The sequence below is a fragment of the Nyctereutes procyonoides genome, unplaced genomic scaffold, assembly GCF_905146905.1.
Source record: "Nyctereutes procyonoides isolate TBG_1078 unplaced genomic scaffold, NYPRO_anot_genome, whole genome shotgun sequence".
Classification (NCBI taxonomy): Eukaryota; Metazoa; Chordata; class Mammalia; order Carnivora; family Canidae; genus Nyctereutes; species Nyctereutes procyonoides.
This window is the reverse complement of record NW_026575037.1, coordinates 6699707-6988064: the sequence shown is the minus strand read 5'-3', so window position 1 is coordinate 6988064 and position 288358 is coordinate 6699707. Positions and strand designations below refer to the sequence as shown.

At 40.4% G+C, this 288358-nt stretch overlaps 4 protein-coding genes and 2 pseudogenes across 11 annotated transcripts; 3 read left to right on the top strand and 3 right to left on the bottom strand.

Annotated features, from left to right (window-relative positions):
* Nucleotides 1–75439: 75439 nt before the first annotated feature.
* Nucleotides 75440–158935, bottom strand: TDRD5 (tudor domain containing 5). 5 transcript variants are annotated; one of them, XM_055319491.1, is made up of 19 exons: nt 158849–158935; nt 158091–158328; nt 156952–157359; nt 154228–154424; nt 135041–135124; nt 132350–132406; nt 122586–122739; nt 122447–122498; nt 116241–116370; nt 114527–114747; nt 110218–110430; nt 109408–109474; nt 105126–105326; nt 104191–104349; nt 102185–102346; nt 91962–92144; nt 91107–91250; nt 84331–84541; nt 75440–80154 (listed from the first exon to the last, which is right to left on the bottom strand). In XM_055319491.1, the coding sequence occupies exons 2-19, from the start codon at nt 158320–158322 to the stop codon at nt 79910–79912; spliced, it is 3120 nt and encodes a 1039-aa protein (XP_055175466.1). In that variant the 5' UTR covers nt 158323–158328; nt 158849–158935; the 3' UTR covers nt 75440–79909. The 5 variants fall into 5 exon arrangements, with proteins under 5 accessions (XP_055175466.1, XP_055175464.1, XP_055175467.1 ...); XM_055319489.1 differs by lacking the exon at nt 122447–122498 and having other exon boundaries at nt 116241–116449; XM_055319492.1 differs by lacking the exon at nt 122447–122498 and having other exon boundaries at nt 116241–116449; nt 154228–154367.
* A 12445-nt stretch (nt 158936–171380) lies between these two features.
* Nucleotides 171381–194742, top strand: NPHS2 (NPHS2 stomatin family member, podocin). Of its 4 annotated transcripts, XM_055319565.1 has the most exons (9): nt 171381–171653; nt 175123–175226; nt 178775–178847; nt 180443–180525; nt 183866–184069; nt 186340–186395; nt 188062–188140; nt 189230–189520; nt 194606–194742. In XM_055319565.1, exons 1-8 carry the CDS (start codon nt 171395–171397, stop codon nt 189506–189508), a joined length of 1137 nt encoding a protein of 378 aa, XP_055175540.1. In that variant the 5' UTR covers nt 171381–171394; the 3' UTR covers nt 189509–189520; nt 194606–194742. The 4 variants fall into 4 exon arrangements, with proteins under 4 accessions (XP_055175540.1, XP_055175542.1, XP_055175539.1 ...); XM_055319567.1 differs by lacking the exon at nt 194606–194742 and having other exon boundaries at nt 178775–178841; nt 189230–192709; XM_055319564.1 differs by lacking the exon at nt 194606–194742 and having other exon boundaries at nt 189230–192708.
* Nucleotides 194743–195497: 755 nt separating this feature from the next.
* LOC129506092 (40S ribosomal protein S6-like) lies at nt 195498–196719 on the top strand (annotated as a pseudogene).
* An 854-nt stretch (nt 196720–197573) lies between these two features.
* On the bottom strand, nt 197574–284647 carry AXDND1 (axonemal dynein light chain domain containing 1). Its single transcript, XM_055319548.1, has 25 exons — nt 284329–284647; nt 280866–281038; nt 280023–280126; nt 271934–272054; nt 271071–271156; nt 269722–269778; nt 268483–268585; nt 266790–266911; nt 249475–249615; nt 248494–248598; nt 243325–243445; nt 241319–241420; nt 240068–240231; nt 238541–238616; nt 236282–236516; nt 231667–231868; nt 230749–230842; nt 226278–226477; nt 225120–225216; nt 217274–217384; nt 209875–209976; nt 207522–207626; nt 202278–202360; nt 201108–201358; nt 197574–197779 (listed from the first exon to the last, which is right to left on the bottom strand). Exons 1-25 carry the CDS (start codon nt 284426–284428, stop codon nt 197700–197702), a joined length of 3135 nt encoding a protein of 1044 aa, XP_055175523.1. The 5' UTR covers nt 284429–284647; the 3' UTR covers nt 197574–197699.
* LOC129505767 (inosine triphosphate pyrophosphatase-like) lies at nt 261335–261895 on the top strand (annotated as a pseudogene).
* Nucleotides 276924–277512, bottom strand: LOC129506080 (40S ribosomal protein S11). The gene has a single exon (XM_055319549.1). The coding sequence runs from the start codon at nt 277474–277476 to the stop codon at nt 277000–277002; it is 477 nt and encodes a 158-aa protein (XP_055175524.1). The 5' UTR covers nt 277477–277512; the 3' UTR covers nt 276924–276999.
* Nucleotides 284648–288358: the final 3711 nt, after the last annotated feature.

The following is a 288358-nucleotide window of genomic DNA, read 5'->3' as shown; positions in this document are numbered from 1 at the left end:
CTTTGGCATATCCAAGAAGGCAGTAGGGTCAGTGGAAGAGTGGGCCTGGGCAAGAATAGGCTTTCTTCATGAGCCTCGTATCAAAGAAGCCCCCCCCCAGAGAAGGCAAATGGGCTCTGAATGATTAATAAGTGCAATAACCGTCTTATTGAAAACCAGAGGAATATTATTTGCATTTACCAAGTACAGAAACAGGTGAGTGGGAAAGGAGGAGGATTATTCACTTTCAAAATGATTTCTTTTTTGTTTCTCTTGACTGGAGAAGAATCCTTTTTTGCCTTGACTTGTTGGCTGCTGGAGGACCAAGGAAACAGACACAGAAGTGTCAGAGCCTGAAGGTCAAAGCTGCTGCTGATTACACGCTGAGAGAAGTAGTCAGGTGGTGTTTGGCAAAATTACCTTTGCAGAGAAAATCCTGAGGAACAGATCACTCATATTTGTGTAGGGTCTTACAGCTTACAAAGCCTACGTATTAACTCACTGTCTCCCAGACTCTCTGGAGGACACACCAACGGCAGTTCCCAAGCTGGCAGCAGCCCCTCTGGAGAGTTTCGGGGAGTTTCGCTACCATTCAGGGGCCCCAGATTCCACCCAGACCTTCAAATCAGAATCCCTGCAGGTGGGAAGCTGTCTGCTTAGATGCCCCCATGGGGCTTCCCATGGGGAGCTGGATTTGGGGACCACTGCTCTCAGCCTGGCCACCTGCCACTGTCCCCCATGGCCTGTCAACTCGGCCCTGTCATGGCCTTGTTGGGTCCCTTCCCTCTCAGTCCCTTCTCCACTCTGCCACCAGACTGAGTTCCCTGAAACACACCTGATCAGGTCGCTCCCTAACTCCCTCGGGCTGCCGCCTAGCACTTTGGGGCTGTTGAGTGGCATGTCTAGGCCTTGCCCTCATCCCCCACCCAACTCCTCATGCAAAACTCCTGTGTGTGGGGATCCCTGGGTGGCTCTGCGGTTTGGCACCTGCTTTGGCCCAGGATGCGATCCTGGAGTCCCGGGATCGAGGCCTGCGTCGGGCTCCCCGCATGGAGCCTGCTTCTCCCTCCTCCTGTGTCTCTGCCTCTCTCTCTCTCTATGTCTATCATAAATGAATGAATGAATGAATGAATGAATCTTAAAAAAAAAAAAAAAACCTCCTCTGTGGAGGAGCCTTTCCTGATTTCGCTCCAGGCCTGTGGCAGGTGCCAAGTATCTTCTATTAGCACCACTCCCAGTGTTATGTGGTTTTTGGTTACAGACCCATTTAACCACACAAGAATGTGAGGGAGGGAACTTTGGGGCAGGGTCTGTGGTCAGGGACCAGCACAAGGTACGGGCTATACACACAGCAACTGAACGAATGAGTGAGTGAATGCACACACACAAGGCAGGTACCTCGGGCTGTCCATTGTTCACTTTACATCAAGCAAGTTTCAAGAATAGATGTGTTTAGGGTGAGCTCTCCTTGCTCAAAGGGCTAATAGCGCAGCCAAATAGCTGACTGTATTTACTATAAATGAAGAGGAGCCTTGGCCTAAAGAGATTGTTTAGGAACTGGAAGGCAGCTTTGGGCTTGACATCACTTGCTCCATGACCACTTAATGTTTTTTAAATAATCTCATTTCAAACATTATTAATAATACTGCTTTGTAAGTCAAAGGATGTCACGGTTCGCCTAATGGACTTTATCTAATTCGTGCTCCTGCATCCCCAAGGGTTGGGGAGGTCTTGCCCCCTTTGCCTGGCAGCATGCCTGGCATGGCCAGGATGCGGGCAGAGCTGGCGGCCAGGCTGGCGTAGAGCCCAGGCGCCCTGTGGCCCCAGCCAGCCAGCCCATTCCACCCCGGGACCCTTGAGAAAGCACCCTGAACCTGAGTCCTGAAACTCACACAGATGCATAAGGACACGAACAAGGACAGAGATGCCGGGCTCAGAAATGCCAGGGGCCAGATAGGTCATAGGTCACTCTTGGAAATGCTCAGTATTTGGGGTCTGAAGTCTGAACGTAAATCCTGGTTCTCCTTGTGGCTTTGAGAAAGCTGCTCAGTCTCTGAACCTGGATATTTTCCTTTGTAAATAGGGGTAATACTTGTATCTCTCTTACTGGATTGTCTTGAGGATTAAGTGACCCAATTATGTCAAAGGGCTTAATCAGCAGTGAGGTGCTACATGCATGTGGCTGGTGAGATTGGGCTCCCTCATTCAGCCAAAGGCTTCGGTGGGGAGCACAAGAACCCAGCCCTGCACCCGAGCCCACATTCTAGCTCAGGCTCCTGTTCAGATGTGCACTGCCCTCTGCCCATGACTTCTCGGGCCTGTGGCTGAGCATAGTGGTGAGCCCTGGAGGCTCCCTCCTCTTTCAGGCTAATCAGGAAAGGGACCCTTCAACCACCTTGTGCCTGGCTCTGGACCCCCCCCAAGGGAAACTGGGACCCCAGTGCTGTCACTGCCACCCTCCTGAGGGTAAGGAGATCAGAGGGGCCTATCCAAAGTGGGGGCAGGGGTGAGCCTACTTCAGGGTAAGCTCCTGGTGGTTCTGGGAGCCTTCTGTGACACAGGAGGTGGCATGAAGTGGCCGTGTACACTAAAACAACACATCTTTTTTTTTTTTTTAATCCAACAAACCAGTCAATATTGAAACACATGTATTGATGAGTCCATTTCTGCCAAGTGTGTAGGGGAATGTCCACAAGTACATACTAGGGATGTGTAAGTAGGTTTTAACCTTTTCAGAAGACAATTTGGCAACACGTACCACTCTTAAAAATCAAAAGTCCAGCGATTCCACTTCACATATTTACCCCAAAGAAGTGGCTACGGCTATATGGAAACTTCAAGTCAATAATGTTCACCACAGCATCCTATAGGAGTCTAGAAGTCTCCTAGACGATGTGGAAACAACCGAAACGCTCAACAGCAGGGGAAGTTACACACATCATGGTACATACAGAATACCATAAAAAAAAAATTACATAAATACTGCTGAGCTAGCAGGCTACACACCAGGATTGCTGAAGGACACCTCTTAAATATGTTTTTGTAAAGACATATCCATACAGCCTGGGTGGGAAACGCCTGAAAATATCTATACGAAAATCATAGATTTTTTTTTTTTTTAAAGAATGGGATTTGAGGTTATTATTTCCCCCATGTGCTTTTCAGTGTCTTCCAAGGTTTTTACCCTGAACTCATACACCTTTTAGACATCCGGAAGAAATCATTGTCATGAGGAAAACCAAACCTGGAGTCTGCCTTGGGGGCCGTAAGGCATACAGTCCCACCCAAAGCTTAGAATTCCCTAGTACATTCCATATGGCAGGCTGCAGGATGAAAACCCAGGGAATGCCTTTTCGAGCCCTGGCTGGATGTCCCCTCTTTTTCTCACAGGAAAACCTCTGCTGGAAGACGTGGGTGTGGCGGAGAGAATGTGCCTCAGACTTCCACTCACAGTTTAGAAACGCCTGTATTTATAGCCTGTGCAGTGACCTTTCTAGCCGACCACAATTTATGGTTCCTTAATTGGTTTTCTTGAAACAAGCAGCAGTAAGTTATATCCCTGGCAAGGGAGGAACAAATCCCATCAGAGGCCAGGGTGAGGGGAGCGTGTGGAGGGGGGTGGGGGGATGGGGAAGATGGGGGGATGGGTGGGGAGAGGAGGAGGAGGAGGAGGAGGGGATGTGGATGAGGGGCAGTGGGAGAGGCTGGACCTGTTGTTTTCCACAGCCTGCCTGACACACTGAATTATGGTGCCTTTAATTGATCTGGTGCATCACAGCGAGGAGAAGATGTTGGAGAAGCTGGACTCTAAGTGAATAATCTCTTGATGTTCTATATTTATTTGTCCTCCCGCAGTGACGTCTGTGGCCAATTTCTAAGGATGGGCAGCTTTTTTTTTTTTTTCCACATTTGGGACCACCTGCCTGGTAGCCAGGCAACAGAAGAGTCCAGCTTACCTCACAGAACTGAAGGGATAGGAATGGGGAGGATTCAAATCACTCGTCAAGTCAGTAAATGAAATAATCACAAGGAAGGGCCTGGAAGGAAGGCCCTGAAGCCCCAGCATCTAGCTTGTATGCACTGCGATGGGTCTCAATTCTGGGCTATCCTGCAAGAAATGAGATGCAGGATCTTTTTTCTTTCTCTGGCACAGAACAGGAATTCAGCAGATGTTAGTCTATTTTTTTCTAATTTTGTGTTTTTTTGCCTTTACAAGATGATAAGCCTCTCAAAGGATGACCCCAGGTCATGTTTTCTTTGGATCTGAGGATACAGGGATTTCAGGCAATGCCAGACACAGAGCAGGAAGGGAACTGCCAATGGTTACACCAGAGGGACATCTTCGATGTGTCAGACACTGGGTGAACTGCAAGTTTATCTCATCCTCACAACAAATTCTATAATGTAGAATTGTCTTTATTCTCAGAGGAGACAAGAGTTTCTGAGAGATTACAGTTAAGTCACCCCACTAGGAAGCAACAGACAGCTGAGACATGAGTAAGGAGGATGGCTTTCCTGGCCCAAGGCGAGGACAGGGACAAGTGTAGCTATGTGTGGCCAGGACATTCTTGGAGAACACCGGAGGCTCTAGAAGGCCTGGGGTTCTGGTGGGTATAGGACAGGCTTGTCTGCAAACAGCACCAACACTGAACTGACCTTCCAGCAACCCTCCAGCCAGGTCAGTGCAGAGCAGAGCCAGCCTCTAGCTCCTACGCAGACGGGCCAGAGGAGGCAGGAAGCTCACTTGCACATTTATCCTTAGGGACTTCTATTCCAACCAAATACGTCTCCAAGAGTGAAGACAGCCAGTGTTTGAGCAAACTCCAGAGCCAGGAGGTATAATCAGGAAAACGTTCCTTACAGCCACCCAGACTTGCCCATCAGAAAGTACAATTAGGTTTATGCTGTGCTAACTGTAGGGAAAAAAATAAATGTAAAGTACAAAAACTGCAAAGCACGCGACCATCCCACATACTGGTTGAGACTGAGGATCAGATTCTAGATTTGCTACTTAATATCTACGGGACCTTCCGCAAATTTTGAAACCTTTCCATGCCCTGCTTTCCTCATATATAAAATTGGATTATCTTTTCCTACATCTTCTATTATTTCAGTGGAATGTTTGGGGATGGGAAAGATAGAAGGAGGCGTGGATCACAACCCTGTCACGGCCACTAAACAGCCTGGTGGTTTCAAACAAGTTTCTCAACTCCTCTAGAGAACAGTTTGCTCCTCTGCAAAAGGAAGGTGTGGGTTCGGGACCCTTCAGGATGGTTCCGTGAGAGTGTTCTTCACTCCCCAACCAGGGGCTGCCTCACGGGCTAGGCCTAGAACTGCCAGTTCTAGAAAGGGGAGAAGACAGGTCTCCCTGTGTCCCTGCTGACCCAGGACACCGCCTCCTGGACCCCTTTGCCCCCTTCTCGTCTCTGTCCCCCCAGCCCCCGCGAGAGGGCCCTCCTTCTCCCCTGCATGGTTGCTAATTCAATGAGTCCGGGTCTGTCGAATTAAGCCCACTGCTGCCCTTGCCAGATCTTCTAACAACCCTAATTGGAAAAACAGCCCCGGCCTCTGCGCATCAAAGCTGATTACATCTGGGAGCAGAGGGGCCTGGTCGCTGTCCGGGCTGCGCGCCCCACCCAGGCCCGTGAGCTCATCCCGCGGGTCCCTGGGGCTGTCTGGCAGGAGTCAGCCCGGGAGAGGCGCCTCCTCCACTGCCAGGAGCGCAGCTGGCCTCCCCGGCTCTGCTCTGCCGGCATAAACAAATGTGTGTCATCACAGAGAACTGGAAACGACTCGCTCTCCAAGCAAAAAGTCATTTTTCTCTACCCTGCATTGACTTCTCCCCTCCCCCATCCCAGAGGAGCCTCGGGATCAGATGGGAGGTGAGGATTTCCTCCAGGGAAAGGGTACACTTGCCTCAGGGAGCCATCCCGAGGGCCCACAGCCCAGCCTCCTGGATCCCCAGGGGCCCTGCTCCAGGGAACCCCCTCCTCAGGGGTCAGAACTGAGAGCATTTGGAGCATCTGTTAGGTGCCCATGCTGTGCTGCAGCTCCACGTGGGAGGAGGGAAAATGAAGAGAGGTGTAATTGCGTCTCCCCATTAAATCACCGGCCTTGAAAAATGTTTTTTGACATTTTTCACATCACGTAAGATTCAAATTTTAACCATTTTCAAGTGCGCGGTTCGTCGGTGTTTTAGAATACCCACGGTGTTGTGCAACCATCACTACTGACTCCAGAACACTTTCATCATCCCCAAAAGAAACCCTATACCCATCAGGCAGTCACTGCCCACCCTCCTTCTCCCCAAGGCCCTGGACAACCACTAATCTACTTTCTATCCCAATTAACTCACTGGGTCTAAGACTCATCATGCATACCTGCTTTCCCCGCTTCCCATCTCTGCATTTTGTCATGGCTAGGTACCAAGGGGCCTTGGCATGGAGCACACAGGGGGCTTTTACTTCTGAGATCTCACACGACTTAAATGCTACAGGTTCCTGGGTTCTTGCCATGTGCTGTGACTGTCGAGTGTCCTCTGTCCCTGTACCATCCAGATGCTGAGAACACTCCTGGTTCTTTGGGTTAAGTCTGAAATACAGCTTTGGTTTAACCTATATAATCAGGTAGTGTTAAACATTGAACTAGTGTTGATGTTGATAGCTTACATTGGCATGAAGAATAAAGCATTTTAAGCAAACACCAGAAACCAAACAAAGCCAGTTAATGCCAGCCGTGTGGGGCACAGGTGCCTCTGTAGGAGTCACACAACCTTTAGCGTGCATCAGAATCCCATGGAGGGCTTGTTAAAATGTATTGCTGGCCCCTGCCCCAGAGTTTCTGATTTAGCAGGTCTGGGTGGGAATTGAGAATGTGCATTTCTAACAAGTTCCCAGGTGATGCTGAAGCTGCTGGTCCAAGACCACACCTGAAGAACCACTGACAGAGTACATGCGTGGTTACCACCCCAGTGTTGACTAATGGCCACAGCAAGGAAGACTGATCACCAATCCCACACATTCGGCTTTGTTTATACATCACTTCTTCAAGCTGATTAAATTGAAGTCTTGTCTTGATCACAGTCATTGGTAAATAACACTGCTTGTACTTTCTTAAGTATGTTTTATGTTCACAATTTTCCATTTCACACTAGGGAGCCCAGATCAGAAGTCCTTAACGTGCTTGCAAAGGGCATCATCAAATAGTAAATAATTTACCCATAGCATCAACACATATTCACATAGTCCTGGGCCTTTTAGGTTTATCATCTCTAGGGTTCTCCTTTGAACATGTGTGTCATGGCCTGTATCAAAATATTCACACAAACCTGCTTGGCGCTAGCTCACCATGTGCTTTGCTCCAGGCATGGGGCCTAGACCAGACTTTGAGTTATGCCCAGGCATCCTTCAGGGCATGTAGTCTTTGCAAAAACAACCATACCTCTTCCATAATAGTAATGCTCATCAGAATAAACACACACACACACACACACACACACACACACGGTTCTATACAGTTTATATAGCATTTTTACATCACCTAATATAAAGCTCAAAGAGATCCTATGACATAAGATGGGATGGCATTATTATTCTTTTTAACCCATAAATAAACTGAGACTCAGTCTACTGAGGTGATTTTCTCAAGATCCCCCAGCCACTGGTAAAGCCAGGCCTCTAACCAAGGCCATGGCCACATATCTCTGGATTCCCAGAGTTAAAACCCCATCTGTCAATATGGAGGTCTTAGGACCTCCACTCAAAAACAACATAAATCTATTTATAATAGAATAGTAAAAACTAATGGGTGCAAATAAGTAGAAAATGTGAATGAATATTAGTATTCAGTTTTTAGTCTCAAATGCAACGAATGCAAGGCCGTGTTCCCTGGAACATCTCAGTCTATTCATTTAGCTGAAATATCATCTCGTCACCGCCTGGGTTCCGTCTCTGAGACCCACTAACCAAGTCCCATTGGGGCTTTTAAGGCCTTTGGGAGGAAGCAACCTCTGTCTTAGCTAAGAGCCACTTACAGTCCCCAATCTCATTAGTTCTCATTAAAGTACCAGAGGCTCAGGAACACTGATGGACCAGAGAGGCACTTGGGCTCTTCAGGGGCTGCTTTGCTACAAAGTAAAGGTGTGACCCTGACCCTGACCACTCAAGCCCATCCATCCATCCACCCACCTACTCACTCAGCCAGTCAGCCAGCCATCCAGCCTATCCATCCATCCACCCATCCATCTATCCATCCATCCTCTCTCTCTCTCTCCCTTCCTCATTCCCTCTTGCTCTCTCTCTTTCTCTCTCTCTCTGCCCCTAGGCCAACTCTCTCTTCAAAATGTCCAAATCCAAGCCCTTCTTTCTATTCCTGCTACCAATACCCTGGTTCAGAACTCTTGTAGCCCCTTAAAGACTACTGCCAGTGTAAAATATTTTAAATGCCGGGCAGCCCGGGTAGCTCAGCAGTTTAGCACCACCTTCAGCCCAGGGTGTGATCCTGGAGACCCGGGATCGAGTCCCATGTCAGGCTCCCTGCATGGAGCCTGCTTCTCCCTCTGCCTGTGTCTCTGCCTCCCTCCCTCCCTCTCTCTCTCTCTCTCTCTCTCGTGAATAAATAAATAAAATCTTTAAAAAATATTTTTAATTGCTTATTTGGATATAACCTTTATTGACTCCTTTCCTTTTTTTTTATAATAACCTTTATGGTTTTTAAAAAATATTTTATTTATTTATTCACGAGAGACAGCAGGAGAGAGGCAGAGACACAGGCAGAGGGAGAAGCAGGCTCCATGCAGAGAGCCTGATGTGGGACTCGATCCCAGGTCTCCAGGATCAGGCCCTGGGCCAAAGGCAGCACTAAACTGCTGAGCCACCAGGGCTGCCCCTATTGACTCCTTTCCTAATATAAACATTAGTAAAGATTAAAAAGTACAAGGAAAATAAAAATCACCTGGATTCCTAATACCTAGGATAATCACTGTTAATTTTTTATATCATTTTTCAATATGTGAGTGTATATTGACAGCATTCAGTTTTGAAAGCTACTTTTTAAAATATGACTATGTTGCTCTTCTGCCTAAACCTTGTAAAGGCTCTTTCTACCTCTGGTAAACATTTGCTGCTCTCCTGGGTCAGGCTTATATCTCCTTTTGAGCCTCTTTCCCAAGCCCTGGGACTCTAGCTCTGAGCCTGAGACGCACAACCATCAAGCATGTGCGTGGCTGGCTGGTCTGTTATGCCTCACAGCATTTGAAAGGACGGTGTTTCTAGGTAGGGCTGGTGGTACCTGGCCCCACCACAAACTGCTTGACACCGAGAACCTAACACATACACATACACATGTATACAGCCTTATATACATATGTTAACTGCATACGCCTGCAAACCTTTGAGTTTACAGCTTGTGGGTACACTGATCTATGTACCTTCCCCTACATTGGCCTATAAACCTTTGCCCAAGAGGTTTCCTATGCCTGGAATGGTATTATCCTTCCTACCACCTTGTCTGAAAACCCAGATCATATCTTCATTTTTTTCAGATCCCATGGTCAGAAAAATCTCTTCCTCCCATTTGCTCCTAAGGCATGTGATATTCCACTCCACTTATAGTCCCAACCACCATTTTTTATGTGCATGCTGTCTTCCTCACCCTCTGGAATTCCAAGTGGCCTAAGATCTTCCTTAGGTTGTCTTTTATTCTGAAAATGCTGTTCACAGTAGGTGTGGAGGGTGGGTTGAACCAAAACTGAAAATGAATGTATAAGGCCTTGGGACCACTCACCTTCACCTGATCTGTCCTGGGCAGTGTCTCCTTTCTGAAACCAGGGCCATCAGTGTGTGAGGAGGCTGCTCTGGCCAACTTGTGGTCTTATGTGGACCAATTGGGATTCTGTACTCAAAGTTAACGGTGGGAGGGCATGTATATTCAAGACTGCCAAGATGAGAAAATGATTGTTTATATTTTACCTCCACCCAAAGAGAGTTTTAGGTGCTTCAGAAATACGTATCATTCAGTAGAATAAAAATTAAGTAGAGAAAGACAGCAAGCGGGATCACATAGCAACATGTGGCCAGCCATAGGTGGTATTCAGAATTGCTGGATGTGGGCTGCAACTTTAACTCTGAGCTTCTTAGCAACCAAAGCAAAAAGGGAAATAGGATCAGTTAAAATGAATCCCAGTGTAAGAGGAGCTCAGTTTTTTGCTCCATTAAGTCTTGAGAGGAATATCCTTAAAGGGGGAGGCCAAGATCTACAGGAGAAAGTTGTCACTACACCATCACATATATTTTAAAAAACAGCTTCTCATTGATCTCCCGGGGCCGTCTGAGGACCTAAGACCCAAGAAAAATCTCTGAAAGAAAGTATACCCAAAAGTGGCAGCATTCAAATCTTCAGCCTGCCAGGTGAGCCTGGCCTGGAGCTTAGGGCATGTGGAGCAGGGGTTCTGATGGCTGCTGCTCCAAGCCCGGGGCATCTGGGGAGCCACCTCAGATCTTTGGGGTGGGGGGCACGGGTGGGGTGGGGGTGGAGGCTGATCTCATGGCATTTCTGGCCTCCTCATCTGCCTCACCCAGAGCACTTCTGCTTCTCTGTGTTCTATCTTAGAGTTTGGGGTCAGCTGTTTGACAAAATGGCTTTGCATCAAAAAACTGACATTTAAAAACCTGTCATGAGTAATATTTCTCCTCACTGAGCTTCTGATGAGCATTTGCCAGCAGAATCTAAATTCACGGTTAAATTTTGGGGCAAAAGTTAAAAGGGTTTCCGTTACTAGGTATACACTCAGCAGAATGAAAAGTAGGTACACAAATACATGTGCACGCATGTCCTCAGAATCACTGTTCACAGTAGCCAAAAGGTGAAGGCAGCCCAAATGTTCATCAGTGGATGAACGGATAAAAAAAATTATGGTGCGTATAAGTGTAGTGGAATACCATTCTGCCATAAAAAGGAATTACACACATGCTACAACATGGATAAACCTCAAAAACATTATGACAAGTGAAAAATAGCCAGACACAAAAGTTCACAAACCGCATGATTCCACCTATCTGAAATTTCCAGAACAGGCAAATCCAGAGATACAGGACGCCGACTGGGGGACAACCTGCATAACGGGTATAGAGTTATGAAAACTAAACAGGAGTGATGGCACAGCACTGTAAATTTACAAAATCCCATTGAATCTCACACTTCAAAGTGGTTATTTTATGTTATGTGAATTTCATTTCAATAAATAAAACAGAAACCTTTGGAGAAGTGAGCTCACCAATGTTGTCCATGAAGGGTCATCTTGCCATCCGGCAGTGGAGGGAGCAGAGGGTGGAGCTGACATTCTCATGGCAGTAGAAGAGCTTCGTGGGGGCCACACACATATACTCCCTCCCAGAGCAGAGCTGAGGGGCCCAGGGCCATAAGCGAATGATGGGGTCATTACAGGTCGTTTCTTTTCCCCGTGATTCCTGCCTCAGGTTTATACTGCCTTGATCTCTTCAGCCCACAGTGAGTGTTTCTAAAATGTGGACTGGTTGACTAGACCACAAGTAAGTGTCGGCCTCTGGACTTTGAATCCATGACTCACATAACCTCATACGTGACTATTTCCCTAATGTCCCTGACCCCCAACCCCATCAAGTCATTCAGCCTCATCCACTTCTGAATTCATAACAAAGAATTATAAGAATAAATCTTTCCTCTCCAGGACCCCATGGGGTGTATATATATATACTGGTAGAATTAGGATTAACCTCCAGAGGGTTACTTCACAAAGTCAGGCTATTCTTTCCCGCTGGATTTATAGGTCAGCTTCAGCTATTTTTCTCGGGCCCTCAAACTATTCCCTGGGTGTCATGTCCTCACCCAGAAGACAACACATTCTTTTATATTTTTATCCATCCATCCACTGAAATAGTATTGATTGAATAGTGAGTGTCTGTCACATGCCCAGCACTCGGCCAGGGAAGCAGTGGGGCCACAGTGAGGACGGACAGGCAGGGCTCCGCTGACAGGGAACTACAGACACCAGCCACAATTACAGGGTGCTGGGGCTCTGACGGGGAAATGCAGGATGTTACAGGAACAGACAGGTCTAGGGGTTCAGGGAGGGTATCCCCAAACTTGAGGGTAGGAGTCAGTGAGCAGAAGGGCTCCTCCAGGACCTGGGAGTGGAAACAGGCTGCCCTAACCACCCTGACCATGACTTCGGCCCAGACTGAGCACAGGTCAGGCCATCTAACCCCACAGAGTTCCTGAGGGGGCGGGAAATCAGTGATGCCTCTACGGGCTCAGCCTACAAGTCACAGCTAAGTGCTTTCTCACAGGCTTTTCCACTCTGGCAACTTCTCTGCTCCACCTGGTCCTTGCCTACACCTCCCTATCACTCCTCCAAACCTCCCTTTCTTTATGTCATCGGGTACCATTCTCAGCTTTTAGGGGTTTATGGATCCCTTTGAGACTCTGACGTAAGCCATGGACACTCTTCCTGAAGAGAAAAGCACATACAGAATCATACCTATAAGTTCAGAGAACTCATGGAGCCACCAAGGCCACAGCTGAACCCCTCTGTGAGTTCACGGGTTCGACAGGCCCAGAGGGCCCGGCAGCCCCGGGCCCCACAACGTGCTTATCCCTGGGGCTGACCGCTGTGCCAGGGGGCCAGGCGGGCTTCCCTGCCCTCTTTCCATGCTGGCTCTGTGAGGCTGCCCCTACCTGACTCTCCGCCCGGCCCTCCAGGTCTGTGCGTACATCTTTCTGCCACTAAGCAGAAAGTGGCAGGGGGGTGGCCCTTGGAGCCCCAGGGCCTCCTTCACCCGCCCCCTCAGTGCCTCCCTGAGCCCCTGGTAGGACAGCTCAGAAAGCTGCTAGGAGACGCCTCTGGGCAGGATTCTGGTTGAGCAGAAGCTCTTGACAGGCAGCTGAATTCCTTCCCATGGGGCCACGGTCAAGTTCAGCAGAGCTGCCCGAGGTGAGGAAGCAGCTGGTGCTGGGCGATGCCTTAAGGAAGGAGCACTGGAACACGGAGGAAGATGACAGGACAAAAATCTTTACAGTTATTTTAAAATGTGCTTCAGTGCATCTTCCCCTCACCACAGTCACTACAGCAACATATGGACAGAAACAGCCCCTGTCTGCTCAAGGTGCCTTTCCTTTGAGAAAGGGCCATTCTCATTCTCTTCTATCACACTCATTGCATTTTCATGGGGCGCCACACCCAGGAATCTTGGTGCTTTCTCAGCATGGAAACTTCTGGAGGGTAGAAAAATCTGTTTCATTGGCTCTATTCAGGACCCTATAGGTGAAGAGGTAAATGCTCCATAAACACTGTTTACACCTTCGGGGCCTGCCCTCTGGAGGCTACTGTTTTAATAACAAACACTGACCTGCTGAAGGCGTCCAGGGTAAGCCAGCCCAAAATAGGCCACTCTGGTATATTGATTATTTTGAGCAAAAGGCACTTGGAAATCAGCAAGTGCATGGAGGGGCTTTCTCTGAACTCCTCTTAACTGCCTCAAGATAGATCATTCCACAGGACCTCAACGATCTAAATCCTCTTCCAGAGAGTTTCCTCAACCAGAAAGGATGGACTTATCACAGGAGAGGAAGTTAGAAGTCCATGCCACATGCAGATGAACTCTGTCACAAACTCTCATATCTTCCATCTATTCTTCTAAGGGTCCATTCATCTTTCCTAAAAATCATTTCCTCTCCCTTAGGTTCCCCATTCTCCTTCTGCTTCACTATTAAGACCGTATAATCTCACTGCCTTCTGGGGTATTCACCTTTTCCCTTTGTGATGCTCCCATACACAGAATATTAAAAATTAATAAATTTGTATGACTTTTCTCTTATAATTCTGCCCCTTGTCAATTTATTTCATAAACCCAGTTATTGAACCAAGGACTACAGAAGGAGAGTCTTTCCAATGCTCAAAATCACTCACCATCAGGGAAACACAAATCAAAACCACGATGAGATACCACCTGTCAGAATTGCTAAAATTAACAAGTCAGGAAACAACAGATGTTGGCAAGGATGCGGAGAAAGGGGAACCCTCTTACACTACTGGTGAGAATGCAAACTCGTGCAGCCACTCTGGAAAACAGTATGGAGGTTTGGAGGTTCCTCAAAAAGTTAAAAACAGAGCTACCCTATGACCCAGCAATTGCACTACTAGGTATTTATCCAAAGGATACAAAAATACTGATTGGAAGGAGTATATGCACCCTGATGTTTATAGCAGCATGATCAACAATAGCCAAGCTACGGAAACAGCCTGAGTGTCCATTGACTGATGAATGGATGAAGAAGATGTGGTATATATACAATGGAATATTACTCAGCCACCAAAAAGAATGAAAATCTTGCCATTTGCAATGACATGGATGGAGCTAGACTGTATTATGCTAAATGAAACAAATCAGAGAAAGACAAATACCTTATGATTTCACTCATGTGGAATTTAGGAAACAAGACAGAGGAGCATATGAGGGGAAAAAAGAAAAGAAAGAAAGAGGGAAGCAAACCACAAGAGACTCTAATGATACAGAACAAACTGAGGGTTGATGAAGGGAGGTGGGTGGGGAATGGGCTAAACAGATGGGTATTAAGGAGGGTACTTGTTGGGGCACCTGGGTGGCTCAGTCCAGTTAAAAGTCTGCCTTTGGCTCAGATCATGATCCCAGGGTCCTGGGATTGAATCTCGCATCAGGCTCCCTGCTCAGCAGGGAGTCTGCTTCTCTCTGTGTCCCCTCACCCCCATCACACTCGTGCTTTCTTTCTCTCAAATAACTAAATAAAATCTTTTAAAAAAAAAGTAGGACACTTGTTATGATGACCTCTGGGTATTGTATATAAGTGATGAATCACTAAATTCTACTCCTGAAACCAGTATTACACTATATGTCAACTAACTAGAATTTAAATAAGCACTTGGAGAGGGACGCCTGAGTGGCTCAGTGGTTGAACATCTGCCTTTGGCTGAGGACAGGATGCCAGGGTCCTGGGATCAAGTCCCGCATCAGGCTCCCCGCAGGGAGCCTGCTTCTCCCTCTGCCTGTGTCTCTGCCTCTCTCTGTGTCTCTCATGAATAAATAAATAAAATTAAAGGAAAAAAAAACTTGGAGAAATAAATAAAAGACCTAACAAAAAAATGAACAACAACAACAAAAAGACTGGGGAAAAAAAAAGTCTTTCCTCCCCTTCACTGGCAAGGTGTGGGCTGCTCAGGAGGTACCTTAACTACAGGATCTTAAAGTCTTAATTTTGCTAATAAACTGATACTGTTTACAGTAGGACACTGTATTAGGTTTATGGTGGAGACCACTAGCTGTTTATAACATCCCCCCTTCCTTATTAGTAGCAGAACCTCAATTTTGTCTTTGCTCCAACTTTTTTTTTTTTAATGTAGATTTTCATGCAGTTAGTTTGCAAGGAAATAATAGAGATCACATATACGCTTTACCCAGTTCTCCCTAATAGTAACATCTGGCAAAACTACAGCACACCATCACACCAGGAAACCGACATTGACACAATCTGGTGACATGCAGAGCTCACCAGTTTTATCTGAATACATGTGTGTTTGCCTCCGTGTGGTTAGTTCTCTGCAACGTTAGCACATGCACAGATACGCGTGACCACCACCACAGTCAGGATACAGAACAGTTCCATGACCAGCGTCCCTGGAGCTACCCTTTGGGGTTTTTTGTTGTTATTGTTTTTAAGATTTTATTTATTTATTCATGAGAGACAGAGAGAGAGAGAGAGAGAGAGAGAGAGAGAGAGAGGCACAGACACAGGCAGAGGGAGAAGCAGGCTCCATGCAGGGAGCCCGACTTGGGACTCGATCCCAGGTCTCCAGGATCAGGCCCTGGGCGGAAGATCCTAGGCGCTAAACCACTGAGCCACCAGGGATCCCCTGGAGCTACCCTTTGGCACTCTCATCACCTCCCGGTCTCCGCATGCTCCAACTCCTGGTGACTGTGCATCTGTTACTCATTTCTGCAAGCCTGCACCTCGAGGATGTCATAGAAACGGAGTCATACGGGATATAACCTTTTGAGGGACCTCAATGTGCAGCTGGGCATTCTGGCACCCAGAACCAAACCTGCACTTCCCAGCTTCCCTCCAGTCTCCTGTGGCTCTGTGACCACAGTCTGACCAGCCAGACTTCAGTGCAAGTGTTACTTGGGTCTCGGGAAGGTTGCCTTAAAGCTTGGAAGCCACCTGACTGGAAGAGTCCTCCTTTCCGGCTCCTCTGCTGTTCCTCCTGGTCTGTGTTAGGATGTGTGATATTGTGATTTATGACAAGAAATGTAAATTTGGTCTTCATCCAGTTCCTGGCACTGAGCTCCTAAACCTTTAGGATTTCCTAATTCCTGAAAGCAGTAAAGGTGACTTTTGTTATGTTAATAGGGCAACTTCTGGAAAGCCTCTAAGTAGCCAAAGGATGGAGGCTGACTGCCAGGAGAACTAACCCTGGGATTAGAGGACTTGAACTTTCTGTCCAACTTCCTGGGAGAGGGGTTCCAGACTGACAAACATGTGGGGGTTGGGGAGAGTGGTGGCTTCAGAGGAGCCTGTGGGGGTTGGGGAGAGGGATGGGTTCAGAGGAGCCCTGGAAGCTCTGTGCCCTTCCCCCCACACCTTGCCCTATATATTTCTTCATCTTGCTGGCGATTCATATCCTTTAATATCCTTTGTAATAAATCAGTAGGCTGGTGAGTAAAACATTTTTCTGAATTCTGTGAGCTGCTCTAAAAAATTGGTTGAACCCAAGGAGGGGGTTGACACAACCTCCAATCTACAAAAGCACAGGTGATAACGTGGACTTGCAACTGGCATCTGAAGTTGCAGGGAAGACAGTCTTGTAGCATTAAGCCCTTAACCTGCAGGATCTGATACTATCTGCAGGAAGATGTGATAGCTGGAGCACTAGCAACCATCCTGATTCATGAGGAAACCTGATGATGAGAGGGTCATGTTAGGGGAGCTGAAACAGACAGCGAGGACCCTAGGTGCCTGAGGACACCACGGAGCTGCTACAGCAGCCCTGCACTGCCCATGGACAAACTTCTTTTAGGTGAGAAATAGATTTCTATCTTGTTAAGCCACTTTCTCAGTTGTTACACCCAGCCAAAACCAATCCCAAGTAAACTAAGTGTTTTAGGCTTTTAAGCAGAGGAGAAACTTGTTAAGTGGTGTGTTTTAGGGCAGCAGTCTTCCAGTTTTAGTATACAACAGAATCTCCCCACACAGATCTACCCAGCACGTCTGGAATGAGGCCCAAGAGCACATTCCCAGGTGATGCTGAAGCTGCTGGTCTGGGGACCACACCGTGAGAACCTCGAGGGTGAACAGTGGGTGGAAGCATAAAGACTGGAAATAGGATCAAGGGCAGGAGAGAGGGGAACAAATGGCTTCTCCTAAGCCAAGGATGGAGAAGAGGAGCCCAGAGGAAAGGGATGGGGAAACCTCAGGGACAGCGGAAGTGACGGGAGGGACAGGCTGACAGCTGTGAGCCAAGGAAGGTGCCACCGGTGGGAGGGACCGGAGAACGGCGGTATTGCTATCAGAAAGAGAAGCTCTGGAGGGTCGCCATCCAGAGGGGAGAGGTGGGGTTCGGCCTTATTTGGCAGAGCTGAAATACTGCATAAGAGTAGGAGAGGGGTTGGCCTGGAGACCGTGACCCAGGAGCCAAGAGGGGTCTTCTGGAGCAGCTGCAGAGACGGTGGAGAACAGAGTCTCAGCACAACTTACTTTCCAAGGCTGGGGAGACGGGGACGTGCCAGGACATGAGTCAGAAAGTCCTGTGGACCAGGACGGAAGGCAGGCTGACGCGGAGCCAGGGAGCCTGAAGAGAGCATCCAGGAGAGAGGATGTGATCGGCATCCAGGTGGCACGGAGGCCAAGGACACTCCCGAGGATCTAGGACTCAGTGGCATGCACGGGGGCGGGGGGGGGGGGAGACAGTGGGAGACTGTGGGGGGGGTGGATGGAGAGCTGATGATACGGGCAAGGAAAGGCAGGGAGAGCCAGGATGTGAGCTGAGAGGGTCACAGGGCCGGGCGGCTTTACAAGACGCGACATCCAAGCACTGGAGGGAAGAGGGGGCTGAGCAAAGATCCTAGAACGATGGGGGCAGTGACGGCACAGGGTCCCCAGGGAGGTAGGAGAGGATGAGGTGGCCTCACTGGCCAGAGGGATGCTTCAGAGACGAGACAAGAGAATGAGGGAAGACAGGAGGCTCTGATGACAGGGACAGCGCCCTCGCAGAGGCTCTGATGACAGGGACAGCGCCCTCGCAGAAGTACCACCGCCAGGCCCAGACAGCAGGAATGAAGGCCGCTGGATTTTGAGCAGCTTAAGGGGCAGGCGGGGACCCCGGTGTCGGGCGAGGCTGGGGGGGGGTGGACAGAGGTGACAGGGCTGCAATCAGGGGATGCACCCCTGGGCAGGAACCTCTACCGGGACTGGAGCCCCCGCAGGGCGGGGGGAGGTGGGTGACCAGCCCCCTGGAAGGGCAGGGCGGGCCGAGGGGATGCCGCGTGAGTGCAGAGGGGGCTGAGATCACACGGAGAGCCAGCAGCCCCGGAATCGGCGGCTGGTAATCAGCCCGGGGTGTTGGTGGGATGCCCGCCAGAGCACCCGGGGGCCCGGCCTGCTTGGTGCAGGCTACACTGCTTTGTTTCTCCTAGTTTTCAAATCAAATGTATTCTGTAAATTCAAAAAAAAATATTTGCAGAGCAGCTATGGTCTGTGGGGGTAAGTGCATGGAGAGGGGGGGAGTTAGGGGATGAGCTGAGACGTGCCCTCGGTGAATTCCCCGGAGGAGGCTGCAGGCAGGAGGGAGAGCACCGGGGCATCCGGAACAGCATGTGCAAAGGCCTGGAGACAGCGTGGTGTCGTAAGGAACTGAAAGAACTGCAGGGTGGCGGGGCACCGAGAGACAGGGCTGCGGGGGGACAGGCCGGAAGGGCAGCTAGAGTCAGGTCCCCAATGTCTCAGGGAGGCACCACTGATGTTAGGACTACCTCTGAGCCCAGAGGGAAGGCTTTTGGGTTTTTCTGGAGCAGGGCTCAGTGATACCATCTAGGCGAAGCAATTGGGGATGGGCAAATGGGCATAAATGAATGGACATTTGACTTCCCACTGTGGCCAAACATATGCAACTTATGATGCTGGGGACTGGGAACAGGACGGGCTGATGGAGAAGCTCCCTAGGTCCAAGCAGGAAGGCCCCACAGCCTTACCAGAGGGCTGCACACGGATGCCACCCCCACAGCCTGCAGGGCTTTTTGTGTGCTCATTTTTACGTTGCCCAGTGGTGGTGGGATTTTATTCTCTATAACATACAATTTGATCATGGCCCAAACTGTGCCTATTTCAGCAATAATCTGCTAAGTTCCTGGGAAGTGGACAAGTGTGGTCCTCTCCACATGTAAGATTTTCTTTTAATGTTTATGATTAAAGACTTTTTATTGTAGAAAACTGAAAACAGGGGATCCCTGGGTGGCTCAGCAGTTTAGCGCCTGCCTTTGGCCCAGGACGTCATCCTGGAGATCGAGTCCCACATCGGGCTCCCTACATGGAGCCTGCTTCTCCCTCTGTGTCTTTGCCTCTCTCTCTCTCTCTCTCTCTCTCTCTCTCTCTCTCTCTCTCTCTCTCTCTCCCTCTCTGTGTGTGTCTCTCATGAATAAATAAATAAAATCTTTAAAAAAAAAAGAAAGAAAACTGAAAACATACAAAAGTAGAGAGAATGGGGGATCGCTGGGTGGCGCAGCGGTTTAGCGCCTGCCTTTGGCCCAGGGCGCGATCCTGGAGACCCGGAATCGAATCCCACGTCGGGCACCCGGTGCATGGAGCCTGCTCCCTCTGCCTGTGTCTCTGCCTCTCTCTCTCTCTCTCTCTCTCTCATTCTATGTGACTATCATAAATAAATAAAAATTAAAAAAAAAAAAGTAGAGAGAATGGTATAATGAGCCCCAGGCTTGTTTCACCCAAACCTTCTACTGGTTATTTTGAAGTATATCCTAGATACCATACGTTTAATTTCATAAACACTGTGGTACACATTTTTAAAAGTAGTTCTTTTTAAAACAATATCATTAGCATACCTAGACAAATTAATAGTCATGTAATTTGATTTCTAAAAAATCCAGTGTCCATACACATAGAGCATTTGACCACACCAAAGCCAATACTGGATGTTCTCCTAGGCACGCAGGCACGAGGACCTGGATGGATGTCATCGTGTGCCTCTGCAGCCAGTAGAACTCGGGGAGGGCCTTCCCTGGTACATGCAGGTTGGAACAGAGCCCCCCACATGCTGATGCCAGAATCCAGAAGACAACATAAAATCCTGAGCAAACACCCATCTGATTGGCTGTGTGGTCTTGGGCAAGTCACTTTCTGTGAGTGACTAGCTGCAAAGAAAGGGATTTAAAAACTGAGGAAGCAGCCGAAATGTCCATGGACAGATGAGTGAATAAAGAAAATGTACACACACACTGGAATCTCATGCAGCCTTATGAAGGGAAATCCTTCACCTGCCACAACGTGGATGAACCTCAGGGGCATGATGCAAAGCAAAATCAGCCAGCTGCAAAAGGGTGGATGCTGCATGACTCATTCACGTGAAGTATCTAAAGAAGTCCAAAATCACAGAAAGTAGAAAGGTGGTTGCCAAGGGCTGGGGGAAGGGAGGAGGTGAATTAGTGTTTGGTGGGTATAGAATTCAAGTGCTGCTGGGTGAGAAAGGTCTAGAGGTGTGTTGCACACTGGTGTAAAGATATTGAACCCCACTGAACTGTTACATGCAACAATGGTTAGGAGAATAAAGTTCACCTTATGCTTTTCACCACAATAAAAAAAAACACAAAAAAAATCTGTGGGAATTGGGGGGACATCATAAATTATGAGACCCCACTCTGATCTGTGTTGGAGGTGCCTCAGAACACCTTTACGCTTCCTCAGAGAGGGGGGTGGGAGAGAAGCCGAGTCTGGAACCTCCTCTACTTTTGCCTAATCCCCTCCCCCCCAAACAGAAGGCTGCTCCCCAGCAGCTGCAGGGAGGGGCACGGGGGGGGGGGCTTGGCAGGCTCTGTAAGGCACCTGTTGGGGGACAAGGGGTGGGGTTTCTCCAAGTTGGAGAAACAAAGGAAAAGGGAAGCCTTTACCCAGGGCTGGGCCGTCCCCGGGGAACATTCTGGGAAGAAAGGAGAAAGCCCAGTTGGCCGGGAGCAGCCATGCGGGGGGACCCGAAGTGACAGGTACAAATGTGTAGTACACTGGGCAGACATGGGGGAGATTAAAAGTGCGTGGAGGCTGACAGCAGGCGTCGGGGGGGGGGGGGCAGGGAGCTGGCACTACTGAGTCCCGACTCTTCCCAGGGCACCGGGGTCTGCAGAGTGCTTTTAGTGCACATTATCATAAAGCTATTTTTCAGATTAGCACAAGCCGGGCCTAAGGGAATCCATGCAGCAGGCAGCAGGCTGAACTGGCGTCCAGCTCCGTCTCTCCTCCCTCGCCGGAAAGGCTCCTCTGGACCAGGCCAGAGAGCAGAGGACAGATACACCCCACCGGATGCTAATACCATCTTGGTGCCTGACATGGTGTCTGCAGCAAGAGAGCTGGGAGAGAGAGGGCTGGCAGCAAGGGCTGCCATGCAAGGCCTTGAAAAAAGAATAAAGGGGGATCGCTGGGTGGCGCAGCGGTTTGGCGCCTGCCTTTGGCCCGGGGCGCGATCCTGGAGACCCGGGATCGAATCCCACGTCGGGCTTCCGGTGCATGGAGCCTGCTTCTCCCTCTGCCTATGTCTCTGCATCTCTCTCTCTCTCTCTCTCTCTCTCTCTCTGTAACTATCATAAATAAATAAAAACACCTATAAAAAAAAAAGAATAAAGGTGTCTCAAATGTGAAGGGTCGCTGGTTATGCTCACTGGGGTCCTCAGATTATTTGGGAGAGTTGGGTCCCTCCATCACAACTGGAGGTGTAAGTGCCAGGTGGCTCGTAGAGGTCAGGCTCTGGGTGGCTGAGGAAGTACTGGATCCCTCCCTCTCAGGCATTGTCACTCTGGGGTAGTGTTGGTGGGGGCTGGAGGCCCAGCCTCCCTGGGCAGGTGCGGGGGGCTTGGGTCTCTTCAGGCAGCTGTTCTGAACCATTCTACAGTCACACTCAGGGCCCGTCACCCTCTCCACGTGTGACTGGGCACTGGTAGGGCATTACACCCCTTCGTCTACCAGTCAAGAGAGCAGATCCGTGGACACAAGTGAGAAAGATAACGATTGAAGCTGGAAATCTTGAAGCAGCTCTGATATTTAAAATAAGCAAAAAAAGATTCTCAATGCTCATTTCCTTAATCATTGTTATTAACAACCTGCAACCATTGCTCACTACAGCTATCCACACCCGCTTAGGGTTTTGATGCCCTGTTGGCTTCCCCACTCACTGAGCTGCTCTCCTCAAACGCTTTGAGCATATCTAGGCAACCATCTCTCCCTACACCCACCCCGGACTAATGCTCCCATCTTAGGAACTTCACATGGCCATGAACTTCACAGGCTTTTGCTCACACTCACACAGGCTGACACACAGTGTGACCATGCTCTCCCAGCGTGGTCCCCGGAGCCAACAGCTTCACCGGGGAGCTTATAAAGTTGTAAATGCAGGATCTTGGGCCTGATGAATCAGAATCCACCCTGAAGGAGACTAAACAAGATCCCCAGGTGATTCGCGTGCATGTTCAACTCTGAGAGATACTGCACTTAGATATCACAACCCATACCCCCTGGCAGCAGGTAGAGAAGCTGGAGTAGCCGATCAAAACAACCTCCACCAGCTGCACCCATCCTCGTTGTGGAGATGGGGATGAGGGGAGAGGGGAAGTGGAGTGAGGAGGAGTTGCTACATTTAAATTGGGGACACTGAGATGAACTCTAACAAGGCACCCCATCAATTCTGAGGTCCTGTGATCTCTGGTTTGTTAACAGGCAGACCCTGACACAGCGATGACAACAGCTAACATTTACTGAGCCCTTATTAGGAGACAGGCGCTGCTTTAAAAATCAAGGCGTTCTACATGTGCTGATTTCTATAATTTCACACAGCAACCTCTTGAGGCATACACTATGATTACGCCCATTTCCCAGGTAAGGCCACTGAGGCAACGACTGATTTGCTTCACACCTGGAATAGACACGGACCATTGCCATGTGAGACCACCTCCAGAATGGAGCTTGGGGAAACACTCTCCCTAGCCCTAGGAGCTTCCTTTGATGCAGTGACATGCTTTCAGGGTAATTCCCTGTCTTGGTTCACCCAGGACTGAGAGGGTTTCTTGGACATGAGACCTTCAGCACTAAAGCTAGGACAGTCTTGGGTGAGTTGGTTATCTTCAAGTCCCCAAGGCCAATACCTCACCTCCCGGAGAGGAACGATAGAAGGGAGAGAAAAGGAAAGGAAAGGAAATGTAATAGGAAATCCTCGAGATTGGAGAATTCAAGCGCTGGAGCTGTGAATCCAAGTCTGGGCAGGCTGTTTCTATGTGGGGAACCCCACAGCCTGTCCACAGGACTCTAAACAAGGCACGATCTGCATCTATGGCTTGGTCTCCCTACTCCTCCAGTGGGTATACTCCTATCTGCCTTGCTCACTCCCCCATCCCTGCGGCCCAGGTGCCAGGAGATGAAACAGCAGCCTGTTGCGGGTGCGTGGGACAGCATCAATGTCCTGGGAAAAGAAAGGCAGATAAAAATACTGCCTTGTGTTTCCCTTGTCAAGGTCACCCCACACCCGCATGGGTGTCTCTCCATCAGCTCTATTTTCTGCAGTACTGCCAGCCAGTTCTGTGAATCTTGTTTCTTTTGAGCCCCTGGGAAAGTTGTTTGATTGGTTCAGGTTTCATTTAGCCTGAGAACCATTTATGATTTCCATTATAGAATACAAAGAGCTTGCTCAGTATGTGTGGGTGTGTGTGTGTGTGAGAGAGAGAGAGAGAGATCTTTTAGAAATAATTTTTCAAAGTGGTTCCCCAATCCAAACTGGATGGGGCTGGTGAGGAAGCACCAGGGGCAAAGTCTGAGGGAGGCTCGAGAGAGGAAGGCGGACTCCTCCGCACACCTGCCTGAGGCCTCTGGGAAAGCATCTCTTCTCAGATAAGGACGGCAGCTGTCTCGAGGCCTTTGCAGGAGTCCACACACTGGGATTTCCCTGCCTTTTGGGGAGGGGGTGGTGGGGAGGGATTGGTCTGGCTCTCAGTTTCCACATCTGTAAAATGGGACCGGCCACAGCCTCCCACCAGAGATCACGAGCCTCCTCTGGGGCTGAGATGCAGGTCTCCCAAGTGCTCTGCCCTTTCTAAGACGTCTTCTCCTACAGATCTTTGCTGATTAACCTTGTTAGTCTTGGACTGGAGAATCACATGTTCATAGAGCAGGAGGAGGAGAGAAAAAAGCAGAATCCATCCCAATTGCCTCATTTCTCAGAAGAAGAAACTAGCCAGTCCTGTGTTCTGGAGCCCCTTGGCTCCCAGGGCTTTCCTAACTCAGTGGCATTGCTCTGTAATCCCATAGGCGCTGTGCATTCTCTTTCCAAGGAAACTCCTGGAAGCCCAGGAGCCCAACATATTGCCCGAAGAATTTCTCTTCTCGGCCTGCATTCTCTTTCCAAGGAACTCCTGGAAGCCCAGGAGCCCAACATATTGCCCAAAGAATTTCTCTTCTCGGCCCCCACAATAGCCTGGACACAGTGGCCTTCATTCCCACTGCCAGATGCCTAATGCAGAGATGGAGCGAGGAATCTGTGAGGTTTTTCTCTGCACAGCAAGGAAGATGAATAAGGAGATAAGAGAGGTGACCCAAAGCTTTCCTCCTCAGTCTCTACTTGCTGAGCCAATAACCAATCCCTGAGCAGCACACGTGGAGGAAAACAGCTCTTCATTTGACCACCTTGAAAAAATAAATAAATAAAGCACCTCTCTCACAAGTGGCCCGGGAAGGCTCGCTGTCTGGCCTCCTTGCTCCTCTGTCCACGAGAATAGAGCAAGTGCAGGCAAACCACTAGGACACAGTAGGGCCTTGGTAACCAATGCGCAAATGAGCAGGGCAGACATCTGGTTCTGTGCATGGAACTCCACCAGGCTAGCACCTCTCCTCCCCTGTGACAGCCCTGCCTGACCCACATACCCAGCATGATCCCAGTTCTCTCCAGCACTCCAAAAATGACTCTCCTGAGGTTTACTCCCATTACAGCCATTGCTCATAACTCTTGGGTAAGCAACAGAAAGTACTAGTAAATACTGGCCACATTCATTTGTAGCAACTGTCTATGCGATGGGCTTCTAATGTGATTATCTCTCTTTGCTTGTATGTGATTATATGGCCTTTCACAAATCATTCTCTCTCTTGTTCATCCATCCATCCATCCATCCATCCATCCCAAGAGCCTTTGGCATCTACTCCATGCTGAGGAACTTCTAAGCCAAAACCAATGGGACATTTTCAGAGCTTTAAAATTCCCTGCCTTTAAGCAGTATCTGTCAAGCAGGGAGGTGCAGGCAGGGGTGGTATTCAGTGAAAAAACAGCTATGTTAACACCTAAGCTGTTGTTAACTAGTGATTTATCCCCTCTGGGCCTGTTTCGACAGTTCCAAACAGGGGACTGTTGGAAGAACTGTCCTGAAGTTTAAAGGGGAGAAGCATATACAGTAACAGACTCCATGCTTGGCATGGAAAAAGTATTTGACAATCGCTAGGTTAAAGAAAGTGACCCAAGACCCGAGCGTGCTCCTCCACACTCTATTCTCTGAACACCTCACCGACCCCAGTCAATATTCTTTCATGTTTATTTTGCTTCCTGGGACAGTGTGGTTTGGGCTTTAATCCTCCGGTGAGCCAGCCCTGTCTTTATTCTGACGGACGGGCCGCACCACTTTGAGAACATGATCTGTATCACAGTCAGCTGGGAAGCTCCTGGAGCCCGCTGAGGACGGATACAGAAAGTCCTGTTAATAAATAAACACACAGACATCAAGGCTGTCGGCTGGCTGTCGTAGTAACAAGACTTTATGCCTTCCTGGCTCCTGTCATCTTCGGAACTGAACGCACTTAATGAATTTGTCCTGCTTGCAGTCCTCCTGGGGAAAGATCCTGCTGCATCTACGAAGAGCAGTCAGGGGAAGCAGCCAGAGGTCGGTGACTCTTGGGAACACGGCCGACCAGACCTTGGGAGCAGCTTTGTACACAGTTTGCTTCTTATCTTAAAAGTCATGATTGCGTATTAGGAAATTTTAAGAATAGGTACGTCAAACACTAGCGATTAAAATCCCCTGTGACTCTGCCTACCTGGAGGTAAGTGTGCTAACACTCCGTCGTCCTCCCCGACGCACGGCCGCACCCGCCTGTGCTCCCTGGATCTCGTGCGCATGCCGTTGTATAATTTAAAAACAGATGATGAATATTTTCTCATGTACAATGTGTCTCCATCGTTTGATGCGGCTGCTGGTTTGGAGAAATTCCTTCTTCTTTTATACGGTTCGGTTGATATTCATTACTTTAACTGTTTCCTCTCTTTCGGATTTTCTTTCAGGACTTAGGGAGCAGCGTGAGCAAGGCAGGTAGAGCGTGGCCGTCTGTAAAAGTACCCGCCGCTTGGTGCGCCAGAGGTGGAGTGGGAGGAGAACACCTGGGAGCTGCTGTGGGAAACTGGGGGCGGGGGGTGGGGGGGTGACACGAGACAAAGGGAACACGCAGAGGCCTTCAGTGCTTCTCGACTTTGCAAGGACCCTCTGGTAGCCCGTGGAGTGGGGGCTGCCCTGCAGGAGAGGAGACCAGAGAGCCCCCACCTCCATTCACTCCTGTGGTCACCATATGGTCAGTTGCCCCCGGAGACCCAAAGGTTGCTCTTGCTGTCACCGTCTGGCCCCTGCGAGCCCCTCCAGCCTCTTCTCCTACCTGTCTCTGCCCTGGGTCTTCTGCTTCCACCCTGTCGTGCTGTTCGCACTCTTCGGGCCTCTGCTGGGTGGTGGTAGGCCTGGCATGATCCTTCTCCTCCACTTCACTTGATTACTTGATTTTTTTTTTTTTGTTTAAAGATTTTCATTTATTTATTTATTCGTGAGAGACAGAGACAGAGAGAGAGAGAGGCAGAGACACAGGCAGAGGGAGAAGCAGGCTCCACGCACCGGGAGCCCGATATGGGATTCGATCCCGGGTCTCCAGGATCGCGCCCCGGGCCAAAGGCAGGCGCCAAACCGCTGCGCCACCCAGGGATCCCGATTACTTGATTTTTTTTCAATCAGTTTAGGGTGCCTGGGTGGCACAGTGATTGAGCATCTGCCTTTGGCTCAGGTCCATGATCCTGGGATCAAGTCCCACATCAGGCTCCCTCCAGGGAGCCTGCTTCTACCTCTACCTATGTCTCTGCCTCTACCTCTGTGTCTCTCATGAATAAATAAAGAAAATCTTTTTTTTTTAATTGCTTTAGGTGTCACCTCGTCCAGGTCTCCCTGCCCTTCGCCCTCTCCCAGGCCGGATTAGCTCCCCCTCCACAGCTGCCACAGCTCCTCAGGCCTAGAGGGTCATGCACCTCTGCACTCTGATTGCACTGTGTCTGCTGTCCCTACTTGACTTGGAGCTGCCCAGGTCAGTGTCTTACATGGTGGGCGGGAGGCAGGCAATCAATAAATGCTACCGAAGAAAGTCAAGGTGGTCCGGGTACTAGTACTGCCAACCTGTGGATATGACCAAAATCTGTGAGACATCTCGAGCCGGGGCGGGGGCGGGGGGCAAATCTCGAATTGATCTAGGCCCTCTGTCCCCACTGCTGAGCTCCAGGCTACCCTCCATCTCCTGCGTGGCTGCCACTCAGCAGATGAGTGATCTGCTTCAAACATCAATCTGTGCCTATCTCTTTCCTACTTACAACACGGCACAGATATCTGGATACTCTGAAACCAGCACTGTTGACGAGGCCCTACATCACCTAGCCCCTCCCTACCTGTCCAGGTTCCCCTTGCACCGCTCTTCCCTTTGATCTGTAGGCCTCGGCCAACGAGCCTTCCTTCTGTTCTTCAAATGGCCAAAGCCCTTCCTGGTTTTGGGATCTTCTCTTGTCAGGCCTGTTCAGTCTGTCACACCTCACATGACAGGCTCCTCTTTATCCCAAAGGCTTCGGCTTCAGGCCTACTTCACTCAGGAGGCCTGGCTTCATAAATGAACCTAAAATAAGTCTCCTTTCATTCTCTATGATGGTACTTGCTCATTTTTTTTTTCCAGAGCATCTTTATACTTAGTGATCCATTGTTTGAGAATACTTTTCATCCTCTCAGTGGGGGAGGGGGCATTTTGTCCCCCAAAGGGACATTCAGCAATGTCTAGATATATTTTTCCTGTGGTCGCAACAGGGGAGGGTGCTGCTGGCATCCAGTGTGTAGAAGCCAGGGATGCTTCTCAGGGCCCGACAACACACAGGACAGCCCCCCACAGCAAAGAACTGTCGACAGTGATTGGACTGGGAAATACTGCTCAAGACTGTGGGTCCCACAAAGCCAGGTACCTCACCTGCTTTGTTTACCATTTAACCTCCAGCACCCAGCTCAGTGTCTGACACACAGTGAGCCTCCAGATAGAGCTGGGTGGAAAAAAACAGAGGTGATGAGGAGTGTCATGAAAACTGTTTAACAAGCAGTGGAGCACATTGCGACCAATCAGAACTGATGCCCACCCTAGCAGTGGAGCTGGCAGGAAGGGGTCCCTGCTGTGCCAGGCATCCTCCCCTTTAGTTGTTAGACTGTGGGGGGAGTCTGGATGTCTTAAGGGAGGGGCTGGAGCAGCCCCAGAGGTGGGGAACTCAAGGAACTCCAACAAGTGGCCATTCGCCATCTGAGAAGAAAGCACATAACTGAGGCCACCTCCATGGCCCTACCAACTCATACCTCTTTAAAATTGGCCCCAAACAGATGGATGGATGTACATAAGGCCAGAAACTCCGATGAGGTGGCGAATGAGGTGAGGAGAGGAAAGGGAGAAGGAAATATTTCTGGTGTCTCTGGAGACAGAGAATCTCTGTGCCCCTCACATGTGCTCAAACTTGCTGAGTAAGGCGAGGTGAGAGGTAGGGTGGAAGCCTGAGCACACACGCAGACGGCGTGGAGGGAAAGGCTGATGGGGTGGGAGTGGAGCGTTAGCTTGCTTCTTCCTTCCGTTGGTCTTCTCCTAACCCACTAAAAGCCTGTTTCCAAGAAACTGCAGCTTGTTCTCCCCAAACATTGTAGTAAAATACCTTCATCTAGATTCTAAAGGATCCAGAAGATGGAGTTAGCATGTGCCTGCCAGTAGGGAAACATTGGGAGAGACAATCTGATTGAGGAAAGCTCTGAAATCCAAATAAGAATTCTGCCAGGAGCAGATCAGCATGTTCTCTGAGCACTGCTTTGTTAATAGAGACGTGGGGGGCGGGGGGCCGGGGGGAGCTACAAGAAGAGTCCTCACCCGGCCTACCTTTCCCCATGCCCTTCCAGTTACCAAGGTATCAAGAACCCAGTAACAGTAGCAACACCTAGGAGCCCATATCGGCCGGGGTTCAGAGATGCCTACAACATGTTCCAGCACTTCTCGTTGGTTCTACCACTCGGTCTGAGGAGAGATGCTGCCCAGCAGCTGGGTGAAACAGCTCTGTTCGCAGAGTCTGGAGGCTCGAGAGGACGCTGGCTTTAGCACCCACATACCCCTGAGATACTCTCATCACCAGTAGGACTTGGTATGGATTTCATGCCACTGTCTCAAATTTAACATGCTCAGAAACACCCTGAGGGTGCTCCTCCAAATTCTCCCCCAAACCACTGCCCAGGCAATCACCACTGTTCAGTTGTCTTGGCTCAAAAACATTAAGCCTTTAATATACAGCATTTCCAGTCCCCTTAGAGACTGTTCCATACCTTTGCCCTTCTTCTCATGCTCCCCATCGGACCCCCATCCTCTTCATACAACCTTGTCGACATGATGGAGGGTACTGACACCCACCAAGGGTGAACCCTGGTCTTCTTGGCCCCATCCCTAGCCCAACCCAAAGTCTTATCCAGGATTACACCAATGCTCATCCTCTTTCCACTGTATCTAAATGCTGAAAACTTCTTCCCTCCTGGTCAGTCCATCCTCCTACCTGTGGTCCATATCCTACCTCCTCCCTCTCTTTCCAGTCTAGGCTCCATTGAATATTCTCCCTGAGTGTACTTTCCCCACTTCGCCTTTTGGCTCTATCCCCTCAGCCCATGAACATGGTCGAGTTTCTTCCACTCCAAAAAACAACCCATTGCTTCTCCTCACATCCCCCTCCACCTGCTGTCCCAACTGTCTCTTTTCTCTTTCCCAACAAAGCTAGGAATATAAATCTACACTTGATGTCTCCACATCCTCACAATAATCACCCAGATATTGCTGCATTTCTCTGCCCTTCACAGCAAAACTCCCCAAATGTCTGTGTATACTTGCGTCTCTATTTTCTCATAACTCATTCATTGTGAATTGACTGAAACTCCCACCCACTACTCTGAAATCACTTCTGACAAAGGTCTTCAATGACCTCCGTGTTGCCCCTCCCGAAGAATCTACCAAGGGCTACCGACACCTACTTGAAACTCTTTATCCCTTAACTTTTCATCTTAACCACTTGTAATAGTACCTCATCTGGTTCAACTCACCCAGACTATTCCCTCAGAGACTGTCCCCTCCAGACCACTCCCCTCATAAACATGAGCCTTTGCCGAGATTCCATCGTTGTCTCCCCACCCCATGCCTGCCTTAGGCCCTCACCTGTCCGTGGACGATGCCCACAGCTATGTCACTAGACTGAAATCTAGGTTTCAGACTTGTATCACTAAGTGGCTCCTAGACATTGTATACTTGGCTATCCCACAGGAATCCTTAATTTGAATGGTCTCAAACAGACTTCATCATTTTACTTGCTCTTTCCCCAGCACTGTGGTGGGGAAAAGTGCTTTTCCTCCTCCTAATCAGTGGTACCATCATCCACCCAGTCCCTAAGCCCAGCAACTTGTGAGTCATTCCAGTCTCCTCCCTCCATCTCTCCCCTCAAATCCATTCAACCACCAAATCTTATCCACCTCATCCCTTAAATGTTTCTAGGGTATATCCCTTCTCCATCTTTCTATTACCAATGACTTCATTTGCCTCATCAACTGTTTGTTAAACATTGACACTTTGTACACTCAAATCAACAAAGGCAACTGAGTTCCACATCTGCCTCCACCTAAATAAGCCTGCAAACTCTCCATTTTCAAGTCAGAGCTCTTTACTGCCCCTCTGAGCCTCTCCTTCATTGTACTTCTTGTCTCTCAGAATGGCGCCACCACTCCCCAGGTCTAACCCCTGCCTTCCAAACTCTGCAGGTCATTTTAGATTCCTTACTCTCTCTCCCATCCCTCCCAACTCTTTTTTTTTTTTTTTTTAATTTATGAGAGAGAGAGAGAGGCAGAGACACAGGCAGAGGGAGAAGCAGGCTCCCCTCAGGGAGCCTGACGCGGGACTCGATCCCAGGTCTTCAGGATCAGGCCCTGGGCCAAAGGCAGGCGCTGAACCGCTGAGCCACCCAGGGATCCCCCCTCCCAACTCTTGACTAGACAGTTGCATTCCCCCGTGTGTGCCCAACCACCTACCCCTTGAGCCAGACATAGTATTTATTGCCTCTTACTGTTCCCAGTGTATCAGTCTGGCGTTTCTATTTAGACTATGAGATCTTTGAAGGCATGAACCATGTGTGGTATATTTCTGATTCCTCCAATGTGCCCAGCACAGCACTGGATAGAGTATGGCCAGCAGAGAAAAGTCAAAAATGAAACCCACCTCCCAAGAGAAGCCTGGTGCTAAACCGTCAGCCCCCTGAGGTGAATGGTGTTATGCGTGTCTAACTCCTTTGCCACACAGTGAAAGGCATTCTTGGTATCAGCAAGACCTCAGGAAAGAGGTTGGAAATGATTCTCTGGGAGGCCTGGGAAAGAGATTCCACCAAAGACACCACCACCATGGATTGCGGAGTCATCATGAGGACTCAGCCAATTTCTGAGGTCTTAAACCTGTGGGCACCCATCTGTAATGTTGTATGGTGTCCTCAAGTGGTACTCAGTGGCCCAACAGCTTGGAAATACATTCCACCTGTTTTGTGGTGGCCTCTCACCTTGGAAATAAGCAACAGTTCAATCTTTTCATGAGTTTATTCCATCTTCCAGAATTAGAGTCTAGAGTGTTTCATTTCTGTTATTTTTCAAGAATCCTTATTCCTTTGAGGTCCATGATATTTGATTATTCTTCTGGTCTATCCTTAACCCCATCACTGTCTCTCCTTCACTCACTGAGGACTTTAGGAACTGTCTCCCTTTCTTCTATCATCCTAAAAGTCTCCATATGCAAAAGGATGGCCTCGCTAACACCCTTGCCTCTTATTTCCATGACTTCCATAATGTCAGCAGCTTTTAGTTTCATTTCACTCACCCATTAGCATGACCCTACCTTGGACTCATATCACTGATATTGTCCTCAGGTCAATTTCATCTAGACCATCACCACTGTCTCCTGACCAATCCCTCTGCCACTGTCCAAAAATCTACAGTGGCTCTATGTCTCCTATAGGTTCAAGTCCAGATCCCACAGCCAGCCTGCTGCCCAGTGTCTCACCTTGTCACCATCACCTGGCATTTTCTGTTCTGACATTACTGGGACCAAATGCAGTTTCCATTCGACTACCCAGCCCCTGCCTGCCCCAAACCACTTCCTGAGCTTCTTGGGCCTAACTGTGCCTTGAAGGCCCAGAAGATTTCCCTTCTTGTCTGCAAAGATGTTCCTTATCTATATCCATTCTGGTCTACAAAGATGTTAATCTTGACATTCCAGCTCAAACACTACCTCACCAGGAAGCCTTCCCTGCCTAGTCTGGGCACTGCTAGGGGCTCTTTCTCCTGTGCTCCCCAGCACGTGATATAATCATTACATTTATCTGATCAAATTAGTATCACAAGGACAGGAACGATTCTTATTCATCTCTGTATCTCAGCCCCAGATGCAGGTCTGGCTCAAAGTTGGCTTTACTGGATGTTATAAAAGAAATGAAAGAGTGAGGTTCACAGAAGTCCTGTCCTCTGTATATCAATGAGGTCAGAGGAGACTGGGTTCCTGAATTAATTGAACCTCTTCTCTTTTCACCCTGGCCCAGTGCCCTGTCCATATGCTTAACTCCCCTAATAGAATCTGCTCTGGCTCAGCACCACATAGAAATAAATCCCTCAGCATTAAGAAGCAAAAGAGCTTCCAACTGCCTAGAGACTAAAGAAACTGGTGCTTCACAGATGGGAAGAGAGACAAGTGGTATATAGAGAGAGGTCCACCTAATTTTTATGTACCAAATACCTGGGAACATTGATGACTATTCCATACCAAAACCAGTTATGTGTTCAGCACTGTGCTAGCCACTGATGGTGAGAATAAAAGTTAAAAACAGCAGCATACATTTGTTGACGACTTTCTATGTGCCAGGCACAACTCCATGGAGTCAGCATCATGGTGATTATTTCCATTTTACAGATAAGAAAATGAGTTCAATGTCCTACAGCTAATAAATGCTCCAATAGTATCATCTCTCACTAGTTTCTTCACCCTATCTCTTCACTGTCCTCAGTACCCCCATTCTGAAATAAACTTCTTCCTCCACCCTGCCTCTCCTCTAGCTGCCCTTCTTTCTCTCCATCAGACAGCAACATCCTCATCTTCCACCACCTACCCTCATCCTACCCTCATCTGCCCTCATCCTACCCTTCTTCTGTCTAGTTATCCCAAAGAATGGCCCCTCTCCTTCCCTCCTCACCTGCATGTTTGAGGCTGCCCACCCATTCTCCTAGGAACTTCCCATTATGAATTACCCTTCCTTGAACTTATTACTTCTCCATTCAAATGGAACCTTCCCATTGATGTTTAAAGGTGCTCAACCATCTCCCATTAAAACAGAACGAAATCACCCCATTTCTCCCACTATCACAGCTAAACCTCCGGAAAGACTTACTTATACATTCAGTGTCCACTTCCTCCTCCACCAACTAGTCTGACTCTTACCCATCACATCCCCGAAGCTCTTGTTTAAATCACCCGTGATCTCTATGTTTCTGAAGCCAATGGACTTTTACTGGTCCTCACTGTAATGGACTTCTCAGCAGCCCCTATGCTTCCTCTTCTCTTATGCAGGAAACACTCTGCCCTCGGGTTTCATGACATTTCGCCCTCCTGGCTCTTCTCCTGTCTCTCTAGATCACCTTCTCTGCTTACTTTCTAGGCTCATCCTAACTCAAAACTATCCCCAGGCCTTTCTCTTCCATGCCTATCCTTCCTCCCTAGGCAGCCCCATCTACACCATGGTTTCATTTACCCCTGGAAGTTGATAACTTATGAAGGTACATCTCCTGCCCAGACTTCTCCTCCAAACTCCTGCCTATATTTCCCCCTGGCTTCTTGACCTCTCCACTTAGATGGTTCAAAGGCTCCTCAAGTACAACGTGCTGAGATTGAACTCATGTTTCCTGTCTCAGGGAATGGTGCCTCCATCCACTCTGACAAAGCTGGCAGCCTAGGGCTCATCCCCAATATTTCCCTCTTACCTCTCACATCCAAACCATCACTTCCTGTCCATTCTACCTTCTAAAGTTCTCAAACCTATCTACTTCTATCTATCGCCACAACAAATGTCCCAGTACAAACAAATGTCTCCTGATTGGTCTCCCTAGATCTTCCCTTGGCCGCCTCAAATATACCGTCCATACTCTACAGTCATGGTGATCCTTCTGAAATGGGAAATCTGCTGTGTCACTATCCTGCTTAAGGACTTCAGTGATTACCTGTTGCTTTAGAATCAACACCAGAGTCCCTACTGTGGCTGATAAGACTCCCTCTTGCCTCTCTCTCTCTCTCTCTCTTTTTTTTTTTTTTTTTTGCTACCTCCTGCCTCTCTTGCTCGCCTCATATATTTCTCCCTCTCTTTCTCTGCATCCCAGTCCACTGGCCTTGGACACCTCAAAATGCCATGCCTGCTGTAGCCATGCCACTCCCCCATTCCTGGAATACCCTTTCTCAGCTCCCAAACTCCCCTCACCTCCTGTGCTCCTACTCATTCTTCAGGTTCCAGCTGAACCATCGTTTTCCCCCAGGATGACTTCCCAGGTCCTTCCAGAGCAGCCCGGACCTCCTACTAAGCACATTTATTATGCCATGGACCTCTACTTTATTGCTTTTATAAGTGTCACTTTACATTTACTTTGTGACAGATTTGTTTCCCCAAATGACTTCAAGCTCCATGAGCTGGGGCTTTGACTGTTCTGGGTTTTTCCCCCTCCACACTGTATCCCCTGTGATATTCAGTAAATACTCGGCTGACATCATGAAAATGCAACCTAATCCTATCTAGCTCCTGCCCTCATTACTCTTCTGAAATTGCCCTTGCTAGAGTCATCAACAACCTTCACACTGCCAAAACCGTGTGCCCGTGGATCCCTGGTGTCTACCAGCTGGACTGAGGGGTTCCTGGACCAGGAGAATCTTGGCAGTCGTTCCTTGATTCATAGAGAAAAAAAGTTCACTGACAGGATATCCTCAATTTAAAGCTTGTCTTTTGTAAAGTTTTCTTTCTCAAAACTTGGTGTCTGCTACTCTATGCCTGTGGTAGATTCTAGCAGAAGAAGCTCTCTGACTTAGTTCAAAACTACGTATGCAGCCATTTTAAAATTGTGTGGTATTCTCCAGAAAGCACCGTGGTTGCCATGGGCTTCACAACATGAACAAGCGTTTGAGACCCACTGGCCAAAGCCAAAGAAATATTTTTAGCCGTCTAATTTGTTCTCTTGGTGGTATCTGGTAGTGGTTATCAAGTTGTTTATTCGTTTTGGCAACCAGCATTTATTGAGCACATATTATGTCTTCCCACAGCCCTTCATTGCTATTTTTACGATGGCATTTGTCACCTTCTCCTGTGATCTCTCCCACGTACTGCAAGCTCCTAGGGACTACAGGGACCATGGCTTTCTCTTTTTTCTCTCTCTCTCCCTCTCTCTCCCTACCCAGCCCAGCACTTGGCCCAGGCATGTGGATCATCTTTGTTGCATGTAGGAATAAATGAATGAGTGAATACATGAGTGGATAAACAAAAGAACAAAATGCTGGGGCACAACTTGAATCCCCTTCCTAGTGCTCTGCTGCCTCTCCGCTGGGAAGCTCATGGTCCCGCGGTGCTTTGATGCAACAGAAATGTCAACTGCATATACGGAAGCTACCATCCATTATTATTTTAGCAAGTGAAATGAACCTGATATAAACACAATATAGCTTTATATTCTTGCACTTGTGGGAATCACTTCTAATATCTATCCATCATCAGGCCCTGTTGATTTTACCACCAAAAAAAAAAAAAAACAAACCATAGTGATTGCCTGTTTTATGGGGATATAAACAGTTCTACTCTGTAAGCACCTGAAAATGCCATGTATTGTGTCTGCGGCAGACCCTGAGTAAATAATATGATATTAATGTATCTTTAAACAGCCCATATCCTACCAAAACCCATTCTCTGGGCCTCTTCTGCCCTTTCTCCGGAGCTTGTCCACCAAAATTGTACTTAACCTTCAAAGCCCAGCTCAAAACTCACTTCCCCCTCAAAAGTCCTTAACAGTCTCCTGGAATTACAGGGGCCAGCCCGGGGTTCACTTTAGCACCCGTGCACGTGACCGCATGTCATCTGTAGCTCTACTTAGCACTTACTTCTTTGGCCTGCAGGGTCCTGCTGCTGAAGTGAGTGGTCCTCTCCCACACTGCCTTGTGCACAACTCAAGGCCGATGACCATGCCTTGCTCATCTTCCTGTCTTCCCAGGACCTTCAACAATACTCACTTCCACTAATATTTTGCTATGCTACGTAAACACCACATTTTTGTGTCATAAGGTGACTTTTTTTTTTTTTAATAGTTGGGGAGGGCACCTGGCTTTCCCCCTCATGGCTAGGTTCTAGCAGCCTTAGCAGAAAGCCCAGTCCAGCTTCTTGCTCTCACCCCCGTGGGCAAGAGCTGAACAGAGAAGCAGCAGCTGCCCTTGCTCGAGAATTCATTTGGGGAAAAATTCAAGCTGTTACTTTTTGAAGTGGAATGGGAGTCAGAGGTGAGCCCTAGCCAGTGAGCTGTGTGGGAGGAGAAAAATTTACAGTGAGCCAGGCCCTTGGCTCTCAGACTGTTTTTTGCCAAACAGGAGAGAGACTCCCTGCACAGACCTGGGGCCTGGGGAGCCACCCTGCCCACCTTCTTCCCTGGGTACAGACACAGCGCCTCCCAAGCGTCTCCTTGCCACTAGTATCTGGGCCAAAGCAGAGACAACCCCTCCCTTCCCCCCCCCCCCCGCTCTGTCCCCGTGGAAGATCACACTCACAGTCCACGGAGCCCAGCCCTAACGTGCATGCAGAGACAGAAGCAGGAAAGATGGAAATCAAACAAAGAATGCTGACTGCTTTGTCCCTGAACTGTGCCTTGTACAAACCCATCCAGACTGCAAATATTCCAGCTCATCCATCAAAGTGTGTAACCCTCAGCCACATGCTGTTATAACCCAAACTGAGTCTCTGAGCACCTGGGATGCTCCTGTGCCCCCGCTGCAGGGCCGCTATGCCCAGAAGGAGAATCACTGGAGGACGAGCAGAAAGGTGCTGCTTGATGGCAAAGAGCCTGGGCTCTCACACATACCTGATCAGGAGATTAAGTGAGATGATGTAGGCAGAGTGCTTAGCAGGGTACCTCGTGCTCCTGTGAAGGCTTCCCACCTAACAGTGCTGGGAGACCCCTTGCCATGGGGCTGGCACGAAGTCTTTCTTCTCCTGCTTCTGCCATTCAACAGCCTGTCTTACCTGGAGGAGGGAAGGTAGGACCTGACACTTGCCCCCATGCCCTTCATGCACCTGGCAGCTTCCAGGGTGGGTGATCATCTGATCACAGGCAGAAGGGATTTCTGGTGAGGCTGGGGGGGGGGGGGGTGCTGAGCCAGGCCATCTGAGCTGACGGGAGGCACCTAAAGGGACATTCTGGGACACGTTGATTGATGCCACCACAGCCGCATCAATAACCTTCCTTCCAACTCTGGGACAATACAGCCCTAGACCCCAGCACAATTTTCAAAACTTTTCTTTCAAGTGTTATCTCTCTTCCTCTCCTTTCTGAAGTCCAAATGTAACACCAGAAATAGACCTACTGCCCTCACTGATGTGCAGCCACACCTCTCCTCCCGCTCCCTTTCTTAAGGCTGTCCAGGCACTGACAGTGTCTCCTCTGTAGGGGAATATCAGGGCAATAAAAAGGATACTTTCTATTTCTTCATATTGTTTTCAAGCCTCAAGGGTCATATCTTGCCTTCCCAGCTGTCTAAAGGCACCTCTCCCTCCAGCTTTCCAAGCACGATCTGGGTAAGGAATTGTGGATGGCCCAGAGCCTATGGGCCCTGTGTGTTCTCAGGGCCCTTTGGCTTTTACACCCCCTAATGGAACCTCTCAAGCAACCTGAGGGTGGGGGCGTCACCCCACACTGTTCAGCTGGAGAAGAGTTTGAGGGAACCTATCAGGCACAGGGCAAGAAAAAAGGATTTTTTTTAAAATAGTTAATGTTTTCACACATTTCAAAACCAAAAGGGTACAGAAGGGTTTATAGGTCTACTCTCTCTGAAGGCAACAGATCTCACTAGATTTTTTTGTATCTAGTTATGTACATAGGAGCCAATATCTTGGAATTCTCTGCCTCCTCCTTCATAACATAAACAGTAGTATAATATAAACCCTCTGTGAACATTTTCCACTTAGCCATGTATCTTAGAAACCATTCCCTATTAGTTATAGAAAAATTTCCTAAGTCTTTTTTTTTTCTTTTAAATGAATGAATAGGACAGTATTCAACAACCTGGAGGTACCACAAGATATTTAAGTCCCTCTTGGATGAGCACACAAACTGTTCTTTCGTAGCTCAAATGATGCTATACTGTACATCTGCCTCTGTGCCCATGGGTGAGTATAAGGGCAAGCTCAATTCCTAAAGATGGAACCACTGGGCCGGATGCTATGGGCACTTCTAATTGGGGTAGATGTTTCTAAAACACCCTGCAAAGAAGTTGTACCCTTTTACTCTTCCAACAGCAACATGTGAAAGGGACTGTTTCTCCAGGACTTCATCAGCAGTTTACCAATTTTTTTGATGTTTGCTAACTGAAAGGTAAATAAGAATGCCATTGCAGTTTGCACTTTACATATTAAAGAATCAATCCTTTGTGATTAAACCCGAATCCTCAAGGGAACAGGAATGGAGCGCATGCAGTTTTACCAGGCCAGCACTTTCCCTAAGGCCTAACAGGGCCACATCATCTCTTGGACCTACAAATAACATGTTTATTCACAATGGCTCTGGATTTTCAGCCACCACATGTGTGTCTGTTCTTAACAGGAGGAGAGTGGCACTGTGGAAGGAGCAGGGACTTTGGAACTGGGCGTCCTGGCTTCACAGAACAGCTCTGTCACTCACTAGCTTTACGCTCTTAGCAAATTATTTAGCCTCTCCCAAACTCAAGTCTCCTCACATGAAATATGGGGATAATAATATTGATTTTGCAAGGCCTTGTGTCTGGCACAGAGAAGGGACTTAATAAGTGGTAGCAGTTTTCATTAGTGTTAATGATCATCAGGTCAGATTCTAAACCTCAGGGCACTTTTCACAATTGACGAGACCTGGAATGGCCCAGCCAGGGCCAGTCTGTTAAGAGGCCAGCTAGGTGATTCCCAGGTTCTGCTCTGATCCACCCCAGCCTCCTTCCAAAGTTATCAGGAGACATCACTAAAATCCCAGCCTGGGCCTCTGGGTGAGGGTGGGCTCCTCTGTTGCCAGATGATGTTTGCACTCAGCCCGAAGCCTCTCTGGACTAACTAGAGCTCATTTCCAATTACAGATGGGCCCACTGGAGACAAAACAGAGATCCTCAAGCAAAGTATGAGAGACTTGCTCTCACCAGTACTGGAGCCCATTCTGCTTTTCCAGAGCAATTTTCGATAAGGTCAGTCAATGCAAATTTCAAGTTCTGGCAAGAATGCCCATGATGCCCACAACTACAGATGCACACATCTATGCATGTGACACAGACGCCCTGCCCCCACCCCCAAAGGATTTCAGATGCTTTTCTCATTCACACATGGTCCTCTCTCATTTCATCCCCCAGGTGGCAAAAATTATGGCCATGCTCCTCTGTAGGGGGTGGGCGGGGGGGGGGTGTTACTCTGAGGAGGGTGCAGCTGATTTGCCCAGCATCACACCTGATCCACCCTGGATGCCAACACGCCCCCCCCTCCCCGATCTATATGCTGGTCTAGATCCTCGCAGGCACTGGAGCTGGGACCTCTGGAGAGAGGTCTGAGAACTTATCACTGCTCTCAGAGAATGCACCTTTGCTCTTTCTTCCCCTTGATCCACCTCTGTCAGCTTAACGGAAAGGGGCAGGAGCTGAATGTAATTCCAAGTACTTCGTTAGAACCGAAAGGAAGCTGCTGCCCCCCCGCCCCCCCCGCCCCCCCCAAGACTCCAAATCCCAGCGAATCTCAGGCAGAGTGCACTTGTGAGACCTGAAGCCCCCCGCCCCCATCATGACTTGTCCCTCACACTGTATAAAACGTGGGCCTGGCTCGGCCACTGGAGGACAGGACAGGGCACAGATGCGACTGCGTAGACGCCAACTCCTGCCAGTGGACACTGGGCCGCCCCCCCCCCCCCCAGCCCTGCGGGTGAGAATCCCCAGCTCCAACCCGGGACCAGGCAGGCGGCCGGGCTGGGGGAGGGTCCGGGGCTCGGCGGACTGGGAAGGACGCGAGGGCGGGGCGGGGGCCGCCGGCGGTTGGATGCCTGCCCCCGCCCCCTCCCGCCGGGCCCAACTTGCTAGAAAGAGCAAACTTCCAGGGCCCCACAATTCACCCGGAGAAAAGGAATGCCCAGGTGTGATGGAAACGCGCGCGGGGGGGGGGGGGCTGGAGCCCAAGGGCACCGGCGGAGAAGCCAGATCTGCACCCCCGCCCGGCTCGCCGCCCCCCGAGGCCGCGCTCTCCCCTCCTCCGGCCGCCGAGCGGAGCTTCCGCGTGTCGGGCGCCCCCGGCCGAGCCCCCGGCCGAGCCCACGGCGCCCCCCCGGCTGCCGGGGACCCGGACGCCCCGGCGGGGACGGCGACCCCGCGCCGCGAGCGCACCTCGCCCCCCTCCCGCGGTCAAACTTCAGCCCAACCGCGGCACACCGCGCCCAGGCTGCACGGCAGGCGCAGGGGCGCCGGCGCTCGGGGGAACCCGGACGCACCCACCGACCGACGGCGCCCCCGCCCCCGCCCCCCGGGCCCCCGGGCCCCCGCGCCCCCGCGCCCCCGCCGCGGAGCTCAGCCCGGCCCCGCTCACTCACGCGCGCCGGGCGGTCCCGCCGAGGGGGCAGCGTCGCGGGCTCGGGCCGCCTCATGCTCCGGGCGGTCGCGGGCGCCGAGGCGCAGCAGCCGTGTGCGCACCGGCCGGGGGAAGGCGCTCGCCCGGCAGCCGCGGGCGGAGACAGGGACCCGGCAAGTCCGGCCCCGAGGCGGGGACAGCGCGCCCCGCGGCCTGGCCACGCGGCCGGGGACGCCCCCCCACCCCCCTCGGGGCGCGCGGCTCCCGGCGCGGAGCGGGAGGCCGAGCGCCGACCCACAGCAGCCCGGCACGGCCGCGGGCGAGACGGTGGCGCGCGGCCCCCGGGCTAGGGCGCCCTCGGAAGTGCGCCCCGGGCCGGCCCTCGCCCGCGCGGAGCCGGCGCTCCGGGGCCTCGGCCCCCCCCCCTCGTGTCTTCCCTCCCGGAACCGGGGCTCGGGGAGCGCCCTGACCCGTTACCGCGGCCGAGCAGCTCCGCGCCGCCGGCTACTCCCGCGTCCTTCCGAGCGCCCCGGCCCGGGGCTGCCCGCGCGAGGCTCCTCGGCGTCCCCCGGCGCTCCGAGCACTGGCCCTGCACCGAGCGGAGAGCCTCATCGCCCCGCCAGGTGGCCCGGGCGGGGGGCAGGTACCGAGCCACCTGATTGGCGCTGCCCCAGTCCGGGAGAATCCCCGCCAGACAGGCTGCTCCTCCACGAGGGCGAAGCCACGGGACACAGCGCGCGCCGGTGCCTGGCGCAGACCTCGGCTCCACTGCCTTTTCGCCTTAGAAGTGTAAGCTCAGGGCAGCCCGGGTGGCGCAGCGGTTTAGCGCCGCCTGCAGCCCAGGGCGTGATCCTGGGGACTCGGGATCGAGTCCCACGTCGGGCTCCCTGCATGGAGCCTGCTTCTCCCTCTGCCTGTGTCTCTGCCTCTCTCTGTGTTCTCATGAATACATAAATAAAATCTAAAAAGAAATGTAAGCCCAGGAGTCGACGTCCTAGGAATGCCTCACACAGGGAACTTCGAGAGCCACAAGGCCAGCACGGAAAACCCTGCGAGAATGATAGTTTGAAGGACCAGGGTGTGTCGCTGCCCCCTGACTTGGCCTGGAGAGCCTCCTGCAAGGCCCAGCGGGCTCCGTTTCCGGCCAGTCCCGGTCCCTGGCAGTCCAGGCACACCTGGATGGCCCCGCCGTCGAGGGCTACCGTCCCTGCAGCGGCGCAGGGAGGGAGTAAATGGGTAATTAGAATTGTGGCGGCGAGATCTAGCAGGAAAGGAGACGCAATGTCTCCTCCCTCCCCCAACGCGAGGAGAGCACGTTAACCGTTAACCGTGCTAGTTCTTCTCTGAAACGACCGCCCTTTAATGTTTTCAAACGACAAGTTGCTTCTGTGCTGTACTCCCAGACGCTGAGAAGTCCTGGCATGAATCTGCTTGGAGAACAAGGTAGGGCGAGATGGAAGGAAACTCACTTTTTGGCATCTCCAAAGCATCTCTGTATGGAACTTTTGCCTGTTCCAGGTCTGTTCATTTTTTTCCCCCCGACCCTGCCCTCCAGGCTTGGGCTGAAGACAGGGGACGTGGGGTGGGGGTGGGGATAATAGGGTCACCCAAATGAATGCTCACGGGGAGGTGGGGAGGTTGTTCTCCACATCAGATATGTTTTCCTCCTCATACTCTGGACAGTCTGGAGGACTCAAAGCAAATGTGAACTCTGTATCAGTGTTTCAAGATGAGAGAAAGCAAAAACATTGGTCCCTCAGCCCAGGTCCCACTTGTAAAGGAGAGGAGTAAGAGACCTAGCACCTGGATGGAGCGACCTTTATTAATCCTAAAGCACTATTTAAAAAATAGGAATGTATCCAAAGGCAAGCTACCCACCTGATCCGTCCAGCAGGTTTACTGTTGCTTCCCATACTTCACGTTTTCCCTCTGTGGATTTTAAATTTTGACCTCAGATCTTCCATGTGCTGCCTTTTCTCACACAAACCTCACACCTACATTCCTTCCTCCTCTCACTTCTTCTCAAAGGCAAAACTGAAATAGGGAGAGATGTGTTATTTTGTTATACACAATTACACAGAGAAGTAAGTGAAGGCAGGTACAGCCTGACCGATCATCATAAACCAAACCCGTGTACTCAGCCAGGTCATTGACATCACCCCATAACTTGCCCCCATTCCTTTTCCTGGGCCCTTCCCTTCTGCCCTAAAGCAACAGCCATCCTGGCTTCACAGTAATCGCTTCCTTATGTATGCATGCCTAAACACTGTTGTTTAGTTTGCTTGTTATGTACTTTCTCTAAATGGCATGGATTTTTTTTGTTTTTGCATGTATCTGGCCTCTTTCACTTGGTCATGTTTGTGAGGTCATCTGTTTTTGTTGCATATAGTTGTAGTTGGGGCTATTACAAATCATACTCTAACCACATTCTTGTATATATCTCCCAGTGTCCAAATGAAATTCTTTAGAGTATGTACCTTGCAGGAGAATTGCTGGGCCATAGGGCATGCCTATATTTTTTATTAGATAATACCAAGTTGTTTACCAAAGTGATCATAAAATTTACACTCCTCCCAGTTGCTGCACATCCTTGCCAAGGCATAGTATTGTTAGACTTTTTTTTTTTTTGAAGATTTTATTTATCCATGAGAGACACAGAGAGGCAGAAACCTAGGCAGAGGGAGAAGCAGGCTCCTTGTGGGGACCCCCATGTGGGACTTGATCCCAGGACCCCGGGATCACACCCTGAACCAAAGGCAGACAATCACAGAGCCATTCAGGCATCCCATATTGTTAGACTTATTAATTCTTCTCAATCTGGTGGATGCATAATGATATCAAAATTGTGATCTTCATTCCATATCCCCAATTAGCAATAAGATGGTGCACCTTACATGTGTTTAGAGCCTATTTGAATTTTCTATTTTGTGAAGTGCCTATGCAAATCTTTACCCATTTTTCTACAGAGTTATCAGGGTTTTTTTCTTGTTGATCCATAAAGGTTCTTTGTATATTTTAGCTGTCTGCCTTTGTCAATTATATACTGCAGGTATCTTCTCCTCCTCACTAATCTTCATCTTTTGATCAGAAATTATTTTTTAAAACAAAATTTTCATTTTGAGATAATTGTAGATTCAAATGCAATTTTAAGACATAATGCAGGGACCCCAGGGACCCTTCACCCAGGTCTCCCCATTGCAAAACTGTATCACAACCAGAAGATTGACATTGCCACAGTCAAAATACAGAACATTTCTATTAGCACAAGAATCCCTTAGATTTCCTTTTAATAGCTACATCTACTTTCCTCCCGATCCCTAAACACTAGAAACCACTTGTCTGTCATTTCTAAAACTGTGTGATTTCAAGATTATTATATAAATGAAATAATACAGTATGTAATCTTTTGGATTTTTTTCCCCACTCAGTGTAATTTGGGTGGGGGATTTATCCAGGTTTATTCATTGGATGGTATGGATGTACCATGACTTGTTTAACCATTCATTCACTCACTGAAAGACATCTGGGTTTTTTTTTTCCAGTTTTGAGCTATTATGAATAAAGCTGCTATAAACGTTCGTGTGTGGGTTTTTATGTGAACGTAAGTTTTCATATATCTCTGGGATAAATGCTCAGAAGTACAATTGTTGGTTGTGCGATAGTCGCACACTTCATTTTTAAAAGAGATTGACAAACTGTTTTCCAGAGTTGCTGTGCCTTTTTGCATTCATACCTGCAGTGTATGAGTTATCCAGTTTCTCTACATCCTTCCAAAGGCGGGAGTTTAGGCAATTGATTTGAGACCCTGTTTGCTTTTTCATATAGATGTTTCCAGGTATCAATTTCTCCCTAAACACTGCTTTCACTGCATTCCATGAATTTAGGTGCTTTCTGTTCTCATTTTCATCCATCTCACATTTTCTAATTTTCCATGTGATTTCTTCCTGGAACCAGTGGTTATGTGGGAGTGGCTCTGCTGTCTAATTTCTTCATATTTGTGAATAAATTTCTCAAATGTCTTTCTTTTATTATCTAATTTTATTCCATTCTGATAAGAGAACATGTTCTCTATGATATCAAACCTTTATATTTTTTGAGGCTTATTTTATGGCCTAACATACAGTCTATCCTAGAGAATGTTGCATATGCACTAGAGAAAAGGGCTGTTGGTGGTGGAGTCTCTATAGATGTGTTTTTTATCTACTTGCTTTATAGTGCTATTCAAGTCTGCTATATCCTTGGAGATCTTCCATCTAGTAGTCCTATTCATTATCAAAAGTAGGATATTAAAGTTTCCAACTTTTGGGGTGCCTGGCTGGCTTAATCAGTAAAGCATGTGACTCTTGATCTCAGGTCCTGAGTTCAAGCCCCATGTTGAGTGTAGAGCTTACTTAAAAGCAATTTAAAAAGAAATTAGGGCAGCCCGGGTGGCTCAGCAGTTTAGCGCTGCCTTCAGCCCAGGGCTGAAGACCCTGGATTGAGTCCCATTTCGGGCTCCCTGAATGGAGCCTGCTTCTCCTTCTGCCTGTGTCTCTGTGTCTCTCATGAATAAATAAATAAAATATTTAAAAAAAATAAAAAGAAATTAAAGTCTCCAACTTTTGTTGTAGACTATTTTTTCCTTTGATTCTATCACTTTTTGCTTCACGTATATTTGAGCTATGACATTTTTCACATATGAAAGTGTAAGCAAAGCTTTTGGATTTTCATCACTAAGTATGATATGGAGTCCTGAGACCACCATGGTATAAAAAACCCAGGATGAAAATTCATGTGGCAAAGGAGCATCACTTTGGCCACACACTAGGCATTGGAAGTGAATTACCAAATCCAGCCTACAATCAAGTACAAGTGCTCCTCCACCTCCCATTCACTCTACCCTGGAGTATCAGTCTCTCAAGGCAAGAGTTGGTTTCCCAGCATCCATATCTTGGGTGAACCATGGGCTCCAACTTTTGACCTCTAATCAGAATTACCAAATGCCCCCCAATGGCCCCAAATGTAAGGGTCATCAGTTTGAATTTCTATCTTCTCTTGAGGCTTAAAGCTAGTAGTTCCTTACGAACTTATTGGCTCTTTGATTCTTTTAAGATGATTTTAAACATTTTCTCAAATCTTTTAATTACTTCAGCTTACCCTGCCCTTGTCAGAAGCAGAAATTCTCCAGTGTGCATTTGTTGTTTTAACCTGGAAGGATTTGTTTTGGGTGAAAATGCTGCCTTTTTGCTAAACATCAATAAGACTATCAATAAGAAAAAAGTAAATACCCATACTTTTGCACTCTTAGATGCATTCTAGTAAAGTAATATTTTTCTATTGACTTTCATTATAAAATCATAGGACCATTCAGACAGGGACCACATCACTTAATAGGAATAAGATAAAATCCAGTCCTCTCCCTTGTCTCCCAGGCCACTGGAAGCATGTCCTCCTTATCTGAAGCAGCTATTCCTATGAATAATAGTGAAGGGGAATATAAGGGAAGGGAGAAGAAATGTGTGGGAGATATCAGAAAGGGACACAGAACATAAAGACTTCTAACTCTGGGAAATGAACTAGGGGTGGTGGAAGGGGAGGAGGGCGGGGGGTGGGGGTGAATGGGTGACGGGCACGGAGGGGGACACTTGACGGGATGAGCACTGGGTGTTATTCTGTATGTTGGTAAATTGAACACCAATAAAAATTAATTTATAAAAAAAAAATGAAGCAGCTATTCCTGTCTTTCCAAAGGGGTTTTAGTGTTGTCAGTATAATTGGGAAAAAAACTACTTTTTATCTAAACCGGATTCTTCTGGTGGAAGCTTCCTGAGATATCAAAAAGGATTATTAGCTTAATTTCTTCTATATGACCAACTCCACCATCTGACTGACATTCAAACCACATAGTAAATCAGAGCTAGGGTTCAAGTTTTTCTTTTTAGAGATGTCAAAGACTATTTAATCAGTAATTAAGATCACAGCCTTCTCTAGAGAGGGCTGCATTATAAAGCCCAGCTCAGTGCTTTTCTCTTATATAGATCTACAATCCCTAACCTACAATTTGAAATTCACAAATTTCTGAAAGTCAGTTTAGAAAAGATCTCATTTGAGAACAAAACCAGATCTGACCTGATCTGATTTGGGAGCAAAACTTAAGCTCTAGTGAGGTTATTTAAAGTCTTTAGCTCATTGGTGCCAATATTTATTCATTTTGCTGTAAAAACATTGGTGTTTGCTGCTCCACTCTCTATTAGGGGTATGTGATGCTAATAGACAGGAAATGCACCAAATTACCTTTCTAAATTGGGAGGGGGGTTGATTTTCAAAAACTGTTCTCTATAAGGAAAGGGGAAGACTTCATTGCTCCTAGGATGTAAGGAACAAGGAGGAAAATAGACACACACTTATGGCAAAGACTTTGCACTTTCCCACATCATTCCTTTCTGTGACCTTCTCCCCCAAATCTTCAGCAAAGTTTCTAAACTGACAATATATGTTTTTGTGAGTGAATTTATAAGTGTATGGAAACAGGTGAAGATGGTTGGCTTTGTGCCTGTTTCAGTGTAGGTCAGCAAAGAGGCAGCACGTGTGGATATATGAGCTCAGAGAAATGCGGACAATTCTGAGCACTCTCAGAAGTTATGGGGGATAGAAGGAGGGGTCTCCTTTCACAAGGCCTTGGAATTGGGATTGTAGTAAGGTATAATTAATTACCTAAGGAAAGAGGACATGCTACTTCTGTGAAGGTCTGAATTTTATCTTGCATTTACATTTACTCAGCGTTGCATTTTCTCCTGTATCTGTTTCCTGGTCTCCCTAATACAAGTGAAACATCTATCCTCTTTTGAGACAAAGTCTTTTATAGTCATTTCATGGGAATCAGGAATTATTGAATTCCCCTCACCTGCCCCAGTGGCCTGGCTGATGCATGAGATCACACAGCCACTTTACAGCTAGTGCAGCTGTTTTCAAGATTGGCCGTGGTCAGCCTCTTCTCTTAGGAGAATACAAATATCACTCATTAAAACAATGTGCTGAAAAGCACTATAAGCATAGTGAAGTACTTTCTCATGATTGAATTAAATAATTGGAACAGCAAAATGAGAATTAAAGTACATGTGGCTGTATGAAGACAGTACCAATACCCACACCCTAAATTTCCATCAGCACCACCGAGTTGTAGGGCACCTGTTTCCATATAAAGCAAACTTGACATTGAATTTCCATTCTGGCATGGGCCACCAGAAGATATCTGGCATGGGCCACCAGAAGATATGGGTGAATCAGTTTTTGACTAGAAATTCACAAAAGAGCTATGAGAAAATTCAGTAAATGAGCAAGGAGCAATTTCTTATTCAGATTTATAACCTCTGTAAGTGGTTCCTGCAACTTTTGTAAAATATTAAACTATAGGAAGCTCATTTAAAGAAATGGAATTCATTGGCTTTTGGTCTGTTTTTAGTCACCTAAAACATTGGCAAGATACTAACTTATTTATCTTTCCCAACAGAATTAGACATTTAGCAATTATTCACATCTTTGGGAGCTTCTCTATGGCCCATGAGAACTGGGGTTGCTAGCCATTTAAACACATGGGGATAGAGTATGTAAGGCACTTACTCAAATTATACAAAAGATCTCAATAGACCTAGGAACTCACTGTTGGCACTAAAGTCTCTCTTTGCCATCAAAGATGTGATACTTACTGGTCTTGTTCCTGATCTTAGAGTAACTTAGAGCTTTTCACCATCGAGTATGAAGTTAGCTGTGAGCTTGTCATATACGTCCTTTATTATGTTGAGGTACATTCCTTCTATAACTTATTTGTTGAGAGTTTCTATCATGAAAGGATGCTGATTTTGTCAAATGATTTCTATTAAAATGATCACATGATTTTTGTCTTTCATTTTGTTAACGTGATGTTCGCATTTATTGCCTTATGTATGTTGAGCCATCCTTATATCCCACGGACCAATACAACTTAATCATGGTGTATGATGGGCAGCCCTGGTTGCTCAGAGGTTTAGCGCCACCTTTAGCCCAGGGTGTGATTCTGGAGTCCTGGGATCAAGTCCCACATCAGGCTCCCTGCATGGGGCCTGTTTCTGCCTCTGCCTGTGTCTCTGCCTCTCTCTCTCTCTGTGTGTCTCTCATGAAAAAATAAATAAAATATTTTAAAACAAATCATGGTGTATGATGCTTTTAACATGCTGTTGAATTCTGCTTCTAGTATTTTGTTGAAGATTTCTGCAAGTATATTCATCAGGCATAATGGCCTATAGTTTTCTTTTCTTGTAGTGTCCTTGTCTGGCTTTGCCATCAGAATAATGCCAGCCTCAGGAACAAGACAAGGATGTCCATTCTCCCCTCTTCTATTCAACACAGTCCTGGAAGTTCTAGCCAGAACAAGTAGACTACAAAAAGAGATAAAGACATCCAAATTGGAAAGGAAGAAGTAAAACTGTCTCCTTTTGCGATGACATGATATTATATAGAAAAATCTAAAGACTACATCAGAAAATTGATAGAACTAATAAATTTAGTGAATTTGCAAGACACAAAATCAACATGCAAAAATCAGTAGCATTTCTGTATACAACAAACCATCAGAAAGAGAAGTGAAGAATACAGTCCCAGTTACAACAGCAACATCATCAAAAACAAAAAAATATTTAGAATTAAATTTAACAAGGAGGCAAAAGGTTCATACAATGGAATCCACAAGATACTGAAGAAAGAAATTGAAGAAGATGCAAATAAATGGAAAGATATCCCATGTTTACCGAGTGGAAGGATTAATATTATTAAAATGTCTATACTACCCAAAGTGATCTACAGATTCAATGCAAGATCTATAAAAATTTGAATAGGATTTTCCTCAGAAATAGAAAAAAATACTAAATTCCAAAATTCATATGGAACCACAAAAAAAAAAAAAAAAAAAAAACCAATAGCTCAAGAAATCTGGAAAAAGAACAAACCTGGAAGTATCATACAAACTATAGTAATCAAAACAACATGGTACTGGCATAAAAACAAAGACCTAGACTAAAAGAACAAATTTTAGAGCCCAGAAATAAATCCATGCATATATAATCTTTGACAACAGCTCCAAGAATATGCTATAGGGGGAAAGGACAGTCTCTTTAATAAATGACGTTGGGAGGATGCCTGGTTGGCTCAATGGCTGAGCATTTGCCTTGGGTTCAGGGCATGATCCTGGGGTCTGGGATGGAGTCCCACATCGGGCTCCCTGAGAGGAGCTGGCTTCTCCCTCTGCCTGTGTCTCTCTGCCTCTCTCTGTGTCTCTCATGAATAAATAAATAAAATATTTAAAAATTAATATATGGTGTTGGGAAAACTAAATCCACACGCAAAAAGAATGATATCCAGGCCCTGTCTTATACTACTCACAAAAATTAACCAGAAATGGATTAAAGTCTAAAAGGTTAGACTTGAAATTGTGAAACTTCTAGAAGAAAACAGGAAAAAAGCTTCCTGACATTGGTCTTGGCAGTGATTTATTGGATCTGTCACCAAAAGCATGAGCAGCAAAAGCAAAAAATAAGTGGAACTGCATGAAATTAAAGTCTCTGAACAGCAATGGAAGCCATCAACAAAATGAGAAGGCAGCCTGCAAAACAGCAAACTAAATTTACAAACCATGTATCTGAGAAGGGGTTAATAACCAAAATATAAAAGGAACTTATATAACTCAATCACAAAAAAACAAATAAAACAAAAACAAAACAAAATCCCATTAAATATGGGCAAAAAACTTGAACACACTTTTCCAAAGAAGACATAGAAATGAAAAAAAAAAAGAAGACATAGAAATGGACAGCAGATACATGAAAATGTGCTAAACATCACTAGTCATCAGGGAAGTATAAATCAAAACTACACTGAGGTATCATCTCATATCTGTTAGGATAGCTTTTATCAAAAATACAGGAAATAATAAGTGTTGGTGAAGATGTGGAAAAAAAGGGAGCCCTTGTGCAGTATTGGTGGGAACGTAAATTGGTGCAGCACTCTGGAAAATAGTATGGAGTTTCCTCCATACAATCAGCAATTCCACTTCTGAGTATATATCCAAAGGAAACAAAAAAATTCTTTCAAAAGTTTCTATACTCCCATGTTCACAGCAGCATTATTCACAATATCCAAGTTATGGAAACAACCTAGTATCTCTCAACAGATGAGTGGATAAAGGAGATGTGATATATTATAATTATATATTCATGTTCATATATTATATATTATATTCATATATAATTCATATGTTCGTATATATTCATATATAATATATGAATATTATTCAGCCATGAGAAAGAAGGAAATCCTGCCATTTGTTAAAACATAGATGGGGGCAGCCCAGCTGGTTCAGTGGTTTAGCACCACCTTCAGCCCAGGGTGTGATCCTGGGGACCCAGGATTGAGTCTCATGTCAGGCTCCCTGCATGGAGCTTGCTTCTCCCTCTGCCTGTGTCTCTGCCTCTCTCTCTGTGTGTCTCTCATGAATAAATAAATAAATAATCTTAAAAAAAAACAAAAATAAAAACATAGATGGGCCTTGGAAGATATTCTGCTAATAAGCCAGACAAAGAAAGACAAATACTGCATGATATCACTTATAGTGAAATCTAAAAATGCTGAACTCAGAAACAGAGTAGAATGGTGGTTACCATGGCTGAGGGGTAGTGGAAATGAGGAGAGCTAGTCAAAGGAGTACAAGTCTTCAGTTATAAGAAAACTAAGTTGAGGGGATCTAAGGTATAGATAGCATGGTCACTCTAATGAATAATACAGTACTGTATACTTAAATTGACTAAGAAAGTAGATCTGAAGCATTCTCTCTCTCTCTAACACACACACACACACACACATACACACACTCTGTGAAGTGATGGATATGTTCATTAACCTGATTGTGGTAATCATTTCACAAAGTATATCAAACCATCACCTGGTACATTTAAAAATATATACATGTGTATTTGTCATTTATACCTCCATGAAGGTGGGAAAAAAAAAAGGACAGCAACTTCACAGCAACAAAAAAAAAGGATACAGTATTTGCCCTCTGAAGAGACTTTTTATAGCATATTTGTAAGCAGGTGGATGGGCAGAAGGGAGGAGATGGTGTTCTAGCAATCAGCAAACTGCATGAGGACAAAGGGAATCATGATGGCCCTTCTAAATACCGCAGTGGGGGCAATGCTTACTCTTGCTGTGGTGGCCCAAGTCCAGAGCATCGTTTATATGGCCCAAGGTGGGCACCACTAGTCAATGTTTTCTTCATTTACCAGAAGTTATAGTTTAAAATCTACCATATAAATCTACTGTTGTCTCATATATCTTGCCTTATGAGCAAACTGCCCTAGTTCCTCTGGAAATTTGAGACTGCTCTCCCGCTGTTATCATTACTGTCCCAGGAAGAGCCCTAAATCTCTGTACTTAGCTCAGTATTGCTCTCTGAGGCTTTCACATCAGATGTGATTTGCTCGTTGTCATCTGGACATTTACTGCGACTTCAGCCCCTCCTTTGCTACTTCAGATCCAAGCTTACTTACATGTGTAGCTTTTCCTGGCTGGTGTATTTACCACCTAAGTCTGTATCCCCTCTCTCTTCCCAGGCCATTCTGTCTGAACTTGTTTCAACCCTCCAATGCCACGTGGATCTGTCCACTGACTGCCCATACAATACTGGGAGACGTTTTACTTCAACTTAAATGAAGGAAGCACAACTACCCATTTCAAAAAATGAGCATGTTGGATTTGTAGTACTAAAACTAATCGTAGGCATTAAGATACAACATCTTTTGCAAATTCATTTTAATGCCAAATGACATAAAAAATAAATTAAAATTTCTAATTAAATAAAAAATAAATTAAAATTCTAAATTAAATACCTGATTCAGCAAATAAACTTCTTTGTAAACTTTGAGCTTTCCTCAAAGAAGCATTTACTTGAATAATTAACTGTGGGAACAACACAAGAATAAACACATAATCTTTCCATACCAACAACTATTTGAGTTTTATATTCCGTCTATTTTTTCACACAATTTTTAAGATTTGCTGAATGCAAATTAGTGCTTTTTTACACTAAAGCTACACACACACACACACACACACACACACACACACACGACTCTGGCTTTAGATCCAGCATAATAACTTGCAGACTTGGGTACTTCATATTTTCTGCTAATGACAACAAAAGTGTTCATTTCACATTGAGAAACAAACACCTCCATAGATTCTTCCTGTGGTATTGGTTTCTACTTTATGTCAAACGCAAAGATATTGTCACCAGAGGCCCTTTTCTCCCCAGAAACTTGCTGCCGAGATCCCTGAGGCAAGAGTCCAAAAGTTGCTCTGACCCACTAAAGCCACATCAGAGGCCAGATTGTGAAGGCTGTCTGGCTATAATACCTGTCACCCTGTGACCCCAGGACCATTTGGAATGACTTCTACTATTTTGGTGGGAGTGGAGGCTCTAATCCTCCTCCAGCACTGTCCTACGTTCCCAGAGAGAGGAAGTCCATTTCTTTTCAAACATAGGAAGTTTATAGAAGCTTAGTCTTGTTTCCTATTCTACTGTTTTCAAGTTGCCGTAAGGATGCCAGCACATGGCAATCTGAGGGCTTCCCTGATGGCAGTCAGGGCTTGCACATGGGAGAATAAATGCCCCTTGTGTGGAACGAAAGGTGACTGGGCTGTAAGGATGGTGAGTGAGGGCTCTTTGCAACATCCAACCTGTTTTTAGCCTTGACTACCGACCTCAAACACCATCGTCCTTATTCCAGCCAGGGCTGATGGGAGGCCAGGCCCCAAAGGTAGGAGGCTGATGTTCGAATCTCCTAATGGAGCTTGACAGCAGCCAGATTAAAAGCACAAGTGCAGCACCCAGTGCAGGAAAGCATATGCATCCTCTCTCTGCCAGTTCTACTGCTATCAGCTTTTTTTTTTTTTTTTTTTTTTAGAGCGCTGAACCATAAGATAAATCTTTTCAGAGAAACAGAAGCTTTAAAAAAAGCACACTGATAAAAGGACTTTGGTGAGTGGGAAAAGAGGACAGAGGTAAACCTTGTTGTGAGATTTCTGGAGGCCAGGAGCTGGGCTTGTCTGCAGAACGAATTCCTTTGAGGAAGCAGAGGGATCAGTGCGCAAAGGACATAATGACAGTGGCAGGGATGCTATGATGCTAGCTTGGTTCATTTGTAAAACCAGGCCAACTTGGAAAGCAACTACTGACTTACTTTCTGAGTAGAGATGGCAACTGCTATAAGCAAGCAGGAGCCTTCAGACTGGCCCAGCCACAAGACTTCTGTCCCCTGACTTCCTCTGTGCACGGCCTCCTGGGGCTACATTTCTACTTGGGCACTGAATCATTGCCTTGCCCGGTTGGTGAACTACTTCACCCTGAGATCCCTTGCCTTCCCAGTGAAACCCTAAGATCCTTGAGGGTGCAGCAATGCATGAAAACTAATTCAAATGCATTTACAGACTGTCTATACTATATACTCAGCTACAAGGAATTCAAAAATATTTAAGGAGCTCACCAAAAAATAAGACACACGCAAAGCAACTCCATGTCAATGCAAGGCGATAATTGAGTGACGTCACAAACACGTGGTGTTATACAATTAGTATACATCAGACTTCCTTGGGCAAGGAGATCATGCTAGAGAGATGACAGGGGAAGGCATGAAGAAGCTACAACGCCAAGAGGAGTAGCAGCTTCAGGATGCTGTCTTTCCACTAGCAGAAGGGTCCAGTCTGACTCTTGTCACCTTGAACAGGAGAAGGAATGTTCTCCTCCTCCCAGAACAACAACTACCCAGTTAGGTACAAAAGAGATGCGTTTACTGAAAATGTGGAATTAACTGATTCTTTAGCAGGACCGACATGCTACACATAGGCCCATGTTTGGGAACCAATTTGGATCTAGTGCTTCAGTCCCTCAAGGCACCAGGTCCCAGGGATTTAGGGACGAACACCATCAGTCCTCTTTTCCTTCTGCTGAGGTAGTTTGTGTTGAGTGGAGGCTATCCAGATTGCATTGTCTTTTGATCCCTGTGGCTAATCTTTGGCCTTTTAAGTGCTCCTAAATAGTGACAACTGGGAGGCACGTGTCTGTTTGGCAGACATTTAGCAAACAAAAGACCAAAAGCGAACCAACCACAAACACGCCAGCACCACCTCTCCCAAATTGTCACAAGAAAATATGGAAATATCAGAAAACCTGTCTGGAGACAATGAATTCCTGGGTGCTCTGGCATCTGTGCTACAATCAAGTTGAAGGTGGGACAGAGGCACAGAGAGAAGGAGAAAGATCACTCACTGCCTGCACGCTTTCAGGATGAAATGAGCAGTCATGAACCCCATCCTGCCAGCACCCTGACAGGCCATTAAAAACACAAAGCCTTTCCATTTACAATTCCTGGAAATGTATTTTATCCAGAGAGGCCAGAGATAACAATCATTCATAATTCTCTGAGTGACTATATATATTCCCAGGACTCAAATAAGACAATTACATATTGAAAACATTTTTAGGAGAAAATGAACTTTGAACAGACATAGGAAAGATGAGGGATAGGAAATAAACTAAGAATACCTACGTGCCCAATCTGTGCCAGGCACTGGGCTCAGCACTGCATAGGCACTGCTTCATTTAACTGGTGCAACAATGCTCCAGCTACTGTGCCATTTTCTCTGCTCCCAGCAAGCCTCCAGAGTGAGCTAACATTGTTGCCACTGTCTCATTTCCCATTCATTCTTTCACCCACTGTCAAGGTCACCAACCATCTTCACATTGGAAAGTCTAGTAAAAAAAATATCACTACATCCTACTCCATACTTTACACTTCGGCAACATTTGACAGAGCTGACCATATTGTCATTGAGAGCCTCAAAGACTGATTTTTCTTAGATTATTTTTATTTTTCTTCTAGGATTTATCAGTAATCAAAGCTGTTTTGTCTCTCTCCACACTAAAATGTAGCTTAATAAGGACAGAGACTGTTTCATTCACTGCTCTATCCCCAGGACCTATAATAATGCTTGGTCCCATGCCCCTGGGATTAAAAAAAAAAAAAAAAAAAAAAAGATTAAGGGAAATGAATGGGTGGGGGGAGGGGGGAAATTTTTCCATAGAACCTATTCATTCTTTTAAGTTTTGTACAATCTGTATGTTACTGACTATAAAAATAATTGCACAAAATTCCCAAACACTGGATTTTATGGTAGGGTAAGTTAAAAGATCTGGAGAAGTCATTCATTTCATTCCTCTCCCTTGCCTTTTACAGGGCCCCACCCAACTGCCCTATATATTGTTTTAGAGGAAGAGAAGTAAAGATATATGGGACGCAATTTTTTTGGTCACCCTGATAGTCAATTTTGGCTTTCTTGCCGTCTCACTCAAATCCAGATGTATTAGCAGTTGTTATACTGACACTGTCAGTAGTCACTTATGAATCTGAGAAAATGTTCTCTTTGGGACAACTGAAATTTTCATCAACCCTATAGTCCTGGGAAAGCATGCAGTGGGATTCCTTGATGTCAACTGTCCTTGGAAACTGGGGCCAAGCTCAGGTTTTATTAAACCTGGCCCGGGTTTCTGGCCACAGATGCCAACTTCTCATCCATAATTAAGCAGCTGATAACTTTGCAGGGAAGAAAGGTGATTCGTGAGCCCAAGATAGGTTCAAGATGGTATATGCCCCTCTCTTCGCCAAATTGTCAGATATGGACTCTGTAGGTTTGGACCAAATGGTGGGAGTCTGCACTGAAGTAAAGGAATTGTAAGTTATGGAAACAGTTGAGGTACTCCACAGGGTTCATGTCACAAGTCATTCTTCTTTTTCTGGGACCCACTGTGTTTGGGACAACCCTAGAGAGTTTGTGTTCTAACACTTGCCAGGACAGATTGTGAGCAACAGAATTACATATATAATGCCATTTGGTGATGGAGACTTTCCATTTTCACTAGAATATATATTTACTTTTACAGTTACCATTACCAATCCTTATCTAAATTCTTTTTATTCCAAAAATCCCCTAGTATTATTACGAAAGCTACTATTAGGGAAAGCTGTTCATTCCTAAAGATTCAGGGTCTCAGATACAAATTTTTTTTAAATTTATTTTTAATTTATTCATGATAGTCATACAGAGAGCGAGAGAGCGAGAGAGGCAGAGACACAGGCAGAGGGAGAAGCAGGCTCCATGCACCGGGAGCCTGACGTGGGATTCGATCCTGGGTCTCCAGGATCGCGCCCTGGGCCAAAGGCAGGTGCCAAACCGCTGCGCCACCCAGAGATCCCCTCAGATACAAATTTATATAAAATAATATAAATTACATTTATTGAGTAACTCCTATATGCCTAACATAGTTGAGATGTTGGCATAAATTTGAGAAATTAAGTATCAGTGACAGAGACACTGTATAGATATTCCTCATGAAACAGGAGTGGTGGATAGCAATTGCTCTTAGACTGTAGAACAGAAACCTTGGTATAGAACCCAAATGACTTCCAATGAGAAGCATCTGGATTTCCTAATTCTGATTTCTAATGTTGCCCTCTAATAACTGGCAGTCTTCAACCTCTCCAGGAATATCTAAAATCCTAGTTTCAATCTTATTCATACTTTAGGGAGAGGGTGGGTTGGGCATGGAAACACTCAAGATTTACTAGAGACCCATTAAATCAAAAACTTCAAAGTGGACCAGCTGTCTGTATATTCTGGAAGTTCCACAGGTGATTATCACTCATGTCTCTGTTTAAGACCCATCACCATATAGCACTTTGTCCTAAGCCTCCTCTGGAGTTTGTGAAGTCAACATCTCCTTGCTTGATCAGATACAGGCTTTTGCTCCTATCAAAAGGCTGTTTTTTTAAATTATTATCATTCTTTCTTTACTGAAAATTCACCCATTTTAAAGTGTACAATTCAGTGGTTTTTAGTTTATTCATAAAACTGTGAAACCATCGTCACTACCTAATCCAGAATATTCTCATCATCCCCAAAAGAAACTCCATACCCATTAGCACTTACTCTTCTCCCTACACCCCCTAACCATTGGCAGTCAATCTACTTTGTCTCTATGAATTTGTCTGTTCTAGAAATTTCATATAACCGAATCACACAATATGTAGGCTTTTCTATCAGCCTTCTTTCACTTAGCATGTTTTCAAGGTTCGTCTATGTTGTAGTATGCATCACTACTCCATTCCCTTTTGTGGTTGAGTAACATTCCATTTTAGAAATAGACCACATTTTTTTAATTCATTCACCAGTTGTCATGAATTAGTGGGTTGTTTCCACTTTCATTGGCTACTGTGAATAATGCTCTATGAACATTCATGTCCAAGTCATGTCCATAACTTTTTATTTCTCTTCAGTAAATAGCTAGGAGGTAAATTTCTAGGTCATAGCATATGTATGTGTTTAGCCAGACTATTTTTCAAAGCAGCGGCATCATTTTTTATTCTCACCAGAAGTATATGAGGGTTCCAATTTCCACATCCTTACCAACACTTATTATATGTCTTTTTTATTATAGCCATGGTAGTGAGAGTGAAGTATTATATTGTGCTCTTGCCTTGCATTTCCCTGATAGCTAGTGATGTTTAGCACCATTTATGTGCTTATTGGCCATTTGTTTATCTTCCTAGGAGAAATATGTTATCATCCTTGCCCATCTTAACTGGGGTATTTGTCTTTTTATTACTTATAAATTCTAGGTGCAAGTCCCTTATCATAGATACATTTACAAACATTTCCTCCCATTCTTTGGGCTATCTTTTCACTTTCCTGATACATCTTTTGGGGCACAAAAATTAATTCTGATGAAAGCCAATTTGTCTACTTTTTAATAGAAATTTTATTCATTCATGAGATACATAGAGAGGCAGAGACATAGGCAGAGGGAGAAGCAGGCTCCCTGTGGGGAGCTTGATGCAAGACTTGATCCCAGGACCCCAGAATCACCACCTAAGCCAAAGACAGACACTCAACCTAAGCCACCCAGGTGGGCCTGTCTACTTTTTTCTTTCATTGCTTATGTTTTTGGTGTCATATCCTAGAAACCATTTCTAAATTCAAGATCACTAAGATTTATACCTATATTTTCTTTTAACACTTTTATAGTTTCAGCTTTTAGATCTTTGACTCATTTTGGAGTTATTTTATATATGATGCAAGCTAGAGTCCAACTTCATTCTTTTCCATGTGGCTATCCATTTGTCTTTGCATCATTTGTTAAAAAGATGATCCTTTCCCCATGTATCAACTTGGTACCATGTCAGAATCAATTGACCCCAGATGTATGGGTTTATTTCTTGACTATCAATTCTATTCTCTATTCTATTCACTTATATGGCTATTCTATTCTTATATGGCTATGTCATACAATTTTTATTGCTGTAGATTGATAGTTTTGAAATCTGAAAGTGTGAATCCTCCAACTTTTTTTTCCAGGTTGTTTTGGCCATTCTAAGTTCCTTATATTTACACATCAATTTTAGAATCAGCTTATCAATTTCTAAAAAAAAAAAACTTTACCTCTTGATAAGAATTGCATTGATCAATTCAGGAATATTGACATCTTAACAATATTAAGTCCTCCAATCCATATATATGAACTTTATTTAGATCTTAATTTTTTCAGCAACATTTTGTAGTTTTTAGTGTACACAGTCTTAGACTTCTTGTTAAATTTGTTCCTAAGTATTTTATTCTTTTGATGCTATTATAAATGGAATTATCTTAATTTCCTTTTCAGATTATTCATTACTAGTATTTAGAAATACAATTTATTTTTCTATATGGATCTTGTAACCTGAAATCTGAATTTTTTCTTAGCTCTAATGGATTATGTGTGTATTAGGATTTTCATTTATACAAGATCATATTATATAGATTTTCTCTTTTCCAATCTGAATGCCTTTTATTTTAGTTGTCTGATGTCTTGACTTGAACCTCTGCTCTAATGTTGAATAGAAGTGGCACAAGTGCACATCCATGTCTTGTTCCTGATCTTATGGAAAAAACTTTCAGTCCTTCACTATTAAGTACAATTTTACCAGTGGGTTTTTTGTCAAGGCCCTTATCAACTGAGAAAGTTCTCTTCTATTGCTAGTTTATTTAGTGTTTCAATAATAAAAGTGTTGCATTTTGTCAAATGTTTTTCTGCATCTATTGAGGTGATCATGCGATTTCTTTGTATATCATTATCTTAGTGCTTGCCATTCTCCCTATTACTGTTTTCATACAAATTACATCTTTATACATTTTGTGTGCATCAACAGATTTATAATTAAAAATTTGTTTTAGAAGAAAAAGCCACCAAAAGTGTGTCTATCTTTCATATTCACCTATGTAATTACCATTACCAGTGCGCTTTACTTCTTCATGTAGATTTGCGTTACTAATTTTTCATGTTAGCCTGAAGAACTCACTGTATTATTTCTTGCAGAACAAGTCTGCTAGTAACAAGTTCTCTCAGTTTTTGTTTATTTTGAAATATCATAATTTCTCATTTATTCCTGAAGAATATTTTTGCTGGATATAGAATTCTTGGTTGGCAATCTATTTCTTTCAGCACTATGAATATGTCATCTCACCACCTTCTGGCCTCAAGAGGATGCCTTTTTCCCAGATGGATTTAGGTCCTGGGCTCTTCAGATGTCTCCTTCTCATTCTTAAATAACCATTTGGTATCCCTGCCCTCTCTAAGAAAATTGATATGCCTTTCCACTGCATGTCAAAGAAAATTCCAAACCTAGCAAAAGGTAATGATACGTTTTTTAAGAAAAGGAGCTTTGATTAGTTAAGTGATTCACTGAAATTGTGAAAATGGAAATTTGTTTCCAAAGACTGAAAGGGAGATAACTATAATTCAATATTCCTCCCATAAGACTTTTTATTCTCACAGTGCTCTTCCTAGAAATATGGGGAAAGTCCCATGAACTCTCAGTACTTAAATACACATACAGTATTAGATATAGCTGGAGAGGACAAATGTCATTAGATATTGTTCTCTGAATAGACTCAAGAGACATAGATAAAAATATTGCTTGGGCTTTGTTGTTGTCTCTGTTTTCATACAAATAGATGTGGAGACAAGACATGGAAAAGAGTTGCATTTTCTGATAAGATCTTTGGAGTGTTACCTTTTCAAAAGGAGGTAATCTGAACCTCTCTACCCTTATGCCCTCCTTTAGTCCTTCATTACTTCTACATGAATTATGGATTATTGCAAAAACCTCTTAACCAATAGTCCTGTTTCCAATCTTGCATCTTTCAGTCTGTGCTTCATATTTGCTCTCAAACTGATCTTTATAAAGTGCTTTGAAAGCCTTCAATTCATAAAAAAGAATGAAATCTTGCCATTTGCAATGATGTGGATGGAGCTAGATAGTATCATGCTAAGCAAAATAAACAATCAGAGAAAGACAAATACCATATGATCCCACTCATCTGTGGAACTTTTTTTTTTTCATCTGTGGAACTTAAGAAAAAAAATGACCATGGGGGTAAAAAAAGAAGCAAACCACGAAACAGACTCTTAACTATGGAGAACAAACCGATGGTTACAATAGAGCGGATGGGTGAAGGGATGGGTGAAATAGGAGATGGGGATTAAGGAGGGCACTTGTGATGAGAATCAGGTATTGTTATGGAAGTGTTGAATCACTAAATTTTACAGTTGAAGCTAATATTACACTGTATGCAGACTGGAATTTAAATAAAAACAAAACAAAAAACTTCCAATTGCCCTCAGAAATCACAATTCATTTGCATGGTTTGCAAGCCCATTTTCATTTTGCCTCATTTGGTGAGCATTATTTCTCCATTACCTTACCTGTACTCAATGATTCAGCCATATTGACTTACTCCAAGCTCCTTAAATACACAATGCCCTTGCCCCCCACATGTGCCTCTGCACATGCAGTCTCTGCTTGGTGCATACTCACTCTCCATCTTACTCATCTATACCTTTGTCTCTCAATTCAGGTGCAATTAATTATGTGAAGAAAAAATGAACTCCTTTAAAAATATCCACGCACTAATTTAAAAATCACCCAGTTTAAATTCTAATCATGGTATTGCCTTACTTCCAGAAAGATATATGGTGATCTTCTGAAAGGCTCTCTCAATTGCTACATGCTACTATATAGTTCTGATGTGCCCAAATTAATCTCTGTGAATGCATATGCTTTCTCAGATTATTTTTAAATCAAAAGGAAAAACACAAATTAACATTCCCACAGATGGCCCTTAGATGAAGCAGTGAAAAACTATTCCTATTAGTGTATATAGGTGACAGAACAATAGTTGAAATTGCTGCTTAGATGAAAGTGCTGAGTCTAGAGCATTAGTGAATATCATTTCTTTTAGGATGGAAAAACAGAGGATAATGTAGCAATGAGCTTGGGTAATATCAATAAATTAAAAACCTATATTGAATAAACACAGTATACAGCATTCGCTTTTATAATGAGCTATTTGTTCTGCTCATACTTATCCATCAGAGTAGTTCTCAAAATTTTAAAAACTCGATTCTTAAAAAAACAGTGAGCTCATTTCAAAGTTTTATTGAACTCCTTAATGATAACACCAGCAGGACGTCAAAGCTATTTTCAAAGACCATGTGAAAATGAGGTCCTTATAATGAACGAAGAAAAAAAAGAAACAGTGAAATAATAAGTTAGTTTTGGTTAATGCTCCAAAGGACAAAAAAACCATAACCCATGGAGTTATCCTCTTCATACTGGCAGAAAAGAAAATCACATTATAAATTTTACAGACTTGCAAAATGTTTAGGCCATGATTAGTTATGCAAATAAAGTTTGGTAGGCTTATTAGAAAATGCTCTTAGCTTAACATGAAAGGTCCCATCTTGGAATATGAATAATAGTGAAAGGGAATATAAGGGAAGGGAGAAGAAATGTGTGGGAGATATCAGAAAGGGACACAGAACATAAAGACTTCTAACTCTGGGAAATGAACTAGGGGTGGTGGAAGGGGAGGAGGGCGGGAGGTGGGGGTGAATGGGTGACGGGCACGGAGGCGGACACTTGACGGGATGAGCACTGGGTGTTATTCTGTATGTTGGTAAATTGAACACCAATAAAAATTAATTTATAAAAAAAAAAAAAAAGAAAGGTCCCATCTTTTAGACTCTCTACAAGTTTGGGGTAATTTTCCTTAAACTGATTTAACTTGTTTCTTTTCCCAGCCAAATGGAATGTATTTCGCAGTGCCTCCTTGCTTCCTTTTGTGCTTTTGAAGGATCTTTTAAGTGCTTTTGAAACACTTTCATGCACTGGAACTAGAGACAGGTGTATGACCTAACCCAGCTTAAGTGGCAACTTCTGAAAAAAAAATCCCTGCAGTATATACTGCCCTCCAGCTAGGCTGGGTCAAGCCTTCTATGCTGCCAAGGATCCCTGTATATGCTCCCTAGAGCACTTATCAAATCCTATTATGGTCGTTTACCTGCAAGTTCTCTCCATCCTGTCCACCCTCTCACCAAACTGTGAAATCCTTAAATACAGTAATAATCTTTTGTCTTTAGCATCTAGCACAATGCCCAGAACACAGAAGGTCCTCAGCAAATAAATGTTGACTGACTACTAAAGGAGGTGAGGATTAGATATCCAGACATTTATTAACACTTGGTTTTAATGTCTCTTAAGACTGATTCCTTAGTTTAAAAATGGGTCCTCTGTGTTTGAAGGAGGTGGAGATTTAACACAGTGGAAAAAATCTAACAATCATCTTTCACTTTTGTGTTATTATACACTTTTTAGTAACATGACAAAAAAATTTTAATTTAAATTTAAATAGCCAACATATACATCATTAGTTTAAGATATAGAGTTCAGCAATTCATCAGTTGCATATTATACCCAGGGCTCATCACATGTCCCCCCTTAATGCCTACCACCCAATTACTCAGCCTTTAAGTTTTGTTGACTCTTTCCTTTGCTGTGCAGAAACTTTTAATCTTGATGAAGTCCCAGTAGTTCATTTTTGCTTTTGTTTGCCTTGCCTTTGGAGATGTGTCTAGAAAGAAGTTGCTGTAGCAGAGGTCACAGAGGTTGCTATGTTCTCTAGGATTTTGATGGATTCCTGTCTCACTTGCATCCATTTTGAGTTGACCTTTGTGTATGGTGTAAAAAAAAATAGTCCAGTTTCGTTCTTCTACGTGTGGCTACCCAGTTTTCCCAACACCATTTGTTGAAGGGACTATGGTTTTTCATTGGATATTCTTTCCTGCTTTGTTGAAGATGAGTTGACCATAGAGTTGACAGCCCATTTCTGGGTTCCCTATTCTGTTCCATTGATCTGTGTGTCTGTCTTTGTGCCAGTACTATTCCGTCTTGATGATTACAACTTTGTAATAGAGCTTGAAGTCTGGAATTGTGATGCCACTGGTTTTAGTTTTCTTTTTCAACATTCCTTTGGCTATTCGGGATCTTTCCTTGTTCCATACAAATATTAGGATTATTTGTCCCAGCTCTTGGAAAAAAGTTAATGGCATTTTGATAGGTACTGCACTGAATGTGTAGATTGTTCTGGGTAGCACTGGCATTCTAACAATATTTTTCCAATCCATGAGCATGGAATGTTTTTCCATTTCTTTGTCTTCCTCAATATCTTTTAATAAGTGTTCTGTAGTTTTTAGAGTACAGATTGTTTACCTCTTTGGTTAGGTTTATTCCTAGGTATCTAATGGTTTTGGTGTAATTAAAAATGGAATCAATTCCTCAATTTCTCTTTCTTCTGTCTCATTGTTAGTGAATAGAAATGCAACTGATTTCTGTGCATTGATCTTATATCCTAGCATGTTGCTGAATTCCTGTACGAGTTCTAATAATTTGAGGGTAGAGTCTTTTGGGTTTTTGACATAAGGTATCATGCTATCTGCAAAGTGTGAAGTGTGAGAGTTTGACTTCTTCCATGCCAACTTGAATACCTTTTATTTCTTTTTGTTGTCTCATTACCGAAACTAGGACTTTTAAGTACTATGTTGAACTACAGTGATAAGAGTAGACATCCCTGTTGTGTTCCTGACCTTAGGAGGAAAGCTCTCAGTATTTCCCCATTGAGGATGATATTTGCTGTGGGCTTTTTGTATAAGGCTTTACGATATTGAGGTATGTTCCCTCTACCCCTACACTGTGGAGATTTTTAATTAAGAAAGGATGCTGTATTTTGTCAAATCTGTTTTTATGCATCTATTGAGAGGATCATATGGTTCTTGTCCTTTCTTTTTTTAATACGATGTAAAATGCTGTTTTGACTTGCAAATGCTGAATGACCCTTGTAGCCCAGGAATAAATCCCACTTGGTCATGGTGAATAATCATTTTAATGTACTGTCGGACCCTATTGGCTAATATCTTGGTGAAGATTTTGGCATCTATGTTCATCAGGGATATTGGTCTGTAATTCTCCCTTTTGGTGCCATCCTTGTCTAGCTTTGGAATCAAGATAATGTTGGCCTCCTAGAATGAGTTTGGACATTTTCCTTCCATTTCAATTTTTTGAAACAGCTTCAGAAGAATAGGTATTTGTTCTTCTTTAAATGTTTGGTAGAATTCCCCTGGGAAGACTTTCAGTCCTGGACTGTTGTTTGTCGGGAGATTTTTTATTACTGCTTCAATTTCCTTGCTCGTTATGGGTCTGTTCAGGTTTTCTATTTCTTCCTGTTTCAGTTTTGGTAGTTCATAAGCTTCTAGGAATGCATCCATTTCTTCCAGATTGCCTCACTGTTGGCATATCATGATGAAGAAATTTAACATCTTTTCATAGTTAAAATTATACTTCATGTCACCCTACATGAGTAAATTAGAAACGAGGAACTACTTACTCACTGACATTTGTCTGGAACAGGGGAGGATTGATTAAGAACTGAAAGTTGACTCAGTTGAGATGGGGGTCAATGGAATGTTTTCTCCTTGATAGAATTCTCAGGATTTTGGTTAATTTGAGAATTAACTCAATATCATATCACTTTGAAACATAGGATCTAAGAAGTGCCTATTTGGTCCTAGATACTTAGAGCTTCATTTCCTTCATTCATTCATTGCCTCTCCATAAGGCAGGCACTCCACAAAGGATTACTAGATAGTCAAGTTTTCTGGGAATTTTTATAGAGAAAATGACTGGGGTTGGGGATAAAGTTATAAGTGAATCCTGTAAGATCCTAGTTTTTTTAGCTGTGGAAATTTTATTAATCTTTAAAAGTAATGGCACTGGTCATTCAGGCCTGAACATTCCTATCATTCTGGACAGTCTGCGAGGCCCACCCTGAGCATTCTGTTGAGACATGATTTACCAAAATGATTGAAAATAGTGTTCTTGTCTTGGTGCTCAAAGCGTAATTTTTTTTCCAATAAAATTTCATTTTTTAAAAACTTTTGCAACTCTTTTTTTTCTTATTTATTTATGATAGTCACAGAGAGAGAGAGAGAGAGAGAGAGAGAGAGAGAGAGGCAGAGGGAGAAGCAGGCTCCATGCACTGGAAGCCCAACGTGGGATTCGACCCCAGGTCTCCAGGATCGCGCCCTGGGCCAAAGGCAGGCGCTAAACCGCTGCGCCTACCCAGGGATCCCTGCAACTCAACTCTTATTTCCAGATTCCCACCTCATCAAGGTAATAGGAATAATATATGAACAATGTCAAAACAAGTTTAAAATATTTCCTCATAGAATATTATTACCAAGGAAGAGAAAGCATTATATTAAGCCAAAGATAAAGACTGATGGGAAAACCTTCAAGCTGTTGAAGCAAGTGCTCAGAGAGCAGATTTACTCCCTTGTTAACATACACTGTAAAGAAGAAAAGAGGGGCAGGGATGATTTAGTCAGGAGTATAGATTTCACTCTAAGACACTAATAGTTACTAAGAGTAATGGGTAAATTTGAGCCTAGTGGCTAAATCCTAACTCTAAGAAGTGCACCCAGGGTCAGTGCTGCCAAGCTAGGGGGCTGGGCAGGGCACTCTAGCTGGTCATGGAACACACTGAGCAAAGTTAGAGAAGAAATGAAAATGAGAGAATGCTCAATCAGAATGGCCCATTGCCAGTGTAACCAGGCTGGTTCTGCCTTAGAAGATCTGCCGGGTCCAGGCTTCCCTCCACATCCCTGGGCTGTCCTGGGAGGTATCCTGAGTTCTACTTGACATCTGGTCATTTTCTTTCAAGAGAGAAAGAACGAGTTCTTGCTACTGGCAAATAGTTGATCCCAAGGCCTGTTTTTTTTTCTTCCCCCCGTATGCCTGGTCGGTTGCACTAGGAAGCTATCTTCTTTTAGTAAAGGATGAGCTCTTTTAACAAATTTAATACCATGGAAACAGGAAGTTACACAGCCTGTGTCAAACAGACCCGTCATCAATTTTCATTGAATTAGAAAATGAGAGCCCTCTCATCTAGTGACAGATACGTGCTGATGGTCCACCTAGAATGCAGGGGGGAAGGGAGAAAACCATCCTGCCCCCAAAGACACTTCTTCATCTTTCTAATTTATGCATTTGAACCATGTTACTACAACACTTCGGCGACGGTCCTAGATTTTTCTAGTCAGCAACTGCATATTAAGGCTGTCATTTCTCTACTCAGTAATTCAGGATCATAATAGTTCAGAAATAAGGTAGGTTGAAAATTTATACAAAGCTATTGAGTAAACATTATTATCCTAGTTGTAATGATTTTTGCTCCTGGGATGTGGTAGAGGGCAACGATTTTCAGCAGCAAATCTGCTCTGTGCCCATGCGTACACACTCACATATCCTCCCTCTCCTGCTCCACCTTCCTGTTGGCGTCATTCGAGACTGACGCCAACAGGCTTCCTGCGCTTGCTTTAATTTATCTGTGCAAGTTACCACACCGGGGTCACAGAGAGGTTACAGTAGATGTTCTTCTCATTGCTCCTGCTTAATATTCGCTTGGCTTTTCTCTTGGGGGTTGTCAAAGGGGGAAAGAACCTAGTGGAAGATGATGGGATAGAAGGGGCACCTGGAAGCTTTCTTTGGAAAGGGGCAAATATGGCCAGTCAGGCCCTATCCCCTTTCATTTGATCAGACAGGCAGGAACCTCACTGTAAGGTCCTTCTAAGTAGGAGTTATCTCATTTATACTCGGATCCTTGGAGTTTTGCATAAGTATCAGCACATACAAAAGAAACAAAGTTTTTTTGTTAAATAGAGGGCAATGTGGAGGGTCCAGGGACATGGTCATGGCCCAGGCAGAGAGATGTGGACAATCCTGTGCCTTGATTCAGAATGCCCCCAGGACAAAAGGATGTTGCAGCTGGGATGTAAGTGCATTCTCCACCTCAGGCAATCATCTCTCCAGGCTCTACACTCTCAGGTTCTTCAAATATTTGTCCTAAGACAAGTTAAAAACAGAGGGGATATATATATCATGCAAGGGAAAGAAACCTAGGCTTTTGAAATCATTCAACAAATACATATCATACACTGTTGTTTTAGCCTCTCAGGATTCAATGAGCGAAGCATACAAAAACACTTGCCTAGGGACACCTGGGTGGCTCAGTGGTTGAGCATCTGCCTTCGGCAGGTCATGATCCCAGGGTCCTGGGATTGAGTCCCACGTCAGGCTCCATGTGGGAAGACATCTGCCTATGTCTCTGCCTTTCTCATGAATAAATATTTTTTTAAAAAAGCACACTTGTGGGGAGTTTAATCCTGGTTGATGGGACAGACAATAAATAGAGAATAAAATGGTATATCTTATATTAGAAGTTAGGTGCTATGGGGAAAAAGAGGGTGAGCAGGATAGGAGAGGTGATCAGGAGCAAGGGGATTAAGCAATAAGTTTCAAAATGACTTCTGTGAGAAGATTCAGATAGTGGAAGGAGAAAAGCCAGACAAAGTCAAAGGTGGGGACTGCCCGACTATACTCAAGGAAAGCATGGTCAGTGTGGATGGAATGTGGTGAACAAGGGGGAGATTGTAAGAGATGAAGTCAGAGAGGCAATGGGGCATGTCATGTAAGGCCTTGTGAGTACTGTTGGCAGATTTAGCAACTAAAAACATAGATTCCCAGTTAATTTGAATTTCAGATCCATAATGAATATTTTAAAAGTACAATTATGTCCCAAATATTGCATGAGACATACTTATACTAAAAAACTTATCTGAAATCCAAATTGAACTGGGCATCCTGCATTTTATCTAGCAACACCACCACTTGAACGCCATTGCAGGGACTCTGAGGCAAACTGGGAGCCCTTGGAGGGTCTTGAGCAGAAGAGGGATTCCAGTAGACTTAAGAGTTTGAATGGTTCTCCCTAGCTGTTTTGTACAGAACAGAGGAATGAGCGATGTAGGGAGCGGGGGATCTAGATGAAGCTGTTGAAGTAACCCAGGCTAAACACAATTCAGACCAGGTGGTAGGAGTGCGGGTGGTGGGAAGAGGTGCAAACCCAGATACATTTTGAAGGTGTAGCCAGTAGGATTTGCTGGCTCACTAGGTGCAGTGTATGAGAGAAAGAAGAATCGGTGATAACTCCAAGGATTTTGGTCTGCATAGGTAGACAGAAGGAGTTGCCACACTTTTTTTTACAGAAGGCTCTGGAGGTGGTGTGGTTTGGGGCACAGGTCGTGAGACATTTTGGACCGGCTAAGTCTGAAATGGCATTTGGGTATCTGAGCAGAAACGCCATGGAGGAATTTGAATATGGAGCTCAGGAGAGAGCTCTCAGCTAGAGATATAAATATAAATATTAAATCTTTGGGATGTAGATGGTAACTAAAGCCATAAGCCTGGAGGAGCTCAACAAGAAAGTGAGGACTGCTGCCCTTCAGCATTGAGAGGTCAAGGTGAAGAGGAGGAGCCAGAAAAGGAGGTGTGTAGGACTGACCAACAAGGAAGAGGGAACCCTAGAGACTATGATGTCCCTGAAGAAGAGGAGTGCCAAATGATACTGACAGGTTAGGCAAGGTGAGGACTGAGGGCTGACTACTGAATTCAGCTATGTGGAGATCACTGGATACCAGAACAGGAGCACTTCTGGCAGAATGGTGTGGGTAGAACTGGAGTGGGTTAAAGAGGGAATAGGAGAAGTACAGTGGAAGACAATATAGATAACTCTTTGGAGGAATCAGCCATATTTAGTTCCTGCAACTGACTAAACGTGATTTCATTTTCTGAGCTACAGGTTTCTCCTCTCATAAAAAAAAAAAAGAGAGAGAAAAGGATGCAGTGAAAATTAAATAAAATATGTAGAAGATACAACGTAAAGTATGTACTTAGTAATTTTATATTAAAATTATTATGACACAGTGTTAATTTCTGGCACAATATAGTGAGATAGCAAACCTTTCTATGACTCAAGTTCCCTATCTGTAAAATGAGAGTAGTGCTGTTGTAATGATTAAATGAAATAATCTACATAAAGCACTTGAAACAGCTTATGGCGCATTATATGAACACAATAAAGCTCTTACCATCCAAGCAATTCTCTTATGAATACTGGTCTACCCCTTTTGTAAATGCAGTGCACCCAGAAGTGAACAGGGTGAAGAACTTACAAAATAATCTCCTGTCTTGGGTAATAACATCCTTGTGCTAATGTGATCTAAACTCATTAACTTTTGATGGCAGCTGTCTCTGCTGCTTTGCGACGTGTAAAGCCCTCTACAAGTGACAGTTATTTTAACTGACTCAAGATCTTGTTGTAAGTTAAACCCACTCTCTACACCAGGGATCTTGCTTGTCTTCACTTGAAAGTGAAGTCACAAGGGCTAATGGTTGTTTTCCATCTCCCTGGAGGACCTCGAGAGCATATAGTCTTAAACACAGAATGTAGAATTCCTGCAGGCATTCTTAATCATTTCTGAGAATCTGAGTAGCCTTCCCCAGAAAACATACACACACCCAAAATTTAATGCACTGGAATAAGAAAATCCCTTTATGTAAAGACTCACGATGTGCCTAAAGTATAAGAATTTTGCTTTCTTTTCCCTATAACAAACTTATAAACAGGTCAGAACCTGTCTGCCCTGGAGAATACAAAATAAAGATGGAAAGGTGATTTTTTTTTTCTTAAAATTTTTTCAACAGAGCATGTTAGAATTAGTAGTCGTCACTTCTAAATATGAGTAGAGCCTTGTTGGTGTCTCCCCACTGCCTTCAAGGATAAAAAGGAGCCATGCAGCAGGAAAGTCTAAGCTGTGTAAGAGGCAGCTTTATGTAAGGCTAAATTGGAGAAATTTTAAACTGTGGGAAAGATGATCACCCTATGAGAATTCTAAGACCCTTATTCCCTCCACCTAAATTCACTTTGTCACTCAGCTTGTTTTATCAAGTAAAAAGAGAGGTTGGACTTCCAACTCAACAATCAATCCTACAGTGCTGTGAAAGAGGAAGATTTGGCTCTGGGCTTGGCAAAAGAATGTCGGTCCTCGAGCGCCACCTGGCAGTGATGAGAGGGCAAAACTGACTCTAAAGTGCTTCATTTCACATTTCACTTTTAGAACAAAAAAAAGTTTTGTTTTTTTAATCCAGTGTGCATTATTTCCTTCATCAACTCTACTCTGAGGAGCAATTCAAGTAGAGGAATCCTAGGTTCATAATCCCTAAATTAAAGTTGTTACAAGGTTTTCTCACAGTACTTCTGCTCCATTTCAGCAGCTGTTCCTGAAAGCTTAGCTGTGTGTCCACTCGAAGGAAAGCCTGAGCAGTATCACAGACAAGCCCTCAGCCAAAGTCCTCTACTAACACCAGATCACCCTAACATTCCTGCCGACTCCTTCCAAGGACATCCGGAAATTCAGTTCTGTTCAGATTTCACATCAAGGATCCAAGATAAAATGACTACTGTCCGGTTAGCAAACAATAAAGTGTTACCACTGGCTCCACCGTTGTGTGTGTTGCTTCAACACTTCGCAGACTGCTGTAACATTTGGCTTTTCCTGAGAGAGGGGGAAGAAAGGCCACCACAATTCAAGTATGTGATACCTCCCACTAAATATCTTTATGATATTTAGTGGGAAAGTGCCACCATGGGATAGAAAAGAATATGACAATCAAATGAAGATCCATGTGTGGGAAATAGGGAGTTGCTAATCAGTGAGGTTAAAGCTTCAATAACTCAAGATGGAGTTCTAGAGATCTGCTGTACAGCCCTGGGCCTCTAGTGAATACTGTATTGTGTTCCCAAAAATATTTAGTGGATAAGCCTCATGTTGTATTACAATTTGATAAAATTTTTAAAAATCAGTTGCTGTAGGCTGTCCATGATGTTGCTTGTAGCACAGTTCTCAACTTCTTATTCCCACACCAGTCTGTCTCAGTGGCCCCCTGCATCAGGTATGCCTGGGAGAAGGGAGGGGAGGCTGGACGCTGAGCTCCACTAGCGAGAGGCAAAAAGGCAAAGGAGATGGATGGCAGGGCTGAGTTGGCAGCCTGACTAGTCTGAAAAAGTGCTGTCCTCACTGGCAATCTGTTCCTCTAACCCCCCCACCTCCCCCCACCCCCCTTGAGAATCACCTTTCTAGAGGCAGGACATGCATCCAAGTGGTTTGTCCTAATCGGGACAGAGTTGACATTATCCTTTTGCACATTGGTTCGGAGCCCTTCCTGCTCGTTGAGCCATAGGAGACCACTTAAATCAGGACCTTTGGGGGACGATGTGATCCAAGCTGTGCAAGTTTTCGAACGTTCCTCGGGGTGATTAAGATACAAGGCCAGGCTTGCAAACTGCTGCCCTACCTGCTGCCTCAGTAATGCTTGGTCATGGTTAGTCGCCAGCATTTTATTCTTCGGTGGGAATCTATAATTTAACTTTTACCAGGGCACAAATTTAAAGCTAGCAGTAGTTTCCCTGCTCATTTCTTTAGTTGCATTAATGTTTTTAAATCACATGTTCTCACACTACACTGAATTCAAAACAGAAAACATTACAACATTAATCTCCAAAGAATTAATGGCAGAAAAGTCACCAAAAAAAAAAAAAAAAAAAGGTAAGAGAGTTCTCTTGGTAAAGAGAACAGATTCTTGGGTTTCTTTCATTTCCCTTTGCCCCTGGAGTCATTGCTTTGGCAGGGTCCAGCACCACCACAGACCTGCCCCACCCTCCTTACAACTCAATTTAGCACCAAACTAGGTCCAGGAAAAGCAGTTTACGTCCAAACTAATATATAAATCCCTAAAGAGCACTTTTTTAAAAAAAATTCTATTTATTTATTGATGAGAGACACACACACAGAGAGAGAGAGAGAGAGAGAGGCAGAGACACAGGCAGAGGGAACAGGCTCCATGCAAGGAACCCAACATGGGACTCGATCCCAGGTCTCCAGGATCAGGCCTTGAGCTAAAGACAGTGCTAGCTAAACCGCCGAGCCACGAGGGCTGCCCATAAAGAGCACTTTTAAATGCATTTGTTTCATCACTGAAACTGGGTCTTTGGTGCTGAGAGATTTTCTGGAAAATGAACTGGGATGTCAGAGGTATGCTTCCACGAATAAAGAACGATAAAATAAAAGGAGCCAGTTTGATAAATCAAACTTTTCTGCAAGGAGGCCACAGAGGTTGATTGCTGAGAAGCTGCAAGTATCAAACTGCCTTTTCTTTTTTGCCATTTTCTCTCACAAACCGAAGCAGAAAAATAACTAAGTATGGTTTATGCAGAGAAATAACCTAGACAAAGTATGTGGTCATTCTACTCAGTTCTCTTACCTAGAGAACATGCTCTTTATTCAACTTTATGTAAAGTTTAAGTAGGATGTTTGTTCGTGTTTGATTAGACTCCTTCCAATAAAGCCCTCTGTATTATCGATATTCAGAACATAGCATTGTAGAAAAAAGATCAAGATTTCAATGAACCTTACTTATATCCTATTCTGTTTACTCATTCATCTAACTCAATAAAATTACTTACTGAACATCTACCCTATGCCAGAAAAGACATGAAGGTGGATTGGCCTAACACGATGGCAGTAGATTTACAGAAAAATAGGTGGGTTACTGAGATACTTAGGAGGTAGAATTTGACAGGATTTGATATGGATTGAATGTAGGGATGAAGGGCAGGGAGCAGTCAGGATGATTCTACTCCTAAAATTTTTATCTGAAGCAACTAGCAGATGGTGTAGGGAACACTGGCAGCAGAGGAGGGCGATCCCTCGAAACTCCTGTTGAAGAAAGTGTAGGATATGTTTCAGGGGTCATAGAAATTAGGAAAAGAAAGGGTAAACTTTTGACTCTAGTCCATATCATATATGTTTAAGTTTCATCCTTCTAAGCAAAGGAGAAGACAGGCATCCATTAGGAAAGAGGAAGACAGGTATCATGAGGAAGAAATAGGAAACATCCTGTGGGGATACTTTGCTCAATAGTCAATATCCTGGTACACACACACAGTCTTACTTAGCTGACAAGTATTTTCCTACAAAAGGTATCAGAAGATATTTTTCATCCAACCATACGAGTGACAATTGCAGAAAGAGGATACTTTTGTCAAGGAGTCATTTGTTGCAGTAAGAAATGAACCGAGGTGACTTTGGTTGCTAACTTATGGTCCCATGGAATGACAGATTAAGGATAAGTTTGTGCCAAACCACCTGAATGGCATTTGAGAAAGCACCTGGAAATAATCTGCTCCTGGCAGAAGAGCTACTATAGCAAAGGCTCTGAATGTGGAATTGGGTGATCAAGCAAGCGGCTGAAAGAACACTGAATTACAGCTGCAAGTGGAGACCACGTTTGGCATTCAGTGTGTGGAAAGTCTCAGAAGAGAATTTAAGACACTGGAACATGGCTTAGAAGGCTGTGACATGTTGCTATCAACAAGAGAAATAAAACAGGTCTAAAATGTGGCTGTCAGCTACTTAAGAAGTGGCTCTGGTGTGAATGAATTCCAACTGCATGGATTAAGAGTCTATCTACAACATAGCAAAGGTTTACAAAGGTCAAGAATAAAAAGGACATGCCAAAAATGAAGACAAATATTTTAGCCAAGACAACTGTCAAATCTCTATTTGCACAACTATATAAGCAAATTTCATATTTTAGTCAATTAAGTTCTTTGGGTCACATATTTAAGTGAAATTTTCATTCCTGCGGAATCATAACAGAAAGCTAGTTACAAAAAAAACCTAGACATTTTTTAACAAAACAAATTCCAACTTCCCAAATATATAAAATAAATAAAAAACGCTGTTACAAACTCCAAAGATAAGCCAATCATTATTCCTTGATCTCAGTAACTTTCCATTAGTTCCATAACAAAAGTTTTTTTTTTTAATTTTTATTTATTTATGATAGTCACAGAGAGAGAGAGAGAGGTAGAGACACAGGCAGAGGGAGAAGCAGGCTCCATGCACCGGGAGCCCGATGTGGGATTCGATCCCAGGTCTCCAGGATCGCGCCCTGGGCCAAAGGCAGGCACCAAACCGCTGCGCCACCCAGGGATCCCCAAGTTCCATAACAAAAGTTAAGAGAGCAGAGAAACAGTCCTAAGTTTGGTTTCCTCATCAAATTATCTAAATTGCACTGAGACATAATCATCAAGTAAACAATGTTTCTTATAAACATTTTTCCATAAATATTTTTTAAAATTTTAACCAAAATATAAAACAAAGTTTATACCAAACAGAAAGTTAAAAGTATTTCCTGAAAACTATGCTTATAACCAAGAAATTTTAGCTGTGAATAAATTCTGCACTCAAGTCTCAAGTGGGTCAAACACTCAATTTCATATGAAAAGTGGCATGCAAGTCAACTGGGATTCTAAATGTTAGAGAAAACCTTGATTGAGAAGTTAAAATAATTTGTCTACATAGTTAAAAATGGCAGAATTTAAAGTATTCTGGCTCCAGTAGGCTGACACTAAAAACTTCCTAGGTTGACTGGCAATTGACTAAATGAGAAATATGATACCTGTTAGGAGTACGGCTATCTTCAAAGAATCTAGACAGACTGAGTTGCTATGCACCCTGGTGGCATCTTGGAAAACATTAAGATCTGAATGGGCTACAGGATATTAAAAAGTTTTAAATGTCTTAGTGATGGCTCCTGCAAAATTATGATTAATGCTGTCCATGACATTGTGTGTGTGTGTGTGTGTATGATGAATTTAATTCTGAAAAGATATCAAAAGTTAGAAAAGTCTTGCCACCTGTGTATAAATGTCAGTAGGAAGCTTCAGAAGATGTTGGTTTCCCATCCCTTACTATGTCCCCCACCCTATTTAGACTCTTTGGCCACAGAATTGGCCCACTGTTATTTAAGCTAGCCACATTCAAGATGACAAGATCTTGTAAATCAATCTCTCTCCCCTCCCAACACCAGGGGTTTGTGCCCAGCTATCAGAACCACTATTCTTTTGGACTTACTTACCAAACTATGTCTTCTGGCATCAAATCATTTAAACTACATAAGACAGTTGCAATATTTTCCTGTAGATAGGGTGCTGAGTGAGGTGTCAGCAGATAGGGACTTTAAGGCCTGTGACCATGGACAAATCAGTCTTTCTAGGCTTCAAATTTCTTCATCTAAGGTTCCCTCTAGATCAGAACTCTGTAATTCTAAGTCCTCAGGTTAGAAAGAGTCTGACTGTAGGTAGAAGCCTCTGGTTTTCGCCATGCCTTGTAATGGGCAACTGGCTTCTCAGATGTGTGAGAGTCAGAGGGTGGGTAACAGTCATAGCTGACTGCATCTGGAAGAGCCTCTCTTTTGAAATCCCATGGTAGGTATTTAGATAGGAGACAGGTCTTTGCTATGAGCCACTGATTTAAAACCTGAGTGGCTGTCAGTAAAGCTACTCCCTCTTCCGTATCTAAAGAGTTTATAACCAGCATTTTCCTTTATGTTCTCATCCCCATTCCCTCTCACACACACAAGCTCCCACTTCCCAATCAACACTTCTTGGGGGAATTCTATTACTTCTAATGGATCCTTAACGACAGAAATATGGGGAGGGGGACTATTCCAAGTACAATATACATCAACCCATCTTTTTAGACAATAAAATATAGTTAACTAACCCTAACCTACAGAGCATCTATGTATCTTTTTTTTTCTATCTTTTTAACACTTCTTATTGTTATTCCTGCCCATATACCTGAATCTATTTACTCAAGTTCAAATGATCTACACTTTTTGATGCTTTGGGCTATTTTAGTTAACTACCAAGCAAGACCCATCTATGGGAGAAGGCAGGAAAACACATAGCAGGATCAGCTGTCTTAGTCAAAGCTAAGTAGTCAAAATATGTACAAGCTTCTCAGAGGTTCATTCTTCACTCTGCTCACTCAGGAAGTTAACTATTAATATCTGAAGAGGCTTCATTCAAACCGTATTGACACTCATTAGTTTGAGATGCCTCTGTCTAAAATGATTCTCTATCTGGCCATTTGCAAATGGATAGGATTATGAAAGAGCCTTATTAGAACAGTGATTCCATAACCCCGCATCTAACTGGCAAAGTGTAAAATTAGTCGCTGTCAGGTTACCTGGCATTCGCAGAGTTCCTCCTGATAGCTCATGCTATTGAGAGAGTTATGGTATGACCTACTAAATATGTAAATACTGCTTCTACCAGATTCACCTTGTCCCAAACCCAATGAGAGCCCATCTGGAGAAGTGAAGTATATTATTCAAACATGGTTTCTTCTTTAAAGGAAGAATTCGGGATGCCTGGGTGGCTCAGCAGTTGAGCATCTACCTTTGGCTCAGGGCATGATCCTGGTCCAGGGATGGAGTCCCCTGTCAGGCTCCCTGTGAGGAGTCTGCTTCTCTCTCGGCCTATGTCTCTGCCTCTCTCTCTGTGTCTCTCATGAATAAAAAATAAATCTTAAGAAAAAAAATAAAGGAAGAATTCTAAGAAGCATAATTCCAAAATGAATTTTCTTCTTTAAAAACAAATTGTAGATAATTCCTTAAACCTACATGAAAAACAGAACTTTTCCAGGTTGTATCATGGTTGAGTATCGTAAATGATATTTAACTGTCATATGATATTTAACTGTTCATTGGCCCTTCCTATAACTTTCCAACTGTCTTCTCCAATAAAGATGCCTGATATAAAATAAAAAACACCCAAATGGGAGCCTGTTCCTTGTGCTGGGTCAACTATCAGTGATATTTCCAAATTACTTTTTTTTTGGTCAATTAGAATATCATAATTCTTACATTGGAATTTAAGGTAAATCTGGATTTTTAAATTTTATTGCATTAAATATGTTTTCTCTAAGGTTTTTAAACCAAAAACTACCAGAATTTAGAAACTTCAGATTTAACTTGGTTTCATGATTGCTTAATTCTAAGAAAGAAGTTTCAGCCAGTAATAGTCTAAATTTAAATGTACTTCCTATTTATTTTCATCTCATTCTCTTCCTTAGTGGACATTTTGCTGATTAAGTAGTTGAGAAAAGGACAAACTCCTTATTGTACAAAGAGCATAAATCAGGGCCAGCTCTGCCATGTAATCCTGACAGAGGAGACCTTAAAGGAGGGAGGGGCCCACAAGGTGAGAATCAAGTTAGATGTAGCAAACAAGTAATTCAGAGCTCTTTCTCAGATTTTACTTCTAAAAAATGCTTCTGTATTGGATTCTTAATTTGGGGATAAATCTGGTATATCACCACAAAAAATTTAAATTAGTACCACTTACATTCTTTAATTTCACCTTTCCAAAGGTCTCGTTTGTTCTTGATGGTTCATACTTTGAGCTATATGATGTTTCACATAATTTAACTTCAGAGAACACCATATCCTACAGACACTAAACACTGACCCTCCTGGGAACTGTGAGGCCTAAAGAAATGGCGCAGCCAAGTTTCAATAACTAGTCTCTAGAATTTTGTTTTTAGCCACCAGGAAACTGCCTGTGCTGAAAAGACCACTTAATATTTTTAAATGTAAAAGTGTTTACATGACTAAAGCTTCAGGATGTGGATTTTCTCACTGATCCTAGCATTTCAAAGAAATAATAATGGTAAGAATTGGAGCCCTGGATCATCTCTATAATATAGAAAATTTCAAATAAGAAAACACAGCCTTACAATTCAGACATCCTTCTTCTGGAGATAAGGATCTGAGATCATTTTTGTCTTGCTAAATATGCATCACATAACATTAGTTTTTCAGTTTTCATTTATCAGTCATGATATGTACAAGAAAAACATTTATAGAAATACACACAAAAACAATAAAAATAAAAACTCCTTTAAACTACATTAAACTAAGGTGAAAAAAACTATGCAGAATAAGAAACATTGTCAATAAAAATTAAAACATTACATATCAATACTTACACAACAAAGTGAACTGTTAGCATAATAAAAGCTAACATATAGTCACAGGGAAAAACAAAGGCATCAACTAAAAAAAATAGTGTTTTGTCTCAAAACCTCCTCCTTGTTCAGGCCTTGGGAAATCACCAGGCCCTAAAGCACCTGGTTTATTATTTTCTCCCCTACTTCCTCCCTCATGCTTCCATCCTTTTCACACTGGGGTACCAGTGTAAGAGTCTCCTGGAGGTGGCTAACCGTGCAGCAGCTCCTAAGGCAGCAGTGGCTGTACTCCGAGGAATGTAGAGCTTCTGGGAAATTTGGTGCTCAGGAGACAAAATCAAAGAGAGCTGGTCCATGGCTCCATGACTCTTATCTTTGAATACTGTAATAGCATGGCTACTAGAGAAATCATTCTTTAGGCTCTCTGGAGAGCTCTCCACTGAAAAAGAAAGAAAAACACAAGTCTTTTCAAGGGGTTCTCATGCTCATTGCCTTCACTTTCCCATTCTAGATCTTTACTAATATGTGTGACAATCATCTTCTGTCAGATAGTGACATTCTTCTGTTATAATTAGAGAGGTAAGATTCAGAAACCAGTCAACAAATGGAAAGGAAATGAGAATGGGGAACGGAGAGGAAATAAATCCTTGTCAGAATAAGGGGGGAATGTACTTACAAACCGAGAAGGGAAAATTTCTTTCTAGGACATCATAAAAATAAATAGGGTATAATTCCAATTCCAGGGAAGAGTCCTCTTTCTTTCCAGCAGTGAGCACAATGGTGTCTCACAGGTGCTTTCTATTGCCACAGTGGTTTCAATTTTAGTCTGTACCAGTGTAAAAACAAAACTGACCAAGATGTTTGTAAGAAGTTCCAAAAGACAGTTATCAGCCATAAAATAAATTCCTTAGGAATTAGTTTTAACTAAGAAGAATCTTTTAAATGAAATAAATCTTGGAACTCCAATGCCAAAAATTCCAAATAACCAAGGAAGGGAATGCTGGGCATTGTCACACATGTACTCCAGACCAGTGCTACTGAAGCAACTGATCTGTTAACTCTTTTTTACTTGCCTACAATGAGAGAAGAAGCTTTTGCCAGCATCTAAGCAAACACACTGCTTCCTTCAAGAAAGTTCTGCGTTAAAAAAAAAAAAAAAACACGAGCTACATAATGTGCTAATGTGTTGTCCATCAACACAAACACTTCGCAGACTGGCACCAGCATGATTACATTTGAAAAGTACTGCTCTAGACCTTAAAAACACAGATTTCAAAAAAACTAGAGAAAATACAGGCATAATCCTTTATGTTTATTCAGGATGTTTAAAATGTTTATTCATCTTTGCATTTTTAGTAACTAACATAGTAGCATGTGGTATATGTTCTGTACATTTGTGATGAATTACTACATTCAAGGAGAATTTGACAGGGTATTCCAAAAAGTAAAACTCTGATCATAAAGCTATAATTAATGCCCACTGGAGAGGAAAAGAACGAATGTGTTCTAATAAAATAAGTGGTTTTACATAAAGATTTGGGAAGTTCAGATTTTAAAAGGTATAAATATATGAAAGCAAGGTATCATGATCAAAGAATTTAAAAGAGTAGCAAAACTGCTTCTAAGTATGATGTTAATTCAACAGGGACTGAAAAACCATCTCTCCTATTTTAAACAACTGGAAAACAACAAAATGTATGGAACAGCAGCTTTCATACACTGAACAACAAGCATGCAAGACAGTAATCCCTAAGAGAAGGGAAACAAATGAAGTGAGACCTATGAGGGCCTTATTCATGGCTGAAAAATAGTTTCCAGGCTTCAGTACAAGAAGGGAGAATTCAAACTGCACCTGGAGATCTTACTGGGCTTAAAAGATAAGTCTAGAATTCATGGAGGCCAAGGTGTCTGGAATTTGTGGGAGGAAAGTACCAGAGAAGAGGCAGCTAGAAATCTAGCTAGAGAAGAACACGTGCAGTATCCTCTTTGACACTGGCCACAGCAAGTTCTTTCTAGATATGTCTACGGAGAAAGAGAAACAAAAGCAAAAATAAACTACTGGGACTTCATCAAAATAAAAAGCTTCTGCACATCAAAGGTGTAAACAATCAACAAACTAAAAGGCACCTTATGGAATGAGAGAAGATACTTGCAAATGACATCTCTGATAAAGGATGAAGTATCCAAAATGCATAAAGAACTTATACAACTCAGCACCCAAAAAAATGAATAATCCAATTAAAAAATGGGCAGAAGACATGAATAAACATTTTTCCAAAGAAGACATACAGATGGCCAATAGACATATGAAAAGACGCTCATTATCACTGATCATCAGGGAAATGTAAATCAAAACTACAATGTCATATCACCTCATACCCGTCAAAGTGGTTAAAATCAGTAATACATAAAAACAACAGGTGTTGGCAAGGATACGAAGAAAGGGGAACCCTCTCACACTATTGGTGGAAATGCAATCTGCTGCAGCACTCTGGAAAACAGTATGGAGGTTCTTCAAAAAGTTAAAAATAGAACTACCCTATGATCCAGCAATTGTACTACTAGGTATTTATCCAAAGAATACAAAAATACTAACTCAAAAGGATACATGCACCCCACGGACTGAAAGATGTGATGTGTAGTGTGTATGTGTGTGTATATATACATATATATAATGGAATACTACTCAGCCATAAGAAAAATGAAATCTTGCCTTTTGTGATGACATAGATGGAGCCAGACAGGATTATGTGACCTGAAATAAGCAGCAGGAGAAAGATATGTACCATATAATTTCACTTATGTGAAATTTGAGAAATAAAAACAAAGGAACATAAGGAGAGAAAGAGATAAGCAAACCAAGAAACAGACTCTTTAGAGAAATGAGAGAAATGATGGTCACCAGAGGGAGGTGGGTGGGGGAATCGGTAAAATATGTGATAGGGATTGAGGAGTGCACTTTTGATGAACACTCTGGGTGACATACAGAAGAGCTGAATCACTAAATTGTACACCGGAAACTCTCCATCTCCTTCTCCCCCTCCCTACTCATGCTCTCTCTCTCTCTCAAATAAATAAAACCTTTAAATAAATAATCAAATAAATAAAAACTTGAAAGAAAAAAAAAACTGGTTACCAGAAGGGGGAGGGGGGACTAAATATGTGATGGGGAGGAAGGAGGGCACAAAACTGTATGATTTCAAGACATATAAAGCCACACTAATCAAGGCAGTGGTATATAAACATATAGAGACCATTAAAATATAATAGGAAATAGACCCTCACATATACAGCCTACTAACTTTTGACAAAGCTATGAGGCAATTTAAAAAAGGATAGTCTTTTCAACAAACTGAATATTTATATGCAATCAAAATAATCACTGATCCTTACATCATACCATAATATTAATGTACACAATAACTAAAAAATTAACAAATTGGATCACAGATATAACTTTTAGACCTAAAACTATAGAACTTTCACAAAAAAAGGTAAGAGCAAATCAGGTACTTGGATTAAGGAAATATTTCTAAACAGGACACACACACAAAAAAATCAGATTTCATCAAAATGAAAACTTATTCTTCCAAAGATGCTGTTAAAGAAGTCACACACTTGAAAATATTTGTGAGATACACACACACACACACACACAGATATGTACATATCTGACAAAGCTTTTGTGTCCAGAATAAAGAATTTTTACAAATCAATGAAAAGATGGCAATCCAGTAAGTGAGCATATACTTGATCATGCAACTCACTAAAGAATATCTACAGACTACATATAAGCACATGAAAAGATGGCTAACCTCACTGACAGAGAGAAATATAAATTAAAACCACAGTAAGATACCACTACACACGTATGAGGATGGCAAAATTTTAGAAGATTGATAATACCATGTTGGCAAGGATATGAAGCAATCAGAACTTTCATATATTACTGGTGTGAATAAAAAAAAAAATGGAAGAGCCACTTTGGAAAACTGGCAGTTCTTAAAAAGTTAATCATGTAGTGATCATGTGACCCAGCAATTCTACTTCTTGGTATGTACTGAGTATGACTACACAAAGAGCTGTATGTGAATATTCACAGCTTTTTTTTCATAATGGTTCAAATCTGTTCATCAGTACATCTGGGTACCACTTAGCAATAAATAACTTTTGATACTGGCAACAACATAAATGAATCTCTAAAACATCATGCTAAGTGAAGAAGGTCAGACTTAAAAATTATATAATGTATGATTCTCTATAAAATTCTAGAAAAGAGAAAGTAACATGCCCGAAACCAGTAAGCAAGGGGAGGGAATGACTGCAGAGAGATGCAAAGAACTGGTGGATTTGTTCTATGCCACAACCATGTGGTTTTCAAGACTAGCATACCTATGTCAAAACTCACAGAACCATAGACTCAAAAACTGACAAATTCTACTGTATGTAACACTAACTCAACCAAACTGAAAAAAAAAAAAAAAAGGAATGGAAAAATAGAAGGGAACAACTGACCCCAGAAATAGTGTAAGGACTTGAGACAAATGCTAAAGTCAGCAATTTTTTCAAGTTAGCATGACAAACCACTGTATTTGTCAGTTATATGTAAACCTACCTGAACCAGAGTGTTTTTCTGGAGAATCAACTGCCGCAGGAGTTGTGCTGAGGGCTGCTGTGGACAGCTGCATTTGCTTCACCGGAGTCTGAATGCTACTAGGCTCAAACTGACTCCCTTCTGCTGACTGCTGTGACTCGACCAGAGAGATACAGAACTCCTCCAACTTGGGCAATGTGGGAGAATCCGAAGAACTTTCTAAGTTTGGCTGCTGCAGTATGGAAAAAGTAGGGCAAAGCAGGAAAGGTAATTGTCAGTATAACATGAAGAATGAACCCTGTTTGGGTCCTTAGTTATGTACAAGTATTTTTCATATCATACTTAATAAAACTACTCACTTTTAAGAACCTAGTTACTCTCTAGAAAAAAACAAGTCCTTTTCTAACTTAGTGACCATCAATTCAAGACACACTGACTGAATATGCATTATGAGCAAATATGGTAGTGAAAGCTGCCACACAGAGCTGAGGAAGAGTGGCGGGAAATAGAAATGCAGGAAAACACAGTGCACACTCACTGTCGGCACACTGCCAGGTTATCTGCACAGGCTTCTTCATTTAAATTTCAGCATGACCGCTCCAGCTTAGGGGTCAGGTCTTCCTTACTATGGTCCTTTCACCTAGCATGATGTTTTTCACAGGAGGCTGAGTTATCCAGTGTCAACCAGTAGGTGTGACAAAGCAGAGATGGGAACTCAGCCCAGTCCGTGTTCTCTTGGACCCACCTCAACACCTCCGGATAGGATAGAATCCCTGTCCCTAAGCTCACTGTCCTCAGGGAAATAGTGTATGTCCCATTGCCAGCCATGAATGGAGGCACTACCCTCAATCTGCAGTGTGCACACTAAGGAGAACATAAAGTAGTTAAAGGCAGGCTCCTCAGAAGATGAGACAAAAGGAGTTTTAAGAACCAGGGTTTGAGAGAAAAAGAGGAACATCCCATATGGAGACTAAATTTGAAGTTAAGTGAACAGAACATCAAATTTTAACCATTAGATCCTATATCCTACCATACAGTCATTGCTGAAGTAGATACACTCCATGGTAACTTAGCATTTCTCTTCTGTGAAGTTAGCTGGCATTACTATGACTAACGCGAGCCCAATCCCATCCAGGCTGCCGACAGTCTGGGATCTGCCCTGAGTGAACTGAACCAGTAATTATACAAACAGAAAATGGAAGCTTTGAATGTCCTTCAGGCATAGATGTAGTAGACATTTAGTATCAGTTGGCATTCCTTTTCTGTTCCATAACAAAAAAATTCCTCATTTTCAAATATGGCTGGCATGAATGTGGCTTATGTGCTTTTGCAATGTGCAAAGGGATATGTGTGTAGCCTTTCTTTTGACAGCAAAAATGAAACTCAAATTCCAAATAGCTATACTGGCCACACAATATGCTACTTTAGGAAATCAAAGGTCCAGATTCCAATTTTTACTTGGTTTATGCAACTCATGTGTGCTTCAGTTATCCTCTGTAAGGTTATTCTCAGTCAGAATGAGGCTGAACATTAGTGAGTTCTTTCAATAAAGCTTCAAAGTTAGGTAAATATATTAATAGGATAAAGCTACAGAACTGAAAGATCACTATCTAAATGGGTCTTTGCTGATGGAAACACTGAAGCTCCAAAAGGTAACGTGTACAAACCTATAGACTTTAGTCTGTGGTGAGGCTAAGGCCTTGACTTCAGACAACCCAGACCAAGTGTTTACACCCTGCTATTTTCAGTAGTTTAACAAAAAATGAAATCAGAAACAAATTTTTAAGGCTATATCCTTTTTCTTCTCTCACAAATATGATTTTGAAGAAAGATGCATTGTTAGAAAATATTTAAGATGCATTCTGATAGCTTCTAAATCTGGGGGAGAAAAAAGAAACACAGGTGAATGCTCTCTGAATTTGTACGACATTCTGAAAGCAAGTGCCTGCAGTCAACTTGAGCACTTAATTGACAATCACGGTTCTTTCTCCAAAGAGTGTTCTCCAGCCTTGCTGCTCAAAGTGTGGTTTGCCAACCAGGAGTATCACCTGGGAGCTTGTTAGATATGCAGAACCTGTGTCCGCAGCCAAATTTGCTTAATCAGAATCTGCACTTTCACAAGATTCTAAGGGAATCTAGACACATTATAGTTTGAGAAGTATCATTCTACCAGATTTAGGTCTCTGTAGTTATGACTGCCTCCATCACAGTTATTTGAAAATACATCTCTTGGAACTAGAGGTAAATGACTGACTTTCAAGAAACATGATTAACATATCCAGTCAAAAGCATAGCCCCAAACCACAATAACACACAACTTCATACCCACTAGGATGGCTATGATTTTTTAAAAAATAGATCTAACAGTACCAGCAAGGACATAGACAAACTGGAACACTCTTATATGGCTGGTAGAAATGTCTATTTGGGAAAGTCTGGCAACTCCTCAAAACATTAAGCAAAGAGTTACCATATGGCTTAGCAAATCTACTCCTAGGTATGTATCTTATAAAATTTAAAACATATGTCTACATAAAAACATGTACATGAATGGCACAGCAGCATTATTCATAATAGCAAGAAACTGAAAACAACTCAAATGTCCATCAGCTGACGAATGGATAAATAAAATGTGATCTCTCCATACAATAGATTATTCAGCCACAAAAAGAAATAAAGTACTGATACATGATCAACCCTGAGAATATTATGGTAGAAAGCCAGACACAAAAGGTCACATACTCTATTGATTCCAGTAATATGCAATGTCCTTAAGAATAAGCAAATCGATGGAGACAGAACGTAGATGAGCAGTTAGTTGTCTGATAGTGTATCAACTCAGTGATACAGGGTTTCCTTGGGTGATAATGAAAATGTTCTACAATTGCTTTGTGGTGACAAATGCACAATAGGTTAGTGGACTAATGAATATACTAAAAGGCACTAAACTGTATGCTTTAAATGAGTAACTATATGGAATATGAATTATACCTTATAAAGCTGAGGAGACAGAGGATAGAGTCTGAGACCCACCAAGGGTTTCAGCTGAGATTCCCAAAGGATTCTGTGTTAAGAGTAAGAGCCACATCAAAGAAGTAAGGACAAAAGGAAAATAACAGCAATCCTAACAAAGCCTAAAACCAAACCTCAATACGTGTTATTAGACTGGCTGGTATTTGCCAGCCACAAGACAACTCAACCTGCCTTGGAGGAAGATAACTCATCCAGAGCCTCTACAATTTTTTATCCATAACGTCAAAAATTAAATTAAAAAAAAAAAACCATGAGGTATGCTTCCCATTTTCTCCTCCCCTCCAATAATGCTAAAAAAACAGAATCAAAGAACAAGATCAAATATGGGGTGGGGGTGGGAGAACGTACCCAAAGATGATTCAGATACTGGCATTATCGGAATAAAAATGTAAAATAATTATGATTAACATGATCAAGAATATAGATAAAGTAACAAAAAATTGTGGAGAGTTTAAACAGAGAATTCAAATTTATTTTTAAAAAAATCAAATGGGCATTCTAGAACTGAAAAATGTTTGAAATTAAGAATTCAATGTGTGGGTTTAGCAGCAGAATGGATCCCACAGATGACAGGATTAGTATTCTGGAAAAATCAATAGAAAATCTCCAAACTGAGACACAGGGGAAAGAAAGAAAAAAGAGTGTAAACATGAGAAAAGAGCCCAACAGGCATGTGGGATTCAGCCAAAGTGCTGGCACATGGATAACTGGAATGCCAACAGGAGGGCGATAATGAGGGAAAAGCAGTATTTGATTACATAAATAGGCCAGAATTTTCTAAAATTGATGAAGGGCATCAATCTTATTCAATAAGCTCAGTGAACCACAAGCAGAGTAAATTCAAAGGAAATTACATCTAGATATATCATTATCAAAGAGCTTAAAGCAAAAGACAGAAAAATCTTAAAAGAAGACAGAGAAAAAAGACATCACTATCAATGGAGCAATGATATGTGACAGCTGACAATTTAACCAAAGCCAGAACATAGTAGTATGATACCTTCAAAGAGTTGAAAGAAAAAAACTGCCACCACAAAATTCAACACTCAGGGAAAATATCCATCAAAAAGGAAGATTAAATTTAGCAACCTGCGAAAATAAAAAACATACTCCTGAACAGCCAATGGGCCAAAAAAGAAATTAAAAGGAAACTAGAAAATATCCTGAGACAAATGAAAACAGCATACCAAAAATCAGGGGAAACATCACAATGAGAACCAAGAAAGCACAAGTGGTGAGTCTGGGAGTGTAGGTGGGAAGTGTCAGAAGGAGCAACGAACTCTCTGATCAGGGAGCCAGTCATGGAGCTCCATCCCAGAACCCTGAGACCATGACCTGAGCAAATGTGGACAAAGGTATGTTTACAGCAGTAAATGCCTACATGAATAAAGAAGAATCACAAACAACTTAACTTTTTACCCTAAAGAATTAAAAAAGGGGGGGTTTGTCTGGGTGGCTCAGTCAGTTAAGCATCTGCCTTTGGCTCAGGTCATGGTCCCAGAGTCCTGGAATGGAGCTCCAGGTCTGGCCCCCTGCTCAGCAGGGCAGTCGGCTTCTCCCTCTGCCCTTCCCCTCCCACTCATGATCTCATGCATGCAATCTCTCCCTCTCTCTCTCTCTAATAAATAAATAAAACCTTTATAAAAAAAAAGAATTAAAAAAACAAATTGAGGCCAAAGTTAGCAGAACATATGAAATAACAGAAATTAGGGTAAAAATAAATGAAATAGAGAATAGGGGGAAAAAAAACAATGAAACCAAGAGCTAGCTTTTTGAAGCTATAAATAAAATTTACAAACCTTTAGCTAGACTAATAAGAATACTCAAATGTCAACAAAAATCAGTGGCATTTCAATATGCTAACAATGAACTACTTGAAAAGGAAATTAAGTGGTGCTTGGCTGGCTCAGTTGGTAGAGCATGCAACTCTAGGGGGCTGATCTCAAGGGGCGGTTGAGTTAGAGCCCCACATGGGGTGTAGATATTACCTGAAAAGGAAATTAAGAAAACAATCCCATTCACAATAGTATCAAAAAGAATAAAATACCAAGGAACAATTCAACTAAGGAGGTAAAAGATCTGTACAGTGAAAACTATAAAACACCGATGGAAGAAGATATAAATAAATGCAAAGATATTCCATATTCATGGACTGGAAGAATATTAAAATTTCCATACTACCGAAAGTGATCAACAGGTTCAAAGCAATTCCTATCAAAATGACAATACCATTTTTTTACAAAAATAGAAAAACAATCCTAAAATTCATATGAAACCACAAAGGACCCCAAAGAGCCAAAGCAATCTTAAAGAGGGAAAAAAGGAGGGATCAACCTTCCTGATTTCAAAATATACTACAAAGTCACAGTAATAAAAACATTTTAGGACTGGCATATAGCAGACATATAGAGCAAAAGAATAAAATTGAAAGCCCAAAAATAAAAACACATACTCAGTCAACCGATCTTTGATAATAGTGCCAAGATTACACAATGGGGAAAGGACAGTCTCTTCAACATATGATGCGGGGAAAACTAGATATCCATAGGCAAATGAATGAAATTAGACCTTTATTTTACACTATACACAAAAACTGACCCAAAACGGATTAAAGACTTAAACCTAAGACCTGGAACTACAAATCTCCTAGAAGAAAATATAGGAGAAAAGCTTTAGGATACTGGTTTTGGCAATAGTTTGTTGGCTATAAAACCAAAGGCATAAGCAACAAAAGCAAAAATAAACAAGTGGGATTGCATGAAACTAAAAACCTTCTGCACAGCAAAGGAAACAACACAACACAAATAACCACATATTATATGACATTTATATGAAATGCCCCAAATAGGCAAAACTAAAGAGACAGCAGGTTAGTAGTTACCTAGGGCTGTGGGAGTATGGGAAAGGGGTGTGATTTCTAATGGGTACTGGGTTTTTTTCTGAAGTATTGAGGTGTTATCCTAAAACTAAATCTATACTGTTAAGCAACCTGCATTTCTGGAATAGAGTGTTCTATATAACACAGCATACTTTATCAATGCTCTCCTACAAAATAGGAGATACATCAATCAGAAACTCACCTTCCACAAATCTGCTTTTCAACAAGTCTCCCAGCCTTGAGTCCTTTATTTTCAATGTGACACATGAAAATGCAGAGGCCTAGAGACTAGATTTCATGATTCACACAAATTGTCCTGCTGTTTTCAGGATGTTCATAATATATTTGAGAAACACAAAATAAATGGATTTTGTTCCAGGATTTGTGCTTTCTGCCACAGCAGTGTAAAAGAAAAAAACTAGACTAGATGATATCACAGATATTAGAGCTTTATGTTTTTGGCTAAATTATATGAAAAGACCTGTTTCCTGTATTTCTAACATAGAAATTTTATCAATCGTGCAATTCTAGGCTTAGGATTTTTTTTTTTTTTTACATTTATTTATTCATGAGAGACAGAAAGAGAGGCAGAGATGCAGGCAGAGAGAGAAGCAGGCTTCCTGCAGGGAGCCAGATGCAGACTTGGTCCTAGCACTCTAGGATCACTTCCTGAGCCAAAGGTAGGCGCTTAACCACTGAACCACCCAGGCATCCCCAAGATTTTCTTCTGAAGAGATACAGCTGATTGAAATTATTTTTAAAATCAACATACTTTTTGTGTATCTGTATTCCACCAAATAGGGATCATTAACCAGATTTCTACTTTCTAAAAATGAAAGAACTTCTTCATGAGATCTGTCACAGTAACATTCATTAGACACTTAACCTTTTGAATCCTTGTTGTACCAATATTTTTTTCCTGCGCACTCAGTTCCTCTTGTTTTTGAACTTCTACTTTCATTCCATTCACAAGGCTTGAAGGTTGCCATGAATCATCCCATATATCTTTGGGTGCAGAAAAGCACCAATCCTATGGAGAAAAAATTGTAAGAACAAACTAAGATACAGTGCCACATGATACAAACAAAATAACTTGGGCAAGGTAAAGGTGAGGAGACAAAGCCGATTAATCAAGAAAAGGTGTTTATTAAGTTTCTGTATCAGTGTGACTCTTCCCCTTGTTTTATTGGGGATGTTTACTCTCCAATATCCTGAATTCCTTGGAACACACAGATTCATTAAAACAAACAAAACTCTGGTTTGTAGTATTTTCTTCAATACTGTTTTCATGGCCAGATGATTTTTCATGATCATCTAAGTACTTAAATGGCACAAATAATAAGGAAGAACTATAGATATTTCTTATAACCAGTGGAAAATAAATTTTAAATAGGCCCAATGTTAGCTAATATTTTCAATGCAGAGATCCAGAGATTATATTACAAGACTAATGCAATAAAAATAAAATTAGGGAAAACTATTTATTTATACATCCTAAGGCCTAAGATTCCAATGACAAAATTATTGGAACCTTAAGCAACCTTAAGTCCATGATTTATTCTTCTCTGTTTCAACTTGTACTTATTCCTATCACTACCATCTTTGGGGGGAGAAAATGAATTCTTCTGAGTTATCATTTGATAAATCCTTTTGAATTCCAGAGTGTATAGACTTCTTGAGGAAATTTACATTTCTATTTTCTTCAGTAATGATTTGCTTTCTGTTCTCCCCGGGATCTAACCTTCTGTGGCATTTCTTTACATGACAGATATGGTTTCTTTCCACCACGGCTGGATGTAAATAAGTGGGAGGGAGCATCGCCCCCTTTTCCCATCTTAGCCTGCAAAGGTAACCAGTTCTCATCCCAAACATCGTCACCAATAGTCACTGATTCCAGGCATGGCATTCCAATGGGGATCTCATCCTAGAATGTATCAGAAGATAAAGAAAAACTTTAATTTTCACAGTTGCTGTATGAGTACATCTTAAAATTCTTTTCTTGACTCCAGGTAAAGATGGCAATTTGAATACACAATTTATTACTTTCCCTCTCTCTCTCTCTCTCTCTCTCCTGAAACATCACCAAAACGAACAGATTTAGATATAAGCTCATTGCTAAAGAGAACAGGAGAAAACATCCCCTACATTCTGGACACAGGAGCAGATAACTGACAACTTACTGAGCAGTCCTGAGAAAGTAGAATCCTGAGTTTATAGCAGGAAAAACTGAGAAGCAACCTGAATTTGTATCTCAGGAATAGATGCTCAGGACTTGCTATTACAAGGTTTTTGGAAGTGAGAATGTAAAGTGGGGATGAAAACAAAAGCACTGAATCAAAGTCTGTGTAAAAAGGAGTTAGATCTCCAGATATCCCACCCGATTCCACAAACCCAGGAAACCACACCACTTTTTCCTGCTGGAAAACCAAAGGATCTTCTCAAGGGCAAAATTGAAGGTGGAGCAAGCATAATAAAAACAGAAGAATTCAGTGAAAGTTTTTATACTGAATACCAAGACCTCTAGTTATGTTTTCAAAAGCAGGATAGAGATGAGATTAAAGAATGCATGAACTTGAAGACAGATCCATAGAAACTATCCAATCTGAACAACAAAGAGAAAAAAATTGGGAAAACAAGGGCAAAAATGGAGCCTTCGGGACAATACCAAAATATTTAACATTTGTTTCATGAGTGCAAAAGGAGAAGCCTGCAGTGCAGAAACAGTATTTGAAGAAGTGTCTGAACACTTCACAAACCTGATGAAAGACAAACCTATAGATTCAAAAAGCTTAGCAAACCTCAAACAGGATAAATCCAGGATAAACAGATTTTAATCTACCTGCTAAAAACTAAAAACAAAGAAACCATCTTAAATGTAGCCACAGGAAAATGATATATCATTATAAAGGACAATTTCAATACTGCAGATTTTTCATTAGAAATTATGAAAGCCAAGAAAAAGTGAAATGAAATTTTTAAAGGCCCGAATTGGTAGCCCAAAATTCTGCATCTAGCAAAAATATCTTTCAAGAATGAAAATGAAATAAATACACTCCCAATGAAGAAAACTAAAAAAAATTCACTGTCAGCATATTCCCAAGGAATTGCTAAAGGAAGTCCTTTGTACAAAAAAAGGAGGGGTGCTAGAAGGAAACTTAGAATATTAGAAATAAAGAGTAACAGAAATGACAAATACCTGTGTAAGTCTAATGGACTATTCTCCTGAATTGTTTATGATTGAAGGTAGAGAGCAAAAATAATAACATTATAAATTCTCAATATATATAGCTGTTATACATAAACAGCATAAAAGAGGTGGGAAGGGGAAAAATACCTACATGGTGGTAAGATTTCTACACTCCACTTATGTCTACCATGAAAAGTTAAAGACATATATTGTAATTCCTGGATTAATCAGTAAAAAATACTATACAAGTAGATACAATAAAAATATAAGTACATGGAAACAGACTACTAAAAAAAGAATATTAAATAAGAAAAAGAAAAGTATTAAAAAAGAATTCCAAAAGAAGGAAAAGAAAGGCAAAGGAATAAAAACAGAGGTAATAAATACAAACATAATAAAATGGTAGACCTATAATCAAAATATATCAATAATGATATTAAATGTAAAACATCTAAACATACTAAAATTCAGATATTCAGAATGGATTTTTAAAATGACCAAACTATATACTGTCTCAAAAAACTTACCTCATATATAATGATATAGATAGGTTATGGTTACAAGTAAAAGGGTGGAAAAAGATATACTACATCAAAAATAAAAAAAAATAAAGCTAGAATAGCTATACTGGTATCAGACGGCATAGGCATCAATGCAAAGAAAGTTACTATGGATAAAAAAAGACATTTCATACTGATAAAAGGGTCAGTTCATCAAGAAAATGAACCAATCCTAAATACACAGCACTTGACAATAAAGCTCCAAAATACATAAGGAAAAAACTGACAAGAATAAAGGAGATATAGACACAATCCAAGATTATAATTGACAACTTCAACACTCTTTTCAATAATCAGTAAACTAGCAGACAGCAAGGATATAAGAGAACTGAATGATATCACCAATCAACTGGATCTAATTGACCTTTATAAAAAACTCCATTCAACAGAAGCAGAACACACATTCTCTTAAAAGGCACATGGGACATTCACCAAGAAAGACCACATCCTATGTCAACAAATCTTAACAAATTTTAAAAACTGAAAGCATACAAAGTATGTTCTCAGACAACAGAATTAAACTGTAAATAAGTAAGAGAAAGATAACAGGAAAATATCCAAACACTTGGGAACTGAACAAATAGCACATTTCCTTTTTTTTAAATAACACAATTCTAAATAATCAATATTTATACGACCTATTGTTATATAACCCATATAGTAATAATTACAGGTTATATAGTAATGAGTCAAAGATGACAGCTCCAAAGAAAACTGAAAATATTTGAACTGAATGAAAATACAATACAGTCAAACTTGTGAGACGCAGCACAAGTGGTATTTAGAGGGTCAGAACATGAAATGCTTATATTAGGAAAAAAAGGAGGTTTCAAATCAGTAATCTAGGTTCCCATCTTAAGAAGGTAGAAAAAGAGGGCAGCCCGGGTGGCTCAGTGGTTTAGCACCTGCCTTTGACCCAGGGTATGATTCTGGAGTTCTGGGATCAAGTCCCACATCGGACTCCTGCATGGAGCCTGCTTCTCCCTCTGCGTATGTCTCTGCCTCTCTCTCTCTCTCTCTCTCTGTCTCTCAAGAATAAATAAATAAAATCTTAAAAAAAAAAGAAGTAGAAAAAGAAATCAAAACAAACCCACAGAAAGCAAAAACAAGAGCAACAAACAACACTGACCAAAACAATGAACCTGAAAACAGAAAAGCAGATAAAATAATCAAGGACAAAAGATAATTGGGAAAAAATTGAATAAAACTGATAAACCTCTAGTAAGATTGACAAAAAAGAAGACACAAATTACCAATATTAGAAATGAAAGAGGGAATTATCGCTGCAGGATAATAAAGGAATACTATGGACAACTCTATGTAGACCTATAGAATTGACAAATGAAATTAACCAATTCCTCAAAAATCATAAAATATCAAAATTAAACCAGGATGAAACACTCACCCTTAGTATAATCTTTTATCTATTAAAGCAATTGACTTATAGTTTAAATTCTTCTCAGAAAGAAATCTCCAGGCCAGACAATTCCACTGAAGTAATCTAAGAACCATTTAAAGAATTAACCTCCACCTATCCACAAAAAAGAAACTGATTTTATATAATCTCTTCCAGAAAATAAAAAGGAACACTTCTTTCTAGATCCTTTTATGAAGATAGTATCACCCTGATACTACAGCTATACAAGACCGTAACAAAAACAAAAAATTTTAAAAAGCCACAGTCTACTATCTCTCATGAACTGAGATGCAAAATCCTCAATAAAATATTAGTAAGTGGAATATAACGTATAAAAGAATTATACACCATGACCAAGTGGTGTTATTCTAAATACACAAAGCTGGTTTGACATTTAAAACTCAATTATGCTGAGTGAAATAAGTCAGTCGGAGAAAGACAAACATTATATGGTCTCATTCATTTGGGGAATATAAATAATAGTGAAAGGGAACAGAAGGGAAGGGAGAAGAAATGGGTAGGAAATATCAGAAAGGGAGACAGAACATGAAGACTCCTAACTCTGGGAAATGAATTAGGGGTGGTGGAAGGGGAGGAGGGCGGGGGGTGGGGGTGAATGGGTGACGGGCACTGAGGGGGGCACTTGACGGGATGAGCACTGGGTGTTATTCTGTATGTTGGCAGGGGAGGAGGGCGGGGGGTGGGGGTGAATGGGTGACGGGCACTGAGGGGGGCACTTGACGGGATGAGCACTGGGTGTTATTCTGTATGTTGGCAAATTGAACACCAATAAAAAATAAATTTATTATTAAAAAATAATAAAAAAAATAAAACTCAGTCAAGGGACACCTGGGTGGCTCAGTGGTTGAGCGTCTACCTCCAGCTCAGGGCGTGATCCCAGGATCCTGGGATCAAGTCCTACATCGGGCTCCCCACAGGGAGTCTGCTTCTCCCTCTGCCTGTGTCTCTGCCTCTCTGTCTCCCATGAATAAATAAATAAAATCTTTAAAAAAAAAAGCTATCAGTGTAATCTACTATATGAACAATCTAAAGAAGAAAAATCATATGATTATATCAATGAAAAGGCATTTGATAAAATTCAACACCCACTTGTGAGAAAAACTCTTAGAAAAATAGGAATAGAGGGGAATTTTCTTACCTTGATTTTAAAAAAACTAAAAAAAAAAAAAAAAAAAAAAAAACTTTCATATTATGCTTAATGCTTTTCGCCCCAAAATCAGGAATAAGGCAACTTTGTCTCTCACCACTCCTATTCGAAGTCTAGCCATGGCAAGAAGGCAAGAAATGGAAACAAAAGGAACACAGATCAGAAAGGGAGAAACAAAACTGCCCTATTTGCAGATGACATGACTGCCTATGTAAAAAAGCCAAAAGAGTCTACAAAAAATCCAAGTAAGCAAGGTCACAGTATACAAGATTGGTACATAAAAATCAAATGCATTTCTTTTTTTTTAATTTTTATTTATTTATGATAGTCACAGAGAGAGAGAGAGAGAGGCAGAGACACAGGCAGAGGGAGAAGCAGGCTCCATGCACCGGGAGCCCGACGTGGGATTCGATCCCGGGTCTCCAGGATCGCGCCCTGGGCCAAAGGCAGGCGCCAAACCGCTGTGCCACCCAGGGATCCCTCAAATGCATTTCTACATACCAGCAATGAGCATGCAAAACTGAAATTTAAAACACAAAACCATTTATAATCATTCCAAATAATATGAAATAATTAGGTACATACTTAAAACATGTATAGGGCCTATATACTGAAAATTGCAAAATACTGATATAAGGAATCAAAGAAGATCTAAATAAATGTAGAAACATGTTTGTACTACTGTAAAACTGTACATAGTAAAGATGTCAATTCTCCCCCAATGAGCAATAAGTTTAATGTAATTCCTATCAAAATCCCAACAAGGTATTTTGTAGAAACAACTTATTCTAAAATTTATATGGAAAGGTAAAGACCCTATAATAGATAAAATAATCTTGATAAAGAAAAATAAAGTGAGAAGAATCATTTTAGCAGGTATTAAACCATACTATATAGCTATAAGTAATCAAGTAGTATTGGTAGAGGGAAAGACACATGGATCTATGAAACAGAACAGAGCTCAGAAGGACACCTGGGTGGCTCAGCTGTTGAGCGTCCGCCTTTGATTCAGGGTGTGATCCGGGCGTCCGGAATCAAGTCCCACATCAGGCTCCTGCAGAGAGCCTGCTTCTCCTCTGCCTATGTCTTTCTCACTATGTCTCTCATGAATAAATAAAATCTTTAAAGAAAAAAAAAAGAACAGAGCCCAGAAAATAGACCCATGCAAATACGCTCAACTGACTTTAACAAAGGTACATAAATAATTCAATGGAGAAAGGTAGTCTTTTAAACAAATGTTGTTAGAACAACTGGATACCTCATATTTTATATAAAAATTAACTCCCCAAAAAAAATTAACTCCAAGTGGAGAGATTTCTAAACTAGCTATAGAGTTCTCAGTCTTGACACCAAAACCACAATCCGTCAAAAGAAAATCTGATAAGAAGAAAAACCAAACTGGAAGAATTACAATTCCAGGTTTCAAGGCATACCACAAAGCTATGGTAATCAAAACAGTATGGTACTGACATAAAAATAGGCATATAAATCAATGGAATAGAATAGGAAACTCAGAAATAAACCCACATTATGGCCAATTAATCTTTGACAAAGGAGGAATGAATATGCAATGGGAAAAAAACAGCCTCTTCAAGAAATGGTGTTGGAAAAACTAAATGGCTACATGCAAAAAGAATGAAACTGGATCACTTACATCATACACAATAATAAATTCAAATGGATTAAAGCTCTAAATGTGAGACCTGAAACTAAAAATTCTAGAAGAGAGCAGAGATAAATTCAAAATGGATCAAAGACCTAAATGTGAAACAGGAATCCATCAAAATCCTAGAGGGGAACACAGGCAGCAACTTCTTTGACCTTCACCCTGTCTTATCAGATAAAGTTTTAGTATCCAAAATCTACAAAGAACATATCAAACTCAATGCCCAAACATAAATAATCCAGTTAAGGGCAGCCTGGGTGGCTCAGGAGTTTAGTGCCACCTTCAGCCCAGGCGTGATCCTGGAGACCTGGGATTGAGTCCCACATCGGGCTCCCTGCATGGAGCCTGCTTCTCCCTCTGCCTGTGTCTCTGCCTCTCTCTCTCTCTCTCTCTCTCTCTGTCTGTCTCTGTGTCTGTGTGTGTGTGTGTGTCTCTCTCATGAATAAATAAAATCTTTTAAAATAAATGAATAAATAGATAATCCAGTTAAGAAATGGGCAGAAGACATGAACAGACATTTCTCCAAAGAAGACACAAATGGCTAAAAAGAAGTGAAAAAAATGCTCAATGTCACTCATCATCAAGGAAATACAAATCAAAATCACAAGGAGATACCACTTCACACTTGTCAGAATGGCTAAAGTTAACAACTCAGGATACAACAGATGTTGATGAGGATGCAGAGAAAGGGAAATCCTCTTGCAATGCTGGTGGGAACACAAACTAGTGCAGCCACTCTGGAAAACTGAATGGAGTATGGAGATTCTTCAAAAAGTTAAAAGCAGAATGACCCTATGACCCAGCAATTGCACTAAAAGAATATCAAAATAGTGATTCAATGGAGCACATGCACCCCAATGTTTATAGCAGCACTGTCAACAACAGCCAAATTATGGAAAGAGCCCAAAAGTCCATCAACTGATGGAGGAAGAAGATGGAATATTACTCAGAATGAAATCTTGCCAATTGCAATAACATGGCTGGAACTAGAGTGTGTTATGCTAACTGAAATAAGTCAGAGAAAGACAAATACCATATGATTTCACTCATACATAGAATTTAAGAAACAAAACATAGGAACATAGGAAAAATACATAGGAAAAACAAAAGTAAGATGAAAACAGAGGGACCCCTGAATGGCTCAGTGGTTGAGCGTTTGTCTTCAGCTCAGGGCATGATCCCCTTCCTGTGAGGAGCCTGTGTCTCCCTCTGCCTGTGTCTCTGCCTCTCTTTGTGTGTCTCTCATGAATAAATAAATAAATATCTAAAAAAAAAAAAGATGAAAACATAGAGGGAGGCAAAACATAAGAGACTCAACTATCGAAAACAAAGTTGAGGGTTGCTGGAGGGGAGGTGGGTAAGGGGATGGGCTAAATGGGTGATGGGCATTAAGAAGGGCACTTGTAATGAACACTGGGTATTATATGTAAGTAATGAATCACTAAATTCTATTCCTAAAACTAATACCACTCTATATGTTAACTAACTTGAATTTACATAAAACTTTGTAAGTAAAAAAACATTAAAAACAAGTTTGAAAAAGAATAAAGAAGAATCATACTACCTCATTTTAAGAGGTATTATAAAGCTACAGTAATCAAAACAGGGTTGTATTTTTGAAGAAACAGGTAGATTAATGGAGAATACAGAAATAGACACAGAAATATAGACAACTGATTTTTGGCAAGTCTACAAAGGCTGTTCAGTGGAGAAAGCACTGACTTTTCAACAAATGATGCTAAAACAACTGGACATCATAGGCAACAAAATGAACACTGACCTAAACCTCACATCTTATACTAAAATTAACTCAAGATATCTTGACACTGAAAACACTACATTAAAAAAAAAACTGATACACTGGAATTTCTCAAAATTAAAAATTTTTGCTATATGAAAAACACTATTAAGAGAATATAAGACATACTACACATTGGAGAATACATTTGAAAAATCACTTATCTGAATTACATATCTGATAAAGCACTAGTATTCAGAATATCTAATCTATTAGCAAGAAAACAAACACCACAACCAAAAAATGGGCAATGGGCAAAACATCTGGACATTTCCCAAAGAAGTCTGTATATGGATGGCAAATAAACACTGTTGTTGTTCAACAACAGTCATTAGGGAAATGCAAATTAAAAATCACACTATGACACTACTACATATTTATCTGAATGGCTAAAAATAAAAATTATTGATAATACCTAGAGCTGCCAAGAAACAACTAGAACAGTTTGGCATGCACTTACATTATTCCTGATCATGTTTATACAGAAATCTGTACATGAATATTTATAGAGGCTCTATTCATAATTACTCAAGATTGGAAACAAACCAAGTATCCTTCAATGGGTGAGAATGGATATACAAATATGGTACATCCATACAATATAAACTACTACTCAACCATCAAAAGGGACATACTATTGACATACACAACAATTTGGATAATTCCCAAAGATACTATACTGAATTAAAGAAGCTAGCCTCAAAAAAAATAAATAAAATAAATAAAAAAATAAAGAACCTAGTCTCAAAAAGTTACATTCTCTATGATTCCACTTATATGACACTCCTGAAAAGTAACTCCTGAAAAGTAAGTCTCTACTGGTAGAAAACAGGTCAATGGTTGCTGAGAGCTGAGGATGTGGGAAGACTGTGATTACAGAGGAGTAGCACCAGGCAGGTTTTTTTTTTTTTTTTTTAGTTTATTTATGAGAGAGAGAGAGAGAGAGAGAGAGAGAGAGAGAGAGAGGCAGGCAGAGACACAGGCAGAGGGAGAAGCAGGCCCCATGCACCGGGAGCCTGACGCGGGATTCGATCCCGGGTCTCCAGGATCGCACCCCGGGCCAAAGGCAGGCGCCAAACCACTGCGCCACCCAGGGATCCCCAGGCAGGTTTTTCATATGATGTTGCCATCCTGATTACAATGATGGTTACACAAATCTATGCATGTATTAAACTGATAAGACAAATACATGAGAAGAAAGTCAAATTTACGTTAATTTATTTTTTAAAAAAGGAAATACTAACACTAGAGAAAATAAAACTCATTCAGGAAGGGAAAAGTTGCCACAGCATACTATTTGACTGTCAACAGCACGTACAGTCATAAAAATGTAAATATTGAATGGTCATCTAGTGGAAAGGGTGGTACAATGACATTAGTAAGATAGGAGACCAGGGTGCAGAAATGATACATTTGTGTGTGGTGGGGTAAAGGGATGAAAGAGAAGTAAATCTTTCACAGAGGGATGCAGAACTGAAAACTCAGGAAATAATCTAAACATGGTATTTAATGAAAGAAACAGAGGTAAATGCCAAAAGCAACAGCTAAAAAAAGAGACAAAAATGGTTGCTCTTGGGGCACCTGGGTGGCTCAGTGGCTGAGTATCTGCCTTTGGCACAGGTTGTGATCTGGGGACCCAGTCCTATATCGGGTTCCCTGCATGGAGCCTGCTTCTCCCTCTGCCTAGGTCTCTGCCTCTCTCTGTCTCTCATGAATAAAATCTTAAAAAAAAAAAAAAAAGGGAAATGTTTGTAAATACAAAATGCAGAAGAAGGGGTTATGGGACACTCTAAGCTATATGTACATAAACATCAGGTTAAAATAAAAATAAAATATCCTCTGAAAAAGCTGCCAACATTTTTCCTGTTGGGTTCTCCTTATATTGTATCTCAGTACTAGTTTCTAATCACTGTATAATTCTTGAAGACTGCCCAAAGCAACAAGATAGAAACTTAACACATCAAAGCCAGATAATGCCTTTCCTTTTTTGTGATCAAGGCTATGTTGCTTCAGCTTTGGTGTTGGTGACTGTTAAAGAGAAAATGTAATTCATCTGTGAAAGATGCTCTGAAGGTACTGAGAGCAGAAATGAAAGAACTATTTTACTCTAGTCCCCCTCACTTAAGAATTAGATTAATTACATTCTCAAACAACTTTCCTTCTCCTACCTCATTTTCTTCCTTCAGATCCTTTAGTTCTGGGATGGACCACTGTGAGTCTTCTTCACAGTTGTTATCTTGGGTTTTCAAAGAACTGAATTCAGAATCCTTTAATGGCTCCTTTAACTCAGATTTAAGGTGACTGAAAGCCTTTGCATCATTAGTATCTTGCTAGTAGATATGAAAGAAAAATTATTTTATTTTCTGTACTAGTTCTGTTTCTAAAATCTGCATGCCTATACATCTGGGAGGAATTTTTCACTATGGTTCATACGAAAGCTAAATTATTTTCTAACTTTATCCATGACCCTCCATCTTCCTATCCTGCTAAACTAGATCAGCCAAAAAACATTTACAAAGCACACATTATGAGATGTATACAGGGTAACTCTGTGAATCGAAAGATGAATGCAGCAGGTCCCTACTCTAAAGGAACTCAAAATATAACAGAAAGATACACAGATAATCACTGTACAATCTTCAGTGTAGAGCCATCACAGAAATAGGACCAAAATATTATTGGAGAAGAAGATGCCTTAAGAAGATACATTGAAGGAAGTAATACAACCCGTTAGGATGCTTAAAAGAAGAGTAGGAATTATAGGGAATGGGGTATACAGAGGTAGGGAGTGGGTGGGTATGTGGAGTGTGTGTGTATATAGCACATGGGATACAGGCTGAGGTGGGACACAAGAACTTTAAGTCTTATCCTTTTACAGGAAAGATGGCCTTATTTCATTTTTGAGGCTGAACTATGATTATTTGAATACATCACCACATTGATGAAAGAATATTCTAAAAATTGTAAAGGTTGTATTCAATTCACTACTTAAGTATCAGGAAATATAACTGTTCCACCAATCAAGTAATAATTATTAAGAAAAATTCAGGCTTCAGGAAGATCTATGGACCCAAGAAGCCTAATTAATTTTAATATAAACTAGAAATCTACCATTCTTATACTATTTCAAACATGCAACAGTAAACATTTGTACCTATTTTTCAGAACAGGTTAATCTCCCAGTGGTCAAACTGGCCTCCTTTTTTATCTAATAGTTAATAAATGTCTAACTAAGAACATAAGATCATCTCTACAATTTTATTTTACAAGTCAGATATATAAAACATATTTAAGCAAGATAATATTTTCAAATTTTATTCAATGAAAATAAAAAAGCCTTGCTGGGCCCAAAACCACTTTGGCTCTCAACCAAACACATCCTGTATTAGCTATATTCATCCTGTATTAGCTCAGTACTTGTTGTCATGAGGAATATAAGACTCAGAGGACATGTTTACTTATTCGTTCAAAAATCATTTAAGTTCTTACTTTGTGCTTCATTTTACTTCTATCTAAAACAGGAATACAAAAGTACCAACCCAGTAAAGTGATCATAAAGATTAAATTAGTCAGTACATGACAGTGCTTAGAACAGTCCCTCCCATGTAGTGCAAGTTCAATAAATGCTACTGCTGTTAATTTTTTAAAATTTTTATGACTACTACTGTTGACTGGAATAAAATATAATAGTAATAGTAGTAGTGATAATAATATTGTTATTAACCATGAGTGGGCATCACTAAAAGGTTTACAGAGAAAGTAAGAAATGGAAACACTAGAAGAATCTGAGGCATGCAGAGGGAAGAAGAACAGCATTCGGGTTAGCCTTGGTGAAGTCACAACTGCACTAAGGCAGTAACGGAATTTAGTGTATGTGAGAAATTGTATAGGAGAAAGCATGAATGCAGCAAAGATTTAAACTAGCAAATAATGAGAGGCAAAATACTGTTAAGTTCATTGCATAAAGTTCCCAAACTTTCTTAGGTTTGGAAAGCCTCAGTTTCCACACCTGTTAAATAAGGATAATTGCAGTAACTATATGACAGGGTTCTATGAGGATTAAATAATAGATTATGCTTACAATGCTTTTTATAAAGTTTGTCACATAATAAGTATCCATTAAATGTTAATAATAATAAAAATAATTATAATAATATTTACAAAAACTTCTTACCAGGGTAGGTAATTCATTCTCCTTTGATTGTGGACTTATCTCTCGGTCTTCATTAAAATAGTGCTGCTGGGAAGGACAACCCAGTTCTGTCAAGACCACATCTTTTGGCCCTGCACTGGATTTAGTATATAAAGCTAGAGGGTTGAGTTCTCTGAAACCCTGCAATTAATACAAGGAAGGGTTTAATTAGAGAAAAAGTGAAAAAGTTAGCACTAGCACTTCATAATTTTCAAATGTTGTGGTAATGTATTATTTTCTAAAATTTAACAGTTAAAAAAATTTCAAATCTGAAACTAATGTGTAGTATTTGTTGGATAACTGAGTTTAAATTTAAGAAATTAAAAAATTTTGGGAACCCTGGGTGGCGCAGAGGTTTAGCGGCTGCCTTTGGCCCAGGATGCGATCCTGGAGACCCGGGATCGAATCCCACGTCGGGCTCCCAGTGTATGGAGCCTGCTTCTCCCTCTGCCTATGTCTCTGCCTCTCTCTCTCTCTGTGTGACTATCATAAATAAATTTAAAAAAATTAAAAACAATTAAAAAAAAAGAAATTAAAAAATTTTCAATTACATATTGAAAATTTTTCCTAGGCACAAAAATTATCAACATCAATATTAACAGCGATGTAGACATCACTATGAATACTTGCAAAATAAGAGTGTTGTCTTTTCTAGAAAGACCTCAAATAAATAATTTGAGGTAAGACAGAATCCTCAAATCAATTATTTAAAATAAAAGTATTCACATTATAATCAGCCAAAGGTAGTTTTTTGGGGTCATTTGAAAATTAAGAGTGTTTCTCTATGAAGAAATCAGGCATCTCACAGATACCTCTAAGATTAAAGGATCTATCAAATAATCTTATTAAGTTATCTTAGAGCTTGAAGTGTTGAAAGTAAATAAAACATATTACAAAACACATCCAGACTGCTCCACCTTAGAAGGGACATTTTCTCGGCATACAATAGCATGGCCCTCTGTTCTCAAGACATGATGGAAATAGACATCTTCATTTGAGGATGTATCACACAGAAAAATGTTAAGGATTCCATCTACATATTCATCCACTACCCCCACTAATGGCTTCAAACCACACAACTTCTGGAATTGTATAATAGCTCTGGATGTCCAATGTTCCTGAAATATAATCAAGATATGAGATTGAGATGATAAATTCAAACATGAATTATAGTAACCATACACAAAAATAAATTCTTGATGAACTAGAGATTTTAGTGGAAAAATAAATCCGTAAAAGTACTAAGATAAGCCACTACAAGATATTCATGATTTGGGAATAATAAAAGTCGCAATAAAGGGAAAATTATGACAAATGTGATTATGCTGAAAATTTTATTATTTATGTGGTAGAAAACTTTCACTTTCAGAAATGATTAAGTTAAATTATTGGACTAACCCTCCCACAGAAACTACTATAATTCTAAATAAAATATTTTTTATTATGTCCGAAAGCATGAAAGAACTGTCAAGAGAGTAACAAATCATCAGGACTGAATTAAAGGGAAAGTGAGAATTATTTTGCCTTCAAAAGGAAAATAAAAGAAAAAAAAGAAAAAAAAAAGGAAAAGAAACTAGACTTCACAAGGATTCACAGTTCAATTTTCACATCACCTGACATTAGTATTCCTAGGTACCTGGCAGAAGCAAATGCAAATCTCTCTAGAGGTAGGCAATCTCAGCCCATTATTCAAAAATTCTTACAATTTGTCAGTCAATGAACAGTATTTAGGCAAAGATAAAAGGCATACCAAGAAACAATCATAAGTAAAAACAAAGAAAAACAAAATAAAACTTCAGAAACTTTAGATATTTGATTTTTAGACAATTATAAAGCAACTAAACTTACTACACTTAAAATAAAAATAAAAAAAGAGATGAACTTGAAAGCTTCCACAGATCGGCATCTATAAAAATTCATCTAGCAAAATCACAGAGAGCTTTTAGAAAGTAAAGATACAATAACCAAAACTTAAAACCTAAAAGATTGATTCAGTAGCAGATTAGATATAAAGAGTAAATCAGTAAAGTGGAAGATAATCTGGAAAAAATATACCCAGAATGCAATATGGAAAGACAGAAATATGTAAAATACAGAAGAGTTTTTAAAATATGGAAGATTAAATTGAGAAAGTTTAACATACTTTTAATTGTGTTCCCAGAAAGAGATGCAGAAACAGAGAGGAATATAAATATGAATAATGGGGAAAAGACTATATAATAACTGAAGAGATGATGGCTGGGAATTTGCCAGATTTAATAAAAAGTAACAAAGCACAGAAAAAGGGAGTTCAATGAACCACAAAGTAGGATAAATAAGAATAAATCCACACATAAACATACTAAAACTGAAGACACAGGAAACAAACAGGAAATGCTAAAAACAGCTACAGACCAAAAGGGCACTGCCTTCAAAGGAACATCCATCAGCCTGATGGCTGACTTCTCCAACAAGGTAAGGGAGATGGGAAGCCACTAGAATATCTTCAGGGCACTAAATACATTCCCTGTCAACCTAAAATTCTCTACCTAGTGAATGTACCTTCTAAAAACAAATGCAAAATTACGTTTCCAGGTAAGCATAACCCTCACAAAATGAAATCTTTAAGGAATACAATGCAAATAAAAGGAAAACCTTCCCAAGGCGCTTGAGTGGTGAGAATGAAGAGCAAAGAAATGGAGAAATACATGACTAAATCTAAATGAACATTATTTAATGTGGCCAATCCCTTGAGGGGTTTAAAACAGTAACAATTATACAACAAAAATCGATCAGAAGAGGAGGTTAAAGAAGAAAGTGTTCTAATGTTCTCACATGGTTACATACATATGGGTTGTATTTCCTAAAGTGACCCTAAAATAGGATAGTGTGTTACTTAGTAGAATGATTAGAAGACTTTTCAAAATAATGCATGCAACGTGAGAAAGAAAAAGAATAGGTAAACCGGTGATGTTTTACCAGGGCCACTAGGTTCTCCCAGGGCTGGCAGAGTTTAGCAGTAGTCTAGGGAACTGAGCAGACTGCAGTTGCTGATTTTGAAACACCCACTGTGGCTCCCTCCCTTCAAGGATTTCTCCCTTAACTCCTAGAGATTCCACCAGTCCCAAAAAATGTCCTCTAACTCTTCAAGCCAGCAAGGCTATAGATGAGGGAGCGATCCCCGATAGAAGCTGAAAATTTCCTGATCTTACCCTGCCAGCTTGACTTCCAAGGGTAGATTTCTGCTTTTCTGTTGCTTTGGATTTTGCCTATGGGAATATTAGTCCCACCATGTTACTCTTTTGTTACTCTGCCATTACCAAATGCATTAACTACTTTTGAAACCAGAAAAAAAGAAAAAGTGAGATTTGTTCGTTTAGTCAAAGATCTTTATTAAGCACCTAACATGACACAACCATTGATCTAGGCACTAGAGAAACAGTGAATAATGTTCCCCATCTTAGAAGCTTACATTGTGAATTTGAACAATTAAGATAATACCAGATAGTATTATAAAGATAAATAGCAATGAATGACTGAAGTAGAAGCGTGTACTGTAAATCGGCTGGTCAAGGAAGCCCTTCTTGGTAAATAATATTTGGGCTTAAATTCTGAATGACAAAAGGGGCCAACCAGGAGAATTCTTTGAAGAAGCTATTCCAATGAACAGAGTGGGCAAAAGCCCTAAGGTCAGAAGCATTTCAGGAAGGAAATAAAACAAAAAGAGAAACAAAACTGGAAGCCATCTGGCTAATATGAGAATAATGAACACTGGCTCCAAGTGGGTCACAAGTTTAGCGCTAAGCTTCCTGATGGAAATAGTAAAGAGAAACCTAGTCAAGGCTAAAATGCACCCTAAAAAATAATCCTGAATACAAACTTGCACAAAAATGATAACCGCATACAGTATTTACATACTGAAAAATCAGAACAGATTGAATAACAATAAAGGGACAATTAATCTAGGATATACATTAACCTAACATTGCTATGACTATTAAAATTGAGAACTATGGTAACATATAAATTTATGCTATAATAATGTTAAGACTATAAAATAATACTATTTTATTAGTAATCCTGAGAACCCTACGAAAACTCTGACCCTCAACATCAAATAAACCAAACTAAAAGAAATACATCTAATTTCTAAATTGAAAGTGTTTGAAAGGTAGAACATATTTCTTTTTCTTTCCTCCATTCTGTGTTTTTCAGATAAAAATCTTAAAGGATTAATCCATATATATGTAAGCAACTGGTAAATTAAACAGACAAATTAGTGCAAAAAGTGTGTATGGCATATATAATTAATAAGAGTTCTAGGGTCCCTGGGTGACTCAATCGGTTCAGCAACTGCCTTCAGCTCAGGTCATGATCTCAGGGTCCTGGGATGAAACCCCATGTCCAGGGTCCCTGCTCAGCAGGGAGTCTGCTTCTCCTTCTCCCTCTACCCCTGCCCCCTGCTCATGCTCCCTTTCTCACTCTTGCTCTCTCAAATAAATAAAATCTTCAAAAAAAAAAAAAAAAAAGAGAAAGAATTCTGAGAGAAAACATAAAGTTAGGTGTATGATAATCATAACTACTTAGACAAATATACCTATATGGATGAAAATGCCTCCTGCTTCATCCCACTCCAATGATCTTGCACAGCTATGTTACTAGAGAATTCTTTAAAAAACATATAACTGAGTACGGTGGTTCCCTAGTACATCCTTTAATTGCTCCCCAGCATCTAAAGGACAATGCCCAGACTCCTGAACACTGATACGGATCCCCACCTCAGGGTCCTGTCCATTTCTCTCGTATCACTTGCCATCCACCAACTCCAGCTCATTTACTGCCATGGAAACAAAGAGAGCCATCAAATTTGAGATGTTTTATGTTACCTTCTCTTTAGCTGAAACATCTTTCTTTTTTTTGTCTAGTTATAGTCCTAATCTTCTTTCAGAGAATTCCACTCCAATACCACCTCTACCACAGGGTCATCCCTTACTACCATGAACAGAGAAGTGCACTCCTCCTCTTGCACCTCCAGCACACATTATAAATATCTCTACCTCAAATATGACACAGACAGTGATTTCTGTCTTCATGTCTATCTTCCAGACTATTCACAACGATTTCTTTTAGGGCTTATTCCACATTTTATTTTTGTATCCTGAGATCCTAGAACTGTTCTCAGCATCAAATGTTTGCTGATCAAATGAAGAACAATCATACCTCTACTGGTCTCACCCAAGCCAAAGAACATGGGATAGCCTGAGCTGGAAGCTTTGTGTAGCACCACCTGCAAGAGATAATCAAATACACAAATATTTAATGATACTTTAAAACTGTATTTTATGGACTCTCTAATCCATTCTTGATTTTAGCTATTCATATCACTTCAGAGTATTTTATTCATGCATTTTTAAGTTAATGTCTTATACTTTAAAGCAATCTAAGGAACAAAATTTTTAAACATAACAGCCTTTGAAAGCTATGCAATTAAAGTAAAGGGAGGAATAGACCAATCTTCATGCTATATAAATGCAACTTTTAGCATGACCCCAAAAATCTTTATTTATTTATTTATTTATTTATTTATTTATTTATTTATTTATTTATTTATTTACGATAGTCACAGAGAGAGAGAGAGAGAAGAGGCAGAGACATAGGCAGAGGGAGAAGCAGGCTCCATGCACCGGGAGCCTGACATGGGACTCGATCCCGGGTCTCCAGGATCACGCCCTGAGCCAAAGGCAGGCACCAAACCGCTGCGCCACCCAGGGATCCCCAAAAATCATTTTCTTAATAAGAGATTGGAATTTAGTCTCATAGTCCCTTCAGATTCACAGTCATGTGAAAGAAGACAGGCAATTATAAGACCCCTGTGAAACTAAGTGATCATATACCAAGTCCATCTGCACTAAGAACAAAGAGGGATGCAAGGGAGGAGGCAAGAGAAAAGGAAGAGCAATCCTAACTCCATGTAGCTTCAGCAGGAGGTATCAAAAGTTAAGAATAATTTATTAAGATTTGTTAACTCACTTGAGAAACCTCAGGGAAGACTTCTGAACAGTTCCAATATTTCCAAAGTCTGGGTAGAATACTTCAACTTCCTGTTTCCCAAGGACTCGGTGGATAATGACCCGATACCACCACTTATCCTCAGAAATCCTTACACAACAGAGATGTCCTGGTTGGATAAAATACTCGGGCATGGCATATCGATCAGAAACCAGCTGGTTAGAATAGCAGCGCCTACAGAATTCCATAATACAGGGAATTACACAGGGGACAAAAATATCAAGATCATTTTTACTGATGTAACAAGAGCAAGAAAGTCTTGGCCAAAAGAAAAAAAATCCCCACTTTTTCTGATTTGTTAATGCTTATTAAGACTAATTAATTTTACTTTCCTCTTTCTTATCCCAATCTCTTCAACAACAATCCTCTTCAAATAGAAGTTATACACTCATTTAAACTCATACTCTCTGAACAAAATGTAATCCAACTTTATTCCTCAGCATTTCCTAAAATGGGTGTTTTTAAGACATCAATGGTCTGTTCATTCCCAACTCCAATAGCCTGTCTCCCCGGGGTTTTGATATACTTGCTTTCTCTGTAGCATGACCTCTGACCCCATCCTCTTTCCATCTCTATCCTAGTTTCTAAGACATTGGCTCTGTAATGGCCTTAAAAGTTTGGGTTCTCTGGGCTCTTCTTTTTAGGAAGTATACAGAAAATATAAAACAACAAAAACTTAGGCTTTGGAGCCAATGACATGCGCTCAAATCCTGACTCCATCATTTACTATCTGTGTAACTTTTTTTTTTCAGTTTACTTGCTGAGCACAGAGAGAATAATAAAACCTTATTTCAAATATGTGAATGTATGGCAGAGAGTCCAAATACAGTAAGCACTCCTTAAATATTATTATTCTTGCTGTATACAGCACCATCTCGCCCATTTTCATATCTTATACCACCACAGATAAACTGGTGATTCTCCATCTCAATCTTTAGACCCTGAATTGCTTCTGACTTTACAGATGTTAGTTGTCCAATTTTCATTTTCCTTGCTTCTTTCCCTAGTAATAGAATCCCAAATTTTCACTGAGCCATTCAGATTTCCCAGGCTCCCTTGCATCTAGATGTGAATAATAAGTTCTGGGCAATGAAATGTGGAAAAAAAAAAGTAAAGTGCATTATTAGTATGGTAAAATTTATGTGTATTCTACTACAATTTAGAAAAGTGTAGAAATTTGAAAGTATATTTCAAAGAAAATGGCATGCCTCCAACCTCCTACCCTCATCTCTTTCTCCTTCCCACCGGCTGGAATGAGGGCCTGGTAGATGTAGTAGCAGTCTACATCCTGGACCATGTGGATGGGGCAACACACTGTCTGGGATAGCAAGGCAGGAAACACTTGCATCCCTAACACCATGAAGCTACCCTATCAGTCTGCATTGCTTAAATATGGACTATTATGGGAAGAAATCAATTTTTATCTTCTTTATCCTACTATGGCTAAGTTATGTCTTTGTAACAGTGGCTACACCTAATCCTAACTAATACTGTCCACTCAACATTGTCAATTTACCTCATAGTCACCTTAGAAGCACCAGGTGCAAAATTCTAACCCAGCTGAAATCTACCCAATCTCTAAACACGAGTTTCATACTCTCCCTTTCTGGCTTATCCTTCTCAACCCCATTCTTGTCACCAAGACCTGACAACTGTACTTTCTGAAATTCTCTACAATTTCTCTCTTCCTTTCCACTCTCAGTCTCTTACCAAGACTAGCAGAGTAAGGATGCCCTTCTGTTCACTCCATCCATCTTCCACCCTGCAACTAGAGTTACCCTAAAATACAAATCTGCTGATGCCCCTACTTTCTTAAAACCTTCAGAGGCTCCTGTCTACAGAATAAGGCAGAATTTCTTCCCATGGTGTTCGGACTCCAGCTCTTCCCCAGTATTCCAGTTTCACATTCAGTCACTGTCCACCCAGCCTTATGCAGTGGTGACATCACTCCCCTATTTGTTGCTCCCAGAGCATAATGCCCGTTGTTAATGCTGGCCTTGGTGCCAGGGATTGGGCCTGTACATACCTACCCACACCTTCTTGACTGGCAAGTTCTTGTTTTTTAAGCCTAGCTCAAGTATCTCCTTTGTAAAGCTTTTGTCCACCTCGCCCAGGCAGAATTACCACCTCATGCAATATCTCTCATATCCCCTATCTTCCCAGATAATCGTGGTGTTCACAAAGGCAGAGACCATGTCTATATTCTCCTTATACCACTCATACCTCAACATCCCAAGCACACAGCAGATATGGTATTAATAGTAATAGCAGCCAACATCTGAACTAGACTCGGCTCTAAGTACTTCAACCTTCACAAGTGAGGAGGTAGGTACTACAACTATCTTTACTTTGGAAATAAGGAGACTATGCTTAGAGAGTTAAAATAACTTCAAAGTCACAGAGCAGTAAGCGTGCTTTAAAACATGTACTAAATATTATAGGCATGCTGCAATGGAATATGTGATAATATTTTTACTAAGTGATTATGTGACTTACATTATGCCAGGTATTCTTGGATGAGAGATGAGTACATGATAAGGGAAAATTAGATTAAAAAATGGAATTTTCTTGAAGAGGTACATAATAAATATTCTTATATGTGACACCGATGTAAAAATCAATTATTATTTATTTACTGTTCATAAATAAATCTAAAATAATTACAATGTGTACATTTTACATGATGTTTACTAAGAAAGGACATTTTTCAGCAGAGAAAAGAGATTAGCGTAGTTGTTCTCCAAATCCCTGGGACTCTAATGCTCTTTCAAAAAATCCCTAAGATCAAGGGTATTTTAATATTTCAGTATCATTGTGAAAAATAGTTATTTGCCCTTTTCACTGTGTTAACATTTGCAATGACGGTATAAAAGGTGCCCTGACCAAATCAAGGCAATAGCACCAAACTTTACTAGTAGTCATTTATAGGTCACTGCCATGTACTCACAATAAAATAAAATTTTTAAAAAGTAGACAATGGCATCTAAGAATATTCTTGATAAAGTAATAAAAATTAAGCTTATTAAATCTCAATCACTGAATATTCTCTGTGACAAAAATGGAAGTACTATACACATAAAACACTTCTCAAGTTGTCTTAAGGAAAAGCACTTATGCATTTGAGTTGTGCACTGAGCTAGTTGCTTTTTTTGTGTGGAACATTTTTACTTGGAAAATAAACTAGCCATTGTTTTCATGGAATACCATTTTTGCTTGAAAGGACCATTATCAAGCTATGTTTATTCAGACTTAGGTATCTGACACACAATTTTCTAAAAAATGAAGTGAGCCTGTCACTTCAAGAAAAACACTGACAGTATTTGTCATTAATGATGAAATTCAAGGCTTTTGGGTGAAAATTATGATTTTGGACATGTTGCATCTACCACCATGAGTGTGACAGTTCCCTAATATGTAATACTTTCTGATGAGTTTAGTGGTGATATTAATAAATGCTGAAGATCTACATAACTCAGCAAACCAGTATTTTCCAAATTACCAATGCATGTTTTAATATTATTAATGGAGTAAAAGATCCTTTCCGGGCCAGTTACATTGATCCCACACTGAGAAGAGCCTTATGTTTGCTTTAACGTCCTGTTATTGCTGTCTCGAAATTCTTAATAATTTTTAAACTTGGCACCTTGCATTGTAATTTTGTACAGGAGCCTGCAGTTGCATAGCCAGTCCTGGATCCATTCAAAGTGCAAACGAAAACCAATGGATTTTAACACAGTAGGGTATGAAAAGTTCAAATTCCACATTGCAACTAATCTTTAAAAAACTACCATTTGCCAAGTTTTGGAATGTTCACAAATTTTCTGAAAATATCAAAGAAGATTCACAATTTTCTGAAAAAGCAATTAAAACACTCCTTTTCCTAATTATGTATCTGTGTGAGGGCAGATGTTTTCATATACTTTAACCAAAACAATGTAGCTCAAGAGATTATATTCCAAAGCAAATACTAAAATCAAACTTCCTTCTATTAAGGAAGATATTGAGGAGATCTGCAAAAACATAAAACAATGCCACTATTCTAATTTCTGGAAAATAGTAGCTCTTTTTCATAGAACTACATTATTTATATTCATACAAATGGACTTATCTTATTTTTTAAAATATTTAAATGTTACATATTTTAATTTCTAAGATAAATATCAATAAACAAAAGTTCCTGAGTCCTTAAAAGTCCTAAAACCAAAATGTTTAGAATTACTGATTTAGAATGAGATATATAAAAAATACACTGAAATCAACAGACTCCTACCGCATCTCAATCATCATGTCTTCAAGTAACTCTGATGAATCTCTGCTATAGATTCGGATGTAGAATTGACTAGGAGAGATGATATACTCCACAAAGACTCCCACAAGGGTACTGGTATCTAATGGTGGCAGTCTGCATAATTTCTTGTCCCGTACAGCATCTGGTGGGATATCATGATTTGCCATTGCCAGGTTGAGCTCTGATTTGTTAACACCTACTTGCTACAAGTTAAAACGGAAAAGAAACCGCTATAAATCTCTGAGTGACATTTCAAACTAGTGACATTTCTCAAAGTATATTTCATGAGTCATCTCTATCAGAATCACCTGGGAAATTATAAAAATGAAGCCTCTTAGGCTTTAGCCCAGGCAGATTTAAAATACCTGGAAGTGCAGCCTCCAATTATGCATTTAAAAAAACCTCCCTAGGGATCCCTGGGTGGCGCAGCGGTTTGGCGCCTGCCTTTGGCCCAGGGCACGATCCTGGAGACCCGGGATCGAATCCCACGTCGGGCTCCCGATGCATGGAGCCTGCTTCTCCCTCTGCCTGTGTCTCTGCCTCTCTCTCTCTCTCTCTCTCTGTGACTATCATAAATTAAAATAAAAATAAAAAATAATAAAAAATAAAAATAAAAAAAACCTCCCTAGGTAATCCTCATGTATATCAATTTATGAAAACTACTGCCTTATGATATTAAAAGTATGCTATACAGCTGCCCCATACAAAATTGAAAATATGGTACTTAAAATATTCAGGCTGAGCCAAGATAGTCATCCTACCCACCCATACCAACAAAGGTAGCTTTAGATAAGAGATTAAAATTCACACTAGTCTTCCAATCAAAAAGGGTTTCTCAAACATCCTCATTCTAAAATATACTATTTTCCTGTAGGCCTTTCTCTTGTCCTCTAGAAAATGTGCAGTAGGCTCTTTAAACCAAGGTTTTCCTTCCTTTCCAGGCATAGATGGTAGAAGAAAAGAAGAGTAAGCAATTAATTCTTTAATAACAGCAAAATAAACAGGAGATGAAAACGCAAAGAGGAAGAATTGTGTGGAAATGTAATGGAAAAAAAATAAAAACACCTTGTAACTGCAGACAGGTGCAAGGGCAATTTGCAGCAGGTGTTGAGACATACAACTAAAGCAAATATCCTCCATTCTTCCCTCTGAAGCCCTTAAGGGTTTTCCAGCCTATATATATTTTTTTTAGTAAATCTTTTTTTTATTTTTATTTATTTATGATAGTCACACACACACACACAAAGAGAGAGAGAGAGAGAGGCAGAGACATAGACATGAAGCAGGCTCCATGCACCGGGAGCCCGAAGTGGGATTCGATCCCGGGTCTCCAGGATTGCGCCCTGGGCCAAAGGCAGGCGCTAAACCACTGCGCCACCCAGGGATCCCTCCAGCCTGCAAGCATTGGCTATAATCTCTTGAGAAACCTGGCAAATCTTCAAAGCCATCTGAAAACTTTAAAATGAGATCGGAATGAAAGTTAGTAATACAAAAGATTGAAAACCAGAATAAAATCAAATAAGGCAACTTCAGACCAAAGCTTTGCTCTCTTCTAAGAAATCATATATCTAGAAATAAGACTTTCCTTAAAAAAAAAAACTTTCCTAAAATAGAATTTTGGTTTAAAGAAATATTCAATCAGTTACTTTCCATAATGCTGAATCTCCAATGTACAAAGTCTGTAAACCTTACTTACCAGCTGTAAAGGCTTTACCACCAGATTAGGCTTCTTGCAAATCTTCTGTTCTGGCTCCCTATGGTTTTTAGGAAGACAATCCCATGCAGTCTCCTTGACAGCAGCAGTAGACAGTGAATTTCTAGGGGGACTGGAGACACAAGCTTTGACATCTATTTTCTTATCTGATTGAACTAAACATGAATTTCTGATTGATGAAACATCTCCATCTGAAATAATCAATAGAGTAGCCTGTGGATAGCTATTACAATAATTTGTGTAACTATTACTAAGGACATTCTATCAGCCAGGCACTGGGCAAATAAGGAGAGACATGAACCCATCTCTGCGGACCTTTCAGTATGGAGAAATAAAAGGAAGTTCTAGATGGGAACACATCTTAAATTATTTATGTTGGCAGGGAGAGGGTAAGTCTGGTAAGGATCCTTGAACTTTAACTAAAAGTTTCATTTTGGGGGCAGCCTGGGTGGCTCAGCGGTTTAGCGCAGTCTTCAGCCCAGGGCGTGATCCTGGGGACCCAGGATTGAGTCCCATGTCAGGCTCCCTGCATGGAGCCTGCTTCTCCCTCTGCCTATGTCTCTGCCTCTCTCTCATGAATAAATAAATAAAAATCTTAAAGAGCTTCATTTTTCAACATTCTTGTTCAACGTTAGCAGTGAATGTGCATTGCTGCTAAATGTACAATGTATTTGACTACTTAATATTCCACAATACAATGCCTTAATTTTTAGGGAATTATCAAATAAATCACATAATTTGTTCAAATCTCATGTGTATGATGATTGTAAGAGGCTGACATATTAAAACAGACCCCAGGGCAGCCTGGGTGGTTTATCGGTTTAACGCCGCCTTCAGCCTAGGGTGTGATCTTGGAGACCTGGGATCAAGTCCCGCGTCAGGCTCCCTGCATGGAGCCTGCTTCTCCCTCTGCTTGTGTCTCTGCCTGTCTCTCATGAATAAATAAATAAAATCTTTTATAAATAAATAAACTAAAACCATAGTGGCTCCTAAAGAAAAACTAATAAAAGTGCACAAAGATATAGGTACAAGGATATTTATCATTGTATCTTACATAGTAAAAAAAAAAAAATACACTCAACATGTCAATAGAAGACTAAGACTGATTCAGTGAATATAGTCACATAATAGAATTCTTTGTATTTAAGAAAGATGAAATAAACTTATGCTGATATAGACCATCCATAATATATGAAGTATAAAAACCAAGAGCTTACACAATATTTGTATGATACTATTATAATGCAAGAAAATTATACATATGATAGCTATGTTATATACAAGAGGTCCAAAAAAGACCCATTAAAACAATTCCTAGTTACCCTCTAAATTGTTGGAATGTTTAAACTAGTAATATTGCTTTTATAATTTTTGAAAAATCTAGCTATGCTTACATAAATGTTGAAAAGCTCTGGAAGACTATATAAAAATTCTAACAGCATTTTGGAGGAGGGGAGTAAAGTGATGGTAAATGTTTACTTCCAACTTTCCACTCATCTGTGGTATTTTTCAGAATAGTATTAAATACTCACTAAATGAGTATTTATGAGTATTAAATACTCATAAAATGAATATTATTTTAATATTCAGAAAAATCAGCAGGGTGCCTCGGTGGCACCCTGTTAAGCATCTGTCTTCCGCTCAGGTCATGATCCCAGGGTCTGAGATCAAGCTCCACATCGGGCTCCTGTGGGAGTCTGCTTCTCCCGCTCCTCCCTGTCTGTGCACTCTATTGCTATCTCTTTCACTATCTCTGTTTCTCTCTCTCTCTCTCTCTCTCTGTCTCCCTCTCTCAAATAGCTAAATAAAATCTTTTTTAAAAAATCAGCAAAGATGCATTTATCTTTTGGGAAAAAATTTGCTATCCATCAAAACCACCTGTAGAAGCTTATAAAAATACAAGTACAGTTGATCTGTAAACAATGCAGGGGTTAGCAACATCAACCCTCCCCCTATGCAATCAAAAATCTGCATGTAAAAAAAAAAATCTGCATGTAACTTTTGATTCCCCAAAAGCTTAGCTACCAATAGACTACTGATGACCAGAAGCCCTACTGATAACATAAGCAGTTGATTAACATATATTTTGTATGTCATATGTATTATATACTGTATTCTTCTAATAAAGCCAGAGAAAAAATTTTTTTAAATCCCAAGGAAGAGAAATTACATTTACAGTACTATACTGATCTTAACAAAAATAATCCATATGTAAGTGGAACTATCCAATTCAAACCCATGTTGTTCAAGGGTCAACTATACCATATCAGGGCAGCCCCAGTGGTGCAGCAGTTTAGTGCCGCCTGCAGCCCAGGGTGTGATCCTGGAGACCCAGATTCGAGTCCCACATCGGGCTCCTTGCATGGAGCCTGCTTCTCCCTCTGCCTGCCTCTGTGTGTGTGTGTGTGTGTCTCATGAATAAATAAATAAAATCTTTAAAAAAATTTCAAAAAAAACTATACCTTATCATACTATAATTTAGCATGACCCCTGAGTCAACAGAGGAAAAAGTACATGGAATGTCTCTGTATTAGTTCTTAATAACTGTATATAAATCTACAATACTCTCAAAAATTTCAAAAGAAAAAAAACTGAAGTCTGAAGAAAAACACAAAAAACAAAATCAAGTATCCTAAATGCAATGTGGTATTCTAGAGTGGATCTAGAAACAGAACAATTGTGGGAAAACTGGCAAAACCAAAATAAAATCTAGAGTTTAATTAATAGCAATGTACTACAATTAATTTCTTAGTTTTGATAAATGTAACATGGGAACATAAGATGTTACTATTAGAGGAAATGGATGAAGGACATTCTAGGGAATGGGAAAGGAATTCTATAATATCTCTGTAGCTTTTCTGTAAATCTAAAATTATCCAAAAATAAAAAGTTTGTTTAAAAATAAGTATAGGGATGCCTGGGTGGCTCAGCGGTTGGGCACTTCCCTTCGGCCTGGGGCATGGTCCTGGGGTCTGGGATCAAGTCCCGTGTCGGGCTACCTACATGGAGCCTGCTTCTCCCTCTGCCTGTGTCTCTGCCTGCCTCTCTCTCATGAATAAATATTTTTAAAAAATAAAATAAAAATAAGTACAGGTGCTAGGTCCCAACGCACACCCATTTATTTCAAATATCCATGTATTTCTAAAAAGCTTTTGAAGCACATCCAAAGTTAACAACTACTGATCTGGTGCTTCTCTATCAGATCGCTATTTTAGAAAACTGATTTCTTCAGTTACCCAAGAATCTGGATAATGAAATATATTTTTAAAAATTCAGATGATCTATGAGTCACCTGTGTGGCTCAGTCAGTTAAACTTGGCTTTCGGTCAGGTCATGGTCTCAGGGTTGTGGGATCAAGTCCAATGTCAGGCTCAGCAGGGAGTCTAGTCTGCTCCCTCTCTCCCTTTGCCCCACCTCCCACAGGTACACGCCCTCTCTCCTTCTCTCACTCTCTTTCTCAAATAAATAATTTTTAAAATTCAGATGGTCTTCATTAATGATATAGGTTACCCTTATGGCCAACAAATGCTACCAAAAAGGTATACAAATACAGAAGTGTTTTCAAGGTTAAAAACCATATGGTCATTTCAAAAGATTCAGAAAAAACTTTTGACAAAATTCAACATCTGTTCATGATAAACTCAAGAAAGTGGATACAGAGGGAACATAATATGATAAAGGCCATACATGACAAACACACAGCTAACATCATACTCAGTGAAAAACAAAGCTTTTCCTCTCTAGAACAAGACAAAGATGTCCATTATTGCCATTTTTATGCAATACAATCAGCTAGCTACAGCAATCAGAAAATAAATAAATAAAAAGTATCCAAATTGGTAAGGAAGAAATGAAACTGTCACTATGTGCAGATGACATGATACTATATACAGGAAGGACATCTTAAAAATTCCACCAAAAACCTATTAGGACTAATAAATGAATTCACTAAATGGATGGATACAAAATCAATATACAGAAGTCTGTTGCATTTCTGTACACTAATGTATGTGTACTTCAGATGTACTTCATCTGTACTTCAGATGAAGTATCTGAAAGAGAGAAATTAGGAAAACAATCCCACTTATAATTGCACCAAAAAGAACAAAAACTCCTAGGAATAAATTTAACAAAGTGAAAGACCTATACTCTGAAAACTATAAAAGATCAATGAAAGAAATTAAAGATGACACAAATTAAAAGATACACCATGCTCATGGATTAGAAGAACCAATATTGTTAAAATGTTGACACTACCCAAAAAATGTACGGATTCAATCCAATTCCTATCAAAATACCAATAGTATTTTTTAAAGATTTATTTATTTGAGGAGTGGAAAGTGGGAGAGAGAGAGAGAACGGGCCAGAGGGAGAGGGAGAAAGAGAACCCCAAGCAGACTCCCCGCTGAGTGTGGAGCCGTACACAGGGCTCGATCTCACAACCCTGAAATCACGACCTGAGCCAAAACCAACAGCTGGATGCTCAACCAAATGTGCCACCCAGATGCCCCAATACCAACAGTATTTTTCATAGAACTAAATAACCCTAAAATTTATGAGGAACCACAAAAGATCCTGAATAGCCAAAGCAATCTCAAAAAAGAACAAAGCCAGAGGTATCACAATCCCAGATTTCAAGACATTCTACAAAGCGATGGTAATCAAAACAGTATGGTACTGGCACAAAAACAGACACACAGACCAATAGAACAGAAAGCCCAGATAAACCCATGCTTATATGTTCAATTAATGACAAAGGAGACAAGAATATACAACAGGGAAAAGACAGTCTCTTCAATAAACTGGACTATTTATACCATGCACAAAAGTAAATTCAAAATAGATTAAAGATCTGTGAAACCTGAAACCATAAAGGTCCTAAAAGAAAACACAGGCAGTAATCTCTTGGACATCAGCCTTTCCAACATTTTTCTAGATGTGTCTCCTTCAGCAAGGGAAATGAAAGCACAAATAAACTACTGGGGCTACATCAAACTAAAAAGCTTTTGTACAACAAAGGAAACCAAAATGTAAAGGTAACATACTGAATGGAAGAATATATTTGCAAATGACAAGTCCAATAAGGGGTTCGTATCCAAAATATATCAAGAACTTCTGCAACTCAATACCAAATAAAGCAATCCAAATAAAAATGGGCAGAAAATCTGAAGACATTTTTTGAAAGAAGACATACAGTTGACCAAGAGACACATAAAAGAAACTGAACATTGTTAATCATCAGGGAAATGCAAAATCAAAATCACAGTGAGACATCAACTTATACCTATCAGAATGGCTAGTATCAGGACAAGAAATACACAAGCATGGCAGGATGTAGAGAAAAGGGAATCTTTGTGCACTGTTGGTATGAATGTAAATTAGTGCAACCACTGTGGAAAACACTGCAACGTTTCCTTAAAAAATCATTAAAAATAAAAATGACATGTGATCCAGTAATTCCTACTGGGTATTTACCCAAAGAATATGAAAACACTAACTCAAAAAGATATATGGACTCCTATGCTTACTGCAGTATTCTTTACAATAGTCAAGTTATGGAAGCAACCTAAGTGTCTATCCACAGATAAAGTCCTAGTATATATACAATGGATTATTACTCAGCTATAAAAAGAAACTAAATCTTGCCATCTGTGACAACATGGATAAATCTAGAGGATATTATGCTAACTAAAATAAGACAGAGTAAGACACCATATGATTTCACTTCTAGATGGAATCTAAAAAAACAAAACAAATAAAATGGAAAACAATTATAAATACAAAGAACTGGTAGTTGTCAGGGGAGGGTAGTGGGGGGATGGGCAAAATAGGTGTAGAGTATTAAGAGGTACAAACCTCCAGTTATAAAATAAGTTACAGGGCACCTGGGTGGCTCAGTCAGTTAAGTATCTGCCTTCGGCTCAGGTCATGATCCTAGGATCCTGGAATGGAGCCTCATGTTGGGCTCCCTGCTCAGCAGGGAATCTACTTCTCCCTCTCCCTCTGCCCCTCCCATTGCTCCTGCTCTCTCTCTCTCTCTCTCTCTCTCTCTCTCTCGTTCTCTCTCAAATTAAAATATTTTTTAAAAAATAATAAAAACAAATAAGTTACAGGGGTGGAAAATACAGCAAGGGAATACAGTCAATAATATTGTAATAGCATTATATGGGGACAGTAACTACACTTACCATGATGAGAACAGCATAATGTATGGAACTGTCAAATCATTATGTTGTACATCTGAAATTCACGTAATTGTATGTCAACTATACTTCACTTTTTTTAAAAAAAAAAATCAGGTTTGCATCATATTGTGATTCAACTCACCAGATGCTAGTGGCTTCATATTAGCATCAAAAACCAGTAAGTCTTGTTCTCCTTCCCTGAACTCAACACGAAGAATGTCGCTAAGAGCTCCAACAAGTTCTGTCACATTTAAGAAACCCAATTGTTTTGGTGAAAGTTGCTCTTTAAACATTATCTGTCACACATGCACAAAGAAAACCAGAAATAACATTTAAAAACATTAGATAAAAGGAATATAACATATACAGATGCCCTTAGACAATGTCTTGATTTAGACTTAGTCAAACTAAATTTGTAAGGGTCAGCAAACTCATCTATTACAGTAATACAAACTGAGAAACCTACAATCCTTCACCATAAAACTTCCAGGCCAGTTTCAAATTCCTTTTAAAGTACATAGTAAACTGAAGTGAAAATTAAGCTGCCTTTTTACCTCTCATTTTTAATAATTCTTGATTATAAAGCAAAAGTCTTTTTAAAAAATGAATGCACAAAAACCGAGTCATATTAAAATTTGATTTTCTCTATTTTCAGAGGAAGTATTCACTACCACTTTCAATATATAATAAAGTAATACTAATTTAAAACATTTCCTTAAAATTTTATGATTTCATCCTAGAAGTTGAGCTTAATAAGCAGGTGTCATTGTATCTCCTACAGCACTGTTTGATTTTCTTGCCTTGGAAAAGAAGAAAAATTATACCAAAAATAAAAATATATATATGTATGGAATATATACAAAATATGTTTGAACTGTGAAGTGAATTGGAAGTTTGCCCTTGTAAGACCTCCCATTAAAATGTTCAAGTTCTTAAACTTTTGTCTCCCTAACCAAGCTAAAGCAGTTGAGCTAATCATAATTCTTTTTCTGTTCCTCTAGCTAGCATAGGAAATAAACTCTTGCTCTGACTTAATCATCTTGGAGACATTGACAGAACACTGAAGGCCAACACTCTAGAAGAACTAACTCCCAACAGAGGATGAGACTGCTGTATACCTTCTTGTTCACAGACACTATGACACTCAACTTATGACTTTCTCCCAAGAAAAACAGGGACCCAGCACTAGCCAAGTCATGGTTTTAAAGGTCATTAATACCACATCTACAGCGAATTATGAGTATCCTAAGAAAGGTTTAATAGAAGAAAGGGGAAGGGTGATGGTGAATGAAACTTGTATCTCTATTTTGCACATTACATATTATGACTTATTTTCATTTTATGTTTATTAGTCTCTTCAATGGTTTCTTTATCGTCTCTGTAAGTGTCTAGTACCATGAATATGCAAGTCAAACACAAAACTAGGTTGGGATGGATTTTATTAACTTTTTAATACAAGATATTTAGGAGTTTCAAAAAAGTATACAGCAAAACCTAAGTCTCTGACCCACTCCTAACCCTTAGTGGTCCAGAAGAGCATGTCCCTGGAGGGGACATGAGAGTTTACTATCATTTGTGCTTTGTCATATTAATCACTCACATACTTGCATCTGCAAAATGTTCAGATCTTTTTGCAATTTGTTTTAATGGAGTTGTCTGGCTTTCTATAATGGAGCTACAGAAGGTGCTTTACATATTCTAGATTTGTCTTTTTTTAGATGTGCAGTTGTAAATATTTCTTCCCAGTTTATGATCTACTTATTAGTTTTCTTTAAAGATTTTTTTAAAGGGATCCCCCGCCTATTAGTTTTTAAGGCTCCTAAACAGAATTTTAATAAAGTCTCATTATCAATTTTCTTTTAAACAATTATTGCTTTCCATGTCCTAAGAAAGTCTTATCTATTCCCAGATCGTGAACATGTGTTTTCTTCTAGATGCTCTAATTTTTAACTTTTTCATTTGGGTCTGTGATACAACTCCAATTAACTGATGTACATGGTATGATGTTGGGGTTGAGTTCATTTCTTTCCTTTATGGATATCTAGTTGTCTCAGCATCATTTGCTGAACAGATTTCCCTCTCCCCCATTTAATTCCTTTGGCATCTCTCAAAAATCACTTGAGTGCACTGCAAGGATCTCTTCATGTATGCTCCTCTATGATAAATTCATGAATTTTTCAATATTTACAAATAGCCTGCAGGAATTATGAGGACAAATGTAATGAGTCTAGAGCATATTTACAATATTTAGACTTCTCACCCATGAGTATGCTATAGCTAAGTCCTCTTGCATTTATTTCTCTCAGTAGTTTTCAGGACAGATGTCTTATGTTTCTTTTTCATCTTATTTTCTAGTTATTTAAGTTGACACTATTGTAAATAGACATTTCCAAATTTCATTTTCCAACTGTTTTCTGCTTTTATATGGAAAAGTAATAGGTTTTCAAATATTAACCTGTATCTTTGGTCTTGTAAATTCACTTGCTAGTTTCATTAGCTTTTTCACAGATTCCTTAATAAATTCTACATAGACAATCATGCTTTCTGCAAACACAGTTTTACCTCTCCTTTCAGGTTCAATCTGTGTCTTTTAAGGAATTTATCCATTTCATCTAAGTTGTCAAATGACTGGAACATTTGTTTGATATTCCCTTTTTGACATTTTAGTATCTATAGGATCTATAATGACAAAAATCTTTCTTTCATGATACTGCAATTTGTGTCCAAGTATCCACTGGTTCGTCAATTTTGGTGAACTTTCAAAGAAACATTTGGCTTTAATTTTCTCTTAATTGCTAATTTATTGATTTCTATCCCTAGCTTTATCATTTTATTCCTTCTACTTATTTTGGGTTTACTTTGCTCTTCTTTTTCTAGCCTGTATAAGGTAACTCTTGGTCAATGATGATTTTTTTAAAATCTTTCTTCTTTTCTAATTTAGGCATTTCAGAGCTATAAATTTTCCTGTGAGGACTGCTTTGGCTGCATTTCACAGATTTTGGTATATTGTACTTTCATCAAAATTTAGTTGGAAATATTTTCTAATTTCCCCAATAATTATTTAGCAAAATATTTTAATTTCCAAATTATCTGAAAATTCTTAAATAATTTGATTTATAATTTAATTCCTTCTTAATCAGAAAAAAATACTCTAAGATTTCAATATTCTGAAATTTGTCAAGACTTAATACTATAGCCAACTATATGCTGTATGTTGGCAAATGTCCCACATTTACTTGAACAGAAAGTGTATTCTGCAGCTGTTGAGTCTAGTGTTCTATAAAATAGATCAAGATGGTAGAGAGGGTGGTTCAGATTTTCTATGTCCTTACTCACTTTTTTTACTATCATATAAATTGCTGGAAAAAGAAAATCTGTTTGTGGAATTCATTCCTTTGTCAATTTTTAGATAATTTATTTTAAAATATTAGGTAAATATATATTTGACTTGTGTCTTAAGGTCCTTTATCCTTATGAAATGGCCCTCTGAATATACACTTTGAACTCTGCTTTATCTGATTTTATAAATCGACTCAGTTCTTTTATGCTTATTACTTCATGTACTTACTTCATGTCTTATTCATCTTTTACTTTCAGTCTCTGTCTTTATATTTACAGTGCATTTCTTGTTCATGGCAGCTAGTTGCATCTTGCCTTTTCATCCTGTATCAAAATTTCATTAATTCTGCTATTTAATCCACTTACATTTATGAAATAAATATAACTGGATTTGTGGCTACCATTTTGCTAAAATTTTTTTGCTATATATTTTTGTGGAGCTCAAACTCACAACCCTAAGATCAAGACCTGAGTTGAGATAAAGAGTCAGACACTTAACTGAACCACCCAAGCACCCCACCATTTTTCTATTTAACACCTTTTTTTAAAAAAAAATATTTATTCATGAGAGACAGAGAGAGAGAGAGGTAGAGACACAGGCAGAGGAAGAAGCAGGCTCCATGCAGGAAGCCTGACGTGGGACTTGATCCCAGGACTCCAGGATCATACCCTGGGCCAAAGGCACACACTAAACCACTGAGCCACCCAGGGATTCCCTATCTAACACCTTTTGATCCCATCTGTATTGTTTCTCTTAAACTTTGTTCCTTCATTCTTCATTGTCTTTCAAGCAAGACAGTTGAACAGTAAACCCTATCTTCCTTTGGGTTTACTGAACATTTTTATATAATTCTATTTTAATTTATCTGCTGACTTTATACCTGCAACTCTGCATTTTTATGGCTGTTTTATACATCATTAACTTTTCAGTATTACTGTAATACCTCACATAAAATATAAAGACTTTGCAACCTATAGGCTCCATATACTCCACTCATTATGCTATGATTTTCATGTAAATTACATCTACATCATTGACATGATACAAACTCAATTATACATGTTATAATTTTTGCTTTAAGTAGTCATATATTTGATAGAAAAAGTCTTTTACATATACCCATTTACCATTTCCTGCGCTCTTCAAGTCTTCCTGCAGATTTGAGTACAAAACTAGTATCATTTTATTCAGCCTGAAGAATGTTCTTTAGAATTTTACATTAGGGGATCCCTGGGTGGCGCAGCGGTTTGGCGCCTGCCTTTGGCCCAGGGCGCGATCCTGGAGACCCGGGATTGAATCCCACGTCGGGCTTCCGGTGCATGGAGCCTGCTTCTCCCTCTGCCTGTGTCTCTGCCTCTCTCTCTCTCTCTCTCTCTCTCTGTGACTATCATAAATAAATAAAAATTTAAAAAATATATATTTAAAAAAAAAAGAATTTTACATTAAGCTGCTATTAATTTGCAGTTTTTTTATCATTTGAAAATGTCTTTATTTTACTTTTATTTTCAAAAGATACTATCACTAGATATAAAATTTGGCCTAATATTATTATTTTTCCTTTGAGTACTTTAATAATATCCTTCTACTGTCATCTAGTCATAATTGTCTCTAGTGAGAAATCAGCCATCACTTGTATCAGTGTTCTTCTCTACGTATTTCTCTGGCAGCTTTCTGGGTTTTCCCTGAAAATCATTTTCCTCTGGCTGCTTTCAGAATTTTCTAATTATATTTGGTTTTCTACAGAATGACTATGATGTGCCATGTAAGGTTCTCTTTGTACTCCTTGTGTGGGGATACTTAGGTTTCTTAAATCTGTAAACTTCTTTCACAAAATCTGGAATATTTCTAGCCATTTTTAAAAATATCTTCCTATCTTCTCTCCTCACTTTCTTTCTCTCCTCACCAATTACACATATGTTAGATCACTTGGTATTGTCTCACCAGTCTCTCAAACTGTTTTTTATCTTTATTTTCTCTGTTCTTCAGATTGAATCATTTTTATTGATCCATCTTCAAGTTCACTGGTGCTTTCTTCTGTCAGTTCCAATTTGTTAAGATACTATGGTGAATTTTTTTCTAGAAAGTCATTTGGTTTTTATAGTTTTTCTCCACTAAGACAGGTTATCTGTTCTTTCAGTATGAACACATATTCCTTTATATCCTTTAACAGGACTTTTGCTAACTTCAACATCACCAATATTTCTAACAATTACTTTTTCTTTTCATCAAAGATATTTTGTTTAATATATCTAGTAATTTGCTTTGTATCCTGGACATCATGTCATCAAGACTCTGGAATTGTTCATATTCCTTTTAGGACTATTGTTTTTTGCTTTGGTTTAGCAGGGAATTAATTTGACTGAACTTAATTCTGCCTCTCTGTAATAATCAACAGCTAAAATATATTCCGTTCTTTTAGCCTTACTAGGCTACTTCAAGCATGCTGCAACCATGTGCAGTTCAACTGTCAACCAGAGATTTGGGCAGAATTTATGTGTAGAATTTGCTGCTCCTTCTCCATAGCTCTCTCTCCATCCTAAAATTTTTCCCCTCATTTTTCAGTTGCTTCCATAGTTCTAAATACTATCCTTTGGTTCTTCAAACCAGTAAAAATTTCTGATTTTTGCTCAAGTCCAAAACTCCAAATGGATGGGGCCTGCCAGCAGGTCAAAATCCAGGCCTAAAAGGTACTATTCCCTCCTTCCAGGTGCTGAATCCTGTCCGGTTTCTGCATACATTTACATATTGATCTAGGGCCTTCAGACAGTGGTTTTTAATACTATATCTGGAATTGATAATACTTATCTTCAATACTGTTCCAATATAAGCTACTCAGATATAATACATCCTAATTTATTTGTATGCCTGAGTTTCTCACTAGATTTCAAAAAAACCTTACAGACAGGGATGTTTCAGACCTAGATCCCCAATGCCTCCTTCACTTCCTTTTGATTTTCAAAATGTTCCTCATATTTACCTTTTTTTTTTTTTTGAAGGCATTATCTGTTGTATTTTTTGTTCTTGTCATCCTTTGTAGTTTAGTTTTCATTTTGGAAATGATTTTTTTCTTTTGTTTCTAATTCTGTCCAGTCTATTATCACCTTATTTCCAATTTATGTTATTTCAGATATAAGTTGTTATTTCATGTTTTGTATCACTTTCTTAATATATCTCTTTGAAAAAGTAGGCTTCAGTTTTGATCTGTATTAGGGACATGTATTTCTGACATGCTTTGATGATCTATAAATTTATTATTATTCTTTTTTTTCTTAACACAATGAAAAAGTTTGGCCCTGATCCTCTTTGTTGCATATTTTATGTGCAACTCATTTTCCTAATTTGTAGAATATCATTCTGGATGGCTTTTCTGCATCAGACCTCCTTCTACTATTTTCATATATTGTTAAAAAATATATATAGTACAGCCTTAGGACAGTCATGGTAGAAGTTCCTCAAAAAATTAAAAGTAGGGATGCCTAGGTGGCTCAGTGGTTGAGCATCTGCCTTCGGCTCAGGGCATGATCCCAGAGTCCTGGGATCAGTCCCACATCAGGCTCCCCATAGGGACTCTGCTTCTCCCTCTGCCTATGTCTCTGCCTCTGTGTCTCTCATGAATAAATAAAATCTTTACAAAAATAAAAATAGAAATACCATATGATACAGCAATTCCACTATTAGGTATTTACCAAAAGAAAATGAAACCACGAATTTATTTATGTACCCCTACTTTTATTGCCACATTACTTACAAGATATGTAACCAACCCAAGTGCCCATCAGTAATGGATGGACTAATGGATAAGGAAGATGTGGTAACACACACACACAAACACACAGGAATACTATGCAGCTATAAAAAAAATATGGGATCTTGCCATCTGCAACAACATGGACAGACTTAGAGGGTATTATGCTAAGTGGGTAATCAGACTGAGAAAGACAAATACCACGCAACTTCACTCATATGTGGAATCTAAAAAAAAAGAAGGAAAAATGAATAAACGAACCAAAAGCAGAATCAGATTTATAAACACAGAGAACAAATTGATGGTTGCCAGTGGGGAGAGGATGGACGATGGGTGAAGGGGAGTGGGAGATACAAGCTTCCAGTTATGGAATGAATAAGTCATAGGAATAAAGGCACAGCATAAGGAATATAGTCAATGATATTGTAATAGCATTGTATGGTGACAGATGGTAGCTACACTTGTGAAAACAGCATCATATTTAAACATGTCAAGTTGCTATGGAGTATACCTAAAATTAATGTAACATTGTTTACTCAAATTTTAAAATTAATAAAAATATATATTATAGTAGCTTGTTTTTGAAACGTCCTGGCTCTCTTCCCTTAATTCTACTTGTATCTGGACCCTTCTTTTTCTATGGTCCTTGTCCTGCTCAATTTTTCCTTCATGTCTGGTCCTATCTAGAAGGGAGCTCTAGCCTGTCCATTTCAAGAATTCACAGGGGCTATAATGCTCCGGCCTGATTCAAGCCTTTCCATGAAACATTCTCTATTAGATATATAAAAATATTATCCAGTTTCAGCTGTTGTTTTCAGAATGGCTTGCTGTTCTGTCTAGTGAATTATCTGATAGCTATTTTGTCATTTTTGTTCCCAGATCCATCAGAAATTGGCTCCCTTGCTTCCCTCTGTTTTTTCCTGACACAAACACTGGTTACATGAGGGAGGACCTTGTGGCTGCTGGTAATTATTCCCCACACAAGAAAATATATTACCCAATTTTGTTGTAGATATTATCAGCCAATTTTTGATTTTGCTATCTAGTTTCTCTGTCTTTATGTAAGGTCTCAGTAAAGCCAAAAAACTATGCTGCCACTGCACTATCTTCCCTTTAATTAGCAATATGACAAGGCATCTTGACAAAATGACAGATTCTTGTCCAGGTATTTCAAGAGGGCAAATCATACAGGTAGCTTTATACCACACTGGATAAATAAAAGGTTAAGCAAGTGTTTTAATAAGTTAGAATAAAAGTTGAATCTATACTTATTATATGTTTCCAATCATGAAGTTGAATTCCTGCCTAAGTCTGTTTACTAAGAAAAGCAAAAAGCTTTCCTGTAATATTAAAAGGTTTTAATTTCTCCAAGATTGCAGAATTGTAACCTTAACACCATGAACTACATTGGACTGTGGTATAAAACTATTCACTTTGAGTTGTGAACCTAGCATAAGAGATTTATCTTACCCATAAATTTTGTGGTAACTAAGTCATATTCTATTACGCAGACTTTATTCTGGAATTTCATTATTAGGTAAGTTAACCAGCTGGTTAATCAAAAGAATATCAAAACCCCTTGTTTTGAGTCTATGTGAAATATATTTGTGGCACTGAAAGATTCTTTAAAAAAAAAAAGTGAACATCAGCTTACTCTGTCCCTATCCAAGGGACCATATGATGCCTTCTTCCAGTCTTTCTTCTAAAAATTAATATTTATTGAACAATTACTATGTGACAGGCACTGTTTTAAGTATTTCCTTTTTAAGTCATTAAAACCTCACAAAACTCTCTAAGTAATACTATCCTAACTTTATATATCATTTATAAACTAGCACATAGAAGTTAATGTATCTTAACCATTATGCTGTTGTATCTCACAATATCTGTGTTTGTATCTGCAACTGTATGACAGTTCTCATGGCACAGAAGATTTAAGATTCTGAAGCCAGACTGCCCAGGGTTCAAATCCTGACTCTACCCTTTACTGACTATCTGACCTTTAGGCAAGTTACTTCTCTGTGCCTTAGTTTGTTGTGAAAATCAAATGATTTACATTATGAAAGACATTCAGAACAGAGCCTACCACAGAGCTAACACATACATAGGTCTTACTATTTTTAAAAAACTGGATATACGATAGTGTCTAAATTACCATTCTATAACTTGACTTTTTTTTATTTTTTTTTACAACTTGATTTTTTCACTAAACAGATGATGATCCATGTTGCAGAATAAATCTAGTTCATTTATCTACTATGTATTATTCTACCACATAAACGTCAACCTCAATTTATTTATCCACTCTATTACTGACAGTCATTAAATCTGTTTCCAGTTTTTTTCTATGCTGCCAGGGGTACATGTCTTATGCAGATCTCCCTGTGCACATGTGTAAGAATTGCTCTAAAGTATACACATAGAAGTGGAAATGCTGGACCACTGGGTGTGCTTATCTTCAGCTCTACTTGATACTGCCAAAATGCTCTCCAAAGGAGTTTTGTCCCACAAGCAGTGGATGACATACTGTTTCTCCACACTCCCGGTAACATTTGGTATTGTCAGACCTTAAAAATAAATTAACTTTTATTCTAACAATATTAACATTAAGTGGTAAAGATATCCTTCCTATGTATAATGAAGCACTTATAAAGGACCATATTCTTAACTCTTTTAGTAAAGAAAATGATACAAAATGCAAAACAAAATGTTGAAGTTCTAGAGCACAGACTTGGAGGATCCAAGGAATACCAACAAAATTTCTATCCATCAAAGAAGCAGAAGGTATAAAACCATGACTGATGAAAAAGAAAATACTCACCTCAAATTCTCTGAGTAGTTTAGAAATAAGCAAACCCTCTGGAAACTTGGATACAACCTAATAAAAAATAAAATATACTATAAATAGACATCATTAGGATGCTGGCTAATATCAAAATAAAACAGTATAAACTTAAATGTAACAATGTTAAAAAAATATTACCAAGTGAATGAATTAAAAGTCACAATGTTTTTTTAGATCAAGTTTCCAGTTTTAAAAAAGGATGTAACAAAAAAAGGCAATGACTTCCAACATTTCCAGAGTTGAGGAATCATTCTTGCACAATATTACAATGCCACAGTTCTCCAGAAATTCCTACAATTCTTTAATATATTTAACTTTATATCACAGAAATATCCTATGGCATAATTTCAAGTATTTTAAAGATTTTTAAGTAATCTCTACACTCAATGTGGGGGTGAACTCAGAACCCCAAGATTAAGAGTCACGTGTTCTATTGACTGAGCCAGCCAGGCCCTCCTCAAGCATTTTAAATGGTAGAAAAGAAATAAAATGGATACTATAGAAAACTTTGCAAAATACAGTTAAGCAAAGGAAAACTTATCATGTAATTGTCGCCCATGTGCACATAAAAATACCTATATTTAATATAAAAATAAGGCCTTCATTTTTTTTTAAGGTCATTGTTTCTATCCTAAGTTTTTTTATTATGCCATAAACAACTTTGTATGTCAATAAATATGGATCAACAAGTTTACTGGCTATAGAGTTTTCAAATTATTTGATATATTTAAATCAAATATATCAAGGATGTACTTGATCCTCTATTTGTGGCTGTGCCCTGTGTTTTATTTTTTTTTTGCCCTGTGTTTTATCATTACAAATATAATTATTTTCATATTTGCATTTTGCACACTTGTCCAATTATCTGTTAGGAAAAGTTCCTAAAAGCAGAATTATTCTATCCCAATAAAGTATAAAAAGATTTTCACTGTCCTAGATTTTTCCAAATGCTACGTTTCATTAAAAAGTCTAAATCAAAAAAAAATTTAAAAAAAGTCTAAATCAAGCTTCAGAAAAGTATAAAAATGATTCCAATATCCTGTGACCAGAGATAGCTGTTGCTGCTCTTCATAAATCATCCTTTCAGAAACCTCTTTATGTAGACACACATTATATATGATTTTACATGAAAGGACAATACTAAACATGCTATTATATAAAACCTGTTCTTCAAGTCCAAAATAAGTCAAGGAGATACTTCCAAGTAAATTGAGATAAACATAAACTTTCTTATGAGCTGCATGATTCTACCTAGTTTGGGTAGTTAATTTAACCAATCCTTTACCAATGAATGCTTAATTTTTCTTTAACTTTTTGTTACCATAAAAAAAAATCATACTGAATATCCTTAAATAATCATTGGATACACGGTCAAATGTCCAAACAGAAAAATAAGGTTTGAATGTTTGAATGTACTATGGTTTTTGAATTTCTCCCAGTAAAACTACAACATCTGAAATGGAGTAATATAAAGTGGTAAGAGTAATAGTAGCACTCTGATCATTCAAATAAGAGGATCTCCCACCAAAATTTTAAGCATACACACCTGTTAGCCCGATACATTAACAGCCAAAGAGCTTTCACAAATTAACAAGGGAAAACAAGATATTAGGCCAAAGACATGAACAGGCAATTCATGTAAGAAATATAAATGGGGGATGCCTGGATGGCTCAGTGGTTGAGTATCTGTCTTTAGCCCAGGGCACGGATCCCAGGGTTCTGGGATCGAGTCCCACATTCCCTGTGAGGAGCCTGCGTCTCCCTCTGCCTAGGTCTCTGGCCTCTCTGTCTCTCATAAATAAATAAATGAAATCTTTAAAAAGAAAAACAAATATAAATGGTTACTAAGCATATGAAAAGATGCTCAATGTAAAAATCAAGAGGTGTAAATTACATTATTACACAGCAACATTTCACCATTAGTGGGAGTTTAAATTTGTTCAAGCCTTTTAGAGGGCAATTTTTTTTTAATTTTTATTTATGATAGTCACACAGGGAGAGAGAGAGAGAAGCAGAGACACAGGCAGAGGGAGAAGCAGGCTCCATGCACCGGGAGCCCGACGTGGGATTCGATCCCGGGTCTCCAGGATCGCGCCCTGGGCCAAAGGCAGGCGCCAAACCGCTGCGCCACCCAGGGATCCCCTAGAGGGCAATTTAGTATTAAAGACCAAAACTAAATTATTCAGTGCCTTTGGCAAGTCCACTTTTACATACATGTTCAAGGACATTAACCGTAGCATTTTTTAATAGCCAAAGCTAGAAACAACCCCAATGTAATCAATCACAGATCTCATAAATGAAAGAGCTTTGGCAGAGTGGAATGCCATGTAATGTTTACAATAATATTTGACATACATATATATGAAACTGATAATGGAAAAATCTTGAATTGTTTGCTAACGATGATTTATTGGGGTAAAGGGAAGAAAAAAGAAAGACAGCATTTATGGAAGAATTCCATTTTCTAAATAATTTTGAGAACATTAAAAATTATTAGAAGGGTGTAATTTTTTTTCTGATATTAAAAGAATGGCCACTCCATTTGCAATATATTTGGAAAGATCAGGTTTAAGTATAAAATACATACTTATAGGCAAAGTAAATTTAACCACAAATGAGATCTAAATGATCATTCCTGTTCATTTCCCAGAAACAGAAAATACTTACAAATCTTAATTTATGTTTTAGTTCTGGATTAATAGTCCCTCCGGGTCCAATTTGTGAAATAACGGATTTGAATGTGTTCTCCAACTATGAAAGAAGAAAAAAAAGTTCAAGTTATAATCCATAAAGAAAAAGATCAAAGATAAATCTGAGTATGTATGTAAAAGGAAACATCTACCACAGGAAACGTATTTCAATCAAATGGGTAAAATATTGTTCTTAAGAGGCACTGTAACATCTCATACCATATAAAATACATTTAGAGTAGATGGAATCTATAAAACTAAACACTCTGCAATTTTCCAGATAACTAACATTCTCTGAAACAATGAGATTCTATTGAAACTCAATTTTTCAATCTCTAATTCTTACCCAGAAAGGACTTTTGTTACTAATTTTCTTCTGCTTATAAAAATTCAATGTGTGTTAAATACATGCTTAGTGAATGCCAAGTACAAGCAAGGGACTGGATGGTGGAAGGTCCTGGGAAGCAGAAAAGAATGTGAGCCAGGGCAGGACAGAAAAGTTCTCTGTTGTAACAAGAAAGAAGGGAGAAAGAAGAAGGAGGGATGCAGGACGTGAGATCAGAAGGTGGAGTGACTACCTGATGGTTTCAATATTCTGAGTTCAGCAGCAAGGCCCCCTCCTAAAAGTTAGTGGGAAAGGGGAGAGATTTCGGGCAGGTGAGAAGTAGAAAAACAGAGGTGAGGAAATGATGGAAGAGTATCCAAATGTAACAGGCAGGGAGTAAAGACAGGAGAGGCCTGAGCTAAGACAACAGGGGTCTAAAGATTTGAGTTGAGACAAGCCAATGGCATAGAGGCCCAATAAGGGAGCAGATGAGGAACATGAATATTTGGAGAAATAAGCTGGAAGCACAGGTATTTATGGTTCGAGAAGCACAGAGCAGAGGCAGACAGCCCATGCCCAGAGAACTGCCATGGTACAGCAGGTCTAAACTGAATGAAAGACCACAGAGTTATGTTTAAAGACAGTAAGTAGGTAAGAAAAACAGATGTTAGAAAAGACACAAAGGTATAAAGGAAAACACACATTACCTAAAATCCTATCACATAGACAGAATCATTAATATTTTTTCCTTCTAAACTTTGTATTTTTTTAAATCTCTCTTCCGGTTGTCACTTGGTCTGTCATTATGTACAGACTGTATAACCTCTTAGGTCTCAGTTTCTTTATCTGGAAAATGAAGACAATTTCAATATTTTGTAAGAGTGACACGAAAAGGAGATGAGGAGGGGGATATTAGATTCTTAGGATTATATCACTAACTTTCACAAAAAGCCTCAGCCCTGGGGCTGATGTTCTTCATACTCCTCCTGCATCTGCCATGAGAGAGCTTGCCAAGCTCTCTCAGTGAACAGTAAGAGATTCTTCATATCCCATGCTCGCCTCAGGAGAGGGGTCAATACAACAACTCCTGGGAATTTCACTGTGCTATGTGTTTCAGGGGACCCCCCCCCCAGAAAAAAATGGTCACCTCAGTGTCATACCTCTCACGCCACTGAAGTAGGGAATTGAGATAAATGAATAAACTGCAGGGATACCTGGATGGCTCAGCGGTTGAGCCGCTGCCTTCTGCTCAGGAGTCCCACATCAGGCTCCCTGTGAACAGCCTGCTTCTCCCTCTATGTCTCTGCCTCTTTGTCTCTCATGAATAAATAAAAATCTTTTTTAAAAAATGCATAAATTGCTATAACCTACGGCTGACTCTGAGCATCACTGAAGAGAAACAGGACCTATTATTATCTCACTTCAGATGACACTGAGGATCAATGAAGTACAGAAGGACCTATTATCACATTAGGTTATAAATACAGGGAAGGGCCCTGAAGGGTGGTGGAGAAGACAGTGAAGCTAGAAGGAACTTCATGAGCACAGGAAAAATATAACCTGCCTGAAGCCAATAAGGAAGTGGAGGAAGAGAATCCTGAAGAAAGAAGGAAGTACCACAGAATACCTCAGGTGCCAAACTAGCAAATTTTACTGGTTATGTAGACAACACCTCAGAGATTTTTAGCAAGGGAGAGACATTATCAGAATTTTAATCTGGAGCAGAAAATGATATTAGAGGGGTGGACAACCAACTAGGAGCCTGCTGGAGAGGAATCTTCCCTCAGGTGCTAGGACTAAGGAGTAAGACTGGAAAGAGGGGACAGGGTAAAGGTGGAATGTGGATCCAGAGAAATGAGGAAAGAACACAGTACAGGCAGGCGAGGGAACAGCTGATTCAATAGGGATAAATAATAAGAGACCAAGGGAAACAGCCTCAAAAACAGCAAGTTCCAGGAGGAAAGCTAAAGGACCTCGGAACACAGAGTAGGTTTTTGCTCGTTTTTAACAAATTCCAAAAGTTTGGGAAACGGAGCTAAATGACAAGATGAGAATTACAAATGTGATTTTTCTCTCTGGAGCAAGAGCCAAAGCTGGCCCACCATCTTTGTACCGCCCATAAGCTTGCAACAGTCTCAACGTTTAAATAGTTGAGGGAAAAAAATTAAAAGAGTAACATCTCATGACACATGAAAATTAAATGACATTCAAATTTCAGTATTCATATATAAAGCTTTACTGGAACACAGCTGCACTCACATTTACAAACTATCTACATAGTTGTGTCTCACACTACAAGGGCAGAGTCCAGTGTTTACAACAGAGACCATGTGGAACCTCAAGCCTCAAATATCTACCATGTGACCCTTTAGAGAAAACAGTTACCAGGCCTGGGCTTAAGATGCCACAATGATGGGCTCTTAGCTAGGAACAGAATGCTTCTCAAGAAGAAAAAAAAATATTTTTTGCCTCAGGCTAGATCACTAAATTAAGCTGACTTTAATCTGAATGGGGTAGGAGAGATTTCTTAAAGTCCAGCTAATCTTGGGGATATCTATAATTGGAGGGCAGAAGTTCTAATGAGGGGGAAGGACAGTATGAGAGGACAGTAATCAGTGACTGACATGAGGAAATAACCAAGAGGGGACCCTGACTTCAATAATTCTTCAGTCTCAGATACCTGCACATCAAACACAAAGAATGGATAATGAATCAAGTGAACAAAACATATTATAGGGCATAAACAGAGATGGAAAGTGATGGATTAAAAAATACCATACTCAGAGAAAAGTCAGAGAAGAGCTTTGAATCAAAAGATTCACTCCTCAAAAAAATGGACAAAAACAAATTGGCAATTGATAAATAGTAATACTAAGCAATAAAAACATCAAGCTTAACCTCTAATAAACAGACATTACTCAGAAACAGTTACATGCCTAGCAAATTGGAAAATTATTTTTATAATAATGCCCATTTATTCATTCAACAAAAATATTCTGAACACGTACTATTGTGCTTCACAACGGATATACAGTGGTAAGTAAACCAGATATGGTCACTGCCCTGGAACTTGGTAGTCTAAAGTGGGAAGACAGATATAATAATGATAAATATATAATTTCAATTATGAAAAATAATAATAATTGCAATTATGATAAATGCCATGAAAAGACCCACAGAGAGTCATGAAAGGATAATATGCCTGAAGGCATCAGGAAAGCAATAGGAGATCTAACAGACTGGGTTGGTAGGAAGGAGAGGTCATCTATACTGTGTATCACCAAAGGTACAAGGAAAGAAGCACACTCTATACGCACCTTATCTGAGTGTTAACTGAAACAACTTTCACGGAGGACAACCTAACTACATAAAAGCACATTCTTTTTGATGCAGTGATTGTTGCTCTAGAAATTTATCCTGTGAAGTAATGGAAATATATGCAAACTTGAGCAAGATTTTTATCACAAGGTTATTTTTAATAAACCCCAGAAACAGTCTTAATGCCTAACTAAAGTTACAAGTTAAATTATATTGCACCCTACTGCCATTAAAAGTTATGTTATGGAGCACCTAGGTGGCTTAGTGGTTGAGCATCTGCCTTTGGCTCAGGGCGTGATTCCAGGTGTTGGGATGGAGTCCCACATCAGGCTCCACACAGGGAGCCTGCTCTCCCTCTGCCTATATCTCTGCTTCTCTCCATGTCTCTCATGAATAAATAAAATCTTTAAAAAAAATAATGTTGCATTACAATATTTAATAATGTGGGATGTTCACGATTTATATTTGTGACTAAAAAAAAACAGGTCACAAACCTGGACCAGAATGATTTTATTTTTATTTAAAAAAGTGGTAGGAGCGCCTGGGTTGCATAGTGGGTTAAGCATCTGCCTTTGGCTCAGGTCATGATCCCACAGTCCTGAGATCAAGCCCCACATTGGGCTCCCTCTCCCTCTGCCTCTGCCTATTGCTCCCCCTGCTTGTACAGTCTCTGTCAAATAAAGTTTTTTTTAAAAAAAAGTCACTTCGAATAATACTTGCTAGCTCCATTCATGTCATTGCAAATGGCAAGATTTCATTCTTTTTTATGGTTGAGTAATATTACATAGTATATATGTATACCACATCTTTATCCATTCATCAGTTGATGGACACTTGGGCTGTTTCCATAATTTAGCTATTGTAATTAATGCTGCTAAGAACATCAGGATGCATATATCCCTTTCAAAATAAGTCAAAGACAAATACCATACAATTTTACTCATATGTGGAATTTAAGAAACAAAACAAATGAGCAAAGGGTGGAGGAAGAGGCAAACCAAGAAACAGACTCTTAACTATACAGAACTGATTGTTACCAGAGGGGAGGGGGGCAGGGGGATGGGTGAAATAGGTGATGAAGAATAAGGCAGGCACTTGTGATGAGCACTGAGTGTTGTATAGAAGTGTGGCATCACTATATTGTACACCCGAAACTAATATTACACTGTATGTTAGCTAGCTGGAATTTAAATAAAAGACTTAAAGAAGAAAAAAAAAAGTCAACTTTTTTGGCTGATAAAACTATAGATGATTTTTATTTTCTTCTGTGCTTTCCTGTATTTCAAATCTTCCACAATCTTTATTACTTTTGTAATAAGAAAGTTTCAAAAAACAGACACATGGGGGATATTTAGAAACATGAAAGGGTGGAAGCTTTTTGGAAAGAAGATGCACGAAGCTAAAAGCAGAGAGGAACAGAAGTGACATCTTAGAGGAAAATACTAAAGACCTTTGGCCATATGGTAAAACATAAATACATTTCTGATAAAGATAACAAAACTGGCACAGACATACATAGAAGCCAAGTATTCAACTGCTTAAATATTTGATAGGTACCTCATCTGACAAAAAGCCAGCCAGTACAGAATGTGACTTGCCATACTAAAAATTTCATCAAAACTCACCAGAAAGCCGGTAAGGAACAGCTACTTTTAGTTGGTCAGAGAACACAACTTCCAGAGAACTGCATTACTGAACCCATCAAACAGCTTCTGCTGACAGTGACTGTTTAACATACCCAGGTGCTGGACCAGGATACTCTTAAAAGACAGCTGGGCCAGGTCATCAAGTGAAATAAAAAAGCATCCTCTCTTATATGCAATACCAAGTATCATCTAATTCACATAAAAACTAACAATTGTTTGGCTGTAGGTGCAAACTAACACACAGCTCTGATTTTTTAATTCATTTAGGACCATACTTTCTTTTATAATTCCAAGTTTACCTACTTTAAACCTCATGCTGAATTTCACAATGATGCTTTCTAATGTGTAAGATAGGAGCAGAGTAGGATGGGGTACTCTTAGATAATATGAAGGCTACAGAATCTACAGCTCCCTGTTCCTTGACCAAACATTCTCATTGGCAATGACCTATTAATGGAAGCAAAGTAACACCACAATTAGCTGTGATCTGGGACTACACACAGACAGGACAGCAGAGGCTTCATTCACTAGAAATATAGCTAATTCATATTCATCCACCCACATTTCCATTCTCATGTAAACTTCCTCTCAGTCAATATAAAGGATATTTAAGAGAATGTGGTAAAATGATTATTCATATCTTGCAAAACAGAGTTTAAATTGTTCTAACCATTTGTTTTGTGAAACAAAGCACAACAATGTGCAGAGTGGTATACTAGCAACCAAGCATGGCTCTTTCTCTTAGAGGTGAAAGGTGAAAAAACACTAATACTCATCTTACAAAGGAGAAATTTATTTTTCTTTTAAATAATGTGTCTTTACTACAAAATAGCATATGTCCACTGTAGAAAAACATAAAATACAGATCAAAAAGTCTGTAAATTTATAATTTAAATTTGTTATAGATCTTTTTCTACACTCTTAAGTACATATGCCTGGAGAATTTTGAGTAGGACCACATAGCAAACAGATCAGTAATTCTGAGGAAATGGCAAGTTGAACATTTATAAATAGGATTATGAAGGATCTAGTAATTACATGGAATCTGTCCTGCTAGCAAATTAAAATACATAGTTTAGGAATTAGAGTCCACTCTTTGGAACAAGATTCAAAGAACTCCAATGCCAAAAACTTCAACCAGAAGTGAACTGTGATTATTAGATTGCATCTATAGGGAATTCTTGGAGCTACAAAATAGAAGGTAAAACTCAGAAAAGAGTATGTACATCCCTCTCACCCTCTCATTGGAGCCAAGCCGAGCAAAGGTCCTAAACCACACATTTAATATCGCCTGGCTCTGGTAGCTACAGATGGCAAGTAAGCATATCAAAAGATATTCAACATCATATGTCATTAGGGAACTGTAAATAAAAACAATGAGGTAACACTCACTATGTATGTATTAGAAAGGCCAAAATCCAAACACTGACACCACCAAATGCAGGTGAGGATGCTGAACAACAGGAATTCTCATACACTGCTGTTGGGAATACAGATGGTACAGCCACTTTGGAGGAGTTTGGTGGTTTCTTCCAAAAGCACTTCCTCTTATTGTATGATCCAGCCATTATGCCTCTTGGTATTTACTCTAAGGAGCTGAAAACTTATGTCCACACAAAAACCTATACATGGATGTTTATAGAAGCTTTATTTACAGTTGCCAAAATTTGGATGCAACCAAGATTTCCTTCAGTAAGTATCTCAGTAAAATTATAAGGAATGAAATCAGATTGTGTTCTCTCAACACAATGGGATTAAATTAGAATTCAATAGCATTTCTGAAAAATCCTCAAATGCTTGGATATTAAACAACACACTTCCAAGTAATCCTCCAAGACAGAAAAAAAAACCACACAGGAAGTTAGAAAAGATTTTAGACTGAATGAAAATGAGAATGTAAAATATCAAAATTTGTGAGATGCAGCTAAGGCAGCACTTGGAAGAAATTTACAGCCTTAAATTTTTACATTAGAAAAGAAAAACCAAAATCAATGGCCAAGAGCAAGAACAGAAAATTAACCAAGTAGAAAGAAGTATCTAATAAAGATAAGCACATAAATAAATGAAATAGGAAACATAAATACCAATAAAGCCAAAAGTTGATTCTTTGACAAGTAACTGGATAAATTTTTAACTAACAAATTCTTTCCAAAAAAAAAAACTTCCAAACTCATTTCAAGAGGCCTGTATTACCATGATTCCAAAACCAGATAAAAGATTACAAGAAAATTGCAGAATATGTTCTAAAAACATAAACACAAAAATCCTAAACAAGATATTAGCAAATTAAATCCACAATATGTAAAACATAATACATGGTGACTAAGTGAGGTTAACCTAGCATTATAAAATGGGCTTAATATTTTAAAAGTCAATGTAATTTATGATATAAATAGATTAGAAAAGAAAATCCCTATAGAATTCTGACACCAATTACAACACGTATGTGGGTTTTATCCCATACTCAAGCAATTCTCCAACATCAGCTGGGTATCCTGTACTTCCAAGTCTGACTCCATTTACCTGGCAATACATCAGTTTCCACATATCAAGGGCCAAGTCCATATATGAAGGGCTCCCATCGTAATTCCAAGTCCAGGTTGTTACCTGTGCTTCTGATCAAGTTACTATAAATCAGAGGTTCCCATTGTACCCTCCTTGGGTTCAAATGATTTGCTAGAGCAGCTCACAGAACTCAGAAACATTTTGCTTAGAGATTACTGATTTATTATAAAACAATCGAACTCTACACCCACAAAAATGAACTCAAAATGGATTAAAATTTGAAGACCTAAAACCATAAAACCCCTAAAAGAAAACATAGATGATAGGCTCCTTCACATCATTTTGGCAGTGATTTTTTGGATTTGACACCAAAAGAAAAGGTATCAAAAACAAAAATAAACAAATGGAATTACATCAAACTAAAAATCTTCTGCACAGCAAAGGAAACCATCAAAAGTAACCTACTTAATAAGAGGGAAAAAACTACAAATCAAAAAGGTATCTGTACCCCCCATGTTCACCGCAGCATTATTTATAATAGCCACAAAATGGAGATAACCTAAGCATCCATCAGTGGATAAGTAGCAAAATAATATAGTACAAACACACATACATACACTTACACATACATACACACATGGAATATTATTCATTCATAAAAAAAGGAAAGAAATCTTGCCATTTGTGACAACAGGGATGGACCCTTAGGGCATTATGCTAATGGAAATAAGTCTGAGAAAGACAACCACTGTATGATCTCTTATATGTAGAATCTAAAAAAACAAACAATAACAAAAACTTGAGCTCAGAGATGTAAGAACAGATGGGTGGTATCTGGAGGCAGGAGTTTGGGAGTGAGTGAAATAGGTGGAGAGGATCAAAAGGTACAAAATTCCAGTTATGAAAATCCTGGGGGCAGGGGGGCTCCTGGGGGGCTCAGTCACTGAGCAGGGAGCCGTCAGCTCAGGTGATGATCCCAGGGTCCTGGGATCAAGCCCAATGTTCGGCTCCTTGTTCACCAGAGAGCCTGTTTCTCCCTTCCCTCTCCCTCTCCCTATAACTCTCCCTATAGCTCCCCCTGCTTATGCTAATAAATCTTTTTATATCTTAAAAAAAAAAGTCCTGAGAATACAATGTACAGCATGGCAACTATATTTAATACTGTATATATTAATATATGATTTTATATAATATATATTATATAATTATAAGTTATATAAGGGTTAATATAGTATTAATACTGTATTGTAAAACTGAAAATTGCTAAGAGTAAATCTTAAAAGTTCTCATCACAAGAAAAAAAAATTTTAACTGTAGTGATGGATGTTAAGCAGACCTATGATCATTTCACATTATATACATATTGAAGCATGTTAAATATCTGAAATTTTAAAAAAATAAAAAAATTCTGAAATTAATATGTTAATTATATCTCAATTTTTAAAAAATCAATAAAATTTTTTTTAAAAGATATAACTCAGAAACAGATGAAGGAGATGTATACAGTCATGTATGTGGGAAAAGGCACAGGGCTCCACACCCTCAACAGGGATGCCTCTCTACCCGCCCACCCCCTCCAAATCTCTACTGGTCACTGGCCTAGAAGCTCTTCAAATCCAACACTTTTGGGTTTTTATGGAGGTTTTGCTCCAAAAGCGCAACAGACTGACTCACTGGCCCCGGTGAATGAATTCAATATCCAGCCCCTTTCCTCTCCCAGGAGGTTGAGAGTAGGACTGAAAAGTTCTAACCCTCTAATCACATTGTTGGCTCCGACTGGCAACTGGCCCCCATCCTTAGGTACTTTCCAAAAATCACTTCATTAACAATAAAAGACACCTTCGTAGCTCTCATCACTTTAAAAATTCTAAGCATTTTAGGAGCTTTGTGCCAAAAAAGAGAAAGAGAACATATTTTTTATATAGTAAATCACAATATCAATATCACACCCTATAATCATCTTAAAGGATGGAGAATATTTCCACATACATCCATTGAAAAAATTCTCAGAACAGAGGAACAGAAGGGAATTTCCTCAACCTAGTTTCTGGCATTTATGAAAATGGTCCAGTTAAAACCACAGTTAATGATGAAAGACTGAATGTTTTCCACTATAATCAGGAACGAGGCAAGAATTCCCACTCTCACCACCTCTATGCATTATTATACTAGAGAGCCTGCCTTTCTAAGAAGGAAAAAAAAAAAAGCATATAGACTGAAAAGGAAGTAAAATTGTCTACCTAGATGGTATGATGGTTTATGCAGAAAATCCCTCCCCTCCAAAAAAAGAAGAAAAGAAAAGCAAATCCCAACTCTGGGGTACCTGGGTGGCTCAGGTGGTTAAGCATCTGACTCTTGATTTTCTGGCTCAGGTCATGATCTCAGGGTTCTGGGATCAACCCCCTCCCCCAATCACATCAGGCTCCACGTTCAGCCTGAAGATTTCTCTCCCCTCTCTATGCCCCTCCCCACCACTCACTCTCTCTCTCTCACACACACTCTCCTCTAATAAATAATCTTTTTTTAAAAAAAATCCCAACTCCACAAAATAGCTACTAGAATGATTTGAACTACAGAAACGAATTTATCAAGTACCTTGATTCAAGGTTACAAGATACAACGTCAATCTACAAAAAAAATCCAATTGATTTTCTATATACTAGCAAGATTAACTAGAAAATAAAATACCCATATGAAAAATGTGGGGATAAAATTTAACAAAAGATATGCAGGCCTTGGGTATTTAAACTATAAAAGAGTACTGAAACATTAAAGACGTAACTGGAGGAAATATACTATGCTCATGGATCAGCAGGTTCAATATTACTAAGATAACAATTCTCTCCATATTTATCTATAGGTCCAATGTAATTCTAATGAAAATCACAAGAGGCATATTTATTTTTGGTAGAAATTAACAAGCTGATTGAAATCAAATTAAATTTATATGAAAATGCAAAGAACCTAGAATAGTCAAAGCAATCTGAAAAAGAGCAAAGATGTTAAGACTTAATTATATAATTTTAAGATGTTATAAAGCTAGAGTAATCAAGATAGTGTGGTACTGCCAAAAGCATATGTAAATCAGTGGACCAGAAACAGAAAGTCCTGAAACCTACACATATGAGAGGTCAATAGATTTGAAAGAGGTGCCAAAGTAATAAGGTAGTTCAGCAAGGAAAACAGTGTTTTTCAAAAAAGAGTACTAGAGGCATTAGCTATCCATTGCAAAAAACTTTGATCCATATTGGTACCTTATATAAAAATTAACTTGAAATGAATAGACCTAAAAATTAAAATCATAAAACTGCTAGAAGAAAACACAGAACATTTTTGTGACCTTATATTCAACAAAGATACACAGGCAAGAATCAAAAGAAAAATATAAATTAATTAGATTTCATCAAAATTAATGGCTTCTGCTTCACACAAGACAGAACTAAGGAAATGAGGTAAGTACAGACCAGGAGAAAGCATTTGCAAAACATGTCTCTGGTAAAGGACTTATACCTATTCATATATAATTCTTCCATATCAACATAAATCTCAATTTTTAAGAATGAGTAAAGGATATAAAGAGACACTTTAATGAAGATTAACAAATGGCAAATATGCATATGAAAAGATGCCCAACATTATTCATCATTAGAGAAATTCCAATTAAAATCATAATGAAATACCACTACAAACCCAAATGATTATTTTTTAAATTGACAATATTAAATGTTAACAAAGATGCAGCTAAAACTCTCATATGTAGCTCATGAGGATGTAAAACCATACAGCCATGTTAGAAGCCAGTTTGGCAATTTCTTATAAAGGCAAACATACACTTACTGAATGACCCAACAATCCTATTTCTAGGTGTTTACCCAAGAGAAATGAACTCTACAGTCATACAAAGTGTATGCAAATGTTCACAGTAGCTTTATTTACATAAATATCCCAAACAGGAAATAACCCAAATACCATGTAAGGGGAATAGATAACAAATTGAGGCATATCAATACCATGGAATGACAAAGTAACTACTGATGCTTTCTGATGAATCTCAAAAGCACTGTGCTAAGTTAAAGAAGCTAGACACAAAGGCTATATGCTATTTAATTCTATTTAGATGAAACTCTTAAAAAGTCAAACTTACAAAAAGCAGTGGTTTTTATGTCTGTGGCTATAGCTGGGAAGAGACTGACTACAAAGCAGCATAATGGAACTTTTTGATAATGATGGAAATGGTCAGCATCTTGATTTTGATGGTGATTTCCTGACTGGCTACACTGTGAAAACTCAAACTATACATTTTAAATGGATAAATTTTACTGTACATAAATTGTTACCAAAGCTAATTTTTTTGGTTCTAGAGGAAAGGCACTTTTATGTCTTGAATTTAATTTCCATGTGCTTATGCCGAGCTCTACTTAAATTGTCATCTTGCATGGATTGAGGAGGAAAATGGTAGAGGAGTAAGGGACCCTACTTTCATCTGGTCCCTGGAATTTTCAGCTAGGTAGCTATCAAATCATACTGAACACCTGTGAACTCAACCGGCGATCTAAGAAAAGAATTGCTGCAATTATATAAAGAGAAAAGTAGCCACTTTTTGCAAAGTAGAAAGTGCAGAGAAGAGAATCTGAGGCGATATATTAGAAGATAAGCCTTGGGAGGGAAGAGCTGGCTACCAGAAAGTGATACAGTGGCAGAGCGCAAAATGGAACTTTTAGAAATCTGCTCTGGTGGGGAACGTTCCTGCTTGAAAGGTGCTCAGAGGGCAAAATCCTAGGTGAGACAGTGTGGTCTCAGGATGCCCGGGGTCAGAGAAAGAACACAGGTGCCTGCCTGTAGCAGAGTTCCCAAGCATCAGAGCAGGGAAGCCAACTGCAATCAACAAGCCCAGGAGTGGGTTTTCAGCTCAGAATTGCCATAAACCACAAATTGTGGCATGAATGGGCAACTGCTCTGTGAGCAGGGGCCCAGCAAGAGGCAGAACCGTGGGGAGACCCCCTCCTTGCCCTGGGAGGAGCAGTGGGGATGCATGCTGCAGAAAGTCTATAAAGTTTGGAGATTGGAAACAGGGTCACATGCCTGAGATAAAAATGCTCAGTCACAGGCAGGGTGAACACAGAGTACAGACAGAAACCAGGGAGACAAGAGTAACTGATCACTTTTCCTGAGAACGCACTGAAGAGTGGGGGCACAAACTTTCATCTCCAGGGCTAGAGATGGGGGTCCATTTTCATTTCTACCCCCCCCCCCAAGTGGTACTGAAAGCCTTCAGGGAACAAATGCCACATAGAGCAACCTGAGGCAGCATACACTGAGCCCTGCCCCACCCCACCCCCCTGGGGGCAAGGGCGGTACAATCCTGACCTGGCCAAAGATACCTGAGAATCAGTACAACAGGCCCTTCCCCCAGAAGACCAGCAGGAACATCTGGCTAATACCAAGTTTACTGGTCACACACAACTGCAAAACTCCAGTGCTAGAGTAAAACAGTATATAGAATTCAGGGGGTTTTATTTTCATGATCTTTGTTCTCTCATTCATCTCTTCTCCAGACAGAATGACAAGATGGAAAAACTCATCCCAGAAAAGAGAACAAGAGGCAGTACTAACTGCCAGGGACTTAATCAGTATGGCTATAACTAAGATGTCCGAGCTAGAATTTTTATTTATTTTTATTTTTTTAAAGATTTTATTTATTTATTCATGATAGTCACACCACAGAGAGAGAGAGAGAGAGAGAGAGGCAGAGACACAGGCAGAGGGAGAAGCAGGCTCCATGCAGGGAGCCCGACGTGGGATTCGATCCCGGGTCTCCAGGATTGTGCCCTGGGCCAAAGGCAGGCGCCAAACCGCTGCGCCACCCAGGGATCCCTAGAATTTTTAATAATGATTATTAAAGATACTAGCTAGGTTTGAAAAAAGCATAGGAGACATTAGAGAATCTCTTTCTGGAGAAATACAAGAACTAAAATCTAAGCAGGTAGAAATCAAAAAAGGTTTTACTGAGATGCAATCAAAATGGAGGCTCTAGGAACGCCTGGGTGGCTCAGCAGTTGAGTGTCTGCCTGCCTTTGGCTCAGGCTGTGATCCTGGGGTCCTGGGATCGAGTCCCACAGGGGATTCCCTGTGGGAAGCCTGCTTCTCCCTCTGCCTCTCTGTGTCTCTCATGAAAAATAAAATCTTTAAAAAAAAAATGGCTCTAACTGCTAGGATAAACAAAGAAGAATGAATCAGTGATATACAAGATAAGACAGAGAACCATGAAACTGAGAAAAAGAGATAAACTACTAGATCATGAGGGGAGAATTCAAGAGATAAGTGATACTATAAAGTGAAACAATATTAGAATAATTAGGGTCCCAGAGAAAGAGGAAAGAAAGGGGTAGGGAGCATAAGGTGTATAAGAGCAAATTATGGCAGAGAACTTCCCAAATCTGAAGAAGGAAATAGCCATTGAAGTCCAGGAAGCACAGAGAACCCCCCTCAAAAATCAATAAAAATAGGTTAACACCTCAACGTAATAGTGAAGCTTACAAATTTCAGAGACAAAGAGAAAATCCTTAAAGCGGCTTGGGGGGGGCAAGAGGTCCTTAACCTACAAAGGAAGAAACAGATGGCTGGCAGCAGGCCTATTCAGAGAGACCTGGCAGGCCAGAAAGGACTAGCATGATACATTCAGGGTTCTAAATGAGAAAAATATGCAACCAAGAAAACTTTATCCAGTAAAGTTGTCATTCTGAGTAGGAGGAGAGATAAAGAGCTTTCAGGACAATCAGAAACTAAAAGAATTTGTGATCACTAAACCAGCCCCTGCAAGAAATATTAAAGAGGATCCTTTAAGTGAAAAGAGCCCAAAAGCAATATGGACCAGAAAGCAACAAAAACAATAAACAGAAACAGTGACTTTACAGGTAATACAATGGTACTAAATTCATATCTTTCAATAGTTACTCCGAATGTAAATGAGCTAAATGCTCCAATCGAAAGACACAGGGTATCAGATAAAAAAGCAAGACCCACTGATCTGCTCTGTCTATAAGAGACTCATTTTAGATCTAAAGATAGGACCAGATTGAAAGTGAAGGGGTAGAGAACCATTTATCATGCTAATGGACACCAAAAGAAATCTGGAAGAAATGGATTCCTAGAAACTTACAAAATACTAGAACTAAAACAGAAAGAAATAAAAAACCTAACAGACCCATAACCAGCAAGGAAATTGAAGCAGTAATAAAAATCTCCCAACAAACAAGAGCGCAGGGCCCAATGTCCTCCCAGGGGAATTCTATCAAACATTTAAAGAATTAATATCTATTCTTTTAAAGCTGTTTCAAAAAATAGAAACAGCTGCATGAGGCCAGCATACCTTGATCCCAAAACTAGACAAAGATCTCACCAAAATGGAGAATTACAGACCAATATCCCTGATGAACACAGATACAAAATTCTCATCAAGATACTAGCCAATAGGATCCAACAGTACATTAAAAGGATTATTTACCACGACCAAGTGGGATTTATTCCTGGGCTGCAAGGGTGGCTCAACATCTACAAATCATTGTGATATATTAATAAAAGAAAGGACAAGAACCCTATGGCCCTCTCAATAGATGCAGAAAAATGCATTTGACAAAGTATAGCATCCCTTCTTAAAATTCTCCACAGTGTAGGCATAGAGGGAACACACCTCAATATCATAAAAGCCATCTACAAAAACTCCATGGCAAATATTCTCAACGGGGAAAAACTGAGAGCTTTTACCCTAAGGTAAAAGCTTTTACCCTAAGCTTTTACCCGGAACACAACAGGGATGCCCACTCTTACCACTGTTGTTCAACATAGTACTAAAGGTCCTAGCTTCAGCAAACCGCAAAAAGAAATAAAACGTATCAGAATAGGTAGAGAAGTCCTCAGATTATCACTCTTCACAGAAGACATGATACTTTATGTGGAAAAACCCAAAAGACTCCCCCCAAAACTGCTAGAACTCAGATAGGAATTCAGCAACATGACAGGATATAAAATTAATGCACAGAAATCAGTTGCATTTCTATACACTAACAATGAGATAGAAGAAGGAGAAATGAAGGGATGCCTGGGTGGTTCAGTCAGCTAAATAAATGTCTACCTTCAGCTCAGGTTATAATCCCAAGGTCCTGGGATCAAGACCACATTGGGCTCCCTGCTCAGTGGGGAACCTGCTTCATCCTCTCCCTTTCCTTCTCCCTCTGCTGCTCTCTCTCTCTCTCTCTCTCTCTCTCTGTCTAATAATTAAAATCTTTAAAAAGAGAGAGAAATTAAGCAATCAATCCCATTTACAATTGTACCAAAAACCAGAAGATACCTAGGAATAATCCTAACCAAGGAGGTAAAGGATCTGTATTCTGAAAAATACAGAACACTCATGAAAGACATTGAGGAAGACATACACAAAAAAAATGGAAAAACATTCCATGTTCATGGACTGGAAGAATATTGTTAAAATGTCTATGCTTCCCAGAGCAATCTACATATTCAATGCAATCCCTATCAAAGTATCATCAACTTTTTTCACAGAGCTGGAACAAACAATCCTAAAATTTCTTTGGAACCAGAAAAGACCCTGAATAGCCAAAGTAATGTTGAAAAAGAAAACCGAAGCTGTGGCATAACAATTCCAGACTTTAAACTCGATTACAAAGCTGTAATTATCAAGACAGTATGGTACTGGCACAAAAACAGACACATAGATCAATGGAACAGAATATAGAACTCACAAACACACCTTCAACTCTATCGTCAACTAATCTTCAACAAAGCAGGCAAGAATATCCATAAGAAAAAAAGTCTCTTCAACAAATAGTGTTGGGAAAATTGGACAGCCACATGCAGAAGAATGAAACTGGACCGTTTTCTTACACCATACCCAAAAATAAACTCAAAATGGATGCAAGACCTAAATGTGAGCAGGAATACATTAAAATCATAGGGGAGAACACAGGCAGCAACCTGGCTGTAGCAACTTCTTGCTAGACACCTCTCCAAAGACAAGGGAAACAAAGGCAAAAATTAATTACCAGGACCTCATCAAGATAAAAAGCTTTTGCATAACAAAGGAAACAATCCACAAAACAAAAAAAAAAACACCAACTGAATAGGAGCAGATATTTACAAATGTTTTATCAGATAAAGGGCTAGTATCCAAAAAGCTATAAAGAATTTATCAAACTCAACACCCAAAGAACAAATAATCCAATCAAGAGATGGGCAGAAGACATAAACAGACATTTCTCCAAAGACATACAAATGGCCAACAGACACATGATAAAATGCTCAACATCACCGGGCATCAGCTAAACACAAATCAAAACTACAATGAGATACCCACCTCACACCAGTCTGATGGGTAAAATTAACAAATCAGGAAATGACAGATGTTGGCAAGGATGTGGAGAAAGGGGAATCCTTTTACACTGTTGGTGGGAACACAAATTGGTACAGCTACTCCGCAAACAGTATGGAGGTTCCTCAAAAAGTTAAAAATAAAGGGTGCCTGGATGGCTTAATCAGTTAAGCGTCTGCCTTCAGTTCAGGTCATGATCCAGGACCCTGGGATCAAGTCCTGCCTCGGGCTCCCAGCTCAGAGAGCCTGCTTTTCCCTTTCCTTCTCCCTCTCCCTGCCACTTCCCCTGCTTGTATGCATTCTGTCAAATAAATAAATACAATCTTTAAATTTAAAAAAAAAAGTTAAAAATAGAGCTACCCTATGACCCAGCAATTACACTTCTAGGTATACAAATGTAGTGATCCAAAGGGGCACCCGAACCCCAATGATGATAGCAGCAATGTCCACAGTAGCCAAACTACAGAAAGAGCCCAAATGTCTATCAACAGATGAATGGATAAAGAAGATGTGGTCTATTCTCATTCATTCTCTCTCTCTCTCTCTCTCTCTCTCTCTCTCTCTCACACACACACACACACACACACACACAGGAATATTACTCAGCCATCAAAAAATGAAAGCTTGCCATTTGCAATGATGTGGATGGAACTAGAAGATACTATGAAAAGTAAAATAAGTCAATTGGAAAAAGACAATTATCATATGATTTTACTCATAGATGGAATTTGAGAAACAAAACAGCATAGAGGAACATAGAGGGAGGAATGGAAAAATAAAACAAAGACATAATCAGAGAGGAAGACAAACTATAAGAGACTGAACCATAGGAAACAAATTGAGGGATGCTGGAGGGGACGGGGTGGGGGAATGGGGTAACTGGGTGATGGGCATTAAGGAAGGCACTTGATGTAATGAGCACTGAGCGTTATGTAAGACTGATGAATCACTGAACTCTACCTCTGAAATAATACACATACATGTTAACTGAATTTAAATAAAATATAATTTTTAGATATGAAAAAAGTTGCTATCTTGCTAATTTAATGAGCTTTTGTTGGTTATATTCTAGTAGCTTTTATTCAAAAATCCTTCATTGTATACATAGTTAAAAAAAAAAAAAAATACCAGCACTGCAGCGCTCAGGGCCAACCATTCAAGTAACGATATTCATGAGTTAAAGTTGCAAATACACTTTTAGGATTTTGGTGAGAAGCTGGAACTAGAGAGAGATTTGGGGGTCATCTGCAGAAAGTACAAGTATCCCTCGCTTTTCAAAAGTTCACACTATGCCACTTTGTTTTTATGAAGGATATTGGGTTAGTTCTTGTTTTTGCTAACCCAAAGAATCAAAAGAGGATTTTCACTTTTAGAAAAAAAAAAAAAAAAGGCCAAAAGTGAAGCCAGCATCCAGCATTTGTTTTTCAGTGAGTAGTTATAGAGGCAGTGTAGTGTGTACTCTGAGCAAGAGCGGCACTGCCAACCTCCTCCTGCAAGAACTATATTGAGCATCAAACCTCCATAGCTTTCAACTGTGCTTTATCTCCACAATTAGCAAGATGTGTACTTAAGGTATCAGAAAAACCATTACCAAGATATGTCATAAGGTATCAGAAAAGCCCACTAGAGATTATTTTGAAGGTCTGGGAATGCTCAAAATGTTTTCCATATAAATTAATGGTAATTGCTTCTTTGCTTTGTTTACACCATTTCAACTTCAACAGGTTTCAGAGGAACACTACTTTCAAACAGGAGGGGAAACCTATTGTAGAAATCATATGAACTGATAAAACTGCTCTTTTCTCACTCCACCTCTTATTAGCTAATAATCCCCAAAACCATAGAAAATGCTGAAGCTAAATCTGAAAGGACTTGAATTTTAAAAGATGATCTTTTCCATCAGATCTAAGTAATAAAAAAAAAAAAAAAACACTGAATTTAAACACATTTTTGGTGTATTTATATCCCCAAATCAGATAACTTACCTGGTTTAATTTTTCAGTGTGATTCGGCCTTGAAGTCTCTACTACATTTGACTTAAAATTCTTTTCTGCATTCAATATTTGCTTTGGTGGTTCAATGTTTGAAGTAGGTTGCGAAAAGCAAGCCTTTGCAACTGGGGAGCCTGTGGAGTATGAGCCTTGTTGTTTCATTCTAAAAGGCTGAGTAAACATTTTACCTCCTTTTGTGAATAAAAAGAAAAGCAGAGAAAAGTTATCACAATTTCTACTTTATTTTCTGGTAGTTATATAAAGAGGCTACTGTGACCTAACTGTCCTCAACTTGGAAATAACTAAGGAAAGTATGCTTATACTTTCATATTGCCAAATAAAATTTACATACAATGGAAAAAAGGAGTCAGCTATTGAAGAAAACCATGAGGCTCATAAGTATGTTACTGAAAAGGTTGGGGCTACCTAAAAACTCCACTTAAGGCCACCTGAGTATAATTAGAGAGAGGCAAGTTTCAATAGGTAAAAACCCAAAAAGCTGTATCCTGCTTGGGAGGCCAAAAAGTCTCTGAATAAGGAGTCTGCTTAAAACTATGCTTCTCAGGGCTCCTGGGTAGCTCAGTCGGTTGATCTCAGGGTCCTGGATTGAGTCCCATGTCAGGCTCACTGCTCAGCAGCGAGTCCACTTGTCCCTCTGTCCCTCCCCTCACTCGTGCTCTCACATGCTCTCTCAAATAAATAAAATCTTAAAAATATGTTTCTCAAGCCAGACAATCACCTAGTAGTATGGGGGCAGGGAAGGAGGATAAAACAGCTATAAAATAAAGGATTTTCTGGAGTACAGATTTTTTTTCCTTCAAGATTTGTAAGGAGGGAATTAGCACTGGAGAGATATATGCTGATGTACAACACGAACAATTTATCGTTAGACTTCATTACAGCCTAGTTCTTTACCGTAAGATCAAGCTCACTCACACACAAAATTGTTTCCAATATATCCTGATGACAGGAAGAAGGGTCTCCGGGTGGGAAACATGAGCAATCTGGTCACTAAGAAGGAATATCACTTCCCCCATTCAGTATGTTGGCAAACTGCTTTCTACAGGTCAACTTCTTGAAGGTTTAACAGCATGATGAGTTTGTGTCCCTAAGTTTGAGCAATTCAAGAATACTGACTGTATTGATGGTCCAGGGCTCAACTCAAAACACTCACTGGTCCCTGCAGTCTTCCCTGACCAGAACATGTAAACACTGTAGGTATCTTCATCAAATTATACTTCCTATATCACAGTTTAAGTACCGGTTTCTACACTTAGGACTTTCTCATGGTTTCATCTACATTAATCTAAATTCAGATTTTAGAGAAAAAGCAAAATCACTGGAAAGGCATAGAAACTCCCCCCAAACAGGCTCAGTGTATAGATTCTGTACTGTCAAGGGTCTAGTAAGGCACTATACAAATGATCACATTGGTCTTTTGGGTCTTTGAGAGAGACAGTGATTCAGGAATGAAAGGTACAGCATAGAGGATACAGTCAATGGTATGGTAACAACTTCGCAGCTACACCATGGTGAGCACAGCTTAAGTACAAAGTTGTCAAATCACTGTTGCTCACCTGAAACTAAAGTAATGTTGCAGGTCAACTGTACTTCCATAAACATATATATAAAAACCAAAAACAGGAGGGACAATGATTGGGTAAGAAAAGTACTGGATGAGGAGCACCTGGGTGGCTCAGCAGGTTAAGCTCAGGTCATGAGCCTGAAGCTGAGCTCCCTGCTCAGTAGGGAGCCTGCTTCTCCCTCTCCAGCTCCCCTTGCTTGTGCTCTCTCACTTGCTCTCTTTCAAATAAAATCTTTAAAAAAAAAAAAAAACCTTAAAGGGACGCCTGGGTAGCTCAGCAGCTGAGCATCTGCCTTCGGTTCAGGACACGATCCCAGAGTTCCGGAATCGAGTCCCACATCGGGCTCCTGCATGGAGCCTGCTTCTCCTCCCTCTGCCTATGTCTCTCCCTCTGTGTCTCAGATGAATAAATAAATAAAATCTTTAAAAAATAAATTTTAAAAATTAAAAAGAAAAGCACAGGATGAACAGTATTAAGAGCTGAGTATCTAACCGTGGCTGTAATATTTTTCTAGCATGTGACTTTGGAAAAGTCATTTAACTTTCCTGAGCTTTCTTGTCCTTATCTCTAAGATTGGGTTATTCACCTTTCTATGGTGTAGCAATGAGAAACCAAGGTCAAATGCTAATTAAGGTGGTTATCACTACACTATATAAATTATTTCAGTGATCTTTTCAGATACCAAAGATCTGCATCAGCAAAAATCAGATGGCAAATGCTACTGACTAGTATAATTTTTTAAACTCTTCATTTTCCACATGATATCTTTACACAAACACATAGGACTCATGTTCATTCACAGTGTTTCAGAAAAAGCAGATCTTGTGTTTTTATAATAACAGCTACCACTTACTATAACCTTATTAAACGCCAGGCACTTTTCAGACGTCATCTCAGTTAATCCTCAACACAGCTACAAGAGGCAAGTATTATTATTCCTATTCTAAAGAGGAAGAAACTAAGCCTTGGACGTTTTAAGTAACCTGTGCAAGATGACTCAGCCAGCAAGTCTGAGAGCCAGGATGCAACTTCAACAAACTCTGGGAGCTTGGGCATTAAGTACTTCTACTGCAGCCATGACTGCTCAAGAACTGCTAACCCACAATACAGTAACTAACACTAACATGCTTACCTGCTGGCCATCCTCTCTGCTTTTCCTCTGATATGCTCCTCTTTAGCATCAACAAAGAGCCTGCTCTGGTCTGCTCTACAGAAATGACATCCGAGGCAGCATTAAGCACTTCAAACAGAGAGAGGAATCCATACTGCACGTACTGGAATGAACGTCCAAATCGTCTGGCAAATGCCTTCTCAAAATCAGAAAGGAGAACGGGAGATAACGCCAAGAGGTCTTTCAACTCACTCTTCACAACTGCTGGAAGAATGGGGGGCACCCTTCCTCGGTAAGGTACTCGCCGATGGGAGCTCGACCCAGAGCAAACACTGGCCCTTCCCTTCTGCATGGAGTTTCGAACCTTATGGCTGCTCCTCTGTTTTGCCACTAAATTTGCTATTCCTTTGGTGGATTCATCTGGAATGGCTAAGGAGGTGTGAAAAAAAAATCATATTTAGGTGAAAATTTAACTCCTTCATCCTTTGCATCTGTGATTACAGAGACAATCTTTAACTCTCTTAAGGAGCTGTGTATCTAGGTAGCATGAAAAATGTGAACCCTTGGTTCCTTCATTTCTTGTAGTTTCCATAACCAGTGGTTAGCTCCTCTACCAGAGGATGTGGACAAAAAGATAAAGCACAATATTTAGCATCACTGCTGACCGCTGTAATATCTGAATCTCTCAAGATGAACTTCCCTGCAATGCTTTGTGACCCATGAAATTTAAAACATGAGTTCATGTTTTCCCCATTGTTATGCTTCTCACAATTTAAGACGGTGATAACCTGAAATTGTATGTAAAAGTGTAGTTTTTGTGAATGCACGTTTTTCTGGGGAAAGATTTCTTGATTTTGCTATAGCTTTCACTCTGCCCGCAACCTCAAAAGTAACCATGAACCCTCCCCACCCCTCTCAAAATATTAAAATCCTCTCCCTGGGATGCAGAACTGCTAATATGCAGGATAACTGCTACGACAGTTCCTTCCAAGTTTTTAATTCCGGTCAGTAAAGACCAGGGCCATATTAGCTTCAGGTGTACAAAATAATGATCCAACTATCCCATACATCACCCTGTGCTCACCCCATCACCCACTTATTTGCTAGGATGATGCCTTACTGCGTGTTTCTTGCTTGAAGACCTTAAATCCTAAGCTTACCTCTCAGTATTATAGAACCATCCCCACAGGGAGAGACAGTGACAACGTCAGGCATGTCCAACACCAGCTCCATGGTGGACCGATAGCCAAGGATTCGGAGTGGTAAGTGGTTGCCAACCATCAGAAGGTACTCCTTTTCCAGCTGCTGCGGGGTCAAACCGTCTTTGGTGGAAATGAGAAGTGACCTTATTTCTTTTCTCAGGCATTCCTGTATGCGCTCCTGTTCGGACATGGCACCCTACCAGAGGCAAGATAGAAACGTTGGTCATGAGAAAAGCAGGCCCGTCCAGGCTGTGTGTTGGGGCGGGGGGGGGGGGGGGGGGTGGAGCTAAAAGGATCAACAGTGGCCTACTAGAAACAACCAAAACGCGACTTCTAAAGCCGACAAAGCTGAAGCAAAATCGTGACAGTTCACACTCTGCATCATCAAGCCGCGCTGACGACCCTGCCCCCGGCTGGTGGGTCTGGAAGTCCACGTTCCGGGCCCGGTTTCTGTCGTTCGTGCGCTTGTTCCTGAAGCACGAACAAGGGCTTGCTGGGGGTAGCAGCCGACCCCGCCAGCCTCGCACCGACGGCGCCCCCGGGACCAGGCCTGGGGCGGCCGCGCCCCCACCCACGTCCACCAGCCCCTCCAAGCTCGGGCCCGGGGGCCCCGCCGCGCCCCCGACCTCTCTCCCCGGGGGCCCGAGCGCCCGAGCGCCGTGGGGGGCTCCGCCGCCCGCCGCCCCGAGGGCCGTCCACGCCGCGGGCTCCCTCACCCGTGTCGCCCCCGGGCGCGGGGGCGGGCGCGGGCGCGGGGCTGCCGTTGGGGCCCGGGGAGTCGAGGCGCTCTCCCGCCCGCCCGGCCGCCGGGGACCAGCAGCGCCGCGGCGCCCCCGCGCCTGCGCACCAGGGCCCGAGGGCGGCCGGCAGGCGGCGCGGCGCCGCGTTCCAGCCCCGAGGGCGCGCGGCCGGTGCGACGGTTGGCGGGGGGCGGGGGGCGGGGGCCCCGCCGGGGGGGGGGGGGTGTGCGCGCGGGGCAGCGCTGGCTCCCGTCGGGCGGGGGCGTCCCGGCGCCGACCTCCTCCGAAGTGACTGGGAGACGGGAGGTGGGGCTGCGGCTCCGGAAGCTCCCAGGTCACCTCGCCGGCCGGCGGGCGGGGCCGAGGCGGGGGTCGGGGGCGCCCTAGGGGCCGGCAGGTGCGCGGAGGGGAGGGGGAGGGGGGAGGGGGCCCCGAGGTTCTGAACCTGCGTGTGCCTCCCAACCACCTGCAGAGCTTATTTAAGCGGGGAAAAAAAAAATGACACCCAGGTCGGATCAGCGGAGACTCCGATGGAGCAAGCCTGACGCTGCTGTCGGCCTGGCGGAGAATCCCTCCAGAGCCAGCGGCACCTTGAGCTCCCGGAGCGGAGCGGGTGGGGCGCCCAGAGCTTCTGGAATGAGGGTGAAGAACCTTCCAGGTGCCACTGCAAGCAAACTGAGCTGGGAAACTGAAGACAATGGATTTGAAGAAATAGCCTGGGGATGTGCTAACTGGACAGGTGGAACGAGCCACGTGTTGTATAAAGTCCTTGAAAACCAGAAAAACAGTTTAAGAGGTACAGAAAGAGAGGCACGACAGAATGACCTCAAAATGTCCAATCTAATTAAAGAAACACGACAAACCAAAACATAACAGAGGAATTCGAATTACAAATCACAAAGAAAACCTGTGCACACACGTGAATTGTAGTTCCCATCTAAAATTCGACGACGTTAATCGTTAATCCAAAAAAAGCTCCGGGAACAAAATGTTCCATCAGTGAGCCAGTTACATTGAGGAATCCCTGAAAGACAAATAATAGAAGAGATTTATGGCCTGGTTTATAGCAGAAGAGACACGGCAACAAAAAAGGGGAATGATGAGACGTGAAAAATGGATCCAGACGTTCCAACATCTGAATGACATGTCATAGAAGCGACAGAAAGAATGGTGGTGGGGTTTGGGGAGTCTAAAAAGAAGGCAAGTGTCCCAGATGTGAAGAAAAACAGTTTCAGGTTAAAAAGGCCCACTGAGTCCTTAGATAACTAAAGAAAAATGATCCCGTCCTCTAGACATAGCCTAGAAGAATGGGAATCAAGTGCAGGAAAAGACAAGACTTGGTCAGACATGTAAGCTTCAGAAAGCTTATTTCACTAAGTAACTTGAGAATGACTCCTGCGAAGTGAACAATGAATTGAAAAACCATCCCAGATTCTCATCCCCAATTATTTGAGATAACAACTACCACATATTGAGCACTTAACTCGATGCTCTTCACAAAGAGCGTCTAATTTTCTTCCCAGTTATTCTTAGAGAAATATAATTATGATCCCCACTTTAAAGAAACGATATACAGACACGAACAAAGAGATAATAAAGAGTGGTAGACTGTGGTACTCATGTAGAGAAAGAAAAATAGACCAATGGACAGGAGAGAGAGAACTTAGAAACAGGCCGCCCTCTACTTTGAGGTACCTGGTATATGACAGAAGGAGCATTTCAAGATACTAGGTAAACGATGGAGTATTCAGCAAATGACACTGGGGAAATATGCTCTCTATATGAATAAAAATAAAATTAGATCCTTACTTACACCACATGAAAAAAAAAAATTTCCAAGTGGGCTAAAGAACGAATTGTGAAAAGTAAACTTTATACTTTGGGAAATAAACATAGGTGATATTTTTAATGAATTCGTTTAGGGATAACAAGTTCCTAAACAAGATGCATAAGCACAAACTGAAAAGAGAAGGATCGACTACACTAATTTAAAATTAAATACTTCTGCCAAATAATAAATAAAGAGTGGTAGGCAATAAAAACAGAACACTTATGACTGAATCTAGAAAGGTATTGGTGCATAATGTGGAAAAAAAAAAAGAGAGAGAGATCTTTAAAAAGATATTCTGGAGCTAAATCCCAGATCAATAACTCCAAACCAAGTGTCAGGGGCTGTTTGAGTTACTCGGGTAAGGAGATCCCATTAAAGAGTAGCTGCAATTAGAGCCATCGCTGGCTTGGGTTTACAATAATGCACTGCCCTTTGTGGTGTCTAACCTGGGAAGTGAATGGGAATGAGGTGGGAACAATCACACCAGCATCTTCCATGCCTTTGATGATGACACTCGGCTCTGCAATTCTCCAGGTATATGGTAATGGTTTTGATGTATTATTTAGCCCTCCAATTGGCATTTCCAACCAGAATAACCCTCGCTTAATGAGTGAATGTGCCATCACAAGAATTGTCAGTTGCTGAGATTCCTATTCCAGCTATTCACTTGGCAAGTAGGGTACATGACCACAGCATGAACTCACAGTCCCACCAGCCCTATCCCAAGGTGAACCTGGCCTGGAATTCATCACCTAACCCCTACAAGCTCAGAATGTTAATGGCAAACAGTGACATTTTTGGTCCCAGAAATCAGTGTCGGTTTAGAACTAGCAAGTGATCGTCACTGAAAAAAGAAAACGTCCTTTTCTTCAGAGCAGTTATCCTAAAAGGATCACAAGGCCTTTGGGGAAAAGCTGGGACAAAAGTCTGGGAGGCTTAGGGACAGTGTCTTGGCAGCATCCTTAAGAATATCTGGGCTACACCCAAGAGGCTCTGAATCCAGGATCTGATTTAGTTCTGGGAATAGGGTGACAAGCCCTGTCTCTCACTCGTGAGATGCCTCTGCTCCCCAGACCTGGAGTTGTTTTTGTTGGTTTGTTTGCTTTTGTTGTTACACAAAACAGAAAGACTTAGTGGGTTGTTTGTTGAGTTCATTCCTTGGAATCCTGCCATTAATTAAGCACAAGCAGACAGTTCTGTGAGTTAGACGAATGTATTTTCCACCCTGCTGCCTATGGTGATGCTCAGTTCATTCTGGTAATTAGCTGGCTCCAGCTGGCCACCTCCTAGCCCAGCTTGCATCTGGGGGGGGGGGGGGTGTTTCAATTGCAGCTGCTCCTACAGTATTGCTGTCTTAGAAAACAGCCAGGAAAGAGTTTGTGTGTGTGTGTGTGGTTGTGTTTTTAAGCTTCTGCAGCTTGAATATTGCCTTGTGACAGGAATGAGAGGATCTGTAGATAAACAGGGAGTGGGTGAACCAAAGCTCATGACAGAACCAATATAGCATTCCTGCCTCCCAAATTTTTTTGACATTATGCCCAATTTGGGAACATTTGATGCCACTATTGTGTTCTATTTCCCACAGCAATTAGTCCAACCTTGACCAGCCCTCCTACACTTTTTATCCACTCCTGCTTCACCACTAGAAAATGACTTTGCTTGGACTCCCAGAGAACATGAAGCCTTTCATGTATGAACATCCTCAACTCCAATCCAAGCCTCTAAACCAGCCCTGGCTCTCATCTTTCCCCCTGGTCTCAGCAGGTGAGGGGCTGCCTTACCCATCCAGTCCACTCCTGAGTCTATCCCCCAAGTCCTCTAGGACCATAACCTTTGGCTAGGATTACCCAGTCCTGGATATTCAACATCTCCTTGTGGACTCCTTTCCTATCACAAAAAAAAACTATGCTCTAATCTTTTTTATCTTACACAACAAAAACACAGGGAGTGGGAGACAGAAAATTCTTTTGACCTGTATACCTCTGTAGCCATTCCTGCATGGCCAAATCCTTGAATAAACAGTCCACACGCATTTTTCCCCCACTCTTTCAACCACCATTCACTAAGCAAGGAGCCTGCTACTCTGCACAGCTTTCTTAAGTTACTTTTACCAAAATCGTCAATAACAAATCTCATAATTGACAAATCTTAAAGATCTGTCAGTCTTTCCATCTTAGATTATCTCTGATGTTTACTCTTGGTGTCCTCTCCTTTGGTGAAAATCTCTCCTCAGTGGGTTGACTGCCCCGCTTTCTGCTCTATATCCTTTTCTGATATTAAATGCCCGCATACCCCACAGTCTCTCCTTGTTCCTTCTCCTTTTTGTTGTTCCCCTTCTGCCTGAGTGACCTTTTTCACTCTCATGTTTTCAGCTTCGGCTGCTGCCTTCCAAAAAAGCATGTTGATATAAGCAACAAGTATCCTTCAGCTTACCAAGGACAAGCAAAAGCAGACAAATATATAACATCAAGTAATAATAATTGCTCTTAAGAAAAATAAACCAAGGTAAGGGAGTGAGAAGGGGCTGCTTTACAGCGAGTATTTAGAAAACACTTTTGGTTAATCTCTATGACTGAGGTTTTCAAGGTGTGATTCCAGAGCAACGGCATAACCTGAGAACCTGTTAGCCAATGTCAAATCTCAGGTCCCAGCCCAGACCTGCTGAATCAGAAACGGTGGCGGGGGAGCGTGGTGAGGCCAGCAAGGTGCTAACAAGCCCTCCAGGTGATTCTGATGCATGCTAACGTGAGAACCTGAGAACCGCCACTCCGGGGCAGTTTCCCACCCCACGTGCCACGGATACGTTACAGATGTGAAGTCTAGTACTGATTTTCCCAGGCCACGAGGGCAGCTTCAGGGCTCATGGGGAAAACAGGAGCTGGGTGCCTCGGGCCCGAAGGAGCCTCCACCCAGCCTTGTCGGAGGCAACCAAGTGGGTGGGGTCAGCTGCCACGCCCGCAGGCCCCCAGGTATTAATGTAAGGGCCCTTCAACACTCACTGACAGGCTCCCGGGGCTGGTGCTGAAGGATCTACCGCTTCAGGGCCGCCCTGCGGCTGAGGACCTGAGGATGAAGGTCCCTGGGAGGGCCCCAAAAGAGGCTGCGCGGCGCGAGGGGCGGGGCCGGGGGCGGGGCCGGGGGCGGGGCGGGGCCGGGGGGGCGGGGCCGGGGCTCCACCCCGCACTCCTGCAGCTTCCACTCCAGCTGCGGCTGGGCGGTGCTTACTGCTCCCCAAAGTTCCCTCGTTTTCCTGAAATGTTCCTGACCAAAGAGGCAGACTGGATTTGACATGCCTTCGCATCATCACAAGAAACGTCAAAATCACCTTTCTGGATGAAGGCAAAGATACTGGATTCTTTAACTTGTGTAAATTTGTAAGTGGTGGTAAAAATGGCTTTAAAAACTTTTTAAGCATTTCACCATGTAGACTGAATTACTGCGTTGTACCCCTCAGATATATATATAATCTTTGTCAACTATACCTCAAAGCTGGAAAATAAATAAAAACTTGAAAAGCGGCCTACTCTTGGTTTTGGCTCAGGTCACCATCTCAGGGATCAGGAGTTCAAGCCCACTTGGAGGTTGGTGCTCAGCAGGGAGTCGGCTCCAAGATTCTCGCCCTCTGCCCCTCCCCCACTCATGCAGGCTGGGCCCTCTCTCTCCCCCTCTCAAATAAATAAATCTTTTTAAAATATTGCGCGAACACATTTCTCACCGATGGTAACAAATGTTTTAAAAGTTAAACGTTTTTATTAGAAATTTTATGTCACCATTTCAAAAGATTTATATTTGTGGAAGCAAGCTCATGAATATTTTTTCTCATTTAATGTGTACTTTAGGGGCACCTGGGTGGCTCAGTTGGTTAGACGAGGAACTCTTGGTTGCCACTCAGGTCATGATCTCAGGGTGGTAAGATCCAGCCCAGCATCCAGCTCTGTGCTCAGCTGGGAGTCCGAGATTCTCTCTCTCTCCCTCTACCCCTCTCTCTCTAGTCTCTAAAAATAAATACATCTTTTAAAAAAAAATAAAATGTACTTGGGGCCCCTGGGTGGCTCAGTCAGTCGAGCATCTGACTCTTGATTTCAGCTGGGGTCATGATCTCAGGGTCCTGAGTTGGAGCCCCACATCGGGCTCTGTGCTCAGCACCGAGTCTGCTGGAGATTCTCTCTCTCCCTCTCCTTCTGCTCCTGCCCCTCATTGACATGCATGTGAACACACTTTTTTCTCTCTGTCAAATAAAATCTTTTTAAAAAAATAAAGTGGGGATCCCTGAGTGGCGCAGCGGTTTGGCACCTGCCTTTGGCCCAGGGTGTGATCCTGGAGACCCGGGATCGAGTCCCACATCGGGCTCCCGGTGCATGAAGCCTGCTTCTCCCTCTGCCTGTGTCTCTGCCTCTCTCTCTCTCTCTCTCTCTCTCTCTGTGTGTGTGTGTGTGACTGTCATAAATAAATAAAAAAATTAAAAATAAAGTGTACTTTTGAGATATAGTTAACAATAACATTGGTTTCAGGTGTACAACATAATGATTCAACACTGGTATATATTGCAAATAAGCTCCACAATAAGTCTTATATAGTTAGCATCCATTCCCATACATAGTTCAAAAAAATAACTTTTCTTGTAATGAGGACTTTTAAGATTTACTCTCTAACACAATATAGTACTATTAATTAGAGTCACCGTGCTGTACTAGACATATCCATAATTTATTTATTCTATAACCAGAAGTTTATAACTTTTATCCCCTCACCCATTTCAAGATTCTTTTTTAAAACTAAAAATATTTTATCAGTATACAAACCTCCTGATATTGAATCCCTAACACTTTGCATTTTTATTTTCACCACGATTATATATCAAAGATATAATTTTATCACCAAGTCCTTCATAGAGACCTTTCATTTGCCCCAGGATGCTAGTCAAACACTATCTTTTCTGTTTGCCATAATGGGCAAAGATTGGAAGCACTGCCCTAGGTTCTCAATATCGCTCTCACCCTCCGTCCCTTTTCTCTCTTTCCTTCCCCCACCATCCCCTCCAACACTGAAACAAGGTAATATACAAAATAGTATCCTCAGGCACATAAGCCACCAGAAATAGGAAATGAACCATGTGATGGGAATAAATTCTAAATTGAAATATTATGGAGCCAAAACTGCTTATGATCACTTTTCCATGTGCTCTGTTCTCTTTCACTGGCTCTCTATCTTCCCTCCCAGTTGGCAATCAGGAATACCTCCTGATTTGGGATAGAAGATTAACCTACAGTCGAGGAACAGCCTTATCCCAGAAAGGCCAAGTGGGCACTATGATGGAGCTTGAGGTAAGGAAGTATGAAGTGGTTAGCTGAGGCCAGCTCTGCTCTTGACTATAAGTCAAAATCTAAGGACACAGAGCCTAGGATCAAGCCATCTGACTTTTATTTTTCTGATCAACTTGTTAAGTTCTAAAGGAAAGAGCCAAGAGGACCTTCAATGCTTACAAAGCATCTAACTAAACTGGTCAAGTAGAAGACCTAGCCGGTTAGGGCCCAAAGTTCAAGGCAGCAACAGAGCACATTGGTTGGAAAGTCTATGCTTATGTGTCTCGAGGACCCAGCAGAGGAGGCTGCTGCCAGTCAGCCATGGTGAAAGATGAGGATCTTGGTCACCATCTGTCCTGAGCTTCAACTCTAAATATTCGAGTGTCTCTGTGCATTTTCAGTCAGATATGCTATGGACACTGCTAGCTCAATATATCTGACACCGAACTTACTGTCCCTACCTACCTTTAAACAAAAGTTTTTCCTTCCCTTGATCCCCTCAGTTAGACATCAGCCCCACTCACCCAGTTACTTTGACCAGAGAGTATTAGGAGTCACCACATTGTCATCAAAACATAACCCATATCTCCCCTCTCCCCTGGGTTATTGGAAGAGTCTCCTCACCAGTCTCTCTACCTCCATCCTCTGCCCATTTCAATTCACCTTCAATCTTGTCGACAAAGTCACTTTTCTATTTTTTAAAAGATTTATTTATTGGGATCCCTGGGTGGCGCAGCGGTTTGGCGCCTGCCTTTGGCCCAGGGCGCGATCCTGGAGACCCGGGATCGAGTCCCACGTCGGGCTCCCGGTGCATGGAGCCTGCTTCTCCCTCTGCCTGTGTCTCTGCCTCTCTGTCTCTCTCTGTGACTATCATAAATAAATAAATAAATAAATAAATAAATAAATAAATAAATAAAATAAAATAAAATAAAATAAAAAAGATTTATTTATTTATTCATGAGAGACAGAGAAAGAGAGGCAGAGACATAGGCAGAGGGAGAAGCAGGCTCCATGCAGGGAGCCTGATGTGGGACTCAATCCCGGGACTCCAGGATCATGCACAGGACCCCGGGATCATGACCTGAGCCAAAGGCAGATGCTCAACTGCTGAGCTACCCAGGTGCCCTCAAAATCCCTTTTCTAAATTGCAAATCTTACCATATTATTCCTTGCTTACAAAGCTCTGATAGCTTCTTTTGCCTATAAAATCCAAATTCTCTTATAAGGTGTAAAAGACTTTTCATTTCTTGGGCCACCTACTTCTCTGATCTCTTTTGCCAATTTGTCAAGGATCTGACAAGAATGAAATACTGCCTTCTCTACTGCCCCCTCTGGTGGGAAGGCTCAGGTCCTGACACCCACCTGAGGATCACCTGCCCATCTCCTTATATGGCTCAAACTAGGTCTCCTCTGACTCCACCCAAGTAGAATTACCACCTCTTCTGTATCCTCATGGTACACATAGAGATCAGTGGTACTGCGCTAGAAGCAATTTTGTCCGTATGGAATACTTGACCATGTCTGGAGACATTTTTCATCATTGAAACTGAGGGTGGGGAACTATTGGCATAGGGTAGAAACCAGGGTGCTGCAAAAGATCCTACAATTCATACGGTGGCCCCCAAAGACAGAGAACCGTCCTATATAAAACGTCAATAGTGCTAAGGTGGAAAAACCCTGATGTACCTCTGGCTGTCATACCATACACTTTATCACACTTGTTTACCCATCTGTTTTCTCCGTTAGACTATAAATTCCCCAAGGGCAGGCACCATATCTTACCTTTACATCCTCAGAGGTGAGCAGTGCTAACCACATAGTAGGAGCTCACTAAGTATCTGTGAAGTGAATTCATGAGAGAAAAGTCAGTCTCATCTCACCACTGGGCCTAACAAGCTGACAACTGCACCTCCAGGCAAAGAAAGTGGGAACATAGATGTGCAAGATCAGTGTAGGTAGAAGTGGGTCTGGCAGAGATGCCTACAGTTATAACCTACTGTTCAGCCTGTAAAGGTCAAAATATCCCCATATTCTCAAGTCTTCTATCTTCTCACCACCCTCGCTCATTAACCCACAGGGTCACCAAATTCTGTTGATTCTCTACCTGAGAAATAGCTCCTGCACCATGGCCATCCCCACGGCCAAAGCCCTGGTCCGGTTCCCATGAGTTGTGCCCTCCTGCCTGGCCTCTCTGCCATCTACAAATGGAGAAAGTAAAATTTAAGTCTCTGTAGTTTCTTCCAGCACTAAAATAATAAGATTTGGAATTTTATCTAGTGACAATGAATTCCAGATTTCTCATTAAATAATTCGTGTAAGTCAATATTCCTTCCTTTTACCCATATGGATATAAAATTCCAAAACACTAAATAGGAATAATTATAATTTAGGGACACCTGGGTGGCTCAATGGTTGAGCATCTGCCTTTGGCTCAGGTCGTGATCCCGGCGTCCTGGGATCGAGTCCCGCATCAGGCTCCCTGTGGGGAGCCTGCTTCTCACTTTGCCTATGTCTCTGCCTCTCTTCCTCTGTGTCTCTCATGAATAAATAAATAAAATATTTTTTTAAAGAAGGAATAATTATAATCTAGAAGGCCTTGACACCATCCATGACCTTTTGTCTTGGAAACAAACTCCAAAGGCAGCAACTGTAATTGGTCCTCCCTACCTAGTAACCCCCTCACAGATGCCAGTCTCATAACAAATCCGAACAAGGAGTAAAGCAATAAGAGCACAAAAATGTGCACAGATAGTTTCAACAAAGGGATGACCAATGCTTTCAATTAAAAAGGAATCTAAAAAGAAAACAGCAACATCATTTTAAGTACAGCCAGAGCGACTCATTCTGCTACTTCAGCACTCCCCAACCCCTCCACCTTTCAGAGATGCTGGGTTGACCTTTTTCCCTTGGAATGTGATGCTCTTTCTCAGATATTGTCATCGCCATCCATAATGCCACCAGCCTTGTATTATAACCAGGGGCTTGTATTACTGTTATGTGTGATATAGAAAATGAAGTACAGGTTATGTAATTTACCCATGATCCCAAGGCAAAGGAGATTGAGTTAACAAGCACCCAGCGTATGCTCTAATGCCAAGTAGAGCATCATTTTTTCTCCTACAAGAAATCCTTCTGTTGTATTAAGCAGATAGAGTGCAGTTCTGAGATTAGCATTTGCCAGATAGCCTGCCAATTCTTTGAGCAAAAACTGGGGTACATGTTTAACAGATTCAAAGGTGGAGAAAAAGTAAAAACACTACAATCGATTCCATACTTTTCTGAACAGGGAAATCTTTACAGGATGATAAACTGTATTTAATTGCAACTGTTAATTTGAGTGAATATTAAGTAACTGTGATACTTTTCCCTCTATGGGCCAAATGCAGCTTCTGAATTTTCTCAATATCCTGCTCTAGGCAGGAGCTATTAACTGAGGCAGGCACTCAAAGGAAACATTTGCCTCCCTTACATAACCCATGCAATAATGAGGTTTACAGAGTAAAAACCGAATCTATTTAAAATATTCTATTACCAATCTTGTAATTATTTTGTTCCCAGTGGCCTAACTTGGAATATATGGAAGAAAGTAGTGGAATGGTTTTCCAGAGCCGTTTGAGTTACTTCGGGTTCCCTTTCTTTAATAAGGTGTTTGAGAAGAAAACTTGTGTGAACTCAGTAAATACTGAAAAATAAAAATAAAGGAACCTAATTTCTAATATCGTGATCTGACCTTTTGGAGTAGAATCATAAATCTTGAGTTTGAAGGGTCATTCATTCAGTGAGAAACAAGTGATTGGATAGAGAGTAAAAGAGAAATCTATTCAATATTTCAAGTTCCTCAGAAACAAGTGGGGCAGCTCCCCCAGTTTGTCGCTTGATGGAGGTGGCCAATGAACCTTGACAAAGTGGAAGTCCTGCCTTTATCAAGGAGGCCAGGGAACAGAGCCTCACCAAGGGCAAAAGCATTCCTTTCCTAAAAACAAAAGTTAAACCAGATCTGTTCCCTTCTATGATTCTTAAAGAAGCATTACATCAATAGGCTTAAGCATTAGTAAACACAGTAATACTTTTTAAAGATTTTTTTTTTATTTATACATGAGAGACACAGAGAGAGAGAAAGAGAGAGAGAGAGGCAGAGACACAGGCAGAGGGAAAAGCAGGCTCCCTGTGGGGAGCCAGATGCAAGACTCCCTCCCAGCACTCCGGGGATCAAGCCTGTGAATCAAAGGCAGACACTCAACCAGTGAGCCACCCAGGTGCCCCCACAATAATCACTTAATAAAAATAAAGAAATGTAAGTGAGAGAGAGAGAGAGAGAGAAGCGGCCTAAAAGAGTTTTCCTATCCCCCACCTTTGAAATGTAAATCCTCCCAGGAGTAGTCTGTCAACACCCACACGCTTGCAAAGCCTGGGCAGAAAGAGTAAGGCCAGGATGTAAACCAAATGAGGTGGGGGAGCGGGGGCACCTGGGTGGCCCGGTGTCATGGTCCCAGGGTTCTGGGAGCCAGCCCTCCATCAGGTTCTCTGCTCGGCCGGGAGTCTGCTTCTCCCTCTCCCTCTGTGACCTCTGTCGCTCTTGCTCTCTCTCAAATAAATAAAATCTAAATAAAATAAAATAAAATAAAATAAAATAAAATAAAATAAAATAAAATAAAATAAAATAAAATAAAATAAATAAAATAAAGGAGGGGAAGGGGGAAAGGCGCCCTCGGGAAGCCTCCAGAGGGGTAAAAGGGCGCTTGGGGAGAAGTCTCTAATGTTAAATGAAGGACACCCTAATCCGTGGGCCCATTCTGTCCAGTGCAACAGGAGGACCACGTCATCTCATTCCTAGGACGCCCACAAGTCGCGCGCAGAGACCCCCAGCTCTTCGGGGCTCTGCGGGCCTCCGGGTGGGTCAGGCAACTGGACGTGCTTTTTTATTATTATTAATTTTTATTAGAGACAGAGAGACACAGGGAGAGAGAGAGAGACAGACAGACAGACCCCAGCAGAGGGAGAAGCGGGCTCCGTGCAGCGAGCCCGCCGCGGGACTCGACCCCGCGTCTCCAGGATCAGGCCCCGGCCGCAGGCGGCGCTAACCCGCCGGCCCCCGGGCTGCCCGGAACGTGCTTTACCGCCCCAGCCGCCGCTGTGCAAACCGCTGCTCCAACGCCGCGAGGCGCACGAGCGCGCGCCGGCTTCGCCCCAGCCCGTGGCGGGGGCCCACGAGGCGCGGGGGCCCACGAGGCGCGGGCCGAGCCTGCAGCTCCTCCGCGGCCCGCGGCCCCGCCTCCGGGCGAGCAGAGCCCCGCCCGCCCGGCCCGCCCCGCCCCGCCCGGCCCCGGTCAATACCGCCGCGGCTCCCGCCCGCGCCGCTCCGCCGGGACCGCGCTCCGGCCCCCGGGGATGGAGCGGGCGGCTCGCAGCTCCTCCCGAGAGGCCCGCGGGAGAGGCGGCGGGTCCCCCCGCCGGGAGAGCCAGAGCGCGAGGGCCGAGAGGGGCGGCGGAGGCCGTGGGCGCCGGGATGCGGGGCGCGAGCGCGCGGGGAGCCGGGGGGAGCCCCCCGCGCCCGCAGCCACCGTGGTGGACGTGGATGAGGTCCGGGGCTCGGGCGAGGAGGGCACCGAGGTGGTGGCGCTGCTGGAGGGCGAGCGGCCCGAGGACGGTAAGGCGGGGATGCGGGGATGCGGGGATGCGGGGCGGGGGCGGGGGCTTTCCACGTGGTGCCCCAGGGACGTCGGATCGCGGGGACAGGGGCGCGGCCCCGAGAGCCGCCGAGAGCCACCGAGGCCGGAGCGGCCTGCTGCACCCGCTCACCTCGCAGGAAATGAAAGGCCTGAACTCAGACCCACCGCCCTCCCGCCCAGGGGTGGGCCCCGAAGTACGTCGGAAGGAACGCAGACACCCCACTAAACACCGTTGGTCTCACACCAGCCCCGGACGGGAAGCGACAGGAGAGTGGGCCAGGTTGGGGACCACGAACGAACGCTGCAAAGGAGGCCCGCAGCGGCTTTTTGTGGCCAAGGAATTTAATTTAAGTAAAGACATTTATGAACTGGTGGCTCTGGGCAACTATCCATATCCTCACCCCTTAGACTTACCCTGGTATTTTAAATTTTCTTTGGGGTGATCATACGGCAGCAGAGCCAAGGGGAGAACAGTCAAACCTGAATTTAAATCTCACCTAGCGGGATCCCTGGGTGGCGCAGCGGTTTGGCGCCTGCCTTTGGCCCAGGGCGCGATCCTGGAGTCCCACGTCGGGCTCCCGGTGCATGGAGCCTGCTTCTCTCTCTGCCTCTCTCTCTCTCTCTGTGACTATCATAAACTTAAAAAAAAAAAATTAAATCTCACCTAGCTAGCCTTAACCGACCATGCCCCGGGGCAGATGACCACAAAAGACACGTGCACGTGCCATCCAAAGCACTTTGCACAAAGCTTGGAGCAGAGAATAGACCCAATTCGAACAGAATCCTTGCAAACTGAAATAGAGGAAGGTTAGATCAAAGGAGGGAATCATGGGGAAAGATGTCTTTTTGGCTTCTGTGGGTAAAGCAACTCTTGAGAACAAATTTATCCGCTTCCAATCCTTTTTATAATGAATAGAAGAAAAAAAATCATTACACTTTAAAGTGTAAAGGAAAGCCAATAAGGAAGAGTGTGTGATATTGCTTTCTGCTGACTGTGAAATTTGAACATTATTTCCTGGTTACCAGCAATGCCACATATGCTGGAACACCGAAGCTATGATCGGACAAAGATTCCTGCAGTTGGGGTGCAGTTCCACGGACCATGGTAATGCTGTTTTGCCCAACTGATGCCCTTTCATCAGCCAGAAACTTCCAGTCATTAAAGGTTTGTTAGATTCAGGGCTACAGTATCGCTGAGCTGAGAGAGAGGTCTTGTAAGTATTGTGCTTCAGACCACATCCCAGGGGTGAGCGAGGAAGGGAGCCCACACGAACCGAGTTTTCACTATGTGCCGGGCACATGCTAGGTGTTTTACTGAGCATTTTCATTCCCGAATCACTGAGGAGGAAACATGCTGAGAAATTAAGTAAGCTATAAAGTGACGAGAGCCCGAGACCCCAGCGGTAGATGAGAAGTCCCACTGAGGATGAGGTGGCCTGGCTGAGCCCTTGTCTGGGAGGCTTCTGTGGCTTCCAGGGGACAGGGGACCAAGAGGAGCAGCCTCCCCTCCTCCTTCTCACCTAACACCATGCTCCCACAGCCAGGCTCCTTAAGACTTGGGACAAGTGAAAGGAGCTCCACCTTACCAGGATGGTCATAGCTAAAGCTCTTCCTGCCTGAACATTTAATATTCCACTATTCACTTAAACCAAACAAATTGAATATTCAAGGAACTCCTTCCAAGAGAAAATAATATTTTGTGAGTAAAGCTGTAAGTTAGCTTTGGGGTATAGACATTAGTTTTTCAATCACATCCTTAACTACGGTATGGAGCCATTGTGAGGCCATTTTTCCCTTGTGAAATACTATTTTGTCTGTATGTGTATTAATTTATTTTTACTTGCCGTGGTTACCACTGGCAAGTGAAATATGTTTGTAAACTAATTAAACATGGCAATAGCACCCTTATCATCCTTAAGGAAGAATACTGTAAAATCTAACGTGACATTGATAGAGTAGTGTTTCCCAAAATAGATTGCATGAGAAATAAATTTTCTGGAATATGAATTTCCTTTGAGAAAACATTGCCTGGTCAAATGTTTGGGAAATTCCAGGTTAAACAAAGCTAAGAATGCTTCTTTACTGCAGGGATTCCCTTAGCTTCTATATGCAGATACACACTGGGGAGCTCTAGAAGTAGGACACAGTGCCCAGTATTCCCTAAACTTGTTTTCCCAGGGCACTCTTGCTTTGTGGAGCACCCCGTGGGGCTAGTGTTCCGTGGCACACACTTAGGGAACTACCATACTACAGCACTGAGCGCTAATGTTGGTTTTGGGCTGATGCAGCTTGTGTAGCAAGTGATCAGTTTGGTGATGACCTTTCCAATTATTTTCCAGGCACGGAAATCAAATATTCAAACCTACCAACTAGTTTCCCTCTTTTTTTCCCATCCCTTAAAAATAGGCTTTTCACCATCATAATCTTTAGTCGACTTCTAGTCCTCTACGATGTTTTTAAACTCACAAATAGTGTCCTTTTGGCCAGTTTCCCAGTACCTGGAGATTACAATTCTTGAGGTTTCCATAACTATTACATTTGAATAATTTTCTCTATCCACTTCTCCTTCATTCTTACAATTCAACAAATATTTATCGAGCACCTATATTTTGTCAGGCACTGTTCTAGGCCTCAGGGATGCAACATAAATAACCCAAGAGGCTTGTGTTCTTGAGATGAACTTTCCCTGAAACATTTTCATTTATCACTCAAGCAACCTGGATGTTCTGCAGTCCAGTTCCTCATTACTTTTATTTACGGACACTACTCCGCTAATATTACCCCATAGAGATGATTTTTCAAAGACTCTCTGGAGATCCACACCCTAATCCAAAGAAGAGACTCTAAATAGTGGAATTTCAAACATTTGGGGCAGGAAGTAGATGGGGAAGTCATTTCAGGGAAGATGAGCCTCTGCACACATGTGGTTTGAATCACTTCAAATTCAACACCTGATACATGATAAGCACACTTCACTGATTTTTATGTATAGACATCACTTCATATTTATATCAACGCTAGGAAAAATACCTCATGAGAGAGCTGCGCGATAGTTATTATGAGATAGTTAGCATCCCCATTGTAGATGAGACAGGTTTGAAGAGGTCATGTGCTTTGCCTAAGGTCATTTGACAGAAAATGGTGGAGTCAGAACTCGAACCCAGACCTTCTGCCCAGAGTCCGTGCTTATTACAGGTTCCCCACTACTGCCTTTCCAGAAGCCTGTTCTACCTTCCACAGGCCCACAGAACCCCTCACAGACAATGTCCTATCATGTGAACTGACCACTGATATCCAACTCACTCTGAATTTCCAACAAAGTCTACATACTGCTCTGACCCTGCTATCAAGAACTAGACCAAGAAGTCCTGGTCAGTAAATATGGTGAATATGTTCCAATACAATTAATTATATGTATTATTCTTTTGTTTATTTATTTATTTTCAGGTACCAAGTCTTCAGGTTTAGGGGCCTGTGAGTGGCTTCTTGTCCTCACATCCCTGCTCTTCATTATTGTGACCTTCCCTGTTTCCATTTGGTTCTGCATAAAGGTAAGATTCCAGGACAACCCAATAAAGAATGTCCTGGTGCCTCTCACTGACCTCAGGTCCAGTCTTCTGTGTTTGTTACCGGCTGTCTGTTCTGCATGGAATGGCCTCGCCCCCACTCATCTGCCAGGAGAGCTCTTACTCCTTTCTGACCTTGCACACACATAACTCTGAAGCCTTCCTTGACTCCCCCAGACTATCATTTCCTTCCTTGTGTTCTTGTGTGTCTCTGCTTTCACATCCATTCTAGCACTTACCGTGTGTGTATACTATTTGCCAACACCTGCCTCTCCCATTAGACTGACGGCCCTCAGCTCAGGGCCTCTGTCTCAGTCATCTGCATTCTGCACCACAGAGATCAGTCCAGAACAGATGATGCTGTCTACTCTGGCCCTTCCGGAAACATCTCTGGCAGCTTCTATACCATGAATGATGATTCTCTTTGGCCCATGGGTGGTAACCCACACGTGTCCTTGAAGCAAATGAAGACCATGTCTGTTCAGGAAGCACATGCCAAGCGGAATTAGAAATGCAAGGGATTTATTGGGAGGCATGGCCTGTGAGCGATTAAGCAGAGAGAGAATAACAGGCAGAGAAAGCCTTCAGAGTGATGCAGCTCTGACACCTGTGTTATCAGAAGTGAAGGTAGGATTGAACAGAAAGAGCCTCAGACTGTGGGGTAGCTCCACAGCAACACCGTCCAGCCTGAAAGGGAACTCCAGATCAGAATCCACTTAAAGAGGAATTTTTGTGATGGGCAGAAATGGCCAGGCCCAAGTACCCCTGCCATTGTTATCATTGGCTGGAGCTGCCACGGAAGAGCATGTCCTTGGCTGAAACCCTACAGTTGCTGCTGGAGCCATCTATGATTGTGCTCTTCATGCAGGCCCCTCTCTTCCTCCTCCTGCCTTCCCTTCCCTCTCCTCCCCCTCCTCATTCTTCAGGAAAGGGTGTTGAATTTTATCCAGCACCTTTTCTGCATCCATTGAGATGATTTGCCCTTTATTCTATTGAGATAACATGTTATATTCATTCAACCTTGGATTTTAAACCAACTGTGTATTCCTAGTATAAATCCCACTTGGTTGGTAGGGTCTCTAATCCTCTTTATAGGTTACCAGATTCAGGCTGCTGGTAATTTGTTGAGGGGTTTACATCTATATTCATAAAAGAGATTGATCAGTGTTTTCTCATGATGTCTCTCTCTTGTTTTGGTATCAGGATAATACTGGCCTCACAGAAGGAGTTGGAGATATTTCTGTTTTGGGGGAGAATTTATGAAGAACTGGCATTACTTCCTTGTTAAATGTTTGGCACAATTCACCAGTGAAACCATCTGGTTTCTGGTCCTGAACTTTTCTCTATGGGAAGTTTCAAAACTACTAATTTAGTCTTTACTTTTGGGTCTTTTCAGTTTGTTTTCTGAAGTCAGTATTGGTAGTTGCATCTATGCTAAGATTTGCCCATTTTACCTAAGTTATATCTAATTTGAGGCATATAGTTGTTTATAGTATTTTCTTTTATAATCTTTTTTTTTTTTTTGTTATTTCTGTAAGGACAGTAGTGATGTTCCTGCCATTGCTTTTTCATTCCTGATTTTGGAAATTTGAGTCTTCTTTTTTTTTTTTTCTTGGTCCATTTAGCTAAACATTTGTCAATTTTGTTGATCTCTTCAAAGAACCGACTTTTGGTTGATTTTCTCTATTGTTTTTCTGTTTTCTATTGCATTTATTTCCACTCTAATCTTCCTTATTTTCTTCTTTCTGCTTGTTTTGTTTAGTTTGCTCTTCTGTTTCCAGAGTCTTAAGGTAGACACGGTTTTATTTGAGATATTTCTTCTTTTTTATCATAGACATCTATAGCTATAAATTTTCCTCTGAGCACTGCTTTAGTTGCATCCCATATGTTTTGGTGTCTGTTTTTGTTTTCATTCAGTTCAAAATATTTTCTAAATTCTCTTTTGATTTCTTCTATGATCCATTGGTCATTTTAGAGTGTGTTGTTCAGTTTCTATATATTTGTGAATTCCCCAAATTTCCTTGTTAATGATTTCTAATTTCATTCTATTCTCATCAGATAATATACTTTATGTAATTTCAATAGTTTTAAATTTATTGAGGTTTGTTTTATGGCTAGCATTTGATCTATCCTAGAGATGTTTTATGTGTCCTTGAGAAGAAAGTGTATTTTGGTGATGTTGTTTGGGTATAGTGTTGTTCAAGTCTTATTTCCTTGTTGACTAGTTGTTCTCTCCATGATTGAAAGTGGAATATTAAATTCTCCAACTATTACTGTTGCTTGAATTGTCTGTTTATCCTTTCAGTTCTTTTGGTTTTTGCTTCTTGTATTTTAGATCTCTATTTTTAGGTACATATATGTTCATCATTGTTTTACTTTCCTAATGCATTGACCCTTTTATTGTTATACTGTCCCTCTTTATCACCAGCACATTTTTGCGTGTTTTTTTTAAAATTCCATTTTGTCGGGGGCACCTGGGTGGCTTAGTCAGTTAAGCATCTGACTTTTGATTTCGGCTCAGGTCACGATCTCAGGATCCTGGAACCGAGCCCCACATCAGGCTCTGCACTCAGCAGGGAGCCTGCCTCAAGATTCTCTCTCTCCGTCTCCCTCTGCCTGTCCACCTGTGCTCTCTCTCTCTTCTCTCTCTCTCTCTCTCTCTCTCTCTCTCAAATAATTAAATAAATCATTAGGGGGAAAAAAGATGGCAAACCCTAGAAGTCAATCAAGTAGAGGATACTAAAGCAGAATGATGTGCAACATTTGAGCAAGATATCAAAGGAGTCAGGCTCCTCTGCATCTCTAGGAAGATTTTGTTTCTTCCAATAAAAGCAAAAAAGAAATAAGTACTGCCAGAGAACCAAGAAATTGGAGGTGCCTGGGCCTATTCTAGAAACCAAATCTAGGCATTCATTATCATTCATTTTTTTAAAAAAGATTTTATTTATTTATTCATGAGAGACACACAGAGAGAGGCAGAGACATAGACAGAGGGAAAAGTAGGCTCCCTGTAAGGAGCCTGATGTGGGCCTCAGTCCCAGATCCCGGGATCATGCCCTGAGCTGAAGGCAGACACTCAACTGCTGAGCCACCCAGGTGTCCCAGAAATTGCAGTTTGAAACAAATATTACAAAAGGTATTAAAATATACTCTTCCTACTAAATAGTTAATACATGATACATATAAAATCTAATAATTCCAAAGTCACAGCAAAATATGAGATTACACATGCTGTGATTTTCTTGATTTAGATATGTGGGCATAGTAGAAGCATTATTTTTTAGGTAATCATGACTCTTTAATCGAAATTCTGTTCATGGGCTTAAAAATGAGGATGGCCAATATGCTTTCACTGATTTCTGATGTTCTGCACTTACTAAGTATAGATTTTGGAAATCCAAATATTAATATAAATTTTTTCTTGGTTCTTGAAACTAAAGTTTTTAAACTAAATCATTTTTATGTGTCACAGCCTTTTGAAGACTTTATTTTTCTTTCTTGGAGTGTTTCAAAAGTATAATTTTTTCCTTTAGGTTGTACGGGAGTATGAGAGAGTAATAATATTTCGACTGGGACATCTGCTTCCCGGAAGAGCTAAAGGTCCTGGTATGAAACACGCTTTTACCCCCCAATAGACTTGCCAATTTCTTCAATCCATGCGTATTTGTAATATGGACCTCAGATTATATGAAGTATAATTCATATCTGATTTACAATATCTGCATTTTCTAATCTGTTACTTGTAATACAACTTACGAAAGATTCTTCTGAGAGCATTATTCCCAGGTCACAGTGGCCAAGAGAGAGGATGGGTGCAGAGAGTCAAATGCCTGGGCCAGGCTGGCTGGAGTAGAAAGTAGGCTTAGGACCCATGGCTGGGCACTAGTTTGAGCAGAATATGTTTTGGTTAGAGTGCTATGAATTCTCAGAGCAAAGCTGGCTAGTTCAGAATCCAGAGGATCAGACCGAACCATGGGAGATTGGCAAAGTCCAGCACCCGAGTGACAAATTGGCCTTTGGTTCATGGAATTTAGAAAACATATACTGCTGTAAACACATACTGTGTTTTAAATACATATAACTGCCAGGGATATGAAGATGGATAAATGAGACATGGTTTCTGATCTGTAGGACCATGTAGTCAAGTGGAGTTGATGTCCAGAGGTCCAAGCACAGATGGAAGTATGGTTAGTCTATAAAGTGTAGTAGTTGGGGTTGGGGATCCAAGCTAACCAGAAAGGCATGGGAAGGAGCAAAGTCCCACCATGCACACTATTGGAAAGGTCCAAGTTCCAAGCCAGGTCTACAGAAACAAATAGAGAATGGAGACTAGACTAGAAGATGCAAATCTGAGTTTGACAATTCAGAACAAGCAGATGGGTCCATACAAAAGTAGAAGCAGACTGTGTAGTCTAGGACAGGGAGCATCTGGTTCTGGTTCTAGTTTTTAGCATCCTCCTTTTTTGGGCCTACAAAGGGCTAGTTGCTGGGCTGCTCCTCAGAAAGGTCCCGGGCACAGTGAGGTGCTGCCGGTTCCAGTAAGGCTTTGGCTCTTGTAGGAGCCCACACTGTCCAGTGGCTCTCAGCAAACCTCAATAAATCAATCCAAAAATATTTATTGCACATTGACCCTATACGTTACATTAGGTGCATGAGGCTGGTAGCATGATATTGCTATTGTGATACCTGTGGGGCTCACATTTTAAGAAGTACCACATAGAAGTTGCTGGCTCTGAAGTTTGTCATGGTTGTTACATACACAGATTCAAAAATAATTTTACAGAGTACCTGAAAGTCAAGCACTAAAACTAACAATAATGCATAAGACATTCTTGTTAGAGAATTAAATCTAGTGAAGAAAACAGGCATATCACTCAAGATTTGGAGGGGCCAGCACCATGACAAGGTGACCATGTAGCCCATTTTGCTGGGGTTAATCCCTGTCTACACTTTTGTCCTGGAGTAAGTTGTAACAATGTTCTCCTTTCACCCTCAGAAGTGTCCTAGATTAAACAAAAAAGTATATGTTACTTTAGCAACTGCAAACACGCTAGGGGTAGAAGTGGGATTGCCCAGTATGTCTGTGTGTAGTTGGAAGCTAAGGAAAGCAATAAAATATGTGCCCTGACCCTGAAGAGGTGAACCCCAAGCAATCTCCATGCTAACCATTCACCTGTCAATCTCTCTACCCCCTCTTCTAGGCCTTTTTTTCTTTTTTCCCTGCCTTGATACCTACCACAAGGTTGACCTTCGTCTCCAAACTTTGGAGATACCCTTTCATGAGGTAAGCCAAATGATGGGCTTTGCTTTTTTTCTTTATTTCATATGGCTGAGCTACCAATTCTGGTCCAAGGCAAAATGACTAAGCTCAAAAGCAGGAAAGGAAAATAGAAATATGGACTGTCTCAAAATTAAAAACTCCTGTGTATCAAAGGACATGATCAAAAGAGTGAACAGGTAACCTATGGAATGGAGGAAAATATTTGCAAATAATATACCTGATAAGGGGTTAATACCCAGAATATATAAAGAAACCTTACAACTCAAAAAGAAAGCAAACAACTCCCTTAAATATTGGCAAAGGATTTTGTGATGGTTAATTTTATGTGTCAGCTTGGCTAAGCTATGGTACGCAGATATTTGATCAGACACATCTGAATGTTGCTGTGAAGGTATTTTTTAGGTAAGATTAATACTTAAATCAGTAGACTTTGAGTAGATTAGATTCCATAATGTGGGTGGGCCTTATCCAATGAGTTGAGGGCCTTAAGAAAAAGACTAATAGAAGAGGGAATTCTATCAGCAGACTGCTCTCAGACTCGAGCTGCAACATCAACTCTTTCTTGCGTCTTCAGCTTGTTGACATTCCCTGAAGGTTTTGGACTTGTTGATTTCTACAATTATATGAGCCAATTTAAAATTTCTCTCTCTCTCTCTCTCTCTCTCTCTCTCTCTCTCTCTCTCTCTCTCTCCACACACACACACCCACCCACCCACCCACACACACACACACATGCACACCCACATCCTAAAGATTTTATTTCTCTGGAGAGTCCTAATAGACTTGAATAGACTTTTCTCCAAAGAATATATGCAAATGGCCAACAAACACATGAACAAATGCTCAACATCACTAATTAGTAGAGAAAGGTAAATCAAAACCACAATGAGATACCACTTCACACCTGGTAGGATGGCTACTATAAAAAAAAATAAACCACACCAACAAAATAACAAGGGTTGGCAGAGATGTCGAGAAATTGTGTTGTGCAATATTGGTGGGAATGTAAAATGGTACAGCTGCTATGGGTAACAGCGCAGCAGTTCCTCAGAAAATCAAAATTGGAATTACCATTGGCTCCAGCAATTTCACTTCAGGGTATATGCCCCAGAGAATTGAAACCAAGGTTTTGAAGAGATATTTGTATACCTGTGTTCATGGCAGCAGTATTCACGGTAGCCAAAAAGTAAAAATAACCCAAGTGTCCATCGATGACTGAGTGGATAGAAAATGTGGTACATACAAGGGAATATTATTCAGCCCTAAAAAGGAAGGACATTCTGACAAATGCTACTCAGGATGAACCTTGAAAACATCATGCTAAGTGAATTAAGCCATCACAAAAAGACAAATACTCTATGATTCCACTTGGATGAGGTACCCAGAGTCGTCTAATTCACGGAGACAGAAAGTGGAATGGTGGTTGCAGAGGTTGGGGGAAAAAGTGGAGAGCAGTTGTTTAATGGCTTTCAGTTCTGAAAGATGAGAGTTCTGGAGATTGTACAACAATGTGACTGTATAACGTACAGTGGATAACTACTGAATTGTACACTTAAAAATAGTTAAAAAGATAAATTTGATGTTAAGTGTATTTTGCCAAAAAAGTGTATTTTGCCACAATTAAAAATTAAAAGTAGAGACAACATCTAGATTTTTGTATTAGTAATTTAAATGTATAAGCCTTTCCTAAATTGTCTCCCACTTCCAGTTTGAAATTCTTTCTTATTCTTTCTTTTGGTAGATAGAAATTTTAAATAGAAATTATATATATTTTTTAAAAGGCTTATTTTAGGTAACAAAATATATGAAGAGAAGAAATAAAAGTTTCCCCTCATCTTATTTTCCATAGACAGATGTTGATACTTTGGAGTGTATCCTTTCAAATTTTTCTATGTGTGTGGTTATATTTACAGACAGGTATACATATCATACCATTTCATAACATACCTTTTTTCACTCAATACTCTGTTGTGATCACATTTTCATGTATTAGCTATGTTTCTACTCCTTTGTTTTATTTTTTTCAAGATTTTATTTTTAAGTAATCTCTACACCCAATATGGGGCTTGAACTCACAACCGTGAGATCAAGAGTAGCACGCTCTTCCAACTGAGCCAGCCAGGCACCCCTCTACCCCCCCCTTTTTTTTTTTTAATTTCAGAGAGAGAGAGAGAGCATGTGAGCAAGCATGAGCAAGGGGAGGGGCAAAGGGAGAAGCTGACTCCCTGCTGAGCAAGGAGCCTGATGTAGGGCTTGATCCTAGGACCTTGGGATCCATAACCTGAGCCAAAGACAGACGCTTAACCAACTGAGTCACCCAGGCTCCCCGCTGCCCCTTTGTTTTAAATGGACACATAGTATATCATTGTATGGTTATACAACAATACACAATTCCCTATTGTGAATATTAATTTATTTCTTATTTTTTATCATAATAACCAACACTGTGAATGACATCCTTGCAGCTAAACCCTCAAAATAGGTCCTTGTGATAAGTGTCTAAAAATGGAAATGTTGAGACTAAGCAGCTTTTAGGTTCTTGACGTGTTAGCACCAGTCTGCCCTCTGGTGTACACTCAGAAAGCAACATATCAGAGTGCTTATTTCCCAGAAGATGCTTGTCCTTTAGCACTTTTTTTTTTTGGCATCGGGTTAAAAGGAACTGATATACAATTAACTGAATGTTTTCATCTAAGGAAATTCCTCCTGATATTTTTTTTCCTAAAGATTTATTTATTTATTCATTCAGAGAGAGTGAGAGAGAGGCAGAGACACAAGCAGGCTCCATGCAGGAAGCCTGATGTGGGACTTGATCCCCGGTCTCCAGGATCACACCCTGGGCTGCAGGCGGCGCTAAACCGCTGCGCCACCAGGGCTGCCCCTATTCCTGATATTTTTACAAAACTACTTACAACAGGATTCCTTTCAATTGTGAGTTCTTTAGTGTATTTAATAAAAAAAACTCCATAATCTTCAAAAACACATCTATTTCAAATAAAATGGTGGGCCAAAACTCTTTTCCCCCCCTATAATCTTACTGAGAAAATTTCCCTTGAACACATTTATTTTTTTTTAAGATTTTTATTTATTTATTTGACAGACACAGAAACAGAGTGAGCCCAAGCAGAGTGATTGGCAGGCAGAGTAAGAGGGAAAAGCCTGCTCCCATGGGAAGCCTGATGGCTCCCAGAACCCTGGGATCATGACCTGAGCCGAAGGCAGATGCCTAACCAACTGAGCCACCCAGGTGTTCCATCCCTTAAACACATTTAGCTTCACTATTCACACCTGGGAAGGGAGTCCTAAAATAAGGCCTGTTATCCAAACTCTTTTTTCTATCTAGGTTGTGACCAAAGACATGTTTATCATGGAGATAGATGCCATCTGCTACTACCGAATGGAAAATGCCACTCTTCTCCTAAGCAGTCTTGCTCATGTGTCCAAAGCCATCCAATTTCTTATGCAGACCACCATGAAGCGTCTCCTAGCACATCGATCCCTCACTGAAATTCTTCTAGAGAGGAAGAGCATTGCCCAAGATCTAAAGGTACTCAGATAAACTTAACATCAAATAGGTTGAAATACCTCCTCATCTTTTATTCATTTCTTCATCGGCCATTTATTGAAGCGCATGCCATGGAAGCATCTGGCAGGCATTCACTGGTGAGGGTACCATCCTTCAAGGAGCTGGCAGCTGACTGAGAGGTTGTCAGGTTGACCGTGAGTCAATCTGGTGATGACTAGTCAGTCATTGCCACAGGTTTTGCCCTCAATCCTACCCCAGAGGCTCTAGACTCATTGGAAAGTGCCCACATGGCACAAAGCGGTGGGAGCGAGAGCTGGTGGGGAGGGCGGGGCCAGACAGGACAGGTGGGGGTCAGACAGAGGTGAGAAGGAATGGCTCCCGGGAGCCTACAGTCTAGTTGGGGAAACAGTCCAAGCTACATGGTAAGTTCAAATAAGACTTTCAGGTAAAAAGAAAATGTCACAGACCCTTACATGATTATCTCCCAGTCACTGAGATTTAATTCATGGGAAATTAGGAAAGGAATTGAGGAGGAAGTGCCTCATGTAGTGTCAGCCAGCCGGCAGGCAGCAACTTCAGTCACCTCACTCATGGCCACCGTGGGCATCTTCCATTCTTACCAAGGCAACTTGGCAAAGATACTGAGATGTGAGAACAAAGCTGGCTTCCTGGCAGCTGGCTGGTCAAATGGCCATCACCACCAATGAGGGACCCTGTCGCGGAGGCCATAGGCACCCTGGCCCAGAATTAGGAAGGTAGGAATGTTGTCTTAACGAAAGCAGGACCTCCAACAGAAGGGCTGGAGGATCAAAGGTATTGGTACTGGTTGTGCCTGATGGGGCCTGAGCAATCATTCATCTTAGAAGGTGAAGTACCTAAACATCTGTGACTGAGATTAGCAACTTGGTGGAAAAGGCAAGAATTCAGAAAACAAAAGAACCTAAAAAGACAAAAAAAAAGTTAGAACAAGAGGGATACAGGCAGTTGCTGCTCTGGAATTTAAAAACCACTCCAGCGGGCTCCCCCTCGGCCACCTTAACCTCTCTTCTGTTCATCCCTCCCCTCTAAAGGATAAAGGACAAGTTGTGGACTCTGGACACACAAAATCGCCTTTGTTGCACTGAATTATAATTTATGTATGTACATATTTGTCTTTGTAAATTATGGACTCCATAATGACAGGGATCATACTTTCTGCATCTCTTTGTTCTCAGCACCAGCACAAGGCTTGTCACCAGTCAGATAATGTTCTCTGGATGCCACCAGCAGGAAGGAAGCACCTCTAAATGAAAGCCATTTGGGAGAGACTAGACTCTGGTTCTCTAATAAGTGCATCTTAAAACAGATTTAACAAGTGCACCATCTGTATTGGTTTCCCATTGCTTCTGTAACAAATTACCACAAACTTGGTGACTTAAAATGGTAGCAATTGAATCTCATACAGTTTTGAAGGCCAGAAGTCGAAAAACAGTTTCAGTGGGCCAAAGTCAAGGTGTCAGTCAGCAGAACTGCTTCCTTCTGGAGGTTCCGAGAAGAGCATTCATTTCCTTGCCTTTCCCAGCTTCTAGTGGCTGCCTGTTTCCTGAGCTCGTGGCCCCTTCCTCCATCACAGTGCATCCCTCCAAACTCTGCCCCCAGAATCACATCACCTTCTCCTCCTCTTCTGTAGTCACATCTCCCTCTATTCCCTCTTAAAAGGACACTTATGACTGCATTTGGGTCCCAGTGGGAAGATCCTAGATCATCTCCCCATTTTTAAGATCCTTTCACTTAATTCCATCTGCAAGGTCTCTTCTGGGGAACATTCACAGGTTCCAGAGATGAAGACATGGATGTCTGGGGAGCCATGATTCAGCCTACCACACCACCCTTAACTCCACAAGTATTTCTTGAGTGGCACTATGCAAAGTTAAGCAACTTTTTTTTGAGAGAGAGAAAGAGCACACAAGCGAGAGGAGATGTAGAGGGGGGAGAGAGAGAGAGAGATAGAGAGAGAATCTTAAGCAGATTCTACACTCAGCATGGAGCCCAACTTGGGGCTTGATCTCACAACCCTGAAATCATGACCTGAGCCGAAATTGAGAGTCAGATATTTGACCAGCTGAGCCACCCAGGTGCCCCAAAGTTAAGCAACTTTTTGCAAGGCACTGTAATGTTAAAACAAAACAGGAAAGGAATGCCTCTTCAGAGGAAATGTACTTTCTCAGTACAGAACAATGGCCATGAGGGCATAGGGGGGCCCTGCTCTCACCTGAAAGTTCTCCCTGACATCTCACCTCCTCTCTCCACAGGTTGCCTTGGATTCAGTGACCTGTATTTGGGGAATCAAAGTGGAGAGAACAGAAATGTGGGTAGTAAATTAAGCAAGAAGAACAATATGATAAAGGGAAATATTTTGGTTTTATTTTAAAATAATTTTTAAAAGTTTTTTTAAAGATTTTATTTATCCATGAGACAGAGAGACAGAGACAGAGAGAGAGAGAGAGAGAGAGAGAGAGAGAGAGAGAGGCAGAGACACAGACAGAGGGAGAAGCAGGCTCCATGCAGGGAGCCCGACATGGGACTCGATCCCAGGTCTCCAGGATCACACCCTGGGCGGAAGGCAGCGCTAAACCACTGAGCCACCTGGGCTGCCCTAAAAAATATTTTCAATGAGCTGAGTACTGTAGCCACATTGGCATAAATTTGAACAAAGAAAATTACCTAGTACACATAGCCATAACACAGCCACTGTAATGTTTAGGCAGATCACTTTCAAAATTTTCTCTCCATGGATTGAAAAAAATTCTTCTGAGATGAAATTCACATAACATAAAAACTCATCATTATAACCATTTTAAAGTATAACTGTTTTTATTATATTCATAGAGGAGTGTAACCATCACTACTAATTCCAGAACTTTTTTATCACTCAAAATGACAGCCCACACCCATCAAGCAGGGACTCCTCGTTGCTCCCTTACCCCCTAGCCTGACAACACTAATCTCTCTGCACTAGGCTAGCCTGGGCATTTCATTACAAATACAGTCAATATTTTATGGCCTTTTGTGTTTGGCTTCTTTCGTTGCACATGTTGTTTTCAAGGTTCATCCATGGTTAAACCTGAATCAACATCATTCCTTTTGATAGTCAAATAATATCCCAATGTGGATACAACACACCTGGTTTACCTGCTCATTTGCTGATGGACATTTGGCTTGTTTCCACTTTAGGGCTATTCTGAATAATACCGTGGTGACCATCCAAGTGCAAGTTTTTGTATGAACATGTTTTCTAATATCCCTAGCAGTAGAATTACTGACTCATATGGTAACTCTATGTTTAACTTCCCATGGAACTGCCAAATTGTTTTCTAGCTATGTCATTTTCATATTTATATACAGGATAAAAATACAATTTTGTATCTTCTACATAATACATTAAATATTGCTCTTCCTTGGTCAGTTCTACTCTTTTCAAAATCAATTTCTTTATAAACGTCGATGACATCCCTTGTTCTTAATAGTATGGCTCTTCAAGGCTGTTTTTCATTGTTCAAATTTAATAGCTGGGATTTAGATTAAACCTTAAATGGGGATCCCTGGGTAGCTCAGCGTTTTGGTGCCTGCCTTTGGCCCAGGGCGTGATCCTGGAGTCCCGGGATCGAGTCCCACGTCGGGCTCCCGGCATGGAGTCTGCTTATCCTCCTCCTGTGTCTCTGCCTCTCTCTCTCTCTCTCTCTCTCTCTCTCTCTCTCTCTCATAAATAAATAGATAAATCTTTTAAAAAATATTAAAACTTAAATGGGAAAAATCATAATAATCCATTAACAACAACAAAAAAATGTGTTCCTCTTGTACGGAGCAAACCAGAGCTCTACTGTGACATCAGTGATAATGATAGTGTGCATTTGAGGCACTTACTCTTGAGCTGCCCTTCCCTGGCCACCATCTGCTCAGAGGTCTAGGGACAGCGCACCCTGTTAGATCAGGATTTGCTGTTCCTCCTGAAATAACAACTCTTTCTTTTCTAGTAAGGATGTAAGGCTGCCGGCAGGGCTTCAGCACTCACTGGCTGTGGAAGCCGAAGCACAGAGACAGGCCAAAGTGCGGGTGAGCCAGCATCAGGCGGGCCCGCCTCCCACCCCCATGCTCCATGGCCTGCTCTAGCAGAGCATTGCCCCTCTGCTTCTCACCTCCCACTCACCCAGGAGCTGGGAAGAACCTGGCTTGTGCCCCCCTCCCCACTCTGTTAAAAGTTTTCTCTTAAAGTGTGTTCATAGCCACCCAACTAATGCCACATGGCCTTTGCTGGGACACCCTCTCTCCGAAGCTACTGGGACTAGTGACCTCCTCCTTCTTCCTGGGTCTGGCCTTTACTCTCTCTCCCTCAAGGCATCTCTCCTCACCCTCCATCCTTCTGCTCTCGTGCTGGCATCTTTCCCAAGGTAACATCAGTCACCTATCTCCTCTGTGTTAGCAAGTTAATGACACCAGACCTGCATCCCTAGCTCTGTGCAAGCTGTGGGGAGCTGACCTGATGAGGCCTGGTTCCCTCAGGACCCAGAGAAGCTCGTGCCACTCACAGCCCCTAGTCAGACGTGCCGGTGGGCCGCACAGATGTGGCTGCCCGCAGCTCCTGAGGATCGAGGTGGGGTGGGAGAGGTGTTGGGAAAAGGAATAGGAGGACTGGAAGGGAGACATGTTTCTCTTCAAGAACAGGAAGCAGCTCGCAGAAGAGCTCACTAACCCTGCTGTGTTGAGAGGAGGAAGGGGAAGAAAGTGGTCCTCTGGGCAGAGTTGCTTCTAGATCTGAGTTTAGTCTTTGTCCACTTGAAGGTGGCAGTTGGGCCGTGAGCTTAGTGCTTTTTCCTCTGAAATGTTCCCTCGTTCCTTTTGCCCTGGTTAGGCGTCTCCTCACTTCAGGCTTCCACATCCTCGCCTAGAATGCTGGCCAACTTTTTCTCAATATGGCAAACCCTACTAATCTGTCAAGGCCCAGCATATATAATCAATAACTCCCGTGACATGTCACTGCGCTTGTCGGGGCCCTTGACAAATTCCGCCCTAAGTCACAACGAACAGTGAAATCCACCTCCCCCAGATCAAGGCCCCTGAGAAAGAAGGCAGCCGCTCGGTGCTGAACAGCCGGGACAAGCAAGAGGAAAAGTCACTTCACCTGTCTTCCTGTCTGCTCTCCAGGTGATCGCTGCGGAAGGGGAGAAGGCCGCGTCCGAGGCCCTGAGAAGGGCGGCCGAGATTCTGGCAGCCACCCCGGCCGCGGTCCAGCTGCGGTACCTGCACACCCTCCAGTCCCTGTCCACAGACAGACCTTCCACGGTGGTTTTGCCTTTGCCGTTTGACCTGCTGAATTTCCTGTCCTCTCCTGGCAATAGAACCCAAGGAAGTCTCCCCTTTCCCAGTCCTGCCAAACCCGTCGAGCCACCAAATCCTAAAACGAAAGACTCTCCCATGCTCTAGGAGGAGCCCGGGGTAATGTGATGGGGGTAGGGGTGGGGGTGCTGCCAGGGAACAGCCCCATCTCTGAGGGAGGCTCTGTCCCCACTTCCTGCACTTCCTTTGGTTGCCACATGGAATGCCCTGGAAAGGCAGTCACAGCCCAGCCAGCTATGGGAGGAGGCAGTGGGATGATGTAATGACAGAGGAGCCATATAACAAGTTTAGGTGGACCATTTTAATCAGAGTAATATGGGAAGAGCGTTAGCCGACGTTCTACTTTGGAAATAATTTTGTGTCTCTATATGGCTAAATTTTGACTTCCAAAGATATAGTTCAAATGTCTTTTTTTTTTTTTTTTTTTTTTTACTGTACACCCTCTGGCCCCTTTGGCAAGGTCTTTCCTGCTCCTGTGGCCCTTTCTACATGTCCCTTTTACTGTGCTCATCACACTTCACTGTCATCCTGTAGTTAAGATGCTTACTCCTCTCCAGCTGTACTACAAACTCTTGGTCACTTGCCCCACCACCACCACCTCCACCACTCAACCTTGTGTGTACCACCCTATGGTCTCCACATCTAACCCACATATTGGCACCACAGAGGCACTTAAATGTTCCTGAGCGGATGAAAGAAAATAAGATGTACTTGGGCTGAATATAAAAATTCACATCTAATTAAAAGAATTTAAAAGGGATTCTTTTTATGGAGACTCCTTTTTAAAACGGAGAAATAAAAGACAAAAACATTTACCTGATACATGTTGCCTAAAATCTGAAGGAGCATCACTGGAAACATGGGGCTGACATATTCTCAGTACAGTATTAACCAGCTTGCTTATTTCTCAAACAGTGGTGACATTATGTGATCTATAAGTGCCCTGGAGTATTCTTTTCCAGTACAGATATTCTTTAATATAAATATATTGTCTTACTTTTCCATTAACTTCTCTTACACAATTAGAAATATGTATCTACAGAAAAAAAATTAGCCAAGTAAATAAGAAAGCCTCTTGAGGTATATAGCAAATCCTCTATAGACTTAAAAAATCAATATTATAAAATCTTACTAACATTATAAAAATACTACTAACATCATGTATATTACTAAAATGCTACTTATAAAGGGAATTTCCATATTGCCAGTACAGAAAGAAATGGTGGCAACTATTTAGTGGTTGCTCTGTCCTACAAACTGCCTTTTTACTCTTTATGTTATTCAAAGATATTATTTTATATTGGAGATGTGTTCCTGCTATCCCTAAATGAGAACTTTAAGCATTTTCTATAAACACACCTGTAAAGGGTTTTTGTTTATGAATGTTAGTCCATAAATCCCTATGGAGCATTATTTCAGAGAGAAAATGTATTCTGAGCTCCTAGGAATGGACCTGGACACTTTTATAGCATTTTGTCTGTTAGGGACAGGCTGGTTGGCCACTATGTTTAAGTAACAGAAACAAGGCCCAGATCAAGGATGCTTAACCTTTCCTGTTCCCTCTGGATCACTTCCATATTCCTGCCCTCTCTGCCAATCCTCCTGTTCTCCAACAACAAAAGACCAAAAATTCTCTAGCAGTACGTGATAATATAGTAGTATTATATGATGCCATCCTAGGGCCGTGTCTGTCATATGTCTCTAAGCCTCTTCCTCACCTCCATCCAAAGCTGGGGAAACCACACATTCTAGCCCAAGCCTGCAAACCCTAGGGTGTTAGCCAAGCAGTGCATCTTCCCAAGATTATGCAGAACTGTTAGATTATTTCAAAACCTACATATTCATACAATCATGCCCAATTCATTTATTATGTTAACAATTAGCTTAGGGCAGGCACCTGGGTCCTCAAGTGGTTGAGCACTTGTCTTTGGCTCAGGGCATGATCCCAGGGTCCTGGGATCAAGTCCCGCATCAAGCTCCCCATAGGGAGCCTGCTTCTCCCTCTGCCTATGTCTCTGTCTCTCTCTGTGTGTCTCTCATAAATAAATTTTTTTTAAATCAGCTTATATGGTTACTGTGTACTGAGATGATAACTTTGAGTTTTGTTTCAAAAGGCTATTTCATCCATTTCTGAAAACATTTCCATATCTCAAAAGAAGTTTTCCTCCCTACTCTCAAGGACCATACATGGTTGTGGGGGAGTGGCAGTGCTGAAAGCCATAGGTTGAGAAGTCTTGGCTGGAGGCAATGGAGACTCTGAAGCTAAAGGAGCAGGCAAAGCTTTGAACTACACAGATGTGCTGAAATACAAAATATGGAATCCAAAAGGCTGTAAAATCCAAGTAAGCCAAGAGCCGGTACCGAAATCTGCCAGGGCCAGAGAGAGGAAAGAAAGCACTGAGGAGGCAGCAATCGATAGCCTGAGAATTGAAGGAAATTTCTGGGTCCTCTCCTAGAATATCTAACAGATTAGGGTTTGCAATTTAGTTTTGTGGGCCAGCCAGGGCTCCGTCATTGATGCTCCAGCCCATTTAAAGGACAAAGGCAATTGGAGCATCCCTGAAGTGGGAAGTATCTCTCATTACCACCGTGTTGTCCCACACCCATTCCGTTATACTGGTTATTGAAGTTAAGATGGTATCAAGGGTAGTTGGTCACTTTTCACCATATATAGATGGCTCCTGATCTCAGGTTGGCAGATGTTGGCATAAATAATGAAGGAGGAGGTAGGGTCATGCTGATTCAGGCATAGCCAGAGCCAGAACAGAACAATTAAGAGTGAATGCCAAGGTAATAGGTAATAAGACCCTTGAGAATTCCATGTAGCATGGTTCCTTTTGTCAAAGGCAGATTTACCTACGGGTCTGGGGAGTGCCTCGGGTATCACCCACTGGTTGGTCTCCTCTGCTGTCTGGCTCAGTCAACATTTAAATTTTTCATTAGCTTACCGGAGGGCACCTTCCAGGGCTGCTCAGGCAGCCTGTGATATCTTCAGCTATTAATTGGCTGTTGGGATGGGAGTGTTTGATGGGTGGGAAATATCAGGGCTAAGTTGCTATGAAACTGTGAATGGTCAAGGGAAACTCTTTAGAGACTAGTGAGGTGAGCTGATAGTGCTATCTGCAAGGTCCCCAGGGGTCTTCTCTTGACACCCAGGTGCTGCCTTCTAGCTGGTTACTGATCTTGAAATGATGAGTGGAAGGCAAGTTGGACAGTACAATCCAAAACTAAGATATGTACGAGGGAAGAGTTTTTCTTTTTCTTTTTTTTTTTTTTTTTTTTATGATAGTCACACAGAGAGAGAGAGGCAGAGACACAGGCAGAGGGAGAAGCAGGCTCCATGCACCAGGAGCCCGACGTGGGATTCGATCCCGGGTCTCCAGGATCGCACCCTGGGCCAAAGGCAGGCGCCAAACCGCTGCGCCACCCAGGGATGCCTTTTTTTTTGGGGGGGGGGGAAGAGTTTTTCTCTGGAAATTTAATATTAATAGAGCAGCAGTGCCTTAGTTCAGGCTGCTATAACAGAATACCATAAGATGGCTTATAAACAACAGATGGGGCACCTAGGTGGCTCAGATGGCTAAGTGTCTGCCCTCAGCTCAGCTCATGATTCCAGGGTACTGAGATCAAGCCCCACATCAGGGTCCCTGCTCAGCCGGGAGTCTGCTTCTGCCTCTCGCTCTGTTCTTCCCTCCACTTGTGCTCTCTCAAATTAATAAATAAAATCTTTTAAAAAAATTAAAAATAAACAACAGAAGTTTCTCAATTGAGCTGGGAAGTCCAAGATGCCAGTAGGTCTGGCATCTGGTGATGGCCCAATCTCTGGTTTATAGACAGGTGTCTTCTCACTGTGTCCCCAAATGGCAAAAGGGGGGAGCTCTCTGTGGTCTTTTTCAGAAAGGCACTAATCCCATTCATGAGGGCTCCACCCTCATGACCTAATCACCTGCTACAGGCCCCATCTCCTAATACCATCACATTGGAGGCCAGAATTCCAACATAGGAATTTTGGGGTGACACCAATATGGAGTCTATTGTATGTAATAAGCTGATAAAAAGAGAGATGTTTCAGTTTGGAGCTGAAGTCCACCATGACCAAAATGACACCACCATTAGACTGGCACAAGTTCTGTGACAGTATTCCAGGTCATTTGGCTGATAGGCAGTGACTCTTGTCTGTCTAGACCTGCATTCATTGTGCAGGCATTGTCTTAATGGCTGGTATACTACAGGTTGTTGCGATTCCAGATCACCAAAGAGAGATCTTGATAGGCTCTCCTTAAAAACTTCATGGACCACCCTAGCTCACTAGTAGTGTCAGGATGGTGCTGGAGCCCTCAGTTTGAACACCCCTTGGGAGGCCCTGCAGGTCATTCTGCCTATGTCTCTGAATCTTTTTCTTTGAGGGCCATATCTGTATGACTGAGTAATTATAATCCTCCTTATGAGGATGACTACAATGTTCTTTGGCAGAGTCTACTGGGTATGAGGGTTCTGATGTCTCTAGAATTTTGGCTTGTGTAACAGTGCATTTACTCAGTGGTTGAGCTGATCAATAAGTAGAGGATACCAGAATTGAATCCTTTAAAAAGAGGAGTCATCAACTGCACTTTTAGCTTTTTCTGACTTGGAGAGGCAATATAGCACTGTGACTGCAAGTTTGACTCCTGCTAGGTGTCACTCACTCTAGCACTCACTAGATGTTTAACCTTAAACATGCTACTCATCTGGACAGGAATGGGGATAAACGTATAACCCACACCATAGGGTTGTTGTGATTAAATGAGATAATAGATGAAGTGTTTGTACAGAGCTTACACAAAGCAAATCCACACTAAATGACTACTACTGTTTTTCCAGTTTTACCCCAGGAGCTCTAAACGACAGTGATCTAGCTGTATCCAAATAGAAGCCTGGCCCCCTAAGAAGGTTGCCTCCATGCTTCAAAGGTAGCCCCAATGGCCAGTATCTCCTGCCCCCAGCGTGGTTGTTCTTGGACAGAACCAGCTTAAGATGGTCCCTTATGTTAGAATCCCACCTCAATATTTCAAGCCTTTGTTTTAAAGGTATATAGCTCTTTAAGAGGATAGTAAAACAAAAGCAGGACAGAAGAGAGGAGTTTCTTCTCTCGGAGAGCAAGAGTTACAAACAGAAAACCGACAAGCTCCTTTCTTTCTTGCCTAGGTTTGACTATTTGAGTGGCCAGGATGGAAAATGGGGGATGGATCGCCAGCTGTGCCTTGTGAACTCTAAGATCTGTTGAACATCTGGGGAGATCTTATCTACCAAAAAGTAGTTTGCCTTGGTGAGACAGATCATGGGAACTTATCTTCAGACTTTTGAAAGTGTTTCTCCCAGCTGGCGGAGAGTTAGTCCAAAGTATGCCTCTGCCAGGTCAGGGGCTCATGCAAGTACAAGAGGATGCTCTGCAAACAGAAGCCACTGCAAGCCAGAAAATCATGCAAGAGCCACTCATCAGCCATTTGAGAACAAGAGGAACACCGTCCAGGCCAGATGGCACTGCTATACACAGGGATTGCTTAGAGAACCTCTGGAAGGCTGCTTACATTGGTCTTGCTCTTAGATGCACAATTCTAGTATACCAGTTGCACTTTCCAGGAAATCCCTCTTCTTGAAAATGTATACCCTGCAGAGTTCATCTTTGACATCAGGAGCATTAGTAGACTTGCTTGGCAATCCACACAGAAGATTGTCTTGAGGCTTTGGTGCACCTGCCTAGAATGACCTCTATTTTTCAGAGGCAGAGATAGAAGTCCTACTGAGCTCTGGGCACTGCTTCATATCAATATGGCTACAGAGGACCTTGGCCTCAGGCTCAAATGGCAAGCACTCCCATTTTGTAGGTATGCAGGCCCTAGGCAGCAGAGCTACAGCAGTTATACTCCTATTTTTAGAGAAACTCCTCTGTTTCCTTTGGGAATGAACTTGCTGGTAGGTGGGACACTTATTTGGAATTGCAGAAGCGGGCAGATGGTACTTAGAGCTTTGAGGCCTGCAAGCAGAATTCCCAACAGTCTTTAAAGTAACATGCACTCTTTTTCGTAGCACCTCCGAGGCGATAGGCCGCTTCAGGATGAAGCTGAACATCTCTTTCCCAGCCACTGGCTGCCAGAAACTCATTGAAGTGGATGATGAGCGCAAACCACGTACCTTTTATGAGAAGCATATGGCCTCAGAAGTTGCTGCTGATGGAAGGGGTTACATGGTCCGAATCACTGGTGGCAATGACAAACAAGGCTTCCCCATGAAGCAGGATGTCTTGACCCATGGCCGCATCCACCTGCTGCTGAGTAAGGGGCATTCCTGCTACCGACCCAGGGAAGTGCAAATCTGTTTGGAGTTGCATTGTGGATGCCAATCTCAGTGTTCTCAATTTGGTTATTGTGAAAAAAGGGGAGAAGGATATTCCTGGACTCACTGATACTACTGAGCCTCATCACCTGGGGCCCAAAAGAGCCAGCAGAATCTGAAAGCTTTTTAATCTGTCAAAAGAAGATGATGCCCGACAATATGTTGTTAGAAAGCCCCTAAACGAAAGGAGAAAAAATGAGTGGGAAATACCAGAAAGAGAGACAGAACATGAGAGACTCCTAACTCTGGGAAATGAACAAGGGGTGGTAGAAAGGAAGGTGGGTGGGGGGTGGGGGTGACTGGGTGACAGGCACTGAGGGGGGCACTTGATGGGATGAGCACTGGTTGTTATTTTATATGTTGGCAAATTGAACACCAATAAAAATAGATAAAATAAAAGAAAATAAAAGAAAGCCCCTAAACAAAGAAGGTAAGAAACCTAGAACCAAAGCACTCAAGATTCAGCGTCTTGTTACTCCACGTGTCCTCCAACACAAATGTCGGCGTATTGCTTTGAAGAAACAGCATACTTAGAAAAATAAGGAAGAGGTTGCAGAATATGCTAAACTTTTGGCCAAGAGAATGAAGGAGGCCAAAGAAAAACGCCAGGAACAGATTGCCAAGAGATGGAGGCTGTCCTCTCTGAGGGTTTCTACCTCTGAGTCCAGTCAAAAATGAGATTTTCTAAGAGTGACAAAATAAATAAGATCAGACACCAAAAAAAAAAAAAGTAATATGCAAAATGTAGATTATCCAGGTAATAATATATGAGTTACTGATCTCCAGCTAAGAAAGGCCAAGAAAAAGAGGAAAGCCCAGTGAACATGTGCCAGAAAGCACCTGACAAAGGACTTGACCAGTGTCAAATCAGCAGGACCACAGTGTAGAACTAGACCTCTGGGGACAGAATCACACAATGCCCACAAGTGCAGAGTAGGGCTGGGTATGTGGTGAAGAGCCAGGCATGGGGCTTGCTCACCAAACTCCCTAAGGACCCTGAGCACACTATGGTATGCACTTTGAAACACTACCACTCGGCTCACCAGGGGCATAGAACATGTCACCGCTGAGACAGGGGGAGCACAGAGGAGTGTGATGAGACCTATCACCCTCTCCTGAAGGGTCAGGCCAGCTCCATGGAAGTGAGGTTAGTACACCTTTGTCTGGACAGCTGAGCAGAGTGCTTGATCTCTCCTAGAACAAACGCCACAAGCGAGGCGATCAAAGCAAAAAAATGGAGATTTTGGGTGAAACTTCAGCAACATTCTTAAATTTCAGTAACATCCTCCATCCTTTCCCTGTGAAGGAAACTATCTGAGCAGTGCCCTGGTGGCCCATCACCACTGTCAAACATCCACAGGATCCAGTAAGCAGGAGGCTCTGACACCCATCAGTTCTGTGACCTTGGGGATTCTTATAACCATTTGGGGCCTCAGTTTCAACTTCTGAGAAGTGGGGATAACAGCATCTCCTCCACCTACTTTGTAGGGTTATTGTAAAAATCAAGTAAATCATAAAAATGTCTGAAATCATAAGAAATCTGAAAATGCTACCAAAACCTAATTATTAGGCTCCTCTCTTTTAAATTGAAAAAATACTGCTTTCCCTTTGCCACTCTCCTTTAGAACTCAGTCTTCAAGAAGCACTAGTTTCTTGACAGTAACTGGCACTTTTCACAGACCACTGTTTGGAAATCACTTGAAAAGGCTAGGAAACTATTGCACAAGCTATTTTTAATCTGGGAAATAAGCTAATACACTTATGTCCTACAGCCATCACTGTGATTTTTAAAAAGAAAATGTTCTTAGGTCGTATGTCGTAGCTTTTCCAGTAGCTGCTGCACAGGGAGCCCCACCAATTGAGACACACGTTGGGAGCCACGATGAAGCCCAGCGCTCTAAGGATGCTACTTGAGTTTGATCTTATAATTGGATTTAGTCCGGCTTCTGGATTTAGGGTTGAGAGGACCCTCCTTGGGCTGTCCCTCTGAAAAGACAAAAACAATTAGAGGATTGCAGCAACAGTACCTAATATTAACTAAGGACTTTTAACTTTACAAAGCATTTTAAAAATTCCATTCTGCCTGAATAACTCCCAAGCCACACACAGGCAATGTGCCCCAAATTTGACTCTTACGTTGGTTCCTGAGATTCAGAATGCATTTTCCCAAAGGTAAGGTGTGGTCAATCAGTAACCTGAGTTCTGGGTCCTAGAAAAGAGGTGGTCAAGGAGAATAGAGAAACAGGAAAAAAATTTTTTTTTCTTCTTCCTTTCTATGCATATCTTGAGCTTGGTGGGAAAAAATTTTTTTTTTCCAAATAGAGCTAGTATCCAGAATCCTCCCACATCCAGTCCTGCACTTCTGTTCTGTTTCCTGGTCCTTCTCCCGTTCTCTTGTGCACTCCCTACTCAACCCTGACTTTCAGGATGGGTGCAAGAGGCCTCCGGCCAACAAGCCAGCTCTCCCTGGCTGCTCCATGCCACCCAGCTTCTCACTTTGAATGCTTCCCACTGGCTGCTGCCACCTCCACCCCACATTTAGTCATCTCGTTTATGCCCTTATCTTGCTCTCAATGTATCTCCCTCCTCCTAGCTCCTAACCATAGGCTTCACTGAGATCAGAGACTAAGCCACTATTCTTTGTAAACTTCCCTCTCAATTCCTGTCTTCATTCACAGCTCAGAGCACAGTGATTTGCTAGTTATCAAAAATACTGATACAAAAGAAAAATAAATATGTCTTCTGCTCTGCCCAGATCTTCCCCTTGCCCAGCATCCACAAGCCTCCCTCCTTTACTGTATACTACTGTCCATCCTTCACTGCACAACTCTCAAGGGAAAGGTGATCTCATGCTCTAAGTCACACAAACATGATGCTGCATATGCCCATATGAGTCTCATGTTGCTCTAGAGAGTTTGCATTGTTCAAAGGAGCTGCCTGCTAACCCTAGAATGCCCAACTTATGGATCTTCTGGGGAAAATGTTCAGGTCTCTTGCATGGTATGGGAAATTCTTGGCTTAGGAGCCAATTCTCCTATGCTTTGCAGAACCTCTGAGCCCCTTGGCCATGACTTTGAGGGGGTATTTGGAAGGAGGGGGAAGGGTGGTTATGTTTGTGTAGGTAATTGTTTGTTTATAGGTTGCGGACTAACTGTACATAGTTACCCTCTACTTAAAATTATTAATACTTTTTATTCTGGATTTAAGCTTGCCCCCAAGATCTTTATGGAAATGGATGAAAATAAAGTCACTCATTACATACTGAGGTAACCTCTCCAGTTTAACATGTAGGCCTTTTGCATGGTTTGCATATTTATTTTTCTGTAATCTGGAAAAAGTCTAGTTTTCAAACTACAGGATAAAATTATACAGTGTGAGATGAAAATTTTTTAATCCATGAAAACTATCTCACATATTATTTAAAACTAAAGTTAAAGGATTCTCACACTTGGAGTAATTAGCATTTTACCAGTTGAGAGTCAACAGAAGGAGAGAAAGTGAGTTCAGTATGGTGACAGTACAGATATACCATATCTGGGTGGGAGACTGTGGGGCACTGGCCAACCTACTGCTTTTGCTGGGGATACAGGTGAAGGTAGGGCTGACAGAGAAAACCAGAAGTAGCTATCTTCCCTATACCATCTCTTGCACCAGGAGTAGTCCTGGGAACAGACTGTGGTCACAGTTTGAAGGTGAAAGCAAAAATCAAAAACAGTCCTCCAATCCTGGGGATACTGAGAATTGCTTGAGGGCAGGTTATTACACTAATTAGAGGTAAGAAAATAAAGAGTTCAATTCCTTTTCCTATAGAATAATGGTGACTATTTTCATCATACAAAATCAAACAAGGGAATGCCTGGGTGGCACAGCAGTTGAACATCTGCCTTTGGCTCAGGGCATGATCCCAGAGTCCCGGGATTGAGTCCCGCATTGGGCTCCCTGCACGGAGCCTGCTTCTCCCTCTGCCTGTGTCTCTGCCTCTCTTTCTCTCTCTCTCTCTCTCTCTCTCTCTCTCTCTCTCTCTGCCTCTCTTGAATAAATAAAATCTTAGAAAGAAAGAAAGAAAGAAAGAAAGAAAGAAAGAAAGAAAGAAAGAAAGAAAGAAAAAAAATCAAACAAGTACCAAAAACCAAAGTCAAAATTCCCCATAAATCTCCATCAACCAGAGACAATGTTTATCAATATTTTGGATACAATTTCCTTCTGCTCTCTTTTCTAGCTTTAAAAAAGTGGCATATTACTGTTTTCTTGCATTTGATATTTAAATATAAGAATGTCCAGAGTTGGGCAGCCCCGGTGGCTCAGCGGTTTAGCGCTGTCTTCAGCCCAGGGTGTGATCCTGGAGACCTGGGATCAAGTCCCACGTCAGGCTCCCTGCATGGAGCCCGCTTCTCCCTCTGCCTGTGTCTCTGCCTCTCTCTCTCTCTCTCTGTGTCTCTCATGAATAAATAAATAAAATCTTAAAAAAAAAAAAGAATGTCCAGAGTGCCTGGGTGACTCTAGGTTTTGGCTCAGCGTCCTGAGATCGAGCCCTGTGTCAGATTTTGTGCTCAGTGTGGAGTCTGCTTGGTTTCTCTCTCCCTCTGCCCCTCCCTCTGCTCATGTCTTCCATCTCTCTCTCTTTCTCTCTCTCACATAAATAAATAAATAAATAAATAAATAAATAAATAAATAAATAAATAAATAAAAAATAGAATTTCACATGTCATTATAAACCATTTTAATAGTAGTATAATATTCAAGTATATTACTATAACATAATTTATTTAACCTTTCTTCCATGTTCAGAGAGGCAGGTTGCTTCTATTATATACAATGATACACTGAACATCTTTGTGCATTAATCTTTTTTCCTGTGCTTAGGATTATTTCCTTGGACTAGATTCTCAGTAGTAAAATTATTAGGTCAAAGTCAAAGTATATGCATGCTTTTAAGAAATATCTGTACATACTCTTATTTTCTGAAAAATTTATATGTCTGTATACCCACAAGTATCTGTAAAACAAACCAGCAGTTTGACCTTTCTGCCCAGTATTATATTCTTTTGATTTTAAAGATCTTTGCCAGTTTTAGAAGTATAATTTGTATCTTATGTTAGTTGATTATCCACAATTGTTAGTCATTTGGTTTTCTTTTTGTGAGTTGTCTGAATAAGACAGTTATGTAGTTAGATGTGTGTGCATTCCTATGAAAAATATGAACCAGTAAATCAGCATTAAAGATATTAATATTCTTCTAAGATATTTGTTACCCAAACATGTTTCGTTTCATAAATACAACCTAAGTAAAGAAAAGTGAGAAAGCAAACCTCACCTTTCTTTAGAGATTTTTGAGAATGTTCTAGTGGCCTGGTTTCTTCTTCTTCATTGCCTTCTTCTTCATCATCTTCTTTTTCTCCTTTATTTTCTTCTTCTACTCCTCCTTCAGACTCCTTCTTTTTAGACCTCATCAAAATATCCTCTAATTCCCTCTCCAGTTCTTTATTTCTTATAAGGGTATAATGAAGTTTCTCATTTGCATCCTCGAACTTCTCTTCTGCTTGTCTGGCTCTGTTTTCAACCTCTCTGATGTGGATAATAGAGTCCAGAGAAACACAACAAAATGAAAAGGTCTGAAAAAGTATCTTTCACATATAGAAACTCATTGTCTAGAAGAGGCAGTAGAATTAGCTAACAGCATCTGAAAAGTACAAATAAGGGAAGCCGCAGCATCCATCCTCAGCTAAGAACTGGGGTCTGGGATGCTACCCTGGATAATAATGTCAGCATGGTAGTTATGCTATGATTTAAGAATGCAACATGTTTATCATCTCTTAGTGAAATCTGACCTCTGGGTATTTGGAATTCTCCAGCAATAGCCAAGGAACTCCCTTTCAGTAGCTAATCTTGGCTTGTCTTCATTGATGTGATCCAACAAACTAAATCCAAGAATGTCCCTTCTTTGCCAGCATCTCTAAAACCAGATTTTACAATCAAGAAAACCAGTCTGAAATGTGCTTCTTGATTCCTAGAGCACATGTTATATATCTACATGGATATGCTCTTCTCTTAGTGTTCTTAACCATCCTAACGATATCGCTCTTCCTACTCTTTGGGTATGTAGCATTCTTTCTTGCATAGAGTAGTTTCTCCCAGTTCCATGTATGTCTCTAGCTCATCTCCTAGAAACACACTGGATAGGTCACTTCTAACACCCTCTTCCCCGCCTCCACACACACACACACACACACACGCACGCACACGCACACGCACACACGCACACATACACACTTTCACTTCCTCCATCTCCACTGTGGGGGAGGATGGATGTTCCTATGAGAAAGGCAGAATGCATTGCCTCCAGCAGAAGATTTGGAGATATTCATCCCACTAGTGAGAATAAGGGAAGCAGAAGAAACAAAGGTAAGCCAAGAAGTGAGGATTTCTCAACCAAAATTCCCAGCCAGCAATCTCTGTAATTCCCATTGTAGTGCCTCATACTCACATTAACTTCTCCTGTGTGCATTCAATTATAGCCATTGCTTCAAGATACTTTGGGGCCAATGTTCCTTGATTAGCTGATTCTCTCTGACGAAGGAAATGTATATGATGAATAAACTGAGAATCCCAGCAAATAATCCTCTACTTCTTCAGGAGGTTCTAGACCAAGTCTTCCAGAATATTTTTTCTACTACATATATATATATATATATATATATATATATATATATATATATATATATATATATAGTAGATGGTTAAGCACAATCTTAACACCAAAAAAGAATAGGGACTATCTGTGGCACATAGCATACCAGCTTTCAAATTATTCATATTACAAGTGAATAGAAAATTGCCTAGAATTGTAAAGACTCAGGGAAAACAATATTAACAAAAAGAAATAAGAAAGATTTAAAAATAAAAGAGAAGGGTAAACATGTTCCTATAATAAATCAAAATAATGATCAAGGAGATTAACTATATTTTTCTTAAAATAATTGACTTCACTATGCTCATAACATTGCAAAATCCAATCAGATCTTTCAGTTCCTTAGGGAACTTCACAAATATCAAGGCAGTGAAAACATGACAAAAAAAAAACACCTCTTTCATTTATTTTGATTTTAAATACATTCTATGAAACAAAATAAAGGGAAGGTAAAAGAAAGAATTTAGAAAACCAAAATTATAAGCATATTTAAAAATAAATATAACATTTTCCCAGAACTGTGCACTTTTTAAAAAATTGAAGTATAGCTGACATACAATGTTACATTATTTTTAGGTGTAAAACATGCTGATTGGACAAATCTAAACATTATACTATGCTCACCACAAGTGTAGCTACCACCTGTCACCATACAGCACTATTACATGCCATTGGCTATATTCCCTATATTCCTTTCATCCCCATGACTCATTCATTCCGTAACTGGGAGCCTGGACCTTCCACTCCCCTTAAACCCTTTTTTGCCCAGAACTGTATTCAAAAACTCATTTATCCATGCTTCCCAGCCTGAGGCATGTAAAAAGTAAGCCCCACATTATTGATGGAAAGGGAGCTCAAAGAGGGTAGGCAGCCTGCCATCCTTACAGAAGGATCTAGCAGGTTAAAACAAAACCCTCATCTAGGCCTCTTCATTCTCAACCACACATCCCATTGCACGATGATAGCTTTTTCTAAAAGAAAACCAGAGAAAAGAAACTATGTTAAAAATGTTCACTTTAAAAAAAAATGTTCACTTTTACTCTTCGCTCTTCTACTCTCTTATTTCCCCCCTCATCACCTATTCTCCTCTTTCTGTTTTGCTGTCGTTTCTTGAGGAGTTTGTCTGGAAAGTAAATGTGATCATTGTCCAGCCTGGAAGAGCAGCAAGTGATGTGGCTGTGCCTATGCAGCACACGCCACTAACTTATTTGTTCTTTGAACTCAAAAGAAAAGCTTTCAGAGCAGAGGCTTCTAGAACTGGAATTCCACACAAGGTTTATAGCTGTATGAAACAACTTGGTAGAAATCAGAGTAAATCAGAACTGTACTCTGTGTACACTTAAGCCTTTAGACTTTCTCCACACTCATTCAACAGATATATAGTGTACCCCTGAACTCTATGGGTCTGAACTGCACATGCCTGCTTACTTATACATGGATATTTTACAGTCCAGGGCTATAAACATATTTTCTCTTCCTTATGATTTTCTTAATAACATATCCTTTCTTCTAGCTTATTGTGTAGTAAGAATATGGTACATAATACAAGCAACATACAAAACATGTGTTGATTGACTGTTTATGTTATCTGTAAGGCTTCCAGTTAACAGTGGGCTGGCTATTAGTAGTTAACACAGGCCTCATGGCATTGGACCTTCCTTGTTCGTGCCAATCTGCTGTAGCTTTGTGCTTGGTCTCTGACTCCAATTCTGTCCTTGGCCCTTCTGACTTGGTCTTCCTCAGGCTTGGCTCTACTGATCGGCTTTCAACTGGACAGTACCTCTAGGTTTGGAACTATCTTAAGGAGGCTCTGGCTCCAGGCCGAGCTCTGTGGCATCCAACTCCCAGCACTGACATAGTGCCCCATAAGCTTTGGACATATTTTCTAAAACCACCAATTCCAAGGTCCCTTCCCAGTTGCTGTTTTAAAATAGGTAAATTTAAAAAATAAAATAAAATAAAATAAAATAGGTAAATTAGTCACTGTTCTGGTATACACGATACTGTGAGAGGGAAACAAAGACCTCTAAGGGTCACCTTCAGCCCAATAACAGAAGGAAGGGCAGAATGTCTAATCTTATGTTAAAAATACTAGATGCCCCCAGGTCTGGCCTCTGTTCATCCTTCCTTGGGAGTCCACAGGTGATCCAGCAAAATCTTCTATCTCCCTTATACACTTATAACTCTTTAATAGACAGCTAGAATCTATGGCGTGACGATGAGCCAGAAGGGGCAGCAGAGCTGTAGGCAACCGTACTCATGCAGGCAAGCAGCAGCGCATGGGGGCCCATGTAACTCTGGGCATTTCTGGTAGCCTTGGGGAGAGCTGACGGGTTTAATCATCCCCTATCTCCTCCAGCCAGATGAGATGTTAAACAGTTCTGGCTGCTGGTCCTGCAAGAACAATGCTGGAATGATTGTGATTCAGAGAGGGCCACCAGCAGTACTGGGCCACAAGTTTCCAGAACTGATTGAACTGGGCTGCATCTGAAGGCAGAGTGGCCTTCTCTCAGGAAGGGCAGTGGCAAAGTCAGTGCTGCCCAACAGGTCCTGGGTTCACAGTGAATCAGGCATACCGCCATGTCATATACATCAAGCCCACTTTGAGTACGATTATCAGGAATTCCTACAAAGCCCTAACTCCCAGGTAACTGAGGAGTGTTTGGGATCCTGAATGGTGCAGCCCCATTAGGGTAGACACTAGGGCATCAGGTGATGGTATCAATGAGGCCCAAGCTTAAGAGGCCAGGCTATCAGTCTGCCCTAGCTGATGGTAATTTCCCACCACTCCTGCTGAGTGGTGTCACTCATATATCTCAGCCCCAGAAGACCCTGTATCAGAGTCATCTGCAGGACAGGATATGAAGAGTAACTAGAATTCTCCATGCTCAGGCCCCGAGCTTTCTAGCGGTCTGGAGCTACATCTCACCAGAAACCTGGGACCCCTCTAACTTCTCGGGCTCTGCAGTTTTACAACTCACTTCCCAGGGGTGTGACAAGTTATACTTGCATACTGCAGGCTTTCTGCTTCCCGATCCCTTCCTGTTTTCTTTCCTTCCCCAGGGTTAATCAAATGTACTGCTTCCGGGGAGTTGTGTTTTTAGGCCAGCAAGAGAGCATGCAGCTGCCTGATAGGTCTGGAGCCTTGGACCTGTATCCCTGTGACATGGTTATTTATGTTCTCAGGAACATAAGAAGCTGTCTGTCCAAAGAAGAGGTAAATAAAGGGGAGAAACAAGCAAACAAAAGTACAGGTAAAACTTACAATAGAAGTTTTGAAACCTCACAAGCACCCTCAGGGAACCCCAGTCTTTTTGTGAATGACAAGGACAAAGAGCATAGGCCCCACCAGCTCCTACTGGCCCTCAGCACTGTCCAAATCAAGACAGCCCTTCCCCAGCTCCACATCTGCCCATCTCTGACCTCACAAGCCAGTTAAAGGAATCTTCATCCTCTGGGTACCAGCATCCCCAAATATCAACCTGGCCTAGTACGATTGGGCCCTTTCGGTGTGACCACCTGGTGATCCCTTTCTGCTGTGAGTGTTCAAGCCACCACCCATAGGATGGATGTGATTCTTCTTTCCCTCCGGGAACTCGCAAGTAGTTATACATCCGGCTGGCATGTTTGTCCATTCTGTGGACCTTACAGTCAATGAGAATGTAAACAGTTCCATCCTCATGACACAGCATAAGCAAATTTCCAAAGCCTAGAGACAGACTTGCTGGGCCACATCGTCCTTGGTGAGCTAGTCACATGGCATCACACTGTGTCAGATGGAAAGTGGGTATCCTGGAGCAGGAGGCCCCCACCATCCAAGACAAGCACCGTGCCCTCGGTTCCCCCCCCCCCCACAGGCTGTTTTCCGGCCTGCTTCCTGCCTGGCTTGGGGATCAGGGAGGTTTGAGCCCTGACTCCTGGCCTGGATGGCACAGCAGGGGAGAAAATCTGAGGCAGGAAGGCTCTGGGTGGGATTGGGGGGTTGGTTAGCAGATTAAATGGTGCTACCCTTCATCTCCTTTTCCTTACATGTCTCACAGCCCTGCTTACTCTTACATCCTTGCCTCATGCAGTCTTAAAGACCAACAGATTAACATATTATATTAAAAACATGTGGAAAAGGCATAACTTGGGGAGAAAGTGATTGCAACCCCTCTCAGCACTAGTCTCGCCCCAATTTGCCAGCACCTGCCTGACTCTCTGCATGTTTCTCCTCGTTCTTTTTATAAGAGGTAGAACCTATTTCCCACAGGCTCCCTGAACACACATCTTTGCAATCTGCCTCAGTCCTCCAGCTGTTGTCCACTGCTACCCTCACCACAGCTCCCCTCCATCAATACATGCCACTGTCTACTCAGTGGATCAGATCTCTAACAATGAAATGGTTCTTAACTTTGGGGCTAAAAAATCTGAGTAAGTCTATGGATTTCTGGTACACACACCCTGCCCTTGCAAGGAAACACACAGTATAAACATAAACGCAAAAGTGTTATATACCATTTCAGGGGATTAATGGGATGAAGGCATGACATCCTTTACAGAGAGACATATCATTCTAGAACTGACTGAAGTCTACCAAGGTCCTAGAACTTTCTGTGGAAGAATGTTAAGTCTGTTTTCCTGCTGAGTTTCCAAAGGTTTCCAACTTCCTGGTAACTCTTCTGGTTGGAGGTAGATGCTTATTGCAACTCTCAATAGAGTCTGCAGAATGAATACATTCAAATAAATAGGTCAAACTTTGAACAAGATATTGTTAAATTAATGAAGGCAATTGAAATGCTGATTTTAAAATGAGATTTAAAGAAGAGAATGAGAAGTTTTTATAAAGTTATGGTAAAACAGACACAAAATAAAACCAAAAAAAAACCAAGAGTTTTTAGGGATGATGCTGGGAAGAAAAAAAATCTGAAAAAAATGTATTATGTAGGAGCTCCTGGTCCTCCTGGAGCCAAAAGACATGTTATCGGTATCATTTTTACATAATGTTAAATTTCTTAGCTTTTTTCTCTTTGAATTTCCTACTTGGTTTTAGATACATACCCAGGAAGAAAACACATCTGCTCCAAAAAGAGGCTTGGAATGAACATTTTCATCTTTTTCAATTACTCGAATGAGTTTTTCCTCCTCTGTAGATGTTGAAGGCTTCTAGGGCACAGAAACACGAAGGGCCAATTAGTGAGCTGCAGTGTGACACAGCGTCATGCCAAGCTGCCTGGAACTTTTAATCTTCCGTTTGCTTCAGTCATTTTCCAAGATTTACAGCAAACACTGTGTGAGAAATTAGTGGGGATGGGGAAATGGAGACCAGGAGAGACAAGAGTGAGAAAAACAAAGAGGATTTCTTCCCAAACCCAGGAATTCAGAGCACCGGAGAGATGGACCAGAAAATAACTATGGTATGCATGATTAGTGTTGGCAAAGAAGTGCGTTCCCAGAGCTGTGTACACCCAGAAAAGGGCCCGAGTTTCTGCCTTGACACTTAGGGAATTTTTTACAGAGGAAGTTATATATGAAGACTGAACAAGAATTTGTAACATAGAGAGGAGAGGACCAGAACTAAGGCCAGAAAAGGAGGGAAAGAGGGAATGCATAACACATTTAAAAGATGCAACAGAATTTAGTGGCTGGATAACACTGTTTTCCATTTATTCTGCGCCTTCACTATGCCAAGTACTATACCAGAAATAAAACAGAAAATGCTGGTCAAAAGAGGCTTAGGTGTTGTATAAGATTTTTCTTCTGCCATCTAGCATGTACAGTGACTCTAGGACCTAGGTCACAGCCTGGGATCATGCCAACATTTAAACTATTCACAGAGAAGAAACATCAGGATCAAGAGGTGATCTTGAGTTTTGAGAGCTGAAGACAGTAGTAGTCAATCCAGGGAGTAGCAAGGGCTCTCATGCCAGACTAATCTGTTTTGAATACTGGTTCTGCCACTTACAGCTTTGTGACTTAGGATAAGTCAGTCAACCTTTCTGAGCTTCAATTTACTTAACTGTAAAATTGGGTGATAATTTTTACCTTAAAGTTGTGTAGATAAGAAATAACGCATGCAAACATGTAGCTCACGGTAGACACTCAATTATTGGTAGTTATCATTGTATTGTCATTATTACTACAAGTGCCCTAGGAAGGGTTGTTATCACTATGAATGCTCCAGCAGGCATAGAGACAGGGTAAGGAGAAGGGAGGTGTGGAGATGGGCCTGGAAGGAGGGGGAAAGGCAGCCCAGAATGGGAACTGAAGAAGAAAACACAAGGGTACCTGGGCACCTACCTGGGTGGTTCAATCAGTTAAGTATATGATTCTGGATCTCAGCTCAGATCTTTTTTTTTTTAAGATTTTATTTATTTATTTATTTATTTATTTATTTATTTATTTGAGAGAGAATGAGAGAGAGATAGAACATGGGCAGGGGTAGGGACAGAGGGACAGGGAGAAGCAGGCTCCCTGATGAGCAGGAAACCCAACGAGGAGCTCCATCCCAGAACCCCAGGGATCTCGTTCCAGGTAGAAGGCAGATGCCTAACTGACTGAACCACCCAGGCACCCCTTAGCTCAAATCTTGATCTCAGAGTTGTGAGTGCAAGCCCCATGTTGGAGTCCACTTGAAAAAAAAAGAAGTGGACACATAGACTTTAAACTACTATTTGAAAAATCTGGTAATGTAAGGACAAAGAAACAACATCAGAGTGAGAGGTGGACTGTGTATGTAATACAAGTACAGTGTGAATGAGGCTGATGGAAAGTGACTGGATTTCGAAAAGAAGGACAACCTGACCCTGCAAAATGAAGAGATAAGGATGTCTCAGATATGGTTAAATCTATATGAAAAAAGGGGGGGAGTTGAAGTGTTTATTCCAGATGACCTATTCCTATTTTCAATAGTACCTATATACATATTCTTTTAAGATTTTATTTATGTATTTTATTCATTTAGAAAGAGAACATGAGTAGAGGTAGGTGCAGAGGGAAAGGGAGGGAGAGAGAGAGAGAGAGAGAGAGAGAATCTTAAGAAGGCTCTATGCTCAGCACAGAGCCCAACATGGGGCTCAATCTCACAACCCTGAGATCATGACCTAAGCCAAAATCAAGAGTCAGACACTTAACTGACTGAGCCACCCAGGTGCCTCAATACTATATACATATTCTTTAAAAATATAAAGGGAGGGGCACCTGGGTGGCTCAGTGGTTGACCCTCTGCCTTTGGCTCAGGGCATGATCCCAGGGCCCTGGCATTGAGTTCTGCATCGGGCTTTGCACACGGAGCCTGTTTCCCCCTCTGCCTGTGTCTCTGCCTCTCTGTCTCTCATGAATAAATAAAATCTTAAAACAAATAAAAATACAAAAATATAGAAGGAAAGGAAAACATAATACTAAATCATCTTACCTCTTCTTTTTCTGTTTCCATCTCAAAATCATTTGTGCTTTCTTCTTCCTCCTTTCTAAAAGGCCCATCTATTTCACGTTCAATTAATTCTTTAACAAAATCCTGTGAGATAAAAAAAAATAGTACAATAACAGCGTAGTGCATAGGAATAATTTAGTAGTAATACTGATTATTCATTCAAAGGTATTTTTTTAAAGATTTTATTTATTTACTCTTGAAAAACAGAGAGAGAGAGAGAGGCAGAGACACAGACAGAGGCAGAAGCAGGCTCCATGCAGGGAGGCTGAGGCAGGACCAGATCCTGGGATCCCAGGACCACGCCCTGGGCCAAAGGCAGGCGCTAAACTGCTGAGCCACCCAGGGATCCCAATTCAAAGGTATTTAATGAGCACTAATCTAACAACTGGACACTGCTGGGGATAAAGACAAAAGGTGAATAAGAATGGCCCCTGTAAAAAAAAAAAAAAGAAAAAAAAAGAATGCCCCCAATCCTTAAGAAGTTTACAATTTAGTGGACAGGAAAATACTATGGATACATATAGTCACATGGTAGGAGCACCTAATCTATGGTAGTAGATGTGGATAAAAGAGAGGGTTGGTCAGGAAGGTTTCCTGGAGGACATGATGCCCCTGGGGTCCTGGAAATCAAGCCCCAAGTCAGGCTCCCTGATCAGCAAGGAGCCTGCTCCTCCTTCTCCCTCTGCCTTTCCCTCCTGCTTGTGCTCTCTCACTCACTCTCAAATAAATAAATTAAATCTTAAAAAAAAAAAAAAAAACAGAAGCTAAAAATAACTTCAATGCCCTCAAAAGGAAAATACATAAATAAATTAGGATATAAACCATACAAGATATTTTATAGCAATTCTAAATTATGCTGTAAAAATATGTACATGGTATGGCAAAATATTAACAATATATTGGGATATTTTTACCAAATGAAAATTTTTTCCTGATAGTGCTATAAAATATTTAAACAATTCAAATTAAGAATCTCAACTCTCAAAGGTAACAACTTCTATCAGTTTGCTCACCTTATTCTTCTAGACTGCTTTATACATATATAAACATTTTAATTAAATGAGATAATCATCTTTTTTACATTCTATAATCTGCTTTTATCAAACCAATCCTCTACTGATGAACATTTATATTGTCCAGTCCAGATGGTCCCTAATCTACGATGGTTTAACTTAAAATTTTTCAACTTTACATTGGTACAAAAATGGTAAACATTAAGTAGAAACCCTACTTTGAATTTTGAATTTTAATCTTTTCCCAGGCTAACAATGTGTGATTCAACCCTCTTTCATGATTCTGGGCAGTGGCAGTGACCCACACCTTCTAGTCAGCCACATGTGATCACAAGAATAACCAACTGATACACTTACAACCATTCTGTTTTTCACTTTCAATACAATATACAATGAATTACATGAGATATTCAGGAGTGCCTGGGTGGCTCAGTTGGTTGAGTGTGGACTCTTGGTTTCATCTCATGTCATGATCTCAGGGGTCTTGGGATCAGGCTTCAAACTCAGTAGTGAATCTGTTTGGAAGATTCTCTTCCTCTGCCCAATCCCCCAATAAATAAATATTTAAAACAAACAAAAAAATGAATTACATGAGATAGTTAACATTTTATTGTAAAATGGGCTTTGTCACATGATTTTGTCCAACTGTAGGCTAATGTAAGTGTTCAGAGCACGTTGAAGGTGGGCTAGGGTAAGCGATAATGTTGGGTAGGTTAGGTGTGTTAAATACATTTTTGACTTCCAATATTTTCAACTTACAATGTTTTTATTGGGATATAACTGCAACATAAGCCAAGGAAGATCTGTATTTTGCTATTATAAATAATGATATAATTAGTATTCTTTTTATTTATCTATTTATTTTAATTCCAGTACCATTAACATATAGGGTTTTTTTTTTAAGATTTTATGTATTTATGCATGAGAGACACAGAGGGAGAGGCAGAGCCATAGGCAGAGGGAGGAGCAGGCTCCCTGCCAGGAACCTGATAAGGGACTCAATCCAGGACTCTGGAATCAGGACCTGAGCCAAAGGCAGACGCTTAACCACTGAGCCACCCAGGTGCCCCTCACATACAGTGTTATATTTACCATATAGTGATTCAACAGCCCCATACATTACTCAGTGCTCATTGTTATAAGTGTATTCACAATCCCCTTCACCTATTTCACCCATTCACCCACCTCCACTCCAGCAACCAATAGTTTGTTCTCTATAGTTAACAGTCTGTTTTTCTAGTTTCTTTTTCTTTGTTCATTTGTTTCTTAAATTCCACATATGAGTGAAATCATATGGTATTTGTCTTTCTGACTGGCTTATTTCACTTAGCATCATACTCTCTAGATCCATCCATGTTGTTGCAGATGGCAAGATTTCATTCTTTATTATAGCTGAGTAATATTCGTGTGTGTGTGTGTGTGTGTGTGTGTGTGTGTACGCAATATCATCTTTATCCATTCATCTATTGATGGACACTTGGGCTACTCCCATAGTTTGGCTATTATAAATAGTGCTGCAATAAATAAAGGGTTACATATATCTTTCCAAGTTTGTGTTTTCATATTCTTTCATTAAATATCTAGTAGTGGGATTACTGGATCGCATAGTAGTCTTGTTTTTAATTTTTTTCCATATCTCTTATTTTTTTAATTTAAATTCAATTAATTAACATATAATGTATTATTAGTTTCAGAAGTATTGTTTTCATTTTTGAGGAACCTCCATACTGTTTTCCACAGCAGCTATACCAGTTTGCATTCCTACCATGCACAAGGGTTCCTTTTTCTCTACATCTTTGCCAACACTTCTTGTTTCTTGTGTTTTTTATTTTAGCCATTCGAGAGGTGTGATCTCTCATTGTAGTTTTGATTTGTATTTCCCTGGTGATGAGTAATGTTGAGCATCTTTTCATGTCTGTTGGACATCTGCATGTCTTCTTTGGAGAAATGTCTGTTCATGGCTTCTGATTTTTTAATGGATTATTTGTTTTTTGCCATTGAATTGTAGTTCTTTATATATTTTGGACACTAACCCTTTATCAGATGTCTTTTTCAAATATCCTCTCCCATTCAGTAGTTCCTTTTTAGTTCTGTCAATTGTTCCCTTTGCTGCACAGAAGCTTTCTATTTTGATGTAGTCCAAATAGTTTATTTTTGCCTTTGTTTCCCTTGCTTTAGGATACATATCTATGCAAATGTTGCTATGGCTGATGTTGAAGAATTATACATGTGCTCTCTGCTAGGAGTTTTATGGTTTCAGGTTTCACATTTAGGTCTTTAATCCATTTTGAATTTATTTTTGTGTATGGTGTAAGAAAGTGGTCCAGTTTCATTTTTTGGCTGGTGGCTATCGACTTTTATAATTAACATTCTTACCAAGTGGTCCAGTTTCATTCTTTTGCTTGTAGCTGTCCACTTTTATAATTAAATTATTATACAGATATATCATATATTAGAATTATCAAGTGGACTACAAAGTTATATTTACAAAATTATATAACTAAAGAAATAAGAGATTGAAAAGATGAATAAAGAGAATCACAAGAATGATCAGACTTGAAAAAGACCAAACAGAACTTTAACAACTAAATTTAAAAACTAGGATGCCTGGGTGGCTCAGCAGTTGAGTATCTGCCTTTGGCTCAGAGTGTGACCCTGGAGTCCTGGGATTGAGTCCCGCATCAGGCTTCCTGCATTGAGCCTGCTTCTTCCTCTGCCTATGTCTCTGCTTCTTTCTCTCTCTGTGTCTCTCATGAATAAATAAAGAAAATCTTTTTAAGAAATTGAAATAAATTTAAAAACTGAACAGGAAGGTTTAATAGAAGATTACTGAACAGGAAGATAAGCCAGAAGAAATTATTCAGGATGCAATGCAGAAGCAAAGAGAAAATATGAAATAAGGTTAAAATACATGGGGATAGATTCCAATACATACCCATTTAGAGTTCCAGAAAGAAAAGAGAGAGCAAATATAGTAGAGAAGATATCTGAAGAGATTATAGAATTTTCCATATCTAATGAAAGATACCAAATCAAAGATTTAGGAAACCAAGAAATCCCCAGCAAAATTTAAAGAGAAAAGGAACTCCACAGCCACATGGATCAGAGTGAAACTGCAAAATGCCAAAGACATAAAGATCTTAAAAGTAGCCAAAGAGAAGAGAGGAATTAACTTCAAAGGGACTGACAACTGAATTCTCAACTGTCAATATGGAAATAATAAAATCCAGAAAACAGTAGAAATAGTATCATCAATGGGCTGGGAGGAAATAGTATCATTCTAGAATTGTATACCCCACAAAAATGTTCAGAATGAAGGTGAAATAAGATAGTTTGCCTCCAGTAAATTCTCACTAAAGAAAAAGTTAAAGATGGAGGCAGAAGGAAAGTGACCTAGGTAGAAGATCTGAGATGTCTGAAGGAATAATAAAGAAATCAAATTAAAAAATCAAGTCCAAACGCTACAGGTATTCCTGCTAAAGTCATAAATAAGAAGATGCTTGCTATTACCACTACTATTTAACACTGAATTGGAAGAATTATGTATTGCCATTAAACAAGAAAAAACAATTAGAGGCATAATAATTGAAAGAAAGAGGTAAAATTAACTGTATTTGTAGATGATTTCATTAAATATCTGGAGAACCCAAAAGAATCTATTGAAAAGCTACTAAAAACAATATGATAATTTAGTAAAGTCACAGAATATAAAACTAAAATAGGGAAATCAATAATGTTTACACAGTTACCACTTAGAAGATACAATGGTAAAAAAGATCTCAATTAAAATAGCAAAAAATAGTGGTGCCTGGCTTGGTCTCAGGGTCATGAGTTTGAGCCCCATTTGGGGTGTCAAGATTACTTAAATAAATTTAATTTTTTTTTAAATAGGGCAGGCAGCCTCGGGGGCTTAGCAGTTTAGCGCCACCTTCAGCCCAGCGCAGGATCCTGGAGACCCGGGATCGAGTCCCACGTGGGGCTCCCTGCATGGAGCCTGCTTCTCCCTCTGCCTGTGTCTCTGCCTCTCTCTGTCTCTCATGAATAAATAAATAGATAAATATTTTTTAAAAATTTATAATAAAATAAAATAGAAAAAAATAATCAGGAATAAACCTTACAAGAAATGTGCAAAACTAGTAAACCATAAAACATTTTTGAAAGGCATTAAAAGTAGACATCCTATATTTTTGGATAGAACACCCCAACAGCATAAGTCTCTCTGCTCTAAGTTAGTATATAAATTTAGTATTACCCCAGTTTTTAAAACTCATATTTTCCCAGAGGTAGATTACAGAGTCACAGAAGAATAAATATGCAAGCCCCTAAAGTAGATCAGTGAAGAGGGCTGGCCCTCCCAAATATGAAAATGCATCATGGTGCTTCAAAATTAAAATATTGTGGTTATGACCTATGGACAGATAGACTAAAAGAAAATAATAGAAATCCTGGAAATAGACTTAAGTTGAATATGGCTATTTTTAAATGCTGGAAAACACTATAACATGGAAAGTTGAGAATACTATAATGTGGAAGTCAAATCAGCCTTGCTCATATCAACCCAAAAGACTGAACAAGGACCAGTTGAGTAGATAAAGATATAAGGAAATATATTTCATCCAGTTCAATAGAAAGAATATGGTTCTAATAGTGTTCACCAAAACAAATGGGCTAGTTCTGAAAGTAGGTCTCTGCCACTTCAGATACTCAAACGTAGGCATAATGATCCATCCAGTGTTGGTGTTATACAAAGATTCATGCATCAGATGTTTGGCTGAATTCAATCACCTTTAAAATCCTTTCTGTTCTTAAGTCTCTATGATGCTGTATAGTTCTCAAATTTAATGTTTTCAATTAAATCTGTAGATCTGTTGTGTAGCCAAAATCATATCTGTGGTACTTAATTTTCTGAAACCATACTGTAATTTAAGATTTTTTTTTGAGAGCTCATGGGGAGAGGGAGGGACAGAGGGGGATGGAGAGAGAGAATCTTAAGGAGGCTCTAGGCCCAGCATGGAGCCCAACGTAGGGCTTGATCTCACAACCCTGAGGTCATGACCTGAGCCAAAATCAAGAGTCAGATGCCTAACCTACTGAGCTACCCAGAAGCCCCATGTAATTTAAGATTTATGATATTGATGAAATCATTCAGTGATTAATTTAAGATAATTCTAGCCAAGACCTGGGCAGCAAAAATAAATAAATAAATAAACATTTGTAAAAGATGTATGATTTAGAAAGGTGGAAAAAATAATTTTAAAAGGTGGTATTTCTTCCATGTTTAAATGTAAAATAAAAGTTCCACAAGTGTGTAGGTAGAACCTTCCCTGGCAAGACCCAAGAGCACTGACCTATTTGCCAGATATCACACCTGTACAGTTCACAGCCCTGATAGCAATGCAAGCTTCTTCAGTCTTTACTGGAAATGAACTCCTTTAAACAGACTGAAGTAAAAATAAACATTTGTGACTGCCATTAAGTATAGGATATTCGTTAATTTGGGATCCTAGGTAAACAGGTGGTAGTTAATGCCACAAGATTAGCATAGTCACATGTAGGGTGTAGAATGAAAGTAAAAGCAAGTCAAGGACAGAATATCAATACTTAAGAGGCAGGCCAAAGAGGAGGAGAGTGAAAAGAAATTAAAAATTAGGAGAAAAAAACAGGGAACTTTTGTTTTATGAGGAGATTTTACAAAAGGAGTGAATGACTAGCCAACAGAGTCAAATGATACTGAGAAGTCAAGTTAAATATGGCTTTGGGGCTCCTTCAATTTGACAATAAGGAGTCATTACAGTCCCTTGCAATAGCTTCAGAGTTTTAAGAGAAATGATTGTGATAGGAAGGGGAGAATGAAGTAGGAGAGAAAAAAGACATGCTCAAGGGACATATTTTTTTAGAATGAAAGCAATGACCATGCTTATAGACTGTTTATATATTGACACAGTGGAACCACTAGAGAGGAAGACGTCAAAGATACAAAAGAGAAAGGACTGGGATTACGTGCTCAAAAAAAGAAATGTCTTTCAGTGGGAAGACTGAGCCAGAGGGGAGGAGGAAGTATGAGCAGAAGCAGACCAGTATGAGGACAGGCCTAAGGAAGTGGCAGGCAGTTCCCCTCTGAAAGCTACACTTTCCTTTAAGAAGGATAAAACAAAATTGTCCTCTAAGAAAGTGAGAAGAGATGCTTTAGGTGGATGATCTCTAAGAAGAAAGAGCTGCCAATGCTCTTGGTCAGGGGCAAAATTCTGGAAAATAAATGAGCAGATCATTTGACTGGAAAAAGTCACTGAACCTTATCCATTGAAATACAGGGGAAAAAAGTACAGGAAGAATCTGAATAATGATCAGTGCCAATACAGGGCAAATACCTCTTCTCCAAGTAAGTGTTCTTTTTCTTCCTTTGTCAGTAACTTTTTTTTTCTGCCTTTGATCCCAGAAAGGAGGTGAGAACATGTAGTGATCCACTCATAACATTCTCTCTGAGAAAAGGGAAAAGATAATTATTAAGCAGAAAAAAATCAGACTAGATCAACTCATTTATTCACTCACTTCTATTGAGGAGTTACTAAGTACAACTCTTCTAAATACAACTCTATTCAATTAACTTGTTATCACTTCAGTTCGAAGATTTGTGCAGAAATGATCCTCTATGAATACAGACCTAAAATCATATCATCTTATATCAACAGTGTTTGAGATCTGGGTTGAAATGAGACAAGGAGTAGTAAAGTACCATACAGTCTGTCCCAACAAATGTTTCACAACTGACCAAATCAACTGGGACTGCATAACAATAACAATAAAAATAGCCCACATTTACATGGCATTAATTACATGCTGGATTGTGTTCTAAGCATATGTAATATTAACTCATTTGATCTTCAGTATGAAATATGTGATATTATTTTTTATGAGGTATAATTAAAATAACATTATATAGAGAACAAACTGATGGTTATGAGAGGGGAGGTGGGTGGAGGAATGGGTGAAATAGGTGATGGAGATTAGGAGTGCACTGGTAATGAGCACTGAGTGTTGTATGGAATCGTTGAATCACTATATTGTATGCCCAAAACTAATATAATACTGTATTTTAACTGGAACTGAATTAAAATTTTAACTAAAAAAATCTAAAATCTTAAGAAATGGATTATCCTCAAAACAAACACACACAAAAAGAAATAACATTAGTTTCAGGTGAACAACAGAATGATCCAAAACACTAGTTAATATCTGCCACAATTAGTTACAAGTTTTTTTCTTGTGATAAGAATGGAAATATGTACTATTATTACTTTCATTTTTTAGATGAAGAAATGGAAGAACAGAACAGTTGAACATCTTGCCCAAGGTCATATATATAATTAAGCATGGCCCTTGGACTCTAATCCAGACAGTGCAGGTTTTTAACTACTACAAAAATATTACTCCTCCAGCCCCCATTTAAAATGAAAAATAAAAATTAGAAACACTGTTTTGGGGGCACCTGCAGGGCTAAGTCAGTTAAGCATCTGACTCTTGATCTCAGCTCAGGTCTTAATCTCAGGCTTGTGAGTTAAAGCCCCACAATGGACTCCATGCTGGGTGTGAAGCCTATTAAAAAAAGAAGCAGCAGCATGGGATTCATGGGTGGCTCAGTGGTTGAGTGTCTGCCTTAGGCTTAGGTGGTGGGGGGTTCTGAGATTGAGTCCTGCATTAGGCTCGCCATAGGGAGCCTGCTTCTCCCTCGGCCTGTGTCTCTGCCTCTCTCTGTGTGTCTCTCATGAATAAATAAATAAATAAATAAATAAATAAATAAATAAATAAATAAATAAATAAAATCTAAAAAAAAAAAGAGAGAGAGAGAGAGAGAGAGAGGAAGAAGCAGCAGCACTTTTTTGGAAAAGTGCTCACCCCTTATCTACTAAGATACAGGAAAGATCTATAGCTGGTCTCATCCACCTAAAGTGAATAGTAACACTACATTCACTTAAACAAGATCTGTTAACAGTTAAAAATCTGGCTTCAGGGACGCCTGGGTGGGTCAACAGTTGAGCGCCTGCCTTCAGCCCAGGGAGTGAACCTGAAGTCCTGGGATTGAGTCCCACATCGGGCTCCCTGCAGGGAGCCTGCTTCTCTCTCTGCCTATGTCTTTGCCTCTTTCTCTGTCTGTGTCTCTCATGAATAAATAAATAAAACCTTAAAAATAAAATAAATAAATAAAATAAATAAAATAAAATCTGGCTTCAATGTTTAAAAGAGATGTTATTCCTTATTAGTGAATAACAGCAGAAGAAACTAAGAATAGTTATCTTCTCTGAGGATAAAGATCTGGTCACTCTAACCACCAAAAACTGTACCATGTGGTGAAATAATGACCCACTTTCAGTCCCTGAAATCAACCATAAAGCACAGTAGTAATATGTCTTATATTTTTCTCATTATTAGACTTAATTTTAATTGTGGAAATGTCAGAGCCAAAAAATTTTAGAAATCAAATCAAAACCCTTATGTTCTAGATAAGGAAACTGAAGCCTATGGAGGTAGAGTAAGTTTACTACAACTTTGTAATGTCACTGATAAACTTCAATTTTGGATTCAAGGGTCAGGATGACATCTTATTGCGTATCAAAAAAGAATCGAACAAGGGATGTGAAAGTATTGGGTTCTAGTCCTAAGTTCATCTAATTGGTTGACTTCTTAAGCAAATCCTTAATCATCTTCTATCTATTAAAAACAAATGAGGTTGTTGGTTTACTTTAGGTGACCCTTATGCAGTGGGGAACTGGTGAAAGCCATCTCCAGGGATGGAGAGCCCTAATTTGTAGCATTTGCTGATTTCCATGGTATACACACTCCTACCATGGCAATTTCAATAGCATTCATCAACTCCGTGTGTTATCACTAAATGTGGAGCTGAAACAGGTGTTCACAATCAGCTCCATTATGAACTTCCATCACACCACTGCCCCTAAGGATCCTTCCAGCTACAAAATTGAAACATATATTATTTAACTTTATTGTATCCAGAACAAAGAATTTTAATTTTGAAAACAGTAATATTTTTGAAATCTTATTTCTGCAGTTAATTCATTATTCATTAGAAATAAACTATTCTCTAGTTGAATTTGTATACTGTGAACCAGATCCTAATCATTTTTTAAAAAACTTCTGAGATATTGAAAATACTACCATAAGACTTCTTTTTTTGTTTGTTTGTTTTTACCATAAGACTTCTGATGAGGGTAAAAAATAATCAGTAGGAATCTTTTGATGAAATTTTTACTGTGATCTACAGAGTTGAGCAAGTTTCCATGGAATTAAGCAAGTTTTCCTTCAAAACCTCACAGGGAGCCCAAACTGAGACTCGATCCCCAGATCCAGGATCATTTCCTGAATGTGGGGCAGATGCTCAACTGCTGAGCCACCCAGGTGTCCCTAGTTTTTTCTTTTTAAGATGTTATCTATCTGTCTATTTATCTATCTACCTACCTACCTACCTATTGAGAGACAGAGAGAGCAGGAGCAGGAGGAGGAGCAGAGAGAGAGGGAAAGAGGAAATCTCAAGCAAACTCCATGCTAAGCACAGAGCCTGATGCAGGGCTTGATCTCAGGACCCAGAGATCATGACCTGAGCCAAAATTAAGAGTCCAAGGCTTAACTGACTGAGCCACCCAGGCACCCCAAGCCATAAACTAGTTTTATGTACCCTTGAAAGACTTCATCCTCAAGGTTAGAGAGAGGGGCACACATATTTGGTAGAAACAAATTGAAGTATGAGATCACTTAGTCTTACTTCTGGTGGGGAAGCAGATTCTCAGCCTCCCCTGATTAATACTTCCCTGGTTTAATAATTTGAAATTGCTAGCGAAGGTTTAGTAAGTGGGGAAGAGCTTAACAGAAGACCTAAGTAACCTGGTGGAAAGGTGTAGGTTCTCAAAGAGATAGTAAGGTCATGGACCTCCAGTCATTGCCCAGGGTGAAAGCAGGTAATAAATGGCTCATTGCATGAAGCTTTCACAAAATTTCATAATATGGGTGGTTTTATATAGGTCTCCCCTTAGGAAGAGCATTTCACAGCAATATGTCCCCATATTGCTATAGCCTTAACTTTAATGGGGAGCATCCTGAAATCCTCATTCTAAAACTGCCTTTACCTGGCAACATCATCTCACCTCACAGAGCTCTACCCATTTAAGCAAATGAGAACTAAGACATACTATAGAACAGGCTAGTGAATCTTGACCACTACCTATGGCAGATCCAGCTTCCCCAAACCAGGAGCCCTATGACATCTGGGGGTTGGTAACAGCAAGAGCTAGTTGCAGCAGGCCTGAGCAGATGAGAGCACCATGAGGGGTATAAGCTCTAAGAGATTCAGAGGTACATTAGTTTGTTGTGAAAAACAGAGGCCTTTCCAGAACCAAAATTAAAATGGAGACATTTAACTCCTAGATAAAAAGTGAAATCCACCCACAACCACATTCAAGTAGGACAATATTCTTATTCCCCTGCCATGTACCCTAATTATTCAATGTTTTATTATTTTAATTTTTCTACCAAATGAAATTTGCTATTTTAAAATTTGGATTCAGCATCTATATTTATGAGGTGTATTTCCCCTATATTTATTAGAATTTTTTTTAAACTTTGCCAGGTATACAAAATAAACTGGGAAAACCTTTGGTCACTGTCTATGCTCTTAAATTGTTTACATAGCAGAATGATTACCTGCTCCTTGAAAGTCTGGAAACACTTGTCTATGGAGTCCAGGCAAAATTTGTAGTGGTTTTTTTTGTGTGTGTTTTGTTTTTAATCAATGCATCCATTTCCTTCCTGAAAATTAACCAATCCTATCCTTCTCAAGTTAATGTTACTTACTTTATTTTTTTCCTTAAAAAGTCTCCATCCCCTAGAGATTTTGAAATTAGTAAAATGGTGCACATAAAATATTTTATAAACTCATTTTTTTATAACCTCATTTTTAAAAACAGTGAGCTCAGTCACATACATAAGACACAAAATACATATGTAGACTTTAATAAGAACAGTCATTTACACAACACACAGGCCAAACCCTATATGCCAGTCCTTATATACCATAACATATTTATCCACTCCACTGTCTATGAACAGGTCTGAAATCATTATCTCAGCTATACCTTATGAAACTAGAAAGGAAAGAGCAAACTAAACCCAAAGTAGTGGGGGAAAAGGAAATAATAAAAGCCAGATGAGAAATTAAGAAATAGAAAACAGAAAAATATAGAGAAAATCAGTGAGATCAAAAGCTGGTTTTTGAGATCAAGAAAAATGGTAACTCTTTTTGTTAACTGAGGACAAAAAGAGAGAAGACACAAATTTTCAATAACAGGGAGTGAGTGTGGACATCCTATAGTTATTAAAAAGAATAATAGGAAAATATTTTGAATAACTCTAGATCAATAAACTAAACAACAGATGAAATCACAAATTCCTTATAAATCCAAAGCCACTGAGCTTACTCAAGAAGAAAAAGATCATGGCCCTATATCTAATAAAGAAATTTCCTCAAATCTATTTAAGAAATTAGACAGCTTTTTATCCTAATAGTTTCATTTTGTAATTTACAACTTTCCCAGAGCCCAGATGGCTTCACCAATGAATTCTACCAAATATTTAAGGAAGAAATAACAGACAATTCTACACAAATTGTTCCAGAAAATAGAATACTTATTCTAAGAGGCCAGCATTACCCGGATATCAAAACCAAAGGTATTAGAAAATAAAACAGAACTACATAATCAATATCCCTCATGAACATTAATGCAAAAATTCTAAACAAAACTAACAAACTGAATTTTGCAATATGTAAAAAAGATAATACATCCCTTTATTCTAGGGATGCAAGGTTGGTTTAATGTTCAATTCAAAAATCAATCAATGTACAGTAGTCACCCCCTTATCCATGGGGTATACATTCCAAGACACACAGTGGATGCCTGAAACAATGGATAATACTGAACCCAAATAAACTATGTTTTTCCCTATATGGACATACATATGATAAAGAACCTAGTAAGAGGGGCACCTGGGTGGCTCAGTTAAGCATCTGCCTTCAGCTCAGGTCATGATCTGAGGGTGCTGGGATCGAGCTCCGAGTTGGGCTCCCTGCTTGGTGGGGAGCCTGCTTCTCTCTCTTCCCACTGCTTGTGCTCTCTCTTGCTATCTCTGTCTCTCTGTCTCTGTCTCTCTCTCTCTCTCTCTCTCAAATAAAATCTTTAAAAAACAAGAATATAGTAAGAGATTAACAACAACTAAGAATAAAATAGAATGATTATAACAATACATGTAATAAAAGTTCTGTAAGTGTGCTCTCTAATATCTTATTGTACTGTCCTCATTCTTCCTGTGATGATATGAGATGATAAAATGCCTATGTGATGTGATGAAGTGAGGTAAATGATGTAGGCACTGTGACCTAGCATGAGGTTCTACTGACCTTGTGATGCTACATCTACTGTGCTGGACTGTGTTGGCCAGGGGTAACTGAAACAGTGGAAAGTGGAACTTGAGGTGGGAGGGACTATCATAATTCACTGTATTAAAAAACTAAAAAAGGACAACCCATATGACCATCTCACTAGATGCAGGAAAGGATTTAATAAAACCCAACATTCATCTCTGACTTCAAAAAGTTTTTTCAGCAATCATGGACTAAAAAGGAACTTCCTCAATCTGAGGAAGGGCATCTATAAAACACCTACAGCCACAGTTACACTCAAGGACAAAAGAATAAATACTTTTCCCCTAAGACGGAACAAGGCAAAGATATCCGCTCTCACCACTTTTATTCAACCTGGTCCTGGAGACTCTAGTTAATATGCAAAAGGCAAGAAAAATAAATAAAAGGCATGTACAGGAAAAGTAGAGTCTGAAGGAAAAAGAGACTCTTAAAAAGAATAAGTTCAGCAAGCTCACAGGATATGAAATCAATATATTTTAAAAATCAATTATAATTCTATACATTAGAAATGAATAATCAGAAATTGAAATTACAAATAAATCACTTATTAAAAAACAAATGAATCACTTTTAATAGTACAAAAATATGAATTTCTCAGGGATAAATCTGACAAAATATGTGTAAGACCTGTACACAACAAAACTGTGTTGAAAGAAACAAAGGACTTATGTAAATGAAGAGATATACCATCTTCACAGGTCCAAAGACTCAATATTGTTTAAGTGTCAATTCTTCACAAATTGATCAGTAGATAAAATGTAATCATAATCAAAATTCCAACAGGGTGTTTTGGAGAAATTAATAAGCTAATCCTAAAAATTTCATATATGGAAAGCAAAGGACCGCAAATGGCCTGATCAATCTTGAAAAGAACAAACTTGGAGGATACTGGATTTCAAAACTTAGTATAAAACCACAGTAATCAAGACAGTTTGATAATCATGACAATGTCAATGAACAGATCAACAGAACACAGTAGAATGTCCAGAATAATATGGACATTCTACTGAACATTCTACTGTGGATGACAGACCACATCAAGTACTGGTGAGAAGTAGAGCAACTGGAACATTCATACACTGCTGGCGAGAATGTACACTGGCTTAACCACTTTGGAAAACAACTTGATAGTTTCTTAAAAAGTTAAACACACTCATACCATGTGACTTAGACATTTCCATTCTCTAGATACTTGCTCAAGAGAAATTAAAGCAATGCCTGTGTACATGATTATGCACTGAAGCTTTGTAATATTCAAAACTGGCAACAAGTCAAATGCCCATCAACAGAGAATGAACAAATAGTGTATATCCCTATAATGAAATACTACTCTGAACTAAAAAGCACGAACTCTTAATAAAAACATGTGTGAATTTCAAAATAATTATGCCTAGTCAAAGAAGTTAGACCAAAAAAAGTGTACATTCTGTATGATTCTACTTATATAAATTCTAGAAAATGAAAAATAATCTTTGGTGTTAGAAAGTAGATCAGAAATTGCCTGGGGAAGGGAAAAGACTAGGAGAGATGACAAAAGGGTACAAGGAAACTTTGACTATGTTGGACATTTTCCCTTTTTTATCATCAGAATCATTTTATGGGTGTATCCACAATTTAGAAATTATCAGAGTGTACACTTTAAATATGTTCAGTTTGTTGTAAATCAGGTCAACCTAAGAAGTTTGCTAAAAACAAACGAAAGAGAAGTAAGGAAAAGATAGTGTTATTACCTTCATCTCATCCAGCTCATGAAGTTCCTTAGTAGGATTTTTTTCTAAGTGACCTGCTTTATTCAGAGCGATGGCTGTTACCAGCCCTTTGCAACAACTGGAAGGGGAAAAAAAAAGCACACACACAGGATGACCTATTTATTGTTGGGTCCCCTTCTAAGTGTTTTAGATCCTGATATAGTGGAAGTTAACCATAATAATTAAACTGCTGACTCATGGAAGAGAATAATTTCCATTTCTCACCCTCATCCTATTCTACTCACCCACCCCAATTCTTTTCACTCTTGACCATTGGTAACACTGAATAGAAATAAAGGAAACGGGGATCCCTGGGTGGTGCAGCGGTTTAGTGCCTGCCTTTGGCCCAGGGCACGATCCTGGAGACCCGGGATCGAATCCCACATCGGGCTCCCGGTACATGGAGCCTGCTTCTCCCTCTGCCTATGTCTCTGCCTCTCTCTCTCTCTCTCTGTGACTATCATAAATAAATAAAAATTTAAAAAAAAGATTCTTTAAAAAAAAAAAGGAAAGAAATAAAGGAAACAACTGGCTAGACCATAAAAGTTACTTCCTGAATTTCAAGCAATCCTTATCCTTGTGATATATGCTTCCTGGTTAATAAATTACTGTTTTTCAGACCTCATCTATATTTGGTAGGAATCTTCCAGCTTTTCAGATATAAGGGTTCTTTATTTGGGATTTTTTTTAAAGAGATGTTTCGGTTGATGTTTGGTGAAACCAAACATATTTAGTGAAATATAAGTGCACACTCAGTTTTGCATGGAATGACACAGGAGATACAAGCTGCTCCCCAGTATGTGCAAACATGCAAGATGCATCTCACTAATACAAGCAAGTGGGCCTTTTTGGTTGATCTGGTTTTCCTTTTACTAATTCTCACTCCCATATACACATAATACTTCCATCCTGCCTACAGCAACACTGTGTTCAAAAGAATTCTAAAGCCATTAGGAAAACATTAAAATCACATATTTCAACTGGGCAGTGTTGCAGCTACTCTAAAGACTAATCTAATATTTCTTTCAAGGTTCGAAAACAGTCCCTTATTCCTGCTACCTCCTTGCCCTGCCATCTCCTCTGCTTTATGTCACAATTAATCTTCAAAAGGGCAGTAACAAAACAACCAGCTAGTCTCACCTGTTCAAATAGCTGGAATATTGTCCCAACTTTCTGGTCAGTGCAATCGCGTCTAGCTCTAACTGTGCAACTCCTAGATCATGTTTCTCAGTACTTTCCTTCTTCAAATTTGGGAGAGTGTCTTGGTCAATAAAGTCAGGCACCATTAAAATCAGCAAGTTTACCATCCACTGGATCATAGATATGTGCAATTCATCCATCTGTTAGAAAATGATTATAACATGAACGACCCATTTTAAATAAACTGAACAGTTAAAACCATACCAAATTTAAAAACAGAAATCACACCTGTGCCTAACTTTCAACAACACTATCATTCTTAATGAAATCAAATCATCACTACTCAGCTAGGATAACCTTATTCTCTTTTGTTCACTATACTACATTAAACTACCCTCCTCTTCCTCTTTAGCTTGGTCAAGGGTATTAACCTGTTAAAGCTTCAGTTCCCCAATTGTGTACCATGGCATTGCAGGGCTCTGGAGCAAACTCGCAAGGATGCCATGGGATTTTAAATTCTGAGGGAAGTATCAGTGATGTGTGACATCTATCAGCACAGCATGAACTTGACATAGCTCACAGTTTCAACATTAGATGCACTGTATCGCTTCTGATGACATCTTACCTTTCCAAAGCTGGTTTTATTGACGGTTGTATAGTAAAAAACAAGTACTTTGGGAAAACCAAGGTGCAATAGGCAATGAGGATGGTACTATCCAACCTGGTTCCGAGGTTAGAGGAACTGTACAGTGTCCAAGCACATACATTCCATTGGTAAATAATTTTGATTAAAGGGGAATAAAAGTTTTTTTTCTTTCCATGTATGTATATCTGAAGAGTTAAATTGGGATATTGCATTTTGCAAAGTTTATTTGAGCAAAAGATTAAAATCAGGCAGTGTCAAAACCTAAAAATGGTTAGGGGCATTTTGCAGGCAGGGGCCAGGAAAAAGATTTTAATAGAGAAGATACTAAAACAAAGCAAAATAATTATTTCACTGGCTATAACTCAAATGCTTGCCTGATTTGGGAAAATTTAATTATTTGGCTGTGGTGATAGTTGTGCTTGAGCTTCATTTTTTCATATTCAAGAAAATCTAGGGGCACCTGGGTGGCTCAGTTGGTTAAGCATCTGCCTTGCTCGGGGTCCTGGGATCAAGCCCCGCATTGGGCTCCCTGCTCAGGGGAAGTCTGCTTCTCCCTCTCTCTCTGCCTCTCTCCCTGCTCATGCTCACTCTCTCTCTTTCTCTCTGTCTCTCTCAAATAAATATATTTATTAGGACATAAATATTTTGTAAGTTGTTGAACCTACCTACGTAATAAGCCGAACCATGAGGTGTTTCTTTTGGTTTAGGAGTGTGAAAATACCAGGGCACAAAGGGTAGTGTGAAGGGGTCAAGTTGGAGAACCTCTGCATTATGGCATTTGTGAAGGCCGGGTCCCAGAAATCAAATGCAGAAAACTTTATGAAATGTAAACGTCAAGCACACCACACACTTCAAATGCCCTATCCCCTTTCTCTGGTGATTTCCTCACTGTTCTTCTCCAGGCTTAAACATGACCTACTCTGAGAAGTCCTTTTAACTTCCACTGGCTTTAATTTGCTCCTTTCCCCTCCTTTCTATAGTACTTTGTACATCTATATTATAATCGTTTGTGCCTCTGTCACCTCAATTAGCCAGTGTATCTCTCCTATGTCTTATAGGCCATCATCTTACCCCTCAAAACCACACATGGTACATGGCAGAGAATTAAGTGCTCAATAGATGTTTGTTAAATGGACAAATAAAAATCAAACTCGGTAGCCTATCTGGTAATAAAGCCCAAACTCACCACCTCAGAAGGAAGGGTTGTTAATGACCTAAAGCAATGTTGATGAGTGTACTTTTACACTTTAATTAACACATCAGAAAAAGGGCAACTCTTCCTGAGGAATGGTTTTTAAAAAGACTGCTATTCCATTTCAGGAGTCAAAGATATTTCCCCTCACATTCACAAAGCTATGCCCCTGCTGCTTCTTAAAATAGATAAATTCCTAACTGCTCTTTCCCATACTAATGGCCTGGATCACTGTCATTGAAATAACTCATTTGTGCTTATGTGAAATATTAATCAATCCTTGAATTGTCCCTAATAAACCAACAGAAACATGTTACCTTCATTTCAGAGTTATAATGGAGAGATTAAATGGTACGATCTGGGGCAGGCAATATAGTTCACAGGTGAATTTAAAATTAGAATTAAACACAAAAGAATCTTTTACCTTCACAAGGATATGAAAGCATTCTTAATTAGAAAGTACATATGGTAAGTTTTATAATAAACCAGAGGTTTTCTGTGACGCCTGGGTGGCTCAGCAGTTGAGTGTCTGCCTTTGGCTCAGGGCGTGATCCCAGGGTCCTGGAATCAGGTCCCGCATAGGGCTTCCTGCCTGGAGCCTGCTTCTCCCTCTGCCTATGTCTCTGCCTCTCTCTCTCTCTCTCTCTCTCTCTGTGTCTCTCATGAATGAATGAATGAATGAATGAATACATAAATAAATCTTTAAAAAATAATAATAAAATATAAATTTAAAAATAACTGAAGGCAAGAAAATGAATCAGAAAGGAAAATGAACGGTGGGTGGAAAGAAATGCAAACTTTTTCATCTTTTTTTTTTCTTTTTCATCTTTAAATAGCTCTAGCAATCAATATGGATATACACAATTCCTCAAGGAATTTATAATCTTGCAAGTTTTCTACATACTTTAATTATAATATCATAATGTAGTGTTAAAACAAAGGTATATGAAGGCACTCTCTAAATAATCCTGTATTATAAAGACTGAATTCCATAATATAAAAAATTGAGTAAATGATTCAATGAGGATAAATACACAATAGTAAACAGAGTATTTACTCCACAGAAGGCGTTAAGGTAGCAACACCATAAAACAACAGTGCTGGAATGTTCTTCTTTACATCATTCAATAAATAATTATTGAGTCCTACTGTGGGACAGGTACTCTGCTACCCTTTTTCTTAATTTTGGTTGTCTTTCAATTTATAGGAATTTTTTCTGAGTCTGGGGATCCCCTGGATTTATTCTTCCTGTCTTAATATACTTGCTCCTCAACTCTTGGTGTCTATATGTTTATAACATGTTCATATGCTTTGTAAGTATCATTCCCATATGATACATCATGGTCTCTGTATTTCTAATTCCTAATTTAAGTAATATTTCAGTGAATCAAGCCCATTTCACCAATTTTATAAGATCAAATATTTGCATACTATGTTTAATTGTAAGAGATTCCTATGTAAATCTAGATTATAATTAAGGCTAGGTGGTAGGAGTAATTGTAGTAAACTATGTCTTTGGAAATTATTCTTTCATGTCGTACTGGTTAAGAAGTCCACAGGTGTAGGGGTGCCTGGGTGGCTCAGTCAGTTAAGCATCAGAATCTTGATTTCGGCTCAGGTCATGATCTCAGGGTCGTGAGATTGAGTCCCAAGTCAGGTTGCACAGTCAGTGGGGAGTCTGGTTGAGTATTCCCTCTCTCCCTTTGCCCTTCCCTCCACTTGCATGTGTTCTTTCTAAAATAAATAAATCTTTAAAAAAAAGTTCACAGGTTCAGTTCTTCAGAATTGAAGAACAATTCTATTTGTTCTAAAAATTATAGACTAATAGGGAACACCTGGGTGGCTCACCAGTTAAGTGCCTGCCTTCGGCCCAGGGCATGCATGATCCTGGAGTTCCGGGACTGGGTCCCGTATCTGGCTCCCTGCATGGAGCCTGCTTCTCTCTCTGCCTCTCTCTTTCTGTGTCTCTCATGAATAAATAAATAAAAATCTTTTTAAAAAATAAATAAACAAAAACAAAAATTATAGACTAATAGTATTGTGGCATCTTGTCTTTCTTCCTAATACCATGTTTCTGTCATCCTTCAGCCAGGCAGGGGCACCAACATAAATCCTTAAAATGTTCACATTCCAGATTAATATTATTAAGGGAAAAAGAATTCAGTATACTGAGTAAAGAGTAATAATAATAATTAGAACTCGAACACTTTTGATTATTGGGCAGCCCTGGTGGCTCAGCGGTTTAGCACCTGCCTTCAGCCCAGGGCGTGATCCTGGAGACCCGGGATTGAGTCCCACGTCAGGCTCCCTGCATGGAGCCTGCTTCTCCCTCTGCCTGTATCTCTGCCTCTCTCTCTCTCTCTCTCTCTCTCTCTCTGTCCCTCATGAATAAATAAATAAAATATTTTTTCAAAAACGAAAAATAAAACTTTTGATTATCTCTGAAACTTCAGTCCAAATGTAGAACATACTACACTTAAAAATCCCTGCAAATCATTTGAGTAATTATATCACAAAAGTTCCCATTTTGCCCTCCCAACCTCCTGCTTTGGTTGGATAGACATGACCTAATCTTTGAAGAAAATTCCCAGCCAAGACAAAATATAATTTCACAAACCCCAAAAAGTACATACGTGGCGCTGAAGTTCAATGTTACCGTTGTTAATCTCATTGCCTATCTTCAAAAGCAATTGTTGAATCATGTTAAATATTTGTGCTTGGAGTACTCTGAAGGAAAAATCAAGGAAAATAAAGATGAGATATATTTAGAGTATGAAAGTGTAACTATCAGCCAAAGAAAGGGTTTTATTTGGCTGGGCCTAGGAAATATAGGAATAGACAACTGTTTGAGAATTCAGTGTAAGGAAGATCAAAACCCTGAATTACCTGGCATAACGGCTTACCCGTGTCACAGCCTTCCCAACCCTGAGCAGCCAGCAACTGGCATGATACACTCTGGACAAAGTAGCTTTTACCTTCAGTGCTAGCTCTCTACTGTAAAAACTCACACTCACCCCCTTTACGTTCACTCAGGCCATGAGACCACAAAGTGAGAACAATGAATTTTTAAATTCTCAAGAGATCAACTCAAACATGACAGAGAGAGGAGCAAAGTTGATCCCCCACCCTCCCCGCCATGAAGCTGGATGAGAATTATTTAAAAAAAACAAACAAAACAAAACAAAAACACTGAAAGCCTCTGGAAATGCCCTAAGGATAAACAGCAACTGAAGAACCATGTGTTCAAGATAATCTGTGAAAATTCAATAAGAAAGGCAAGAGCCCACGATATTTAAAACAAGACAACTCTCCCTCTTCCCCATCTCAGCTCAGTGAGGCAGAAACTTCACTCTAAACTGCTACAGTCAAAAACACAGAACTCCCTCTCTCACCCTCCAGCTCCCAGCAAGAGGGCTTTCTTCCCGTGAGCCTCAGGATGTCGGAGGCTTTTTTTGTGACCTCAGCTGCCTGTTGCTGAGGCTAGGTACTGGGAAAATGCAGTTATGGTGTGGGGATTCCTTTCTGTCCAGCAGAAAGTGATGGGAACTTACGAGCCAGAATCCATATCCATATACTGAGGAACGGTACCAATAATGTTTAATGCTGCGTCCAACTGAGATTTCATTTCATTAACTTTTTCATTAAGTCCCTGCCATTCTTCAAGAAGCATTTCAGGAAACTCCAGGACACTTGCCAATTTGAAAGAACAGAATTCAAGAGAACAAACCAAATTTGGAAGAATTTTAGAGATACCTAGAAAAGTGAGAAAAATATCGTAAGTATCATATTAGAAGTATTCGTAAGTCTACCATTTCAATAATAAATTATAAAAATACTAAAGGGCAGGGGCATATCCTCTTTTTGTCTTTTTGTTATCCTACAGTTTGCCTTAGCAGAGAATCTTACAAAGAGTAGTTCTTAAATGTTTCGTGAATAAACACGGTTTAGCTAGTGCTTCTCTGACTGATGGATGATTTATTCCTTTGATGACAGTTTATATTCTTAAGTTTCTTGTCTTTTCAGCTGAGAACCAAATGCACTAAACTCAGAAACTATAAACTACAGTTTTCTAAAATAGACATTAATTCACTTAGTCATTCTGTTAAGAAGACAATGATAATAAACAACTTCTTTGTGATTATAGGAGAGTTAATAACAGAAATGAAAATAGTTTAGTACTTGAGTCATTTTTTTAGGTCATTGTTCAGGTTTTCAAGAAGCTTATAGTTTTGGTCAGAACAAGGGTTGAGTCTGGATCCTAATCTCTGGCCAATTCACTGTGAAATCATGGCAAAGTAGCCCCTCTATACGTTTGTCTTATCACATTTGCAAACTAAGACATGAAATGCTCTCATTTTAGAGATTTATAAAGAGAAATAGTTAAAAAGCAAACTTTTTTCTTATCCTTGATGAAAATATATTACTACCCTCATCAGTAAATTTTGATCTGAGTATTCAAAATGATCTGTTATTTTCACTCTCATTCATCATTTTTACTTCCTCATTTATTTAAAACCATTTACTACTTCATTCTTTCTCTGCCCACTATATATTCTTATGGGTAAGTATTAGCATTTTATCTGTAACTACATTAATGATGCTATAGATAATTAAGACTGTTTTCCCAATGAAAGTAGTTTTATGTTGAACAACAGTGCCTTTCAATGGACAATGTTTAGTTGCCTAAACACTTCACTGGAAAGGATTCTTTTTTCTTTCTTTTGATTTTAAGTAGGCTCCATGCCCAACGTGGGGCTTGAACTCACAACCCTGGGGTCAAGTTGCATGCTCTACTGACTGAGCCAGCCAGGCACCCTAGCTGGGAAGGATTCTTAAGTAACATATGACCCAAAGAGTAAAGTCATCATTCTCATGAAATATATCACCATCTAGAGTCTCAAATTAGCTCTAGAATTTTTCACACACAATGTCCAACATCAATCAGAAATAATCAGGAATATGAAAAGAATTGATTCTTGTGAGTCAAGACAAAATACAGACAATAAAAAAAGGCCTATAGGAGAATCAGTACCAAATTATCAGGCATGGACTTTATTTTTTTTAATTTTTTTATTTATGGGATCCCTGGGTGGCACAGCGGTTTGGCGCCTGCCTTTGGCCCAGGGTGCGATCCTGGAGACCTGGGATCGAATCCCATGTCAGGCTCCCGGTGCATGGAGCCTGCTTCTCCCTCTGCCTGTGTCTCTGCGCCTCTCTCTCTCTCTCTCTGTGACTATCATGAATAAATAAAAAAATTTTTTTATTTATTTATGATAGTCACACACACACAGAGAGAGAGAGAGGCAGAGGGAGAAGCAGGCTCCATGCACCGGGAGCCCGACGTGGGATTCGATCCCGGGTCTCCAGGATCGCGCCCTGGGCCAAAGGCAGGCGCCAAACCGCTGCGCCACCCAGGGATCCCCATCAGGCATGGACTTTAACTGTGAGCAGAAGAGAAAGCCAAGAAGAACATCCATGCATATATTATCAATTAATCTATGACAAAGGAGACAAGAATATACAATGGGGGAAAGACAGTCTCTTTGATAAAAGGTGCTGGAAAAACCAGACAGCTACATGCAAAAGAATGAAATTGGGCCATTGTCTTACACTATACACAAAAATAACACAAAATGGGTTAAAGACTAAATGTAAGACCTGAAACCATAAATCTCCTAGAAGAAAACAGGCAGTAATCTCTCTGATATCAGCCTTAGCAACATTGTTCTAGAGATATCTCCAGAGGCAAAGTCAACAAAAGCAAAAACAAAACCAAAAAACACAGGTGGAGCTACACCAAAATAACATGCCTTGCATAGCAAAGGCTATGAACCATCAACTCAACAAAAAGGCAACCTACCGGATAGGAGAAGATATTTGCAAATGATATATCTGATAAGAGGTCAATATCTAAAATATTTAAAGAATTTATATAACTCAACACCAAAAAAACTAATAATCATTAAAAATAGAGAGACACCTGAATAGACATTTTTCCAAAGAAGATTATATAGATGTGGTCTATAAACAATGTGATGTTATTCAGCCATAAAAAAGAATGAAACCTTGCCATTTGCAATGACATGGAAGGAGCTAGAGAGTATAATGCTAAGTGAAATAAGTCAGAGAAGACAAATACCACATTATTTTACTCACATGGAATTTAAGAAACAAAACAAATAAGTAAAGGGTAAAAAATAAGAGAGAGAGAAATCAAGTTTCGCTATTCACAGATGACATGATCTCATAAACAGAAAATCCTAAGGAATCCACTAAGAAATTATTAGAACTAATAAATTAGTTCAGCACGGTGGCAGGATATAAGCTCAAATACAAAATCAAGTATATTTCTATATATGCGCACTGACCATCCAAAAATGAAATTAAGAAAACAACTGCATTCATAATAGTGTCAAAAAGAATATAATACTTGGGAAAATATTTAACAAAAGAAGTGCAAAACATTCTCAGAACACTAGAAAACATTGTTGAAAGAATCTAAAGATCCAAATCATTGGAAAAATATCCTATGTTCACAGATTGGAAGATTTCACATTGTTAAATGCCAAATCTCCCTAAATGGGTCCATAGATGCAACAAAATCCTTATCAGAATCTAAGCTTATTTCCTTATAGAAATTAATAAGCTGTTTCTAAAATTCATATGGAATTGCAAGTGATCCAGAATAGCCAAAACAATCAAAATATAAAAAAGTGGGACTTCTCACACTTCTCAATTTTAAAACTTACTATAAAGCAACAGTAAACAAGACAGTGTGGTACTGGCACAAGCACAGACATCCAAATCAATGGAATAGAATTCAAAGTCCAGAAATAAATCCATACATCTACGGTCAACTAATTTTGATAAGAGTGTCAAGACCATTAAATGTGGGAAATACAGTCTTTCTAACAAATGATAGTGGGATAACTGGATATCCACATGCAAAAAAAGCCTTTACCTCACACTATATACAAGAAATTAACCCCAAACGGTCAAATACCATCATATAAGAGCAAAAACTACAAAACTCTTAGAAGACTACCTAAGGGGGCAGCCTGGGTGGCTCAGCGGTTTAGAGCCACCTTCAGCCCAGGGCGTGATTCTGGAGTCCCGGGATCGAGTCCCACGTCGGGCTCCCTGCATGGAGCCTGCTTCTCCCTCTGCCTGTGTCTCTGCCTCTCTCTCTCCATGTGTCTCTCATGAATAAATAAATAAAAATATTTAAAAAAAAAAAAAAAAAAAAAGAAGACTACCTAAGGGTAAACTTCATGACTTTCAATTTGGCAAAGGAGTCAAAGACATGGCACTGAAAGCACAAATAAAAAAAGAAAAAAGTAGATAAATTGGACTTTGTCAAAATTTAAAATTTTTGCACTGCAAAGGACACTATCAAAAAAATGAAAAAACAGCCCAGAGAACCAGAGAAGACAATTACAATTCATATATCTGAAAAAAAAACTTGTATCTAAAAAGAACTCTAACTTGTATATAAAGAACTCTAACAATTCAATAACAGAAAGATAAATAACCCAATTAAAACATAGACAAAAATAAATAAATAAAACATAAACAAAGGATCTGAATAGACATTTCTCCAAAGAAGAAATACAAATGTCTAATAAACTTGTGACCTCCCTCTCTCTCAAATAAAAATCCTTAAAAAGAAAAAAAAGTGGAAGCAACATAAATGTTCATGAATGTACAAAATGATAAACAAAATGCAATACACACATACAATGGACTATACTTCAGCCATAAAAATGAACAGAGTACTGACAAATGCTAAAATATAAGTGAACATTATACTAAGTGAAAAAAGTCAATCATAAAACATCATATACTATATGATTCCATTCATATGAAAGTCCAGACTAGAGAAATCTACAGAGACAGGAAGTCAGAGATGAGAGGTTAAAAGGGTGATTGCTAAAAATGAGTGTGGGGATGATGGCACACATCTGTGAATGTACTAAAAATCATTGAATTATATACTTTAAATGGGGAGTTGTAATGCATATGAATTATATCTCACTGCTTTATTTTGCTTGATTTTTAAATGTAGTATTTTAGTAATTAGATTTTAAATATTAATTGTATTACAAATAATAATCACTATTAAAATGCTTTATGATGTCAAAGCAACATTTCATTGTTTTTTCTTACCATTATCCCCATTTATTCTTATTTCAAATTCTTTGTAGAGTCTTCCTATGGTTTTCGCAATTTCTTTCATATGCTGTTGCTCTGGTGGCATCTCCCCCTCCATACTTTTATGGCGACCCAATATCCCAAATCCAATATCTATCCAATTTTCCTGTAAATGTTTAATAATCTTGAGAGAATCATATTTTGACATTAGAAAATCCCCAGTAAATTTGTCTTTATCTTCACTCAACATCTAGACAATGAAAGGGGGTGAGGAAATTAGATGATTATTCACTAATGATTTCATCAGTCTACCCAGATCCTTACTTCCCAGTGACTGCCAATCATTTTAGAATTATATATCCTATTATTATTTGTTTATACCATTTTTATATGACATCACTTTATTTTCAAAATTAAAGTGAATTTAAGTTAATTATAATACCCTGTAAGATAATCCATAGTTTACCAGATGATAATAATTGTATTAAATCCCATATGAGTAAAAAGTGAATGAAGGCAAATAAGGACCAGAGAACTGAGCATGTTTAATTACTACCTGTTTTGGTGAGGATATAACATATTTATTTATGTGACCCTGCTCTACTGGGAAAGTTGCTAGAATGTATATGTTGTGTTTTATTTGTCTAGACCCAAGTCCAAGTCCTATAACAAAGTGCAATTCACATATTTATGATTCAGATAATGAAAACAAATCTCCCATGCTTCAGAAACAGTAATCAGTACAGGGAAGCAATGCAGCACAGCCATTAAGGGCAAGGATTTTGGAGGTGGAGAGACCTGATCCTGCCACTCACCATTTATAGGCAATTTAGGCAAGTGACTTAACATTTCTAAGCTTCCCTTTCGCATCTGTGAGATGGGGATTATAAAGCCTGTATCCTTTGGCTGCCATGAAGAGTAAGTATGATAATGTGCAGAAGTGCTTAATGACTGAGAATTATTAAACTTAAATAAATAAAGCAGCATAATTTTTTCAAACTTATTAAAGCAATGTCAATATTGCCAGATAAACAGTAAAATCACTAAACCTGCTATATATAAACAGGACAACAAACATCTTCAGTTCTGAGAATATTCTACTCAAGTCATTCCAAAACAACAAGAAAACAGCTTCTAGGGATCTGGAGGAGATTTCATCAGGCCATGAGTCTGATATTACCTTGGAGGTATTTCAATCTCACATATTCTCCTTTGTCAGACTGCTAATACGTGATAGTAATTTGATTAGTGAAAGCTATTTTCAAAGCTCAAACTCTTTTTAAAAGATATCATTAGGGACACCGGGTGGCTCAGTGGGTGAAGCATCTGCCTTCAGCTCAGGTCATGATCCCAGGGTCCTGGGATGGAGCCCCACATCAGGCTCCATGCTCAGCGGGAGTCTGCTTCTCCCTTTTCCCCTGCCCCTCCTTCTCTGTTGTGTTCTCTTGCTCCCTGTCTCTCAAATAAATAAAATCTTTAAAAAATAATAAAATAAAAGCTGTTATTAATAAAGTGTAGTACATACCTACAGTGGAATATTATTCAGCCTTTGAAAGGAAGGAAATCCTGACACAGGCTACCAAACAGATGAGCCTTGAGGACATTATGCTAAAGGAATTAAGCCAGTCACAAAGGGACAAACACTGTGATTTGTCATATGGGGTCTAGCGAAGTCATATTTAGAGAGACAAAAGGTAGAATGGTGGTTGCCAGGGGCTGGGGAGGAGGAATTAAAGGGGGCCCTTGTTTCATGGGCAGAGTTTCAGTTTAGGAAGATTAAAAAAATTCTGGACATGGGTGTGGTGGTGGTGGTTGCATAATATTGTAAGTACACTGAAAAATGACTAAGATGGTAAATTTGATGTTATGTGTATCTTGTACCACAATTGTTTTAAAAAATGTTATTAATCTTAAAAGTCCAAGTTGTCCTTAAGACAAAAGCCAGGTACAGGAGAGGCACAAACATTACTTATATCAGACAATTAGAGGAGAGAATCAGAACTACCCTCACTGACACCCACGTATCTTTTCCCAGTTTTTCCTGGCAGCCTAACTTTATTTGGCTCAAAAACCTAAAATAGAACTGAAAATAAAATATTTAAATTAATTTTAAAGGCCCCTGGAATCTCGCTGTTTTCTTTGTCTTTCATAAAATACAATATGGCATCTTTAAAGGATGAGATGCGACTCAGTTGTAGGTGATGAGTAGCAAGTTGACAAACAGCTACTCATCAAACCATTTTGATTACCAAACGTTTTATTAGAAAGTCTTACCTTTTGCCACTGGTTGAAGTCTGGAAGGACTGATTCAAATATATTTTCTTTACTAGGAGAGAAAGTGTCTCTTCTACTAGAAGGAAAAGGAGCAAGAGCAGAGTCTCAGAACCATATATAAACAAAGAAAATCATAAATCTATATGCCATAGAACAGTCCTATGTTTCTCCTGAATTATTTTCAAACATGTCTTCCCGGGTCAGCCCTTCTCATAGGCAAACATAAATGTAATTTCAGGCTCCAACCAGCCTTGAGCCACCAAGTTACAGTCAGAGGCCATGTGAGTATTAAAAGGGTGGTCTCTGGGCCTTTGCCATCCAAATTTAGATCATCTTACAAACAATTCCTCAGCAGACAAAACAATTTGTAAATAGAAGGAAAGCCTAATGAATAAGACTCAATATTTAGGTCAGGAGCCCCAACTTCTGGTAAGAAAAAATTTCCTTTTAATATCTCTGAAGTCTCACAAGGAGAAAATTCTTGATAAACGTTTCTGAAGAAAGAGAAAAGAGAATCCCTGTCCCACCTGTGCACCTCCTAGCTAAGAGTCAACAAACAGTAGAAACAGCCAACAGCTTGGATATGTACCAGCTTCAGCTTCCAGAGCTTCCAACTCTGCTAACTCAGAAACCATAGAGGATCTGAAAAACCAAAATCTTTGTCTTCAATTTGAAATGGAAATGGTACCCAAACGTGTTTCCTCAAACAATAGACAAAGCATCTTAAAGTAATAATAATAATAATAATAATAATAATAATAATAATAATAAACAACTTAGAAATCCCTGAGTCAAGCCTGCATTCAAAGTCCAGATTCCCACTATTGGCTGCAATTTAATCATCCAACCTTTTTTTTTTAAGATTTTATTTATTTATTCATGAGAGACACAGAGAGAGGCAGAGACACAGAGGGAGAAGCAGGCTCCTCACAGGAAGCCCCATGTGGGACTTGATCCTGGTCCCGGGATCACACCCTGAGCCAAAGGCAGACACTCAACAACTGAGCCACCTACAGGTCCCTAATCATCCAACCTTGACTTAACTACTTTATAGGTGGCCTTTTCCATTGACAGATTTCTCTAATTGTTATAAAGTATGATATCCAATCAAAATCAATCTACTGATAATGGCTACCCACTGATTCTATTTCTCTGCACATAAACTATGCTACAGAAGCTGCAGATGGATCTAGATATTCAGGGATTCCAGTAATAACAACATAAGTTGATGTGATTTTAAAAAGAGAGAAAAGAAAGGAAGAGAAAAACAGGTGAACAGAATGGAGGCAGCAGCAGGTGTGTAGGAGGAGCAGGATGGACCACAGAGATGGTTAGCACCAGAAACCACAAAACCAACTTAAGCCCCTGGCAGGACGGCAGCCTTGGAAGGGCTGCTAGTGACTCCACCAAATCAATGTTAGAGTCATCACAAGAGAAAAAAGAAGCAGAGAAAAAGAGAGAAAGAATTGAACTGAGTTATCAGACATGACACAGTATAATAAAAAAACACAATTCTTGTAGACCTACCTATCATTTCTGAGTAACTCCTGCCATTTGCTAAGGCCATCCTTAACAGTTTGCAATTTCTCCCTTGTAGACTCTTCATTTTGTTCCACTTCCTTTTTAAATTTATTCATTAAGCTTCTCCATTTCTGTGTCAACTTGTGCAGTAGTGCAAGGTCTGCAGTGTCCTAGATAATGTGCATGGAATCAAACCACTCATTCACGTATTCATGTAACAAATACTTATTAGTATACACTAATAATATTAGTGTATTAATATTCTAGTACTAGAGACTTCCATAGAAAATGGATCAAAATTGAGAAGATATTCCTCTTTCAATATATCATCAGTACCACCACATGGTTCCTTTATTGGTGGATTTTCCATAGCACATAAAATACTAGAGACAAGATTTTTTTTTTCCTTTGCAATATAAGCCAAATTTTCCCACAGGAATTTCATGGGAGGTAGTATGGTACATTGGAAAGACAGGAATTTCAAAGCCAAACAAAATCAAATGTGAATCCTAGCCAATTATTGGCTATGTAACCTTATGGGATGTTATTTAATTTATTTGGGATTAATTTTTCTTATCCATAAAATAAAGACCCTAATATATATCTCACAGGATTGTTAAAGAAATGAAATGAAATGACTAGTGTACATGGTATGACTCCAGAAACACACTAAATGCCACTTCTCTCCGTTTCAACAAACTATGCTCATTGAATTTTTGCATAAAATGTATCAAGAATACCATTATTTCGGGATCCCTGGGTGGCGCAGCGGTTTGGCGCCTGCCTTTGGCCCAGGGCGCGATTTTGGAGACCCCGGATCGAATCCCACATTGGGCTCCCGGTGCATGGAGCCTGCTTCTCCCTCTGCCTATGTCTCTGCCTCTTTCTCTCTCTCTCTCTCTCTGTGTGTGACTATCATAAAATAAATGAAAATTTAAAAAAAAGAATACCATTATTTCAATGAATACAACTACTGATATTTTTTAGTTTAAATACTAACAAATAGAATAAGTATATAAATAACATTTGCAGTATTCTTAACTTAGATAAATTGCTTAAATTGCTTTAATTAGACTGAAGACAAATATAAAGAAGGGCATTTATCATATTTCCTTAGATTTTGCATTCCGCTCACAATAAAGCATAAATACAAAACTATATTCAAAATTCATCTATAAACTAGCAAAGATTTCTTATAGCTTCAACCCTCTAAGGCTGGAGTCTCTTTTCCCATAACTTAAGTGAATTGAGCTTTACCTTGGTTGACAGCAGTATGATGAAATGCTTAGCAAATTTATTCCAAGCTTTTTCATTGAGGTAAAGTCTTTTAGCCAATATGACTCTATTTTTTTCAATTACCTATGAAAAAAGTACCAAAATGAGGAATCTAAGACATTAATATGCCACTGTAATTTATTAAACCCAAACCAATTTCATTTATCAATTTTTCATTGAATCATTAATTCAATCACAATTTCTTATTTAAATCATAAGCTAATTTGAATTGCAAGTTCATGTTTTCTAAAACTACTATACTAGGGTGTGCCTGGGTGGCTCAGTGGTTGAGTGTCTGCCTTTGGCCCTGGTCGTGATCCTAGGGTCTCGGGATCGAGTCCTACATCAGGCACCCTGCAGGAAGCCTGCTTCTCCCTCTGCCTATGTCTCTGCCCCTCTCTCTGTGTCTCTCGTGAATAAATAAATAAAATCTTTTTTAAAATAAAGTAAAAAAATAAAACTACTAAACCGGAATCAAACTGAAGTATATAGCAGAGGTTCTCAAGCAACCTCATTTCAAAACATTTTATTCTCAAAAATTAGTGAAATCTTCAAAGAGCTCTCATTTATATGCATTATACATATTTGATATTCATGGTATTGAAACTTAAAACTGAAATTATTTAAAATATACATGTTAATTCATTTAAAGATAACAATAAATCCATTACATATTAACATAAATTGTATTTTTATGTACTCATGTGCAAATGAGAGTGAAAATGGCAAATGACATCTTAATATTATGATGAAACTGGTTTTTACTTCATGAAAGGGTCTTATATATTCCCAGGGGGTCCTTGGACAATACTTTGAGAACCCCTGGAATGTCGATCAATATATATATATAGTCATTATATAGTCATTCAGTGAATGTTCTAGACACTGCATATAGTCACAAACAAAAGAGACAAAGTCCTTTTTTCTAGCTGTCACTCATTTTCCGTTGGAAGGACTTTTAGGGACGAGCTAACACAAAACCCCCAGCAATTCAAGGTATTTTCCACAGAAACTGCTACAAGGAGTCAGTCTTCTATTGTTTAAATACTTCTAGAGTGAAGAAATTCACTTGTCTTCTTTACTCCTACTGAAAATGCCTAGATCTAAATATATAAGTTTGCTATCATGGTTGTTTCCTCTTGACATGCCATTTTAAAATTCTGTATCAGGATGAAACATTATATCCTAGATGAAGTCTGACTATTCCAGAGGAAAATGAGATAGAAGTTTGCATCTGTTGAGGGTCATAATTTGCTGTTAACACTTAGTAAACACCAAGTCCCAGGTGTGAGAATAGGCAACCAACCAGCAAATGTTTCAGAAAAATAGAACATTGTGGGACTATGCTACTTCCATAAAGAATTACATTAATGGGGGACACCTGGGCATTTCAATGGTTGGGTGTCTGCCTTTGGCTCAAGTTGTGGTCCCAGAGTCCTGGTATCGAGTCCCCCATCATGCTCCCCACAGGGAGCCTGCTTCTCCCTCTGCCTACATCTCTGCCTTTATCTCTGTGTCTCTCAAATAAAATCTTAAAAAAAAAAAAGAATTGCATTAATGGCCCACAGGCTGCCATATTTTAACTCATTTGTCATCCTAGATGCCAATGTAATAGATCCAAAGTAATATATAATCTTAATATGGTTACACTCTGTGAAAAAATACAGCTTTTCCTAGTTTATTATTAGTATTAATTATAATTGAAAGTTTTAACATGTTTATAAGTAATAGAAAAAGCATCCTTGCTCATATTTCATAGATCTGGTAAGAAAAAGAGCCCTTAATGGGGCAATAGCCAGGTACTTAATAGAGAAGAAACAAAAGGAAAAAAAAGTGACTTCTTTTTGAAGGCCCATAATATCTACATTATTCATAAACTAAATATACATCCTCGTTTTTAAAATTTTTGTCTAGATTATTGAAAATTGTAAAACAAAACTTAGCCAAAAAAGAAGACTACAATTTATTATGATTCCAGATAAACCAACCTTTAGGGCCAATTCATATGTGGCTGAGCTCCAAAGATCTCTTTCTGCCATTAACTGTTTAATATCACATTCCATCCTTTCTCTTTGCAATGTGTATAAATCATGGTATTCTTCTACAATCCTAAAAGAAAAATTAAAAAGTATATACAGACTTTGTTTTTGAGAATTCACATTTATTGGATAATTATTTTGATATTGAACATTTAAAAAAACAACTTTGTTCTAAAATAGGCAATTTATGGGGTCTTTGGTGGCTCAGTTGGCTGAGCAACTGCCTTTGACTGAGGTCATGATTCCAGGGTCCTGGGATCGAGCCCCACATCAGGCTCCCTGCTCAGCGAGGAGCCTACCTCTCCCTTCTCCTCCTCACTTGTGCTCTCTCTCTATTTCTGTCGCTATCTCTCTCTCTCAAATAAATAAACTCTTTAAAATTAAATAAATAAATAAATAAAATAGGCAATTTGTTCCTTTAAAATTCATCATAAAGTAATTACAGCATAATTGCTAGATATATTAATAACATTAATATCCAGTAAAATAGAAGAAAAAACAGTCACATTTCATTTATAAATCTTATAATAAAAGTCTGAAAGAAAAAAAATAAAAGTCTGAAAGTAAAAAATTCAATATATTGCTCCTTGAGCTTTTTTCTTAATATTAGTTATTCACTATAATTTTCACATGATATTCCAATAGAATAACAGCAGTATATCTAATAAAAAAAATCTGAATACAAAATGGAATTGGGGTCCTTTATTAAACACACAAAGCCCAGTAATTATGAGCCACTATTCCTTTAAATTATATATAATTAATATAAGATTTAAAGAAATTCTCTACCAACCAACCAAAAGACTAAGAATAATCAAGTAAATACCTTTTTCTTAACTATCTTTTCTTCATGTTTACCAGAACATACATTTTCCTTCCAACTTACACTGAAGCTTAGAATTAAATTAGAATTAAAAGTGCTTTAGAGATAATACAACCACAGACCTATAAAGGGGTAGCATTTCACAAGCCCTTTGAAACCCATTCTCCTAAGGAATACTAACTTTGCTAAGAATAACAGACCCATGATGTAGAATTCTTCTAATTTTGGTGAAAGCTAGAAACCACAAGCATCAGTTCTTGAAAGCCTTCTTTTTGGAGACTTTCACTTGTTTAGAGTAACTAAGAAAAATTAATCCTCCTAGGTGTCACATAGGTGAATACACATATGAAAATTCAACAAGTTATATACCCTTACAATTTGTGCAAATTATTGCCTGAAATTAGATACTGATCTTTCTTTTCAGGTAGGCTCCATGCTTAGCGTGGAGCCCAGTGCGGGACCTGAACTCACGACCCCAAGATCAAGACCTTAACTGACATCAAGAGTTGGAAGCCTAACTGACTGAGCCACCCAGGCACCCCAGACACTGATTTTGAAAAGAGAATTAGTGACCCCTGGCTTTAATAGTAAAAGAAAAAAATTCAGAAATAACCTCAATGTCCAATAGTAAGGGATTGGCCAAATAAAATATATGATCTAGCTCTATGATGAAAACACTCTGCAGCTAATTAAAGATCTTGTTGTTATTAATACTTTGGTACATGGGAAAATTTTTCATGTTGTAACGAGATAATCTTAATGATAAAATTATATATTCAGTTTGATCTCATTTGTATAAAAAATACACAGAAGTAAAAAAAAGAAAAATATATCAAAATATTAATACTGTTTAACTCTGAGAGAAAGAATTAAAGGGTGCTCTTTATTTCCTTGTTTCTATTTTCATAATTTTCAATAAAATGATGTTATTTTTAAAAGTATTACTAAAAATTTCTAATCACGAAAAAAAAATCCAACACCATCCTACTTCAGACTTTCTCCTTTTCCTTCCCTCTCTCTCTGGTTTTAGATGTCCTCATAATAGACATTAGCACAAAAGAAGTTCTAACTTATTTTTTTTTAATTCATTAACAAATATCTGTTTAGTGCCTACTTAGCGAGGTACTGTTCACAACAAAACTTTGCCCTTATAAAGTTTATTCAGAAAAGATTATCAACAAATAAAAAAGTAAAACATATTAAGTAGTGATAGTGCAATAGATAAAAATGAATCAGGGAAAGGAGATTGAGAGCACAAAATGTGTTGTGGCTTTAAATGGAGGCAGTATTTCAAGCAAGAGCAAGTGATCAGTTGTGACAAATGCTGTGGGTAAGTCAAATTAAATGAGGATTGAGAAGTAACCTTTGGATTTTAGCAACATGAAAGTCACTGGTGACTTTGACAAGTGCACCTTGGTGGGGTAAGGGAAGTGAAAGCCTGATTAGAGTGGGTTTAAGTAACATAGGGAGGACCAGGAGTGAACACACTAAGTATGACAACTTTTTGAAGACTAATAGGTAGGAGGTAGGAAATGGGGCCATAGCTAGAAGGGGATACACATGTGGTCCTAAGAGACTTAGGAGTCTTTTTGTTTTTTGGTGGTTGTTTTTGAGATGGGAGTACTTATATTTGTATACTAATGGGACTAATCAGGGGTAGAGGAAAAAATTAATGATACAGGAAAAAAAGGGATTTTGTGCTGAAAATATCTTGAGTAGGTATGAGGTACTTTATTTTTATTTATTTATCTATTTATTTTTTACAATCTTGAGGTCTTTTATTTTCTTTACATTTATCAGGCCATGAATTCATAGGGAATGGGTTCCAGCAGTTCAGGCTCCTTTCCATTGTTTCTCACGAAGAGACCATTGCTTCTCTGGGTGGGGCAGGCTGGCACTTCAGTTGGACCCAAATACCTTTCTCTTTGGCTTCTTTCTTTTTCTGATTATTTTCCTTCGCATGCTTCAGAAAGCTATCTCAGCTCTTTGAGTGTTTAATATGCTCAATGGGTACATTAATTCTCTTGGCATGGCAAGAATCTGGCCCTTAACTTGTTTGTTTATAACAATGCCAACAGCATGCTAAGTAACATTGTGGACTTTTCCGGTTTGGCCATGGTAACATTTGTGGGGCATTCTTTTTTGAACAGTGCCCATTCCCTTGATGTACACAATATCATCTTTCTTGTAGAGTCATATGTATGTGGCCAAAGGAACAACTCTTATGTTTTCTAAAGGCCTAGAGAACATATAGCAGGTACCTCTCCTCTTTCCCTTTGTGTTGGTCATTTCGACAAATTACTGAAAGATGGTGGTTCCAGCAGGAAGGAAGCTATGGGAGGTACTTTAATAGTACACACATGGAAAGATTAGCCTCAGAAGAGAAGAGACAGTTGGTCCACAGTAAAAGATGGGAAGATAAAATTTATGAGCACAGATGCAGGTGGGTGGTTAGATGTATCAGTGAGACCTTGAGTTCTCTTCCTTTTGCTTCTACTTTTTAGAAGCAAGGTCATTAGCTCAGAAAAAGGATGGAGAGATACTAATAGAGAAATAAGGATAGAAAATAAAGTATAAAATAGTTTTGTACTAAGACAAAAGGGTGAATCAGCTACAGAAACCAGAAGTATATTCAGTGCACAAAAAATGATCAAGGTATCCTTCTCTTTCTAGTAAGGAATAAAATAGAATAAAAATAAGAATATATCTCTGAATTTAGATTTTGTATACATTTGTATTTTTCTTGAGTGGTCCTAGATTGGATATCAGTTTGGACAATACAATGTAAAATACATTTGAGGAATAATTGGGAAAATTTGAATATGACTTGGGTAACTTAGGAAGTAAAACTTTACTGAAAAAGGTAGCGACTGTCCACTAAAAAAACAAACAAAAAATTTAAAACCAGGCTGCATAACAGTATATATAATACAATGTAAAACAATGAATGTGTGCATATATACATAGTAAAAAAGGATATACAAAGGCATGTGTAGCAGTAATCTACGGTGGTAAAACTGGTATTTTTAATTCATTTTTGCTTGTTTGTATTTACTTTACCTATAAGTCACATATATTACTTTTATGATAATACAATATTATTTTTAATCAATTATATAAGAAAAATTAAAAATACAAACAGATATGTCATTTGATATATTCCCAAGAGCTTCCTAGTAATCAGAACTCTAACCGAAAATGAACTAGAATAAAGGTCTACAGGCTGTGGCTTTAAATACAATCCACCATTTGTATTTTGTATAGAACATGAGCTAAGAATTTTTAGATTTTAGTTTTTTATATATTTTACTTTTTATATTTTAATGGTTGAAAAAGCAATAGAATAACAATATTTTATGACACATGAAAATGTTATACCTTCAAATTTCAGTGTCAATAAATAAAGTTTTTTGGGAATACATCCATGTTCTAGTATTGCTCTTACCTGCTTTTACACTATAGTGGCACATATTACGAAGGCAGAGTTGACTGGTAGTTGCATAAGAAACCGTATCTCTTTTTTTTTTTAAAAAAAGGTGGGTAGGTAATGCCTGGATGGCTCAGCAGTTGAGTGTCTACCTTTGGCTCAGGGTGTGATCCCGGGATGCGGGATCCGGGATCAAGTTCCACATTGAGCTCCCTGCATGGAGCCTGCTTCTCCCTCTGCCTATATCTCTACTTCTCTCTCTGTCTCTCTCATGAATGAATAAATAAAATCTTAAAAAAGAAAAAAAAAAGAAACCATATCTCATCATCTGACCCTTTACAGGAAAATTTGCTAACCCCTAAAAAAGGATAAAAATGTTAAGATCATAGTTGATTCGTTAAAATCTAAAAAAGAATTAGACTCGCACTACTAATTAGGAAATTGCAAACAAAAGCCAGATACCTTTTAATATCCATCAGAGATTGATAAAAGATATGGACAAAAGGGAAATCTCATACACTGAGCATTTGGCAATAGCTAGTAAGACAAGGCTATGCATAGCCTATGACCCAGTAATTCCACTTCTAGGGATACACCCCTGGTAAATTCACACATTTATAAGATGTGTATTAAACTGTGCCTGGAGGAGTTAATATATATATTTATTAAAAGTCATATATATATATGTAGTTTATATATATAGGTAGAGTTATATATGTTATAACTATATATACACACACACACACACACACACACACTCCTCTAGGCACTATTGTAATTAAAAACTTCAAATGTTTCTATAAAATTTTGTTTCTTCAAATAAGGTATGAAGCATGTAGGACATAATGGCTAACATTTGGTAACTCACTTAGCATTCTTTTCAGCATCTAGAAGAGCTTGTGCCAAATCCTTGTGGGCCTTCTCTGCTTCCTTTGTTAATTTCATGTCATGTGCCCGAACCAGACACAGCTCCCTGAAATAAAGAGATTTTATATTCATAGTTGAAGCCTTCCAAAAAGTTGCAACCCAGAAAAATTAGATTTATACTCAGGAATCTTCTCAGTTATATTTACATTTCTTCCTAGTTTTTACACCTTATAAACCAAATCAAGAAACCTAGTGTACAGTTGGATGGAATTCTATCAGGTTCAGCAGGGGAATCAGGCTGGCTAGAAAGAACAGAAAGATAACGTAAGTGATCCTCTAGAATGGAGAGAAGACAAATGCTAGCAGGCAAAGCCAAAGGGCTGCTCCATCCCATCCTCTGACATGCTTATCTTATCCTCTTCATTCTTGCCACGACTCATCTTGATACAGGTTAGATGATCACTAATCTTGATTGCTATATAACACTTATACTATTTGGGATTTAAACCTTAACAATCGTAATCATGGCACTGCTCTGTAAACATGATTAGGATCAACACCTCAGGGGCAGCCCAGGTAGCTCAGCGGTTTAGTGCCGCCTTCAGCCCAGAGCCTGATCCTGGAGTCCTGGGATCAAGTCCCATGTCAGGCTCCCTGAATGGAGCCTGCTTCTCCCTCTGCCTGTGTCTCTGTCTCTTGTGAATAAATAAATAAAATCTTAAAAAAAATATCAACATCTCAGTCCTGGAAGAAGAACAGGAATCTTTTCCCTATCAAATATACATAGAGCATGGTTTTGTGTTAACCTGTGTAACCCGTATCTCTACATCTATATCTAGTCCTTTGTTTTCCTTCTAAACCCCCAAAAGGAAAAATGAGAGTCCTCACTTTTAACCGTTTTACTTTTCCTAACTGTTTTTTATTCTCTTTAGAGACATGGTTTTGACTTGTGTTTTGTGTTTAAGATAATCACCGATTTTACCTGGTCAGTTCTTCAATAACATTCTTAAAATTGTATAATTCTTCTAAGATGCGCTGGTCCATCATTCGCTGAGTTACCAAGTCTTTGTAGAAATCAATCATCTGCCGGGCAATTTGGTCAAGCATTTGTACATACCGCTCTCTTCATGAGAAAAAAGACAAGGTATCATGAAAAGAAAGAAAAAAAAAAGGAAAAAAGAGCCATAAAATATATGAGAAAAAAAGGAAAGGTAATGTTAGGGAAAGAAATAGTAGACACTCATAAGAGATATGCAAGAAGAACAAGATAGGAAAAGAAAGGGATCTAACATATGTATTCCTGCCATGCTCACACAAGTCAATGAATTGTGGAGGATTTTAACCAGAGTCATAATCATTTGGAATATAATGTCTGAAATGTAAAACAAAATGAGGATTCTTTTATATCTTCATGTAAATTATAAATTCTATGAGGATAGAAACCATGTCTTATATATTTATACAGATAGAATGGGATTTCTTACAAATAGTTGAATTCATGAATAAAACCACTTTTTTCAAGCTGGTTAAATGTAAAAAGACACTAACTGTTCAAAAATGAACAAAGACCCTAAATTCAAAGAAGTTATTTCTTTTGGTTCTGAATAAAACCAAATATTTGGAGGTAATTATAAATGATAAATTACAAATATCATACTGAGCAGTCTTTATTTATGTTAAAAATGATCTAGGTGTTATACCCTAAACCTGAGACCACTGAATTATAGTATCTTCGAGTTGGAAAGGTGGTTTAATCTCTCACCCATAACAAAGAATTATCCAGCCCTTGATTAAACACTTAAAGTTACAGAGAGTTTATTAATCCAATATGCAGTTCATATACTGAGAAGTATTAAGTTTTTTTAAAAAAGCTTTTATTTATTTATTCATGAGAGACAGGGAGAGAGAGATGCAGAGACATAGGCAGAGGGAGAAGCAGGCTCCATGCAGGGAGCCTGACGTGGGACTCGATCCTGGGTCTTCAGGATCACACCCTGGGCTTGAAGGTGTCGCTAAATCGCTAAGCCACCCAGGCTGCCCAGAAGTGTGAGGTTTTTAAAAAGATTTTATTTATTTATTTGAGAGAAAGAGAAAGAACACAGAGGGAGAGGGAGAAGCAGACCTCAATAAGCAGAGGGCTGACATGGGGCTCCATCCCAGGACCTTGAGATCATGACTTGAGCCAAAGGCAGATGCTTAACCGACTGAGCCATCCAGGTGCCCCTAGGAAGTGTTGATTTTAAAAACACCTTCCGGGGGATCCCTGGGTGGTGCTGCGGTTTGGCGCCTGCCTTTGGCCCAGGGCGCGATCCTGGAGACCTGGGATTGAGTCCCACGTCGGGCTCCCGGTGCACGGAGCCTGTTTCTCCCTCTGCCTGTGTCTCTGCCTCTCTCTCTCTATCTGTGTGACTATCATAAATAAAATAAATAAATAAATAAATACATACATACATACATACATACATACATACATACACCTTCCGGGATCCCTGGGTGGCACAGCGGTTTGGCGCCTGCCTTTGGCCCAGGGCACGATCCTGGAGACCCGGGATCGAATCCCACGTCGGGCTTCTGGTGCATGGAGCCTGCTTCTCCCTCTGCCTGTGTCTCTGCCTCTCTCTCTCTCTCTGTGACTATCATAACTAAATAAAAAAAAAATTAAAAAAAAACACCTTCCTTAGGACTTCCCCCTCCTAGAAATATAAGGAAAAAATACTCTGAAGGGTCTTCTTATTATAATACAACTAGATCCATGACAGAGCATACTTTCTGAAGCATTATTGGGCTTGCAGGAAAAAAACACAAGTCTCTAGGGGCAACAAACAAAAACAAAATACAATAAGCTAACAACAGAGTGGGAGATAGTAATCAGTATACATTAGGCAAACCCAAGGTATGGCTACCCCAGTAAAAATAGCAACACTGGGCAGGAAGGATAAGATGGCAGAGTAGGAAGATTCTGAACTCACATCCTATCATGGACACACCAAGGCTGCAACTATATACAGTGCAACTTATATAAGAAAGACCAGAAGACTAACAGAACAGTACTTCCACAGCTAAAGATATAAATAAAAAGCTACATGAAGAAGGGTAGGAGGGGCAGAGATGTGATCAAGAACCAAACCCCTGGTGCAGAGACCCACAAGTAGGAGGTGTGGAGGTCCCCACTGGAGCAAGTGGTTCAAGCCCCACACTGGGCAATTCTTGCCCTGGGTATTTGCACTGGGAAGATAACCCACCATAACACGTGGCTTTGAAAATCAGCAGGGCTTAACTCCAGGAGAGCCAGAGGGTTATAGGAACTGAGATTCTGTTCTTAAAGGGCTATAACACAGTATCACTCACTCTGAGACCCAACACAAAGGCAGCAGTTTGAAAAGCACCTGGGTTGTAATGAAGGAGATTTATTGACAAATTTTAGAGCGTGTGATGGAGGGACAAGGATCTGTAGGAAATTTCTCCAGGAACAGAAGTGCTGGTAAGTACCTTTTTTTTTTTTTTCTTTTTCCCCCCTTCCTTCAGCCTAGATGGCCTGACAGTGGTGGATGCCAGTTCTGACACTTTCTGTCTACCTTGTTAGCACCACTGGACACATCCCAGCATTCCCTTGCAGGCCCATCCTGCCCAACCTGCCCACCCTGGCAATTGTCTTTCCAAGCAACTATTGTCCTATCACACCAGCAGGCAGCCATAGTCAGGACAGATACTTCCCCAAAGTGACTCCTGCCCCAGGGAGGGAGGGAGCCATTGCCACCCACTGCCATGCCTGGACCTCACAGCTGGCCATGCCAGGAACCAGCCCCACCTACCAGTGTACCTACAGCACTTTTGGCCTAATTACAAGAAGGTGCACACAGTCGACACAGGGATCATCCCTGGAGCACCTGGTTCTGGACACCAGCAAGTATTGCACAACTAGGCCCCACAAGATGCCTTCTACATAAGGGCACTCCTTTAAAACCAGAAGACAAAAAAAAAAAAAAAAAAGACATAGCTGAACTACTTAATGCATACAAACAAAAACAGAGTGAGTTAGACAAAATGAAGAGACATTTGGAACATGTTCCAAATAAAAAAAAAAGACAAAACTACAGAAAAAGAACTAAACAAAACAGAGATAAACAACCTACCTGCTAATGAGTTCAAAGTAATGGTCATAAAGATGCTGGCCAAACTTGGGAGAAAAGTGGATGAATTCGCTAAGAATTTCACAAAGTAAGAGGAAATATAAAAACCAATGAGAGCTGAAGAAAAAATGAAATGAAAAATACACTAAAGGGAATCAAAAGCAGATTAGAGGACACAGAATAGTTCAGTGATTCTAGAGACAAGGTAGTGAAAATCTTCTAAGCTGATCAGCAAAAAAGAGAAAGAATTTTTAAAAATGAGGATAAAGTAATGGACCACTAGGCAACATCAACTGCGCTAACATTCATATTATAGAGGTCTCAGAAGGAGAAGAGAAAAAGAAAGGAGCAGAAAACTTATTTGAATAAATAATAGCTAAAAACTTCCCTAATCTGAGGAAGGAAACAGACATCCAGATCCAGGAAACACAGAGAGCCCCAAACAAGACAAACCCAAAGAGGTTCACATCTAGGCACATATTAATTAAAATGCCAAAAACTAAAGATAAAGAAAGAGCATTTAAAATGGCAAGAGAAAGACAACTGGTTATGACAAGAAAATACCCATAAGAGTAGCATCCTGCTTCTTAGCAGAAACCTTGCAAACCAGAAGGGAGTGACTTGATATATTCAAAGGGCTGAAAGGAAAAAATTGACAACCAAGGATAGTCTACCTGGCAAAGTTATAACTCAGAACTGAAGGAAGGATAAGGCGTTTCCCAGACAAACAAAAGCTAAAGGGGCTCATCACCACTAGCCTGGCCTTACAAGAAATATTAAAGGGCTTTCTTCAAGCAGAAAATGAAAGGACAAAATTAGAAATAAGAAAATTATGAAACAAAAAATTCACTGGTAAAAGCAAATATAAACTAAAGTCAATAGATCAAGCACTTACAAAGTAGTATTAAGGTCAAAAGACAAAAGCAGTAAATCGATTATGTCTACAATATTTAGTTAAGGGACACATAAAATAAAAAGATGTAAACTATAATGTCAAATACATAAAATGCTGTGTGGGGAGTTTAAATTTCAACAACCATCAAATTAAAATAGACTGTTAATAGGGCACCTGGGTGGGTCAGATGGTTAATCATCTGCCTTTAGCTCAGGTCATGATCTCTGGGTCCTGGAATTGAGCCCCATGTCAGGCTCCTGGCTTAGTGGGGAAACTGCTTCTCCCTCTGCCTCACCCCTCAACTTGCAATCTATCTCTCTTTCTTACTCTTTTTCAAATGAATAAAATTTAAAAAAATAAATAAATAAAATAAAATAGACTGTTAAGGACAGTTGGGGCTCAGTCAGTTAAGTGTTGGACTCTCGATTTTGGCTCTGGTCAGGGTCCCAAGGGTCATGAGATTGAGCCCTGCATCAAGTTCCAAATAGGCATGAAGCCTACTTAAGATTCTCTCTCCCTCTCCTTTGACCCTCCCCTGCTTGGGTACATATGTACACTCTCTATCAAATAAATAAATAAATAGATAGATAAATGGATAAATAAATAAATAAAATAGACTTTTAAATATGTAGGGTGTTATATATAAGCCTCATAGTAACCACAAACCAAAAACCTATAATAAATACAGAAGAAATCATAAAGAGAAAGGAATCTAAACAAAATACTAAAAGAAATCATTGAATCACAAAAAAAGAAAGCAAAAGAAGGAATAGAGAAGAACTATAAAAAGAATTAGAGAGGAGCCTAGCTGCCTTAGTCAGTAAGCATGCAACTCTTGATCTCAAGGTTCTAAGTTCAAGCCTCATATTAGGTATAGAAATAAAAATAAAATCTTAAAAAAAATAACCAGAAACAATTAGCAGAATTGCAATAAGTATAAACTTATCAATAATTACTTTAAATGTAAATAGATTAAAGGCTCCAATCAAAAGACATAAGGTGATTAAATGGATAAAAAGACTCCTATATGTTGCCCACAGGAGACTCACTTCAAATATGAAGACATATACAAAATGAAAGTGAAGGGATTGAAAAAGATATTCTATGCAAATAGAAATGAAGAAACGCTGGGGTAGCAATACTTATATCATGCAAAATAGACTTTAGAACAACAAACATAACAAGAAACAAAGAACAGTATTACATAATGATAAAGGGCATAATCCAACAAGAGCAATTGTAGCATCTATCCACACAACATAGCAGCATCTAAATCTTACAGCAAATATTAACATATAAAGGTAGAAATTGACAGTAATACACCCCACTTACATCAATGGATAGATCATTCCAGACAGAAAATCAATAAGGAAACAGTGGCTTTAAATGACAGATTAGGGATCCCTGGGTGGCGCAGCGGTTTGGCACCTGCCTTTGGCCCAGGGCGCGATCCTGGAGACCCAGGATCGAATCCCACGTCGGGCTCCCGGTGCATGGAGCCTGCTTCTCCCTCTGCCTGTGTCTCTGCCTCTCTCTCTCTCTCTGACTATCATAAATAAATAAAAATTAAAAAAATAAAAAATAAAAAATAAATGACAGATTAGAGGGACTCAATAGGTATATACAGAACATTCCATCCAAAAACAGCAGAATACACATTCTTTTCAAATGTACATGAGACATTCCACATAGGTCACATGTTAGGCCACAAAACAAGTCTTAAAAAAGGTTAAGAAGACTGAAATCATATCAAGCATCTTTTCTGACCACAACAATATGAAACTAGAGGCTAAACAGCATGCTACTAAAAAAATGAGTCAATAAAAAAAATCAAAGAGAAAATCAAATAATGGCTTGAGGCAAATAAAAATGGAAATAGTAGAAAAAATGGAAACAATGCTTACAAATGTTTAGGACACATTAAAAGCAATTCTAAGAAGGCAGTCTATAGTGATATAGGTTTACCTTAAGAAACAAGAAGAAATCAAAAAAAATAATCTAATCTTTCACCTAAAGGAACTAAAGAAAAGAAGAAATTCCAAAGTCAGTAGAGGGAAGGAAATACTAAAGATCAGAGCAGAAATAAATAAAATAGAGACTGAAAAAGAAAAGAAAAGATCAATGAACTTAAAATCTAGTTCTTTGAAAAGATAAAGCTGATCATACCTTTAGCCAGACTCATCAAGAAAAGAAGAAAGAAGGCTCAAATAAATAAAATCAGAAACAAAATAGAAGGTATAATGATTCCACAGAAGTACAAAGGATTATAACAGACTACTAGGAAAAATTACTTACCAACAAATTCAACAACCTAGAAGAAATGGATAAATTCCTAGAAACATACAATCTTCCTGGACTGAATCAGGAAAAAACAGAAAATCTAAATATATGAATTATTAGTAATTAAATTGAATCAATAAACAAAAAATTCTCAAAACCAACAGAAGTCCAGGACCACAGCACTACAAAGGCTAATTCTACCAAACACTTAAAGAAGAGTTAATACCTATTCTCAAACTATTCCAAAAAATAGAAAAGGAAGAATTGCTCTTTCAAATTCAATCTATAAAGACATTACCCTGATAGCAAAACCAAAGACATCATACAAAAAAAGAAAATTTGAAGCCAATATCCCTAATGAACACAGATGCAAACATCCTCAACAAAATATTAGCAAATCAAATTCAACAATACATCAAAAGGATCATTCACCACAATCAAGTGTAATTTATTTCAGCAATGCAAGGATGGGTCAATATCCATAAATCAATGTGATATATCACATTAACAAAGTGGAGGGTAAAAACCATGTGATCATCTCAAAGGAAGCAGAAAAAGCATTTGACAAGTTCAACTTCCATTCATGATAAAAACTCTCAACAAAATGCTATAGATGGAACATAACTCAATGTAATCATGGCTATCTATGACAAACTCACAGCTAACATACTCCATGGTAAAAAGGTAAAATCTTTTCTCTAATATCAGTAACAAGACAAGTGTATTTACCCTAAACACTTTTATTTGACACAGTACTAGAAGAACTAGCCACAGAATTAGGCAAGAAATAAAAATAAAAGGCCTCCAAATGAGTGAGGAAGAAATAAAACTGTCACTATTTGCAGATGACATAATACTATATATATAGAAAACCCTAAAGATTCCACCAAAAAACTATTAGGATAATTGAATTCAATAAATTTGCAGGATATAAAATTAATATACCAAAATGTGTTGTTTCTATATACTAATAACAAGCTAGCAGAAAGAGAAATTAAGAAAACAATCCCATTTACAATTGCACCAAAAATAATAAAGGAATAAATTTTACCAAGGAGATGGAAGACCTATACTCTGAAAACTGTAAGATATTGATGAAAGAAATTAAAGGTAACACAAATGGAAAGCTATACCCTGCTCATTGACTGGAAGAATTAATACCGTTAAAATGCCCATACTACCCAAAGCAATCTAAAGGTTCAATGAAACCTCTATCAAAATGCTAACATTTTGCACAAAACTAAAACAAATAATCCTAAATTCATATGGAACATTAAAAGACCCTGAATAGTCAAAGGAATCTTAAGAAAGGAGGACAAAGCTGAAGGTGTCGCACTCTCATATTTCAAACTATACTACAATGCACTGGTAATCAAAACAGTGTGGTATTGCCACAAAAACAGACATATAGATCAATGGAATAAAACAGAAAGCCCAGAAATAAACCCACACTTATATAGTCAATTAATCTATGACAAAGGAGACAAGAATATACAATAGGGAAAAGATAGTCTCTTTGATAAACAGTATTGAGAAAATTGGACAAACACATGCACAGGAATGAAAGTGGACCACTCTCTTACACCATAAACAAAAATAAACTCAAAATAGATTAAAAACTTAAATGTGAGCCCTATAACCATAAAACTCCTTTTAAAGAAAAAAAAGCTGTCATTTCTCTGAAATCACTCTAAGCAATATTTTTTTTGGTCCTATCTCTTCAGAAAAGGGCAACAAAAGCAAAAACAAGTGGGACTACACCAAAATTAAAAGCTTTTGCATAGTGAAGGAAACCATCAATGAAACAAAAGGCAATCTACTAGGTGGGAGATATTTGCAAATGATATAACCAATAAGGAGCTAATATCCAAAATATATAGAGATCATACAACTTAACACCAATAAAACAATCTGATTTAAAAATGGGCAGATGTGAATAGACACTTTTCCAAAAAATACATAGAGATGGCTAACAAGCATGTGAAAAGAAGCTCAACATCACTAAATCATCAGGGAAATGCACATCAAAACATCAAAACCACAATGAGATACCACCTCACACCTGTCAGAATGCCTAGAATCAAAACACCCAAAATAACAAGTTTTGGTGAGGATGTGGAGAAAAAGGAACCCTCATGCACTGTTAGTGAGAATGTAAATTTGCAGCACATGAAAACAGTATGGAGGTTCCTCAGAAAATTAAAATACCATATGATCTAGTAATTCCACTTCTGAGTATTTACCTAAAGAACATTGAAGACACTAATTTGAAAAGATATACACACTCCTATGTTTACCACAGCATTATTTATGATAACCAAGATATAGAAACAACCTAAGTATCCATCAACAGACAAACAGACAAATGGTGGTGTAAATAGATATAACTGGATATTATTTAGTCATTAAAAAAAAAGAAAGAAACCTTGCCATTTGTGATATGAATGAACCTAAGGGCATTATGCTTAGTGACATAAACTAGACAGAGTAAGACAAATAGCACTTGATTTCACTCATCTAAATCTAAAAAACAAAACAGAAACAGACTCATAAATACAGAGAACAAACTGGTGGTTGTCAGAAGGAAAGGTGTGAAGGGCTGGGCAAAATAGTTGAAGAGGACTAAGTATGAACTCCCAGTTATAAAATAAATTAGTCATGAAGATGTAAAGTACAGCCCAAGGAATATAGTCAAAAATACTTTACTAACTTTGTATGATGACTTATCATAGAAAATATTTCATAATGTAGATAATGTCAAATCACTATTTTGTATACCTGACATTAATATTGTATGGCAACTATACTTCAATTTAAAATAAATAAATTTTGGGGCAACCCCAGTGGCTCAGCAGTTTGGCGCTGCCTTCAGCCCAGGGCGTTATCCTGGAGACCCAGGATCGAGTCCCAAGTGGGGGTCCCTGCATGGAGCCTGCTTCTCCCTCTGCCTGTGTCTCTGTCTCTGTCTCTCTCTCCCTGTCTCTCATGAATAAATAAAATATTTAAATAAATAAATAAAATAAATTTGGGACACTTGGGTGGCTCAGCGTTTGAGCATCTGCCTTCAGCTCAGGTTTGTGATTCTGGGATCCTGGGGTTGAGTCCCACATCAGGATCCCTATGGGGAGCCTGCTTCTCCCTCTGCCTATGTCTCTCTGTCTCTCATGAATAAATAAATTTTTTTTAAAAAAATAACATAAGGGTAGCCCTGGTGGCACAGCGGTTTAGTGCCGCCTGCAGCCCAGGGTGTGATCCTGGAGACCTGGGATCAAGTCCCATGTCAGACTCCCTGCATGGAGCCTGCTTCTCCCTCTGCCTGTGTCTCTGCCTCTCTCTCTTCTCTGCCTCTCTCTCTCTCTCTCTCTCTCTCTCTCTGTGTGTGTGTCTCTATGAATAAATTTTAAAAATCTTAAAAAAAAATAACAAATTTTTAAAAATACCAACTTTGAGGGGTGCCTGGGTGGCTCAGTTGGTTAGGTGTTTGCCTTTGAGTCAGGTCCTGCTTTTCCCTCTCCTTCTGCCCCTCTCACCTCTACCTGTGTGTGCTCTCTCTTGCAAATAAATAAATAAGGTCTTTTTTTGTATGATAGTCACAGAGAGAGAGAGACAGAGAGAGAGAGAGAGAGAGAGGCAGAGACACAGGCAGAGGGAGAAGCAGGCTCCATGCACCAGGAGCCCAATGTGGGATTCGATCCAGGGTCTCCAGGATCGTGCCCTGGGCCAAAGGCAGGCACCAAACCACTGCGCCACCCAGGGATCCCCTAAATAAGTTCTTTTTAAAAATGCCAACATTGGGTCCAAGACTAAGCCTTGGACCAGCTTCAAAGTAGGAGAACTGAGTGTTGGACTACTGCATGAAGCCTGGATTCCAGAAGGAAGAATATGCAAATTCTTTCTTCAGGAAGCATCTATGATTTACACCCTAAGGATATCATGATTAAGATTAACCAAATGTTATATATAAAAGCAAATACTACAAAATACTAATGTAAATAAATCATCACAAACAACAAACAGTAATTTTAGACACTGATAGTCTTATATACAAAAAGTATGAGACTTAAAATATAAAACTATGCATGAAATGTTTGAGAAATGAAAGAATGAATCTATAAATGAATAAGTAATAAAAACCATATTAACTCTGATGAGACAGATATGGAAACAAAGCAACAAAACTCTTAGGTGAGAAGTATAATTACTGAATTATAAAACTCAAAAGATGGGTTTTAGCAGAATAGATGCAGATAAAGAGGTTACTAATGTCTTTAAAAACACTACCAAGAATGCAGCACAGAGATAAGGAGATTGAAATTAGGAAAAAGATGAAAAGACAAAAAGCATAGGATGTCAACGTCTAATATAAATCTAATCTGAGTTCAAGAAGGAGAAAACAGAGAAAATGGCAAACATTTATCAAAGAGATCTCCATTGATAATTTTCCAAAAATTATTAAGGACATTAATCTATACATAGGATTATGGTATAGATATACGTACAGGAAAAATAGAAACAAAATCCAGAGGAATTAAATGTACTCCCCTGCTGAAATAACAACAAAAAAAGACAAATTATGTGGGACAATTTCCAAGATACGTGTGACATAAAAATTTTCAAGACACTGGATGTAAGGCAATGAAAAAAAGTAATCACTGAGAGACCAAAAGTAATTAAAGAAGGCCCTCTGATTGGTCCAACTTTTGGACTTGAAAGGCCAAAGCACAAGGGCAGAGAACTGAGGAGAAGCCCAGTAGATTCCCTGAGTTAAGGAGACAGAGCTAAGAGTCTAGGAGAGGAAAGAGGACAGGGTACCAGAGAAAAAAAGAGCTATACAGAAAGATCCCCTGGAGGTATGCAGAGTGTCCTTCTCAAGTATTCAGCTAAGTAACAATCAGGGATCAATGTGAAGAAACTATCTGAGGCCAGGGAATGAGCCATCGGAAAGGATCACCGGTGGCTCAAAACAGCACTGGTTCTAACTACTCAGACTGGAAAAATTTGTGAAGCATGGATCATTGGATATAGTATAAAGAAAAGCCTTGCCTAAGTATTCAGAAAGAATTAACCCTAAATTAAGCACTGTTCTGGTTGCCCCTAAAGGCCCAAAAGTATTAAATTATTTTCAAGCAGCTTAATCATGTCCCAGATCAAAGTTCAAGAATAGGGATCCCTGGGTGGCGCAGCGGTTTGGCGCCTGCCTTTGGCCCAGGGCGCGATCCTGGAGACCCTGGATCGAATCCCACGTCGGGCTCCCGGTGCATGGAGCCTGCTTCTCCCTCTGCCTATGTCTCTGCCTCTCTCTCTCTCTCTCTGTGTGTGACTATCATAAAATAAAAAAAAATTAAAAAAAAAAACAAAGTTCAAGAATATTTTTAGAAATAGAAAAATACACAGCATCCAATAAGCTAAAATTCACAATGTCTGCCATCCAATCAAATTTGTCAGGCATGCAAAGAAGTCAGAAAACACACCTATGAGGAGAAAAAAACTGACCCACAACTGGCATAAATGTTAGAATTAACAGACAAGGACATTAAAAACTGGACAAGGTAATTCAGATTCTAGGAGATAAGTTTTCATGCACTTTGGTGGTACAGAAAATTGACCTGCCAACCAGGGAGAGCCTGAGGAGATTTCCATACAGAAGTATCGGAAACAGCTCAGCAGATACACGAGCCTATACTGGTGGAGGACACCTATCTGTGCTTCAACATCCTTGGGAGCCTCCTAGGTCCCTACCCTACATAAAGTGGTTTCTGGAGAAGTTAAAGCCTGTAGGTCTCTATCAGATCCTGGCTGGGTTCAAGGACAGACTTGTCTCTGTGCTCTGCACATTTGTACTCAGCACCAGGGGCCCTAGCAAGCCAGTGTCCCTATTTAGGGGCCAGATCATGGTGCCCAGAAGCTGCCAGGACTTTGGCTGGGACCCCTGCTTTCAGCCTGATGGATACAAGCAGACGTATGCAAAGATGCCCATAGCTGAGAAGGCCATCTCCCATCACTTTCAGGCCCTTCTTGAGCTAGAAAAACACTTTTGCAGTCTGACTTTTCTAGTAGCCAGTAGTGATCACCATGGCCAGGGATCTGGGGAAGACTAGCCTGAAACCTCCCCCATCAGACAGACACCCCTCCAAGTACTGCCTTGAGGGTTACTGCTTCCTAGGGGTGTTGAGATAGCCTCACCAGTCCTATTTGGAGGAGGAGTAGTTGGCTCTGCTTGGAGAACCTTTGGGCAAGGGACACCATTCTCTTGCTGTTGGGGATTCAGTGGTCCCTCCCACAGCTTCCTGGCCTAGGATCCTAAAAGGACCTCAGCTGTTAAACTAGCCATGGCAGGATTGGGGGTTTGGGAAGAACCACATAAAGAGCCCCAGGTGTTTTTTTTTTTTTTTTTCAGGGTTTCTTCTCTTTTCTTTTTTGTTTTGTATTTTTTTTATTGGAGTTCGATTTGCCAATATATAGCATAACACCTAGCACTCATCCCGTCAAGTGCCTCCATCAGTGCCCATCACCCAGTCACCCCATCCCCCCACCCACCTCCCTTTCCACTACCCCTTGTTCGTTTCCCAGAGTAGGAGTCCCTCATGTTCTGTACCCAGGTGTTTTTAAAAATCAGCAAATAAAAATACTGAAAGCACTTGCTTCCAATATTAAATGGATGTATTAGCTTTGGGGAAACAACAGGCAAACTATAACTATATTCTATGTTTGCACTGATAAGTAGACACATTGAAGATATTTTTGAAAAGACCTGAAATGAACTTTTAGAGATGAAAACTACAATGTCTGAGTTGAATATTACTGAATGGAATTAAAAGCAGATTAGATACTGCAGGAGAAAAGATTAGTGAACTTGAAGATAGAGCAACAGAAATTATCCAAAATGAACAGAAAAAGATTTTTAAAGTAAGAGAAAACTTTCAAAGCATCAGTGATCTCTGAGACCATCTCATTATTAACGGCCTGATATATGAGTAAATGGACTCCTCTAAAAAGGGAGGAGGGAAGAAAATACACTTGAAGAAAAACTAGCCAAAAAATTCCCATATTTGATGAAAACTATAAACTCACAAATCCAAAAAGCTCAATGAACACCAAGCACAAGAAACATGAAGAAAATTACACCAAATTGCATCATAAGCAAATTGCTCAAAAACAATGATATGATGCTCACAACTTAGTGAATTCTACAAAATAACAGTCAGAAAATATGTCAGCAGTTAAAATTGAGGTGTAAGTAAAGCAACCAGTCTGAAAAGACTACATGCTGTATGATCCCAACTATATCACATTCTGGAAGAGAAAAAAGTATAGAGACAGTAGAAGGATCAGTGGTGGCTGCGGGTTTGAGGGAACAGGAATGATGGAGGGATAAATAGGTGATGCGTGGGAGGTTCAAGGCCATGAAACTGGTGATACTGCATGAAGTCAACACTGACTAATTAGTGTGCTTTCCATATAGAGTATATTTCACCAAGAAAACTTACAAGAACTGGGGAAATTTAACCTAGATAAGAGAATTCATAAGGGGGGAACAAAAATGGCTATTTTCAAATATTTAAAGAGCTATACAGTAAAAGAAAGAACGGAGTTATTCTGAATATTTTCACAGTACAAAATGAGGATTAGTGAGTAAAGTTACAGAGATGTAGATTATATTTATATAAAGTAGCTGTAATTTTTTTAATATGTGAAATCTGATACACAAAGGAATATGTGTAAATGAATGAAATGACTATCTGTGAACAACTTTATAATTTTTTTATTGAGATATAATTGACATGTTATAACATTCACTCTTTAAAGTATGTAATTCTGTTTAGTATTTTCAGAAAGTCATACAATATCAGCACTACTTCCAGAGTATTTTCTCATCCCCATCACTAAAAATCCTTAATGGTACCTGTTTACAATTACTCTTCATTTCCCTTTCTCCCAGTCCCTGCCAACTACCAGTCCACTTTCTGTCTGGATGTGCCTTTTCTGGATATTTCATATAAGTGGGATCTTGCAATATTGTGACCTTTTGTGACTAGCTTCTTTTAGTTAGCATATTTGCAAAGTTCATTCATGCTATATCATTTATCAGTACTTCATTCCTTTTTATGGTTGAAAAATATGCATTTGTCAAAACCCACAGAACAAAACAACACAAAAAATAAACCATAATGTAAAGTATGGACTTCAGTTAACCATAGTATATCAATATAGGTTCATTAATTATAACAAATATACCACTTTAATACCAGATTTTATGGAAGGGAGAGTAAATGGAAATTCTTGATTACCTGTTCAATTCTGTAAATTCAAAACTATTCTTAAAAAGAACCTTTTATCTTTTAAAAGAAAGCCAGTGGCATCTGAGTGGCTCAGTCTTTGAGTGTCTGACTCTTGATTTCAGGTCAGGGTATGACCTCAGGGCCCTCAGATTAAGCCCCACATGGGGCTCCCCACTCAGTGGGAAGTAAGCTTGTTCTCTTCCTCTGCTCCTCCCCACTGCTTATGCATGTGCTCTCTCTCTCCCTCTCAAATAAATAAATAAATAAATAAATCTTTTTAAACAAATTAATTAAATAAAATAAATTCATATCAGTACATGTATAAAAAAAATGAATAGGTCAGGGGCGCCTGGGTAGATCAGTCCGTTAAGTATCTACCTTTGGCTCAGGTCATGATCTCAGGGTCCTGGGATATAGCCCCAAGTAGGGCTCCCTGCTCTGTGGGAAGCCTGTTTCTCCCTCTGCCTCTGCCATTCCCTCTGCTTGTGCTCTCCTCTCTCTCTCAAATAAAGACATAAAATTTTTAGAAATAAAAAAATGAATAGGTAAGTAACAAATTAGGAGCAAATATTAAGTATTAATAGAGATTTTATAAAAAAAAGAGACACACATATATACATACATACATGACAAAAGATTAGTTTCTCAAATATGTAAAGAACTCCTACAATGCAATAATGAAAATACAAACAACCCAATTTAAAAATAGACAAAATACTTGAACAGACATTTTACAAAAAGAATATATGGTCAATAAGCTCATGAAAATGTGTTCAATGTAATTTATTGTCAGGAAAATGAAAGTTTAAACCATAATAATGTATTATCACATACCGATTAGAATGGCCAAAATTTTAAAAACTTACAAAACCAAATGTTGGCAAAAATATGTAACAACACCCCAGAACACTCATACACTGTTAGTGGGAATATACAATGGTAAAACCACTTTAAGAAAAGGTATAACAACTTCTTATAAACTTAAACCTACCTTATGAACCAGCAATCCCATCCTGCATATTTACCAAAGAAATGAAAACACATTTTCAGGAAAGATTCATACAAGAATGTTCATGATGGCTTTATTCAAACTGGAAATAACCCAATGTCGATCAATAGAAGAAGGAATAAACTGGTTTTTGTTCCATTCATACATCCCAGGGTCCTGGGATCAAGCCCCATGTTGACCAAGCAGAGAGGAGCCTGCCTCTCCCCCTCCCTCTGCCACTCCCCCTGCTTGTACTCTCTCTCTCTCTCTCTCTGTCAAATAAATGAAATCTTAAAACAAACAAACAACATGCTACAGGAAAGAAGCCTTACATGTGCAGTTGACTCTTGAACAACATGGAGGTTAGGAGCACTGATCCTCATCTAGTCAAAAATCCACATAAAACTTCTGACTCCCCAAAAACATAACTACTAATAGTCTACTGTTGATCAGAAGCTTTACCAATAACATAAGCAATTGACTGACATGTATTTTTTATGTAGTATATATCATATACTGTATTCTTATAGTAAGCTAGAGAAAAGATTAAGAAAATCATAAGGAAGAAAAAATACATTTAAAGTATTTGTAACAAATCTAAGTAAACTTGTGCAGTTCAAACTCATGTTGGTCAAGGGTTAACTGTATATACTCTACATGATCCCATTTATATGAAGTTCTTAAATAGGTGAAACTAATCTAACTGGGAAAGAAGTCAAAACTCCTAGAGAAGTCGGGGTTGGCATTCACTGGGAAAGAGCATTAGGGAACTTTGTGGGGTTATGGTAATCTTCCATACCTTGTTAAGAGTTTGTATTTGTCAAAATCAACAAAGGCAGATGTATAAACCTTCTTAATGCTTGACACAGAGTAGACACTCAGTAGGTATCACTGACTGATGAATGAATAAATGGACAAGTGAAAATTTTCACCGTAGTTATTATCTGCACCTACAGATGAGAAAACTAAGGCTCACACTTTTACCAAGGTTACACATCTAGATGTTGATTTGAAACCAGATTGCTCTGTCTCCAGAATCTATAGTTTTGGGATGCCTGGGTAGCTTAGTGGTTGAGCGTCTGCCTTCGGCTCAGACTGTGATCCTGGAGTCCTGGGATCAAGTCCCACATCACGCTCCCCACAGGAAGCCTGCCTCTCCCTCTGCCTATGTCTCTGACTCTCTCTCTCTGTGTGTGTCTCTCATGAATAAATAAAATCTTTAAAAATCAAGAATCTATACTTTTTTTTTAGTATTTCACATAGCACTTCACTCCCAATCATAAAAGAATTTGGTGTCAGGGCACCTGGGTGGCACAGCTGGTTAAGCGACTGATTCTTGATCTAGGCTCAGGTCATGATCTCAGGGTCATGGGATCAAGCCCTGCATCAGGGTCTGTGCCCAGTGGAGAGTCTACTTGATTCTCTCTCTCCCTCTTCCCCATCCCACCCCCTTGCCACACACACTCTCTCTCTGTAAAATAAATTTTAAACATTTTTAAAAAAAGGAATATGGTGCCAAACATGCCAAGAGAGATTACCTTATAGAGAATAGGATAGGATAGGACAGGACAGGATAGGATAGAAATATGATAGAAATGCAATTCAGCTCCTTATTATCAATAGAATAAAGAAGGGAACTTTTTGTGATTTTCTCAAAAGCAGATCTAAACATAATTGTAATATAAAATTCAAAAGGAAACCAGATATTGCAATAACAGCTCTAACCTGATTTTGGACAGCAGTTCTCCTCTATCTGCACAGTCCACACTGACTTGTCGAATAAGTTCATGAAATACCGTATTGTAAATGGTCTGTTCCTTCTTCAATATATGTAATAGTTCGTGCATCTACAAGAAGATAAGGAATATCATCAGTATTTATTACAGTCTTGTCAGTAAAAACACATTTTTGGAGGTAAATACTCTGAATGTGAGTGCTTTAGAAACACCTTGATAATTTGACTCATAGTTTTCTTTATAAATATATCTACAAAAATGATATATTATTTTTTGATATGTTATTTTTAAAGTCTGTGTTTAATCATGCACCTCTTTTTATAATGCACGGAGGTCACAGTATCACTTTTGCATTACCCCCGCCAAAAATACATAACCTGAATCTGATTCTGAGTACACACCAGACAAACTAAAATTGAAAAACATGGGAATCCCTGGGTCGCTCAGCAGTTTAGCGCATGCCCTCGGCCCAGGGCATGATCCTAGAGTCCCGGAATCGAGTCCCACATCAGGCTCCCTGCATGGAGACTGCTTCTCCCTCTGCCTGTGTCTCTGCCTCTCTCTCTGTCTCTCATGAGTAAATAAATAAAATATTTTTAAAAATAAATAAATAAAATAAAAATAAAATTGAAAAACATTTCTTCAGAATAACTGGCATGTGCTTTTCCAAATATCCAGGTTAAAAAAAAAAAAAAGAACTGTTTCAGATTATAGTTGTCTAAAGGAACATGACAACTAAAAGTACTATGTGATCCTGGAATCCTGAAACAGGGAGAAAGAGCTATAAAAGCCATTTTAGGGACAATCAATAAAATTTGAAATTTGAATATGGACAAATAATACTATCATCAATGTTAAATTTCCTGATTTTGATAATTGTATTACAGATATATAAGAGAATGTCCTTATCCATAGAAAACATGCCCTGAAATGTTTGGTGATAAAGAGGCATGATGTCACCAGCTTACTCTAAAATGGTTCAGAAAAAACTATACACATAGAGATATGTATATAGAGAGGAAGAGAGAATGATAATGCAAGTAGAGCACAGTGTAAACTCTTAGTGAATCTGAGTAAAGCTTACATAGGAATGCCTTATACTGAACTTGTCTATAAGTTCCAAATTCTATAAAAATAAAAATTTACAAAACAAAAGAGAAAAGAGCCCTTGAATTATCTATATCTATCTATATCTCTGTAAGATTGAAAGAGCTCCTTCACGAACAAAATAAAAAAATTTAAGTAATAAGAAAGCATGGTTGAATTGGCAGTAATTTTTTAGTGGTACATAAAATAATAAGGGTCATATATATAATCAATGGTCAGTGAAATTGACCATTACAGTCAATGAATTTATTCATTACAGTCAACAAAGTACAGTAATAATAATACCAATAATAACAATAATTGTTGTTAATACCAACAATTATACAGTGTTAACCCCACACCCAGCACTAATCTAAGCTCTTTATATTTATGTCATTGAATCTCCACAACAACCCTATGAGGGAGGTATCATTATTACTTCTAATTTAAAGATGAGGAAATTGAGGCACAAATACATTAAGTGAGTTGCCCAAGGTCACTAGCTAATAAATGGCAGAGCCAGAATTCTAATCCAGACATTGTGACTCCAGAATGCATGCTCTCAACCACTAGGTTACACTGATCTTTGCAATTACCTTAGTTGGCCCTGTATATTCCTGATTTTCCACACCAGCCCTCTCTAGCATAGCATCCATCACATCATTCAGCTGGACCACTTCTACTCTTTTATTAGGTTTCCTGAAAGATTACATGGTGACAGACTGATGTAATTAGTGTTATAACAGGTCATCCTCAAATGACAAAAGGAATATAATATATATAAAATGTATATACTATCGAATTATTAATAGTATTTTTTTTATTTGAGAAAGACAGAGAGCTAGAGGAGGGGCAGAGGGGCAGAGGGACAGGGAGAGAACCCCCAAGCAGATTCCCCACTGAGCACAGAGCCTGACATAGCGCTCAATCCCAAAACCCCAAGACCATGACGTGAGCTGAAACCAAGAGCTGCTGGTCCAACAGACTGAGCCACCTAGATACTCGTGGAATATTAATGGCATTTGAAAGCATTAGCCCTGTATGTATGGATCTAGTGGGCTATATCAGTAATAAAATTTTTTAAAAAAAAATGTAAATAGTATGATCCTCTTTTGCGTAAAGAAAATAACACTTTCTTCTAAACATTCCTACTTAGTGTTTAGGATTGTAAGAATATAGAAGAAATATGGAGAGATAAATACCAAGCTGTTAATATTGGTTACTCCACAATATAAGTGAAGAAAAGGGATAAAGGAGAGATAAAAAGAAAAAAAAAGACTATAGCAAACAGATCTATCATACAACATTATGCCTAGATTCAACAATACTGTAGGGCGCCTGGGTGACTCAGTCAGTTAAGGGGCTGTTTTTGGCTCAGGTCATGATCCCAGGATCCTGGGATCAAGCCCCACATTGGGCTCCCTGCTCAGCCGGGAGCCTGCTTCTCCCTCTGGTCCTCCCCCTCTCATGCTGTCTCTCTCTGTTATCAAATAAATAAATAATTTTTTAAAATGATACTGTATTTAAAAGTTAAAAATTTGTTAATAAGATAGATCTCATGTTGAGTATTCCTACCACAATAAAATAAAATTTTAGAAAAAAGAAATTTAAAACTGTAAAAGAATATTTTATAGTACTTAAATATTACTATAAATATGTAAAAATTGAAAACACTAATTAGATGATAGAATTGTATCTTGGCTTTCTGTTATAATTTTAATATTTTCTGTGTAATAAAGTACTAAGAAAAATAAATATATATGTCTGTTTAAAATATTACATCCATATGTATATGTTCCTTCTGAGAAATACTTTCAAAAATAAACTGTACTTACATGGATGGGAAGAGCAATAGCCTGTTTTCACTATCTGTGAGGAGAGTAGTATATTTGCTGCAACAAATAAGACAGATAAATATTATGGGAAGAAATTAACTGGACTGTTTATCACATATCACAACATGATAAACCTAAGACCAGGAAATTGGGAAGCTTGGAGGCAAATGAAAGGTCCATCATTTTACCCATAAAATCACAATGACCCTGAAAATCTTAGTGATATTTCTTAGAAAATAAGGGAACATTCAAAGAATTATGGGGACATGTCCAAAGAACATAAGAGCCAGCTCAAAGGAGCTAACATTGGCCAAATCTAAAAATTTTTTAACATAAGAATAAATAATCATAGTAAAGAATTATAAACCACTGGAAAAAAAAAAACAGACATCCATGAACCCATGTGGTAAAATACTAACTAATAAACAGAGAAAAAATGATGAAGCTAAAAAAGTCATCAGAAAGATCTATAATTTGTGGGTTGCTAGGAAACAGACATTGAAGTATTCGGTGGTAAAGGGGTTATACCTACAACTTAATCTCCCCCCCCAACTTAATCTTGAATAGTTTTAATGTAGGTGTATGTGTATCAAAGTAAAGAAGGGAAAATGTAAATATTCAGTGAGTTAAAACGGAGAGTACATAAGAGTTGCTTGTCATATTTTTGTAACTTTTATAATTTAAAATTATATAGAAATAAAAAGTTCTCTCCAAAATGAATTCCATTTAGTTCTCTTTGGCAAAATATTGTTCTGAAACCCACTATCATAAGAAAATGCCTTAATGTGTATTGGAAAAGTAAAAAGAGTGACAGCCTCTGGAGATTTTTATTATGAAACCTTAGTCCAAAGTTCTAGTTTTTTAAACTATGAAATATTCAAACGTTGTTTCAGAAAATAACAAGCAAGATCATCTTTTCAATCCCATAAGCAGGAAACAAAGAAAACTGGAGATGACTAGTGTGCAAGCTGGAGCCAAGCCCTAGGTGGTGTGCATCATGAGACGCTGGCTCAGAAGGCTACTTTCATTTGTCTCCTTGGCCACTGCTCAAAATCATTCCTAAAGAAGCCGAGACAAGCATTCAGAACACAAGATCCACTTTTTTAATTCAAAATTAAACAGTAGGAAAAGACTGAGAACAATTTGATCACTAAAAGTCCAAACTCTTTTCAAGAAGATGTTTTCATTTTGACACCTTTCTTAAATTTAGGATGGAAAGCCAAATGTTTCCTTATTTCAATGTAGATATTACCTGGGAACATGGGGGAACTGTTCTCAGGTTCCTCTATGTCTGGGGAGGAGGAAACAGTTCCACTTGTCAGATATTCAGTATATACCATAGTACTCACTCATCATAACACTCCAAACCTGCAACTCCTGTATTTGACACAATATGAAATTCTTCAGGAAGCAAGGTATCTGTTAGTTTCTTTGGCTTAAAAAGAAAGAAGGACAAGAATGAATACATTAGTAAATTTAAAAAGCTGAATTGCATAAATCAACATTCCTACCCCAAAGAGATGCTGTTTATTAAGAGATTTTAATTATGGAAATAATGATATTAGTAATATGGACCATAGAATGTAGTAAAAAAACATTTAGCAGAGCATACATTTAAAAAACAACCATGAATTAAAGAACAACCTTGGTCTTAGTATTATTCACACGTGCCCCACACATTCAGTAATCCACCGACTCTTTAAACTCCAAAAGGAATTTAAAATTTCCCTTAGCAACATGCCAAAAATAAGAATTCTACAACTTTGAAATGTAAACTTTTTAAAAAATCTATTCTCCTCTATTGTATTTTCTAGATTAAAGTGGATAACTGTAGTTTGGAAAAATGGCTTAAAATAAGGTATCATAGATCCTTTCCCACTAAATACCTTTTCCTAGAAATAATTAGAAAGTGCTATAAAAACTGATAAGCAGGGCATCTGGGTGGCTCAGCGGTTGAGTGTCTGCCTGCTGCTCAGGGTGTGATCCCAGCGTCCTAGGATCCAGTCCTGCATAAGGCTCCCTGTGGGGAGACTGCTTCTCCCTCTGCCTATGTCTCTGCTTCTCTCTATGTCTCTCATAAATAAAGAAATAAATAAAATCTTTTTAAAAAACTGATAAGCAATACAGGTTGTTATTACAGTACAACACTGCTTTATATTTTAAGGATTTTTTTTTAATTAGAGGGAGAGGAAATTATTTGTCAAATACTTACTTTATGAGGCACAATGACACCATCATGTGACTGTAATGAATGTTCCATACGTGGGGGACAAAGTAAACTCTCCCTGGCCTTTCCTTTAACATATTTAACATCGTACAGAAAAGAAATATCCCTAAAAAATAAGAAAAATGTATTTACAAAATAAACTTTCTGTCTGGCACCTGGATAAGAGAGGGGTAAGGTCCACACACATCCTTCCCTTGGGTGAAAAGCACAAAACCAATCTCCTTACTTCATACTTCACTAAGACAGCGGAGACACTAGACGTGAGTCATCCCTACGCCGATCTTCCTCCTCTCCACCTCATATTTCTCATTCACACCACAAATTCTTTCCCTTCCTTCAACCTTAGGTTAAGATATATTCTCTTCCCCAGGATTATTTCCTCCACTGAGGTCCTTCATTTCATTTTTACCCACATCCTTTGGAATCTTATTCTGCCAATCTTTCTGTGTGTGTCCCCCTCTCTTAGAGATTCCCTTTGGTCTATAACTCAAGTCTTTTCCCCTTCTAAAAATCTTCCCTTGATCATGCACTGCTGTTATGTTATCATGATCCATCGATCAACTGACCTCTCACATTGTGTTAATCAGATTTCTCCTTGCAGTCTAATTTCCATCCCTCTCTCTCTCCTGAAACCACTTTAGAAAGCTAACGACTGAAAAAAAAAAAAAGAAAAAGAAAGAAAGCTGATGACTTTCTACTGTTAAGTCATCAGCTCTTCTCTTCCAGTACTTCCTTGTAATATTTCCCAGGATTGATCATCCCTCTTTTTAAAACCACTCTCCTCTCCTCTATCCTGTGTTACTGGACTCTCCAGGTTCTTTTGCCTTGACTACTCGCTCTTGGACTTCTCCGTGACTTCCTGCCTACTAAATGGAGATGCTCTGCAACATTCTCACTTCCTCTGTCTTCTTACCCTGGGCTTTCTCTCTTAGGATTGCCATCAAATCTCACCTAGAGTTGTTACCTCTACCTACCAGTGAATAATTCTCCCTCCATTCTAACTTTCCACCCTCCTATCCTCACTAATTCTATCAGGAAGTACCACCACTCTATCATCAAAAGCTCTGCATACATAATTGATTCCTTCCCATCCATTGCTCTAAATTCCCATCTATCACTAACACTTATTAACTTTATAGTCACCCTCATATCATTCTAGCATGGACCCTGTTGTCTCTTGCCAATGTCAAACCACTAATCCAAGCTTTTGCTACTTTTTACATAGATTCTCAAGTCTCTCTAGTATATTCTTACACACTTCTGCCAGATTCACCTTCTATAGCAGTTATAATCATGCCCCTTACAGCACATGATTTTTACATGTCTCTGTCCCTCCCCTCAGTTGTAACTGGTATAGCCATTGTGATAAATAGCATGGAGCTTCCTCAAAAAAGTAAAAAATAGAACTACCATATGACCCAGCAACCCCACCTCTGGGTTTATATCCAAAGAAAATGAATCTTGATCTTGACAAAATATCTGCACTCCCATGTTCATTGCCACAGTATTCATAATAGCTATAAATGTCTACTGATGAATGAATAGATAAAAGAAAATGTGGATCGTAGACAATGGAATGTCATTTAGCCTTTAAAAGGAAATCCTGCCATTTGTGACAGCATGAATGAAGATGCAGAACATTATTCCAAGTGAAAGAAGCCAGACAAAGACAAATACTGTCTGATTTCATTTATATGTCAGATGCGAAGGTATGGGGGGGTGGATCTGGAAATGTTAGTCAAAAACTACAAAGTTTCAGTAATGCAAGATGAGTGAGTTTTGGAGATCTAGCACAGTGATGATAGTTAGCAATACTGTATTGTATATTTGAAATCTGCTAGGAGAATAGATCTTAAATTTAATCTTCTTGCTGCACACATACAGACATACAGATACACACAAATGGTAACTCTATGGAAGTGACAGATAAGTCATTTAGTTTAACTGTGATCTAACAATTTATACACTTAAAAAAATCAAGTTATACACCTTAAACATACTCAATTTCTGTGGTAAAGATATCTCAATGAAGTGTGGTGTGTGTGTTCTTTTAATAAAATTGTCTTTTTAAAAAGCTGTTTTCAGGGATCCCTGGATGGCGCAGCGGTTTGGCGCCTGCCTTTGGCCCAGGGCGCGATCCTGGAGACCCGGGATCGAGTCCCACATCGGGCTCCCGGTGCATGGAGCCTGCTTCTCCCTCTGCCTGTGTTTCTGCCTCTCTCTCTCTCTCTCTCTCTCTCTGTGACTATCATAAATAAATAAAAAAAAATAAAAATAAAAAAATAAAATAAAAAAAAAAGCTGTTTTCAGGGGCACCTGGGTGGCTCAGTGGTCGAGCATCTGCCTTTGGCTCAGGTGTGATCCTAGGGTCCTGGGATTGAGTCCTGCATAAGGCTCCCCACAAGGAGCCTGCTTCTCCCTCTGCCTAAGTTTATTCCTCTTTCTCTGCGTCTCATGAATAAATAAATATAATCTTAAAAAAAAAAAAGCTGCTCTCAGGATGATGGGACATCAATCACTATCTCACCAATAACTGCTAGAGATTGGCCAATACGACTCTATTGGCTAAAAACAAAATGGTTCATACATATATATACACACACATACATCTTTGTAAAGGAAATGTTAGTTGGGTAACTGTCATTCAAATTGTCTCAAAGAGTAACTATAGGAGGCTTTTATGTTTCTATTATTAAAATTATTGGTTACCTTATTTTCTTTTTGAACCTCACTTTATTTTTTAGAGGAAACATTTAGTTTATTTGTTGGTATACAACTTTTCATTAGGGCAGCCCAGGTATCTCAGCGGTTCAGTGCTGCCCTCAGCCCAGGGCGTGATCCTGGAGACCTGAGATCAAGTCCCACGTTGGGCACCCTGCATGGAGCCTGCTTTTCCCTCTGCCTGTGTCTCTGCCGCTCGCTCTGTGTGTGTGTGTGTCTCTCATGAATAAATAAATAAAATCTTTTTTAAAAATCAAACAATTTTTCATTAAAAACAGAAATATGTCTTATTTCTTATAAAATTCTTGTGGTAAACCACCTGCTTCCACTCCTCTGGAAAATCTATTTTTAGTTACAAAAGCAAAAACAAAGCAAACTTTGATTCTTAGCCATAATACAAAAACTGGATCCCTAGATTATCAAACTGGGTTCATACTTCAAGTTCTTCTTCATCACTGGTTATGTTCATAAGTAAGTAGGTCTTTTATCTGATGTTGTCAAAGAATGAGGTATTTCAGAGAGATCGATTTCCCAAATAACTGAGGTATGCTTTTTAAAAACTATCTATTGTCTTTCTAAAATGTATTTAAAACTTCACAGTTTTCTTAAATAGAGTGTACATAACACAATATAATCTTTTCTTTACAGTTCAGGTAATGACTTCTGAAGCTAGAAGTGTCTTGAGGACAGTCTGGTTATATTTCTGAAACCTAGGGCAGTACTGGAATGTGCCAGACTCTAGTGTGTATTGGCTCCCTCTTTGGGTTGGAGGGGTTGGAAAGCAATTTTCCAGACATCCCTGCAGGTAAGGTTCCAGGTGTGAACAAGTAGATGCACAGAGATGCACGACTTTAGAAGCAGAAGTAAAACAGAAGTCACTTTCCTGTCATGTCTTTTGCTGATTCTACCAGCAACATCATGGAAAAGTAGTTTTCATGAAACATTCCAAATTCCGCTCTCCAGCTACCTTGGTCCAGAGGGGCAGGGCAGTAACAGCAGTGACAGCTTCTTGATTTCAGTTTCCAGATCCTTGGATCACAGTTAAGGGAATTCTTCTTTTTTTTTTAATTGCAGTATCATTCACATACCACAAAATTCACCTTTTTAAAAAGTATAAGTCTTTAGTATATTCACAGTTTACAAGTTTTAATATATTCACAAAGTTGTATGACCATCACCAGTATCTAATTCTAGATTATTCTTATCACCCCAGCTAAAAAAAAAAACCTTACCCATTAGCAGTAATTCCCCTCTCCTTCCTAGGCCCATCCCTAGCAACCAATAATCTACCTTTTATCTCTAGGTTTGCCTATCATGGACATTTCATATAAACAGAAACACACACATGCCCTTCTATGACTGGCTTCCTTCACTTAGCATGCCTTCAAAGTTCATCAATGTTGTAACAGGTATTAGTACTTGGCTTCTTTTTATGACTGAATAATATTCCATTGTATATCCCATTTTGTGTATTTTCTCATCAAATGACAGTTGGCTTATTTTCACTTTTTGGCTACATGAATAATGCTGCCATGAATATTCAGTCAGTTTTCGTGCAGACATACATTGCCGATTCTCTTGGGTATATGCGTAGGAATGGAATTGCTGGGTCATACAGTAAGCCTATATTTAAATTTTTGAGGAATTGCCAAACTATTTTCCAAAGAGGTTGCTCCATGTTACATTCCCACCAGCAAGGCATGACACTTCCGATGTCTCTACATCCTCACAAATGCTTGTTATTGTCTGCTTTTTAACTATGGCCATCCTCGTAGGTGTGAAATAGTATTGCTTCATGGTTTGATTTACATTTCCTTTTTCTTTTTTTTTAATATTTTATTTATTTGAGAGAGTGAGAGAGTGAGAGCACAAGCAGGGAGCAGAGGCAGGAGGATAGACAGAGAAGCAGACTCCCTGCCAAGCAGAAAACCTGATGAGTGGCTCAGGACCCCGGGATCCTGACTTGAGCTGAAGGCAGATGCTTATCTGACTGAGCCACCCAGGTGTTTTGATTTGCATTTTCTTATAGCTAATGATGTTGAGCATCTTTCATGTGCATATCTGCCATTTTTACCATCTTTGGACAAATGTCTATTCAAGGGGACATACGCTTGAACTCTTGTGGCAGCCCTCGAGATAGTACCCTTCATGGTAGGTTAATTCCATCTTGTTCTGAGAGTTATTCCCAAAAGTACTGCTTCATACCTGCTCCTTTAGCCCTTCCAACAATTTTTTTTCCAACAATTTTTTTTTATTTTTTTTTTTATTTTTTTTTTTTCAGGGGTGTAGACAGTTTTATTTTCTTCAGGGGTGTAGACAGAAGTCTTGCCTCAAAACTTCTGGAACTGCTTCTTCGTGCCAGCAGCTTTTGTGACTTTGAGCACGTTGAAACGCACAGTCTTGCTCAAGGGGCGGCACTCACCCACTGTGACAATGTCGCCGATCTGGACATCCCTGAAGCAAGGAGACAAGTGCACCGACATGTTCTTGTGGCGTTTCTCAAAGCGGTTGTACTTTCGGATGTAATGGAGGTAGTCTCGGCGGATGACAATAGTCCTCTGCATCTTCATTTTGGTCACCACACCAGACAAAATCCGCCCTCGGATGGAGACATTGCCAGTAAAGGGGCATTTCTTGTCAATATAGGTGCCCTCAATGGCCTCCTTGGGCGTCTTGAAGCCCAGACCGATGTTTTTGTAGTACCGCGGGAGTTTCTCCTTGCCAGTTTCTCCAAGTAGGACCCTCTTCTTATTTTGAAAGATGGTTGGCTGCTTTTGGTAGGCACGCTCGGTCTGAATGTCTGCCATCTTCCCGGCCGCCTGGAAAAAGGCTCCAACAATTTTTTAAATACTTGATTTATCGCTTAACATAGGTTTTAGTTCTGCACTGAACTCTGACTGATAAAACTGTCGAAAAATATTACACAAAGGCTACTTGCTGGGTTGTTTTATATTTCACTGCTCTGTTCTAAATATTTAAGGTTGCTAGACAAGTTACCTCTTGTTACAAATACTATTAGTTATAAATACATGTATTAATTTTCTATTGGTGCCTTAAAAATTACCACAAATTGGACAGCCCGGGTGGCTCAGAGGTTTAGCGCCACCTTCAGCCCAGGATGTGATCCTGGAGACCCCAGGATTGAGTCCCGTGTTGGGCTCCCTGCGTGGAACCTGCTTCTCTCTCTGCTTGTGTCTGTGCCTCTCTCTCTCTCATGAATAAATAAATAAAATCTTTTTAAAAATTACCTCAAATTTAGCAGCTTAAACAACACACATTTATTATCTTACAGTTCTATAGGTCAGAAGCCCAACATAGATCTCACAGATAAAATGAAGGTGTTGACAGGGCTGTATTCCTTTCCGGATACTGTAAGAGAAAATCCATTTATGTGTCCACTGGAATTGTTAGCAGAACTCAATTCCTTGCAGTCCTAGGACTAAGATCCCTGTTTCCTTGATGGTTGCCAGCTGAGGGCCATACCCAGCTTCTAGAGATCAACAAGAGTTCTTAGCTTATGTCCTCCCTTCCTCCATCTTCAAAGCCAGCAATCATAAGCTGAATTCCTTCTCTCTCACACTTCCACTGTGTCCTCCTTCTTCTCTGACTCATTCAACTTCCTTCCTTTTCCACTTTAAAGACTCAGGCAATAGGGCTGGCCCCATCCCAAGAATCCAGGTTACTCCGTCCATCTCATGGTCCTTAACCTTAATCACATCTGCAAAGTCTTTTGGCTATGTAAAGTAAGTACTCAAGTTCTGAGGTACAGTGAGAACATTTTGAGGGGAGGCCATTATCCTGTTTACCACAATACATATCTTCACAGTTTAAAAATTCCAAGTCAGGGGGATCCCTGGGTGGCGCAGAGGTTTGGCGCCTTTGGCCCAGGGCGCGATCCTGGAGACCCGGGATCGAGTCCCACGTCGGGCTCCCGGTGTATGGAGCCTGCTTCTCCCTCTGCCTGTGTCTCTGCCTCTCTCTCTCTCACTGTGTGCCTATCATAAATAAATAAAACAAAACAAAATTAAAAAAAAAAATTCCAAGTCATGGGGATCCCTGGGTGGCTCAGTGGTTTGGCGCCTGCCTTTGGCCCAGGGCGCGATCCTGGAGTCCCAGGATCGAGTCCCACGTCGAGTTTCCAGCTTGGAGCCTGCTTCTCCCTCTGCCTGTGTCTCTGCCTCTCTCTCTCTCTCTCTGTCTATCATGAATAAATAAATAAAATCTTTAAAAAAAAATTCCAAGTCAGAAGGCATTTGACATTAAAACTTTAATACTGGGTTATTGCTTCATTCAGATACAGCTTATTATTTTTTTCAAAGTACTTCAAACATCTCATAACTACTAATTATAACTAGAAATAATTATAACCATGATCTGAAGGCACAATATAAAATACAGATGCTCTGACACTAAAGCCCCAGGACACAAAAGTTAATAGCCCAAGTTCCTGCCACTTTTTCTAGCACTGAGACACAGCTGAATAATAATAACTTATATTAAAATAGCACTAATCATGGGGCACCCAGCTAGTCAGTCAGTGGATCACATGCCTCTTGATCTCAGGGTTGTGAGTTCGAGCCCCACATTGGCTGTAGAGCTTACATACATATATAGCTCTGCCCATTATCTCCTCTAAAATATGTGTTACAATATCCCTGGAAGGTACACAAAATGGAGTAAGTCTATAACTCCTTTTTTATAAATGAGAATATGGAACTCAGAAAGACTAAATAACCTATCCACATATTAGCATGTTTATTATTATATATTAATGTGCCATAATATTACATATTATTTCTTTCAGATGAAGTGATATCTCATGAGCGGCATGCAACTGATAAGTGGACTACACATAGAAAACGAGCAAGTCACAATCTTCACAGGATAAGCCATGACATTCAGAATATGTTTAGGAATGACATAAAAACAATAAATAGTGTTTGCTAATTTGATCTAAAGATGGAGGGTTCACTTTAAGAAAAACCAGGGAGTAAGCACTTGCTTTTCAAAGTATTCATGATGCTGCGTTATCTCACTCTTAAATGTACAGATGAAACAGGCACTCTGCCTATTGGAGGGTACAACCAGGGACAGAGGAGTAAGTGGACAAATACAGAAAGGCATGCAAAAAAGCAAATCTAAACAAACCAAAAGCCAGTAGAGTTAATGATCATACACACAGAAGGGTGGTCCTGTGCCGCCTTCAGATTGTATTGTGACTCATCAAAGATCTTGTAAGCTTTAAATTTAAAATCTTTGCATCTATGGTTTTTCCAATTGTGCCCCTCCCAAAGAAATGAGATAAGATGAGAAAACGACTCTTCATCTGCATCGACCCATCTGCCTTCTTTACCTTCCAGCACCAGTTAGGGAAACAGGATGGTCAGTCAGGTATTTGAACTTATTTCTTCGAATAGGGTGATACCAGACTTGGTCAGCAGGACGCGGAAGAGTACCCTAAGAAAAAGCAAATACGTGAACATACAGCAGAGGGCGCTGTGGTCAAATGAAATCTGTTAACCCTTTGTAATGTTTACATTAAAGGCCCTTGGATAGCCTATGGGAAAGAGAGAGCAAAATGCTGCTTCATCAATACTATGGAGAATAACTGAAACTGGGACAATTCAAAAGTGAAAAAAAAAAGCATTTCCTTGGAAACACTGGTGCAAATGATTTTAGTTTTCAATCTAGGAGATTAATTTTAGAGTATTTTGAAAGATAATTGGGAATATGTAACATTAAAAAAGAAACAACAAGCCTGAACTTGTGCTAAGCCCTACATCAGCAAACCAACACTTAGCACCTTACCTAATTGAGGTTCTGGCATCTTCCAAGAGTGGCATTTTTATCCAATCAGCTGGCAGTTCCTGACCAGCACTAGTGAGGTCATCAGTCTGATAGGTTCCCACCCCTTCCCAGGAGAAGATGACCTTGCTCAAAATAATCCAATAATCCTTTCTTTTGTTTACAACTTCCTCGTCCCTTCCCACTTTCTAAAAAAACAACAACAACAAAAACCTCTTTTTTTGTACAGCTTCTCTGAACTTTCCATTTCCTGTATCAGATGCTGTCTGATTCATGAATTGTTGAATAAAATCAGTTAGATCCTCAAATTTATTAAATTTTGGTTTTTAACAATAATATGCTCAACAAATACCTAATGAGTTGGATACCAAAAAGATAGGTATATACCCACCTTTGGGGTTTTAATTTTCTTAGGAGGCAGTAAGTTTTCAGGACAAGGACCAGCATTGGCTGTACAGGTCAAAGAAAGAAGAACTTCCTCAGGGATAAACTCATTCTGAAGGGATGTTGGAAAGGGTTTAGAAGGATCCACTATACTTTTTTTCTCCTTTAGTTCAGGAAGTCCTAAGAAAGTAACAGGAAAGAAAAACTTGCTGCAATTTTCTTGTAGTTAGTTGGGAGATTCCCAGGCTGTCTCATCAATACTACCTGTATGGTAACAGAGCAAACACTGCTTCTGGTTGCCAAGAATAGCAACAATATTTTAAATACTAAACACCACTGGGGCACCTGGGTGGTGCATCTGCCTTTGGCTCAGGTCATAATCTCAGGGTCCTGGGATTGAGCCCAAATCCTGGCTCCCTGCTCAATGGAGGGGGAGAGTCTGCTTCTCCCTCTCTCTGCTCCTGCTGTCTTTCTCAAAATAAATAAATAAAATCTTTTTTGTAAATAAATACTGAACATCGTCTAGTCAAGAAAAAAACAAAACCCTCATATTGCCTCCCTCACACTTACATCACACACAGTTCCAAAAATTTGAGGCATGAACATGAACCACCATTATTCCAAATTCAAAGGTGGAAATTAAACTCCCATCACCTGCTCAACTCAGTGAACAGCCTTAAAATGATGGAAACATCTCCTTCCCCCTTTGATGTGAAAAGGACAATAGAAATCTCTCCTCAAAACAGTCAAATTATTTAGTAATTATTTCTATATAAATCCAAAGGTGAGAATAACTGCATTAATTGGGGCATTTTTAGAGCAAAAGGGATCTGAGTTGGGTTTAAGATTAAAAGCAGAATCAGGGGATCCTTGGGTGGCGCAGCGGTTTGGCGCCTGCCTTTGGCCCAGGGCGTGATCCTGGAGACCCGGGATCAAATCCCACGTCGGGCTCCCGGTGCATGGAGCCTGCTTCTCCCTCTGCCTGTGTCTCTGCCTCTCTCTCTCTCTCTCTCTCTGTGTGACTATCATAAATAAAAAAAAAAAAAAAAAAAGCAGAATCAGGATTGTTGTAAATGAAGACAGTGGAATAATCTGAGCAAGCTGGCAGAGTAAGAGGTGTACAAAGAGTGTTCTATTCCGCCTGAGTAGGGCAGGGGAGTTGTAAAGATAGGGAATGGAGACAAACAGGAAAGGGCCTCCTATGAAGTCAGCAAGGAGAGCTGGGTTGTCACTCTCACAGATCTCTCCACTAATTTATGCCCCACACGAAATACAGTTTATGTTAACGATATATTTTTGGAATGTTGGTGAGGTCCAGAGCCAAAGGCCAAGAAAGAATTCTTTAGACATCTTTGGTGCAAAGAGATTTCATGAAAGCACGGGACAGGATCTGTGGGCAAAAAGAGCTGCTGCCCTGGGGTTGAGGAATAGCTGATTACATACTTGGGAGTTGGGGGAGGTAAGGAAAAAAAAGGTTTTCAAAAAGAACTTTGACATGCTAAAGAAGATTTATAGGATACTGGAGGCCTGGCTATTACCCAGTTAAGTTTGTTTTTCTCCTAATAAGGGATTAAGACAGTTTTGAGAGCTTTTTGGAGGAATGTGTTCTACTTTTTCCATTACAAGTCCCTGTCAGTAAGCAAAAGGTCATAAAGAAACTTAACTTTGTTCACATTTCCTTATGCCTCTATTTCCCACATTACTCATGGAAGGGAGGATGATGTTAGGGCTCCGGAAAATTGAATTATGAGTCTCTGAAAGTTAGGCTATTAATAAGAATGCTTTTTCTCTGTAAATCACTAAGACACTGGTAAACTGACGGAGACTCGTGTCTTGTGGGAATTTAATCTATATTAGCAAATCATTTGTTTTTCCCTTCCCTTAGCTTTAGGGCAGCCAGGAGTGCTTGAGGAATGTCACACACAGCCCACCCAGGATGGGGAGCTGGGAGGGTTGCGGGGTGTCAGCTTGTGCTTTGCCCTCAGCTTGCCTTCTGCTCCCTCATCATTAATTCCTATAAGGAGGTATCATGCCTTACTGGTTCACCAGCACAACTTTCAAAGTTCGCATTACCAAATCTCGTTATCTCTTGAATGTTTGAAATGGATTTAGAACATCACAAGAAACAAGAAGGGGGAAAAATTGCTGGAGGGGGCTTTAGGACAATCTCCCCTAAAAAAACAAGATGAAGGTGTTGGAGGGATTTTTGGCATAATGGGAGTAGGGATGAGTCTAGTGGATTCGTATTTTAGTGCAGATCTGCATTCATCTGTATATGAATGAGAATCTTAAGGAATTATTGTCATTTAGAATAATTATTGAGACCCGCTATGAACTGGTTCTTTAAAGTCAGAGCCCAGGTACCAAAAAAGTACTTTCATACAACTACTGGAACTTAAAACAGTGAATTTAACACAATATAAAATTAGGGTGCCTGGGACGCCTGGGTAGCTCAGTGGTTGAACGTCTGCCTTTGGCTCAGGTCGTGACCCCTGGGTCCTGAGATCGAGTCCTGATCAGGCCCAGGCCTGCTTCTCCCTCTGCCTTTATGTTTTGAATAAGTAAAAATCTTTAATAAATAAATAAAACCTTAAAAACAAAACAACTAGGGGTGCCTGGATGCTTCAGTCAGTTGGGTATATGACTTTTTTTAATGAATTATATTATTTATTTGAAAGAGAGAGCAAGGGAGAGCACAAACAGCTGGAACGGCAGACAGAGGGAGAGGTGAAGGGAGAAGCAGTTTCCCCAGTGAGCAGGGAGCCGGACGTGGGGCTCCATCCCAGGACCCTGGGCTCAGGACAGGGGGTGGAAGCAGAGGCCTGACTGCGCCACCCAGGTGCGCCACGCCTAGGACTCTTGATTTCGGCTCTGGTCATGATCTCAAGGTGGTGAGATCGAGCCTCCCTCACACTCTGCACTTGGCCGGGGAGTATGCTTGGGTTTTCTTCCTCTCCTTCTGTTGCTCCCCCGACCCTCCTCTTTCTCTCTCTAAAATAAATAACTGAATCTTTTTAAAAAAAAGTCATAGCTGGGGATCTCGGAGTGGCGCAGGGGTTTAGCGCCGCCTTCAGCCCAGGGCGTGATCCTGGAGACCCGGGATCGAGTCCCGCGTCGGGCTCCCTGCATGGAGCCTGCTTCTCCCTCTGCCTGTGTCTCTGCCTCTCTCTCTCCCTCTCTTTGTATCTCATGAATACATAAAATCCTTAAAAATAAAAAATAAATAAAAAGTCATAGCAATATAAAACTCAACATCCTTTGGGAAAAAAGTCTTTAGGTGTAGTAGTGAGGCAGGCCTCTGGCTCAAAAGAACTATAAAAGGAATGGCTTTCGATTGTACTGAAACAAGTGTACTGTAAAAACCAAAGTAATGACGGTATCCTGGAATCGGGTTCAGGGGAACCGGGGCAGTGAGTTCCATCGAGGGCCACGCCCCTGCGTCCGTCTGCGGGATCTTGGAGGAACCTTACCCGCGTCCTCCTTGGAGGCAGACACCTTTAACTTTTTGCCCTCAGGTGCTGGCACGGAGGTTAGGAACGTGGAGGGCGTCTTCGGAAGAGACATAACCATCGAGGCCTCCCACCACTCTCTTTAGTCACTTGAAATATCGCTCCGGAAAGTCAACTTAGAAACAAGCCAGCGGTGTCCTCGCATTTGGCAACGCTGCCGCACGTCCTGCAGCAAAAGCAGACAGAGACCCACCGGGCGCGGCGCCACGGCCGCGCTCCTAACTCCTCCAGCAGCGCGGCTTCCCGCGCGAGGAGCCCGCGCGCCCTCGGGTCACCTGACGCGGCGGGGGGCGGGGGGGGGGGGGCGGGACGCGCCGGAGCCCCGCCCCGGAAGGAGCCGCCCGCCCCGCCCCCCGACGGGCGGGGCCCTGGGGCGCGCCGAGGCCGAGGCCCAGGCCGTGCCGCCGCCGCACCGCAGGCGTGGGAAGCGCCCGTGCGTCGCCATAGAAACGCAGGACCCCGAGCTCTCGCGGCCCTCGCCGGGGCTGTCTCCCGCGGTGCCGGCGGCGGAGGGAGACCGCGAGGCAGCCACCCCGGCCCTCGGGGATGCGGCGGTTTTACCCGTAGCGTAGGTTCGGCAGCAACGGAGAACACATATTTAATCGGGTTGCTCTCACAGCAGGAGCGCGGATGTGTCTACACCGCGGCGCTCCCGCCCGCAGGTCGTGGCCAGTGCGCAGGCGCCAGCGGTGCCCGGGGTCGCCCGCCCCCGCCCCCCGCGCGGCCCCCACCCGAGGCGCCGCCAGGTGGGAGCCAGCCTCCCCTGAGACGTCCGTGCTTGCATCGCTCTCTCCCACCTTGCTTTTTTGTTTTTCATATTTTCCTAAAAGCCAAATGCAGGGCGAAACCACGTAACCATAGGAACCCAGAGCCTATCGGTGGAGGCTTCCTCGCGGATGCTGCCCCTGACCTTGACCTTGCGATCGTCTTCCTCCGGACTGACGCGCGACCCCGACCCCACCCCACCCGGCCGCACGCTCAAGGCGTTCTTAGGTCCCCGTGGCTTTTTTTTTTTTTTTTTTTTGGCTGGAGGCAGGGAAGGAGATTGAGACTTGGGCGGAGCCGAGCCAAGCAAAAATGTTGGGGCTTCCTAAGAACCTGTTCTATTTTGTTTTAATAATAAATTTCTTATTGTTCAATTTGCCAACATACAGAATAACACCCAGTGCTCATCCCGTCAAGGACCCGTTCTCCGGAAAGAAGGGGATAAACGCATTCGCTTGGAGAAGGATTCCCTTCCCTTAGCGCCACCGGTGGTGGTTTTCTATGAAGAGGGAGCCTTGGGGCGGCTCGGTGGCTCAGTGGTTGGGGGCCTGGTTTCTGCTCGGGTCATGACCTCGGGGTCCTGGGGTGGAGCTCCCTGAAGGCTCCCTACTCAGCGGGGAGCCTGCTTCTCCCTTGGCCTCTGCTTAGTGTCGCTAAAGAATGAAGGGATCCGTAAATGTTGTAAAGGAGACACAAATCGAGGCGCTGCTCTGCTCGCTCTCAAAATTTCAAGAATTACACTTCCCTAGAATTCTAGAAATATCAGAAAGGGAGACAGAACATAAAGACTCCTAACTCTGGGAAACGAACTAGGGGTGGTGGAGGGGGAGGAGGGCGGGGGGTGGGGGTGAATGGGTGACGGGCACGGAGGGGGACACTTGACGGGATGAGCACTGGGTGTTATTCTGTATGTTGGTAAATTGAACACCAATAAAAATTTTAAAAATTCTAGCAAAATTATAAATTCCCTAATACCGCTACCTTAAAAAAAATGGGGTCTTTAATGCTAAATAGTACTGGTGGAATTCCAGTGTCTAAATGACTCTAGTCTGGCAAATACATTTTAGATGGGAAAATAACTCGATCTACCGTCCTGTTCCTTAGTACCTAAGCACAGTGTCTGACCCAAACACCTTTGCTGAGTGGTGTTTGAAAATCAACTGGACAGTTCTGCTCCTGAGCTGATGGATTTGGTTTCTGGTTTTCAGGATAATAGCAATTAAAAATATGAGCAGAGTGTTGAAGATAAAAACAACAATCTCAACACAGTGCCTGAGTGGCTCAGTCAGGTATGCATCCAGCTCTTGGTTTCAGCTCAGGTCATGTTTTTATGGATGGTTGGATGGAGCCCCTAGTGAGCTCTGCAATGGGGGCAGGGGGGAGTCTGCTTTAAGATTCTCTCCTTCTGTCCCTCCCCACACTCTCCCTCTAAAATAGATCTTTAAAACACAATCATACACACATTAGCTCAGTGGCTCCTTTTAATTCTCCCTAGTGAAACATCTTGGCTGTCTGAGCATTTTAGCCCTTAGCCCTATCCCATCTATTTTTCTCTCAATTTTCCAAGAATCACAATAGATACAGAGCACTCATAAATAGCACACATGTATTTCCCTCTAAGGACTGGCAAATAAACAAGTAAAGGGCAAAAGCAATGCACAAGCAGGTGGAAGGTCATTTTCTCCAGTTTGCTTTCCTCCTTCCTCACTTCCATTCTATAGTTTGAAACCAGAACCAGAAGACTGAACTTCAGAAATCCTAACATTCCAACGTTCAGCTTACACAGTTTATTAAGCTTTTGGGTACTGGAAGAACAAGGTGACTCCTTCATATTCTTAACCTAGTTTTTAAAAAGTAGGGCATTGATAGAACAGATGAGGACAAGTGAACAGATTCAAGAGACAAAGCAAAAATCTGTAGAATGTGTGGTATGAAGAAAAAGGCGTCAAAAGTTACTTCCCATTTTCTATCCTGTGTATGGTGTGATTAAATATACTGTTTCCCAAGCAAAGGTCTGCATTTAAGTTGTAGAAGTATGTGAAGCAGTAAGCACAAGAACAGAGGAGCACTTAAGAATATTACAGTAAGGCCATAGCTATTGAAGAATATAATTGCTACTCAGGGGAAACTCCTCTCATAATTTTGAAAGATCACAAGGGATCCCTAAGGTGGAGAGAAGTTAAGCATTATTGAGGTCTTCAATGGAAAATATCATAGCAAAATCCAAAATGAGCAGGTAATAACTTTCCTAAATAAAAACCTCACAATAGTAAAAATCCCAGCTGTAGTTATAAACAAGGCTAACTGAGCTTGTTGGCATGGACTAACTCCTGTGGCAGCTTAACACCACCTACTCAGCAGTGGGGTCGTCTGGCTTCGAGTGGACAGTATCTAAGAAGAGTTTCAGTGTGATCACCAAACATGCCCTGAGCTGGGAAAAAAAACACATGGAGTATGTTTGCACCAATCCTCTTTTACCAATTCAAGGCTTTTGACAGAGAAAGAAAGAACAAGCTGGGGAGGGTCAGTAGGGGAGAGCCCTACGCAGGGCTCAATCTCATGGCCCTGAGATCATGACCTGAGCTGAAATCAAGAGTCTGGACGCCTAACTGACTGAGCTACCCAGCCGGCCCCTACCCCCATCAGTTTTTACGTGTGTGGGCACTTCCACATAACATGCATAGCTTCCTAAAGGAGTCTGAGTGGGAAGCAGGCCAGTGTTTACACTTAATGTAGTTAAAGAATGAAGGTATCAATTAATGTTGTGAAGGAGACAAAGAAATCTAGGCACCACCCAGGGAAGCGCCTCTCAGGGGAAGAGTAACTTCTTGTGTTGCTTCCACAGAAGGACATTCCTAAAACTGAAATGATGCCTCAGCCTATCTTAGTTCTGTCATTATTAAGTACCCTTCTTCTAATTCCACATGGGCATGCCTACAGGAAGAAATAGAATTTTGGTTTTGTTCACACAGCACACCTGGAATGTGGCGTTGATGCAGGCTAGAATAAATTCATCTTTCTCATCATAAAATGGGCTTCTACAAAGCAAATTCAGTCAGCAAGCGTGCCAACCTGAGTATGCCATTCTCTGTGTGACTTCTCAATCTATTTATAAACTGGTATTCCAGTTTTTTTCATCATATTCATGAACTTTGTTCACTGGAGTCCAAATGCAAGCTGAGCCTAAAAGGTCAGGACCCTCAACTTGAGTAAATCATCAAGGAAA

What these genes read in the sequence shown, in the direction of transcription:
- LOC129506080 (XM_055319549.1), bottom strand. Translation starts at nt 277,476, where the DNA reads ATGGCAGACATTCAGACCGAGCGTGCCTACCAAAAGCAGCCAACCATC.
- AXDND1 (XM_055319548.1), bottom strand. Translation starts at nt 284,428, where the DNA reads ATGGTTATGTCTCTTCCGAAGACGCCCTCCACGTTCCTAACCTCCGTG. An exon ending in GTGTCATTGTGCCTCATAAA is followed by an intron (nt 271,157 to 271,933) that starts GTAAGTATTTGA and finishes TTTCTTTTTAAG; the next exon opens with CCAAAGAAACTAACAGATAC. An exon ending in ACTTCAACCAGTGGCAAAAG is followed by an intron (nt 236,517 to 238,540) that starts GTAAGACTTTCT and finishes TTCATTGTCTAG; the next exon opens with ATGTTGAGTGAAGATAAAGA.
- NPHS2 (XM_055319565.1), top strand. Translation starts at nt 171,395, where the DNA reads ATGGAGCGGGCGGCTCGCAGCTCCTCCCGAGAGGCCCGCGGGAGAGGC. An exon ending in GCATTGCCCAAGATCTAAAG is followed by an intron (nt 184,070 to 186,339) that starts GTACTCAGATAA and finishes CTCTCTCCACAG; the next exon opens with GTTGCCTTGGATTCAGTGAC. An exon ending in AAAGTGGAGAGAACAGAAAT is followed by an intron (nt 186,396 to 188,061) that starts GTGGGTAGTAAA and finishes TTTCTTTTCTAG; the next exon opens with TAAGGATGTAAGGCTGCCGG.
- TDRD5 (XM_055319489.1), bottom strand. Translation starts at nt 158,322, where the DNA reads ATGTCCGAACAGGAGCGCATACAGGAATGCCTGAGAAAAGAAATAAGG. An exon ending in GACATGATGATTGAGATGCG is followed by an intron (nt 110,431 to 114,526) that starts GTAGGAGTCTGT and finishes GGAATTCTGTAG; the next exon opens with GCGCTGCTATTCTAACCAGC. An exon ending in GAGAAAATGTCCCTTCTAAG is followed by an intron (nt 104,350 to 105,125) that starts GTGGAGCAGTCT and finishes TATTAATTGCAG; the next exon opens with GGTTTCAGAGAACTCAACCC.